The sequence below is a fragment of the Brachycentrus maculatus genome, unplaced genomic scaffold (genome assembly GCF_059751285.1).
Source record: "Brachycentrus maculatus isolate JH-2025_06_01 unplaced genomic scaffold, ASM5975128v1 h1tg000126l, whole genome shotgun sequence".
Lineage (NCBI taxonomy): Eukaryota > Metazoa > Arthropoda > Insecta > Trichoptera > Brachycentridae > Brachycentrus > Brachycentrus maculatus.
The window spans coordinates 837,657-1,126,014 of record NW_028280879.1 but is presented as its reverse complement, the minus strand read 5'-3'; the positions used below and the strand labels follow the sequence as shown (position 1 = coordinate 1,126,014).

General features: G+C 33.8%; 8 protein-coding genes across 13 annotated transcripts in view; 4 read left to right on the top strand and 4 right to left on the bottom strand.

Moving 5' to 3' along the window:
* Ae2 (anion exchange protein Ae2) overlaps nt 1–41,181 on the top strand; it is a 204,196-nt gene extending 163,015 nt beyond the window's left edge. For 2 of the 4 annotated variants that reach the window (XM_088260176.1, XM_088260174.1), the window contains 12 exons: nt 6,307–6,493; nt 8,778–8,891; nt 18,533–18,762; nt 19,255–19,408; nt 24,531–25,257; nt 25,554–25,965; nt 26,224–26,593; nt 27,448–27,707; nt 30,084–30,298; nt 32,942–33,150; nt 34,588–34,758; nt 36,215–41,181. In XM_088260176.1, coding sequence (XP_088116302.1) covers nt 6,307–6,493; nt 8,778–8,891; nt 18,533–18,762; nt 19,255–19,408; nt 24,531–25,257; nt 25,554–25,965; nt 26,224–26,593; nt 27,448–27,707; nt 30,084–30,298; nt 32,942–33,150; nt 34,588–34,758; nt 36,215–36,289 — 3,124 coding nt within the window. In that variant the 3' untranslated portion in view covers nt 36,290–41,181. Of the gene's footprint in view, nt 1–6,303; nt 6,494–8,777; nt 8,892–18,532; nt 18,763–19,254; nt 19,409–24,530; nt 25,258–25,553; nt 25,966–26,223; nt 26,594–27,447; nt 27,708–30,083; nt 30,299–32,941; nt 33,151–34,587; nt 34,759–36,214 lie in introns of all 4 variants that reach the window. The other 2 variants (XM_088260175.1, XM_088260173.1) reach the window with 1 other exon arrangement.
* Nucleotides 41,182–42,068: 887 nt separating this feature from the next.
* On the bottom strand, nt 42,069–53,886 carry MnM (myomesin and myosin binding protein). Its single transcript, XM_088260191.1, has 3 exons — nt 53,784–53,886; nt 46,167–47,696; nt 42,069–43,819 (listed from the first exon to the last, which is right to left on the bottom strand). Exons 1-3 carry the CDS (start codon nt 53,848–53,850, stop codon nt 42,354–42,356), a joined length of 3,063 nt encoding a protein of 1,020 aa, XP_088116317.1. The 5' UTR covers nt 53,851–53,886; the 3' UTR covers nt 42,069–42,353.
* A 39,692-nt stretch (nt 53,887–93,578) lies between these two features.
* LOC148309376 (uncharacterized) lies at nt 93,579–218,803 on the top strand. The gene is made up of 51 exons (XM_088260181.1): nt 93,579–93,926; nt 129,355–130,999; nt 131,092–131,321; nt 131,411–132,775; nt 133,074–134,930; nt 135,062–135,205; nt 135,288–135,689; nt 135,892–136,290; nt 136,399–136,794; nt 136,911–137,711; nt 137,803–138,054; nt 138,200–140,706; nt 140,874–141,068; nt 141,345–142,749; nt 142,865–143,152; nt 143,732–143,963; nt 144,911–145,082; nt 147,465–147,651; nt 148,563–148,902; nt 149,115–150,444; nt 150,530–150,659; nt 155,878–161,508; nt 162,453–163,364; nt 163,626–163,675; nt 164,844–164,920; nt 165,999–166,219; nt 166,529–166,603; nt 166,761–166,865; nt 166,954–167,990; nt 168,312–168,372; nt 168,554–168,604; nt 172,267–181,512; nt 181,887–188,336; nt 188,426–193,900; nt 193,987–203,268; nt 203,466–207,218; nt 207,376–207,420; nt 208,309–208,422; nt 208,512–208,664; nt 208,740–209,711; nt 209,803–211,179; nt 211,449–211,736; nt 211,817–211,958; nt 212,038–212,750; nt 213,127–213,171; nt 213,711–214,013; nt 214,105–214,404; nt 215,032–215,136; nt 216,013–216,207; nt 216,921–217,226; nt 218,314–218,803. Exons 1-51 carry the CDS (start codon nt 93,803–93,805, stop codon nt 218,508–218,510), a joined length of 62,082 nt encoding a protein of 20,693 aa, XP_088116307.1. The 5' UTR covers nt 93,579–93,802; the 3' UTR covers nt 218,511–218,803.
* An 8,501-nt stretch (nt 218,804–227,304) lies between these two features.
* Syx7 (syntaxin 7) lies at nt 227,305–251,549 on the bottom strand. 2 transcript variants are annotated; one of them, XM_088260186.1, is made up of 7 exons: nt 251,301–251,549; nt 239,458–239,527; nt 237,656–237,815; nt 234,416–234,503; nt 234,210–234,340; nt 232,367–232,522; nt 227,305–227,411 (listed from the first exon to the last, which is right to left on the bottom strand). In XM_088260186.1, the coding sequence occupies exons 2-7, from the start codon at nt 239,517–239,519 to the stop codon at nt 227,325–227,327; spliced, it is 684 nt and encodes a 227-aa protein (XP_088116312.1). In that variant the 5' UTR covers nt 239,520–239,527; nt 251,301–251,549; the 3' UTR covers nt 227,305–227,324. The 2 variants fall into 2 exon arrangements, with proteins under 2 accessions (XP_088116312.1, XP_088116311.1); XM_088260185.1 differs by lacking the exon at nt 251,301–251,549 and adding an exon at nt 244,145–244,466.
* PAN3 (Poly(A) specific ribonuclease subunit PAN3) lies at nt 246,057–266,082 on the top strand. Its single transcript, XM_088260183.1, has 14 exons — nt 246,057–246,189; nt 248,786–248,885; nt 249,700–249,774; nt 253,151–253,285; nt 255,813–256,032; nt 256,260–256,358; nt 256,906–257,148; nt 257,315–257,439; nt 258,429–258,550; nt 260,660–260,783; nt 262,097–262,236; nt 262,833–263,024; nt 263,147–263,309; nt 264,307–266,082. The coding sequence occupies exons 2-14, from the start codon at nt 248,799–248,801 to the stop codon at nt 264,418–264,420; spliced, it is 1,839 nt and encodes a 612-aa protein (XP_088116309.1). The 5' UTR covers nt 246,057–246,189; nt 248,786–248,798; the 3' UTR covers nt 264,421–266,082.
* Nucleotides 266,083–272,467: 6,385 nt separating this feature from the next.
* On the bottom strand, nt 272,468–280,182 carry wrm1 (wurmchen 1 transmembrane protein). Of its 2 annotated transcripts, none has more exons than XM_088260187.1 (3): nt 279,970–280,088; nt 276,462–276,677; nt 272,468–274,921 (listed from the first exon to the last, which is right to left on the bottom strand). In XM_088260187.1, the coding sequence occupies exons 2-3, from the start codon at nt 276,649–276,651 to the stop codon at nt 274,764–274,766; spliced, it is 348 nt and encodes a 115-aa protein (XP_088116313.1). In that variant the 5' UTR covers nt 276,652–276,677; nt 279,970–280,088; the 3' UTR covers nt 272,468–274,763. The 2 variants fall into 2 exon arrangements, with proteins under 2 accessions (XP_088116313.1, XP_088116314.1); XM_088260188.1 differs by having other exon boundaries at nt 274,764–274,921; nt 280,050–280,182.
* Nucleotides 274,584–274,757, bottom strand: wrm2 (wurmchen 2 transmembrane micropeptide). The gene has a single exon (XM_088260189.1). It carries the CDS (start codon nt 274,755–274,757, stop codon nt 274,584–274,586), a length of 174 nt encoding a protein of 57 aa, XP_088116315.1.
* Nucleotides 280,183–281,659: 1,477 nt separating the features above from the next.
* On the top strand, nt 281,660–285,742 carry Eph (Eph receptor tyrosine kinase). Its single transcript, XM_088260182.1, has one exon. The coding sequence runs from the start codon at nt 281,952–281,954 to the stop codon at nt 284,985–284,987; it is 3,036 nt and encodes a 1,011-aa protein (XP_088116308.1). The 5' UTR covers nt 281,660–281,951; the 3' UTR covers nt 284,988–285,742.
* The last annotated feature ends 2,616 nt before the right edge of the window (nt 285,743–288,358 follow it).

The window sequence follows — 288,358 nt, the reverse complement described above, 5'->3', positions numbered from 1 at the left end:
AAGAAGAAAACAAGATTATCAATTTCACAGTTTTTAGTAGTTGAAAACGAGTAACATTATGAATTATTTAAAATTAAAGGAATGTCTAAACAAAAGCTTAATTAATGATACGATTCGTTTTAGTATTTAACTACTCCAACCACGAAAAATTCATTAATTGATTCGGCAGTCACTTTGTGGTAAAATCTATTAATTTTTTTACAACATTTTGAGTGTGTCCAAATACTTGTACACAAAATCTGGATTATCTCCAATTACAGGAGTTATTTTCATATTATTTTTTGACATCTCATCAAAGATGAAGAAGAATATGGAAGTCTGGGCATTTACGGGGCTTACGACCGTCATAGGCTGGTTTAAGTGATCACTTTACACACGTGTAACATTCACCAATTCTACCCATTATTGACAACCGCACTACTCAAATTCTTGGAAGTTCTATATATATGAACCAATTTAGAAACCTTGTTCATGAATCACTAGAACTTCACTAGAGACATCTATTGGTGAGATGTAAAGAAGCTTTTTACTAAGCAGAAACTCTTATAGTATGTGAGATCCGAATCCTGGATTATAATCACACACATGAGAAACGCCAGAAAATACCATTTTCATTTTTATTATTAAGCTTATAATTTGACCAGATAATTTATTTACAACATTTTGAGTGTGTCCAAATACTTGTTCACAAAATCTGGATTATCTCCAATTACAGGAGTTATTTTCATATTATTTTTTGTAAAACATTAATAACAAACACGAAAAATTTATTTAAAAAATCGTTAAATTCAGCAGAAGGCGTTGATTTTTTTTACGAGGACTATTATTGTACTTTCATTCATGCATTTCATTAATAATTTAAATGCTTTAATTTAAACCGCAGTTTTCGTGTTTTAATGATCACCTCAGCCTCAAAAAGGTAAAACGTAAACAATTTGTATTTGCTTGGCCTATTTTTCCCACCCAACCTTTTGAGACCATTTTCCTTTGAAAAGCTTGAAAAGCTACAAAGCTATAACCACCGATTTGTTCAAACAACGTGAATTTTAATTACCCTTTTACCATCAATTGTATTTTTTTTAAAACAAATAGAAATTAACGTTAAATTTTAGTTTATTACACTTATAAACAGAATTTATCCCTAATGTGATAATTATTATAAATATTTTAAGTATTAAAAAAAAGATGTCCCTAAAATATATTAATATATTTCATTAATTTATTCATATGGTCATCATACACATAATTACAAATTATTATTTTATTTATTATTTCGGCATTTACTTTGTGGTAAGACATGTTAAAATGATTAAATAAACACTTATTTTAATACCACTTGAGTTTATTAATGACTACTAGTTTTGGAAGCTAAACTTCCATCGTCAGGTCTGATAATAACTAAAATAAAAAAACTGTTCTATAAACAAGGAGAGGGGCAAGTTGTGGGGAGGGGGTTAGTCAATGGGGCGAAGTTTGAAAATAAAGGAAAAATGGAAAGCAAAGGCTTAATACGATGGAAGTTAAGCTTCCGAAACTAGTAGTCATAAATAAACCATAATATTTTATATATTTCGATGCACTTCGCATCATTTTCAAACACCATTTGAAAATGATGTAGAATGCATCGAAACACGTGTCACAATAGATTATATGAAAAAGTGATTTTCACCATGTAAAAGCATAGTTTAAAAGGGAAAGATATTACCGCAATCTGACTCCCGAATAAATTAATGAAAGAAATAAATTTCATTAATTGATTCGTCAGTCACTTTGTGGTAAAATCTATCTATTTTTTATTAATCTTTTACTTGGCAAATACCACTTTTTCTTATAATCTACTGTGACACGTGTTTCGATGCATTCCGCATCATTTTCAAACACCGTTTACCACCATACGGTGTTTGAAATAATATGGATTGCATCGAAACACATGTCACAGTAGATTTTAAGAAATACTGGTATTTAAGTAACATCAAACATCAATAAAAAATGAAATAAATAAATTTATATAAATAAATAACAGATTTTTTGAACAAGTATTTGGACACACTCAAAATGTTGAAAGAAATAAACATTAAAAATAAGTTTTTAGGAAAAATGTCAATAATATTAGAATACAACCACTCACCGAGGTTTTGTCTCCCTTTTTCAATACTTTTACGTCTCTTCATCAGGACAATCACTACAACAGCAATGAAATAAACATTTTTAAAAAAACTTACATTACACGAGTATATATTCTGCATACAAAAACCCACAGCTACCATTTACATTGCATTTGATGTATCGTCGAATTTCCGGCGCTTAGTGGTTGACGTCGTAAGTAGCGTGTTAATAAGGCAACCAGCGACTCATGATTACGACAGTTGCCGACAAAAGGCGATTCTGTTAGTAATACACATCCCCGAGAGCCTTAATCGAGTTGTCTCGTTTGCAAGGCATCAGGTTTCGCCGCCCAGGACGTGCAATCCTGACAGTTCCCATCTGAACTACGTACTGCGAACCTAACAGGATTAGAGGCTAGTGGCTGACAGGAGATCCTAAATGAGATTCAAATATGCCATATACTCCACAAAAGGGATGCCGAAATTTAATTAAGTATAATTTCTTTTATAATTGAGTAGGCAGTCACTGTGAGGAGAAGCTTTTTTTATTTTTAAGCGAAGTTTTACTCGGTTAATACCAATTTTTTTTTTAATCAATTGTGATATCGCTCACTCCTTTCAACAACGTCATAAATCAAAAAAGCTTTTCAGGATATTGTTTTTAAAGTTTAAAAATATAGTGCAATGTTTTAAAAATAAAATCAAGTCCCTTATTGAACTTTTTGATGTGCAATAGGTCTTTTTAGGTAAAACCTAAATGTTTTTTTTACCTAAATATTTATAAAAATAATTATACAATACCTTTTCTTCAAAATGCAAAAACAACACTTGATGCCGTGAAGCGGGTAAATATTAAGTTAAGTGTAGCGGGTAAATATGGAACTTCCAAGAATTTGAGTAGTGTGGTTGTCAATAATGGGTGGAATTGGTGAATGTTACACGTGTGTAAAGTGATCATTTAAACCAGCCTATGACGGTCGTCAGCCCCGTAAATGCCCAGACTTCCATATTCTTCTTCATCTTTGATGAGATGTCAAAAAAAAATTATGTATTTTTATTTACAATTTATTTCTAGGAGTATATTCATAAATATTATAAACAGTTTTGTTAAAATTTCAAGTTATATGGTCGTTTCTTCAACCTCCTTCAACTGATACCAAAAATTGATAATATTATTAATTTGGCTTAAACAGTTATCGATATTGTAAATGGGATACTAATTGCTATTTTAGATAAATTAAATGTTATCAGTATGTTGTGGTGATATATCTCCTGAATTTCCATGAGAATTATAACATTATTCCCAATTATGATTGTTATACGATATTATTAATCAACTCTAAGTAATCGGTTGGAAAAAGTGAACCAATAACAATTGGTTAAAACAAAGTTGTTTTACTTTATAAAGTTTACTTCGTATTTCTTCAAAAAGTGTCTCTTAAGACACTTTGAGTACTTTTACTCGAGTTTTCTTGTCTTAGTTTGTATACCTTTTCTCTTTTTTTGTTTTGAAATCTCCCAACTCATGATGTTTCAAGCAACTATTGCACCACATTTGGAATTCTTCTATCATTTTTCCATTTTTTCAGAGTGCACCTTTTGAGGGCATAGAGAAAAACTAAAAAAAATGTAGAATCATACAATTTTCTAACTAACTTTCCGTCATGCCGCTTCCCCGCAGGGGTAGGCAGAGAGAATCGAACGCCACACCACTCTGTCTTGGCAAACATTCTTCGCCTCTTCTACATTCATGCATCTCCTCATACATACCCAACGATTATTACGACTTCTGACCCGGCCGCTTTCAAGTATTTTACATACCTGACTGTGCCTCCTGAAGTTTTCTTCGGTCTTCATCTGCTTCTTTTTCCAACTACATTCGCCTCATAAATTTGTTTAATCGTTCTTTCCTCACTCATACGTTCCACAGGTCCAAACCATCTCAACACACCTTTCTTAATTTTATCGATAATGCTCATCTCAGCTTTGCATTCATTCCTTATTTCATCATTCGAACATCTATCAAACATCGTTTTGCCACACATTCGTCTGAGGGATAGCATTTCACTGCATTCAGTCTGCTTTCATCCTTCTTTTGTCAACTCCATGTTTCACTTCCATACATAAGGATTGGAACCAGAACTCCGTTGTGTACTGCCAGTTTAGCTTTCGCTGATAGATTTTTATTTGGTAAAACTGATTTTAGTGCACCCCAGCATTCTCAGCATTTGTACAATTTTCATGCACAGATATCACAATATTATAATATCGGTAACTTTCTGGGCCAAATTTTTATTTTTTTCTACTCCAGAAAGTCAATGATAACATTCCTTTCATTTTCATTGCATTGCTTCCATTGTACAAGGATAAGAAATATTTTAATGAAATTTTATTTATTCACATCATTTTGACTGTGTCCAAATACTTGTTCACAAAATCTGTAAATGCCCAGACATCCATATTATTCTTCATCTTTGATGAGATGGCAAAAAATAATATGAAAATAACTCCTGTAATTGGAGATAATCCAGATTTGGTGAACAAGTATTCGGACACACTCAAAATGCTGTGAATAAATTATCTGGTCAAATTATAAGCTTAAATAACAAAAATGAAAATGATATTTTCTGGCGTTTCTTATGTGTGTGATTACAATCCAGGATTCGGACCTTACATAATGATAAAAGAGTTTCTGCTAAAAAAAAAAGCTTCTTTTCATCTCACCGATAGATGAGTCTCTAGGAAAGTTCTAGTGATTCAAGAACAATGTTTCAAAATTCATATATATGGAACTTCCAAGAATTTGAGAAGTGAAGTTGTCTATAATGGGTAGAATTGGTGAGCTAAGCCAGCCTATGACGGTCGTCAGCCCCGTAAATGCCCAAACTTCCATATTCTTCTTCATCATTGATGAGATGTAAAAAATAATATGTTATTTATTATTAGTTAATTCTTCTTTTATCATTGTACATATTATGTTGGTCACAGACCCATAATATTTATTTTCAATGAATATTTATATTTTACCGTACTCAGCTCCTATTTCCAGCTACTTTCACCTGATAAATTTGTTTCACCATTCTTTCCTCACTCATTTGCTAAGCATGTACAAATCATCTCAATAAACCTTTCTTAATTTCCTCGATACTGCTCATCTCAACCTTATTCATAATCAGCATTCTTTCCTTAATTCACCATTTGAACATCTATCACATATCGTTTTGTCACACATCTGAGTAATTGCATTTTGACTAAATTAAGTCTATTTTATCCGTCCTGTTTTGCCAACTCTAAGCTTTCATTCATTCATTCAAACTCTAATCCGCACCCCAATGGTGCATAGGGCACTGCATTATATAAACGCAGTGTTATCTTGATCGTTTACACATGAAAGAAAGGTGATTAGCCTTCCGTTTCCGGTACCATCCCAAGGTAATATTGAATAAATAAAAGAGTGAAAAGATTTATTGACCCTCCCTGGGAATCGAACCTGGAGCCTCCAGTACGGTAGCCGAGCGTGCTGACCATTACACTACGAAGGCGGAGGCATTACTCTATGTTTTACTTTAGGGTTGATACCAGGATATCATTCTGTACTGCCAGTTAAGCTTTTTCTTTTTTCTCAAAACCTTAATCTCAATCCAATGGTGCATAGGGCACTGCATCGTATAAATGCAGTAATATCTTGATCATTTAATAACACACGAAGGAAAGGTGATCAGCCCTCCGCTTCAGGTACCAGTCATAGGATATATTGAATAAATAATAAAGTGAATAAATCACATATATCTATTTGATCCCCTTTGAGAATCGAACCGGGGACCGCCAGAATGGTTGCCGAGTGCGCTGACCATTACACTACGGAGGAGGACAAGCTTAGTTAGCTGTTGTTATTTTCGGCAAATTTATCTGCCTTTACTTATTTATTTTTTACAAAAATGTTAATAAAATTAGTATATAACCACTCACTAAAATTTTCATGTCTACCGGTTTCGAGACGTACCCGTCTCTTCGTCAGGACATTCACTACTACAGCATGCAAACAATACCACCCTTCAACACCATAGCACCATTTACACACTTAAAACTGTCTTCTATCTGCCTTCATTAACAATACTGAACGCAATAAATACACAGGTTTAAGAACACTTTATCCATAAGGACCTGAAACTGAAACTAACAAATTGATTTTTCCCAGCAGGAGATCCAACCAACATCATCGGGGGACTAGGAAGCTCTCCTTGCAAGAAGAACCGCAGTGGAAGAGGGAAGGTCGAAGGGTTTCAGTTCAGCCGGAAGACGAGGCGCTGAATGAAGTAGACTTGGACGAGCTGGACAGCCATCGATCTGATGACCCCCGAGGCCTAAGGAGGTCCAAAATTCATAAGGTACAAATATATATTTTTTTCATCTCAAGATAGCTGAAGAAGAATATGGAAGTCTCAGTATTTACCAAGTTCATGACCTGTCCTGTTATAACACCTTTAGAATGTCTCTTACATCGTTTAGTAGAATATGAATATATGTACCTACCAATGACGTATGTGCGTGATATCATCGTATCACTCTTTTAAGTTCTGTTTTTTAAATTCCTTAAATTAAATTTATTTTTTTATATCTTTTATTCAACAACACTTTTAAAATAATAATAAAATGCTCTAAATAATGAACATAAATATGAAAACAAATACGAAAAATACGGGCATTTACGGGACTAACGACCGTCATAGGCTAATTTAAGTTATCGCTTTACACAGATGTAACATTCACCAATTCAACAAGTTCTATGTATATATATATATATATATATATATATATATATATATATATATATATATATATATATATATATATATATATATATATATATATATATATATATATATATATATATATATATATATAAATATATATATATATATATATATATTTATATATATATACATATATATATATATATATATATATATATATATATATATATATATATATATATATATATATATATATATATATATATATATATATATAAATATATATATATATTTATATATATATATATATATATATATATATATATATATATATATATATATATATATATATATATATATATATATATATATATATATATATATATATATTTATATATATGTATATATATATATATATATATATATATATATATATATATATATATATATATATTATATATATATATATATATATATATATATAATATATATATATATATATATATATATATATATATATATATATATATATATATATATATATATATATATATTATATATATATATATAAATATATTTATAAATATATGATCCAATTTTGATACATTTTACAAGAATCACTAGAATTTTTACAACAGACATCTATTGGTGAGATGAAGAAGCTTTTTTATTAGCAGAAACACTTATATTTGTATGTGAGGTCCGAATCCTGGATTATAATCACATACAAGTATTTGGACTCACTCAAAATGTTCATATTTTAATCTATACTTAAATTCACAGAAAATTGCAAAAAATATTTAACTAGCTAACTTACCATAAAATAATAAGTATAAAAGTGTTATGTTGTTATGACTACTTTCGGAAGCTACAGATATATATAAAGTTTCATCCACATTTTTGGGTATGTCCAAATCCTTGATCCTAAATCTGGGTTTTGCACAGGAGATATTTTAAAAGTCAATTATGTTTTTATGTGATAACAAAAAGTTTTTTAAACCAACCATAAATACAGTCATTAACTCAAACATGAAGCAATATGAGATTTATGATATTTGTATGAGTTCCAAAAATTTTAACTTACATGAACTGTATCACGAGTTTTGATAATTTATCTAGGGGTTCCGAAAATTTACTAGTGGTTGTCAATCATGGGTAGAATGGTGAATTTATAATAAATGAAACCCTTATCCGCACCCCAATGGTGCATAAGGCACTGCGTCATATAACGCAGTGTTATCTTGATCGTTTACACATGAAGGAAAGGTGATCAGCCCTCCGCTTCAGGTACCAGTCCAGGGTAATATTGAATAAATATGACTGTGAAAAAATCACTTATATTTATTTGACTCCCCCCTAGGAATCGAACCCGGGACCTCCAGAACGGTAGCCGAGCGTGCTAACCATTACACTACGGAGGCGGACTTATAAGCGAAATTATAACTTGGACACATTTTAATATTCATATTATTTTTTGACATTTCATCGAAGATGAAGATGAATATGGAAGTCTGGGCATTTATGGGGCTGACGACCGTCCAATCACTTAACACACGTGTGACATTCACCAATTCTACCCACTATTGACAACCACACTACTCAAATTCTCGGATGTTCTATATATGAACCAATTTTTGAAACATTATTCTTGAATCACTAGAACTTCACTAGAGACATCTATTGGTGAGATGAAAAGAAGCTTTTTATTGAGCAGTAACTCTTTTATTGGTATGTGAGGTTCGAATCCTGGATTATAATCACACACTTGCGAAACGATAGAAAATATCATTTTCATTTTTATTACTGAAGCCATATTCTTCTTTATCAATGTTGAAATGAAAAAAAAACAGTTGTTTTTTTTTGTATTTCGTTTATTGTTATTTTATTTTATTTCATGTTTATTTTTTGTTGGTTTTAGACATCGGCAAGTGGTGCATTCGTCCGTATCGGGCGCAAAGGTGGTGACAGCAATCTCCAAACTTTGCTGACACCAAACACTCTAAGGAAGATGTACGACCACAGCCCACACGCGGTAAGTTTAAAATAAAATCCACCACAATTTTACCACCTTTTTTATAAAATAAAATTCCACCACATTTTAAACTTTTTCATAGTCAGTTCAAGAAATCATACTCGTACACACAATGAACTTACTGGATTTTAATTAATGGGAATTGTAGTATTAAAAAATCGCTTGTAGAATATTGAAATTTGGACGTCTGGTTTGTATATAGAATTAAAAATGTGTTTATATATACAGATGGCACTTTTGTGACTGATTGGCTTACATATCCTAAAAAACCTTATTTTTAGCATACTAATTTCTGGTAATACCACAACCCAGACAATAAAAAGGTATCCCAACCATTTCGTGTTGTATAAAATAATAATAAAAAAATGTTAATATTATTGAACATGCAATACACTACAGAGTTTTTAATTGTTACTTTGTTGTCAGTTTTCATCAAGGAATATTTAATATCGTTACATTTTAAAAACTCGTAAGGAAAATCCATTTTCTAGTTTTTGAGTAATGTTCATATTAAATCAGTTTACGATCTGCAGTCATTGTATAAAAATGATAGTTTTAAAACAATTTCCTTGTTTTTTTACAAAATAAGTTTACAAAGGTTGGGCATCTTTACAGTAATGTGTGCAATACATCTTAAAACTAATCATTTTTGTACCCATATCGTAGTCATACAGGAGGGAGTGAACAACTAACAAAACATAAAAATGTTCAGGAGGGCCATTTAATTCATTTTTGCTTGGCAAGAAAATAAACATCAATGCAGTTAGTCATCTTAATAAGTCAATATATTATACTTTCTAGTTTAAAATCTTTTGGGATTTTTTGTCAGGGCAATATTAAGCTAGTAAGATATCAAATAGTCAATGATCACGTTTTTGTAAGAAATGCACTTGGTCACTTAATCCTGTATGACTACGATATATGTATTTTTTATTACACACAACAAAAGTGAAACTTAATTATGCAACAACAAAAAACATTACTTAGTTGGACATATATTGAGATTAAATACACAAATGTAGACCATAGTTTATGTAATGCACCCTGTATATATATTTACACTACAAAGGTGAAAAAGTATCCCCACATTCCCTAAAATACATCTTTTAGACTCATTGTAAACCGCACTTGCATGCTTAGGTTAGAAATAGACAAGCAGCATAAAACAGTAGGGGTCGACTGCATTTTGCCGATGGTTCTGACAGTTCAGGCAATCGGATAAGCAGCAAGTAGACTGCTTTAAGCTGCCTTCATTCTGTAGATATTTCCCACAAAAAATTATACTTCACTTATTTTTATATATTTGAAATAACTCTTAAATCAAGTAAATGCTCTTGTAAGATTTTTTATAAAACATAAAGTTAAATTTATTATTTATACGTTTTTATTAAAAGTATTGTATTTAAAAGCTCTGAGATTAATTTAAAATTGGCTTTTATCTAAAGCTTTTTAAAAAGCAATTGTTAGCTTTGCCAAATACACACCGCACACCGTATCTCATAGCACTATTATTTTTGGCGGTGCCTATATGCATAAAAAAAAGCTCGTTTGCTAACAAGAAACATTTTAATTTTTAATTTAAGTTTTACTTAGTGAATACCATTATTTCTTAAAATCTATAGTGAAACATGTTTCAATGCATTTTGCATCATTTTCAAATACAGTGTTTGAAAATGATGCGGGATTAATCGAAACACGTGTCATAATAGATTTTAAGAAAAAGTAGTATTTAATAAGTAAAAATTAAATTATGAATGGAAAGATTTTAATCAATAATGAAAGAAATATTTCCTTAAGGAATGCTAATCTCGTAGCCTTTGCATACATGTTTCTAAAAACATGACACCTCACTGGCTTAGGTTGAATTGATTGGGCGTAATCAAAGCGCCATAATGCGCATACAAAGTTTTTTAAAGCGTTTAAAGAATTAGGTGAAATAACCAAATCAGCACATCCTGCTAAACTTTTTGAAAAACGGCGGACTGTAGCAAAAAGCTTTTTTCAGGCATTAACGAAAGATAGATACGAACAAGACCACAGAACGGTTCGAAACTGTTATTTATATTCCACAATAGCAAAAATGGAAAAAGATCATAAGAGAAATAGGGTAGTTCAATAATTGGGGATGATTTATCGGAATTTTTGGCGCTGTTGTAATGGAGAAAAAATTATAAATTTGCATTCTTAGAGAAGATAACTCTCTACACGATTCCCAAGCATCCGTACAAGATAGATTGCCGATGTCACCAATCTGTGAAGCGTGGCCTATTTTAAGATTAAAATTAGTATATTTTATCTACACTTCTAAATCCAATGTTCGCCATAATTTGTTTCGTAAATTATGTCCGCCTCCGTAGTGTAATGGTCAGCTGGCTCGGCTACCGTTCTGGAGGTCCCGGGTTCGATTCCCAAAAGGGGTAAAATGAATATAGGTGATTTTTTCACTGTAATATTTATTCAATATTACCATGGACTGGTACCTGAAGCGGAGGGCTGATCACCCTTCCTTCATGTGTAAACGATCAAGATAACACTGCGTTTATATGACACAGTGCCCTATGCACCATTGGGGTGCGGATAAGGGTTTTATTATTTTTTATTATATTTTATCTACACTTCTAAATCCAATGGAGGTAACCTAATCAGGCCTTGACTGCGACCATAGAGCTTGCCCTGTATTTAAAAGCAAGTTCTAATAACGATTTTTATTTTTGGAGAAACGTTTTAGTCTAACGAACTTGTGAACAAGGACGCATATACAAGGGATGTGACAAGTGGTATAAATTGAATGACCCTTTGAGGGTGCAAGTCTCGACTGCACAGTTGCAGTCGGCAGCAGGGCGATATAGACCTCAAATCATTTTCAATTACTCTAAATGCTAGAGTACGCGGAATGTTTTTTTTTTAAATTCAAAACGTAAATTGTAAAACTGAAATAGCTTAAAGCGGTTGTTCCTGTTTGTCAATTACACTAATTGCTGGTACTGCTTCCAAAATGTGATTGAATTTTACCTCCTTACGCTGATCTGCACCCAATGATGCATAGGGCACTACATATGTGTATGAGCAGTGTTATATTGAGCGTTAAATATGATACATCAATGAAGAGATCAGCTCTACGCTTTGGGTACCGATACAGATTTTTTTTTAAATGTGAATCGAACCCGTGACATTCCACACTTTGGAGGAACACACATACGAAGATATAAAAAATAAGTTTGACTTTAATCGCATAATTTTTATTGCTGCTGTGACAGTGTCACCATGGCCGATCCACTATCTAAGCGACGCGATCAACCTCAAACTACTTGGCCGAATTATATCGACGGCTCCTACGTAAAGTACTCTATCTGCAAATCTGTTACATTACAGGAGAGAGCTTAGAAGATTTTTTCAACGATTTTTTTAATTAATTAACGGTTTTATCTGAAATTCTAAACTAGTACAACGCATTCAAAAACTTAACAACTTTATGATTTGTCAAAATTACGTAGTTAGCGTTTAGGAGTTCAGTTCATTTCGAAGATTCGATGTAGAAAGCGTTTTATAAACCTGAAAACTAGGCGTAATTTATTTTATGTATATTTTTTTGTTTGTTTATATTTGTAGATAACGGTTAGTTGATAACATACACCAAATATCACAAAATTTAAAAAAAATGTAGTTAGAGCACTTTACGTAGGGCACGTCGGTTTGAAGAAAGCAGTGAGACTAACCAAATGATGTATTAGGAATAAAATCACAGAAAAATTGAATCATGAGACTTACCAAATGATGTATTAGGAATAAAATCACAGTAAAATTGAATCATGAGACTTACCAAATGATGTATTAGGAATAAAATCACAGTAAAATTGAATCATGAGACTTACCAAATGATGTATTAGGAATAAAATCACAGTAAAATTGAATCTTGAGACTTACCAAATGATGTATTAGGAATAAAATCACAGTAAAATTGAATCATGAGACTTACCAAATGATGTATTAGGAATAAAATCACAGTAAAATTGAATCACGAGACTTACCAAATGATGTATAAGGAATAAAATCACAGTAAAATTGAATCATGAGACTTACCAAATGATGTATTAGGAATAAAATCACAGTAAAATTGAATCACGAGACTTGCGTAAATAAGTTTCACTACAATTAATTATGGTAAAGTGTGATTTCTTTATCATATATCATGTAATGATGGGTTATATTATTTATTTTTCTTCCATGCATCCCAAACATTTAAGTCTAGGAATGACATCGGAGAGAAGGCAAGAATGGTAGGTCCAAATCCACAGAATGTAATTCTACAGAAAAAACAATAAATTATTATACCATATCCTACTTATATATATTGACATTCACATAATCGTAACACTTTTTTTTAATTTTTTTATTTACACCAATAAGAAAATTAAAAAAAATGTGATTACTTCAAGAATTGATATTTGGTTCAAAATATTTAGTAAATATTATAAAGTTAAATTTCATTCAATTTTAAATCAAAATTGTTGATTTCTTGAATATTTTGTACATGGCACATTTTTTAAACTTCAGGGATAAACATGTACGACTACATCCCTAATGATGACAAGGTTCTTGTCGAAACCGGTTTGAAAAAAGGACCAATAAAAAGCGGTTAAAAAAGTTGTAGTTTTATTTTACAAAATTGTTGAAGTAAAGACACTAAAATTTTTTTCATTCGGTATCATTTTCGATAATTAAAAAAAAAATCCTGAAATCAAGCGTTTAACAAAAAATACATAAATTAGAGGAGTTGCAATTGATTTTATCATATTATACATATATAAAATTATATATATAATGAAAATAAAATACTTTTTTTCATGCATTTATTTTATGTCTTTTAGAGTTCAAATGATATAAAAGTTTTTGTTATTTCTGTACAATTTAAGGGATTGTATATATTTGCACACTAGTAAAAAATAAGTGTTTTGTTTGCTTGCTTCAAGTTACACTTGACTCATAAATTCATATATTGCTGCAAACGTTTTGAATATTTATATTGAATGGTTAATTTGTCAATATCTCGTCAAATGTGACATACTTAAAAATATTTAAAATTTAAAAAAATTATGAACACAAAGATATCTTCAGTGTTTGTCTTTTTCTTCATTTTTTCGTATTTTCCAAAGGTTGTGTAATTTGTTCGTTTATTTGCTGTGTTTTTTTGAAAATGTGTTAAACACAAGCACAACTAAATTTATTGGATTGATGATAAAATTACCAAAAAAACTAAATAAAAAAATTAAAAAAAACGCGAGTGTTTTTGCCTAGCATTTTAACTCATGAATTACATGAAATTGTAGTAACTCTAAACATAAAGAGTAAATCCACTTACGAGTAGGCATAGGCTATGAAACTTAAAAAGTTGAAGCCTGAGTAGGGTCATAATGAGCGGTGTTGCATAAGCCGTAGCTAGATTTCAGAGTCACTTGGATGTTTGTTAATTTAAAAAAAAATCAAAAAGATTCAATAATCCATGTTAAATTTATAACAGTGATATTGCGAAAAAAACGATATTACTTAACGCAAATCGTAACCCACCAAACAAATACAAATATACTACACGAATGACTAAATGATATGGCAATAATATCCATCTAACTTACTATCAGGCCACTTAACTGCAGAGGTAGACAGAGAGAATAGAACACCATACTAGTACGTCTTTGTAAAACAATCTTCGCCTCTCCACATTTATACATCTCCTCGTATTTCATATCCGCCGATTATTCCGACTATCGTGATTTGTCGAAAATCTAATCATGCCAAGTTTTATTTGCTCTTTCTCTGCTTCTATTTAGAACTACGTACATTTTCCTAATAAATTTGTTATTTCTTCACTTGTTCGATTCACATGCCCAATCCGTGTCTCAACCTACATTTCTTAATTTTATCAATAATGCTTATCTCAGCCTTGCATTCATTTGTAGAGGTGATCACCAAAAAGCTACATTTCCAATATTGCACAAAAAATCCTTGAAAAAAATGCAAATCTGTTCTGTTTACATTATTCTATCGAAATATTAATTAAAGTTGCGACAAAACGTAACATCCTGTGTTGAACCAATATCGAATCATTAAATCGCACCAAAACGCAACAACTTTGCAAGCCAGAATTCCTGAATACTTAACCTGTCCGAGAGTATGGACGTAAATGAACGTCATTGCGAATTTTCCTTATAGGAGTATCGACGTTAATGAACGTCGAAGTCCGTCTGTCAGTAAGTATGATGTAACTTGTACAGCAATGACATCTGTGGATATTTGTGTGTAATTTTGTCATAATTGAAAAATATATCGAATATGATTTTTTTTTAATATTTTAACATGATTTCTATCATTTTATTTTTTGACATCAAAGATGAAGAAGAATATAGAAGTTTGGGCATTTACGGGGCTGACGACCGTCATCAGTGTTATCTCGATCGTTAATACATGAAGGAAAGGTGATCAGCCCTCCGCTTCAGGTACCAGTCCAGGGTGATATTGAATAAATATTAGAGAGAAAAAATCACTTATATTTATTTGACAAAATGAAAAAATGTTTTAATTATTAATTAAGATAATGTTTATATTTAAATATAATACACGTATTTGATTTTAAATTTAAAAATAATGTATATATGTATCCATGGCTTTCCTGTTTCGAGGGCACTTGTTTATTTCATTTAGTATTTAACACGTACGATTTAGTAAACGAGATGTACATTATTATTCTCGTAGCATCGGGCATCAAGGTTTGTTTTTGCTCATCACAGTACGATTTATTCGGTACCACGTTATTCAAATGCCAAACATCTCTATTGGCTTCGGGTTGAAATGAAATAAATTAAAGCTCTGAATCATTGTACGAATTGTCAAAACTATAAAAAATACCTAAATATAATATTTAAGTACCTATTTTGAAGTACTTAAAAAGTGAAAATTTACGATTTTATATTAATGAAAATATTATGAATAAAATAACTATTTTATTTATTGTTTCGGCATTAACTTTGTGGTAAGACATGTTACAATGATTAAAGAAAACACTTGTTTTTTACCACTTGAGTTTTATTATAGACTACATGTTTCAGTAGCAGTAACTTCCATCATTCAGGTCTGTATAATAACTAAAATGTAAAATATAAAATTGTTCTATAAATAAGGAGAGGGGAAAGTAAAGGGAAAGGGTTAGTCAAGGGGCGGAGTTTGAAAACAAAGGAAAAATGGAAAGCAACGGTGAAGAATTTTGAAACAATATATTATTTAATAAATTATTATTAGAATTTAGGTTTTTTTGGATTTCTAAATTTTCAAGATAATTCATAATTTGGCCTTTATATGGAACTTAACTTTTACTTCTTTATATGAATAAACTAACTGTTCAAAATTTAAGTTCAAAAATGTGTTATCAAACTGTTTCCTAGTACATATTTGGAAAGAATCTTACATACATATTTGTGAAGGTATCTACAAAATGAAACAAAACTTACTTATGTCAACCATAGATGGTCACGAGAGATCACATATGAAAGAATTTTTATTTATAATTAATTATATTACTTTTTACATTTACAACATTTTTAGTGGGTCCAAATACTTGTTGACGAAATCTGGATTATCTCCAATTACAGGAGTTATTTTCATATTATTTTTTAACATCTCATCAAAGATGAAGAAGAAAATGGAAGTGTGGGCATTTACGGGGCTGACGACCGTCATAGGCTGGTTTAAGTGATCACACTACTCAAATTCTTCCAAGAATTTTAAGTAGTTTGGTTGTCAATAATGGGTAGAGTTGGTGAATGTTACACGTGTGTAAAGTGATCACTTAAACCAGCCTATGACGGTCGTCAGCTCCGTAAATGCCCAGACATCCATATACTTCTTCATCTTTGATGAGATGTCAAAAAAGAATAATTTTTATATTAGTCAAGAATCAAAAAAGTAGAATTAGTTTAAGTATTATCATTTTTGTATTGTTTAACAATTTTCACCTCTTCCGCATTCTTGCATCTCCTCATAAATACTGGCTAATTATTCCGACTCCTTATTTGACCCCACCCAAGTATTTAAAATACTTGATAATGCCAAGTTTGTCTCAGTCTTTCTTATTTTTCTATTACCAACTTTTTTTCACTATTTTTCAAACACTCATTTGATTCACATGCCCAAACCATCTCAACACACCTTTCTTAATTTCATCGATAATGCTTACAACCTTGCATTCAATCATTCCTTATATCATCATTCGAACATCTATCATACAACATTCTGCCATACATTGGTCTGAGAGAACACATTTCGACTAAACTGTCAACTTTCATCCATGTTTTGTCAATTCCAATTTCATTATTCATATGTAGTTTGTGAATTCTTTGTTCACGTCCAAAAAAAAGATTAAAATATGTGCTCATGCAATCTGTGGTTCAGATTTCCGAATCAAATCACGTCAATTTAAGACGCCACACGAAATTGTTTTTTGTATCTTTTTTGGACGCTGCATTCAAATGTTACGTGCATAGAACGTATGTTCTCGCATATTAAATTCATAATCGAATCATCAATAGCCTGTTGAGATCACATCTTAATATAAATAACTCTTCGAAGTAGAAAATTCGTCAAAAAACTTTGTATTTTCTCGCATACTTATATTAAATTTATAATCGAATCGTCAATATTATGTTTTCATCACAATAAATATCTTCATATAAATAACTCCTACCTGGAATAAAACAGTCATTTTCAATCAAAACTTCGTTTTTTCTCGCATAACGCTCACTCCTTTCAAGAACGTCATAAACCAAAATACATTATTTTTCAGGAGATCGTTTTTAAAGTTTAAAAATATAATACAATGTATTAAAATAAAGGCCACAAGGCCTACATCAAGAAGAAGAAGAAGATTCATTTGTTTATTTCATTCTGTCACTTTGTGGTAATATACCTGTATATTCATATTTAATATAAATTTCACCTGGATACTGTTATATTTCATTTAGATACCCCTATTTCTTAAAGTCTAACTGACATATCGCTCACTGCTTTCAAAAAAAATAATAAATCACGTCATAAATCAAAAATCGAGAATTTACATTTACGCACGTTTCTGGAATGCCCAGGAAATGTTCTATATCCCAGCAAAAACGGCATATTTTCAACTTAATATTTACCCGCTACAGGGCAGAAAATTTTGTTTTTGCATTTTGAAGAAAAGGTATTGTTTAATTTAATTTTTTTTTAAATACACTAGTTATTTTTCAAATGGAGAAAAAATCTTCAGGTTTAACCTAAAAAGATCTGTTGCACAATAAAAAGTTCAATAAGTGGCTTGATATTTATTTTTAATAAATTTTATTATATTTTTAAACATTAAAAACATCATCCTGAAAAAATCAAGGTTTTTGATTTATGACGTTTTTGAAAGGAGTGAGCGATTTGTGAAAACTTACCCATCTTAATATACTCAAGCCGATTCATCGCAATGTATTGATTTCCTATTATTTTAACGTGTATTTTTCATTTTAAAAATAAATCTAATAAAATACTTGATACACTTCCACTTGAGCGACATGTCGTTGGCTGAATATTTTTCAATGTTGTTGGTAATTTCGAATTTATTTGTTGCAATATAGGTGTTTGTGCAACTCGACGAACTTGTGGGGACAGGAGATGAAAAGGAGTGGAAGGAAACAGCGAGGTGGATCAAGTATGAAGAAGACTTGGAGGAGGGATCCGACCGGTGGGGGAAGCCTCACGTGGCCTCGCTCTCCTTCCATTCCCTGCTGAATCTGCGTAGGTGTATCCAGGCGGGAGTCATTCTACTTGATCTCGATGAAAAGGATCTGACAGGAGTTGCGCACAGGTTTGAAAAATATACTTTTTCATTTTAAAAGTGTAATAGTTTTGTAGGAGAACGTAAAGCATTAGCTGTGCAAAAGGGTGGTAATGAAAAAGAACGTTAAAGAGGTAAAGAAGCTTTTTACTAAGCAGATACTCATATATTAATGCCCAGACTTCTATATTCTTCTTCATCTTTGATGAGATGTCAAAAAATGATATGAAAAAAACCTCCTATAATTGGGGATAATCCAGATGTGTGAACAAGTATTTGGACACACTAAAAATGTTGGTTTATTATTATACTAAGTCAGGGCTAGCATTGTCTTAATACAGTATTGCTCCACTTCGGTTGACTAAATTCAGGAATTTTTCTTTCAGCTTCAGGTGGAATTTCTCCAATTACCGAAAATAAGCTTCTGGCGTTATGTATCACTCGGTTTTATTATCTCCAAATCAAAACGAATTCATATTAATTCCTAAAAAAAAGGAATCTTTAATATATTTTTGTTTCTAGGGTAACGGAACAGATGGTGATTGACGAGCTGATAAGCGAATCGGACAAGCCGACAGTTATGCGATGCATGCTGATGCGTCACAAGCACGTCAATGAGAATGAAAAGAGCTTTCGTTTCAACATCAGGAAGCATTCGAGCTACACGAGCCTTCAGGTAAAACTGAAATTTTCAATTCTAACTGACTTAATTGTGTCTTAATGATTAAAGAAAACACTTGTTTTATACCACTTGAGTTTTATTAAAGACTACATGTTTCAGAAGTTAAACTTCCATCGTTCAGGTCTGTATAATAACTGATAATAATGTTATTATACAGACCTCAATGATGGAAGTTTAACTTCTGAAACATGTAATGATAATAATAATAAAAATCCTTATCCGCACCCAAATGGTGCATAGGGCACTGTTTCATAGAAACGCAGTGTTATCTTGATTGTTTACACATGAAGGAAAGGTGATCAGCCCTCCGCTTCATGTATCAGGGTAATATTGAATAAATATTACAGTGAAAAAACACTTATATTTATTTGACCCCCCCTGGGAATCGAACCCAGGACCTCCAGAACGGTAGCCAAGCGTGCTGACCATTACACTACGGAGGCGGACAAACATGTAGTCTTTAATAAAACTCAAGTGGTATAAAACAAGTGTTTTCTTTAATAATTGTAACATGTCTTACCACAAAGTTAATGCCGAAACAATAAATAAATTAATTGTGTTTTTATTTATGAAAGCCATTCCACTGCTAAAGTGAGAAAATTATTCGAGTATCTTAATAATTAATAAAGTGAGAAAATTATTCGAGTATTATAATAAAACGCTTTTTGTCCGCCTCCGAAGGGCTGATCACCTTTCCTTCATGTGTAAAACGATCAAGATAACACTGCGTTTATATGAAGCAGTGCCCTATGCACCATTGGGGTGCGGATAAGGGTTTTATTATTATTATTATATTTTTAATTCAAAATAATTTAAGTCAAAATAATTAAAACTTATATCTTTCTTCTGGAACAAAGCGTTAAAGCTTAAAATAAGAACTTTTAATGATTTTTCATTCCAAATACGTCATCACGCCCTTATTATTTAAATAATATAACAATCTGTAAAATTATTCATTACGTAATGAAGTATCTAATTATTGAATAAAACGTTCTTTGCCACTATGTAGATAAGTATACAATACATAAGAGTAGACATGTGTTCATTCCTAATAGTGAATAGATCCCTGTATCGTTTATAACACGCAGTGTTGATAAATGAAGGCAAGGGGTGATAGTAAAAAAACATTCCAGTGAAAACTCACATTTATTTATTTTTACTCCCCTGGGAATCGAACTAGGGACCTTCAGCAAGGTAGCCAAACGCTCCAACGACCAACTCCGGAGGCGGACATGTGTACATACATTTTTTTATGTAAAATACAAAGGCTTTTGAAGTGCGTTTAAAATTTGTAAATTTACGATTTTTCAATATCCCAATCAGACGCTAGATTGCCGTCACAATCAATAAATAAATTATAGGATTCTTAAGTGAGACAAAGCTCATTTAAGACAGCCAAACGCCAGGTCTTAAGCCCTTGAATCCTTAGACTTTTTACATGTAAAAAAAATGCTTTGTCTCAGTTGAGACCCTTATAATATACTCGTATATCAATGTCATTCGTATATCAAAATGTTTCGGTTAAAGCACAACAGAAAATTGAACGTGTGTTTTATTAAAATTATTATTAATTTTATACAATTTTCTTTTCACTCTGACTTGATTTATAACAGGACCCAGAGGTATGTTAAATTTATTTTTCTCAAACCCTTTTATTATTTTGATTACAAAGCTTTTGATTATTTTTTTAATGTAAGCATTTACATGGATGTACAATACAGAACTCCCATAATGAAAGTACATAACTTTTAATTTCAACTTTTCGGTTTTCGTATATGTATTGTGAATACATTTATATTTTAAATATTTCATTTGGTTTTCAATTGAATATTTTTTTCTTCACTCAATACTTTTTACTCTACCGTGTTTATATTGTATTGTTTGAAAATACTGAAGTGCCTATAAACTTTCTTTTAAAAGTATACACGAGGTAAAATATTAACAAATTTTTATAAAAATTTCCTAATAATATATTTGTTACAAAAATTAACTCCCTTAAAAAAAATGTTATTTAAACTGATGCATCAATACGGAAGTGTTAAAAATCACTCGAAAAATTGTTTGTACACCTTATTAAAATTATCTGATAAGACGTAATTATTGTTTCGTTTTAAATTCAGTATCAGAAAGTAATACTACATAAAATTAGTCGATATTTGATTTTATACACCTAATAAAAATTATATCAGTCGGTGCTTGACTACGCGTTTGAAAAGACGTGTATGTGACTCAGCTGGTGGCGAATTGGTACTTGCTGCGTACTACGATTTCCATACAAATATTAACTGAGGTCTTTTGGTACTTCGCTTCGAATCACTTGTAATTTTTGGATGATCAGTACGGGAAATGTAAACGGATGTCATAACTGACATTGTATGAAAGGTATTGAATGCTCAGGGGATTTATGATGACGTGCAAGGAATAGGGTGTTGTAACATGCGTTGGATAAGGTGACATGTAGCGAACGGTATAGCGTAACATGTTAGATATACATATATATATATATATATATATATATATATATATATATATATATATATATATATATATATATATATATATATATATATATAAACAGTTAAATCGGGATACAATTTGTTTAACATTTTCTATAAATTTGGCAACTTAGTTCATAATACAACGAGATAATACAGAGAGGGTCTGTCAGAAAGCCCAGATGCTTCTGTGTTGGATGTAGGCATATATATATATATATATATATATATATATATATATATATATATATATATATATATATATATATATATATATATATATATGCCTACATCCAACACAGAAGCATCTGGGCTTTCTGACAGACCCTCTCTGTATTATCTCGTTGTATTATGAACTAAGTTGCCAAATTTATAGAAAATGTTAAACAAATTGTATCCCGATTTAACTGTGAATTTACATCTACAAATTTAATAGAAGCGCCCCGGTGTGGGCAGTGAAAGCAATTAGGAGTTAGTTAGTTAAGTTAGTCTAGCCGTTGGTTGGACATATTAGAGGTAGGATAAAATCGATGAATGGTCCAATGTAACATATTATGGCGCCATGTATCAGCTGATGTGGGAGAATGCGGCCTCTCGGGGTCGGCGCTCCACGGTGGCTGTAGCCCCTCGCTGCTCGGATTGCGCCTACATCGCCACCCCCCCACGTGTCTGCCGACGTCACAGCGCGAACATTATCGTAACTTGAACACTTCTCTTCCTGGTTATGCATAGTGAACTGCCTCACCTTTGGTTATCGCATCAGCTGTTACTAAATAGAACATCCCATCCCAAATATCCATTCATTCCGGTCACCTTAGTTGGCTGTTTTACTAATTGAATATTTATTGTAACTGAAGACAGTTTGTAGCATTCCATTTGAAATTTTTGGGTTATATATAAAAAATTAAACAAGATTATTGGATTGAATTGTACTTTTATTTACTAATGATAATATGTGACACCTTTCGTCTTCATAAGACATTACCAAACACGTATTTGAGTGTTTTATTATGTCTTAATAAGATGAAACGCGAAACATATCAACGTGCCCTACGTAAAGTGCTCTAACTACGTTTTTGTTAATTTTGAGATATTTGGTGAATGTTATCAACTGACCGTTACAAACAAAAAATTTCTTTGAAATAAATTACGCCTAGTTTTCAGGCGTACAAGACGCTATCTACATGGAATTTTCTAAATGAACTGAACTCCTAAAAAGCTAACTACTTAATTTTGACAAAGCATAAAGTTTTTAAACGATTTGATACATTATTTTATCGTGTTTTTGAATTGTATAATACTAGTTTAGAATTTCAGATAAAACCGTTAATTAATAAAAAAGAATACGTTGAAAAAATCTTCTAAGCTCTCTCCTGTAAAGTAACAGATTTGCAGATAGAGTGCTTTACGTAGGGGCCGTCGATATTATAGTTTATATGTAAATAAAAGTAGTATCCAATCCAATAACCTTGTTTAATTTTGGATATATTACCCAATGATTGAATATTACTTTCAGTTTCAGTCATTTCGACACTATTTTTCATATACCAGCATGCGGATTTTGTATTTTCCGTAGATTTCAGAAAATCATTTTTTTTCTGTTGATTTGGAATTCATACATATATCATAACACTAGCCAACTGTTCACATATCGCAGAGCCAAAACAATATGACGTTGGTCTTGCAATTATGTTCAGGTCACGAAAAATACTAAAATTACATTGAAAGTTTTTGTGTTTTTATTTTTACTAAAATTTGTTGATAGTATTACACAAACCAATTCAATGATGTATTATTGTCACAAATAAGTGTGGAATTAACTTGTTTTATATCTCTGTGACAATATATTTGTCACAAGACGTTTTTAACTAATTGAAGTTTTTTTGTGTTTTATTTGTAATATTTGTTACCTCATTCATTTTCACCTTGATATGCAGTGGTTTTATACACATAATTTAACTAGTGAAATAAATATACACCATCATCACATGTAAAATTTTAGAAAACGTGTGTTTGTAGATAATGCCATCATTAGAAACCAGTTTTTTGACTTACGTATTTTTCAAATATATTTGCTTAGCTCGTTAATAAAAAAAATCTGATATGACTAGTTACAAAGGAAACAAGGTTATTTATAACTCAAACATACATAAGTGAAGAAAAATATGGAAATCTGGGTACTTACAGGGCTTTGGACTTATCATAGGCTGGTTAAAATGATCACTAACATGTATAACACTGACCATTCTACCCATATTAAGGGTTTTGTTACCTAAACGGTGAATGCTACAAGTGTATAAAGTAATCACTTAAACTAGTCTATGGTCGTGAGCCTAGTAAATACCTGGACTTATAATATTTTCTTCATTTGTGTTGAGATAAATAATTCCTATGTGAGAACAAATCTCAAATTTGTAAACAAAGATTTGGATGCATCTGATATATATTTAATTTATATTAAGTATTAGTACGTAAATTTTAGATTATCAATTTTAGAATGTGAGTATATATTTCATGTCTTAGTTATTTGATTGCATTTTTTTTCAGTATCACACTGTAGTAGTATTTGTTAATCTTATTCATAGGGTTATTAATTTAATTTCTTCCCTGTAATCCCTCAGAACCTTTCCGATCCGGAAAGGAACAAAACTAAGGTCCATTTGGAGAACGACGTCAACGGTTCACCGATCGTCCACCTACACGAGGATGGCGCCACAAGGATTGACATGAAGGAGGAAACTTACCTCACCACGTCCCAAGAGGACCTAAAAAGGGCTCAAAATGAAACGATCCTTAAGCGCATACCGGAAGGCGCAGAGGCGACAACTGTGCTCGTCGGTTCGGTCGGGTTCCTACCCACACCCGCCATCGCGTTCGTCCGCTTGGCCCAAGGGGTATTCATGCCTTCCATCACGGAAGTTTCCATCCCTGTGAGATTCATGTTCGTTCTGCTGGGACCCAGCTCGGCAGACCTGGACTATCACGAGGTGGGCCGATCCATCTCGACCCTAATGTCGAACGAGTCTTTCCATCAAATTGCTTACAAAGCCGAAGGCAGAAAGGACATTCTCTCCGCCATAAATGAATTCCTCGACGATTCTATTGTGCTCCCACCTGGAAACTGGGAAAGTCAGGCTTTGCTGCCCATCGAAGAGTTGAAAGCGAAGTCCGAGATGATCATGAAGCGTAAGAGAGACGCTTTGATGAAACAAAAAAGAGCGTTGGAAGACAGAAATCCGATCGAAGAGGATGCTGCGAAAGTAGAGTCTCCGATCCCTGATGGTGACCAACCACCAAAAAAACCACCTCCTGTTGACCCTCTAATAAGGACCCGTCGCTTGTTTGGAGGTAAAGTTTTATTTATCATGGTTTTGTAAAGGTTGATCTGCTGATAATTCAACATAGAAGAGTCTGGGTACATGGAAAGAGATTGTTTAGTTATCAACATCTTAACTTCAACCTTCTTCTTGTATTCAGTATTGAGCAAAAGCCTTCCTCTTGGACTTCCACAGTGCTCTGTTGGACGCAACTATCTTCCAGAATATTATTACACCTTCTTATTAATGTTGAGATATCAACGAAAATCTTGAGAGCATCCAGCGTACTGTTATTTGCTTTAAATATATAGTAATTATTTTTTTTAGGCGTGATCAATGACATTAAGCGTCGTTATCCGATGTATAAATCGGATTTTGTGGACGCCCTAAATGGACAATGTCTCGCAGCGGCGTTGTTCATGTACTTTGCAGCCTTGTGCTCTGCCATTACTTTCGGCGGCCTAATAGCCGATAAAACCTACAACTTGATGGGAACATCGGAAACCTTGCTGTCAACGTCCATAACTGGAATAATATTCTCCCTTCTCGCCGGTCAACCATTGATGGTCGTGGGTTCAACTGGTCCACTGCTACTATTTGACCAAAGCTTGTTCTCGATATGCCGAAAACAGACCATCAATTTTCTTACCATGAGGGCCTATATAAGCTTTTGGGTTTCCATTATCAGCGTACTCGTTGGTATGGTTGAAGGAAGCGTTCTTGCTAAAAAATTCACGAGGTAATTAATATATATTATTTGTTATTTAAAATATATAGTTTTCTTAGATATTGATTTTTGAACACTAAACTTCAATTCATATTGTTGAAATTTTTTTTCTAAATACAAAGACGTAAATATTTTTTATTGAATATTTTTTTGGCAACAGCACTCGCAACACACATGTGAGCACCAAAGTGATCAAGTTAAATACATTTAATATCGATACATTAAGCTTTGTTTAAAGAAAAATAACAAAGTTTTATTCACATTTTGCAGGTTTACCGAAGACATTTTCTCAACCCTTATCAATCTTATATTCATAATCGAATCGATGAGCAAAATGAAAACGGTGTTCGTATTGCACTCCCTCATGAGCGACTACTGCCTGGGCGATTCGCTGGAGCCCGCTCTGGTTGACGACATATCGTCAACAATGTCGTCTTTGAGCAACATCACCATGTTCCTGGACGATTATGAATACATGAATACCACCATCAGTGGTAGCAGCTCCCAAAACCTGACCACCAGGAATGTCCGCAGGAGCCAACCCAACACCGCTCTGTTCTGCACTCTTCTGACTCTCGGAACATTCAGCATTGCCTATTTCCTGCGCGTTTTCAGGAATGGAAAGTTCCTTGGTAGACATGTAAGTACATACGAATACAATGCTCACAACAACAACAATTTTTTATTTTTTTTTATTTTAGTCGCGTTGCAGTTTTTAATCTTAAAAAGCGACATTATTGAGAAACATACATTGATTTATTGTTATGGTTTAATATATCTCTCACTCCTTTCAAGAACGTCATTTATCAACAAAAAAAATCAGGAAAATGTTTTTAATGTTTAAAAATGTAATACAATGTATTAAAAATAAATATCAAGCCACTTATTGAACTTTTTACTGTACAACAGATCTTTTTAGGTAAAACCTGAAGGTTTTTTCTCCATTTGAAAAATATGTGGTATATTAAAAAAAAATAATTAAACGATACCTTTTCTTCAAAATGCAAAAATAACACATTCTGCCCTGTAGCGGGTAAATATTATATTAAAAATATGCCATTTTTGCTGGGGTAAAGTACATTTTTTGGGCATTCCGAAAACAAGCACAACTGAAAATCGACGATTTTTTATGTATGACGTTCTTGAAAGGAGTGAGCGATATGTGTTTGTGCACTCTTCCATCAAATACTTAAATTAAATTGATATCAAATTCATTTAAAACTTTCATTATTAACCAAAAAAAATATCACACTTATTAAAAATAATTTATTAACAATTTTCCTTCGATAATCGTTTTTCAAACAATTTTCCACATTCCTTTTCGGACTTCTCACACTGGCAGATCTTAACGTGTAATTCTACATTTAACGTGTGCCATTGCTTGCGCGATGTTATTTTGACCCTTTTTTATGCGCTGTTTTCGGTGAAAGCTTTATTAATACGCCAACTTGTTCCTCCATAAAATGATAACGAAGGATAATTTGTTTTCGTTAGGTGCGCCGCGCTCTGGGCGATTTTGGAGTTCCCATTTCCCTAGGAAGCATGGTCATCCTCAGCACCTTTTTCCCCATGGTGTACACTGAGAAGCTGAAAGTACCGTCTGGATTCTCCCCAAGCGACCCTACTCAGAGGGGCTGGATCGTATCCCTGACAGGAACGGAGGACGACCCCTTCCCGGTTTGGTGCATGTTTGCGGCTGCAATCCCTGCGCTGATGGTCTACATCATCATATTCATGGAGACGCACATTGCCGAGTAAGAACCAGTACCTTTTTACATACATAAATTAAATATATTATTTAGTCAATTATTCTATCATTTATTTGTCATCTTCTTCTACCTTTATTCATACATTCTTGAATGTCGGAGTAATTAAGACCAAATACACATATCATTTTTATAACTCCTTACCTTTCAATAACTATTTTTTTCAAAACCATATAATTATTTCGAAGTAAAACTTATTTTTTCTATACAAAAACGGTATTATAAATCGCAACTTAATTTCAAACCTGGGTTACATTTGCTGTAATATAATTTTTTGCTAAAAATGATTTTGAAAAGAAAAGAGTTATTAAAAGGTAAAAAAATTATGAAAAATTATTTTTTTAATTTACATTTAAAAAAAGCAAATTCCAATATATATGTATTCTAAAAGTAATTTTGCGCGGATTGAGACTTCTCGCCCCTTACGCGGCTGATCGCGTTGTAATTTGAATGTTCGAGATCCCTTCCGTAATGCAAAGTTATTTAGTTATTCATGCATAAGTCATCTGAACCTCTTTCATTCCTCAATATTTTTTCTTTATCTAACTACCTAACGAAATGCATTAAATCACATGTTAATTTAAATATAATAATTAAACACTTGTATTGTTTGAGTAATACCACTTTTTTAGTTTATCAATGTAAACACTGCAAGTTTCGAGAATTTCAGATGTTCTCGAAACTAGTCGTGTGTATATTAATAAACTCAATATGCAGTATTTTACAAGTATTTTGTTAATGTTTGTTTATATCATAATGTTATTCGACAAAGATAATGCCAAATCAATACACAATAAAATAACATAGTGTTTTACCTTATTAATTTTAATACGATAAGGTTTTTGCTGTTAGTATTTTGAAGGGATGAACCATACCTTTTAATCTTTTAAAAATTCTAAAAGATATTCCTTCAAATTCTGATGAACGAGATAAATCAATTTTAGAGATGGATTAATTTTTTCCATTTTTTTTTATTTCTCGGTTTATCTCGGTAATTGGTATTATGTACATACTTCTTCTTAGAGATATCTTTACACATCATTTGTAGGATTATACGTAAGTAATTGGAATATGCTTTTTCAGTATTAAAAATTGCATCAATTGGCTGTTTATAAATTTTATTTTGTTATTTGTTTTGTAAAATTATTTTATCATAAAAAGCGATAGCACACCCCCAACTGTTGGGTTGCGAGTTGCTGACAATGTGTTTCTGAAATTTTAGTTAAATGATTTATCTGTTTTATAACTATTTGGCGATTGCTGACAGCGTTTTTGGGAACTAAATTATAGATTTATATTTATATATATATATATATATATATATATATATATATATATATATATATATATATATATATATATATATATATATATATATATATATATATATATATATATATATTTATATATATATATATATTTATATATATATATATATATATATATATATATATATATGTAAATATATATATATATATATATATATATATATATATATATATATATATATATATATATATATATATATATATATGTAAATATATATATATATATATATATATATATATATATATATATATATATATATATATATATATATATATATATATATATATATATATATATATATATATATATATATATATATATATTTATATATATATTTATATATATATATATATATGTATATATATATATATATATATATATATATATATATATATATATATATATATATATATATATATATATATATATATATATATATATATATATATATATATATATATATATATATATATATATATATATATATAAACTAGTAATATATCTATGATTTAAAAAATCAAGTTCCTCATGAATAAAGTGTTTTTAAACCTTTGTATTTATTGCGTATTGTACTATTTATTAAGGCAGATCGATTTGCCGAGAAAATAATACCATATTATATTAATTTTTGACATCTCAACATAGATGAAGAAGAATATGGAAGTCCGGGCATTTACGAGGCTTACGACCGTCATAGGCTGGTTAAAGTGATCACTTTACACACTGTAACATTCACCAATTCTACCCATGATTGACAATCACACTAATCAAATTCTTGGAAGTTCTATATAAACGATACAATTTTGAAACATTGTACAAGAATCACTAGAATTTTTTCTAGTATTTTCATATTCTTCTTCATGTATATTAAGACGTCAAAAAATAATATGATGAATAACTCCTATAATTGGAGATAATCCATATTTGTGAAGTATTTGGACACACTCCATGTGTTGTTCATACCATATAAGGCTGTTATTCACCCAGAGAATTACAGATAATGATGCCTTATTTATTGAGTAAACTTTCAAACAGGTTGATTGTGGATAAGCCCGAAAGGAACCTACGTAAAGGATCCGGATTCCATTTGGACATAATAGTGATTGCATCCCTGAACATCATTTGCGGAATGATCGGAGCTCCGTTTGTGTGCGTGGCTACCGTTCGATCCCTGGCCCACGTTGCAGCTCTGACTGTCATGTCCAGGACCCATGCCCCAGGAGAGAAACCCTACATAATTGAAGTCAAGGGTAAATATTTTTTTTATTTTTAATTAATGTGTTACTAAGTAAATACCACTATTTCATAAAATATACTGTGACACATGTTTCGATGCATTCCGCATCATTTTCAAACTGCCGAAGCAATGAATGATTTTGTTATAATCCTAATCAACACTTGGGGTGTGACGCGTACATCTAACATTTCCTACGGTGCTTAAAACAATGAGACAAATCACTTAAATGTACTATTGCGTAATTCAACTGTATGTTCAGTGCATAATGAATAAATAATACAAAGAAATAATATTTAAACTTTATGTGTGAATGTTTAATTTGCTAATGTAAACTCAGCTACAGTTCCTTCAATGACTCACACTTATACTCGCTTGTCTCAAAGCGAGTATAAACATAAGCCGCGCGTTAATACTACACACAAAGTAAGCAGTGTGTACTAGTATCTAGAGAAATATATTTGATATTATTTCATATTTTAGCGTTTTGAAAATTACAGTTTCATCAGCATCTAGTGATGTTATAATTCGACTAAAATGAAGAAAGGAGATACTTGGGCCTGTTTTGAAAGCAAAGGTTAAAAAAAAGTTTTAAAAAGTTTAAAAAGTTTAAAAAAAAGTTATATAAAAAAGGCATCGAAAAGTTAGAGGAGCTTTGAAATGAATGATCATCACTCTTGAAGGAGAGATTTTAATGAAAGAAGTCAAATAATAAAAAAATTTTTTTTTTTTTTTAGTTAGACAGAAGACTTAATGGGTAATATGTTAACATTTGGACCTTTTGATAGAAGTTTACACGCAAATATTTCAATGGTCTTAATAACAAATTGATTTTATAAACCTAAATGACTTTGTTTCAACCACGTTTTTATTATTATTAGGGAAAGTAATTAATTATGAGTAATTATGGGTATTTTAATGTTTTAGAATTTAATAGACTCTGATGATGATAAGGTTCTTGTCAAAACCAGTAGGTTAAAGTGTACTAATAATAAAAAAAAGTGTTTAAAACAAAGTTGTTTAATTCCATAAAGTTTATAAAATGTGCCACGAAGTAACTGCGAAAAGCATTCAAGATTTTTTTATTTTTACATTTTTTATTTATTACCAGGCACTGGATATACTGGTCAATACTATAGGTGTCTCAACTTAATACGAAATATCTATCGTTCTTTTATTAGATTATGGAAGTCTGATAGAAGTCTAATGGATGAATAGTAGATGGATGCTCAGACTTCCATCATCTTTCATATAAAAATAGCGATAGATGCATCATATCAAGTGAAGACACCTAAAATATGGTCGAAACACGTCCTGATTCGTACGTAGTTTTATCATTTTATTATTCTGGAAAAGAGAACCCTTTTCTTAAGTCAATTTAAACTCGGTCGTGGCTCGTAATAATGGTTTATTTAAAGACTGATAATAATTCTCCAACGTTATCTCGGTTCTATAAATGAAAGCATTGTACCTCTCAGACATATTACGAATTCGCGTTTACGCAAAATCGTTATATCACACTCTTTCAGACTTCTCCCACATACACACATTCCTTTTAAACTACACGTTAGTTAAAAATAAATATCGATACAATTTCAAAGTTGTGTTTCAGCGACTTTAATTTAAAAGGGATTTTAATATATTAATAAACTTTAAAAAAATATAATTCAATTCTAGTACAGGTAAGAATTTACTAAATAACCAACTAACCAGCACGTAGCTTCCCCGCAGGTAGGCACCAATCTGTTTTTGCAAACAATCTTCTCTAGTATCGGCAAAAAGCACAGCATTGTCAGCATACAAAAGGCAATAATCGAATCGATTTTAACTCCAATATTTAACTGTAAATTTACCACCTCACTCACCTCTATCAATACCTGAATGATTTTTTGCTCGTTAGTTTTTGTCATCACTTATCGATGAAAACATCTATAGTTTTTGAAACTTGTAGTGTTAAATAAAACTCAATTAGTCGTCTAATAAAAATGTTCAATTGTTAATAATCAACATGTCATTAATGGAAAAGTCTACCAAACAATTGTTGGACTCGCATTCTTACTATGACTATGACTCCGAATACTGGATAATGTACATGGACAATCATGGACAATGTACAGGTATGACACCTACTCTAGGCAACTAGAAACTGCTGGAATGCGAATGCTTAGATGGTCAGCTGGAATGTCCCTTAGAGATTAAATAAAGGGTTCACACATTCGTAGAAGTCTGGGTGTAACTGATATCAATAGTAAGGTAGAGGAAATGCAATTGAGATGGTATAGGTATGGGACGTAGAGAACTTGAGAAATACCTGAAAAATATTGTAAACTAGGCGATCGCCATGGATCTTCCTCGGAGGACATCTGGTTGAAGACAAAAAAATTCACGAACGCTAAAGAAAGTAACATGATTCGACGGTATGACCTAGGTGACGGTGAAGAAGGATCTACAACCTGAGGATGAGGGGATGTAACCTTAACAGTATACAAAAAAGATAAGCTGGAATGTAGCAACGAAGAAAAACAGCATGTCATTCGAAAGTTAATGCCAAATCAAAAACAATGCAATACTCTTCTCGTTCAAAGCTGCAATGCTTTGGATAAGTTATTTTATATTAAATATATTTTCCTTGAACAATATGTTTATTCTGCCTCCTTAGAACAACGTCTGACTGGACTTGTCGTCTCCTTCATGATTGGCGCTTCCGTTGCCATGTCCTTCCTCCTGAAACACGTCCCGATGTCCGTTCTCTTCGGAATCTTCCTGTACATGGGCATATCTTCAATGAGCGGAATCCAACTATTCGAGAGGTTCATTCTGATGTTCATGCCCGTCAAGCATCACCCTTCAGTCCCCTATGTCCGCCGGGTAAGTCGATATAAAATATTTATTTTCATCTGCCAAAATATACAGAGATTTTGATATAAATAATTTTTCCTGCTAAATTTTTTTCAAAATATGTTTTAAAATATCCCCAAGTTAAAATTTACTAACTGAATTTTTTTTTTGTATATTTACTTTTTCGGAATTTCAAAAAGGATTCGTATGAGTATTATTTTTTTTTGAGAGCATGGAATTTTATAATGTTTATAGTGAAAATAAATTCTTTGCATAGGTAAATTTAAATATATATTTCTTTATTCCATCAAGATAAAATATTACACTGAATATAAATACTGTGTACTGTTGTTAAAAATTTACTTAAAAATTTATAACAATATAGGAAATAAACAGATTTCATATGCTCTTCAAAATACTCGTAAATAGTTCTTATTTATATAATTTTCAACAGATTTTATGGAAGCACTGTGATCAATGAAGGCTTAAAGTAATATTCTGATTCAAAAAATCGTAAGATGGCAGCACATAGCTCTTTTATGACCTCATATGTGGACTTAATGTAGATTAGGGTCACCTTTTTCACTTACTCATCTTCTAGATATTTTGATTGCCTGTATGATGAAGTAATAAGCATATTTGACTACCAGGCTAGATGTCCCGAGTTCGATTTTAAATGGTGCACTGGAAACTGCATCAAATTGATGAAATGTTAAGTTGAATTATATGAAAGCAATGTTCAAAATAAAATATATTTGGTAGTCACCTAGTGAGAGAATATTTCTGCCAGTGTCGAATCATGTTTTTATTTACAAACAAAATAACAATAACAATTAGAAAAAATCATAATTTCAAATGTGTTTAGCTTTATCATTTTAGAAATTATGACCATGATTCTAGAATTAGGTTCAGAATCAGGTTCAATTATCAGTTTTACGCTTGAGGTACTAATCCAGGAAAGTATTAATATCGTAGTCATACAGGAGATAGTGACCAAGTGCATTTTTTACAATAACGTGATCATTGACTATTAAATATCTAACTAGCTTAATATCGACCTGGAAAAAATCCCAACGGATTTTAAACTTGGAAGAAGGTATAATATATTGATTTGTTAAAAATGACTAACTGCATTGATTTTATTTTCTTGCCAAGCAAAAGTGACTTAAATGGCCCTCCTGAACATTTTACATTTTGGTAGTTGGTCACTTTCTCCTGTATGATTACGATATATAGAATAAAGTAAAAAAAAACATAAACATTATTGTTCATTTTAAACCCATGAAAATTGAATCTAGGACATCCGGAATCACAATTATTTTTAATATTTTTATCTTCATTTATATTTCTTCCCTATTTTCTATGTTTGTTGATATGGCCATTAAAATTGACAGTAAATATTCTTTTTCACTGATCTCCCCAATTGGCGTGGCTTACAAAATAATCGGATTTTTTTTCCGTTTCTAGGTTACAACTATGAAGATGCACCTGTACACAGTCATCCAACTGGGTTGTCTGTGCCTGCTATTTTCAGTGAGATACACCAGCTTTTCTCTGGCCTTCCCATTCTTGCTCATCATGCTGGTTCCTCTGCGAGCGCAACTGAAACACATCTACACTCCGATGGAATTGAATGCCGTACGTATTCTTGCAATACTTTCTTTATTCATGAATGAGATTTATTGAAATTAATAATGCTGGTAATTCGAGGCATTGTAGCCTTGTCAGAGGATAGCACTGCATGAATTAGGGCAAATGGTTCATTTTCATCCTAGTTTAAGATATCTCAAAGTGTCAAACAGTGATGTGTAAAGTCGCATTGACTGTTTAATTTATGTGTCGTAGACATGCAGGAGAAAGTGACCAAGTGCATTTTTAACAAAAACGTGATTATTGACTATTTGATATTTTACTAGCTTAATATTACCCTGAAAAAATCCCAAAGTGATTTCAAACTTGAAAGTATAATATATTGACTTGTTAAAAAAGACCGACTGCATTGATATTTATTTTCTTGCCAGGTAAAAGTGAGTTAAATGGCCCTCCTGAAAGTTTTACGTTTTGTTAGATGGTCACTTTCTCCTGTACGACTACGATATAAGATAGGAAAGAGCTGAAATGAGAATGCAGTAGAAATGCGATGTTCGAATGGCGGATTAAAGAAAGAATGCAAGCTGTGATAAGCTTTCGATAAAATTAAGAAAGGTGTGTTGAGATGATTTGGACACTTGGAACGAATTAGTTAAGAAAAAGCGTTAAAACTAATTTATAGTACGGATGTAGTAAGAAATAGGAGCAGAAACATTTCCAGGAAAGTTTGACATCATCAAATATTTCAAATACACACTCGAAAGTGGTCAGGCACGAGTCGGTAAAATCGTATCAGGAGACGCATGAATATGGAAGAGGCGAAGAATTATTGCAAAGACAGAGTTGTGTGGTATTTAAGCCTCTCCGCCTACCCCGCGGGAAAGCGTCGTGATGGTTATTTAGTTAATAGGAAATGAATTAACGAATGGGTCCCTAGGGGAATTATAGTCATTAGCTTACGCAATGAGCAAATGCTGAAAAGATCCTGATTGGCCCACACTAGATTATCCCTCCTGTTCCCAACACAGATTCAAATAAAAACATTTTATTTATTGTTTCGGCATTAACTTTGTGGTAAGACATGTTATAATAATTAAAGAAAACACTTTGTTAAACACTTTGCTTTCAATTTTTCCTTTGTTTTCAAACTCCGTTCCTTGACTAACCCCTTCCCCTTACTTTCCCCTCTCCTTATTTATAGAAAAAAATTATATTTTATATTTTAGTTATTATACAGACCTGAATGATGGAAGTTTAACTTCTGAAACATGTAGTCTTTAATAAAAACTCAAGTGGTAAAAAACAAAGTGTTTTCTTTAATTATTACAAATAAAAACATATTGATTTAGTTAGGAAAAACCAAAATTTGCTTAATATTCTTCAAACTTTATATTTAACAAGCAAAGTAAATAATAAATACAATTCCCATCTTTAAAAAAAAACTCATTAGCTTACAAAACTGGTTCCCGGATGATTCACTAATATATTTCATCTTTTTCTTCAGTTGGATGGAAGACAGCCAGAACTGGATATGGAAGATGAACCCGACTTCTATGAAGAAGCTACTATACCTGGTTAAGAAGTCGAGCACTTTACTCGATAATGACGTCTGTCAAAATAATTCCAAATATTGATTTTTATTTCGTATTCTTAAAATAACAACAGCTATAAAGATCGCGAGTAATATTTCGTTTTACTATTTAAAAAGTGAGATATTTATTAAAATTTTATTCATTTAAATTAAGTAATAGGCACTGTCGTAAGATATTGAAAATAAATTATGTTTGATTTAAGTACTTAAAAAAATATGTTTAAATGATATCTCATATTTATTAAAGTACTATTGTATTATCAAAAAATAGTTAAAATTACTCTTTGTATTAATGTTAAAGTGTATAAAAAAATTTAAAAGTTTTTGGGTCATAATGAGACATGTTTTACATAATAACTCAATGACAAGTTCTTTAACTCTGATATGAAAGGAACTGATAAATAAAATCTATCAACCTACTCACTGGACTATCAAATGGTTCACTATAAATAAATAGACTTAAAATAAATTGCTAAAGTCTTATACATAATCTTGGATAGTAATAAATAATTTGATTCTAAAATCATTCTCGAGTTTTTATTCAAACTTGAAAATTACCGAATAAAATATAAAATCGACTTTCCAAAATTAACAAGAAAATAATGAAAAAAATATATATAAAATTAAACATTGTCATCAGTATTGATCAAATAATAATAAATAAAACTTTTACGCCAATTTGTGTGTACTCATACATAAATAAAAATTGGGTATTTACAAAAAACTTAAGTATTGTACTTAAACGACTTTCTTCTTAAAAATAAATTTGCCAAAATAAATATATATTTAAGTATTATTCAAAAGTTATGAATTGTATATTCTTTCACCAAATTTATGAAGAAAAAAAAAATTAACTCAATTCTACATGTATTGGTATTCTCTTCAGAAATCTTAAGACCAACTAACTTCAAACCGAGCAGTTATCGAAGTTTAACTTATGTAACTAGATATTATATAACTCAAAATTAAACTTGAAGAGGTCTAATTAATTAAGTTTAGGAGTTTACTTATATATAAATTATCTAAATTAAATGACATCTGGAACATACAACTTCATTTACTTCTTGTTTGTAGGATTTTTTTAGTTTAAAAATAATTGGATTAAAACCCAGTTTAAATATTCATTTACAAAAAATTGGTACTAGAAAAAATCTCGAGCTTTCTAAAGTTTTAATTAACGATTATGAATTTAGATTCTTTTATTTAATGAACATCGTTGAAAATTTTACTAAATCTTATATTTTTTCTAAAAATATTTTTTCTTTCCAATATATTTTAAGCATAGTATTAAACATTTTAATTTTTATAAACGATGCGATGCTGAAGTTTATAACCCAGAATAAAATTTTATTTTCATGATTTTCATATACAAAAATATTAACATTTATTTACAACTTAGAAAGAATTTTTATATAGGTATATTAAATTTATCCTATTACATATATCCTAATATATTTATTATATTCATATACATTTCGACAAAGGCGTTTCTTCATTTCGAAAAAATTGTTAACTATCCTTTGATCAACTTTTGAAATAATGTTAGAAGCCTAATGATCAAAAGAAAAAAAATATATATTATATTATTTTAACGCCTTTTTAAAAAAAGGTCTTCATATAAATGTAAACCCCAGTAGTGATGATTAAGATATTGTAAAACTTTTTTTTCTCATAGAAAAACCTGTTTAATTTTGAAGAAAACGTGCTACGTTTTCCAAATATACCGTAGAGATGTAGACGTAGCACCTCTCCGAAGTGCAAGTAAAATTGTCACAACATTTTGAGTGTGTCCAAATACTTGTTCACAAAATCTGGATTATCTCCAATTACAGGAGTTATTTTCATATTATTTTTTGACATCTCATCAAAGATGAAGAAGAATATGGAAGTCTGAATAAAATAAAAAGCTTCTTTACATCTCACCAATACATGTCTTAAGTGAAGTTCTAGTGATTCAAGAACAAGGTTCTAAATTGGTTCATAAATATAGAGCTTCCAAGAATTTGAATAGTGTGGTCGTCAATAATGGGTAGAATGGTGAATGTTACACGTGTGTGAAGTGATCACTTAAACCAGCCTATGACGGTCGTAAGCCCCATAAATGCCCAGACTTCCATATTCTTCTTCATCTTTGATGAGATGTCAAAAAATAATATAAAATTGTCAATTCATTTCATTGGTTCTTACTGGCCATTAGACTAGATTTGGGGGTTTTAAAATGTGCATTTTTATTTTATTCTTACTTTTCGTATAGTTTATTGAAGTAGCACACTTTGAGTACACGTTTATACTCGTAGACTAGCTGTTTTACTTAAAACATTGTCTGGTAGTGATATATTCATAGAATAAATTCATAATCTACTGTAGAATTGATGGATGATGCGTAGGGAAGGTACAGAATTGCCGAGGGATTTCATGAAAGAGATCTTTAGATTGAGAGATCTTTAGAGGCGTTAAGATTGTTTGTTGAGAACATTATAACCGACATTTTGCGATGATCAAATAAAGTTTGAAGTGGACTGAAAAGATCGGTCGGTTTTGAATGTATCTCCCCTTACATAATATGATATAATCAATATACGTGCGTAATAGATTTAAGACATTCTACATGTTAAGTTTAAGTTACAGATTCCAGAGTGAAGTTTATTGGGGAAAAGTCCAAAAGCAACCATCACTATTTCGTTTATACGAATAAAAATTTAGACATACCCCAAAAAGAAAACAATAAAAAAAAATACAAAAAAAATATTGTTTGATGTATTCGTAGTATTAATTAGAAATAAAATATAAAAATAGTGCTCTAAATTTCACTATCTATCCGAAATAAAAATCTCACATTATTTATAAACTCGTACTATATCTAAATAACTCATATTCGTCTCTTAATATCCATATTACAGAAATATCATTGGTCATCTTCATAACTGTCTACATAAATTTAATATGTACACGCTATAATCGGGCATAAAATGTCGAATATTATCTGACGCGTACCCTTCTTTACATCATAGTATTTCATTTGTGAGAGTTTTTACTTTTAAATTACCGTGTTTCGTGCCAATTACGTAATACTTGTAGTTTTGAAAATAGGGTTTAAGGATGCCTAATTATATATTTGTATACAAGGGGGTAGACGTGTGTATTAGTAAGGAATGCGTGATATGAAATGTTACCTGCTGTGTATTGAAAGAGTAGTTTTATTTTTTTATTTTTTCTAAATAGGAATGACGTCTGTTGTTATAGTAGTAAATATTTCAGCGGTCTCTTCAAAAGAGCCTCTGATTTCTTGAACATTCTAGTTGGATTAAGAAAAAATAATATTATAATTCTCATTTTCTACACGATTTCATTCTGAATTCATTCCAAAGAGAAATATAATTTGTGATCAATTAAAAATAGAAGACGTGATTTTAGATAGTGGCATTGGAATTGAAATGAATGATGATTAAGATTAAAATGGAAACGAAATTTTTTCACTCTACCCCTTTCGATATTCAACAAAATATACAAATGTACTTGTTCTGGTCTTCTTCTAAGCATGTTTATGATCATTTTACAATTTCTAATTAATATCCTGTAGTTACATCTATTGATCGTTTTAAATACGTATGTGCATATATTTATATACTTTTTTATCTTAATGGAAAATACATCTCTCTTCCTCCAATAACTTCATTTGCAAAGATGTAGTACACAATCTCAAATCAATTTTTCAGAACCAGTGAATTGAATAAGATGGTTACTTAAAAATTTTATTTTTATTCGCGGCTCAGCACTTGAAGCCTCTTTTGAATGCTTTTTTTGTGTGGTGAACATGTCCAAAACTTGGAAGAATTTGTCGAGAAAAAATGGTGAACAGTCTAACTTTTTCATCTTTCTCCAACCCCTCTATTCAGAGAGAGTTCTACACTCTGGTCGCTCCAATGTCTTGGTACTCTTAGTTAGCTCATTTCGTTTTTCGATACTCAAACTACCAAAATCTTCTTCCGATTGCCATTTTTTAATGTGGCGAACTTATCGAAAAGTTGGAAAAAATTAATCTAATATTCGAAATTCACTGGTTATAAAGATTGATAAAATTTTGTTTTCTTTTTAATGTTTTATTAAGGATTGAATGAAATTATAACCTGTTTGTGTTTTGGTTTTATTATTAAATTCCTAAAAAGTATATCTTTCCAAGATTGAATTACAGAAGTTTTAATTTTCGATAAAACAAACATAAAGTTACAAGTTTTATTTACTGTTTGTAAAGAAACAAAAATTAATTGTACAAAATATCTTTCATCCAGGTTTAAGAAACAAAACCGATAATAAATATTAAATCATTCTCGAAGAAAAAGAGAAATGCATTTTTATTAATATCTGTTTTAAATGTGTATTTCCGATACGCTATTATTAACATTCTAAAATTGCCAAAGTCAAATAAAACAGGGTTACCACAAAAGTCAATACATTTAATCTAAAATAAAATCATTTTCATTGTTGATATTCATACATCCACCGGATGAAAATCTCTCAACTTTTGCACCCTCTTATGTTTAATCATATGTTAAGTATGTATAGAAAACGAGATGGTCTCTCATTATTCTTATCGTATAAATATATTTTAATTAAAAATTAACTTACTTCATACCTTATTTAACCTATAAATATATACTGTAAAGTTTGAAAAAAAAATTGGTCAATCTATAAGATATCTTACTTTAAGAACTGAGAACTCTGAACTATTCTTTTTTTTATTTACACGATTTGATCCTTCATGATAGATGTAGCCAAATATAAACATTCTATATCTGATAAATACTATTGTATATTTTAACCTATTATACTACATTATGTAAATTAATTACATGTACTTAGATGCTTATAATAAACTTGTAGTGCTATAAGATTGTTTCATTTCAATCCGAACATATCCAATTCCGATATACAAAATCCTTTTTTAACAGAACGTCGCGACGCGTCGCGTCGTGGAGTCAGTTTTCTTATTTTATCATTATTTATTTTGTACCCAAACCTTGAGAAATATGTGCAAGCTTTTTAAGTTGATACATTTTTCATACATATGTTTATACATTTCGCTCACTCCTTTCAACAACGTCATATATCAAAAAACTTGATTTTTCAGGAGATCGTTTTTAAAGTTTAAAGATATAATACAATGTATTAGTAATAAATATCAAACCACTTATTCAACTTTTTAATGTGCAACAAATCTTTTAAGGTTAAACTTGAATGTTTTTTCTCCATTTGAAAAATATGAAATATATTTTTAAAAAATAGTTAAACAATATCTTTTCTTCAAAACGCAAAAACAACACTTTCTGCCCAGTAGCGGGTAAATATTTAGTTAAAAATATGCCACTTTTGTTGGGATATAGTACATTTTCTGGGCATTCCGAAAACATGCACAACTGAAAATTGACAATTTTTTTATGACGTTCTTGAAAGGAGTGAGCGATGTGTATGTTGGCCCACCATTCTTTCCACAATTCCTCTATGCTGGTTTAGTGTGTCCAAATAGATTTACGGGATTTGATCCTCTTAATATGAGAAATTAAACCTGGAAACACTAAAATCGTTATCTAAGCATTCCGAAAACATGCACAACTGAAAAAAGGTGATTTTTGATATATGACGTTGTTGAAAGGAGTGAGCGATTTGTGAAAACTCACCCTTCTTAATATGATCAAGCTGATGTATTGATTTCCTATTATTTTAACATGTATTTTTCATTTCAAAAATAAATATAATAAAATACTTGATATACTTTCACTTGTTTATTGACAAATAAAATAAGTATTACCTTGAATTCATAATAAATACTTGAAAATAATCCCGATTATTTATAAAACATGTTTGACTATCCAAAAATTTATAACAATAATTATTTCATATACTTACAAATACATCCATTAAAACAAACATGCATCTTCTTTTAAAGTACAAATTATAGATAGATATTTAATAATAAAGGACTAAATGAAGAATGGATTTTAAATATATATTAGAAAATTACACTAAACTTAAAAATGAAATGGAAAAAGTATTGTTAGTCTGATGAAGTCTTTTTCTTGAAAACTGACGGAATCTTTTTTCTTACGACACTGTTCACTTGGCGGTACATCGTGAGTCCCAGGAAAGGTAGTGCCAAACGTTCATCCTTGAACAAATACAACCAGAACGCCACAAGCAACATAAACACATCAATAATGTAGTTGATTATTTGTTTTACATTGCTCTCCGCCTCTGCGTTCAGTTCCGAAAAGCTCTTAGAAACAGACGCAGTTTCAATGTTGGCAACTGGTTTTATAGTCTCTGCAGCTTCGGGCTGTTTGATTTGAGCCTTCTCTTGTTTCTTCTGTACAACCTTTTTGGGTGGAACAGGTTTTTGATTTTCGGATTTCCGAGGCACCTCTTTCCTCTTAACAACGGTTTTTGGTGGAGCTTGCTTGTCATTCGGAGGGTTAGCCTTTCCGCTCCCTTTATTTTGATTGGCTGCGGCTTTTTTCAGGTCATTTGTATTGGTGTAGAGCGGCTGCAGTTTCTTTTTGCTGTTCCCAAATTCTCGAACGATTTGACCATAGTGATCTATTACTGAGCGACCCTCATCTTGCGCTGTGTCTTCTTCTTTGATTTTATCGTTTTCTTTATTTGGTGCAATTGGTTTTGTATCATCAGTTTTTGCGATTTTTTTATTGCTATTCTTACTATTCTTTTTCTTATCGTTTAAAATATTTTTTTCTAGAGGAAATTTGGCGAACTTCTTAAACAAAGGGACTTTGTTGATTAAAGGTTCCGTGTATTTCGTTGCTTTTTCAGTGCTCACCGGTTCTATAAGTGGTGTTGTAGGTGCTTCTGGCTCACGCTTCTTTAATATTGGTTTCGGTATGAAGTTGGGGTCTGGCAAGGGTGCAGGTTTGGTTAATACTTCTACGGCTTGACTCTGCGTATTGCTTTTGTAAACCATTTCTTTAGGGTGGTAGGTGGTATTTTCTTCGATTCTGTTTCGTAACCGATCAACATCTTCATCTAAACTATCCGAATCAGTGAAATCGCTGTCCCCTGTTGATACGGTGCTGGCTGTGTAGTCATCTTCAAAATTACTACTGTTATCCTCACCCCTTTCTTTATTTAAGCTTTCGTTTGAAAGAAGATATTTATTTCTCGATTCGTTTTTAGAATCGCTTGTCAGATCTTGGCTTTCAGCTAGGTCTGTATTTCGGATGCGAAAATCTTCAATCTTTATATCTTCGTCCTTAAGGGTGTCTATTTTTATTTCGACAGATGTCGGAAGAGACATGTAGTCTTTTTTGACTTTCACCACTTCAGCTTCCTTCATTGCAACGACTTGGTAAAATCTATTCATCGCTTGTTCATGTAACAGTTCTGTTGAACTTACCGAGTTTCTTAAAGGCCTAATTGGTATAAAATTATACCCTAATTCGGGAGCCGAGAGAGACAACTGAGGAGGAGTCATAGCCTCTTCCAAATCAAGTTGAAAAGATCTTCTCTTCTCTGAAAATAAATTCAAATATTAAAATATTTGCCATATCAAACGATTACTCTAATCTAGCAAATAAAAATACACTTCAGAAATGAATCGCATGTAAACGCAACTTAAATTTACGTTTGAGTTAGTTCATAGTGCAAAAAAAAACCTTTGATTCCGTTTGGGTTAGTCCAGTGGTAAAACAAAAGAATATTTCACACCATTGAAGTTTGTCTATAGTACAACAAAACAAACTTTAACCCCTTTTAAGTTAGTCCATAGTACAACAAAATAACCTTTGACCCCTTTTAGATTAGTCCATATAACAACAAAATATATTTTAACCCCGTTTAAGTATGTCCATAGTACAATAAAACAACCTTTGACCCCTTTTAAGATAGTCCATAGAACAACAAAATATATTTTGACCCCGTTTAAGCATGTCCATAGTACAACAAAACAACCTTTGACCCCTTTTAAGTTAGTCCATAGAACAACAAAATATATTTTGACCCCGTTTAAGTAAGTCCATAGTACAACAAAACAACCTTTGACCCCTTTTAAGTTAGTCCATAGAACAACAAAATATCTTTTTACCCCGTGGAAGTTAGTCCATAGTACAACAAAACAACCTTTGACCCCTTTATGTTAATCCATAGAACAACAAAATAACTTTTGACCCCGTTTAACTAAGTCCATAGTACAACAAAATAACCTTTGACTCCGTTTAAGTTAGTTCAGAGTACATATATAACATATTTGCGCAAGGAAAAAGTAACACCATATTGGGCACTTGCTGCAACCACAAAATTTGCATTTTTAAGAGAGGAAGACGAACCACCTTCTCGCTTAGATAATTGAATGAAATTCAACGATATATCTATGGTTAAAACTAAAAAAAACATTTTAAAATAACTGTCGTCTTTGCAGTAAATGAACGAGATAAATATTACATTATTTTTAATTAAAACGATAGTTTTCAACATCGTCATTTTGATATAGTCGAATATAAAATTAGTACTAAAAATTATATTTTTATTTTGTGATTCTGTCTCTCACATTAAATTTCTCTTAATTTTTATATTGTAAGAAATTCACTTTTATTACGTATGTAGTTCTGCACACGCATCTTTTTTTTTTTTATTTCACTTGTCAACTTTCATTTTTATGTTTGATACATTTTTTTGACTCTCACACAAATCAATATTAATTGTGGTATGAGGCAAACTTTATAAAATATACAAGAAAAATAGATAAGCAATAGTTATAGTAAAAAAAATAATTTAAACATATTAAGAATATAAAATTGCGTTTATTAAATTACCAATTTATATGAATTACACCAAATATTTTAAATTTAATAAACCTATCAATTACTAGAAAATATATTTTCCTTTTTCATTAAAATGTTTTCGAATATTTTTTATTTAACGTTGATTTAATTTTTTTTAAATTTTGGATATTTTTAAAAATCATAGATACTTCATTTTATACTCAATTTTTACTTGGCGAATTCCATTGTGTATTAAAGTCTATTATGGCACGTATTTCCATGCGTTCAACATCATTTATAAACACTGTATGTGAAACTTACATCGAAGATTTGTGATAGATTTGAAAAAATGGTTGTAAAAATAGAATAAACTAAATAAAAATGATATAAAATGAATACATAATACCACAAAGTAACCAATAAATAAATTTAATAAAATGTTTCATTACTAACTCAATATTTCTATCGAAAATAATTAATTAAATGTTAAAAAAATTGGATTGGAAATGAATATGTAAGTTATATTATACTAGCCAAAAATTAGGTCTTTTCGTTAAATAAATAAAAGTAATAATAAGCTTTCATTATGTATCATTAGAGACTTTATATATTATTATATTAATAAACTAGTAATATAGACATGCTATATTACTAGTTTATTAATTCTTACAACAGAAAACCTGTTAAAAATTTAATTTATCAAAAACTTATTATTTTCAATTTTAAAAAATATGTATCATAATAATATTTAAATGCTGAAAATATCATATAAATGGATTTTCTAAATAAGCTGTATGGGTATTAAGTTTCTTTAAAAAAACATTTATACCTAATAAAAAAAAGCATACAGATATTTTTCCTAAAATAGTCGCACAAGGTGTATACATGTTTAAAGTATAGGATATTTTCGTCGCTTTCATAAAATATTTCCTTGGTACTGAAACGATTTCCTCAATTTCCGTTTAAGGCGCTTCAATACAAAAGTAATATTATGAATTATTAAGAAAATTAATATCACAATGTCTGGTTATTAGTCGCAAACAGCGAAATCTCATGAATCTCGTAATCTGATCATAAAACATCTTATAAAACATAATTACCTGAACCGTTTTTTTCTCTTTCCGGATACAGAACCAACATAAACTCCGAGCTGCCGTGCTTCATATTGTCAGCATCCAGGTCATACGATACCTTCTCGCTACTGTAGGAATTCTTCTCTTTCAAAACGTCGTAACGTTCTGAGTTTTCCGTAACGTTTTTGTGTTTTTTAGGGGATAGATTTGCCGGAATTTCCAACGTCACCTTTTTAACGTTTTCTGTGTCATCAAATGCCGGGGATACGTGACGTTTTCTTCTCGGTACTGCTTGAGGGACGTTCAGGCCTGTTCTATATCTTTGGTTCATTACATCGTCCCTTACAATATCCACGGGGTTGAAGGAAGAATCGCTCGACTTTCCGGGAATGAATACCGATCTCGTCTCCGCACTCGGTTCGCTCATTCCGTAAGGACTCTCCGCTTTTACGCGGAATCTGTATTCGGATCCTTCTATCAAATCGAAAAGAGTGGCTGTCAACTTTCTGCTAGTGGCCGCTTTCAGCCACACATCCCACCCGGTTCTGTAGTACTCGATAACGTAGTTGCTCACCTGGCAGCCTCCGTCATCGTTGGGAGAAATCCAAGATATGAGGACCGATTTGTCGGGGTTCTGCGTAACGGTCACGTTCACCGGAGGATCCGGCCGCGCGGTTATAGTGACCAAGAAGGAAGCCGAGTCCTCTCCTACGGCGTTTCTAGCGTTTATTTGATACTCTCCCCTGTCTTCGCGCATCGCGTTTTCGATTCGCAAAATCGAAGACTTGTCGGTAATCGATATTTGAATTCTGTCGGTCGGCAGAACGAGGTTCCCGTCGTGCCTCCACTCCACGACGGGAGCGGGCTTCCCGGGCACGGCCACCTTCAGGAAGATGGTCTCGCCCGTTTCGTAGAGCAGTCCGTCCTCGTAGTTCCGCGGGAGGCGGATTCTGGGCGCCGCCTTCAGGGCCAGGCGCGCCCTGGTCACCGCGTGCCCCGCCCTGTTGGTGGCGGTGCACTTGATCTCCCCCTCGTCGCTCAGGGAGGCCTGGTGGAATATGAGGGCGCTCCTGTTGCCCTCCGTGTGGATGGCCGTCCGGCGGCTGCTGAATATCTCGAAGCCGTCCTTGAACCAGCAGACGGTCGGTGGAGGCGCGCCCTCGAAGAAGACCTCGAACTCGACCTTGTCGCTCTCGATGCGGTCGCAGTCGGCGAGGCCGCGCACGAAGCGCGGCGCGGCGGCGGGCGCCCGGTCCAGCGACACGGTGAGGATGTCGGAGGTCTCGCCGGGCGCGGACTCGCCCGCCGGGTTGCAGGCGGCCACGCGGAACTGGTAGTGGTAGCCGGGCTCGAGGCCCGTGAGCAGCAGCTCGGGGCGCAGCACGAGCGGCGGCGCGGTGCGCACCCAGACGGCGCTGCCGAGCCGGTTGCACTCCACGCGGTAGCCCGAGAGCGCGGCGCCGCCATCCCGGCGCGGGGGCGCCCAGCGCAGCGTGACGCCGTCCTCCGCGCCGGCGGCCGGCACGAGCTCCGGCTTGCCCGGCGGGCTCGGACACTCTGAAATCAGTTAAGCGCTCATCAGACATATGCTACTGCGAGTTGAGCACTAATGTTACTCTCCTTTTCCTTACCGTCCACCTCCAACTCCGTGGTGTAAAGGTTAGTGTGTTTAACTACCGTACTGGAAATCCCGAGTTTAATTCCCAAGGGAGAGGGTAAAAAAAATATCAGTGATTTTATACTCTAATATTTATTTAATACTACCCAAGACTGGTTCCTGAAGCGCAAGACTAATCACCTTGCCTTCGTGTAAATAATAATCAAGATTATTGGGTACGGATAAGGGTTCTATAACCCTTATAACCCTTTCCTTAGAGTTAAATAATTCTTTTAAACGCTTCAGTAAACGTTTCTGCGCAGATAATGCGCGTTGAGATTTAATGACTGTGTGTTTATCATAATTCAGCGTAACGAGCGAACATCGAACCATCGAGTTTCTATTTGTGCGCAACGCAACACTCGACAGCCGCTGAACGAAGCACGTAGAGTTCAGAGGAGAGTTAATTAAAGACGTTTCCACAGATCCTACTATATATACAAGTAGGTTAGGTTCAAATCAGTAACTCTATTGTTATCAAGCTCATCAAGCGTGTATTTTGGCAAAGAAACGCAGAAATAAAATCACTAATACACAACTAAAGCTCAGATAAAAAAATGCATTGTTAGAATTTTAAATGAATAGTCAAAGCCATTTTCAATTGAAATCATTTTCATAAATTTTTGATATCCCAACAAAGATGAAGAAAAATATGGAAGCCAGGGGTTTACGGGGCTTACGACTGTCATAGGCTGGTTTAACATTCAGAAATTCTATTCACGATTAACAACCACACTACTCAAATTCTTAGAACTTCTATATATGTATATTGAATTGAAATTCAAAATAAAGTCTTGAATGTTTTTCGCAGATACTTTGCGGCACATTTTATAAACTTTATAAAATAAAACAACTTTTTTTTAACCACTTTTTATTGGTACACTTTTTAGTGGTCAAATTATAGCTTCAGTAATAAAAATGAAAATGATATTTTCTGGCGTTTCGCAAGTGTGTGATTATAATCCAGGATTCGGACCTCATATACTAATAGAAGAGTTACTGCTTAGTAAAAAGCTTATTTTCATCTCACCAATAGATGTCTCTAGTGAAGTTCTAGTAATTCATAATGTTACAAAAATTGGTTCATATATATAGAACTTCCAAGAATTTGAGTAGTGTGGTTGTCAATAATGGGTAGAATTGGTGAATGTCACACGTGTGTTAAGTGATTGGACGGTCGTCAGCCCCATAAATGCCCAGACTTCCATATTCATCTTCATCTTTGATGAAATGTCAAAAAGTAATATGAATATTAAAATGTGTCTAAGTTATAATTTCGCTTATAAGTCCGCCTCCGTAGTGTAATGGTCAGCACGCTCGGCTACCGTTCCGGAGGTCCCGGGTTCGATTCCTAGGGGGGGAGTCAAATAAATATAATTGATTTTTTCACTCTAATATTTATTCAATATTACCCTGGACTGGTACCTGAAGCGGAGGTCTGATCACCTTTCCTTCGTGTGTTAACGATCAAGATAACACTGTGTTTATATAATGCAGCGCTCTATGCACCATTTGGGTGCGGATAAGGGTATGAAAGAAAAAAAGAAAAGTAATAATTTAAACTACCCAAGGTTTATTTATTTTTTTAATTGTTTTGTCTGTTGAGACACCTATAACATAATATATCTTTTCAGTTTTCAACATCAGCGATATGACGAGCTTTGATATGATAATTAAATTCGAGGTTATCAATGCACACTTTTCTTTAAATAGATTTAATTTGCAATCAGTATCTTTGATTCGATGAATCAGCGAGTAAATGTACGAGTGTACGAATATTAGCGTTGGTCAATGTCAAGCGTCAAACGTCGAAAATAGGGTGTCAATTCGATATGCGTAATGTGTACACAATTGGAAAAATACACTCGTAGCAATGTTCAAAAGAAACATGCTTAAATTTAAATTTATTTTGACAAAACTATCACTAAATATTAGTCCACTAGATAATTAAAAGCATCTTAAAAAAAGAAAGGTGTGTTGCGATGGTTTGGACATGTGGAACGTACGAGTGAGGAAAGAACGGCTAAACAAATTTATGAAGCGAATATAGTTGGAAAAGAAGACCGAGGAAAACTTGGCACAATCAAGTGTGACAAATACTTGAAAGCGGCCGGGCTAGGAGTTGTAATAATCGTCGGGTATGTATGAGGAGATGCATGAATGTAGAAGAGGCCAAGAATGTTTGCAAAGACAGAAAGGTGTGGCGTTCGATTCTCTCCGCAATATGGTTAGTTAGTTAGTTAGTTCTCAAAATATTTTAAACGTTTTAAAATAACGAATATCAATAATTATATGAAATACATGTAGGTTAGGTAGTAAATGGTTATTTATATATTAATAAATCAGGGTACGTGCTTTTGAGATGTGCCATAATCATGCTGAAAACAAAAGTAACACAATAACAACACAAGTATTTTTTTAAAAACAGAATTTAATTCCTTACCAAGGAAAAGAAGACGGAGAAAGATAATGTTTTTTTTTTTAAATAAAGGAAATCCTATTGCTAGAATAATCTATCTTACTTTCACTTTGATATTTTTTTCTTTTAATTCTTCTTAGCTTTACTCTTTTTTATTATAATTTATATTTGAAGCACTAACTTTGTGATTTTCCATTTTATAGTAAAAATGTAACTTTGTTTTAAAATCACTATAAATATTTTATTATAACTTAATTTTGATGTCTACCGGTTAGCTTCGAAACCAGTAGACATTATAATTAAGTTATAATAAAATATATATAGTGATTTTAAAACAAAGTTACATTTTAATTTTATCTTTTTTATTACTTAAATAAACCATAGGATTAACTCTAGCTATACTTATTAATCTATCCAAAACATTATATGTACAATTTTAAGTTATATTGTTTGTGTCTTGAACTTCCTCCCTAAATACGAGAATTATGTTATATAAAAGAGGTTTTTTATAAATACTGTCATTCTGTATTTATTGTACTCTAAATCAATTTAATCAAAATAAACGATGAATAGGAAGAAGTTTACGATTATAGTTGACTAATATGACTGAATTATATGACTGAAAATCATTAAAATCTTCGTTTGTTGTTAGATTAAACTATATAACATCACAAATATCACAATATGATGATAATGGTTTAACAAAAGAAAGGTTACAAATTTGAGATCTAAGTAACATAAATTTAAGTAACATAAAGTAGTCGTTATATTTAAAATGGTTTTATGATAGTAACGGTTAAATAAAGGAACAATATATAAAAATGTTGGAAATTTGAGATTTAGTTTGTAAAGCAACATAAATTAGAATTAAAGTAGTCGTTATATTTAAAATGGCTATATGATGGTAACGGTTAAATAAATGGACAATATTTAAAAAAAGGTTAGAAATATTACACTTAGTTTGTAAAACAACATTAAGTGGAATTTAAGTAGTCATTATATTTATATTAAAATAGCTGTATGATGGTAACGGTTAAATAAAGGAACAATATATATAAATTGACGTTTAGTTTGTAAAGCAACACAAAATTGAATAAAGGCAGTCGTAATATAATATATAAAATGGTCACATGATGATAACGGTAAAATAAAGGGACAGTATATAATAAGTAAGGTTAGAAAATTGTCATTTAGTTTGTAAAGCAACAAAATATACAATTAATGCAGTCGTAATATAATATTTGGAATAGCCATATGATGATAATGGTTAAATAAATGGACAATACTTTATTAGGTAGTAATATGAAATTTAGTTTGCAAAGCAACACAAATTAGAATAAATGCAGTCTAAATATTAAATAAAAAAATATAAAATAAAATAATAATAAGATCGGACAGTTGATAACAGTTATGTAAAGGGACAATATATCGCTCACTCCTTTCAACAACGTCAAAAAACTTGTTTTTTCTGGACATCTTTTTTTAAAGTTTAAAAATATAATCAAATGTATTAAAAATAAATATCAAACCACTTATTGAACTTTTTACTGTGCAACAGATCTTTTTAGGTAAAACATGAATGTTTTTTTCTGCATTTGAAAAATATGTAGCATATTAAGAAATTAATAACAATACTTTTCCTTCAAAATACAAAAAAAAACACATTCTGCCCTGTAGCGGGTAAAAATCAAGTTAAAAATGTGCCGCTTTTGCTGGGATATTATACATTTTCTGGGCATTCCGAAAACATGCCCAACTGAAAATTGACGATTTTTGATATATGACATTGTTGAAAGGAGTGAGTAATATGACAAGATTAGAAATTTGACATATACATAGTTTGTAAAGTAACACGAAATTGCAAGAAGGAAGTTGTTATATTTAGAATGACTGTATAATGATGACTGTTAATTAAAGGGACAATATATTTTAATAATATATATACATAAAGGGACAATTATAACAAGGTTAGAAATTTGACATCTAGTTTGTAAAGCAACACAAGATATAATGAAGGAAATAGCCATATGATAATAAAAGCTAAATAAAGGGGCAATAAATAATCAAGTTTGAAATTTTATATTTGTAAAACAACAAAAACTAGATTAAACGAAGTCGTAATTTTTAAAATGGCCATATGATGATAATACATATTTAAACATAGGGACAAATACATATTTTCAAAAACGGTTGAATAATGAGATAATTTATAATATATAATAATGAGATCATATAGAAAATTGACATTTTGTTTTTAAAAACACACAAAATAGAATAAAGGCAGTCGTCATATTTTGAATGGCCATATGATGATAAAGGGACAATACATGCGTAAACAAAGGTTAGAATTTTGACATTTAGTTTGTAAAGCAAAACAAAATAATTAAAAAAATATGTTGTAATATTTAGAATGACCAAATGATGATTTAGGTTAAATAAAAGGACAATATTAACCAATATGTAATAAAGGAACAATATATAAAAAGGTTAGAAATTTTACATTTAGTTTATAAAGAGACAAAAAGTAGATTGCAGATATTCGTCATATATAATCATAGAATGGTCATATGATGATATCGGTTAAATAAAGGGACAATGCGAGCATATCGTTAGGTTAAAATTTTGACATTTAGTTTGTTAAGCGACACAAACTAGAAAAAAGGCAATGGAAATATGATATTTAAAATAGTCATATGATGATAACGATTCAATAAAATAACTATATTTACTAATATGTACAAGAAAGGGACAAAATATAAAAAGGTTGGAAATTTGGAAATTTAGTTTGTAAAGAGTGATTAAATTAGAATGCTGACACTCGTAGAATTGCAATATGATGATAACGGTTAAATAATGGGACAATACGAGCATATAATAAAGTTAGAAAATTGACATTTAGTTTGTAAAGCAACACAAATTAAAATAAAGGCCGTCGTCATATTCAGAATGGCCACATGATGATAACGGTTAAATAAGAGGACAATGCTAGCATATCACTAGGTTATAAATTTGACATTTAGTTTGTTAAAAGACATAAATTAGAATGCAGATATTCGTCATATATACTCGTCGTAGGGCCATATGATGATAATGGTTAAATAAAGGAACAATGCAAGCGTATCATTAGGTTACAAATTTGACATTTAGTTTGAAAAGAGAAAAAAAGTAGAATGCAGATACTCGTCATATATACTCGTCGTATGGCCATATGATGATAACGGTTAAATAAAGGAACAATGCGAGCATATCATTAGGTTATACATTTGACATTTAGTTTGTAAAGTAACACAAACTAGAATAAAGACAGTCGTAATATTTGGAATGGCCGTACGATGAAAACGGTTAAGTAAAGGGACAATTCGAGCATGTAATAAGGTTGGAAATTTGACATTTAGCTTGTAAAGCAACACAAATTAGAATAAAGGCAGTCGTAATATTTGGTATGGCCGCGGGCGCTAGACTCCCGCGACGCTGTTTCTAAAAATACGCCAAGGCATCCGCCAGATATAGCGCTTGGGCGACTGCATTCCCGGAGCTCGGGAAGGGCCCCGAATGCGGGCGATCGTACCTGCGGACTTCCAGTGCACGTTCTTCCTGGGGCGATGGCTGGAGTTGGAGGAATGGTGGTTCCCCATGACGGCGGCACACGCGCCGCGCGGTAGTCGGCCACTGCGGACTGGCGGCCCGACGCCCCGCCGCGAGCGCCCGCCCGCCGCCCGCGGCGCGACGGCTGCCGGCTGCCGGCCTTCCCCGACCGCGAGCGCCGGGAAATCTGCAGAATACAGCGATCGTGAGCTGACATATCAACGGATGATAGAAGAAGAACACGGCATTTACAGGTCGAAAGTCGAAAAATATTCATAAAATAGCAATGCTTACTATGTACTTTATTTATTGTTTCGGCATTAACTTTGTGGTAAGACATGTTACAATGATTAAAGAAAACACCTGTTTTAAACCACTTGAGTTTTATTAAAGACTACATGTTTCAGAAGTTAAGCTTCCATCATTCAGGTCTGTATAATAACTATTATACAGACCTGAATGATGTAAGTTTAAATTCTGAAACATGTAGTCTTTAATAAAACTTGAGTGGTATTAACAAGTGTTTTCTTTAATCTTACTTTGTACATTTTAACCTCTCGACGTTCATGGAGAATAAAATGGTATAATATTTACAGGCTGAAGGTCGAATGTCGAAAATATGCATAATATTGCAATGCTTACTATGTACATTCTGCATAGTAAAGCAATGCTCACATTCTGACATCTCAACGAACGTGGAAAATAATATGGTCTTTACAGGGCTTAAAGTCAGAATGTAAGCGTTGCTTTATTAAGAGGAAAATCTGCATAGTAAAGCAATGCTCACACTTAATAGAAAATGAGAGCATTAATTTACTATGAGGATTTTCCGCATAATAAAGCAATGCTTACATACTGAAATCTAAATATACAAAAAGGAATACGAAAGTCTCCGCATTTACCGGGCTTAAGGTCATTATGTAAGCATTGCTCTATTATGCCGAAAATCTAGATAGTAAATCAATGCTTACATTTTGACATGTGCATTTTAATGCACTCAACGTGCATTAAAAAAATACGAGTCTGGGTATTTACTAGTAAGCACTATGTAGGTAAATTAATGTAGGTAATTAAATTAAGCGTTACGCGGAAAATCTGCATAACAAAGCAATGATTCAATTCTGATATCTCTCTTCCTGACCTCTTTTGCAAAGCAATTTTTTATGAAACATTTGCAGATTTTCCTGAATTTACTTTTAATAGTTTTCCATATCCCTGTCACTACCAATCTAAATAATACAAGTTTGTAAAACCACCACCAAGTTTCAAAAAGTGACCCAGTGTAGGCAGTAAAAGGGATGAGTATTTAGTTAGCTCAGTTAGTCTGCTAGATCCGATTCCAACCCAACGTTGGCCGGTACAGAGACGCCTCCATAACCCGGACCACGAAAGCATTAAAAATATGAATACCATCCCAATACAGCAAAATATGTGCCACGGCACACTGGTGTAACGTGGTGATTAGTTGATGTGCCGCGGAAAAAAGTCTAGTTTTGTGAAAATACACAATTGCTACAAATTTTGATAACATGTGCTCAGTTAAGTAGGCTCGCAGTTCGTATTAAAAATAATATCTTAAATATGTTGCCATACTATGGTAAATATGCACCTCTGAAATTTCTTAATTTGGTGGGTGTACCTTGAATAGAAAAAAAGTTTGCGGAACACTGCAATAGAGCAACTGACAAAATAACAGTCACACCACCGGAGTTAATATGTATGCAACTCATCTATGAATTGACAGGCCAACACAGCATCAAATGACAGCCTACATTTAGAAATTAACTCTTAGGAAAATCCTTTAACTCTAATACGGTATTCACTAGTCGAGTGAAAATCCCTTATACGCCCTAAGTTTTGAAGAGAGAGACACCTTTTCAGATCACTCTTGACTTCTCAGAGCTCCTTCCGCGTTTCCCATCCTCCATCCCAATCCTACCTATTGTTATGAGGTGTTTTGTATGATTTACCAGGCTATGCTTGCGGTAGTATTCCCAGGCTAGTAGGAGAGAGCAAGGAATATGGGATCTTAAGGTACCACACATCAATTGCTAGTAAGTTGTGTTTGAGTTGACCTCAGGGGTTTCAAGAGCACTTAGGGTCCTCAAACCTCAATTTTCGGAAGCCCAAAACCAATGACCTTATCTTCTTTAAAACTGTCTAAGAACGTTCAAAATTGATGTTTTTCTTTTATTTATATGGATTTTGCAGAATTTCCTTAAAACATATTGTTTTTTAAATTATAAGGAAGTTTCTTGAATGTATTTCCCAGATACTTTGTAGTATCTGCGAAAAACATTTTAAAAACCTTATAAAACAAAACAACTTCGTTTTTAACCACTTTTTATTGGTACACTTTTTCCGACCGGTTAAATATTAAAAAATAAGAAGAAATTGAAAATAATAATAATAATAATAATTAAAATAATAAAATATAATTTTTAGGAGTTATAATAATATAATAATAATATAATATAATATACAATAATATTTGGGAATTTTTGTATTTTTTTTAATCAAATTTTTATATGGTGTACGAGTGCGTGGACGTTTTTGGCATCGTAAGGGAAACTGTAACCTAACTATAAGTATTCCAATGTTTTAGAATAAGTACATAAACCCTGATGATGACAAACCGGTCGGAAAAAGTGTACCAATAAAAAGTGGTTTAAAACAAAGTTGTTTTATTTTATAAAGTTTATACGGAAGTTAACTATTTAACTTTGTGAAGTAGATGACTTTTGACATTTTGAAACAAGTTGACGGTCAATATTGTCATGAAGTTAATTTTATCGAATGATAAATGAATTATTTTTCAAAACTTACCAATTGGACAATTTTAATTTTTTTAAATTTATTCGGGAATTGTACAGCTTACATATAAAAAAAATATTTAATAAACAACAGTTACATTAAGACATTACATTACATTAACAAAAAATAGTTACGTTAAAAAAAGCCAATTAAACAATTCAACATTTATGTTACAAAACTAAAAAAAACATTCAGAGATTAAAAAAAGGGTATTATATAAAATAATAGATTTAGCAGGAATGAGAAGGAAAGGAGAGGAATTAATGAGGGTGGTTAAAGGATTTTTTTTTTCTACGTAAGAAGTTTAAAAATATATTTATAAATATACATACATACATATACATACGCATACATACACACATACATACATATATATTTATACATACATATACACATATACATACATATACATATACATTATATATACATATCTACAATATGGAGTTTACTTGATAATTTATGTATGGAAGAGCAGCCTCAGGTATAAATTTTAATCTTATTTGCTTGGTAAATACCTCTACTTCTAAAAATCTATTATGACACGTATTTCGTGTAATTTTTATTAATATTTTTTTAATAAATAGTGGTATTAACTAAATTAAGTATTCTCGTATATTATAGCATGTGCATTAGAAATTTAAGATACCAAATTAATAATCAAATGTAAAGTTCCCTTGGGAAGATGTTTTGTAAAACGGCGCTTTATAAATTATTAGACAAATTATAATTATTTATTCATTATATTTAAAAAGATTATTTTTTACATTTGTTATAGAAATATAAACGAAGTATTAAAATATAAAACAAACAAAAAAATAATATATATATATATATATATATATATATATATATATATATATATATATATATATATATATATATATATATATATATATATATTTATATCCCAAAACCAAACATGTATACTTTCTCATATAAACTATAAGACATATTCCATATTTTACTTTTTTTATTATGTGGAACAAATGAGTGACGAAAGAACGGTAAAATAAATATATGAAGCCAATGTGGTTGGAAAAAGGAGCAGAGAAAGACCGAGAAAAACTTGGCATGATCAGGTATATCAAATACTTGAAAGTGGTCAGGTTTGGAGTTGAAATAATCGACGGGTAAAGTTTCCAAATACAGAGCGGTGTGGCGTTTTATTCTCTCTGCCTGCCCCTACGGGGAGGCAGCGTGATTGTTAGTTAGTTACTTTTTATGAAATGTATTCCTAAAGCAGAGTTTCACACAGGTATTTCACTAAATTGTGTTCAATATTTATCAAAAAACCAAATTTGTAATATTAATAAGGAGCACAATTTGATTTGAAATCATATTAAGGGGATATTCACTAACACAGAATTTATTCCACCGGAGATTTTACATGTCTATTAACAACCGATTTTTTCGAAGAATACGTATTGGAATTTATTCTGTTTTTTAGAATATATATAGAAAAATATAATCATAAACTCCTTACTTTTCATTTTTTATAAATATATGTTTTACTTAGTAAATACCACTATTTCTTAAAATCTGATGTGCCATGTGTTTCAATGCATGATCAGGTATATCAAATACTTGAACATTCCGCATCATTTTCCAACACTGATGTATCGAAACATGTGTTTCGATGCATTCCGCATCATTTTCTAACACCGTACGGTGCTGGAAACACCTGTGATTTATTTTGTTTTTTAGAATATATATATAGAAAAAATATAATCATAATATACTCTTATTTTAAACTCCTTACTTTTCATTTTTTATAAATATATGTTTTACTTAGTAAATACCACTATTTCTTAAAATCTGATGTGACATGTGTTTCAATGCATTCCGCATCATTTTCCAACACCGTACGGTGTTGGAAACACCTGTCACAGTATATTTTAAGAAAAAGTGGTATTTACTAAGTAAAACTTCAATTAAAAATAAATAGATTACACCACAAAGTGACGAATTAATTAATAAAAAAATAGTAAAATATTTGGTACAAAATACAAAGTACTAGCGTAGCTATTGGGCTTCCAACAGGAGCCTTTATGTAAAGTGTGGGGTGTGTTCATATATGTTTTTTTTCTGTTTAATTTTTTATTTTTTTGAATTTATGAAAAATATTCATTTATTATTTGAATTTATGGAATATATTTTCAATACAAAGTGTCTCGCGAATTAGACTATAAAGGGAGTCGTAAAATATTGAAATAAAACACTGAATATCTGACTTATTTAAGAATATAATTTACATTTGAAGCACTAACTTTGTGACTTTCCTTATTATAATTAAACTGTAGTTTTGTTTTTAAATCAATATAAATTAAATTATAATGATTTTAAAATAAAGTGACATTTTAATTATATTTAAGTCGACTTCACCAGAGATAAAATCCCATCGGTTGTTTAATTTTCGTGAGGAAATTTAAAAAATTCATTTGTTATTAAACGAATAATTTAGATATTTTTAAAGTTATTTTAAATGAAAATAATAATGAAAAAAAAAAAAACAAATCACGCTCCGTAGGGGTAGTGAGTGAGAATAGAAAACTACATCAATATTTTTTTGCAAACAATCTTACCCTCTTCCACATTCATGCATCTCCATCATCTGACGACTTTCAAGAACTTGAAATACTTGATCATATCAAGTTTTTCTCGGTCTTCCTCTGATTCTATTACCAACACATCAACGTCATAAATTGGTTTTACTATTTTTTCTACACTCATTCTACACACACGCCCAAACTATTTCTTTCTTTATTTTATCGATAATGCTTGTCTCAGCCTTACATTCTCTCTTTATATCACCATCCAAACATTTATCATACAACGTTTAAAAAAACCATGATAAATAAATTTCAGGAAATTAATTGATTTGTGGTAATATTGGTCCATTTTCAATTTTAGTTCCACTTAAATTAATACTGAAATAAAACAAATTAATGTAGCCTGCCCATTACAGATAAGCAAATAAAAAGTAGGTGTTTTTGTATTTTTTTAAAAAAAATTATTCAAGTTTTAAAAAAATTAAATTTTTATATATGCTTTAAAAAAAATCTACGATGTCGAACTGGTGTATAAACTCGGTGATAAAAAAGAGTGAAATTAAAAATAATTTACAATTTTTTTTAAAACTACTACTTATCCGCGATCGCAGCTAGTACCTACCTACTAGACTGTTGATACCTACTCTTAAAAATGTAGTCTAATTATTTTTGTTCAAATGGCCAACTTATATAAACCCGAAGGGCCAACCTAGTTACAAATATGTAACAAACAGTCGGAATCAACCCGTTTGTTACGTATTTCGAATATTATTATTAACTTTATTTATTCATAGTTACAAAAAATATAATAATTTAATTTATTTGCGATACATTTCTCCTTTTAACAATATTAATATTAGTTAAGCTGTTCTCTCTAATACGGAGAGTAGGCTCTTGTTCTTGGAGAAGGACTCATTTTTTATTGTTCATACTTATGAGTGATTTAATAGTTTTTTGTGACTTTTTTTTCGATTAACATATACTCGTATAAGAAGGATTTAATTTTTTTTTTTAAACATTTATTTTTGTTAATATCTGAAGGAAAGTTTAAATATTATGATTGAGAATTCAAAAATAATTATAATACTAATAAAATATTTTTTACTGAATACCCTCTGTGTAGCATTCATGAAACTAACATGAAATAACATTGATTTAATATTTGCTAAATTATTTAGCCGAGTTCTTTACCAAGAACATTCCAGCAAACATTTGAAAAAAACTTTAAACAAAAATCAACAGATGACGGTAGTACCACTGAAAATGTTTATATTTGATTTTCAATTAAAAACTTTCTTAAATTAATACCTGTGAATAATCCGCGAGTTTCGTTGTATTTTTAATTTTGATCTCACTTGATTCTAGAACAACGTCATTGCGTACATTTATTTTGGTACGATACAATAGATATCGGATGGCATATTTTAGTTAATCACCTCGCACACGATCTTTCTTTTTTAATATTTACCGAACGATTTCGTTATTCGTCTTTATTGTTTTGTATTTTAAACTTGAAGTAATTAAAAAATGTATTACAGATTTTTTTAAACAGAAAACAGTATTTAGAAGGTAAAATCGATTTAATGATACGTACGATTAAAGTGTAACATCTCAAAAAACAAAATGTATTGATTCGGCAGGCACTTTATGGGAATATAAATTTGTTTTTAATTTAGTTTTACTCGGTAAATACCATTATTTCTTTTGAAAGTGGTACTTATAGTGGTATCTAAATAGTGGTATGTGCCTGGTAAAACTTTAATTAAAAATCTAAAAAAATGTTGCTTTCAGATAAATATATTTTAATACATACTCATTTATTCATTTTTTTTTTAAAATGCTTTACTAACTAAATTGAGCTTTTATATACATTTAATTTAAATATTCGCTTTGTATTGTTTAGCAAATATAATAGAGGACCCGGTTATATTAAATTAAATTTATACTTGTGGCTTAAGCGTTAAAGTGATCACATTGTCTTCATATAATTAAAATTCAAGATAACACTGCGTTAATACGAAACAGTGCCCTATTCGCAAAAGAAAAAAAATCACCTGACAAAGTAAATAATGAATTTAATTATTATAAAAAGGCTATTTTTTTAAACAATTCAACAGTAAAATATTACTATTAAAAATGTTATTTAACCCTTTGAACGCGTTAAGCAAAAAATAAAAGTTAATTTGAAAAATGCAATTTTTCCATAAAAAATTAAGTATTCCAAAAATTCATTTTCTTTCATTTTATTAACTCTCGTTTATGGCTTGTAAAAGCCATAGACTATAGTAGACTTAGGCGTCCAAAGAAGAAAACGATTCGGGCGACTTTAGTCAATTTACGCGTCCAAAGGGTTAAATTAAATATTTAAACAGATTTTTTTAAATAAATGTTCGAACTTTTTAAAAAAGTAATATAGGAAAACGAATTGAGCATGATATTAAAAAAAAACTTTTGTACAATATCGGAAAAATATATTAAAGTTATGGTTGACGAATGACACGTTTTTTAAAAGACGAAAAATAAGGAAAGAGGGATTTTAATAATATGTCTAATCTTTTTGATTTTTTGGTAAGACTCTAATGTTATTACATTCTTAATGTCAACATTGAACAAACGAACTGAGAATGTAATACTAGTTTACATAAACATGGTTTATTATATTCCTATTGACGCATTAAATAAAAGTTTAAATTAAAGTTTTAAAAAAAAAATCTGCATCTTTTTCAATCAATTAATACTCTTCAACCAAAATCTTTAACAACATTTTTAGTGTGTCCAAATACTTATTCACAAATCTGGATTGTCTCCAATTATAGGAGTTATTTTTCATATTATTTTTTGAAATCTCACCAAAGATGTTTCAAAATTGGTTCATATATTTAGAACGAATTTGAGTAGTGTGGTTGTCAATAATGGGTAGAATTGGTGAATGTTACACGTGTGTAAAGTGATCACTTAAACTAGCATATGACGATCGTCAGCCCTATAAATGCCAAGACTTCCATATTCTCCATCTTTGATGAGATGTAAAAAAATAATATCAAAATCTTTTCATATAAACTAATCATATTATGCATAAAACCATTGAATAACATAGCTATTTATAAAAGAGCTATTTTCAATTGGGTAATGTAGATGGATAGATACGAAATTGATAACGTCATTCGGCCACGACATTCCATGACTCATGATAGACGAATTACTAATAAATAATATATACTAAAATGTGTCCTCGTCACAAAAAAAAAATATTTGCATGATGCAACGTGTTGTGGTTCTGTGGTAAGTGCGTGGTAAGTCTGAGTCAGAGTTCTAGTTCAAAGTTCTAGCCCACTCTAAAACAACGTGGTTTCTATTAATGGACCACAGGTCTACGAAAATAGAATGATGGTGAAATATTTGTAAATTTAATATAAAAATAACAGAAATATTTTATTTTTTCACATCTCGTCAAAGATGAAGAAGAATATGGAAGTCTGGGCATTTACAGATTTTGTGAACAAGTATTTGATATCTTGAAGGAAAGACTTACTTCTGAGCTTAAGTTATCAGTCCAGGGTAATGTTTAACAAATATTAGCGTGTAAAATCACTTACAACACTTGAGTATGTACAAATACTTGTTCACAGATCTGAATTATATCTAATTATATAGGAGATCTTTCATAATATTTTTTGACATCTCGACATAGATGAAGAAGAATATGGAAATCTGGGCATTTACGGGGGTTGCCACCTATACAGGACTAAAAAAAACATATGTAAAATCACTAGTATTTATTTTCACCCACCCCCCCCCCCCTCCTGGGAATCGAACACGGAGCTAAATACGCTAGCCATTACACCACAGAGGCGGACAAAGTTTATTTCCAAAGATATTGTAATTGATGTATTGTGTACGTAGAAAATATACTGGCCGCTGACATACTCTCTCAAGGTGGGGCGAGTAGCTCTCGGAAAAGTTCCTGTGATTTTGGATAGCCGACGCCGACGCCCACTCGCGCTTTCCCGAGAATAAACAAATAAATCGACGCCATGTGTCGGACTTGTACCGTTCTATTCGTGAACAAACTTAATTAATTTTCTCCACGCTCGCTTCTTTCCTCCACCCGATCGTATCTCGATCAGATAACACTACTTATTCTTAATTCATCCAACTCCAGAAATTAAACAAAATACCAGCACATTTAATTCCGAACTTTTGAAATCGCCTACATTGTTACGTCATTAATTTTAAATGTGTGTTTGTGTATGTATTTATGTGTGTGTATAAATATCCGTAGTGTCATCACGCTAGGCTACGGTGCTGGAGGTCCCGGGTTCGATTCCCAGGGATGTGAAATAAATATAAGCGAATGTAATTTATATTTGAAGCACTAACTTCGTGATTTTCTATTTTATTCTCAATAACATTAATATTTAAAGCATTTACTTTGTGGTTGATCATTTTTACTTTATTTTAACGGTAATGTTAATAATATCGTAGTCGTACAGGAGAAAGTGACCAACTAACAAAACGTAAAATGTTCAGGAGGGCCATTTAAGTCACTTTTGCTCGACAAGAAAATAAACGTAAATGCAGTTTAGTCATTTTTAACAAGTCAATATATTATACTTCCATGTTTTAAAAATCCTTTAGGACTTTTTTAAGGCAATATTAAGCTAGTAAGATAACAAATATTCGATGATCACGTTTTTCTAAAAAATGCACTTGGTCACTTTCTCCTGTATGACTGCGATATTAGTATATAACCACTCACTCTTTTTTATAATTAAAATGTAACTTTGTTTTAAAATCAATAAAAATATTTTATTATAACTTAATTATATTGTCAACCGGTTTCAAAGCTAACCGCTTCTTTAGCAAGACTGATTAATACTATTAATCAGTCTTGATTTATACAATTAATCGGTTAGCTTCGAAACCGGTAGACAGTAAAATATTTATAGTGATTTTAAAACAAAGTTTTAACTATAAAATATTACCGATTTTTTTTCTCTAATATTTATTCAATATTACCCTGGACGGGTAACGGAAGCGGAGGGCTGATCACCTTTCCTTCATGTGTTAACGATCAAGATAATGCTGCTTTTATATGATGCAGCGCCCTATGCACCATTAGGGTGCGGATGAGGGTTTGAAGAATATATAAACCGGCCATCAGCTCGTTTTTTGATTGACAATTGCATTATTCTGTATTATAATTGGTTCAACTTTCAGTAACATATTATTGTATATGTCGCTCACTCCTTTCAACAACGTCATATATCAAAAATCGTCAATTTTCAGTTGTGCATGTTTTCGGAATGCCCAGAAAATGTACTATATCCCAGCAAAAGCGGCATGTTTTTAACTCAATATTTACCTGCCACAGGGCAAAAAGTGTTGTTTTTTGCATTTTAAATAAAATGTATTGTTTAATTTTTTTTTAAAATAAACTAAATATTTTTCAAATGGATAAAAAACATTCAGGTTTTACCTAAAAAGATCTGTTGCACAGTAAAAAGTTCTATAAGTGGCTCGATATTTATTTTTAAAACATTGTATTATATTTTTAAACTTTAAAAACGATCTCCTGAATAATCAAGTTTTTTTTTTTATGTATGACGTTGTTGAAAGAAATGAGCGATGTATCAAATGTCCCTGACTTTATTGCTCATCATCAAAGACATCTTGACTATAGACCTCGTCATCGTCCCATAAAAACCCCTTAAAACGTCCTTGTGACATAATGAAATTCTCTCAAACCCATCTTCGACCTGTCAGTCAGCTGATGGCATCAACAGCTGAACTATCATTTCAAACGTATTTTTTGATTCCTGTCATTAATCGATGTATCGAGAAAGCAAATGGATGATTTAAGAAGAAGCGTTAAGATCGCAGAGTTTGGTAGTATGTAATATTGTTTTTATTATTACTATTTTTTTTAATTGCCAAAGCACCCAAAATTGAGTGAACTTACTAACTAACTAAACTAACTAACCATCACGCCGCTTCGCCGCAGGGGTAGGCAGAGAGAATAGAACGTCACACCACTCTGTCCTTGCAAACATTCTTCGCCTCTTCCACGTTCATGCATCTCCTCATACATACCCGCCGATTGTTTGGACTCCTAACCTGACCACTTTCAAGTATTTGGCATACTTGATCGTGCCAAGTTTTTCTCAATCTTCCTCTGCACCGTTTTCCAATTATTATACATTCGCCTCATAAATTTGATTTACCGTTCTTTCCTCACTCATTCGTTCTACATGTCCAAACCATCTCGACACACCTTTCTTTGTGTGAAATTGAAATTGAAATCAATTTGAAAGTGAGTGATACAAGAATTTATTATTGTAATGTATATATTTTACAAGATGAATCTCTGAGCCTAGCTCAATTCATATAAAGGCATAGAATAAAGATAAACAAATCAATAAAAGTGATTACATTCTATGAGATTTGATAAATAAAAAAAATTAAAAAAAGGTAACGTACAGTTTAGCTCAGTCGGTAGAGCAGCACATGCAAGAACTGAAGGTCCCTAGTTTGAGGCCTACTGTCAGGAGATACTTATTACTTCTATATAACTATTTCACATTATCTTTTTCCCTTTCTATGGTCAAAATAAAATTTGAAAATAGTGCTTTTTTACTGTTATACTTAATTAATTTTACTCTCGACTGATAACTGAAGCGCATGGGTGATAACCTTTCTTTAAAGTTTTAAGGGATCAAAATTACACTGCTTCTGTATGAGCAGTGCCCTGAGCACAGATAAGGGTTAGAAGCAGAAAATGCTGAACGTTTTAACAAAATTTGAATAATTCCAACAACCGGACAGCAATGTAAGTCATTATTAGAAGTTTAATTAAAATTAAATTTCTAAACTACATTTTCGAATTAAGGTCTAATATAATAAAGTAGAATTGGTCATTAGATACGCTTTGATATTCCACTTATGACTGGAAAAGTGTTAAATAATAAACAGAAATCTCTTGATAATTCATAGTACACTAGAAATCTCTACGGCGATGCAAAAGCGACGTTATTGCGATGCATTCCGCTGTAGTATGCGGCTAAAAATATAGGAATGAGAAAACGCGTCGAAAATAAAAACGACGCCAATCGCCGCCCAAGCGGCTCGAGTGGGCCTCAAACGAAATTCGATACCTTGACATAATATACACATTTCACCAAAATATCTTAAGAATTTTATACACTTACAGAAATATTAAGCAAGGAACTAATTGTTTTAAGCAACGCTTAAAAATAATAAGTATAAATTAAAAAATAATTACTTAATTAATTAGGCATTCATACACGATGAAAATTAAGGAATCTACTTCTTAAATACAAGACGCATATTTGTAAGAAATTTCATTGATTTGTTAAAAATATACACTCACATATCGCTCACTCCTTTCAACAACATCATATATCAAATATGTAAATAAATGTACTATATCCCAACAAAAGCGGCATATTTTTAACTTAATATTTACCCGCTACAGGGCAGAAGGTGTTGTTTTTGCATTTTGAAGAGTATTATTATTTTGAGGAGTATTTTGCATATAATTTTTTGACATCTCATCAAAGATCTTTGACGATATGTCAAAAAATAATATGAAAATAGCTCCTATAATTGGAGGTAATCCAGATTTGTGAACAAGTATTTGGACACACTCAAAATGTAAAAAAAAAACATTCCTTCGCATTAATGCGTGTTACAAATTTCTAAACTATATATTTACAAGATTTTAAATCTAAGACAAATTTTATTAAATTAAGAAAGAAAAAAAAAGATGTGTTGAGATGGTTTGGACATGTAGAACGAATGAGTGAGGAAAGAACGGTAAAACAAATTTATGAGGCGAATGTTAGTTTGAAAAGAAGCAGAGGAAGACCGAGAAAAACATGGCACAATCAGGTATGCCAAATACTTGAAGGTGGTCAGGTTAGGAGTCGTAACAATCGGCGGATATGTATGAGGAGATGCATGAACGTGAAAGAGGCGAAGAATGTTTGCAAGGACAGAGTGGTGTGGCGCTCTTTTCTCTCTGCCTACCCCTGCGGGGAAGCGGCGTGATGGTTAGTTAGTTAAGTCAAAATTACTATACGTTAATAACCTTATATCTGAATACTATTCATGTCAAATTCAATCAGAAAATTCACTTAACCTAAATAAGTGCAAGAAAAATAAATTTAGCGTGACCTCTTTACGGGAAACTCAAATTTTTAAGCAGAGAACGAAGAAACCATGAAATCATATCTCACCTCCTTTCAAAATCAGCCAGATCCTTGTAAGTCGATTTTACAAAAAATGCAAAATTCTAACTAACTAACTAACCATCACGCCGCTTCCCCGCAGGGGTAGGCAGAGAGAATAGAGCGCCACACCACTCTGTCCTTGCAAACATTCTTCGCCTCTTCCACGTTCATGCATCTCCTCATACATACCCGCCGATTGTTACGACTCCTAACCTGACCACTTTCAAGTATTTGGCATACCTGATCGTGCCATGTTTTTCTCGGTCTTCCTCTGCTTCTTTTCCCATTAACATTCGCCTCATAAATTTGTTTTATCGTTCTTTCCTCACTCATTCGTTCCACATGTCCAAACCATCTCAACACACCTTTCTTAATTTCAAAATTTACAAAATTCTCCGGCATTTATGTTAAAAGATATGTCTACCTTTAGATAAAATATTATGAAATAGAATTTTGTTTAAGAAAATTTTACAGTTATAAAAAAAATACACGAAACAAACCAATAATGACGTCATTTCAATTTTTGCCCTATCCCCGCTCTCTTATTGGTCGATATGGGTCAGAAGGCAAGTTCCATGAATATAGCGAAATTTGAAATACAACGCTGTTTTAAAGTATTTTTACCAGGGTTTTCAAGTATATAAATATTTTAAACAATAAATCCCACAATTAGCATTCCGATAAAGTATTAATTTTTAAATCTTATAAAATTGTATCTGGCGGATTTTGAAAGAAGGGGACACATATCGCTCACTCCTTTCAAGAACGTCATAAATAAATAAAAATTTGATTTATCAGTAGAACGTTTTTAAAGTTTAAAAATATAATACAATATATTAAAAATAAATATCAAGCCTTTTATTGAACTTTTTACTGTGCAACAGATCTTTTTAATATAATACAATATATTAAAAATAAATATCAAGCCTTTTATTGAACTTTTTACTGTGCAACAGATCTTTTTAGGTAAAACCTGAAGGTTTTTTCTCCGTTTGAAAAATATTTAGTATAATTAAATTATAAGTATAATTAAACAATACCTTTTCTTCAAAATGAAAAAAACAACACTTTCTCCCCTGTAGCGGGTAAATATTAAGTTAAAAATATGCTTCTATTGCTGGAATATAGTACATTATCTGGGCATTCCGAAAACATGCACAACTGAAAATTGGGTATTTTTGATTTATGACATTCTAGAAAGGAGTGAGCGATATATCGTATATTTACTAATTTTAAACTCAAAATATTAGTTTTTCCAAGAAAATATTCAAAGCTTGATATCATTTTCTTGAATATTTTGATCACACCACATAGTTGTGTCATAAGTGGGACATGGTTCCGATTTTCAATCCTTTTCAATCGTACTCAGTAATGAATTTTGAATAGTTGTGAATAGACTTAAACAAATTTGAGTAAATATGATATAATTATAGGCCTTCCAACATGTTTTTGAATTTAAACAAAATAACTCATGTATTTTTGTGTAAAATGTTTTTTTTTAAAACTGAGTTTACTAACCTACAAATATTAATTTCATTAATTGATTTGGTAGTCAGTTTATGGTAAAATCCGTTAACTTTTAATAAAAGTTTTACTTGGTAAATACCACTAGTTCTTATACATTCCGTTACATTTATCGTTATCATTTTCAAACACGATGTTTGAAAATGATGCAGAGTGCATCGAAACACGCATTACAATGGATTTTAAGAAATAATGGTATTAATCAATTAAATCTTACAAGTTCACAATTTGTCATATAGAGTTGACGTATTCGCTACGCAATGCGCAATAAAAACAACATTTAGGAGTTTTTAAATCATATTTATAAATCATAAATTTTTTTAATCATATTTTCATATGGTGTACGGAGTGCGTGGAAGTTTTTGGTAAGGGAACGGTTATTAACTATGAGTATTTCAATGATTTAGATTTTAGTACATAAACCCTAATGAGGACAAGGTTCTTATCGAAACCGGTCGGAAAAAGTGTACCAATAAAAAGTGGTTAAAAACAAAGTTGTTTTATTTTATTAAGTTTACAAAATGTGCCACAAAGTATCTGCGAAAAACATTCAAGAAATTAAAAGAATGTGACTGAATAATTCTATCGAATTTGCAAACTCTAGTCATAATTTATTTTTCATAGAATTTCTTATTATATTATAAGCCCACCTAGTGAGGACAGAAATAACCTCAGCCGATGCTTAAAATGATTCAAATAATGCAAGACTTAAATCTGAAAAAATATTCATCAGCACAGGTGGAATGTATGTAGGTGGATATGGGTGATGGGAGCCGTTCGGAATTATTGCCAATAAAAACAAGATATCGAACTCGATTCAAAACAGAGCAACTGAGAAGTACTCATCAATGGCTTTCCTCAACTTTCAACACAATCCGAAAATCACAATGAAGCTTTGTATAATAATATACTGCATCCAAAAATACTTAGTTAATACTTATTATCAATTAAACAAAAATATTTTTACGGAGTGTGTGGAAGTTTTTTTTTTTTGGTCATAGTATTTTAATGTTTTTTTAATTCAAATAAACCCTGATGATGACAAGGTTCTTGTCGAAATCGGTAGGTTAAATTGTTTTAAGAAAAAAGAGGTTATAACAACGTTATTTAATTTTATAAGTTTATAAAATGTGCCACAAAGTATCTGCGGAAAACATTCAAGAAAAAAATATATTAAATTTTTTCTTACAGCATGTTGAGTGTGTCCAAATACATGTTCACATAATCTGGATTATCTCCAATTATCGGAGTTATTTACATATTATTTTTTGACATCTCATCAAAGATGAAGAAGAAAACAACAAAAGAATAAGTATTTGGACACACTCAAAATGTTGTAATTAAATTATCTGGTTATAAGTCAAATTATAAGCTTAAATAATAAAAATGAAAATGATATTTTCCGGCATTTCTCATGTGTGTGATTATAATAAAGAATTTGGACCTCAAATACTAATAAAAGATTTTCTGCTCTATAAAAAGATTCTTTTCATCTCATCAATAGATGTCTCTAGTTATTCAAGCATAATGTTTCAAAATTGGTTCATATAATATATAGAACTTCCAAGAATTTGAGTAGTGTGGTTGTCAATAATGGGTAGAATTGGTAAATATTACACGTGTGTAAAGTGATCACTTAAACCAGCCTATGACAGTCGTCAGGTCCGTTAATCCCCAGACTTAAATTTTCTTCTTCAACTTTGATGAGATGTCAAAAAATAAGAATAAGTTTTTCTTAGTAAATACGTGTTTCGGTGCATTCCTAATTTTAGAGTTGGGTCCTTGGAACGTTGAAGGTTGAAGAGGGAAGAAGTAGGAGCTGTTTCCCAACTCTCAAGTTAATTATTTACTTCACTAATTAAAAAAATATTGACCAACCATCATGCTGCTCCCCTCAGGAGTAGGCAGAGAGAAAAGAACGCCACATCAATCATTCTTTGTAAACGATTTTTTGCCTTTCTCCACATTCATGCATCTCCTCATACATACCCGCCGATAAAATGACTCTTGACATGACCACTTTCAAGTATTTGAAATACTTGATCATCCCAAGTTTTCTTCGGTATTCCTTTGGTCATTTTTCAAACCGTTCTATCATTTACCGTTCTTCCACTCTTGTCCAAACCATCTCAGAACACATTTCTTAATTTTATCAATAATACTTACATATTAGTCACTTAGGTATTTTTTAATTCAATTAGATAACTTAGCGAAATTGTGAACATTAAGAAAGTGCTTTCGAAAAATTTACCATCCTGATTTCAATGCTTTTAAAAAAAGTGTTTAATGCCATTTTTATCTATTGTATAGTATGTTTGACAAATTTTAAGTCCTTTTCAATTATTTATATTTTACCGGAAGTGATCTTTGTTATGTCCTTCACACAAAATTAAACTACATAATAACAAAATATTAGTAAACACTACATTTATAAAAATACATTTTTTAACGTGACTTAGCTAGTGGGGAATGTTTGGCAAGCGATCTACCAAATGTCTGTCGTTCCCAAATCTCTTATTCTTTCAATTAAATTTAAACGAGAATTAAATTATAAATTCATGGCTTTCTTCCTTCAAGCAATACTCATTCTTTATCTTTCTGTAAAATGTAATTTATTTTTTACATTTACATTAAGATTATAATAAAATTCGTTAATAATACATAAATTAAAAAAAAAAGTAAATTTAAAAAAATGTAAAGCGCTATTCAGATGATTTTTTTAAACTAACTAACTAACTAACCATCACGCCACTTCCCCGCAGGGGTAGACAGAGAGAATAGAACGCCACACCACTCTGTCCTTGCAAACATTCTTCGCCTCTTCCACGTTCATGCATCTCCTCATACATACCCACCGATTGTTTCGATTCTGAACCTCACTACTTTCAAGTATTTGGCATACTTGATCGTGCCAAGTTTTTCTCGGTCTTCCTTTGCTCCTTTTTCCAATTACATTCGTCTCATAAATTAGTTTAACCGTTCTTTCTTCACTCATTAGTTCTACATGTCCAAACCATCTCAACACACCTTTCTTAATTTTATCGATAATGCTTGTCTCAGCTTTGCATTCCTTCCTAATTTCACTATTCGAACATCTATCATACAGAGAGATCGCATGATAGATGTTCGAACAGAGAGATCGCATTTCAACTGAATCATTCAGTCTACTTTTATCCTTCTTTTGCCAACTCCATGTTTCACTTCCATACATTAGGGTCGGAACCAGGACTCCCTTATGTACGGCCAGTTTAGCTTTATTGCCAGATTTTTTTTTTAATATTGATATCGCAAAACAAAGAAGTATGAATGTCTGATTATTTACAGGGCAAATAACCTGTCATAGGCTGGTTTTAATGATAGCTTGCAATACGCAATTAAGCGCCTTTGGGATAATATTTTACGAAAATAACGCTATATAAATTATCCAAATGTATTATTATTAATACTTGTAACATCAATAGATCATTGAAACATTTTCCACAAAATAAATGCCGAAACAATAAATAAAATACATCGTACATATTGTAAATTTCAAATGCCCGTCGCAAAAACAACAAAAAAAGATTATGCATTGGTAGGATTCAACTGTTAAAATGAATATCAAATGCGCAGTACTTCATGTAAACAGTCTTAAATTATTTCGGTATATTCCACTGGAGCTATTCCCATTACTTTGTCCGCATTTCGACACGTCGAGAAATAAAAGCTTATCTAGAAAAAAACTGCAGGTAAAAGATTTAAACTTTATAAAATTAAACAACTTTGTTTTAACCACTTTTTTATTAGTACACTTTATCCAACCGGTTTTGACAAGAACCTTGTCATCATCAGGGTTTATGTACTAGATTCTAAAACATTGAAATACTCATAATTAATTACCCTTCCTTTACCAAAAAGTTTCACGCACTCCATATGAAAATATGATTAAAAAAATATGATTTAAAAACTCCTAAATTTGTTTTCCTTAACTGTTTTTGGGCTTATTCATTTGTATTTGTTATTTGGAGTTGACGTATTTGCTACGCAATGTACAATAAAACATCATTTAGGATTTTTCAAATCATATTTTCATATGGTGTACGGAGTGCTTGGAAGTTTTTTCAGGAAGCAGATTTCGTATAACTTATCTTTGATCTCTTATTTTTTTAATAGACTAAATATTTTTCAAATGGAGAAAAAACCTTCAGGCTTTACTTTAAAAGATCAGTTACACAGTAACAATTTCAGTAAGTGGCTTGATATTTATTTTTAATGTATTGTATTATATTTTTAAACTTTGAAAACGTTCTCCTGAAAAATCAAGTTTTTTTTATTTATGACGTTCTTGAAAGGAGTGAGTGAAATGTCGAATTTTTTACTGCAATTTTACAAGTACTTTTTTGTAATACTCTTATATGTAATAACTGTTTTGCTTATTTTCCAAATTAAGAAGTAAAATAATTATAATTATCAATTTCTACGAACAGCGGACAGCGTAATCACAAAAAACGTCAAAAGTGAAGACTCTAAGAAGCATATCTGGCAAGAGTCTACGAGACAGAATAAGGAACAACATGAGAAAGGAAATATGCGAGATTAAAGATGTCGTTAGGTGGGGAAGGCAACCAAGGAGACAATGGAATGCGTATGTAAGGAAAATAGCACCATCCAGACTCCCTTATATTGCACTGTACGGCCAACCTAGAGGCAATGTAGAGGAATGCAATGTAGGGAAATAGAAATGAAGGTAAAGAAACGAGTATGTATGCATATATCGTAAATTTACGAACTGTATTTTGTCAATTAGCGATTGAGACAAGTAAAAAAATCTGAAATCAAGGTACAAGGTACTCTGGATGGACGGATAAATAAAAACTCCGTGACAAAATAAAAAATTATGCTGTCGTTTTAAAGTCTCCCGGGCAGACCACCAAAGAGATGGATCGACGGCTGGGAATCGACATCGCAGGAGGCTAATCCCTCTTAAAAACAGGCCACAAGGCCTACTCCAAGAAGATGAATATGAAGAAGCTGTCGTTTTATTAATGTGAACTCATTGCATATACTGTGTACTCTAAGATGGAGACATGATTATAGGTAGGTACATATAATATAATCAGACTTTCATCGATTCAGGATGATAGAGAATATATAAGATAATATTGCTAATATTGCCAACTGAGCAAGATGCAATTGCGTAAAACCTGTGTTGAAAAGTAGAATGGTGAGCATATTGTCCTCTCAGGATCTTTAAAAACTATGCTTCTCTGCATTGTATGTATGTTCCTACTAGAATCAATCACCACACACACACACACACACACACACACACACACACACACACACACACACACCTCTTAAAGAATGATGTATAGTTATACTTATGTACGAGTACATGACAGTTTTTTTTGGATTACTTTTAAGTGAAAACTTGTAACTGGAATTTTATTTTATTTAATTGTATTATATTTTGTTATTTTTTGTAAATATTCTGTTGGTTTTCCAATAAATAAATAAATATAAGATATAGTAGGGAAGTATAATTAAGAAAATTATAACAAATTTAAAACGGTAATTATGTAATGTGTTCCCGAAACCACGCAAGATTTTGTTACTTTGATACGAGTACAGGTTACAAGGCCTACATAGGCAGAAGAAGACGAAGAAGAATTTTACGGCAGTGTCTTTTGTAGATCGGCGTTTTTCTCGAGACACGCCGATTTGACACCATGTGCCTCAGAGGCGATGGTTATAAATTACGGTGAATAAGAGTCGCCAAGAAATTTCCCGTAATTCATATTCTATTTTCCGCACAGCGTGGGTTAGGCTAGTCCGAAGCGAAGAGGTAATTCCGTCCCGCTACCTGGGCCTCGATCCCAATCACGTCGCGGGACGATTTACTCCCGACTTGAACGCAACAATTCCCGAAAATTTATATGAACAAATGCAGGTGCAGCACGCAAAAAAGCAAAATAAAAAACAAAAATTTGTAAATAGTGCTATTAGTAGTCGTGATTGTCCTGACGAAGAGACGGGTACGTCTCGAAACCGGTAGATATAAATAAAAATCTCGGTGAGTGGTCATATACTAATATTATTTAAAAAAATTGTAAAAAAATACAAATTAGTTTGTGAGACAGAGTGAGAGAAAGAGAGAGAGAGAACACGTATTTTTCATAGTTTTTATGTATTAATAAAAAGAAAAGGAACGTTGATAATGAAAATAAGAGGAATAATTCAAATAAATATGAAAAAACTTTTGGGACAACGGGACAGGCTATCTAAAAGCGGGACGTATGGTCACATTATAGTATAATACATAATTTTTAAAATTTATAAATGATTTTTTTTACCACACACTTTTGTATATTAATAATAATAATAATAATTATAAATCCTTATTTCAGCTTGATTAAGTGGTGGGTACAATACTTGGTCAGTATATACGTTTTATAACATTTTTTTTATAAAATGAAAAAAAACGGCGAAAGAAAAAAAGAAAATTTGGAGAGATATAGATGAAGATTAGCTCGCTGGCAAACGCAACACTGTGCTCCAGCGCCGCCACATGTCCAGCCCCCATCTGTGCTCCACAAGCCGCTTTATGATGAGGTTGGAGGTCTTCATCAGCCTCTCCCGGAAGCCTGCCACTCGGTGCCTTAACAGGCCATCCCAGTGTGGTAGGCGTGCTGTGGCAAACATACCACTCGCGCTGCAGTGTCGGGGTAACTTCATTAAAGCTCTGTAACCGTTATTATAGCATATTTTCATGTTCTTCAAGCTTACAATGATTAAAGAAAACACTTGTTTTATACCACTTGAGTTTTATTAAAGACTACATGTTTCAGAAGTTACTATACAGACCTGAATGATGGAAGTTTAACTTCTGAAACATGTAGTCTTTAATAAAACTCAAGTGGTATAAAACAGGCGTTTTCTTTAATCATTGTAACATGTACTGTACTTTCTTAGCATTTCTTCTCCATGTTATAATGGATAAATTTAAACGTTGTGTTTCACTCTCTCTTACTGCTCACCGAGAGTGTTTGAAGGAGACGTGTATTTACTAGTACTTACTACTTGTTATTTTATTTTTTTAATTATGATTTTATGTTATAAGACTATTTTTTACAAGACTTTTTGTTTCTCTATTAGTGTATTCATTAGTGTATTTTTTATTTTTTTGTTTTAGATACTGTATAAATGTATTATATGTATTACTTTAAAGGCTTCAGCCGTTCAATAAATAAATAAATAAAATAAATAAATGTCTTACCACAAAGTTAATGCCGAAACAATAAATAAAATTTATTTAAGCTTCGTTGTTATATATTGTATTTCATTAGGTCATTTTTATATTAGGTTCATATAAAGATGATTTTCCGTTGATATAACGTCCGCATATTTTGATTTTATATCGAAAAGCGATATGATTGTGATCTAGTCCCGACTCCACAAAGGTGTTGCTTGTCGGCGCTTCTCGTTCGCCTAGAGATAGCACTGCGGGCAATAATAACGCATCTCAGGTGCGAGACGATCACGAAACTCTAAATAAAGTAACGAGATATTATGTTTTCTGCTTATTTATATCTTACGAGATTCTTTCGAGAAACAGGGTTGTTCTTATTGCTGTGAGGTTTTAGTATGTACAATTTAATATTTCAGAAATAAAGTACACCTCCTTTAGTATGCAAAACTCTTTCTCAGATGAAATTCTCCTTACCTTCCTTTCATCACGATTTATTTTTCACTAATTGATTCGGTAGTCGGTAATATCTATGTATCCAACATTTTGAGTGTGTCCAAATACTGTAACATTTATTAACAAATCTGGATTATTTCTAATTATAGGAGTTATTTTTCACATAATTTTTTGTCATCTCATCAAATATGAATAAGATCATCTCACCAATAGATGTCTCTAGTGAAGTTCTAGCGATTCAAGAACAATGTTTCAAAATAGGTTCATATACTTAAAACTTCCAAAAATTTGTGTTGTGTGGTTGTCAATAATGGGTAAAATTGGCGAATGTCACATGTCGCTCACTCCTTTCAAGAACGTCATAAATCAAAAATCGCACAATTTTCAGTTGTGCATGTTTTCGGAATACCCTGAAAATGTACTTTATCCCAGCAAAAGAGGCATATTTTTAACATAATATTTATCCGCTACAGGGCAAAAAATATTGTTTTTGCATTTTGAAGAAAATGTATCGTTTAATTATTTTTTTTAATAAACTAAATATTTTTTAAATGAAGAAAAAACCTTCAGGTTTTACCTAAAAAGATCTGTTGCACAGTAAAAAGTTCAATAAGTGGCTTGATATTTATTTTTAAAACACTGTATTATATTATTTAACTATAAAAACGTTCTCCTGAAAAGTCGAGTTTTTTAATTTTTGACGTTCTTGAAAGGAGTGAGCGATGTGTGTAAAGTGATCCCCGTAAATGCCCAGACTTCCATATTCTTCTTCATCTTTGATGAGAGTCAAAAAATAAAATGACATTATTATTTACATCGGCCTAAATCCTTCATTATATGGACGTATCGTTACAAGGTCAAATTTTAACAAAGATATCTAAATACGCGTATAAGTCAACCTTATTAAAAAAATGTAGCTACTGATTAATTTAACAGTAAATTTCACGGTCTTTATAAGGGAGATGCAATTCATTACCGCCATTTACAGATGAATTAACAATATTTTAATCGTGATCTATTAAACAACATTTTATTATCCATTTTATAAGTGATTCATTGATGACAAAATACGATTATGCACTATTTACAGATAATTTTATGTAATGTAAACCATATTTATAAAAAAAAATTATGAGGCAAATGTGATTAGTAATAAAATGAGAGGAATACCGAGGAAAACTTGGCATGATCTTCTTCTTCTTCTTCTTCTTTTAGGACTAGGTCCTGTCATTCTCAGGTCGCTCCTGGGAGGTGGAAGACCAGCTATCCTTCCATCGTTTAGGTGGTCTTCCTGGGGTCTGATCCCGCCTATGCTGCTATCCGCTGCCACCCTCACCACTTGATCCGATCTCACATGATCTCTCCAGAAACGTCTTCTTTCTCTTCCCCGTCGCACAACATCTTCAACATCGCAGATTTTTCTTATTTCTGAGTTTCTAACTCTGGTTGGTAATAAAATAAGAGGAATACCGAGGAAAACTTGGTATAATCAAGTATTTGAAATACTTGAAAGTGGTCAGGTCTGGAGTCGGAGTAATCAGCGGGTATGTATGAGGAAATACATGAATATGGAAGAGACGAAGATTGTTAGTAAATAAGGATACGTGAGGCGTTCTATTCTATCCGCCTACCCTTGTGAGAAAATATTATTGTCTGAAAACAGTTAATGTCAGGACTAAAGACTGTTGCGTTCCATCCTCTCTACATACGACTACAGTGAAACGGTGTGATGGCAGTAGTAAAAATATTATTATCCTAAGACCTAAATAATATTTATGTATTATTTTATTTAAATCGAACACAGATTTTTTGAGTCTACTAAGTTAGATAATTTTTCCTTAATGGATTCGGCTGTCATTTTGTGGTAAAATCTATTCATTTTTAATTAAAGTTTTACTTATTAAATACCACTATTTCTGTATTTTGTAAGTTTTTAAGTTGTATTTACATTTACATTTTGACAAATAACTAGGCGAAACAACTGTCACAATATTAATTATTATGTATTTTTAAATAAAAATAAACTTAGTCGTACACTCAAATTCATTCAGTCAAACCCTTATCCGCACCCAATGGTGTATAGGGCACTGTATCATACAAACGCAGTGTTATCTTGATCGTTAACACATGAAGGAGAGGTGATCAGTTCTCCGCTTCAGGTACCAGTCCTGGGTAATATGGAATAAATATTAGAGTGAAAAAATCACTTTTATTTATTTGACCCCCCTGGGAATCGAACCCGGCAATGGTAGCTGAGCGTGCTGACTATTACAACACAAAAAATCCTTTTTGATTTAAAATTAATACATAAATTAAAATCGAGTTCTACAAATTAAACGCCAAATCAATATACAAACCTAAATGTTATTTACATGTCATTAACGTTTATTTTCAATTGAAAAAGGTGTATACCGTTTATACTGTTTTAACCTGTGATACAACACTATAGCTGACTTTCCTCTCAGCTATGCAAAAAGGAAGATCCGGGAAAATGCCATGAAAAATGGAATACGCAATATACTGCAAACCCAACTGGGAGCGTCACCAAAATGTTTTTCAAAACCGTAGAAGATTGCGTAAAATTTGTCCAGAAAAACTCTATCACATGCGAGCTGACACAAATGTTAACAGGGCACGGAGCATTCAGAGCCTACCTGAACAGATTCGGGCTGAGAGAGAGCGGCGGCTGCGTGTGCGACGGGATGAAGCGGCAAGATGTGCCACACCTCATATGGGAGTGTCCAGTCTTCGTAAGTGAAAGACTTCAGCTGGAGACGGAGTTCAGGATAGTTGGTGTGGGGTTCAAAGACGTCGACTTAGCAATAAACAATAGGGAATTGTCGAACAAAATAATAAAGTACATGGTTAAAATTCCAAAAGACATTAAAAAATTTAATGAAAATGCCGACCGTACAATGTGTGAAAACGGAGCGGAAGGCCTGTCACCTAATGCTGGTGACAGTCCGACCTCTTCTGAATAAGTTTTCTATGGTTTACTTATCACTAGTGCAAATGCGAAGAGGTTCCTATCTAAAAGGCCATAGCCATTATAAATAATAAAATGTAGAAATCATCCTTTTGTATGATATAACCCTTGTACATAACAAGCAAGGGAAATAATAGCATACCTCACCCATTTAAAAAAATATATAAAAACACCATAGGTACATTTAATAAAAACATGTATTATGCGTAATTTATACCTTATAATGTGCAATATTTTTCCATAATTGAAATGATTTCTAAAAGATGGTCGTGAGTGCGTATTAATTATTGTGTATTTATGTCAAGTATAAGGTTTCAATGTTAGCGAACGAAGTATAATAAAAAAAAGTAAGCGTTATATATTAATATTTTTAAAGTGTAATAAAATACATATTATTATACAGTATGCTCTAATTGGGCGACTATGCCATAGAGTGCATGTTATTACCTACATAGAATGGATTAGTAGTACAAGTAGGTACCTAGCTTTCTCTAGCTTATAAAATTATAAAGGGTGTTTTTTTAGAGTCATGCAAATTTAGGTTTCCCACGATAAATTTATGGTGGCACCTGCTGTGTGGCATGTTGAGTCATTTTGTTGAAATCGCAGCTCTGTCACATCAATGGCATTCAAGTGAGGTATGAAAAATTCAGTAATCATGGTTCTGTAGCGCTCTCCGTTGGCTGTAACATTTTGGCTGCATCGTCTTTAAAACAAGATGGGCCAATGATTCCACCTGCCCATAAAGCACACCAAACAGTGACTTTTAATGGATGTAATCTCGACAAAGATTTTTCGGTTTTTTCCACTCTGAATTCGGCAATTCAGCTAATTGACATAGCCATTTAACCAAAAATGTGACTCATCGGTGAAAAAAAAAATGCGCTGAAAAAGAGGATCTAGCTGAATATTGTTTTCGGCCATTCATCGAACCTACGACTCGCGTAATGGTCGTACGGTCTATTTTAATGTGGAATGGCAAAACGTACGGACTACGAATCAACTGTGAACTGTCAAATTGACAGTCTGTACAAACAATTTTGCTAGTTAAAAGCCAAAACACCCTTTACAATCATAGAGTTGGCTTAGTAGGTTTGCATACAGATGTAGATGAATCAGGAATAACGGTAGTTTAGTTACATTGTACGCTGCAACATATATTTAAGCAAATGCGTGTTGCACTTGAGCCAAGTTTAACATAGCTTATTTGTCCCGTTTGTCATTTGTTTGGACGAGGAAATTCGTGCTTTGAAACGTCGTTTTCAGAAGTTCCTGAAGGCCCAGTATTCGATAAGTCGCAATTTGATTTTTCTCTAAACCCAGAACATTTTACGTTATAAGTTTTTTTCTTAAAACGCCGTATTTTCTGAAAAAATTTATCGTTTTGAAAAAAAAAGAGTTATTAAAAGGCAAGGAGTTTAAAAAAATACATATATATTTTAAAAAAAAATTCTATGTACATTTACATGTTGTGAAAAACAAAAAGATATTCAATAAACATTCTTTAATAAAATCGGGCGTGAACAGACATGTGACCTCTACGGTGGTCTCCGGTGGAATGAATTCTGTCTTTGCGAATATCCCCTTAAGAAAAACTCAATAATCATTAAACGTTTATTATATCTATCGATAAAATAATATCATCATTAAAAATAAAACACTTGTTTTATAGAAATAATTGATTTCCAAAATGTTTAGTTGTGTGGTTGTCGACCATGGGTAAAATGGTGAATGTTACACGTGTATAAAGTGATCACCTTAATCAGCCTTAAGTGGTATACACTCTCTTTATCATCCATTGTTCACTTTGTGTAATACCATTATTTAAGGATGAGAGTGTTTTATTACCATAACACAAAGTTATCAATGCTTTTTATATACAAATATAAAGTCGTAAGCTCTTAAAATGCCCAAATACCCATTTTTTTTTTCTATATTGAGATGTCAATAAAAATATAAACAGCTTTAATTTTTACCTGTTGATGAGAACATCTGTACCGAGTGTATTATATATATTTAATGTTATGTTAGAGTGAGTTCCTACCTAAAAACTTGTCCTAACACTAACCACAGAGCTTTTACCTACCGAAATTTGACGTCATTTATATTACCATAGGTAAAAGTAGATGAAGGGTTTATAATCCCTTCAGACTTGGTGCAGAAAATAAATCTATGTGTTTCATGAAACTTTGTTCATTCTGATTGTAACATGTATGGCACACTTCTGGGTGATAAAATAATGTAAAAATATGTTTTCTTTTATGTGCCAAGATTTTACGAACGTGTTATTCTTTATGTTATATACACACACAGGACACACACATATATATATATATTTATATATATATATATATATACATATATATATATATATAAATATATATATATATATATATATATATATATATATATATATATATATATATATATATATATATATACATATATATATATATATATATATATATATATATATATATATATATATATATATATATATATATATATATATATATATATATATATATATATATATATATATATATATAAATATTATATATATATATATATATATATATATATATATATATATATATATATATATATATATATATATATATATGTATAAGTCTACCTCCGTAGTGTAATGGTCAGCACGCTCGGCTTCCGTTCTGGAAGTCCTGGGTTGGCAAATAAATATGTGATTTTTTCACTCTAATATTTATTTAATATTACTCTAGACTTCCTGAAGCGGAGGACTGATCACCTTTCTTTCCTGTGTTAACGATCATGATAACACTGCGTTTATATGATGCAGTGCCCTATGCAACATTGGAATGCAGATAATGGTTTGAATGCTAATATATATATATATATATATATATATATATATATATATATATATATATATATATATATATATATATATATATATATATATATATATATATATATATATATATATATATATATATATATATATATATATATAAACCCGGAACACAGATGCTTCATCAACAGGTGAAAATATATGTTGTTTGTATTGAGAGTATCAAGATATCAATATTTTAATCGTCCCACTGATAAACCAAATTATATCTCTTGGCCTGATGAATTACTGATACTAATATTAATAACGCTCGTTTATTTTGGTAGCAAAATATTATTTTAATTGGCGTATCAGTATATCCAATCATCAGAAGCTAAAAATAATGCATCAAATGATTCACAATATTTTTCATCTCATCTATATATAACGTTTATAGATTGCTTGAGGTTCGCGAGTCTTAGTCACTTTGGTAAGCATTATATCACGAAAGTTGGCAATGCCAACAATAGTGGGTTTATTATTTTAACGGTGAGTAGCAAATGCATAATACTAGCCCATTTATTTCCTTACACATATGCTTGTAAAAAGTTTTATTCGGATAATAATAATAATAAAACCCTTATCCGCACCCCAATGGTGCATAGGGCACTGCGTCATATAAACGCAGTGTTATCTTGATCGTTTACACATGAAGGAAGGGTAATCAGCCCTCCGCTTCAGGTACTAGTCCAGGGTAATATTGAATAAATATGACAGTGAAAAAATCACTTATATTTATATTATTTATATTTATTTTACCCCCCTTGGGAATCGAACCCGGGACCTCCAGAACGGTAGCCGAGCGTGCTGACCATTACACTACGGAGGCGGACAAAACAGAACTAGGAATAATATCCAGGGAATAGAATAAATGGCGCTTTGAATAGAGTGGTTGTAAATAACCATATGTCTATGGAAGCCTGGCTGGCGGTTGACAACGGATTACTGGTACTAAAACTGATGAATGGAAGCTAAACATGTGATAGGCAAAGGAAGGATGAAAGCAGAGTGAGCTCTGTCGAAATGTGCTCCCTCAGACGAATATTTAGAAAATCATTATATCGCTCACTCCTTTCAAGAACGTTATAAATCAAAAATCGTAAATTTTCAGTTGTGTATGTTTTCGGAATGTCCAGAAAATATACTATATCCCAGCAAAAGAGGCATATTTAAACTTAATATTTACCCGCTACAGGGCAGAATGTTTTGTTATTGCATTTTGAAAAAAGGGTATTCTTTAATTATTTTCTTAAAAATACTAAATGTTTTTCAAATGGAGAAAAAGCCTTCAGGTTTTACCTAAAAAGATCTGTTGCACAGTAAAAAGTTTGAAAAGTGGCTTGATATTTATTTTTAATACATCGTATTATATTTTTTAACTTTAAAAACGTTCTCCTGATAAATCAAGTTTTTATTTTATTTATGATGTTCTTGAAAGGAGTGAGCGATATAAAAATAACACCTAAATGGAGAAACGTTATATTTTTTTGAGGTCAAGATATCTTGCATCCCTCATGTCATTGCGTCCATATTAGGTGTATTGTGACCTCCCTCTGTACCATAGCTCACTCTCAAGACCTACGTGAGTCATGTAGCTCACGACCTGACTTGGTAGAAGGAGCTTCACCTTCTCGGAGTCCAGTAGTGGTCTTCCAAGGATGTGGCTTTGTATGCGAGCGATTGCGTCACAATTATATAGAATGTGGATGGGTGTTTCGTTATCCTGCATATAAAGTCTGGGCATTTACGTGATAACTAATTCCTCATTGGAGATAAACCAGATTTATGAACAAGTATTTGGACACACTTAATATGTTGTAAAGAAATTAACTGGTGAAATTATAAGCTAAAATAATATGATATATTCTTGCGTTTCTCATGTATGTGATTATGATCCTGGATTTGGACCTCACAAACAAATGAAAGAGTTTCTGCTTAGTATAAAAGCTTTTTTGATCTCACCATAGATGTCTATAGTAAAAAAAATAGCGATTCAAGCACTGTTTTGCGAATTTGAACAATATATATAGACCTTCCTAGAATTTGAGTAGCGTGGTTGTCAATCATTCGTATAATTGATGATTGTTACACGTTTTTAAAGTGATCACTTAAAACAGCCTATGACGGTCGTAAGCCCCGTAAATGCCAAAGACTTCCATATTCTTCTTCATCTATGTAGAGATGTCACAAAATAATATAAACAATTTTTATATTGCCCAGACTATGAACAGCATTTTCATTCAAAACAAATTCTTAACGTGAATTTATTTGACAAGCTGGAAAAACAGTCACGTTTTGCGGATACAGATGCAATACATGAGCGTCGCAACACGGCCATAATATTTCGATGTCATCAGGAAGTCTCGAAATTTCTTCGCGTCGCGACGCGTCGTATTGAAAACAAACATTTTTATCTGCTTGCATCACGGTTCTCATAAACTATCAGACGAGTTTGTCCTCCTGTTTAAATTTGTATTTGGAGAAAGCTAAAAATTTGGTAAAATTATATATATATATATATATATATATATATATATATATATATATATATATATATATATATATATATATATATATTACATATACATATATATAAATATATATATATATATATATATATATATATATATATATATATATATATATATATATATATATATATATATATATATATATATATATATATATATATATATATATATATATATATATATATATATATATATATATATATATATATATATATATATATATATATATATATATATATATATATATATATATATATATATATATATATATATATATATATTAAACATATGTACATTTCAAACAAAAATCATCTTACAACATTTTAAGTGTGTCCAAATAATTGTTCACAAATGTAGATTATCTCCAAATACAGGAGTTATTTTCACATTATTTTTTTGACATTTCATCAAAGATGAAGAAGAATATGGAAGTCTGGGCATTTACGGGGCTGACGACCGTCAAATTATAAGCTTAAATAATAAAAATAAAAATGATTCACGCTGGCATTTCTCATATGTGATTATAATCCAGGATTCGGACCTCACATACTAATAAAAGAGTTTCTGCTCAATAAAAAGCTTCTTTTCATCTCACCAATAGATGTCTCTAGTGAAGTTCTAGTGATTCAAGAACAATGTAAAATACTTTTCATACTATTTCTGTGAGCCTTAGCGGCTTATTATCAATAGGTCTTTAATTGTGGTAGAGTGGGTTTTCTGACTTAAGAGTCCACGACACTAACCACAGGACGACACAATTTATTATTATTCTCTTCGATCAGCTCTTCTTGTGAAAGCTTGCACGACAATATTCATTCCGTACGTTTTAGTGAGAATCATTCTGGCAGGTTGCAGTCGTAAAAGCGAGACAGAACGACAGCGGTTATGAGCTTTTAAAATAATTACGTGATGCATTTTATCTTATAATTGATCTATTCATTCATCTACAATCTGAATAATGTAAAAACTGTCTTCCGATCTGGTGGTTTAACCTTTCCCTTCCGGTGCTAAAATAAAACGCGCGTCCCGGTGTTGGGTAGTCACTACACAATCAAAAATTAACGATTTCAAATCGGAAAAATACGGACGTTCATAGCTAATCTCCTTAATTAAATATATATGAAGTCGAAAATTATAATACAATAGATTCATTTGCTGAAAACATTAAAAAACCATCTGGCAACGCTCACGGAACAAGCATAGGTCCACTCTTGTCGGAAGCTCAAAAGCGACTGCCGACTGCAGCTAGATCGCTTCCGCTAGCCAGAGAACATTGAGCTTTGAGCTCCTCACGCTTGCACAAGTATGCAAGAGTGAGATGCAAATATCGTGTCGCGGTTCCCGCATACTCTTCACGCGCTGTTTATGTACGCAAATTTGTTTCCGATATTCACAAAATACATACGATGTACCCGATAAATTCCGATTATTATTAATATATTTTTTAATCAACGCGTAAATATGTTATGGAGGAAAATCTTAATTCTTAGCCTTGTATTTACTATGTTTATAGAGATATTACGGTTATTAGAAGCAATGTGTACAAGGTACACAACACCGGGAAGGAAGGGTTAAAGCCGACAATAAAATAATGCCATTATTTCTGAGTGGGGCACTTGGGTATGCAGAGTTGAGGTAATAGCGCGGATTTAATTGTGGAGTGTGGGGTATTTTCGGAGTGTAATGTAAGCACAGTTGCAAACATTGAATAATACCCAATTCTTTAGCTCGGGAGTTTGTGTAGACGAAGCTTGCCAAATTCCTGACGCTTTTACCTGTTGGATCATTTCTTACACAGGATGTCTTGGCATGAATCATATTATCTTCTTCCTCTTATTCTTCTTCTTCTTCTTGATGTAACCTTTGTGGTTATATTGGTTTCTTAATCCAACATAAGTAACTGATATGTACTTAGTCATAAAATTTATTTTTTGTTTGAATGAAATCTCATAAAAGAAACTTGGTCCAATATTCAAAGGACTTTCCAAAAAACCGATGAATGTCTCCTTTTTTGTTAAATTAAACTTGAAGCGAAACAATGAAGAAAAAAAACAATAATAAAATACAAAGAAAAAAAATGTTTTTAATACATGAATTAATTAAACCATATCCGCTCCCTAGGTGGAGCATATGGAGTCCACAAAATGTCTCTAGGCTTTTCTGTCGGCTGCCAGCTCCCTTGCATCCTCCCAAGTCAGATCCTCGTCCCGAAGTTCTGACGAGAAGTGCCGACGAATTGTCAGCAGTGGTCGTCCTGGGCGGCGCGAACCTGATGCCTCGTAAAAAGGCAAAAAATGTTATAAAAAATGTTTTTTTATATATTCTTTAAAAAAAAAACAAATTACAATATATACAATATATACAAAAAAAAAATTACCCAGATAAAACATTCTAAAACAAATGGTTTGGTGAGATGGTTTGGGCATGTGGAACGAATATGTCATACAGAGATGTAGATTATTGCAAAATCTAGTTGCTTCCACAGCAAAATAACATGGAAATTTATCTCAAAGGTGTCCGAAGCCCAAATGCAAGCGTATTTATTTACAAAGGTACATACGAGTATGTAAAATGTATCGTTACTGGATGAAAAAACATGCATAACTGCATTTTCGCCAACTTTATAATAAGTGTAAAAAATCGTAAAAAGTAACAAAAAATAGTGAATAATTTAAACAAAAAAAAAATGCGCGTACAATACAGTACACCTGATAGAAGTGACACTTCTTTAAAAGAATGAGAAAGATTTAGTATAAGAGACAAAGACAGACCGAGAGAGAGAGAGAGATAGAGAATCTCAAAACAAATTTTACAATACAAAATTTGCATAAAACGTAACTAATAAGTAACTAACTAGCTATTACGCCGTTTCACTGCAGGGGTAGGCAGAGCACACATCTTTTTACCGCACTTTCATCTTTGAAATCGCATTTCAGCTGCATTCAGTCTACTTTCATCCTTTTTTGTCACCATTATTTTTTCCGTTAACAGTTGCCGATTTGTTACTGCTACTAATATCACTATGGTCGTCCAGCAAATATGTGTATAATTCCTCTTATCCCTACCTCGACGATGGAGCATCGCGTGGGCACACGCTGGAAGAAGTTGGAACTGCTCCAAATCTGATTTACTCTTTTCAAAATAGACTGGTTTTTTCCATTTTCACATTTCTTGTTTCTCGACGAATAACAAATATTTAACAACTAAAACAAAACTATCATATGTGTCGCCTTCTTTCGAAATCCGCCAGATCCATGTTAGTCGATTTTACAAAAATGCAAAATTCTTCCGGTAACATTTACGTTTCTAAGATTTGTCTATCTTTAGATAAAATATTATGAAATAGAGAAGTTTCCCATTTTTTTGGATTTTTTTTTTCAGTATGTAAAAAAAAACACAAGACAAACCGATAATAACGTCATCTTGATTTTTGACCTATCCCCGCTATCTGATTGGCCGATATGGGTCAGAAGGCAAGTTTTATGATTTGGCGTTCCGATAGAGTACTTATTTTAAAATCTTATAGAACTGGATCTGGCGGATTTTGAAAGTAGGCGAGACATATATGTTGTTTAGCGTTGAATTGTTTTCACTGATGTAAAATTTTACTTTTTTTTATTTTAAAACAAAATCATTTTCTTTTTTAAAAGCAAGCACTAACTTTTGAAAGTTTGTTTTAAAATCACTATTAATATTTTATTATAACTTAATTATAAAGTCTACCGGTTTCGAAGCAAACCGTAGACATTATTATCAGTCTTGATAAAGAAGTGGTTAGCTTCAAAACCGGTAAACATTGTAAATAAGTTATAATAAAATATTTATAGTGATTTTAAAACAAAGTTACATTTTAATTAAATATGAGGAGTTGCATGAACGTGGAAGAGGCGAACATTGTTTGCAAAGACAAAGTCGTCCGGCGTTCTATTCTCTCTGCCTACCCCTGTGACGATGCGGTGTGATGGTTAGTTAGTTATTAGTTAAAGTTTCTCAGATATCTCTATATGAGAGAGTACGGCTTTTATCCTTGGCTCTACCCGACCCAGTTTCTCCAGGGTATGCTTGGCTACAATAGTTTAGAGACTGGAAGGAATGTGTATTTGATTACGCATTTTTATCGATTGTTGCGCGGTATGATCGATAATCCTGAAATTATCAGGAACATTGGCCTGTATGTTCCCGATAGTTAGCTAAGACAGCGTCGGCATAGATTGTTTCACATTCCTATATGCAGGACCAACCTGCCAATGGTTACGCCTGTAGAAGAGCTACCGTTATTTTGAACAATGTCACATTGGATATTGATCTGTTCCATGTGTCTGAAAGAGTTTTCTGAAGCGGGATTCTTCTACACCTCAAGTCTTCTTGCCTACTGTAATATATACGCCTTGAATATTGTTTGTTATGCATATATAAAAATAAATTGTTGAATAAAATTTAATTGATTTAGTTATTGCACATTCAATTCAGACCCTTATCCGCACCCCAATGGTGCATAGGGCACTGCATTATACAAACACACTGTTATCTTGGTCATTAACACACGAAGGTGATCAGCCCTCCGCTTCGGGTACCAGTCCAGGGTAATATTGAATAAATATTACAGTGAAAAAATTTGAGTATTATTGCACATACAAAATCAAAATATTAAACTGTCAACATTCTGATAAATTGAATTTGTCCAAATTCAGTCACAACTCATGTGACTCATACTAATGGAATGCTCCGTATATCCGGAGAAATAATGAAATCATGGGCATTTTTAAACGATACCTACCTACCTCTCTTAAGCTCAAACACGACCGCGTAACTTAGTGCACAGAGAGTCAGATTTTATAAATGCCAAGTAAAGAATACAATTTCTTGAATGTTTTTCGCAGATACTTTGTGGCATATTTTATAAACTTTATTAAATAAAGCAACTTTATTTTTAACCACTTCTTATTGGAACATTTTTTCTCCAAACCGTTTCGACAAGAACCTTGTCATCATCAGGATTCAACATGTAACAGTACATGTTACACCCTTATGATGACAAGGTTCGTGTCGAATCTGTTTGGAGAAAAAATGTACTAGTAAAATAGTGGTTAAAAACAAAGTTGATTTATTTTATAAAGAAAGAAGATAAGCATTATCAGTGCAAGGCGAGATAAGCATTATCTATAAAATCTAGAAATGTGTGTTGAGATGGTTTAAACATGTAGAAAAAAGTGAGGAAAGAACGGTAAAAAAAATATGAAGCCAATATAGTTAGAAAAAGGAGCTGAGGAAGGCCGAAAAAAACTTGGTATGATCAGATACGTCAAATACTTGAAAGCGGTCAGGTAGAATTAAAAGAGATAGGAGATAGAATTAAGAAAGGAATGTGAGATGATTTGAACTTGTTGAACAAATGAATGAAGGATAAAAGGTAAAACAAATATATAGGACGAATGTAGTGGAAACAGGAGCAGAGGAAGACCGAGGAACACATAACAAGATAAAGTCATTTGAATACTTTATTTTAAGTGGTCGGGTATAAGTAGTGAGGAGATACATGAATGTAGAAGAGGCGAAGAATATTTGCAAAGATAGAGTGGTGTGGTATTCTTTTCTTTCTGCCTACCCCTGCGGGGAAGCGGCATGATGGTTAGTTAGTAAATTATTGTTTTAAACACGCGTCAAAAATTTACCGTTTTCAAATACAATACACTTATTAACAGGTACATAAATGACAAGTGAAAATTAAAAGTTAAGAACGCAATTATTTTAAAGCACACGATAAAAAAAATAAAAGTTTTAATATATTATACAATACACATGTTAACAAATGAATAAATGACAAGGGAAATTTTAAGATAAGAACCCAATTACTCCGAAACAGACCAATTATTTAAATACGCAGGCTTGTATTTAAATTGTTTCTTTACTTACGGAAAGTATTTTTAATGAACGATTTTTTTTGTTAATTAAATGAGTTACTTATTTAATTACCGAAATTTTATATGAAAGTCTAATCTTACCACTAATTAAATGTGTAATTCAAAAATATAAATATTTATAAGATACTTTTCTAATCCATTTTAAACTCAATTTAGTTTGGTACTCATATATATTGTAGGTTACACATGTATAACAAAAATATCTTTAAGTATGTGTACATATGTTTATTTTTCTTCTTCATCTTCTTCTTTTTATAGATCCTCTGTGCCCCCGCCTGCCGCTCTTAAGATGTTGACTGCCAGCTATCTCTCCACCGTTTTGGAGGACTTTTTGTTTTTTTTTTTTGTTAAATGATAGAAATATTTATAATTTTGTGACTGCCTCATTATGTTAACATATGGTTAGCGCATTCGACTGCCATTCCGGAGGTCTTGAGTTCGATTCCCAGGTGGGTGAAAATTAATAATGGTGATTTTTCACTCTGGTTTACTTAACAGCACCCTCAAATGGTATCTAAAGTAAAAAAATGACAATTTCGCCTTCATGTAATAAACGATCAAAATAACACTGGTTCAATACGATGCAGCGCCCTATGCTCAATAAAACATTCAATAACGAATGTAAGCATAAAATATCTATTCATAAATGGGGTTGGGTAGATTTTAAATAATTTAATTTTTTTATTATGATTATTCTTTTTTATTATGATTATGGATAGAATTGGTGAATGTTACAAGTGTGTAAAGGAATTATTTATTTATTTATTTATTATAACTTTTTACACCTTTAATTTTTGATGAACGTCTCACCAAGCAAAACCCGTAACGATTCATTGATTTACATTACAAAAATATATTATTTTTAAACTACAAATATTACAACATAAAATGTAAAATAAAGTTTTGTTATCAAAATAAAAACTGTGAGAATTGATTGAATTGTGTTCAATATATTTGTCTTTTTTGTAGTTTTATTAATAGCTCATTTAAATGAGTAATGCAGCAGAAGTTCTTCGTAATTGTTTCGTTGGGATTGCATCATTCGGCCATGTCATATTTGATTGTATATCATAAACAATTTTCTTATCATATAGTTTTATAAATGAGTATTGTAAAATGTCCCCTCAACGTGAGAAAACCCAGTGAGGGTGGGAACATTATTGTGTTCTGTAATTATGTGTATGATGAAATAAAAATAATAATAAAAAATCAATACTTATGTAACTTAATTGCATATTTTGAATTATTGAATTGTTTGAACTCGTGCCTTTACTGAGATAACGAGGGTTTTTGCCTAGAACGGGTATAATTATTTATAACATGAAATAAAAATAAGGTTAATAAATAAATACCTATGTTACTTCATTGCGCACTTTGAATCAGTGAATTGTTTAATTTTATTTCGTTTACAAGATATAGTCTTTTTGCCTAGAATGTAAAAAAAAACAAGGGAAAAGTGGCTAAAAAAGTATAAACACAGTTGGGGCTCATTATTGTGAATTGTTATCATGTGTGTGATGAAGTTAAATGCCCAGACTTCCATATTCTTTTTAATCTTTGATGACATGTCAAAAAATAATATGAAAAATAACTCCTTTAAATGGAGATAATCCAGATTTGTGAGCAAGTATTTGGACACACTCAAAATGTTGTAAGTTAAAATAAAATATGTACATAAATAAATACCCACATTCTTACCATATACTGTTTATTGATTCGGCATTAACTTTGTGGAATGACATTTTGAATTTTTTTTAATTAAACACTCGAATATTCCACTTGATGAGTTTATTTAAATATACGACTAGTTTCGAAAACTTGCAGATGTTTTCATCTTCTGGTAAAAATAAAAAATTAAACGTAAAAAGTTTTAATTTTTACCAGAAGATGAAAACATCTGTAAAACATTAAACGTAAAAAGTTTTAATTTTTACCAGAAGATGAAAACATCTGTAAGTTTTCGAAACTAGTCGTATATATAAATAAAACTCATCAAGTGGTATATTCAAGTGTTAAATTTTTAAACAAATACCCAAATACTTCATTTTAACAAGTTTAATTTTTTTGACTTGGCACGATCAGCTCAATCAGAACCTAAAATCTGGCGGTGTCAAAAGTCTGCGTAATCGGAGGGCATGTATGAGTAGATGAATGGATGTGAAGGAGGCGAGGAGTGTATGTCAGGACAGAAAAGTGTGGCGTTCCATCCTCTCTGCCTACCTCTGCGGAGAAACGGCGTGATGGTAGGTAGTAGTAGTAACAAGTTTAAACTCGTGCCATTAGCCAGTGTTTTTATTGAAATGAAGAAAATGAGATAGCACGGGAAAACCCAGTGAGGGCACATTATCGTAATTGGAGGGAAATTGTAATTAATAAGTATGATGACTATATGATGATATTTCAGTAGTTGTGATAGCGGCCTGTCGATGGATTGATGGTGTCGCCGGATGCTGTGCGCGGAATATGGTGGAAGAAGTTGCGAGGAAATGGACATATGCAGATGAATAATGGAGTGAAATTAGAGTTGTGAATGGGTGTAGTGTGTCGGCGGGCGGGGGCGGGGGGCGCTGGATAGTCGGCTCCGGGCGCGCTATATGCAGCCCGCTATTTCGGGTCGCCTCCCACCGCGGCTGCCCGGAGCCACGGACCGCACTATCCGCTCACCACTCGCGGCCGACCGACGTCTTGACTTCGAGTCTCGGGGATGACTTGACTTCTGCTAAATGAACTCGTGGACTATTTCGGTGCTCTTTGCAATGAAACTAAGAACGAAACGATAAGTTACAAGACGATTTTTATATATTATTTTTTTTATTTAACGTAAGTTCTCGCGTGTGTTTCCTCCCGTGTTTGAGTGTGCGTACAAAGTGACAAAATGCATCAGCATAATTCGGAAGAGAAGACTATAAGTTCCGCGCAGCAGACTATTAACCGCCAAGAGCAGCGAGTTAGCCGCACGGAGCAGCGCGTCGTGCGACAGGTCACCAGCCAGCAGAGAGGTGAACAAACGACGACGACTCTTCTTATACCCTTCTTCGGCTACTTTTCTCTCCAAATGTTCAAGTCTGCCGCCCCTAAGGCGCTAAGACACGGGGTTGATAGTTGATACCACACACGCACACTTATTCCACCGCGAATGTCTAATTGCATTATGTACCATACCATACATCCTTTTGTTCTGTATATTCTGTTAGCTTATTTTCAGAGACCTCCAGGAGCCTGCGATCAATCTCCACCAAGGGTAGGAGAGCGTTTTTTGTTTACTTTTTATGACTAACATTTCCAGCGCTGATTTATTCTTAACACCATGTAAACATGTGCTACTTTTTGTTGCGTTTTTTTTCTCATTCGTAATTTTGGTTCAGATGTTATCCCTATTTCGCTACAGTGAAACGCAAAGAAATACGTTTTAATAACTTTATTTTTGAGACTCGAAGTATGAAATGTAAAAATATGTCGGAAATAACAGCGCGTGACAAATATTTATTTTTAGCCACATTTTCTTCTTCGCGTAGATGTTATTTTTGTATTTTTTTCTTTATTTTAACCTTATACACGCAAACGTATTTTTTGTTTTTAAATTTCACTGAAGCCGGAAGTTTCTATTGACCATCCTCGGATGACGCTATTTCTAAAAACAAAAATTCTTGTCATAAACAGTAATTTGATGAACCATGAAATTCCTCTAAATATCAATTAAAATTCTGGCAAACGACTGGATCTTAGAAACATAAAACTTAATCCCGAACAATTTATTAGCAGAAGCTGTGACTGTTGCTCTAAATCTGGAAATTGCGTATGAAGTTTTATGGCTCAGATTCAAGATCATTTAAATATTTATAACACAATACTATCTTTTCAACAATTTCTTGTGATGTTTCTTACTCGGTTTTCCCTCAAACTAACAATAGAGAAAATCGTAAAAATAATGTTAATAAACGTGCATAATTTTCTCAACGTGTAGGAAACTAATCAACTATTGTAGAGAGTTTAACATGATTTTCCATGCAAATATCATAATTAAACTGCGTCCTTTTGATGGAAGAGATGTATTAACATCACGCAAATGTTTTACAGAGCTTTGTTTATATCGCATTTACACTGAATTTCCTGCATTCTACATGGCGATCAACTGTTGTTATTATCACCTATGGCGGCAGGTAAGTGCGATCGATTCGTTTGATGCATACTCATTTGCAATAACTCGTTTATATGTGACATGCATTACTGTCTTGAATTCCACGCGTGGTGAAGATATCGCTCACTCCTTTCAAGAACGTCATAAATCAAAATACTTGCTTTTTCAGGAGAACGATTTTAAAGTTTAAAAATATAACACAATGTTTTAAAAATAAATATCAAACCACTTATTGAACTTTTTACTGTGCAACATATCTTTTTAGGTAAAACCTGAACGTTTTTTCTACATTTGAAAAATATTTAATTTATTTATAAAAATAATAACACAATACATTTTCTTCAAAATGCAAAAACAACATTTTCTGACCTGTAGCGGGTAAATATTAAGTCAAAAATATGCCTCTTTTGCTGGGATATAGTACATTTTCTGGGCATTCCGAAAATGCACAACTGAAAATTGACGATTTTTGATTTATGACGTTCTTGAAAGGAGTGATATTACAATCTAACGCATCACTGAGCGATGTATTATTGCAGACTCAGATCATTATTATAAATAGTTTCGACATGTAATAGGATAAGAGATAACAGAAAATATTTTTCACACGTTGCCAGATGTAATAATTGGTAGATACGATGCGAGACACTAACGATATGGCACGACAGAAACGCAAACTTAGTTTACACATCAAAACGCACGAAATACACGACATATCTTTTTAAAAATTAATCTCAAACTCTATATTATTTTTTGTATTAATTTTAAATCAAACACAGATTTTTTGAGTCTACTAAGTTGTATTTTATTAACAAAAAACACTTAAAAAATTATATTGTGACAATTGTTTCGCCTTGTTAGGGCATTATCAAACGAAACAATTGTCACAATATAATTTTTTATGTGTTTTTTGTTAATAAAATACAACTTAGTAGACTCAAAAAATCTGTGTTTGATTTAAAATTAATACATAAATAAAAATGGAGTTCTACAAATTAAACGCCAAATCAATAAATAAATATCTATATTATTTATTGAGTTATCAGTAAATTAATGGAGAAACATGATTATTCAAATAAAAATAAAAAAACACTTGTGAGTATGTACATACTACTTTTGAGTTTATTCATATAAACACGAGTAGTTTCGAGAACTATTTTATTATATAAACATAATACAAACGTTTATATTATGTCATGTTGATGAAAATGATTATCTTTATTTCTCGAAACTAGTCGTGTTTACATTACAATAAACTCAAAAGTGGTTTTAAAAAATGTTTAATTTTTATATTAAAATATTTTTAGACTCTCTTGAAAAATTTTCCCTCCAACTATGCTGTAGATTCCCATAAAGAAAAGTAAATAAGTATGCAACAAAATGAATCACTTTTTTACTTCATATTGTCAAATTGTAGTATGTGTTCCTTTGTTCATTGTTATATTTAATTTATCGACCGATTACTTACGAACCTAATATTTTTTGTTTCTTCCGCTGTTGGTTTAGTTTAAAAGAATTGTTACTTTTGATTTCAAGATGTGTGAACAAAATTTTACAGTGGCGTACCTACTATGAGTACAAATCGAAAATTTCAATGCCTTTTTTTCGGAATTTAGTTATTTACAATATATTTGATATTTTGGAATTTGATTTGCCGAAATTTTTGATAATAAAACAAGAAATTACAATATTTTCGTTCTTCTTTATTGTTCGTTGATTCGAGAATCATCTCTTAAAAGTGATATTTTATGACTAAAGACCTCAGTTTTTTGCATCAAACCTTATATACTTAAACTGTATAAAATATTTTAAATAAATCAAGAAAATACAAATGTTAACGTTTGTTTGTTCAAAATCTTAAATCTAGTAAAGCTATTCACAGATTGCTTTGAATTATTTATACAATTTTGCATTCAAATACCCTTATTTTTCATATGTTTATACTCAGATAGGTAAATACACGTTTTTAACCAGCTCTTTTGCCGCAATGGCAGCGCCATCTGTCGAACGTAACATCGCTCTCACGCTACTAGTGACATCTGCTGTCACTAAAATCAATGTAGTTTTTCTTTCTTTTCCATTCGATTAAACAGAGCCACAGCAACGTGTGGCTTGATACAGTTGGTTCGAAAATAGAATAGAGTAAATATTTTCATGAAACAATGACATTTATTTTACATGTTTTTTATTTTCAATTTGCATACATACCATACATATTTCTTACGTCTTCCGACTTTAACAATTATTCTGTATAATTTTAGAAAAATTTGTTTTTTTTTTAAACTTTATAAAATTAAGTAACTTTGTTTTCACCACTTTTTTATTATTCGTACACTTTAACCTACCGGTTTCGACAAGAATCTTGTCATCATCAGGGTTCGTTAACTTCTAAAACATTAAAATACTCATAATTAATTACATTCCCTTACCAAAAACTTACACACACTCCGCAAAAAATCTTTTTTTTTTGTGTATTGCTTAGCAACTCTAAATAACTACGATTTATAATAATATATATTTTTTTTATATCATTCTACGCCTTTGGATAAATGGTTAAAGAAATAGGGACTATTAGTTTTCATTCAAACAAAAACCCAGCGTATTCATAAAAGCGGTTTAAATATTGTTGGTTACAGTACAGTTGTAGCAACTAATTGTTATGAAGCAGTTAAGTCACGTTTTACTAGTTGAGTCATAAAACCATATGAAATATGGCATGGTGCGGTTCTAACTCATGGTATTTACTATTATTATCGACCGTTTTCATTTCAACCGATGTTCGGACTTAGAAAAATGCGCTACAAAAAAACCGTGAATGTTACACGCTTCACAGTCAAAAATTGTAGTATTATATTTTTTGGGGCGCATGTTAGTTTAATTGCTTAATGTTATATGTACAGGGTGGCGCAAAATCAATCACCCTATCGGAAGATGTTATAATTTTTGCAAATGGCGTTGTACGTCTATCAAATTAAATTTTGTGAATTGAACAATATTTATACTATACCAAATAATTTATAAAGCATTATTTTCTACCTTTAATACGCTTTACTGTAATTAAATCAGAGGAAATAAAATTTATGGGAATGATTTAGTAAAAAAATGCGTTTTTAGTTATTGATTTCTATAGAATATCCCATATCATCGGTACAGCAACAGCAAAGGCACGCTCGAGAAATTGAATATGCTAATTGATCACTTATGTATTGCTCTTATGAAATGCGTTCTCTCAGACGAATGTGCGGCAAAACGTTGTAAGATATGTAGATGTTCTGAATATTTTTTTAAAAATTTATTCTTGAGGACGGCAATGTGTCGCAGTCGGGCATCGTACCCAGTACCCACCGCACGCGTGACAGACTCGACACGAAGCTAGATAAATTTATTACCGCATGGGTGATAAGAAAGTAAACCCGTACATCTGATTTCTGCTGTTTGTTTTTATGTCAACTTCACTGGAGAGAATAATTATCGCTTCTAGACTTACAGTTTTTATCTCAAACACTCAGACATGGATTTCTAAACGTTTTGACCCGGTAAAATGATTGTTGATTTATCTGCGATCATTTCACTCAGACACATGTATAATGCAGCATGCACAATTAAGGGAATAGGGAAATCGCGTACATACATACATGTCTGCCACGATCGACATGCGTTCCGAATAAAAGGCATCAATTCTGTGTACTCAGTATTGAGGCTTATTACTCTACTCCGTTGACATTAAGGCGGGACGATCGATAGCCCGCAACTTAATTTTCTTTAAACCCTGGTAACTTCTTCTTCTTCTTTTTCTTTTTGTAGATCCTAGGGATCTGTTTGTGCCCCCGCATGTCGCTCTTGAGATGTTGACTCCCAGCTGTCTTTCCATCTTTTCGGAGTTCTGCCTGGGAGTCTGCGTCCTTCGGGGTTACCTTGAAGGGCGATACGTAGAAGTTTGTCTTCTGACATTCTGTTTATATGTTCATTCCAGTATCGCCTTCGTTGTCCTCCCCACCTCACGATATCCTCCATCTTACACATGCTCTGGTAACATCTAACGTAATTGAATTTTTGGCTGAAAACACCGTTTTTGTATTGAAATTTTACATGGAAATAAAAATGAGGTTTTGAAATATAAAAATATTGAAAAGCAATGAGTTAAAAAAATATTTTTTTATTTTATTTTTAATATGTATACGTATAAAAATGCGAAGGTTGGCAATATTCATGGGAATTTTTACTTTGAAGCTGCCCTAAACAACGACTTATAGTAAACGATTAAACCTATTTCTCAAGTTTTTAAGCAAAGATATTCTATGTAGCAAAGGTATTCTGCCTATGCTGCGTTTACATTCAGCTTTTCCTTGTAGTATGATGCATATTATTTACCATTTCTCTCCCTTCATAAAATAAAATGTCTACAATACTCTAGCTTTTTTCTACAGTGTTTGACTTATTTTTCTTATCTTATGCATCTTAAAATATTCTCTTTGAAAATTCTCTTTATATTTTGAGCATTCTTCGATAGCACCACATATTAAATTGTCTAGAAATTACGAGTAACTTACAGTTTGCAACTATGCAAACCAGTATGTAACATATATTTTGTATATTAAAAACATTAACTTTGTGGTATAATAATATAACACTCTGCTTATCATTCATCGTTCATTTTGTGTACTACTACTAAAGTGGTATTACACAAAGTGAATGAGGTTCTTTTCAATAAAAAGCTTTTTTTACCACCATAGATGGTCTCTAGTGAAATTCCGGTAAATTTAAGCAATATGATTCGAATTTGAACTTTCAAGAATTTGAATAGAGTGGTTGTGAATCATGGGTAAAATAGGTGAATATTACACGTTTGTAACCTAACCTAAAACCATTTAAGTCATAAGCCCTCCATAAGACTTCCAAATTCTTCTTCATCGATGTTGAGATGTCAAAAAAGATAAAAAGAGTGTCAGAATAGAAGATAGTTTGGAAATATTTCTTGGGGAACCCTTCTCTATACAATATATATATATATATATATATATATATATATATATATATATATATATATATATATATATATATATATATATATATATATATATATATATATATATATATATATATATATATATATATATATATATATATATATATATATATAATATGTTTAAACTGAATCACAGATATTGTTAAATTTATTTGAGTGAGGACAAGTATTGCATTGCACATGTGCACACACTGGGAAACCGCGTGTGGTATACAATAAATATAAGTATTAATCGTTGTTTACGTCTCGCAAGCATCCCAAACAAGATTCGCTGGTATGTTAACCTGTTACCTTAAAACGTGTAACGGATTTTTTCAAGTCACGTTAAAATTTGCTTTCTGCTTGTCTTAAACAAGTTTACCTCAGTGCTGTCAATATTAATGCCAATTTCCACAATTGGCTTTAATGTTGGCAAACTAAGATTTTGAGATTTATTACAGTGGCCATCTCTACAATCATTTTATTTTTATTATTTATCATTACTGGGCTTATAATTGAACAATTAATAACTAAAATATCCGACATCATTAAAAAAATATATATATTACTATCTCTGTTTTGGGTAAAAATAACAAAAATTTATTCACAATAAGTTGATTATATACAAATTTTGGATCACACACTCGTACTCTGATTTAACTTCATTTACGTATTTAGTCATTAATATCAAGATCCATTTTGACATAAAAATGAAGAATAATCTAGAAATCTGGTCTTTTACAGGGCTCACTAGCTGTCGTTGGCCGGGTCACGTGATCACTTTATACATACACTGTGACATATTCACCTTTCTATCCGTGAATTAAGCGATCACTTAAATCAACCAATGACAGATATTATACCTTGTAAATGCCTAGACTTCCATATTCTTTTTCATCTTTGTAGAGATATCAATAACCTTGTTTACATTATAAGTATATAGATACGTTTTTTTTAATTTACGAGCTAAGCCAACACTTTTTTTTTACAAAAATACATATACACAAGACAAAAAAAAACTAGTTATATCAGTAAATCACTTGATAAAATTTTAATTTGGATTTAAAAATGAAGTACAATTTTTTGGTTTTCTAATAAGGCATATATAAATATATAAATATATGTATATATATATATATATATATATATATATATATATATATATATATATATATATATATATATATATATATATATATATATATGTGTGTGTGTGTGTGTGTGTGTGTATATCTTTTTTGGTAACAAAATTGTATGAAGTTCATATTACGTACGACTGTAGTCGGTGCGAACGAGGTGAGCAACATTTCCCCGAAGGTTCACATTCGCGTGCTTTCTTGGGTGAAATTATTCACCAGTCGCCTCCCGAAATAGCCGATGCACGCGGGACCCGTGCTCTGCAATAATCGGTCATAACCACCTGTTTCCAGGTGAATCGTGAGCCAAATTACCCTAAATCGTACCCGACGAAATTGATACACTTATTTTTGCGTTGGAATTTTTAGTACCTCTCCATTCTCGGTCTGCGTTTGCATTACGTACCCATCGTTGCGTTTCGTTCCAACGTACAATTCAACAATAAACACGTCTCTTTCCAGCATTTTTAACTGTCAAGCGAAAAGGCCGGTATTTATTTGGTCAATATTTAATTTTTGCGTTTTAGTGCTGAACCAAAATGGTCAGTATGCGCTTAATACTACATAGAATAGACCAGCATGATGCAGGTACATATTGGGTCATACAAAAGTCTTTTTTTTTAGAACAAAAATTTGATTTATAAGTGAATTTAATCTGCCTCCGCAGTGTAATGGTAAGCACACTTGACTACCGTTCTGGAGGTCCCGGGTTCGATTCCTAGAGGGGGGGTCAAATAAATATAAGTGATGTTTTCACTCTAACATTTATTTAATATTACCCTGGACTGAATATTACCTGAAGCGGAGGGTTGATAACCTTTCCTTTTGTGTGTTAACGATCGAGATAACAGTGCGTTTATATGATGCAGTGCCCTATGCACCATTGGGGTGCGGATAAGGGTTTGATGATGATGATGAATTTCAATAACATATTGACCAGTATTACCTTTGACCTTTTACTGTTTTTCGAGTAGCTTCATAATTCTATCGGTATAACTATATAAAAACTCCGGTTATTTTCAACCAAGCAGTCAATATTTTCTTTCAACCAAACCGTTTTTCAATGAATATTCAGTTATTTAAAATTATTTATTACTTTTTATTATAAAAAAAAGAATAATAAAGAACGGAATATGCTATTTACTGTCTAACATCTCATGGTTAAGAATTGTTTAGCAGGGTTTTCAAGTATACAAATATTTTAAACAATAAAATCCACACTTAGCATCCCGATAGAGTAATTAATTTTAAATTCTTATAATATTGGATCTGGCGGATTTTGAAAGCAGGCGACACATATGTTAATTTGTGTCTTATATTAGGTAACAGTCACATTGAAATCAGTTATGTTAATTACGGGGGTATGTCAAAAATTCATATGTTTAACCTATGTGATGTCTTATTTTCATATAATAATAATAATAATAATAACCATATCCGCTCCCTAGGTGGAGCATATGGAGTCCACAAACTGTCTCCAGGTTTTTCTGTCCGCTGCCAGCTCCCTTGCATCCTCCCAAGTCAGATCCGCGTCCCGAAGTTCTGACGAGAACTGCCGACGAATTGTCAGCAGTGGTCGTCCTGGGCGGCGCGAACCTGATGCCTTGCAAAAGAGGCAAGCTTGATTAAGGCTCTCGGGAGGCATGCGGAGTACCTACATGGCCAAGCCATATACCGACCGTTTATAAATTTAAATTAATCAAATAATTCGTTTCAGTAAAATAACGTTCAAATAAAAAATTATATTTCATAACTAACTAACTAACCATCACGCCGCTTCCCCGCAGGGGTAGGCAGAGAGAATAGAGCGCCACACCACTCTGTCCTTGCAAACATTCTTCGCCTCTTCCACGTTCATGCATCTCCTCATACATACCCGCCGATTGTTACGACTCCTAACCTGACCACTTTCAAGTATTTGGCATACCTGATCGTGCCATGTTTTTCTCGGTCTTCCTCTGCTTCTTTTCCCGCTAACATTCGCCTCATAAATTTGTTTTACCGTTCTTTCCTCACTCATTCGTTCTACATGTCCAAACCATCTCAACACACCTTTCTTAATTTTATCGATAATGCTTATCTCAGCTTTGCATTCCTTCCTTATTTCACTATTCGCACATCTATCATACATCGTTTTGTTACACATTCTTCTGAGAGATCACATTTCGACTGCATTCAGTCTACTTTCATCCTTCTTTTGCCAACTCCATGTTTCACTTCCATACATTAGAGTTTATTATAATTTTAAATTATATTTCATTATTAATTTAAATTTTACTTTAATACCACTATTGATAAAAAAGTGGTAATTATCACAAAGTTATTGCCCAATCAATTAATATAATTAGATAGCTTATAAAATTTAATGATTTACCAATTGCTTAACGTGTAAATTACTTTAGACTTTTCGCTAACTCCTTTCAACAATGTCATAAATCAAAAAAAGTAGATTTTTCAGGAGACTGGTTTTTAAGTTTAAAAATACAATAAAATGTATTTAAAATAAACATCAAGCCACTTATTAAACTTTTTACTGTGCAACAGATATTTTTAGGTAAAACCTGAATGTTTTTTCTCCATTTGAACAATATTTAGTTTATTTAAAAAAATAATTAAACAAAACGTTTTCTTCAAAATGCGAAAAACAAAACTTTTTGCCCTGTAGCGGGTAAATATTAAGTTAAAAATATGCCACTTTTGCTGGGATATAGTACATTTTCTGGGCATTCCGAAAACATGCACAACTGAAAATTGACGATTTTTGATATATGACGTTGTTGAAAGGAGTGAGCGATTTGTTTAAAACATGTCTTTGATTTTTTGAAAAGAAGACTAGCAGTCTAAATGTATAATTTAAGTTAAACGCCACGATTAATTATTTTTTGCATTTTTTAACATGTTATAATTGTGTTTTATTCTTTCAATGAATAACTTTGTGAGCAACCAACGCTCCTTTGGTGATAATTCACGGAACATGAACATGTAACCCGTTTTTCACAACTATCTAGAATTTTAATACCTAATTTTACCTTTCTCGCAGTTATCTCTCGCATTCAGTTAACGGAGTTCCGCTAAGTTACTTTGAACGGATTTTATATACATATTTGTACCTGAACATGTATACATGCGTATGTATATATTTATTTATACATATATGTATGCACACATACACGCACGTTATTAAAACGAGAAAACAGAACGTGTTGATAATTTATATGAATTATTATTAATCAAGAAAATGGCAATTTAAAGTAGGATTCCACAGAACGCATCTTTAATATAGTTGGAGTCACCAAATCGGGAATATAAATTAAAGATTATTTATGATTTTATTTCAATTTTACTCTATGGGACATTTTATAAATCACAATTTATGTACATATGTAATTTAGTATTTAATGTTTATTTCAAATATATATTTATATACATAAAGACTCCGCTTAGTGTTACAAGCGTTAAACGAAACGGCGTTATTTGAGACCAGCTTAACACGCGTATTGTTATATCTCAACACATACTGTAATAAAATCAAACGCATCGCGAGACCGCATACGAGTAGGTAGGTACTCGTATCAAAGTAACAAAATCTTGTGCGGTTTCGGGAACACATTAGATAATTGCCGTTTTAAATTTGTTATTTTTTTCTTAATTATACTTGCCTATATCTTATATTATCTTATATATTATCTATCATCCTGAATTACCGAATGCCTGATTATATTATATATATATATATATATATATATATATATATATATATATATATATATATATATATATATATATATATATATATATATATATATATATATATATATACCTGTATTCATCTCTCCGTCGGCGTCGTTCTATCTTGGAGTCCACAGTATACACAATGAGTTCACATTAATAAAACGACAGCCTCTTCATTTTCATCTTCTTGGTGTAGGCCTTGTGGCCTGTTTTTAAGAAGGATAAGCCTCCTGAGATGTCGATAACCAGCTGTCAATCCATCTCTTTGGTGGTCTGCCCGGGACTCGTCAAAACAACAGCATTATTTTTTTATTATGTCACAGAGTTTTTATTTATCCGGTACTTGTTGCCTTGATTACAGATTTTTTTACTTGTCTCAAACGCCAATTGACAAAATACAGCGCGTAAATTTAGGATAAATGCATTTATACTCGATTCTTAACAACGTACTCACTGCCGATATATACGGTACAGCCCAAAGCGAGGTTCATGTGTTCCTTGCATTTATTGACACGTTTAAGCTGGATTGTAGCGGTCCCGCGAACCAGTTTGTACGACGCTGATATAAACTTCATTGCAGTTCGATTACAAACAAATAAAAAAATAAAAACAAGACATGGCAAAAAATTCAAAGTTTAAATATTGATATAAACTTCTATAAGCGTTTAAACATATATTGATTTACGAGTAGCTATGTATATTCTCATATACCGTTTTTGTCACTGGATAATTCGAATCCCGTTCCCGGTTTACATTCCCGGGATGGGGTGAATAGTTATAATCATAAAGATAAACTTGGTCAATTTATATAGCGCCATTTCTGTAGAATACTACCTCAAGAGCGTCTATACAGATGTGGATTAAGGCGTGGATATGATATTTTTTTTAAATATACAAACATATGAGAGATTTTTCACTCTAATGTTTATTCAATAGCACCTTCGAATGTTATCTGAAGTACAATATTGATGATAATAATTATTAAAAAAAATGGATTTTAAATAATTTTATACAGCGCCATTTTCGTTTAATAATTAAGGACTTTTTGTTTGCATTTTCGTTTAATATTAATCTTAAGGGTACGTTTCTGTCATATTAAAAAATACTAAAAGTGAATAATACAGCAGTTAAAGGTTTACTTTCCTTTGGGTATAGCGGCAAACTTCTAGGTCAACTTCATCACATATGGCACATCTGGCTATGCGACGAAGTTGTTAAGTCGTCAAACGCACTTTTGTCACATTTAGAAACAATATTAAGGGAGATAGTCAACATTTTCAGTACACAGGATTTTACAAGTAAAACTAAAAAATCACTTGAACAGAGTTCAAAGTTGATTATTAAAACGCTTGTTGAGTTTTATTTTACACTACTTAAAAAAATAACTGATGTTTTCATCGACAGGTGATTACAAAAACTAATGTGCAAAACATCATTCAGGTATTCGTAGAGATGGGTACGGTAATATCTACATAGAGTTAAAATAAGAGTTATTTATAAAAATATTTCAAACTGTATTTTTTATGAATTGTTCGATTAATCATAATCTTCACGCGAAATCACTACGATTAGTCTTTTATAAATTTCTTTTTTATTTAATCATAATCACTAAAATGTAGCCCAATTGAGTTAAAGTACGTAAATCGAGTGTTACACAATTTCGCTTTGGGGTCCTTGGCATTTACTTTTAAAGAATATGCAATGCGTTCAATGTAATGATTGTATCAAAAGCTTGATACTTGACTCTGGTGTCATCAGACCGCGAGCAACCTCGCTATGAACACATGATTTTGGATGAATTAAATGATACTAGTATAGCCAGATTCGCAATCAACGCCCCCTAAATTAGGCGACAAACTAATCACATGGAAAAAACGAAAATTATTTCGATCAGTGAAATTATTGTCAAAAACTGGATTATTTATTGATTCGGAATTAACTTTGTGGAATGAGACTGCGATTAAAATATATACTGGCTAAACTGCGAGATATTAAAAATATAGAATCCAAGAACATCGCCGTGGACTTACAAGTAATTATTTTCAGAATTCGCGAATCACATAATGGAAACTAATCATTCATTTGACTCAAATACACTTGAATTCTTAAATTCAGTTTCAAACAAAGGTCAAGTCATAAACAATTTAGAAAATTTTGAATAACGTCAGTGAAATAATTCTGATAAAACGTTAATTAATATTATGCTTTTCTAAAATACGTCATTATTATTATCTATGTTTCCTTTTACAAAAAGTCCCGTTCCTTCATCCTCTTAGCTCTTTTTCATACCCTACAAACCATTACATATACCTGAATAATATTTTTTGGTCGTTAGTTTTACTAATCAACTGTCGATGAAAACAAGTGTAGTTTTCGAAACTAGTCATATTTAATGAAATAAAACTCAATATATTTTGTATATTAAAAGCACTGTTTACTTTGTGGTATGGTGATATCATTCATCGTTGACTTTTCTTTCCATATTTTATTTTTGTAAAAATGTCAGAACGTAACAAACTCATTTTAATATGCATTTGACCTGGTGATGGAATGATTATTCCGAAACCGCTAGTCACGAAGCAGTGTTTTTTAAAGTGGTATTACTCAAAGTGAACGATGAATGATAAGGAGAGTGTTATAAAACTCAATTAGTACTATTATACAAGCGTTTAATATATTTTAAGTAATAAATTAGTATAATTTTTTGCGTTGAGTTATGTACAATAAGAACAACCCATATCGACATTACTATTACCTACATATTGTATCTTCTTGGTGGTTTAACCAGTTATTATACCTCAGTAGGTTTATCTGTTCTAACTCCACCATCCGTTATTGCGAGTAACAATTTTCTTTTCTCAGAACTAGCATCGTCTTCAAGGCATTAAAACCTACTTTGAAAATCTTGATAACTTTGATAAGTACGTTTTTCAACTGTTCTAGAAAATGAGGAATTGACCAATATACCATGTGTAAAACAGGATAAGACTCATATGAATCTGTACAAAATTCTCGCATTTTTAAACACTATATATATATATATATATATATATATATATATATATATATATATATATATATATATATATATATATATATATATATATATATATATATATATATGTGTATATATGTAAATATATATATATATATATATATATATATATATATATGTGTATATATGTAAATATATATATATATATATATATATATATATATATATATATATATATATATATATATATATATATATATATATATATATATATATATATATATATATATATATATATATATATATATATATATATATATATATATATATATATATATATATATATATATATATATATATATATATATTTAAAAAAATCAATATTTTAATAATTATGTCGAATTATGTTATGTATTGAATAATCATAAAAATTGTGGAATAACATGAGGATTAAAATACTAAAATAAACTTCTTCAAACCCTCATCTGCACCCGATGGTGCATAGGGCACAGCATCATATAAACGCAGTGTTATCTTGATCGTTAATACATGAAGGAAAGGTGATCAGCCCTCCGCTTCAGGTACCAGTCCAGCGTAATATTGAATAAATATTAGAGTGAAAAAATCAGTTTTATTTATTTGAACCCTCCTGGGATTCGAGCCAGGGACCTCCAGTACGGTAGCCAAGCGTGCAATAAAACACTTGTATATAATTATCTTTTTGAGTTTATCAATGTAAGCAAGACTAGTTTCGAGAACATTTGTAGTTCTCGAAACTAGGGGAATTTACATTAATAAACTTTTAAAAGTGGTCATATACAAGTATTTCACGTGTACAAATATATTGAATCAACACTTTGAGTATGTCTAAATACTCATTCACAAAATAAATTAACTGGTCAAATCACAAGTTAAAACAAATAGAAAATCTTGTTTTCAAGCGTTTCTCAAGTATGTGAATATTATCCAGGATTCGGACCTCACAAGCAAATGGAAAGAGTCTCCAATTAATAACAGCTTTCCTTATCCAACCATTGATAGATCAATTCATTTAGAAGTTTCAAAAAATTTAGTGGCATTGTCGTTACCCATGGGTAGAATTGGTAAATGTTACACGTGAGCAGAGTGATCAATTAAACAAGCCTATGTCAGTCGTAAGCCCTGTTAATGCCCAGACATATTCTTCTTATGTTGAGATGTAAAAAACATTAAATCAATTGATGGATTTTATATAAAGATAGTTATTTAATTTTTTATATATTTCATTTTCAATTCTAATCATTTAAGCTCCAGACGAAAATGTGAAACCAGTTGGCCACTTACAGAAAAGCCGACAATGTCCCTATATTAAAAGAATTAACTAAGCAAAGAGTAAATAAGATTTTTTTAGCGGTAGATTAATGAATACTAATTTGAATAGATAAAAGGTGAACTGGTTTATTCGGAATCAAATGTATAAATTAAAAAATAAGACAATTTACAATGCTACAAAAAATACAACACGAATGCTAAACATCTGCTACAAACGAAGTACTAATATGGCGTGAAATTTACATTACATTTTTTTTGGGTTGCCTTAGTTATCATAACAACTGGTTTCATTTAATGGCGATATTTGTGATCCTTTTTTTAACTTTTAAGAATATATATCGCTCACTCTTTTCAAGTACGTCATAAATCAAAAAGCTTGATTTTTCAGGACAACGTTTTTAAAGTTATAAAATTCTATAAAACGTATTAAAAATAAATATCAAGCAACTTATTGAACTTTTTACTGTGCAACAGATCTTTTTAGGTAAAACCTGAAGGTTTTTTTCTCCATTTGAAAAATATTTAGTTTATTTAAAAAAATAATTAAATAATACCTTTTCTTCAAAATGCAAAAACAACACTTTCTGCTCTGTAGCGGGTAAATATTTTGTTAAAAATATGCCTCTTTTGCTGGGATTTAGTACATTTTATGGGCATTCCGAAAACATGCACAACTGAAAATTGACGATTTTTTATTTATGACGTTCTTGAAAGGAGTGAGCGATATCTAAACTCAATACTTTTTCGACTATGAATTGAAGTTACCTAACGACTCAAATATAAGAGACAATTGATTGGCAATAGTGCGATGTACGTCTGACTTATTTTTTATGTAACTCAAGCTGAACCTTAAAATATAATTTAATTATTTGATTATTTGTAAAAGAGTATAGATCGAATATTTTTTTCATTAATTAGTGCAAATTATTTTTCCTCTGTAAAACCGCCTGTATATTTTCTTTTATGTATATTATATTCACACTACAATTTTGTAAAAATATTGAAAAACAAACTAACTAACCATCACTCCGCTTCTCCGCAGGGGTAGGCAGAGAGAATAGAGCGCCACACCACTCTGTCCTTGCAAACATTCTTCGCCTCTTCCACGTTCATGCATCTACTCATACATACCCGCCGATTATTACGACTCCTAACCTGACCAGTTTCAAGTATTTGGCATACCTGATCGTGCCATGTTTTTCTCGGTCTTTCTCTGCTTCTTTTCCCACTAACATTCTTTCGTTCTTTCCTCACTCATTCGTTCTACATGTCCAAACCATCTCAACACACCTTTCTTAATTTTATCGATAATACTTATCTCAGCTTTGCATTCCTTCCTTATTTCACTATTCGCACATCTATCATACATCGTTTTGTCACACATTCTTCTGAGAGATCGCATTTCGACTTCATTCAGTCTACTTTCATCCTTCGATGAAAGTTGAAATAAAGGAATATGATAAATGCCCAGACTTCCATATTCTTCTTCATATTTGATGAGATGTCAAAAAATAATAAGGAATATGGTGGCTACTAGAACATCTATATTAATTTAAGAGGTCTCAACGCAACATAAAACATATTTTCTTATACTTCCTCTTATCGTAAAATCTCTACTCACCAACGATTTATTCACAAATTTCGACACTTTAGAGATAACGAGAAAAAATCCATCTTTTGCAGTTCTTGATTTTTTTTATTGATTCGTTAGATTTTTTACAACATTATGAAAATACCTGAACAATGCGTGTTACCTCAGGTGTTCATATATAGCGTCTTACGTGCACATGAACAAAACTATCAGTATCTTATTTTTCCGCATTGTATCGTGTACTTTCTTTAGCACCACTCCCGTGGCTATGTATAGCTCTCTTACTTCTTCTTTCTCATGTAACGAAATGTGTGTAATAAACGTGGCGCATCCTTGAGATTTCACTCTTAATTCTCGTCCAATTATGGAATATAATATAATATCGGATCGACGCCTAAGAAGTAAGAAGTATCGCTTCAAAAAATCTTAATGAAACTGACAATGTATCTAATAATTCGTAATTCACGCTCTACATAATTGTATTTCTATCCTAATATACCATCATACGAAAATAAGAAAATGTTCTTCTTACGGCGCTACCAAGACACCGTAAATATTTATTATGGTTATTAAAAAATTCACTTCGAAGATTAGAAAATGACTTAACGCTTAGTGATTCTGCCTTTACGATTTGGCACATTCCGAGAGTGATATATATATATATATATATATATATATATATATATATATATATATATATATATATATATATATATATATATATATATATATATATATATATAATATATATATATATATATATATATATATATATATATATATATATATATATATATATATATATATATATATATATATATATATATATATATATATATATATATATATATATATATATATATACATATATGTATATATATATATATATATATATATATATATATATATATATATATATATATATATATATATATATATATATATATATATATATATATATATATATAAATATTATAATTAAAGATTAACCTAACGTACAAATTTCCACATTACTTAGGCGTTTAAGAGACAATTATTTATATTATCATGTATTTAATAAATTCAATAACATTATTCCTAAGCTTCTAGATTCTCATCCCAATGAACTCCTTCGTCTGGAGCACCGTATATCGCTCACTCTTTTCAAGAACGTCATGAATCAAAAATCGACAATTTTCAGTTGTGCATGTTTTCGGAATGCCCAGAAAATGTACTATATCCAGCAAAAGAAGCATATTTTTAACTTAATATTTACCCGCTACAGGGCAGAAAGTGTTGTTTTCGCATTTTGAATAAAAGCTATTGTTAAATTATTTTTTTTTTAAATATCCTAAATATATTTCAAATGGAGAAAAAAAACCTTCAGTTTTTACCTTAAAAGATCTGTTGCACAATAAAAAGTTCAATAAGTGGATTGATATTTACTTTTAATACATTTCATTTTATTTTAAAAACGAAAATCTCCTGAAAAATCAAGTTTCTTGATTTATGACGTTCTTGAAAGGAGTAAGCGATATGTGAAAGAATTTAAACTTCTTATATAATTAAGAAAATGACACATTTAGTGTGAGACAGGAAAAAACAGTAAATATCTCAAGAGAAATACAATAAAAAAAAATTGCATACAAATATTTTTTTTTTACATTTATGTATATACAATATAAATGTAAAAAAATATTTGTATGCAATTTTTTTTTGACGGCCGAAAAAGACTTGGCACGACTGATCTGAGTTCAATCTACGTAATCGAAAGGCATGTATGACTAGATGTATGGATGTGAAGGAAGTCTTAATATCTACCCCTGCTGCCTACCTTAGTAAGAAGTACCTAGTTTACTTTGCTACCTACCTCTACTGTCTACTCTAATTAATTACACGTGCAAGCCACTGTATAAATGATACTTAAATATAAACGAATAAAATGATGAACTCAATTATGCACTGCACATAATAAAAAAAATAACAAAAAATATGAACATATTTAAACAACGATATTGACTTAATGGCTATGTTATCTTTTTTCTCTGATCCTTTCGCACTTTAGTGCCCTTATAACCATTGAGTGAGAAAAAAAACGGCTCCTGACATTCCAGATTATCTCCCTAATGCACACAAAAAAGATAACCTTTCCCGCTGTGTGGGCCAGCAGTCCTGTCACACACGAATTGAATCAGTAACCATCAGTTTTAAAGCTGAGATCTAAAACGTCCAAATTCAGAAGCGAACGGCCGCACTAGAGACCTAACGTGTTTCCGCGCGAATTTTTAGTTTGTTTACCATATATATTGGAATATCACTATTTTTGAAATATGTACCTTTTTATATTTTTGATGTAATGTTCAACAGATGGCGCTGCCATTGTGGTAAAGGGTCAGTTTAAAAAATATCCAATACAGATGAAAAGGAATATAGGATTATTAAAAGTTTTTAAAACGTGATTTTTTTTACTAGTATTACATACTTTAATTACCTCTCTTGATATCTAATCGTTACCAACGTATCAGACACCACTTCAGATATCTTCTTCAGGACGCGATTGTACTTAATTTTAACAATTATCAATTCAGAATTTTACCAACAAAAAAAAAGTCTTACTCTGCATTGTATCTTTACTCGTATACGAAAACGCGTTCATTTACAATATTTACCTTAAAATGCTGTGATTTTAATACTTAAAATATTCTGAAATCATATTATAAGCGTTGTTAGTATATTTAATTGCTTAATTATACAAGATTAATAAGATAAGGAGGCTGAATTGATGGCTTATCTCGTATTTTCATGGTTCCGTAGAGGAGTAGCGGAAAAACAGTTATACTCGTGTAGTTCTACATCAAAATTACAAAAATCATCTCATATTGAACCGACTTCAGGTCCGTTTTTGGTATTGGGTATGGGATATATACCGATCACTTATTCACAAATCTGGGTTTCAACATTCGTTTGATAATGCCCTAACAAGGCGAAACCATTGTCACAAAATAATTTTTTATGTGTTTTTGTTAATAAAATACAACTTAGTAGACTCAAAAAATCTGTGTTTGATTTAAAATTAATACATAAATTAAAATGGAGTTCTACAAATTAAACGCCAAATCAATAAATAATAAATAAACCAATGATGTAAGTCATTTTTAACAAGTCAATACATTATACTTCCAAGTTTAAAATTGCTTTGGGATTTTTTCAGGGCAATATTAAGCTAGAAAATATCAGATAGTCAATGGTCAAGTTTTTGTAAAAAATGCACTTGGTCACTTTGTCCTGTATAACTACGATATTTTATGAAGAAATTAGATATTACTCTGGAAAGATCTTCAGATAATTTCTCTGGATTCCAGAGAGAGTATCTATATTCTCGAGAAAACAGTCTCTAACCACCGTATAAACATCACAACAGCCCAAGAACCGCAATTACAATGGCACCTAATAACGAGGCGACTGTCGACACCGTTTTCGCGATGCATATACTTTCACCTCGCTACAAATTGACACCAATTTACCTTAACATGCTCGCACACGTTAACGTTCAATCCGAATTGCGAAAAACCGGCTAAGCTCTCCGTTATACTGTACTTATGACAAAAGTAATACATACGTCTACTGTAAAATGGCAAAATACCATAGAAACAGTATTAAAATTATGTGTGTGAAAACAATAGCAAATATTTACTTTAATTTATATACTAAATGTTAAAATCAATCACTGATTTTTTTGTATCTACTAGATTGTATTTTATTGTTTAAAAAATATAAATTATAATCCAGGATTCGGATTTCACATACTAATAAAAGAATTTATGCTAAATAAAAAAATAAATAAATAAAAAACTTCTTTACATCTAACCAATAGATGTCTCTAGTGATGTTCTAATGATTCAAGAATAACGTTTCGGAGTTGGTTCATATATCGCTCACTCCTTTCAAGAACGTCATAAATCAAAAAACTTGATTTTTCAGGAGAACGTTTTTAAAGTTTAAAAATATAACCCAATGTATTAAAAATAAATATCAAGCCACTTATTGAAGCGAAGGTTTTTTTCCATTTGAAAAATATTTAATAATTTTTTTTTAAATACTTAAACAGTACCTTTTCTCCAAAATGCAAAAACAACATTTTCTGCCCTGTAGCGGGTAAATATTAAGTTAAAAATATGCCTCTTTTGCTGAGATATAGTACATTTTTGGGCATTTCGAAGACATGCACAACTGAAAATTGACGATTTTTGATTTATGACTTTCTTGAAAGGAGTGAGCGATATGTAGAACTTCCAAGAATTTGAGTAGTGGTGCTATCAATAATGGGTAGAGTTGGTGAATGTTACACGTGTGTAAAGTGATCACTTAAACCAGCCTATGACGGTCGTCAGCCCCGCAAATTTCCAGACTTCCATATTCTTCTTCGTCTTTGATGAGATGTTCAAAAAATAAATTTTGTTACAATTGTTTCGCCTTGTTATGGCATTTTGAAACGTATGTGAAGATTAAATGGACTGATGGTCCTTTTACGAGTATCTGTAGCTGTACAATTATAGGTGTGTAATTAAGTTATAATTTACCCGAGAAAACAAAAATCATAAACATTTAGCGAATATTCACGTTTTTGTCATTTAATTTGTTTCATTAAATTAAGATAGGTGTGTTGAGATGGTTTGGACATGTATATAAATGAGTGAAGAAAGAGCGGCGAAACAAATTTGTGAGGCGAATGTAATTGGAAAAAGGAGTAGAGGGAGACCGAGAAAAACTTGGCACTATCAGGTAGGTATGCCAAATACTTGAAAGTCGTGAGGTTAGGAGTCGAAACAATCCGCGGGTATGTATGAGGAGATGCATGAACGTGGAAGAGGCGAAGAATGTTTGCAAGGACAGAGTGGTGTGGCGTTCTATTCTCTCTGCCTAACCCTGCGGGGAAGCGGCGTGATGGTTAGTTAGTTAGTGTTTTTATATCACTGTATCAATGCAGTAAAAAAATTATATTAAAATTTCATTTAGGACATATCATTTGATTTGTTTGGTGTCATAAACTAGCGTCTATAAAAACTGTCAAATTGTTAAATAAGTTTGTATTCGAAATGTAACAAAAGTCGTCGAAATGTAATTTCTTTTCATTTTTCATTTTCCCATACTTAATATACTCGTAGTACATTGAAATACGAGTAGAACAGTGCGACTATAAGTGCAACAAAATACATATGTACATGTATATTCACACGCATATGCATATAATATATGCAAGTAACTACATTGTAGATGAGTTTTAATGTAGAATTATCTCAGGTACATTTTTGGATACGACAATTTAGTAAGTAATAAAAATAAAAATAAAGTTTATCGTATTACATTTCTTAAAAATGCTTCAGTAATCAGGTAAAAGTATCTTCGAATATTAAATTATATTGAATGGTTAAAATAATGCCATATATATATATATATATATATATATATATATATATATATATATATATATATATATATATATATATATATATATATATATATATATATATATATATATATATATATATATATATATATATGTATATCGCCCACTCCTTTCAACAACGTATATCAAAAAACTGAATTTTTCAGGAGATAAGCGAGATAACGAGCATTTCACTCATAAATAATATGAAATTATAGTAAATTTTAACGTAAAGGTAAATCCACTCACGAGTACGGCTGTCCAAACTTAAAATACAGTAAGGGACATTTTTTTGTAGTACCTTTTTTTGCATTTTTGGGCTAAGTAGAATCTACTTAGTCTAAAAAAGCAAAAAAAAACTTACTACAAAAAAAGGTCCCTTACTGTATTTTACGTTTGGACAGCCGAGTAGGTATAGTATATAAAACTTATAAAGTTGAAGCCTAAGTAAGGACATGATAAACGGTATTGCATAAGCCGTAGCTAGATATCAGTCACTTGGACTTTAGGCAATTTAAGAAAGCCATAGTTATCACTAGTAAAAAATATGTATTAATTCATAGATAACATTTTCAGTAATAGCTTAATTAAAAAGACTGGGAAGATTTTTTAAGGTGGTATGGACATGTGGAGCGAATGGATTAAAGGAGAATGACTAAGAAAACATATGTGGCGAAAAAGGCGCGATCAGATCAATCAGAACCTAAAATGTGGTGGTGTCAAAAGTCTGCGTTATCGGAGGGCATGTATGACTAGATAGTGATAGTAGTAGTAAAAAAAAACAACTACCAAACTCGATTGGGAAAAAAATAATTGTAGTGCTAAAAAAACGAGTGCTTGAAGACTCAACCCGCTGTTAATTATATGTGTGCTTATAAGAAACATCGTATCTCTGGCCAGTTGTGCATATCAAATATCCAATTACCGGTTTTGCTCTGCTACTTACACAGTCAGACAGCTTAATTACCCGTAATGTACTATAAATTGAGCCGCTTACAACGGTATATAGAATCCGAAACCTATGAACAGACAATATTATTTGGCAGTGATAATATCAAAACGAACGCAATTTTCGCTTAACCCTAAACCACGGCACAATTTTTTTTTTCTTTTTTTTTATAATTCTTTTTGCATTTATTTTTTATTATTTATTTATTTATTTATTTATTTTCATAATACATAGATACATTCAATATACATATTCATTTCATATATACATTTATTATACGCATTACGGCTCTTTAGGCATGGCCTGTGTTGAGCCGAATACTAACATGGTAATACAAAATTTATATATTTATTTTTTTTAATTTTTAATAAATATTTTTTAATGATTACATTATAAACATAACATACAGGAGATATAAAAATATTTGATAGTTTAAGGTTTTTCAATGTGATAATTACACCTGGACTTAAATTAATTCACTTTCTACCTTGTCCCTTCCAATGTTAAGTAACCATCGACGGACACTGTTCTTAAAGACCTGATCACTCCTGGAAATCTTAATCATTATACAACATGAAATAAATACAGGAACAAAAAATATATATGGAAAATATAAATACAAAAAAAGATCCCACAAAGGCATGACCTGTGTGTATACAATATATTTTAGGTCATAGTAAAGGGCACTGGCAAGAATACAATAGATATTATAAGAAGTAAAACTAGAATAAAAGTGTTGATATAAAATACAAAATACTTGACTAACGGAAAACAAAAATAAAAATAATAAAAATTAAAATAATAAACTCAAAAACTAAAAAGTTATAAAATAAAGTAAAAACTAAAAAGTTAGCAAGCATGTACTACATGAGTGATACGTCTACAAGAAAAAGAAGTTTAAATCGGTCTCTTGAATAAACAATCTTACTGCCAAATTTTAAAACGAAATATGTATATTTTGTATGTTAAGGCCGTACTTGCAATAATATAATTCAAACAGCGCTGAAAGCCGAACGTCAGTTCACGCCCATTTTTTTTAGAATTTATTTAAGGTTTTATTATTTATGTTTTTCGAGTACATTTTTTTTAAACTCCTTACATTTCAATAACCCTTTTCTTTTCAAAACCATATTCTTTTTTTTTCAATACAAAAGCGGTGAAAATTGCCTTTTTTGGTTTTCAATAAAAAAAAATCATTCACCTATTATTGTACATACACGGTATAAAAAAATTCACGTGAATTCGAATACAACTTTGTGTCAAAATTTCATTACAATCGTAGATTAACTTTATTGCACATTTAAAATATTAAAATCAAACACTGATTTTAATGTTCTATCAACTTTAGTTTTTTAATTTTTTTTTTTTTTAAATAAGAATAAAAAAAAAATTAAAAATTCTTCTCAATCAGTAGATCCTAAAAATCAGGGTTTCATTTGTATGTTTAAAATATAAATTATAAAGTTATACAAATTAAATGTCAAATTAATTAATGAATTTTACATTTTATATATATATATATATATATATATATATATATATATATATATATATATATATATATATATATATATATATATATATATATATATATATATATATATATATATATATATATATATATATATATATATATATATATATATATATATATATATATATATATATATATATATATATATATATATATATATATATATATATATATATATATATATATATATATATATATATATATATATATATATATATATATATATATATATATATATATATATATATATATATATATATATATATTGTATATATATATATGTATGTACAAGCATACATAATAAAATAATAATAAAACCCTTGTCCGCACCCCAATGGTGCATAGGGCACTGCTTTATATAAACGCAGTGTTATCTTGATCATTTACACAAGAAAGAAAGGTGATCAGCCCCCTGCTTCAAGACTAGTCCAGGGTAATATTGAATAAATATTACAGTGAAAAAAATCACATATATTTCTTTGACCCCCCTGGGAATCGAACCCGGGACCTCCAGAACGGTTGCCAAGCGTGCTGACCATTACACTACGGAGGCGAACAAACATACATACATACATACATATTCTATTTTTTATCATCGATTAGTTTGATTAATCTAAAATTACAGCTCCGTTAATTATTTATTGCAACGGATCAAAATGATAGATGGCCATAGTGTGTATACTGTTTGAAAGTAAATTTAATGTATATATCTCCTTTTAAAGTAATAATTCGACCGTTATTTAGGTTAGCCGACGACTAGTCTCCCCATATACGGTGCAAGTCTCGATCAAGGGGCATACTCGCCATGTCAGCTACAATGTCGAGTGACTACACCGCGAATGGTGTATATCGTTGCGAAATATCAACTCAATAATTATGACAACACTCCACACCTGTTGCTAAAATCGCTTCCCGAATCCTGGCCCTTCAGAATTCCGCAAATCGATCGCGAACTTGCGCTCGTTCATCGATAACTTTGAGTTGTCGATTGGAAATTTGAGCTTTTCTGCCATTTTCTAGGCGATTGTTACGCAAGGTGTTACTTTCGCTGGCCACCTCGACCTTCAAACTCGCACCGCTATGAGTGTAAATATAATCACGATAAGGCTGACCGTTCACTCTCTACGGCATCATTGTAATGGCGACTTACGATAACGGAATTTTAAAATATAAATTAAATATTTGTTTGATATGTGTCGCCTACTTTCAAAACCCGCCAGATCGAATTTTATAAGATTTAAAAATAAATACTCTATCGGAATACCAATTGTGGGTTTTATTGTTTAAAATATTTACATTAATAATAAATAAATACGTAAATTATACTGACAATTCGTCGGCAGTTCTCGTCAGAACTTCGGGACGCGGATCTGACTTGGGAGGATGCAAGGGAGCTGGCAGCCGACAGAAAAGCCTGGAGACAGTTTGTGGACTTCATATGCTCCACCTAGGGAGCGGATATGGTTATATATTTAAAAAAAAAAAACCCTGCTAAACATACTTTAAAACAGCGTTGTATTTCAAATTCTGTTCTATTTATGAACTTACCTACTGACCCATAGCGGCCAATCAGAGAGCGGGTGACATGTCAAAAATTAAAATGACGTCATGATCGGTTTGTGTCTCGTGTTTTTTTTTTTGTTAAATACTGAATAATTTTTGGCAAATTTTCTATTTCATAAATTTTTATCTAAAGGTAGACAAATCTTTTAAACTTAAATGTTACCCGGAGAATTTCGCATTTTTTGTAAAACCGACTCACATGGATCTGGCGGATTTTGAAAGTGGGTGACACATATTACATAAGTACAACATATCCCGCTAACATTGCTCTAACTTTAAAACTTTTTTTTATTCCGATATAAAACTGAATGTTTGATAATTTAACTGGATTTTTTTTCCATTAATTGATTTCATTCAATTGATGTCACTTTCAGGTAATATTTAATCCATATTTAATTTAAATATAGTAACATAGTAGCAGTAAATAAGTAAAATTTCATACATTGGTATGGCATGATTATTATAATTGAATATTGGTACAACATAAAAAAATTCAAAACGAGAATCTGGAAACATGAATTACGTTTAAGTTTTTTTTTCATAATTCTCTAACCATTTAATAACAATCACACATATAACAACAATAATAATAATAATAATAAACCCTTATCCGCACCCCAACGGTGCACTGTGTTATATAAACGCAGTGTTATCTTGATCGTTTACACATGAAGGAAAGGTGATCAGCCCTCCGCTTCAGGTAACAGTCCATGGTAATATTGAATAAATATTACAGTGAAAAAATCACTTATATTTATTTTACCCCCTTGGGAATCGAACCCGGGACCTCCAGAACGGTAGCCGAGCGTGCTGACCATTACACTACGGAGGCGGATAACAACAAACGGGTAGAAATCTTTAAAATTTCTAATGCGAAAATTCATAAAATGCAACATTTTTAAAGAAACGATATTCTTAAAAATATATGTAATCAATTAATCAAAATAAGTAATATGACGATGAACAAAGCCCCCCAAAAATAATAAATATATAAAAATAAATAAAAAAATCCTTTTCATCTTATAACATCCTGAGGACATAACTCTAAAATCCAGACTTAGCTTTACATGCGGTGGTGAAACACGTGTCACAATAGATTTTAAGAAATAGTGGTATTTACAAAAACAACTTTTTTTTTAATGATAATCAGCTCAAGTATTATCTCTGAATGTTTTAAGGACGTAATTCTCGATAGACTTGAGTCGATAAGCACGTTTTTGTTACAGTTACATAATAACATCTTGCGTTGGCCTATTATAAGTATTCCAAAGGTTAACTAATAACCCTAGGCCACATTTGATCAATAATGTAATGCGCAACACACTTTTACGTATCCACTTAACCGAAACGAAACACAGATGTTCTGTTGAGACCGCCTGGAAATATCAACACAAGGACGATTATTACGAAGAATCATTATTTTAAATAATTATAAATGATAACTTGAATGTTTTCCGCAGATACTTTGTGGCACATTTTATACACTTTATAAAATTAATAAACTTTGTTTTCACCACTTTTTTTACTAAACAATTTAACCTACCGGTTTCGACAAGAACCTTGTATCATAAGGGTTTATTTTAATTCAAAAACATTAAAATACTCTCACCAAAAACTTCCACACACTCCGTAAAAATCCTAAACGAAACGACATTCGTTTGATAATGCCCTAACAAGGCGAAACAACTGTCACAATATTAATGTTGTATGTGTTTTTGTTAATAAAATACAACTTAGTAAACACTGTGTTTGATTTAAAATTAATACATTAATTAAAACAGAGTTCTACAAATTAAACGCCAAATCAATAAATAAGTATATAAAAGTCTAGGCATTAACGGGGCTGACGACCGTCATAGGCTGGTTTAAGTGATCACTTTACGCAAGTGTAACATTGACCAATTCTACCCATTATTGACAACCTCACCACTCAAATTCTTGAAAGTTCTAAATATATATATATATATATATATATATATATATATATATATATATATATATATATATATATATATATATATATATATATATATATATGTATATATATATATATATATATATATATATATATATATATATATATATATATATATATATATATATATATATATATATATATATGTATATATATTTATATATATATATATATATATTTATATATATATATATATATCATATATATATATATATATATATATATATATATATATATATATATATATATATATATATATATATATATATATAAATATATATACATATATATATATATATATATATATATATATATATATAATATATATATATATATATATATATATATATATATATATATATATATATATATATATATATATATATATATATATATATAATATATATATATATATATATATATATATATATATATATATGTATATATATTTATATATATATATATATATATTTATATATATATATATATATATATATATATATATATATATATATATATATATATATATATATATATATATATATATATATATATATATATATATATATATATATGATCCTATTTCGAAACGTTGTCAATCAATCAACATGAATGTTTGTTTAAATGTTTCCACCTAAAGTCAGTCTCGTTATTTTACACACACATACACACGCACATATAAGTAAATTGTCTTTAAATGCGTTTTCTGAACGTTTTAAATAAATAATTTGGTAAATTGTCTTTAAATGCGTTTTCTGAACGTTTCAAATAAAATATACATACATTTTAAATAAAATACATTAATTTCTCTTTATCAGATATGTATATGTGCAAGATATATAATATTCTTTTTTTTGACAGTTTGGATTAGAAATATATAAATTGTATTTTAATTTCTATCTAACAATTCGTTGCACATTCAAAATTAATTTTAAACTCTCCGAACAAATAAAACAAAGTAATGGGTTGGGTCTGCAAATTTCTTTGCGCATGTTACACTAAGAAACTTCAGATATAAGTGCATCTAAATGATGTATTTAGGTACCATTGTCGTGTAGAGATTAATTAACTTTTATTGTATTTTCAGTTCCCACAATGCATTGTCGCCTTTGTGTAATTAATAGTCTATAAAAATGCTTAGTACGTTAATATGATTTAAAAAGGTATTCCATCGCAAAGTTATATTTTAGCAGACATTGGTTTTGCCATCAACTCTTACTTAATTAATAATAATAAATAATAATAATAAATTTGGATAACTTATATAGCGCCATTTTAGTAAAAAAATCCTCAAGGGCGATTCACTGTGAATGAATTGGATAAAATATTATGGTGGAAATGATTTAGCAAACAAATGTGTTTTTAGTCTTTTTCTAAAGATCATCTCACTCTCACTATTTCTAACCATTGGTGGAAGAGCATTCCACGCCGTCGGTCCTGCAACAGCAAAGGCACGCTCGCCAAATTTATAATATTTATAAAATACGTCTTAAAAGATAACTGTACATTACAAACTTTTTATTATTATTAGTATTAAAACTATAAATAATTTCTAAAATCATGATGAAAGTATTTCATTAATAAAGTTTATTAAGTTCATTAATAGAGTTTATTTATGTAAATATTAATCGTTTCCAAAACTACAGATGATTTCGTCAACATGTGGAAATACAAACTCATTTTGAGAACTACATAAGTAGTTCACAAAACTAGATGTCCCTCACTCCTTTCAAAAACGTCATAAATCAAAAATCGACCATTTTTAGTTGTGAATGTTTTCGGAATGCCCAGAAAATGTACTATATCCCAGCAAAAGAAGCATATTTTTAACTCAATATTTACCAGCTGCAGGGCAGAAAATGTTGTTTTTGCATTTTGAAGAAAAGGTATTATTTAATTTTTTTTTAATATACTAAATATTTTTTAAATGGATAACAAATCTTCAGGTTTAACCTTAAAAGATCTGTTGCAAAGTAAAGAGTTTAAAAAGTGGCTTGATATTTATTTTTAATACATTGTGTTATATTTTTAAACTTTAAAAACGTTCTCCTCAAAAATCATGTTTTTTTATTTATGACGTTCTTGAAAGGAGTGAGCGATGTGTTTACATTATTGAACTTAAAAGTGGTATTGTATATAAGTGCTTTATTTCTTTTATTTAAATCATGACGTTATTCCACAAAATTTATGATAAATTAACGAATATATAGAGTTTAATAAAATCGTGCGTATGTTTTGGCATTTTGACCTGTAATCTAAAAGAGAAAATTTATGTTCTTAATGGTAGAAGTAGTGAGGATCCACTAAATTTCTTTTATAAGTGCTCTTTCCTTTAAAATTTACAACAATATTTATGGTATGGTGTTGATCTAGCGAATTCGCTACCATCGCGTGAAAACAACCACATAATATTACTACATTATTTTAATAACAACCTTAGCTTAATTTCCTAGATTATTTATTTTAAAATTATAATTAAAATGAAGTGTCATTTCACAAATTTAAAATTGATGGTTGCAAGTTCTTCAGATAGACGCTATTCAAATTATGATCGCTTTTATGTTTGATTAATGAGTCAAGAATGTTTATGTATTAATTTTAAATCAAACACAGATTTTTTGAGTCTACTAAGTTGTATTTTATTAACAAAAACACATAAAAAATTATATTGTGGCAATTGTTTCGCCTTGTTAGGGCAATAGCAAACGAATTCGTTAAAAATTATATTATAAATAAAATGTATTGTTTTCTCTATATCAGATATGTATATGTACAAGAGACAGTTTGGATTAAAAATATATTAATTGTATCTTAATTTCTACCTCTCCGAAAAAATAAAACAATGTAATGGGTTGGGTCTGCAAATTTCTTTGCGCATGTTACACTAAGAAACTTCAGATATAAGTGCATCTAAATGATGTATTTAGGTGCACTTATATCTGACGTGTAGAGATTAATTAACTTGTATTGTATTTTCAATTCCCACAATGCATTGTCGCCTTTGTTTAATTAATAGTCCATAAAAATGCTTAGCTTTTTGATAATGCCCTAACAAGGCGAAACAATTGTCACAATATAATTTTTCATGTGTTTTTGTTGATAAAATACAACTTAGTAGACTCAAAAAATCTGTGTTTGATTTAAAATTAATACATAAATTAAAATGGAGTTCTACAAATTAAACGTCAAATCAATAAATAAAGTCAAAAATGTTATTCAAAGACAAAAGATTCAATAAAACGCATTATATGTGTGTCTTAGATCTCATTCGACCATTTTTATTCAATTCGTCTTGTAAAACAAAAAAAAAATCTCTAACACCAGGAAACCAGGAAGCCGCTGGCCTGTGAAAAGTGTCGGTGGAAAAAAAAATAAGTCGGGAGAGATATGAAAATACTCGCGCATAACGGTGGCCCGTGGAATGCGCGAGCGGAGAGGGATCGAGGCGTCCTAAAATGGGTCCCGGTAATGCGATCACATCCAGAAATAGAGCGCGCATGCGCCAAGACGCTTTCCCAACGCCAAACAGGCGTCGGCGTCGTCCCTAAACACACATCATAACAATTTCAACAAAAAATTTGTCACAATGCAATCCAACAGTGAAACATTGAAATATCTTTTATGTTCATATTATTTTTTGACATCTCAACAAAGATGAAGAATAATATGGAAGTTTGGGCATTTACGGGGCCTACGACCATCATATGCTGGTTAAAGGGTTGACACAGGGGTAACATTCACCAATTCTTCCCATGATTGACAACCACACTACTCGAACTCGAAGTTCAACATATATATATATATATATATATATATATATATATATATATATATATATATATATATATATATATATATATATATATATATATATATATATATATATATATATATATATATATATATATATATATATATATATATATATATATATATATATATATATATATATATATATATATATATATATATGAACCCATTCAGAAACATTGTTCTTGAATCACTAGAACTTAACTAGCGACATCTATTGGTGAGATGAAATCCATATTCTTCTTCATCTTTGATGAGATGTCAGAAAAAATCCTTTAATTGGAGATAATCCAGATTTGTGAACAAGTGTTGGACACACTCAAAATGTTGTAGCTTAATACTTCACCAATCGTTCAAAAAATCGGCCTTTTTCACGAACGTATCGAAAACCTTACCGGTATGCGTAAGGATTTAAGACCATTGCATATACCATAATGCGATATGGATGTTCAATAATGGGTAGAATGGTGAACGTTACGCAAGTGTATAAAATGATCGCTTAAGCCGTCCAAATGCCAGGTCGTAAGCCCTGGGATGCTCAGACTTCCATCTTCTTTCATAAAAAGGAATGATAATGTTTCATATCAAGTTATTGAGATGTTCATATAGAAGTCTGCATTTGAGTAACATTCTAAATTAAAAATTAAAAATTAAACACTTGTATAAACCACTTTTCGTCCACCTCCGTAGGGTAATAAATAAAGGGGAGGGGGGGTAAGGAACGGGATTTTTGTAAAAGGAAACATAGATAATAATGGTGACGTATTTTGAAATAGCATATTATCAATTAACGTTTTATCTGAATTTAAATTTTTATGTATTTCTAAATTTTCTATATTATTGATGACTTGATCTTTATTTGTAACAGAGTGTAACAGTTTAAGTGTATGAGAGTCAAATGAGTGGTTAGTTTCCATGATATGATTGGCAAATTCCGAAAAATAATTACTTGTTGGTCCACGGCTATGTTCTCTTATTCTAATTTTTAGATTTCTCGCAGTTTGGCTAATATATTTTTTACAAGTTTTAATTTTTTTTTAAATATGCAACATATCATTCCACAAAGTTAATGCCGAATCAATGAATTGTACGATTAATACTGTTTAATAATCCACTATTTTTAAAGAGTTTCCAAAAATATACAAAATACTCGTTTTCAAATTATCAATCACAGATGGTAGAACTTTGATTTTAAGAAAAATTTAAAACGTACCTATCTCTATAAGACAACTTTCGAATTTTCGTAATATGTCAATCATAAGTGGAATGAAGAATGGTAGGCAGTTTGTAAAGTAATCGCTGAAAAGAGCCAACCACATGTCATAGCCTTATTTATTGATATTCCCACTGTTGTACCCACCTTGATATGTTCTACTCCAATCGTTCAAACTTTAAAGCTAAATTGTTCGAAATCTTATAAACCTAAAAAGGTAATTCTATTCCCTGTCCTTTCCTTTTCTTCTTTTCCTATCACTGCCATCTCCTTTTCTCTTTATCCCATCCTTGTCTCATGTCTCTTACTATATATAGACTTCTCTTATGCATAGTTGTGAAGAACTGTAATTGGTACTCATGATTTTATTTATTGTACTCTGATGTATCATATATTGTAACTGTTGTTCTTCCTTTCAATAAAATAAAATAAAAATATATGCTGAGCTGTCAATAAAATAATTCAATTGAATACTTAAATGACGCAAAAAAAAGCATACCATTAATAAATGTGTATTTCATCATAATTTTGATAAAAATGCGGTATTTTCAACATATCGCTCACTCCTATCAAAAATTTTCAGTTCTGCATGTTTTCGGAATACCCTTAAAATGTACTATATCCCAGCAAAAGCGGCATATTTAAAACTTAATATGTACCCGCTACAGGGCAGAAAGTGTTATTTTTGCATTTTGAAGAAAAGATAGTGTTTAATTATTTTTATAAATATACTAAATATTTTTCAAATGGAGAAAAAACATTCAGGTTTTACCTAAAAAGATCAGTTGCATAGTAAAAAGTTTAACAAGTGGCTTGATATTTATTTATAATACGTTTCATTATATTATTAAACTTTAAAAACGATCTCGAACGAAAATAAAAGTTGTAAATTGTTGGCCAGTGTAATTAAACAATCCATAATATTGAAATTCCTCCATGAAATTATTTCAAGTAGATTTTCTGAAACAAATTGATTACATTTATTATTAGATTAAAACCAATATTTTTAGCTTTTCCACTTTTTTATTTGACCAGCGACCGGGTTTCGTCGTTACCGACATCATCAGACTGGTGATCACCAGTCTGATGATGTCGGTAACGACGAAACCCGGTCGCTGGTCAAATAAAAAAGTGGAAAAGCTAAAAATATTGGTTTTAATCTAATAATAAATTAAAAATGCAATTCCATCACGAAGTGTCAGTGGATAATATAAATCTATTAAATTGATTACATATTACCAAACCGTCATTTACAATACTTTATCAGGAAAGAGTCGTATCTTTTCGTTAGTTATCCACAGATTTCATGATATATATAAAAAAATCTATTATTCTAAGTTGTAAAATAGTTGTAATATAATGTTTTTATATTTTCATTCGATATGTATTCAATTCTTACTCTGCAAACGTGTTTTACGCTGAAGTTTTTGATTTAGAATCTAGACCATACTGTAACCAATTGTGTATATGTAGGTATTTATAAATACACGCCTATTGCTAGGCAATCAGTTCCATTCCATAATATCGTTTGCGCATAATACCGTAGTATTGATAGTGAAATGACGTACATATTAGACACAAGCGTTTAATCTGTTCTGTACAATACATTTGTAAATTATTATGTTCTTTACTGGCGACTGTTTTATGTTTATTTTTATTATTCTGTTTTTTGTGTTATTGGAAGCATTATTAATTATTGTTTTTCGTGGTATTGTAAGCGATGTATAAAAAATTGCCATTTTTCGTTTTGTTTTAAAATGGTTAAAAATGTTTTAAAATAGGCGAGAATGGCGAAAGAGATGTCATCTGTTGCTACAGACCAATCAGCAGGATTGAGACCAGAGAGAGAGAAAATGGTTCATGGTTTAATTTTTAAGAGAACGTCATAGAAATGAATTACTTATTATTAATATTAATATTATTAAAATTAAATTATTAATATTAAAAAAATTGGAGAGAAATTGTAGCCCAAGGAATCTTAAGAGATAGATGTTAAATATTTTTACAATTTTTTCTCAATTAAAAAGTAATAACATTTTTTTCGTTACAGTTGAAGGCAATATGGTGGAGAGAATGCCTTTAAACATACGACCTGGTGACCCGTCTCCGCCGATTTTCGAGCAAATATTCAAAAACGCTCGGTTCGCGCAAGGCGGTAATGCAAAATTCGAAGGAAAATTACGCGGAAATCCGAAACCAGTTGTGTCATGGACTCGAAAAAAAGCACCGCTAGTGGAGTGTAATAAATATAGTATGAGCTACGACGAGCAAACTGGGAATGTGTCACTAGTGATCAAGCAAATCGGCCCCGGCGACGAGGGCGAGTACACTTGCACAGCGAGGAACAAGTATGGAGAGGCCATCTGCTCGGTATACATCCAGCCTGAGGGCATGATCGTGCCAGCGGGTCAGGCCTCCATGCAGCGAGACTTCCAGGAGACCGTAGAGACCTCCGAACATAAAACTATTGGTTCTCAAGTGCGATCTTCTTACGAGAAGGTGCAAAAGACTGCCTACTCCAATGGCAGCACGTTCAGTAGTTCCGAAGACTTCAAAGTGGATACGTTCGAATACAGACTACTGCGGGAAGTGTCCTTCAGGGAATCCATCACGAGGAGGCAATTCGGCGAGTCGGATATGCAAATCTGTACCGAAGTAGACAGACTAGCAGGCCCACCGGCTCCACCGAAGATTTCTCAAAAGCCTAGAAACTCTAAACTCCAAGAAGGCGCGGACGCAGTCTTCCAAGTTCAAATAACAGCTAATCCACGATCCAGAGTTACGTGGTTCAAAAATGGTCAAAGGATCATGAATAGCAGCAAACACGTAATATCCACTACAAACAACCAAACGATGCTCAAAATTAATAAAACTCACAGTTCGGATACCGGACACTACACGCTTTTAGCGGAAAACCCCAACGGTTGCGTAGTGACATCCGCATATTTGGCCATTGAAGCTCCGCAAGAAGCTTATAATCAAGATCATAGAGTACAAGAAACGACCCAAGTGGAAATTGAAGAACGATCGGAGACTACTGAAAAGGCACTTGCGCCTCAATTCGTCAGAATATGTCAAGACCGTGATGTTACAGAAGGAAAACTTACACGATTCGATTGTCGCGTAACAGGAAGACCATATCCCGAAGTAACATGGTACATCAACGGTCAACAGATTCAAGATGATTTCAACCACAAAATTTTGGTAAACGAATCTGGTAATCACGCACTTATGATTACAAACATTGAAAGACAAGATTGCGGAGTAGTCACGTGTGTGGCTCGCAACAAAAGTGGAGAAACCTCTTTTCAATGTAATCTGAACGTTATCGAAAAAGAGCAAGTGGTCGCACCGAAGTTTGTAGAAAGATTTACAACTCTGAACATAAAAGAAGGAGAACCAGTAATTTTAAGCGCGAGGGCGGTCGGAACCCCCACACCACGAATCACTTGGCAGAAGGACGGAGTACCAATCACACCCAACCCCGAGTTACGAATTTCAACAGAAGGTGGAGCCTCAACGCTGGATATTCAGCGAGCCAAGGCGTCGGACGCAGCTTGGTATCAGTGCACGGCGCAGAACGTAGCAGGCTCCACGGCGACTAGGGCGAGACTCTTCGTAGAGACTCCCAAAGGGCCAGCGCCCGAACAGAAGCGCTTGCACTTGCCCAGGCCTACGAAGATTATTCAACCCGAGTATGTTTCCTATTATGATTTTCAAGTCAATTCTCATGTCTCGCCTATTAGGCGCTTGTACCTGTATTAATGATTTATTTGTTCCCTGACAGACCTGCGCCGGGTCCTGAAATCATTTACCTCCGTCACGTCGAGAGGGCTAAGCCTTATGCCCCTCCCGGCGACGAGGATAGAGTTTACCCACCACCTCAATTCATCGTCCCCTTACAAAACGCCAGCCAAATTGAGGGTGGGAAAATTCATTTTGAAACTAGAATCGAACCTGTTGGTGATCCTACCATGCAGGTACAATGGTTTAGGAATGGACAGTCCCTTGAAGCTAGTGAGTTCAATTTCATTACATTCAGAAAATGTAACATTGAAACGTTTTAATAACAACATTGTTAATATTTGAATAATTTTGCTTTCCAGGCTCTCGAACTACTTCAACATTTAAATTTGGATACATTGCTTTAGACCTCTTAAGTTTAATTATGAACGATTCTGGTGAATACACCTGTCGTGTCATAAGTTCAACTGGTGTCGCTGAAACTAAAGCATTTTTGCAAGTCACCCCAAGGGCATCTATTGAAAAAACAAGCCAACATCCAGATAGCCTTCAATATATCCAGCAACTAGAAGACTATTCCAAGTATCAACACATGGAATCAGTCGATGAGCAAGCTACACACCGGCCTCAGTTCATAAGGCCACTTCAGGAGTTAGGAGAACTTCAAGAAGGAAGAAATGCTCATTTTGAAGCTCAACTAACTCCAGTTAGTGATCCGACAATGAGAGTAGAATGGTATAAAGATGGAAAAGCTATTACGGCTAGCTCGCGAATCACGACAATCTTCAACTTCGGCTACGTCTCCCTTAACATCATGCACCTACGGGCTGAAGATGCTGGTTCGTATACAGTGAGAGCCATTAATAGATTAGGCGAAGCTATAAGCACCGCTTCTCTCAGAGTCATTTCAAGAAGTACTGTGACCGGTGATTTGGGTATCCCAGAACAGCAAAGATATATTGAAGAAGTAGAGCGACTTGAGGCATACCAGCAGCAACATCATCAAAAGTATGTTCAGGAAATTCCTGAAAGCATTGCACTTCCAGAATTCAAGACGCCAATCAAGGATCAACTCAACATTCGTGAAGGAGGTTTCGCTCATTTTGAAGCGCGTCTTGAACCCATTGGAGATTCTACACTTAGAGTCGAGTGGTTAAAAGACGGAAGACCAGTTGAAGCCAGTTCACGTACTACAACCTTTTTCAATTTTGGTTACGTAGCTTTGACAATTAAGTACGTAACTATTCATGACATTGGCAGGTATTCTTGCCGCGCCTACAATAAAATAGGCCAAGCTGTAACAGAGGCCAATTTGAGCGTAATAACCAAGAAAGATATTATCGTTGATACCCAACATCCTGGAGGACTTGAGAAAATTCAATATCTTGAAGATGCAAATCGTATGACAAGAACAATCTCCGAAGAAGTGAAAGTCGTTCAAAAACCAAGATTTTTGGGCATTCTAAAAGGAACAAACAAAATCGTTGAAGGCCAGAGAGCTCACTTTGAAGCACGTGTAGAGCCACAGAGTGACTTAACCATGACAGTGGAATGGTATTTCAATGGAAATTTAATCAAGTCAGCCAACAGAATCCAAACTTACCATGATTTTGGATATGTGGCTTTAGACATTGCCAGCGTTCGCGGTGAAGATGCCGGAACTTATACGGTGGTGGCTCGAAACGCCTCCGGTGAAGCTCAGCTCAGCGCCTCCATGGTTGTACAAAGTAAGTATCTAGAAATAATTCATGGAAGTCATCTTTCTTAATTGAAAAAAATGTCTAAACGAAATATAATTCATTTGGTGGTATGTCTCTTGTAATTTTACATATTAGGAGTGTACTTATGCATTGATTTACATATTTAAATTAAATTAATATTTTCACCTTATATGTAACATTTTTTCTTTTACCTTATTTTTATAAATAATCAACGTTTCACAGCATTTAAAGAATTTTCGTTATTTTCAAATTGAAGTTAAATTAAAACATTTTTTTACATTTCAATTTATATGTATTCTTTTAGCGCGCTCGAGTATCGACACCTCGAGTATTCACAAGGGCTTATATGAAAAAACGAAAGTACTTGAAAGCTCCAAATTCGTCGAACCGCAGTACCATATCGAAGAAATTTCAAAATCAAAGCCGATATTTGTACAGCCTCTCTCGGATCCTAATCCCGTCAGTGAAGGAAAGAACATTCACCTGGAATGCCGTTTGGAGCCTATGGGTGATCCTACGATGAGAGTAGAATGGTATCAGAACGGAAGAGCCGTTACTGTAGGATCCAGGTTCAGGACATATTACGACTTTGGCTTCGTGGCTTTGGATATTATTCACGCCACATCTGTTGACTCTGGAGAATATACTGCCCGTGCCGTGAATCATCTTGGTTCAGCACACACATCTGCAATAGTAAGAGTTATCGAGAAATCCGATATCTTAACAGACACTCAAAATGAGCAAGCTATTGAGCAGATTCAAATGCTGGAAGACGCTTCCCGCAAAACACGCCAAACAACAGATGACATCACTGTTATGCAAGCCCCACAATTCTCCAGATCACTTCACAATATTGAAATAATCGAAGGAACTAACGTTCACATGGAATGCCGACTGCAACCCATTGGCGATCCAACTATGCGAGTCGAATGGTTCTGCAACGGACGCGCCATTAAGACTGGTCACAGATTCAGGCCAGCATACGATTTCGACTATGTCGCTCTCGACTTGCTCAGTGTTTACCCTGAAGACTCAGGTGTCTATACTTGCCAAGCCAGAAATCAGCTCGGTGAAGCTGTTACTTCCTGCGCGTTAAGAGTCCACGCCAAAAAAGATTTATTGTTAGAATCGCAACATCCGTCTGGTTTAGAGAAGATTCAATATTTAGAAGATGCTTCACGCTACAAAAAGAACGAGTACATTGATGAAATTATGACCGAAAGACCACGATTTGTAACCAAACCAAAGTCTTTGGAAAATATGCTCGAAGGTCAGCACGTTCACTTTGAATGCAAGTTAGAACCAGTAACTGACTCTAATTTGAAAGTCGAATGGTTTAAAAATGGCCGCCCAGTAACTATTGGGCATCGTTTTAGACCTATCCATGATTTTGGATATGTAGCTTTAGACGTTGTCGATTTGATCGCAGAAGATACTGGTGTTTACACTTGCCGCGCTGTAAATTTGGTTGGAATGGATGAAGTTACCTGCACATTGTCCTGCCGTGGAACAGCCGAAATCATGAGGAATACTCAGAATGAAGCAGGTCTTGAACAAATTCAAATGTTGGAAGATCGTTCACGCTACCAAAGAACTGATGTTATTGATGAAATTACCAAGCAAGTACCAATCTTTACTACTTCTTTGAAAAACGTCGAAATCAAGGAAGGCCAAAGAGCTCACTTTGAGTGCAGGCTAATTCCAGTTTCTGACCCAACAATGAAGGTAGAATGGTATCACAATAACAAACCACTTAAGAGTGGTTCGCGATTCACTGAAACCAACAATTTCGGATTTGTAGCTCTTGATATAATGTCGTGCTTAGCCGAAGACTCTGGCACTTACACTTGCAGAGCTATCAACGCTTTGGGCGAAGCTGTAACATCTGGTATATCTGTGGTTCACTCCAGAAAATCAATTTACCTCGACTCTCAGCACGAGAGTACTCTCAATCGTCTGACTCAACTTGAAGACACATCTAGATATCAAAGACAAACCGTTCAAGAAGATACGGTAACTCAGGCTCCAGTCTTCACATTGCCAGTGAAAGACTTGCGTGTGGCCGAAAATCAAGCAGCTCACTTCGAAGCTCGTCTCATTCCTGTTGGAGATCCCAAAATGAAAGTAGAATGGCTAAGGAATGGAGTACCTATTGAAGCATGTGAGTAAAGTAATATATAATGACTACATAAACTTAATTTGTAAAATATCTGGAAAGCATAAAAAACGTAAAAATAGTGTACGCAATACCGATATATCCAAATTTATTTGATTATTTTTTTCATATTTTAGCAAACCGTCTAACTACAATGCACGACTTTGGGTATGTCGCCCTCAACATGAAATACGTCAATCCAGAAGATTCTGGAACATATACTTGCAGAGCTACTAATGAACTAGGAGAAGCTGTTACGTCATCAACCTTATTCGTACAATGTAATTATTTTTTTCAATATTTACCAAAGTAAACAGCATACGGAAAACTATTTTTGAATTAATTCTTTAAATGTATTTACAGCTAAGGCTTCCCTGCAACTGGAGTCTCAGCATGAGAGCGCGTTGCAGAAGATTAACCAGCTCGAGGACAGCACGAAGTACCAGCGCCGTCAAGAAGAAGAGATGGTTGTCAAACAAGCTCCTAGATTCATAACTCAACTGAATGGACCATCCAACTTGGTTGAAGGACATAGCGCGCACTACGAGTGCCGTATCGAACCATACCCAGACCCAGACCTCAAAGTTGAGTGGTTGCTCAATGGGAAACCATTGCAAAGTGGGCACAGATATAGAACCACTTATGATTTCGGTTTCGCTTCATTGGACGTCCTGTCGGTTTATGCCGAAGATTCTGGAGAATACACTTGTCGTGCAGTTAACAAATTAGGAAAAGCAACATCTTCCATAAAACTAAACGTACAATGTAAGTACCAAACATTTTTAAAGCGTATTAAAATACATCGCTATTAGAAATTAATCGTAGTTATTTTTAAATTACTGTCTAGAACATTGATTGGATGGCCTTTCCCTTCTTTCCAATATAAATCGAGATTCATTTGAAATACTTATTTATAAATAAATATTCGTATCTTCGATGGTTCACTAAGTTTATTTTTTTATTTCAGCCAAGGCATCAATCATCAGGGATACTCAACATGAAAGCGCACTGGAAAAAATTCAATACTTGGAAGATGGCAGTCGCTACAGGCGTGCAGAGAAAGATGACAGTTTTATAGCTGAAAAGCCACAATTCGGAAGACCACTTAAAAATGCTCAAGTTAACGAGGGCAAACTGGTACACTTGGAAGCTACCTTGACTCCGGTGAATGATCCAACAATGCGCATCGAGTGGTATTGCAATGGACGGCCAATTCAACAAGGTCATAGATTCAAGACAACCTACGACTTTGGATTTGTGGCTCTAGATATTCTGTATGCTTACGGAGAAGATACTGGTACTTACATGTGCAAAGCCATCAACGCCGTTGGAGAAGCAGTGACCACTAGCTCTGTCAAAGTAGATGGTTAGTATTTGTCTTTTCTTAATACTATGCATGTTGTATACCACCAAATATTTAATTAAATTTAATTAATTAATCTCAATTAATATTTGATAAAATTATTAATTTTAGCTAAAGCTGGTTTGTACCTTGACACGCTCGATGAACAGCGTTTGAAGAAAATCCGTGAACTGGAAAACTACGAAAGACCCCAAAAGGTAGATGAAGAAAAACCGGGCCAGAGGCCAGTGTTCCTTACTGCACTCACAAGTTTGGAGAACCTCAAAGAAAGCGATAGAGCGCATTTCGAGTGCAGGGTTGAACCCATCAACGATCCTGACCTTAAGATTGAATGGTTCTTGAATGGAAATCTCATCCGTGCCGGACATCGTTACAGGACAACTCATGACTTCGGTTATGTGGCTATGGATATCTTATATGCTTATGCAGAGGATTCCGGTACATACATGTGCAAAGCGACTAATAAACTCGGAGAAGCCGTAAATACCTGCACTCTCAAAGTAGCAAGTAAGTATAAAAAAAATCGGTTGCACTAGTCCTAACCATAATCTAGTTATATAGATAAAAATGATGTTAAGAATTTACTATATGTATTAAAAACGAAATCAATAATATTTTTTCAGGTCACAGGAGCATTATCTTTGACACTCAACATCCAGTTGGTCTAGAAAAAATACGATTGCTGGAGGCTCAAGGCAGACCTTCAAGATTGGAAGTTGAAGAACCTCAAGTCGGACCACCGAGGATTGTAACCGAACTCCGCGGAACAACACACGTATTTGAAGGACAGGCAGCACATTTCGAATGCCAGGTTGAACCAGTACACGATCCTAATTTGAGGATTGAGTTCTACCATAACGGAAAGGCATTACAGTCTGCATCAAGGTTCCACATCACGTTTGATTTTGGTTACGTGTCACTTGATATTCAACACGTAGTTCCTGAGGATGCAGGAGAATATTCGGTAAAAGCTATAAATGCTTTTGGGCAGTGCACTTCCGCAATTTCAATGACAGTTACAGCGAAGGGAAGTATCATCTCCGAATCTCAACGTCCGGAAGGATTAGAGAAGATCCGCGAATTGGAAGCAAACGAACCATTCAGAAGGCCCGAAGTTACGGACCCTGTCACTAGACAACGCCCAGTATTTACTCAACCTTTACAAAATATTGACAACATTCAAGAAGCTCAAACGGCTCACTTCGATTGTAGACTTATTCCAGTCGGTGATCCAACTCTCAAAGTAGAATGGTATAGAAACGAAAAGTTGTTAGAAGACAGTTCCAGAATCACCAAGACTCATGATTTCGGATTCGTCTCAATGACAATTTCACACGTTCGTGATGAAGATGAAGGAGTTTATATTTGCCGTGCATCAAATGCTTTGGGAGAAGCTGTCACGACAGCAGCGATGAAGATCAAATGTACGTTTTTACCGTATTAATTTTTTTAATGATTTAATGATACAAATAGTCATAAGTTTACAGTTTTTCTATTCTTTATTTTGCTTTACAGCAAAGGCATCAATTCAATTGGATACACAACATCCCGAAGGAATGAAGAAAATTTTGCGACTGGAGGAGGCTCACCCTGAACGTGCTGAAGAGCCTGAACAAACATTCGAGAAGCCAATCTTTACTCAAGTACTGACTGGTCCATCTGAGCTCTGGGAAGGACAACATGCTCATTATGAGGCCCGTGTGGTACCAGTTGGCGACCCCAGTCTAAGATTTGAGTGGTATATAAACGGCGTTGAACTTAAAATGGGTACGCACATGCAAAGTTTATTTATCAAATAGTTTCAATCATCATGTTGATTTTATAAAAGTAAACCTTGAAGATTGTGATTAACAAAATACTTTTATGAATAAAGTATTATTTTTATTATGTTATTGACTCATTATTTTTTTAGGTTCACGATTCCGAACTACTCACGACTTCGGATTTGTAACATTGGATATAAACTCAGTTGTTGCCGATGACTCTGGTTTGTACATGTGCAAGGCAATCAATAATTCAGGTAGCACAGTGTCTTCGATTTCATTGAAGGTGAAAACAAAATCTACCATTATCGATGATTCTCAACGCCCTGAAGCTTGGCAACAAATCCAACTCAAGGAAGCAGCAAGAAATCGTGTTCCAGATATGTTTGTTGACTCTGCTCCATCTCAAGCACCGATATTTACCACTCATCTGAAAAGTTACGATAAACTAGTAGAAGCACAGCACGTTTTCTTAGAAGCTCAAGTTGAACCAAGAGCTGATCCAAATCTCAGAATTGAGTGGTTCAAAAACGGAATTTCACTTACAACTGGATCAAGATTGAAGAGTACTTTTGATTTTGGTTTAGTGACCTTATCCATCAACGGATTGAGAGAAGACGACTCAGGTATTTACACTTGCAAGGCCACAAATCTTCTCGGAGAAGCTGTATCCACAGCATCCATCAAAATCGAAGACCGTCACTGGCTTTTGGGAGATACGCTTCATCCCGAGTCTTTGGATCGTATCGGTTCATTAGAACAGCCGAAATCTGCTAAACCCGAAGGTCCAGAACCTACTTATGAATCTCCAGTATTTATAACTCATCTCAATAATATCGTTTGTAAAGAAGGTGACAACATTCACTTTGAGTGTAATGTAGAACCTTCAAGAGATCCGACCCTAAAAATCGAATGGTTTGTCAACGGCAAACCTCTGCCATCTGGATCAAGATACAAAACAACACACGATTTCGGTTACGTATCGTTGGACGTTACTCACACTTATGAAGAAGATTCGGGTATTTATACTTGTAAGGCAACAAATACCAAGGGCAGTGCAACGACTTCAGGAACACTCCGTTGCACAGCTGGGGAAAATATATTTTTGCAAACCCAACATCCACAAGGAAAAGCCGGTTTGGATGCTGTTCAAGATACTGAAGAAGCTATCGCAAACAAAACCGCTCGTAAATCATCTCTTCCAGATGCTGAATTTGGTCAACCAGTTTGGGTTATTCCTTTCACATCAGAAATCGAACTTGTTGAAGCAAATGCATTACATTTAGAAGGACAAGTTGAACCTAAAAATGATCCGAACCTAAGGATTGAATGGTATTTGAACGGCAAAGTTCTAGAACACGGATCACGATTCAAAATGACAAGTGACTTTGGTTTTGTCACATTGGATGTTACAGATATTTACGAGCGTGATAGTGGAATTTACACGTGCAAAGCTTTTAATAAACGAGGAGAAGCGTTTACTTCGTCCTCAATCAGCTGTATAACTAAGGAAAATCTGATCGAACGCACACAGCATCCTAAAGGAGCTCAAGGTCTTGAAAAGATCCAAAATCTTGAGGACTCTTTGAAGAAGCCAGAAGATAGAGCTGAAGATGTCGATGGAGGAAGACCTCCCGAATTCACATCTGTTTTCCAAGACCTGACCGATGTTAATGAAGGACAAATAGCGCACTTTGAAGCTTCACTCATTCCAACCGGCGATCAATCAATGGTTATTGAATGGTTCTACAATGGAAAAACCATTGAAGCAAGTCACAGAGTCAGGACAGTTTACGCATTTGGAATGGTGGTCTTGGAAATATTAGGCACAAAGATCGAAGATTCTGGAGTATACTCCTGCCGGGCAACAAACAGGTGGGGAACGGCAGAAATCAGCGTGAAATTGGAATGTGTTGACAAATCTAAGGGACGACCTCCTAAATTCACAACTCAAATCCAAAACCTGGAAGGATTGAAAGACGGACAGTCTTCTCACTTTGAATGTACACTGATTCCCGTTGATGACCCAGATATGATTGTAGAATGGTTCCACAATGGCCAACCTCTTAGGCATTCAACAAGAATCAAGATGGTTTCAGATTTCGGATTTGTATTGATGGATATTGCCTATGTGCAATCACATGATTCCGGAACGTACGTTTGCAAAGCCACAAACAAATATGGTTCCGACACAACCACTGGCTCCATTAAGTGCTTCGGAAAAGGAGGTGTCTATTTGGACAGCTTACAGCCGGACTCTTTGGCCAAGATAAGAGAACTGGAAAGTTTGCAAGGGCAACAAGCACATTCTCCAGCGGCTCCCAGCTCTCAGCCACCGAAGTTCTTGACGCAAATAGCCGATATCACAAAGTTAGTAGAAGGCCAGAGCGCTCACTTCGAAGCTAGATTGATACCAGTTGACGACCCAGATCTAGTAGTGGAATGGTATTACAATGGCAAGAAATTACCTCATGGTCATCGTTACAGAACATTCCATGACTTCGGAATAGTAATATTGGACATTTTGTATTGCTACGAAGAAAATTCAGGCACATATGAATGCATTGCTACCAACAAACTTGGACGTGACTCTACCAAGGCGGTTTTGAAATGTCTTTCTAAAGAAAACCTTATCTTAGATTCACAGTTACCAAAGGTAATTTTCATATTACATACATAAATTAATAATAATTATAAACGCAAATCGAAACACGATTTAAATTGATAATACTTGTACATTATGAAATTATTGCAATATTTGTGAAATCAAAGTTTTTCCCCGTTATTTGTTGGGCTTTTAACAAATATCATAACTGCTTTCAGGGAATGGAGGGAGGTCTTGAGAAACTGCAAAATTTGGAAGATGCGATGATCAAAAATAAGGACGATAAAACTATTGAAGAAAAGGGAAAAGCTCCCGTCTTTACTGTACCATTCTCAAATCTGGATAATCTACGCGAAGGAGAGAATTCTCACTTTGAAGCTCGTCTTACGCCAACTGATGACCCTAACCTCAAAGTAAGATATGATTATCAAAATCGTACTCAATTGTTACATAAATAACAAGTCTTAAAACATGATTTATATATTTATTGAACATTATTATTACCTTCCACATCCTGTCCCACTTGTTTCATTGCATTTACCTTTTTATAGTTTATGTTAGTTTATCATAAATCAAGATAGTAAAATAACATTTTTACTAATTTTTAAATTCAAATTCCACTTACTATGGACTTAACTTATATTTAGTTTATCATGTTTACACATTAATATTTTATTGTATTATTTTAGGTGGAATGGTTCTGGAACGGCAAGGCATTGAGAACTGGATCAAGATTCAGGACTTTCTGTGATTTCGGCTTTGTGATTCTAGAAATCTCACCAGTATACCCAGAAGATTCTGGAGAATACTCTTGCAGGGCTACCAATAACTATGGCCAAGCAGTCACAACAGCTTCCATGAAGGTACAAGGAAAACGCAACATCATCCTGGAATCTCAGTTACCTAAAGGAATGGAAGGAACTATCGATAAAATCGCTGCACTAGAAGGCTTATCGGGTGCACCTGGACCACTTTCACCGGAAGAAGATATCGGAAATCCACCAGAATTCATCACGACTCCAGCTGATTTGGTTCTGGGAGAAAACTCTCTCGCTCACTTTGAATGTAGACTCACGCCAGTCAATGATCCTAGTATGAGAGTTGAATGGTACCACAATGGAAAGGCTTTATTGACCGGATCTAGAATTAAAACCATCAACGATTTTGGTTTCGTAATTTTGGAAGTCGCCGGAGTATACCAACGCGATTCTGGTCTTTATACGTGCAAAGCTACTAATAAGCACGGAGAAGCTACTGTTTCTTGTAAACTGCAAGTTCGTGGGCGTCAAGGTATTATTCTCGAACCTCAATTGCCCACCAATTTCAAAACTGGAACAGAAAGTATTCAAAAACTTGAGGAAACATTACATAAACGTGAAGAGATTGCGAACGAAGAAGAAAAACCTGATCCACCAAGATTCACAGTCGAAATCAAAGACAACATTGATGTCCCTGAAGGTGGTCCAGTTCACTTCGATTGTCGCGTGGAACCAGTTGGAGACCCAACGATGAGGATCGATTGGTTCTACAATGGAAGGCCTTTTGCAACTGGATCCCGCGTTCACATGCTGAACGATTTCGGCTTTATTGCTTTAGATATTGATTACACGTACGCCAGGGATTCAGGCGAATACGTGTGTCGTGCTACGAACAAATGGGGATCCGCTACAACTACCGCGAAGGTCACAAGCACATCCAAGAGAGACATCGTTTTAGATTCCCAGTTGCCTCAAGGAATGAGTGGAGAAAAGATCAAGGAATTAGAAAGGGGCCCAATGTCTGAAGTACCTAAAGAAGAACCGGTAATGGGACCGCCTAGGTTTATCACACAGATTCAATCTCATACCGTTGAGGAATCTGAAGCCATTCGTTTCGAATGCAGAGTCGAACCTAAGGAAGATCCCAATTTACGTATCGAATGGTATCGTAATGGAAAGCCTCTACCTTCTGGACACAGATATCGAACCGTTTATGACATGGGCTTTGTATCTCTCGATATTCTATACGTTTATGCCGAGGATTCTGGTGAATACACCTGCAGAGCCGTCAACAAATATGGTGAAGATTTCACGAGGGCGACCGTAGCTTGCAAAGGTAAGTGAGAATATATATATATAGTATTTAGAATATAATAATATATAGTATTTAGAAATATAAACATAATGTAATATATTTGAAAATAGATAACCAAGGTTATTTTTTCTTGCAGAATTGCCATCCATTATTCTTCAAAACCAAGTTCCTAGAGGAATGAAGAAATCAGAAACATTGATGCAGATGGAGGCGACCATAAAGAAATACACATCTGAGATATTTTTGACTGAAGATGATTTGTTCGACCCAGATAGGAAGCAACCTCCACGATTCGTAACGCAAATTGCCAACCAAGAAGATTTAGTCGAGATGCAAGCCACTAAATTCGAGTGCCAACTGGCGCCTGTTGGTGATCCTAATATGAAAGTGGAATGGTTCCTGAATGGAAAACCTCTACCATACAGTAAGTTTTTAAACTATCTCCCAGTTTTTTTTTACTTTTTATTATAAGTTAATGAAGAATTTTTGTAATTTTAAAATTACAATACTATTTTACTTTATAAACCTATATATGCACTCCACAAATCGCTCACTCCTTTCAAGAAAGTCATAAATCAAAAAACTTGATTTTTCAGGACAACGTTTTCAAAAAATTAAAAATAAAATACAATTTATTAAAACTAAATATCAAGGCACTTATTGAACTTTTGACTGTGCAACATATCTTTTTAGGTTAAACCGGAAGGTTTTTTCTCCATTTGAAAAATAACTACTGTATTTTTTTTTTAATATTAAACAATACTTTTTCTTCAAAATGCAAAAACAACACTTTCTGCCCTGCAGCTGGTAAATATTATGTTAAAATATTCCTCTTTTGCTGGGATATAGTAAATTTTCTGGGCATTCCAAAAACACGCACAACTGAAAATTTACGATTTTTGATTTAGAGTGAGCGAAATTAAGGAGCGTAATATTTTTTTGTCTTGCCTCTGTCGCTGTTCGTCGTGTTCTTCCTTTTCTTACGTACCTTATTTTATTCCAGAAAACAGATTCACACCCATCTACGATTTTGGTTACGTGGCGATGAACTTCGGTTGGGTATATCCCGAAGATAGCGGTGAATACCTCTGCAGAGCAACCAACCTGTGGGGTATGGACGAGACCCGCGCCGTTATCAAGACTGCCGGCAAGCCAGGGATCATCTACGACTCGCAGCTGCCCAAGCACATGAAGAGTATCGAGAAGATCAGACAGATGGAGGCTCTTTGGCAAGTGTAAGTATCTGATGAGATGTCCCACGGTGAACGAGCCAATAACACTTCTCATATTATTTTTTGACATCTCATCAAAGATGAAGAAGAATAGGGAAGTCTGGGCATTTACGAGGCTGACAACCGTCATAGGCTGGTTTAAGTAATCACTTCACACACGTGTAACATTCACCAATTCTACCCATTATTGACGACCACACTATTCGAATTCTTGGAAGCTCTATATTTATGAACTAATTTAGAAACTTGTTCTTGAATCACTTCACTAAAGACATCTATTGGTGAGATGTAAAGAAGCTTTTTACCAAGCAGAAACTCTTATATTAGTATGTGAGGTCCGAATCCTGCATTATAATCACACACATGTGAAACGCCAGAAAATACCATTTTCATTTTTGACTCCTAACCTGACCACTTTCAAGTATTTGATATACCTGATCGTGCCTTGTTTTTCTCGGTTTTCCTCGGCTCCTTTTTCCAATTACATGTACATTTCAACGATGTATGATAGATGTTTGAATAGTGAAATAAGGAAGGAATGCAAAGCTGGGATAAGCACTATCGATACAATTAAGAAAGGTGCGTTGAGATGGTTTGGACATGTGGAACGAATGGATAACGAGAGAATTATTAAGAAAGATATTTGGCGAATGTGAATGGGAGAATAAAACGAGAATTTGGCACAACCAGATCAATCAGAACCAAATATCTAGTAGTGTCAAGTGGTGGGTAGTTCTCCCCTTCCAACACATTTTGATTCAGCTCGAGAATGCATTTACCCCGTTAATTATTACAATATAACATAATTACATATTTTTGACATCTCAACATAACATGAGGAAAGAACAGTAAAACAAATTTATGAGGCGAATGTAATTTGGAATAACACATAGTAAATGCGACTGGGGAAAGTTTAATATTGTTTTACTAAAAATGTTAATACATTTCAGTGTTCCCGAAGAGTTGACGGACGATTCGAAGCCTCGCACTGCGCCGGTGTTCGTGAGCAAGCCTGAGCCGGCAACTGTTGAAGAAGGAGAGTGGGCTCGGTTCTGCTGCAGAGTGACAGGCCATCCTAAGCCCAGGGTTATGTGGCTAGTCAACGGGAACACAGTAGTCAATGTAAGATCGAGATGACTATATTACATATTTATTTATTTATTTATTGAACGGCTGAAGCCTTTAAGATAATACATATATACAGTATCTAATATAAATACATTACAACACTTATGAATACAATAATAGAGAAACAAAAAGTCTTACAACAAATAGTCTTATAACATAAAATCATAATAAAATAACAAGTAGTAAGCACTGGTAAATACACGTCTCCTTCAAACACTGTCAGCGAGCAGCAAGAGAGAGTGAAACACAACGTTTAAATTTATCCATTATAACATGGAGAAGAAATGCTGAGAAAGTACAGATTTCAAGGAGGATAACAATATATTAAATAAATCTATACTTTCAAAAGCATTGGCTAACATGTGAAGCCGCGGAATCGAAGAGAACATGGCATAGTTTGCATTATGTACAAATACTGCGAATACAGATTTTTGCCTAGTACCTCTTAGACGCACGCTAAGCTTTATTTGATTTAGGAGATCAGGGCTGTCCAAAAAATTGTTAAGAATTTTATATAACAGGACCAGATGAGTAATTACCCTTCTATCACTAAGATTTATTGATTTAAGCCGCATCTATAATCTAACTCAACAATGGATATATTTAGTTTAAAATTAATGTACCTAAGGAACTTGTGTTGCACTCTCTCTACGCTGTCAGCGTGGATAGCATAATGAGGAGACCAGACTGTGTAGCTGTATTCCAACTGACTTCTAATTAAGGCAACATACAGGGACTTCAATGCATCAATAGATTTAAAATCCCTTGTTGCCTTAATCACAAAACCAAGAGTTTTAGATGCTTTGTTTACCATCTCACTGATATGCGCTATATAGTAGAATGTATATTATCTATTGATTTGGCATTAACTTTGTGGAATGACATGATTATTTTATTAAAATTAAACACTTGAATTGTACAAAATTTTCTTGAATCCACAGTTTTCATTTGTACCAGAAGATGAAAACATCTGTCGTTTTTTAAACTAGTCGTAAATATTTTATTTATTTTTTCGGCATTAACTTTGTGGTAAGACATGTTACAATGATTAAAGAAAACACTTGTTTTTTACCACTTGAGTTTTATTATAGACTACATGTTTCAGAAGTTCCTGAATGATGGAAGTTTAACTTCTGAAACATGTAGTCTATAATAAAACTCAAGTGTTAAAAAACAAGTGTTTTCTTTAATCATAGTCGTAAATATAAATAAAACTCTTTCATGTGGTTTATTCAAGTGTTTAATTTTAATGAAATAGTAGAATGTAGTCGCATGAAAGTTGAAAAATAAAAATCAAAGCAAACAGTTGAATTGAAAGACCGATTTTGATTTTTTTTTCGACATCTCAACATAGATTTTTTTTCGAAAGGAATAACCCTCAAAGCGTCTAATTTAACCCTTTCTACTCTGACCATTTTTGTCATGCTCATTTCACTCATCAAACATCGCATTTTTTTGATCAGCTACTCTGATAAAAAATGCGACGTTTTTCTACCATTAAAATAAATATTTTGGTTCCCTAATTTTGCGACACTCTGTCTGGCAATTCGTATGAACATGTTAATTAAGATTAACTGTATTTATCTGAAATATTTTTTGATAGAATATACTTGGGTAATAGAGAAATCAGTGATTAAAGTTATACCTGCGCCGGGTCAGACATTGTGGCCCACGGAGCTGCCTACTAGAATCATACGGGCCAGAATGTCTGGCCTACAGAGTGGTAAGAGTTAAATGCTTGTCTGCAGGTAGAATAGTAAAGATAGGGAAGGCAAATATGAAAAATACATCACAAACTCCCGATTGAAAATAAATATTTCTTGAAGTCCAGTGTCTACCCAACTACACCACGACGCCTGTCAATAAAGACGAAGAAGAATATAGAAGTCTGGGTATTTACAGGGCTTATGACTTAAGTGATCACTTTACAAACTAATTTTAAAATTTGAATAAAACAACAGGTCGAATTATAAGTTGCATAAAATTAAAAATCATGTTTTAAGGCGGTTCCCAGTATGTAAATCCGGGGTTCAGATCTTGCATACATCAAAATAAAATAAAAGCCTCTGCTAGATAAAAGCTTTTCCAATCCAAGCAAAGATGGCTCCAGTGAACTCGCATATATAGTGTCATGAGATCGATCATATATCTAAGAGTTCCAAAAATTTTAGTAATGTGGTTGTCAATCATGGGTAGAATAGTGAATGTTACACGTGTGACAAGGACTGTAAATACACAGACTTCTATATTCTTCTTCATCTTTGTTGAGATGTCAAAAATAAAAATAAAATATCGTTAAATCTCATTCACAATTCTGAAAACTAGATTCCATTGTATGTTTGAATGTTATTTTGATTGCGTGTTTTCCTTCCCCAGGGTTCTCGCTACAAGTTAACTTACGATGGCATGTACCATATGGATATACCGAAAACCCGCCAATACGACACTGGGAAGATAGAAGTGATTGCTAGAAGCTCAGCGGGTCAAGCGGTGGCTACCACGGAACTTAAGGTCATTCCCAGACATGACGATTACAGAGGAGTTCTCAAGAACTCCCCGAGACGTAAGTCCACCACATACTCCAAAACTTCACAGCTTTTACAGCATACTGTCTTATCTCTTGCAATACAGATCACTTTATTCTATATCATTGATAATATATGACCTTGCTTAGCAGTCTAAACAAACAATTTGATGCCGCGAGGCAATTGGTATACTTTCTTCCTTTAGGTTTGATATAATTCATACCTTAATTATATACATTGGTTTACCTTAATTAGTTTAACTTTGATTGATCTAATTGGTTCACCAACGCTATGAAACAGACCATTATTCACAACATTTACACAATGTTTTGTTCAATTAATAATTTAAATAAAATAACATTTTTTTCTGCTTATTTATCCCAAAGTGAACCAATTAGCCGGACTATGCAAGGTACGCCTGTATTTTCTTTAAATATTGTCAAACTAAAAATTCCGATAAAAAGTATTGTTGGATTTTTGATTTGTACTTTTTTACATATAATTAAGGTCTGAAGATTTACGTAGCAGTAGAAAAAACATAATGTTATTTATTAGAATCCATAAAGTATATTCGATAATATATCTGGTTCCAGAAATTTTCTCCTCATCATTTTATTTCAACCAATGTCTTTATCGCTTATGAACCCGCTTTTACGTTGACTTATACTCGTACTTGCTATATTCCACACCTCTTAACCATAACATTAGACAAGCTTTCGACTCATACAAAATACGTCACATTCCTATCCAAAACAAATCCGCCCTTGCTTCCGATTGCTGTCGGGCTTGCATAAGCCTCTGTGCAGTCAACCGCATCTCTGTTAGCTAGTGAGTTTCGCTTTTGGCTATCTTAAGGACGAACTTCAGGTACGAAATGCAAATATGATTTCATAGTTTCCAAACCGGAAATCGAAAGCGTTTTATTAATATTTTTCACGTTTCAAAATAGCATGGTACGACTACGAACTCACGCAGTATCAGAAAGATAGAAGCGAGACCGAGTTGGAAAAGACGTTTGAAGAACGACAGACGTTAGCGCGCCAGGGAGGCATTGACCACCGGCCAGAGTTGAAGCAAAAGGTGACCAAGGAGCCCGAAACCGAGTGGCAACAGTCTGTGAGGAAGAAGAAGAGCGAAGAGTACTACAACAAGTTGCAGGAACTGGAAAATGATCAAGTTGTCAAGGAATCTCGTCTCCGGGAATCTGCGCACAAGTTTGCTGTTCCCGGCGAAAAACTCGTCCAGAGTTCTATGGCTAAAGGAATGGCACAAAAGTACCAGGAAAACCTGTAAGTTTCTTTATTTCATATTTATACCACATACTTAACTGCAGTTAAATTTCACAATGCACACAAACATATAGTCGTATATATTCTATAACATTCCTTAAAACTGGATATTGTTTATTTAAAAAACATATTAATCCGTAAATTACTTAAGTTAACGAAAATCTAGAAAATAAATTATTAATTTAATACAATTCGTTGTATTCTTTTTCTAGGGAAACAACCGACGAAACTGCCACTGATGTGTCTGAAACAACCAGAAAATTGGTGAAACCTAGAATTCCCGACCCATCCGAGTCAACTATCCACGGTAAAGAAGTCCACGTCGCCAAACAAAAGCAGACCCAAAAGGAAGTTGTCGGCGACACTGAAATTACAAGAAATATAACGTCTACTGAGACTACTGAAGTTGAACATAAGGCTAAAACGCAAGAACGCGTTGTACAAGGTCCAGTGGCCCCATCAAATCCTCCATTCTTCACAAAGAAGATGCAACCTTGCAGAGCGTTTGAACAGGAACAAGCGAGGTTCGAAGTTGAATTTGACGGAGACCCACTGCCAACTGTCAAGTGGTTCCGTGAAAACTTCCCCATCAAAAACTCACCAGATCTCCAAATCCACACATTTAGTACCAAATCAATTCTGGTTATTAGACAAGTGTTCATGGAGGATTCTGCAGTATTCTCGTGCATAGCAGAAAATCGCGGAGGAACTGCCAAATGCAGCGCTAATCTAGTCGTAGAAGAGCGAAGGCGGCAAGGAAGAGGAGGTGTTATTCCGCCTAGTTTCTTAGTCACCGCACAAAACACTAGCGTGGCAGCCGGACAACTTGTCAGGTTCGACACCAAGGTCTCTGGAACCAAACCAATGGATGTATACTGGCTGAAGAATGGCAAGAAGATACAATCTGACATAAGAAACAAAATGTTAGAAGAAGATGGAACATACACCCTTCTGATTATCGAGGCCTACACGGAAGACAGTGGAAAATATGAATGCGTGGCCATCAACAGTGCCGGAGAAGCCAGGTGTGACGCAGAATGCTTCGTTATTGCACCCACCTCTCCGATGAAGAGCAAACCAGCTCCTACTGCTGGAAATAAGGCCCCTGAAATTCTTCTTCCCTTGAAAGATAAAACTATCAACGAAGGTCAATCCGTCGACTTTAAGTGCAAGATCTCCGGTAAACCTAATCCAACCGTACAGTGGGAAAAGGGAGGCAAGCTTATAAAGCCCTCTAAATACTTCCAGATGCAAACTAGAGGCGAAGAGAGCACTTTGCATATTTCGGAAGCCTTCCCCGAAGACGAAGGAGTATACAAATGCATCGCCACTAACTCAGCAGGAAAGGTCGTCACTTCCGCCAATTTGAAAGTCTCCCTCCCTGATTCGTCCGACACTCTCGCTGCACTGACACCGTTGAAAGACGTGATCGTCTTCGAGGGCGCGCCGGCCCAGTTCAAGACGCAGATATCGAGCAAGACCAAGCCGAGCATCCAGTGGCTGCGCGAAGGAGCTCTTATCCCGGAAACTCCCGACTTCCAGGTAAGAAGACCACTGCTTTACAATTTTCTCAGATATGTGACACAGCGTATGTCCGACAGAAATAACAGAGATCTCTTGTCCTCAGATGATCCACGAAGGAAACAACGCGGTGCTGCTCATCGCCAACACGTACGAAGAGGACACCGGGACGTTCACGTGCCGCGCTACGACCTCCGCCGGACAAGTGGAGACTTCTGCAAGGCTCGTGGTTAAAAGTAAGACATAGATATTGATCCAGCCAACATGCAGATCTCCCTTATAGAAGGGAATGGGTGAACAATGAATTCCGCTCCCAAATGCAGTCGAGTACCAATTATACATTGCCGACCATGTTCTCAGTCAAGTCGTGATACATATTTGGTGTAAACGAAGAAGAGTGCTCTTTCTAAAGTCTATTTTTGTATGCTTCTAAACCATGTGGAGGAAACCTTAGTTTACGCTGTCGTTGGAAGTATTGTCGCAATAGATACATACCTAATTTTATATCCTTAATGAACATATAATCGGCACTCTACTGTATTCCATATATTGGCGAAATTATCTCTTAACCAAGTGTTTCCGATTAATTTATAACGGTGGCTTTTGTTGTCACCCAATCCCTTCTTTGTAAACTCACAAGATTTGAAACAAAGAAAAAAATGCCACGAATGTTGCCTTCGAAGTGGAGTTAGATTGTAATTGATTGGTCAAAAATAAAACTTGTTCAATTTTATTGCAAATTATATTTATTTTCGCTTTAACTTTTCTTTAAACTAAATTATTACGTGGAATTTCAAACTGCTTGTTAGGAATTAATATTCATTGAATTGTTGTGTTAGTGCCATACCACAGTTGCTACCACCAGATAAATATTTCACAAGCGAACCCGGAGTCGATATAAATGCATTTTTTTCTTTACTCCCCAAAGAATACTGTGACTTTTCCACTCTTGTCCTTCACACAATGAGTTCTACATTCACACTGTCATACACCTAACCGGTTCTTTTGTTCTTTGAATACATTTTCTAATACCCAGATACCAAATACCGGCATGTCAGGTATACCACTATTAATCAGAATTTACATAACAAATTTGTTTGCAATGAACGAAAGTTGCTCATTTAGTGGAGAATTAACCTGACGAAGTACGAAGTAGAAAATGCATTAATACTTTACCCGGGTTTGAACATAAGATGTTATATTGTGTACGGCACAAGGTCTTCCTTATGTTAAGTTATATTACCACATTGCGAGTGTGTGCAAAATATTATATAAAAATAATAACCAAGCTTTATAGAGTTTATAGATTTCTAAAATATCCTTCCGCACGCCAGTTCGCATTAATTTAAATAACTGCTAAATATCAGTGTGTAATTTTATATTTAGCCTTTTATCATGTATGGAACTGTGTAATGATATTTTTTGTTAAATAATAGTTATTTTTGTTATCGAAACTACTGATTGCACCTTTGTATTCTGCATTTTGATTTGTAACAACTTAAACTACTCACATATTATACACAGCGTGCGTGTGTGCAAACAACACACACATAACTTTATACAGTTCTCACACGCACGAATCAATTCTATATATATATTTATATATACCTTTCATCATAAAGCTTGACTGGATTTTAAAAATAATCTTAATTATCACGGAGTGATCCGTTTGTTTGTCCAAATGATGAAAAAGTCGTATTTATATAATTTTCATGTTTGCAATGTGTACCACTCGAAGTGGCGTCTGCATTACAAAGAAATTGCCTAAAATTCGTAATTCCTTGTTGAGAGTAATAAAGCAGTGGCGAGCGGCGAGTCGAGTGTGTGCTATACGAGATAGGTGCCAAATGTAATCCATAATGTGTAGGTACTTATCACTCCACGTGTACTGGGTAAAAGTGTTTTGTGTTCACATCCAGCCTGTACTCTGATGATCTCTGTGGAATCTTCAATTGCATATTGTTTACTTAGAAAACCACCTATGGACATGGGAGTGAATAAAGTTCCACCTTACCTACATAATATGAAGCAAATCCAATCGTTTTATTGTTAAATGTATACTTCTGTTTGTTACAAATCAATTTGTCATAGTAACTGTAAATACTTACATATATTATACTTAAGATACGATATCTCGAATATCCCATAAAATTGTTAAGGTACAATCATGCAATCATAGTAATGTGTAATGTTTTTTGTGTATGCAATGAAAATGTTTTGTAACTAAGTAATGAACCATACTTCTTTGTAACTTAAGGTTGGTTTAAATAAATATTGAATGATTTAAATCCGCATTTTTCAATAGACTACTCAATGGCATTAACCTTTGAACCGCAAACCCCTCGGCTATGTCGCAGGGCGGGCGGCCGCCCCTGGCCGCGGCACTATAGATACTAGACCGGCCGGCCAGGTGTGCGCGCGGGCCGTGCACACGAGCCGAGATGAACATAAATAGCGAGACCCGAGAATAGCGGGCCAGGTGCACACGCGACCAGTGGCTTACATCACGCTCTAAATCAGGCGCGCCCGCCCTACCGAGCCGAATAAGCACACACAGACACACAGGTGCACGCCCGACTCACCGAGGGTGCAAACCGCAAACCACACACACAGACACGGCGCTAACGCGCCTTCGCCACACCGGTTCGCGAGGTAAACAATCGCGCTACCGGCGCGCGACACTCTCCACACCGCGGCGGCGGTCGCGAGCCGCCCGCTCTGCCCCGAGTCCGTGGCGCGAATGGCGGCCCGCGGGCGGGGACCTCCTTACCTGCGGAGCACCTCGCGATACGACCACGCGACCTGTGGCGAGTAATCGCCGATCTAGCGCACGCTGCCAACTTGCAACAACATCCGAGAATACACACTTTATACCACCAAACCGAGCTAGCCCGAGTCGAAATAAACTTTAAAACCGATTAACAGATTACTCACGCAACTATTTTAAAAAATACACAAGCATCTTCAACAAACTCACCAACACAAGTAAATACCCTCAAATCATATAAACGGATATAAAATATTTAAAAAAATAAAAAGCAAACCGAGTTTATGTCTTAAAATACATTAAGACCTATTAGAATATCGATTCAACGTTAGTTAATTGAAACATATCTTAGTTTTTAAACCTTCAATGAACAATATCAGGGCTATTTAATTCAGAATCTGCTGATGTTTCAATAAATCATACAAATCATTATTAAGGAATCAACAAATGTCGATTCTTATTGCTTCAGAGTTAGTTATAGTTAAGTCTACGATTGGAAAACGTCTTGTATATTCATATCCATAAAAGAAGACGTTAGTAAATGAAGATCAGTTGACAAAACAAAAAATTTAACCAACTGGTTGAAAGGAATATCTCAACAAAATAAAACCCGACACAACGCGAGGAAAAAGGACAAAGTTACGGCCTTCAGATCCTGAAGTTGGACTTGACGAGAACAGGAATCGAACCCGTGTTCCAGTAGAGCGCTCTACCACTTAGACCTGTCTACAACTGAAGATAAGAAGAAAGAAGAAGCTGAAATCCAGTCCCGAATAAGATAAGAAAATTTTCAAATCATACTTTCGAAACATGGGGTTCATTTTCAAAAACAATTTTTCAGTGATTACTGCGAAATAATTCTTCATGTAAAATGAAAACTATACAACATACAAATTTTTAAAATATTTTTAGATACATAATAAACTGGTGAATTAAAAAATATCATTTTACATGGACCGATTGATAAGTATTGCAAAGTTGCAAGTTGAAAAATAATTTTTAGATTAATTTTTATTTGTCCAGGTACACCTACCCATATTGTAGTATTTTTTAAAAAATCTTAATTTTTATTAAAATCTTATTATTTTATTATGTTAGTTTCAATGTGAGTCGATTCGGCGTCTCCTAGATTTGTCTAGCTGATTTAAAGTTTTTATCCAAAGCTCCAAAAACTGATGATTACATTCTCATTCGACAAGCATTTGTCTCAAAATATTAATTTGACAGAAGTTTGGAAATAAAGGTTTACTAGTAATCAATTGAAATACACTTACTTTTTATAAGACGCGAAATTTTTTATCAGTGAGAGGCGACTTTTAGTAAAATGTACTTTTTTGAGCTTTATTTATAGATTATGATTTTTTAGATCGATATAATAATATTCAATATAAGGGTCTTATTTAACAAAAAAAAAAACTTTACGACTGGTGTAACTTGGAAAAAACAAAGACCATCCTTGTAATAAACCACTTAATGAGTTTTATTTTTATTATACACGACCAGTTTCGAAAACTTACAGATATTTTCATCTACACGTGAAAATCAAAACTAAAACATGTCGTTCCACAAAGTTAATGCCGAATCAATAAATAAAATAACCATGCTCATTCTAGCCGACAAAAGAATCATCCACTATTTATTACACTCTTTTTGGTCTTCGACCAATGTTCGACGACAGCTTACGTACATTTTTACGAAACTTATCAATCAGCCCTAGTATTAAATCAAAAGTTCAGTCTAAATTCCCTAAATTGGTTAAATAAAGTAAACATTTAAGAAAGTCACTTTTTTGAAAATAATACCCCGTTATAAGTACATTCTCATTATAACACACAGGAAATTTAATGTAAATATTTTAAAATACAAAATATCAAGACATCATAAAATATCATCGGTTTTCACGTAACTCGAAAAAATAAATCAGTCATATTTTATTTCACAAACTTCGAACTAATAATAATTCATGATCAAGTGGTTTACGGGATACATACAACACGATTATCATAACTTTCATTGCAGCGATGTTTAAATGAAGGAATGGATTGAACAGATTTTGAGGGTGGTCTGGTTTACCACCAGCATAATGTTTTGGTGTCATGTAGTATAATAATAAATAAAAATCATACAATTACCGACGAGGCAAGTATTTTTAACGAATTTTTTTTAAATAAAAAAAAACTTAATTAAAAGGTAATAATCATTTTTCTATTTAAAATGTACACATTTCAAAACTATACAAAGCAAAATTATACTAATTTACAATTTTTACGACTCTATAAAATACACTGCATATGATGTACTTATACACGGGTACATATATGCCAATGCTTTTTTTGTCAGCTTTTTTTGTATGATCGCTTTTGAAGCTTGCTACTTTTGATATTTGCTTTCAACGTGTTTTTAACGCTTTTGTTTCGGCTGTTTTCATGTTCTTTTTAATCATTTCTGATTTGAGGGATAGAAATACTAAATGTGGTATTTGATGTTAAATCTGATAAATTAGTTTTTGAGTCTTCGCATTTTTATTAATACGTTTTCGTGAACTTGTGTTGACTCATAAATTTGTTTTCGATTTAATATGGACCACTTAAAATAAACATTCAGAAGATGTATTTTTAAACTACCGAATTTAAAAACTATATACATCTATAAGAATAATCTAAATATTTGTATCGCAATGATTTCAGGACGCTTCGGCAAGAAGACGAAATATGTGGTAGGTGAAGAAGAAGAAACTGATTTAAATACCACGGAGTTCAACAAAACTTCAATTACTGACACGGAAACTAGTAATATCCTCAAATTGAAGAACGAATCCATTTCGCAGGATAAAAATATTAAACGAGAGGTTCCTTGGAGACAAAGAAGGGTTCACGTAGAAGATAGTAGTATACTAGACTTAAATAAAAGAAGCGAAGAAGTAGGAACCCATAAATTTACAGAGAACGTGATCGATATGAAGATAGATATTAAAGAAGAAACCATTCAACGCTGTACGTTATCGCCAATTCCTCAACAAACTACAGAATTAGACGAGATATCGGCAAATTGGAGAAAAAATAGAAAAATTTCCGAAGTTAAATCTACCAAGGAATTACAAGAAAATACAGATAGACCATGGACCGAAGAAAAGGTGTCTCTAAAACCATCTAAAACATTAAAAAATAAAATAGAGAGAGCCGTTTTAGAAGATGTAACACTAAAGGCGGTACAAAAACCTGTAAAATCAGAAGAAGATACGAACCAATCACAAACCATTCTAAGAGAAGAAATAATGATGGAACAAGAAGACACTGTCATTTTCAAAATCGATTCGGACAAAGTTGAAGAAAAGGGAGCAACGTGGCGACAGGGTAAAAGGACATCAAAACAAAATGTAGAAGATGAAGAGAAAATAACAAACATAGAAAAATTGCAACACACTGATCATGAAGAGTTATTAAAAATTAAACGAAAAGAAATAGACGACATACTGAAAATCAAAAGAGAAGACGCAAGCGTCGAAAAAGAAAAACCTTTAGAACCAAAATTATGGGCCCGAGGTAAAAAGCAGACAGTTGAACAACATACTGAAGATGAAACCATAATCAAGCCGATACCACAGAAGGAAGAAGGTGTTGAAAGATTACCAGAAGTTGTCTCAAAGCCGACCTTTAAGAAAGAGCAAGCGACACCGGAGGTTTCTGAAGAGAAAACGTGGCCAAGAGGCAAACGACGACCTATTGAAGAGCAACCTAAGGAAGAAATCACCCTTAAACCTATTCCTAAGAAGGATGTCCCCATCGAAGAAAAACCAGAGGAGGTTTCATTAAAACCGATTTCGAGAAAGGAAGAACCTGTACCGGAAGTATCTGAAGAAAAAACGTGGCCAAGAGGTAAGAGGCAACCTGTTGAAGAGCATCCACAAGAGGAAATTACATTAAAGCCAATACCTAAGAAAGAAGTTGCCATTGAAGAAAAACCAGAACAGGTGTCTTTGAAACCCATTTCACGAAAAGAACAACCGGTACCGGAAATTCCAGATGAGAAAACATGGCCAAGGGGTAAGAGGAGGCCGATCGAAGAACAACCCAGGGAAGACATCACCCTTAAACCCATTCCTAAGAAGGATATTCCCATCGAAGAAAAACCAGAGGAGGTCTCTTTGAAACCGATTTCAAGAAAAGAACAACCGGTACCAGAGGAACCTGAAGCTAAGGTTTGGCCAAGAGGTAAGAGGCAACCTATTGAAGAACAACCCAAGGAAGAAATCACCCTTAAACCTATTCCTAAGAAGGATGTTGCCATTGAAGAACAGCCAGAAGAAGTTTCATTGAAACCAATTTCAAGAAAACAACAGCCCGCACCGGAGGCTCCTGAAGAGAAAACGTGGCCAAGAGGCAAGAGGCGACCTATTGAAGAGCAACCCAAGGAAGAAATCACCCTTAAACCTATTCCTAAGAAGGATGTTGCCGTTGAAGAACAGCGTGAAGAAGTTTCATTGAAACCAATTTCAAGGAAAGAACAGCCCGCACCGGAGGTTCCTGAAGAGAAAACGTGGCCAAGAGGCAAGAGGCGACCTATTGAAGAGCAACCCAAGGAAGAAATCACCCTTAAACCTATTCCCAAGAAGGATGTTGCCGTTGAAGAACAGCCTGAAGAAGTTTCATTGAAACCAATTTCAAGGAAAGAACAGCCCACACCAGAGGCTCCTGAAGAGAAAACGTGGCCAAGAGGTAAGAGGCGACCTATTGAGGAGCAACCACGAGAAGAAATTACATTGAAACCGATACCTAAGAAAGAAGTTGCCATCGAAGAAAAACCGGAAGAGATCTCTTTGAAACCGATTATGAAAAAAGAACAACCAATACAGGAAGTTATTGAAGAGAAAACTTGGCCAAAAGGCAAAAGGCGGCCTATTGAGGAGCAGCCACATGACGAAATAACACTTAAACCTATTCCGAAAAAGGAAATTGTTTCGGAAGAAGTTGTAGAAGAAGAAACTTTGAAAGCAGTTCCAAAGAAAGAAAAGCCAAAAGAAGAAGAACCTGAAGCTAAGGTTTGGCCGAGAGGTAAGAGGCGGCCAATTGAAGAACAACCTAAGGAAGAAATCACACTCAAACCCATTCCAAGGAAGGAAATCGTCTCTGAAGAAATCGATAAAGAAGAAGTTACCCTAAAAACTGTAACAAAGAAAGAAAAACCACAAGAAGAGGAACTCGAAGCTAAGATATGGCCGAGAGGAAAGAGGCAGCCAGTCGAAGAACAGACCAAAGAAGAGATCATGCTTAAACCTATTCCGAAAAAAGAAATCGTCTCCGAAGAGGTCGTAGAAGAAGTAACATTGAAAGAAGTTACAAAGAAAGAAAAGCCAAAAGAAGAAGAACCTGAAGCTAAGGTTTGGCCGAGAGGTAAGAGGCGACCAATTGAAGAACAGCCAAAAGAAGAAGTTACACTCAAACCCATTCCGAAAAAAGAAATCGTTTCGGAAGAGATCGTCGAAGAAGAAGTTACACTGAAACCGATCACAAAAAAAGAAAAACCACAAGAAGAAGAACCCGAGGCTAAGGTTTGGCCGAGAGGTAAGAGGCGACCAATTGAAGAACAGCCCAAAGAAGAGATCACGCTCAAACCTATTCCGAAAAAAGAAATCGTTTCGGAAGAGATCGTTGAAGAAGAAGTTACACTGAAACCGATTACAAAGAAAGAAAAGCCACAAGAAGAAGAACCCGAAGCTAAGGTTTGGCCGAGAGGTAAGAGACGACCAATCGAAGAACAGCCCAAAGAAGAGATCACGCTCAAACCTATTCCAAAAAAAGAAATCGTCTCCGAAGAGGTCGTAGAAGAAGTAACATTGAAAGAAGTTACAAAGAAAGAAAAGCCAAAAGAAGAAGAACCCGAAGCTAAGGTTTGGCCGAGAGGTAAGAGGCGACCAATTGAAGAACAGCCAAAAGAAGAAGTCACACTCAAACCCATTCCGAAAAAAGAAATCGTTTCGGAAGAGATCGTCGAAGAAGAAGTTACACTGAAACCGATCACAAAGAAAGAAAAACCACAAGAAGAAGAACCCGAGGCTAAGGTTTGGCCGAGAGATAAGAGGCGACCAATTGAAGAACAGCCCAAAGAAGAGATCACGCTCAAACCTATTCCGAAAAAAGAAATCGTTTCGGAAGAGATCGTTGAAGAAGAAGTTACACTGAAACCGATCACAAAGAAAGAAAAGCCACAAGAAGAAGAACCCGAAGCTAAGGTTTGGCCGAGAGGTAAGAGACGACCAATCGAAGAACAGCCCAAAGAAGAGATCACGCTCAAACCTATTCCGAAAAAAGAAATCGTTTCGGAAGAGATCGTTGAAGAAGAAGTTACACTGAAACCGATCACAAAGAAAGAAAAACCACAAGAAGAAGAACCCGAAGCTAAGGTTTGGCCGAGAGGTAAGAGACGACCAATCGAAGAACAGCCCAAAGAAGAGATCACGCTCAAACCTATTCCGAAAAAAGAAATCGTCTCCGAAGAGGTCGTAGAAGAAGTAACATTGAAAGAAGTTACAAAGAAAGAAAAGCCAAAAGAAGAAGAACCCGAAGCTAAGGTTTGGCCGAGAGGTAAGAGGCGACCTATTGAAGAACAGCCAAAAGAAGAAGTCACACTCAAACCTATTCCGAAAAAAGAAATCGTTTCGGAAGAGATCGTCGAAGAAGAAGTTACACTGAAACCGATCACAAAGAAAGAAAAACCACAAGAAGAAGAACCCGAAGCTAAGGTTTGGCCGAGAGGCAAGAGGCGACCAATCGAAGAACTACCCAAAGAAGAGATCACGCTCAAACCTATTCCGAAAAAAGAAATCGTTTCGGAAGAGATCGTCGAAGAAGAAGTTACACTGAAACCGATCACAAAGAAAGATAAACCACAAGAAGAAGAACCCGAAGCTAAGGTTTGGCGGAGAGGTAAGAGACGACCAATCGAAGAACAGCCCAAAGAAGAGATCACGCTCAAACCTATTCCGAAAAAAGAAATCGTCTCCGAAGAGGTCGTAGAAGAAGTAACATTGAAAGAAGTTACAAAGAAAGAAAAGCCAAAAGAAGAAGAACCCAAAGCTATGGTTTGGCCGAGAGGTAAGAGGCGACCAATTGAAGAACAGCCAAAAGAAGAAGTCACACTCAAACCTATTCCGAAAAAAGAAATCGTTTCGGAAGAGATCGTCGAAGAAGAAGTTACACTGAAACCGATCACAAAGAAAGAAAAACCACAAGAAGAAGAACCCGAAGCTAAGGTTTGGCCGAGAGGTAAGAGGCGACCAATCGAAGAACAGCCCAAAGAAGAGATCACGCTCAAACCTATTCCGAAAAAAGAAATCGTTTCGGAAGAGATCGTCGAAGAAGAAGTTACACTGAAACCGATCACAAAGAAAGAAAAACCACAAGAAGAAGAACCCGAAGCTAAGGTTTGGCCGAGAGGTAAGAGGCGACCAATTGAAGAACAGCCAAAAGAAGAAGTTACACTCAAACCCATTCCGAAAAAAGAAATTGTTTCGGAAGAGATTGTCGAAGAAGAAGTTACACTGAAACCGATCACAAAGAAAGAAAAACCACAAGAAGAAGAACCCGAGGCTAAGGTTTGGCCGAGAGGTAAGAGGCGACCAATCGAAGAACAGCCCAAAGAAGAGATCACGCTCAAACCTATTCCGAAAAAAGAAATCGTCTCCGAAGAGGTCGTAGAAGAAGTAACCTTGAAAGAAGTTACAAAGAAAGAAAAGCCGAAAGAAGAAGAACCCGAAGCTAAGGTTTGGCCGAGAGGTAAGAGGCGACCTATTGAAGAACAGCCAAAGGAAGAAATAACACTTAAACCTATTCCTAAAAAAGAAATTGTTTCGGAAGAGGTCGTAGAAGAAGAGGTTACTTTGAAAGAAATTACAAAGAAAGAAAAGCCGAAAGAAGAAGAACCCGAAGCTAAGGTTTGGCCGAGAGGTAAGAGGCGACCTATTGAAGAACAGCCAAAGGAAGAAATAACACTTAAACCTATTCCTAAAAAAGAAATTGTTTCGGAAGAGGTCGTAGAAGAAGAGGTTACTTTGAAAGAAGTTACAAAGAAAGAAAAGCCGAAAGAAGAAGAACCCGAAGCTAAGGTTTGGCCGAGAGGTAAGAGGCGACCAATTGAAGAACAGCCTAAGGAAGAAATAAAACTCAAACCTATTCCTAAAAAAGAAATTGTTTCGGAAGAAGTCGTAGAAGAAGAGGTAACTTTGAAAGAAGTTACAAAGAAAGAAAAGCCGAAGGAAGAACCTGAGAAAGTTGATGAAATAATCATAAAACCAATTTTGAAAAAACAGAAGAAACCCAAAGGTAAGAAATCACTTATTTGAGGACCTACATTATTTGCACACGCTGCATTTGCATGTATCAAAAAATCACACCGAAATTTAAAAGTTTTACGAGTGCACTACGATGAATCAGCATGAATTTTATAAAAAAAATATTTACATATGGTACGATTTTAATTCATATTTATCACTATAATATTTAATTATAGATTTTATTTCTAATCATAGTTTTCAATTAAATTAAAAAATTCTCTTTGTTTTTAAAAATCACTATAAATATTTATTTATAGTGATTTTAAAACAAAGTTACATTTTAATTTTAAAATGAAAAATCACAAAGTTAGTGATTTAAATATAAATTATATTCAAAATTCTTTTATTAAAATTTAGTTATTTGAATGCTTAGTGCCTAATACCTTTTCGAAGCGCTTTTTACTGTATTACGTTATGTATTTAATGCTACTTGGATTGAATCAGTTACGTTGGCCACTGGGTGAGGAATGCACTTTTGAACATAATTTCGTGCTTACTCTTTTTGGAATCAGCATGGGAATACTGCACTTTAAATTGTATTGAAATATGCGTTTGCTTTTAAGATTTTTGTAGACGTACTTGGGAATTTATATTAATCTAGTTCCACATGGTGGAAAATTTACGAATTGTAAAAACCCTAGAAATTTTTAAAAAGATCAATTCGTGTTTTCGTTAAAATCATTTAGAATAATTTTTATGGATTAAATCATAAAACAAACATTTCAATAATAGCACGATTCTCAAATTATTGTATTTAAATATTCGACTTGTTATTTATTAGTTAAAACGTACATTCTTAGCGATTTTTTTGCATGAACGAATAAATATGAACAAAAGCTTACTTCAGAAGAAAAATTCTCGATAATTTTTCTATTGTTTAGATAAAAATAATATCTGAGTTGAATTTTATGAGAATATTTTGACGACTTGCAGATAAAATAGGAGCCGGAATAGTAAAATCAAGTTCCGCAATTATTACCCCCCTTCAAGCGCAAGTGAAGCAGCTTGGAGACGACGTTAATCTTGAAGTAGAATATTCCTCCAATCCCGACACTAAAGTAATATGGCTAAGGAATGGTAAGGAAATAGTCGACGATGAGACCTACAGCATCGAGACTGCAGATGGTAGAACGCAGCTTAACATTTCGAAACTCACTAAGAAGCAGAGCGGAAAATACGAGGTTTTGGTGAAGGAACGGAATACGATTTCTAAATCGTCCAGTTCCATTAATATTGCGAGCGACGATTTCAGTAATTTAGTACCACCTAAATTCGTGAAAATATTCGCACCACAGCAAGTATCGAATGACGAAGTTATTCTTTTGGAAGCAGTCGTAGAAGCATATCCGAATGTTTCGTTCCAATGGTTTTTGAACTCCCTGCCAGTTACCGAAGATGAAAATACGCATATAACGAGCATAAATAACAGTAGCGTTCTTCTGATAGATCGGGCGAACGAAAGTACGATAGGAGAATTTACGTGCAGGGCGGAAAATGTGATCGGATCTGTTACGTGTACCGCCACTGTCTCAGTTGTTGACGATATCCAGGAGAGTGTGGGATACGCTCCCGAGTTCACCGTCGTTCCCGAACAAGCGAGAGTTATGGACGGAGAAGAGATCAGGATATCGTGCGAAGTCGTGGCTCACCCCGTTCCCTTAGTCCGCTGGTCACATAATAAGAAAATGCTCAAAAGAGGAAACGATATCGTCATGGTCCAAAACACGGAGGGCACTTGTGAACTTATCATAAAGGAAGCGTTCCCAGAATTGGGAGGACTTTACGAGTGTCACGCAGAGAATAAATTTGGGGAGACTTCCTGTGTCGCTTCTGTACGCGTGGAAGGTACGCCGAAACAAATAATTGTAATTTCATCAGTTACTTTCAATCTACACACATGCGTCATTTCAAAAGGCATTTCTCACCCGGAGGTCAGATATTTCGAATCCTGAGATAACTTAAATACATCATGAAATACTGATTTATGTTTAAGGGTCAATTCTCGATCTTGGGGATTTTTCTGATGAACTATAGTGGACATCCATCATGCATGTAAATAATTATTTTAAAAATGTAGAAGCCTTTATTGGTTACTTTCCTTTACAGCTTACGAGTACGTGCCAAGTGGGTCGGAAGAGGAAATATTAAGCGATAAGGTAAATTTTAAAATACTCACATATTCGCGTACTTCTAGCCAACAACTGTCCAGCTTTGGTGGAAGATTAACAACCACCGACTCTTTTCGAATACCCCACATCTGAAATATTAAATAATGACAACGCTTTATTTACTACACTATTTTCCAGTCATAAGAAAGTTAATTAAAGGGGGTTGGTTCTATAAAAAACATTTATGATTTAAAAAAAAACGTAGGCACAATTCCACATATAAATTAACGCATTATATATGTAGTAAGACAACTAACATTACTTTTGGACTTATATTTTAAACAACCTTAGCGTTCCTAGCCCATTGTTGAACTGTTACATCAAGAAAATGTTATTACTAGTTTTTCTTATAAAAATGTTATTTTCATGGAAAATTAATAAAAATAATTTACGCGCTATTACTTAGTATTTATTACATTAAGTTTACTTCTGGACGAAGTTTTGACGGTTTTGACGAAGTCAGCATTTTGATTATTTTTTTTTAATTAAGTTAAAATTATCTACACCGCGTCCGCTTTCCTTTAGAATATATATAGACCTATATATAGACCTTCTGATTCATCACTATTTTTTGTATCTAATATCACTCTAGTGCAGTGGTCTCCAATGTAAGTGTTCGTACCACGAAGAGCCCGAACAAAATTCCTTGAGGTACGCCACATTTCTCTTCAAAATACTTTGTGCCCTCTTGCGCGCACAAAATTATTACAGAAAGACAAGTTTTAAAAATAATAAGAAAAATACTGCAAAAAGTATGTTTGATATCACTTCCTGCTGCTCAACTATTTTACAAAGATAATACGTTTCATACAGTTTTGTCAAAAAACAACTTGTGTCCCTTCATACGTACAATTTGTCTTTGACTAGAGCTTTGATATTTCCCTATTCTCATTTTCGTCCCTCCCATCACCCTTCCAGGTATTTTCACAAATTTACAAATGTGGAATTTTATTAGAATAGTTCAAGAACTGAATTTGTAATACTCGTTTATGTGAATGGCTTGATGTAACTGTTCTGTGTGTGTGCTTTACATAAGCGTACGCGGTAAAAAAAGTTTGGAGATCACTGCTCTAGTGTATGGAGAAATCAATTTTACATATTACAATTTAAATATATGTATCTGCCAGACATCTATATGATTCTTTTATATTTTTAGGATGAAGTTGATGTTCCGCCGAAAATTGTGAAATTCCTTCCCACTGTCATAAATACCCAGGAAGGACAACTTACGAGGTAAAGAAGAACATGCAAAGTCAAGCAATGATTTTTGACTGTCCGTTAATATATTTCTTTTATGCTCATTTTAAAACGTACTTAATCATTGAACAAAGTTTGATTTCTACTAAAAAGATCACGTGTTTTCTGTTACTGTAGGGTGGTTTTGTGCACGCAAATATGAATTCCACGCCACTGGTCATATTTTGCATTCAGTACTTGTTCCGTTTCCGTTCTTTGGCATTCAATTTCGATATTACTCAAACTTCTTGTTTCAATTTTATATTTACGCGCAAATTTAAAATACATAATAATAATATTAAAGCAAAATAATGAACAAAACTTAGTGTCGGGTTGTGGCCCCATGGTTAGTGACGCGGACTCTTGAGTCAGAGTTTCTCGGTTCGAACCCACTCTACCACAATTTGATATTTCTAATAATGAGCCGCTTAGGCTCACAGAAATCTTATGAAATTGAAATATTTGTGCAAATAATAAAAACACAAATATTCCTCTTTTTTAAAAATAAAGAATAAATTATATATTAAGAAAATTAACTATATGTGTTTATAAATATTCAACTATTTTATGGATAATTTGACTGATCTGAAATATTTTAGTTCGATAAGGTTTGGTTAGGCTATCCAAACAAAATCAACAATCAACAATGGTACCTCAATGTTCATATATAGCGTCCATCTTTAAAACGCACATGCGCGACACTATCTTATTATATCGCTTTGTATCGTTGTTTATACGTCGGTCACTTTCGCTTCACTCTCGTGGCGACTGAATGTAAAGCTCTCTTTCTTCTTCTCTCTACTTTACACCTTTCTTCTCTCTCGTGTAACGAAATATGCTATAACGAGACGCGTCCTTCAAATTTCACTCTCAAATTTCATCCGATTTTTGATTATCAAATCTCCACGTGTTTTACTCAAGTTTTACTTCGAAAATTGAATCAAAGGGAATTTTTTTAAGGATTATTATTTTACCCTTTGTTAAACTATTTTCTGTTAAAATAGAATCGAATCCAAGAGAATTTTTTTCAGGATTATTATTTTACCTTTTGCTAAACTATTTTCTGTTAAAATAGAATCGAATCCAAGGCGGTTGGAAAACCGAAACCGGTGGGAAAATGGTTCAAACACGGTAAAGAAATACGTCATAGCGAAGAGTTTATTATCGAGGAATTCGAAGACGGAACTTCCATTCTGACGATGAAGGAGGTCTTCCCAGATGACTCAGGTGAAATCAAGTACGAAGCCTGTAATCCTTTAGGAGTCGTTTCCACAGTAACTGAACTGGAAGTGGAAGGTAATACATCTTTCAATAACCATGTGCCGTTTGCAATAATGGTTTAACATGCTGATTTTATAAAACTAATACAATATTTATTTAGTTTCTTAATGTCTATGTTCTTAATGATATAATTTTGTTTAATTTCAGAGTACCCATCATCTCCAAATTTCCCTAATTATTCGTTTCCCTAACACATTGTTCAGAAACATTTACAACAAAATATATCAACATAAATCAACATTTACAGACTATTGTTTTTTTCATCTAGGCAGGTTTTCCCACGCCTTTTGTTGAATGATTAATTAATTATAGCTTCGTTTACAGGTATTTTAGGTACAAAAGAGTATCGTAAACCAGAATGGGTGACACACATGGAGGAATTGCAAGCAGCCCTTAAAGGTATTAAATTTCACCAATCTTATTTTTATGGTTACAAAGCTCTGAGATTAAGTCAAGTCTGCTAAACATATAAAATCATGCCATATACGCCTCAATAATTACCAAGGTGCCATCCCTGCCCGTTTTACAAGGGTTGACAAAAATATTTATTTTTCAGCAACGCAAGCCGTACCAACGTTTGTAAAAGAAATATTAGGCGTGAGAGCACAGGAAGAAGAAACAGTGGAGTTCACTTGTCAATATTCTGGAAATCCCACACCGGGTAAATTTATTCTTAAATTTCAGCTACATAATGAAATTATTAACAAGATTTTTGTTGTTGAATTTTAATTTTTTTGTGTTTATTATAGATATTATTTGGTACCATGATGACAAGATAATTTTGAACGACGAAAATACAAAAATTCGCATCAAAGATAATAAAACATCGGTCACTATTCATAAAGCTCGCAAAGTGGACGAAGGCGTTTACATATGTAAAGCGATGAGTGATATTGGTATGGCAATTACAAAGGCGAAACTACAAGTGTCATCTCCCGATGATAAACCAAAAGAGAAAAAGGCTAAGGAACAAAAGACGAAATCGGAAAAGGTGAAGAAAAACGTCACGGAAGAAGTGGTCGAAGAAACGGTCGTCGAAAAAGTAACGGAAAACGAAAAGAGAGTGGCTGACAAACGGGACGTTCAAGTCGTAGAATCTATCGTTGAAATAGAAGATGCTGAAGAAGTAAAGAAACGTAAAGCAAAGCGTACCGTTCAGATTCAAGAGTCTGTAGAAACGACAGATATGGCGACTTTCAAGAAGGTCGACAAAAAACCCAAGACAAAACCAGAAGAAGAAACAGCTAAACCTTTGATACAACCCCATAAGCACATCACGACATCGGTTGTGCAAGATGATGAAATAACCGAAGACATAATCTGCGAAGCTGTGGAGCGGGTTATCGGTAATGTGGAAAGGTCCGAGATTCGACAATACATGGCTACAGAAGTCAGCGAAATTCTCGAAATGATTAACGCCAGAACCTTTGGACCAGGTGAAAACCCGTTAAGGGATTTAGCCAAAATCGGTTTCATGGTGAGAAACGGAGTAAGCGTACAAGAAATTATAAGTCTGTACAACTCTTCCCACTTCCCTGCTCTTAAAACGCCTCAGTCCCAGTCAGCGCTCGTTTTGGCCGTAGAACGGCAAGGATTCGAATCCCTCATAACGGACGTGATGACTGAAGAAACGGTCCAAGACGAGAAAACCCTCGCCTCGATGGTTGGATTCAGAGCTTTTATGAAAATGGTCGAACTGAAGTACGCCTCGGTAGAAGAAGTTATTGTACAGTTCTGTCCGGAAGATTTTACTTCACAAGATTGGGAGAAAAAACAGATTACCCCTGTAAGTGACATCTGCTATGATTTTTTTTCATGAATCCTCTTCTTCTTCTTCTTCTTGGCATAGGCCTTGTGGCCTGTTTTTAAGAGGTCCTCCTCAAACGCCTCCTGCGATGTCGATTCCCAGCTGTCGATCCATCTCTTTGGTGGTCTGTCTGTTTGGAGTCGTCTACCATGAGGTTGGCCGTACAGTGCGATATATGAGAGTCTGGATGGTTCCATTCTCCTCACATGCGCATACCATTGTCTCCTTCGTTGCCTTCCCCACCTACCGACATGAATCATTAATACCTCTGAAAATTTCTAATTCAAATCTATTTTTCAGACTACTGTTGAAAGTATGGAAACACAATATGCTATTGAAGAGGAAAAGAATATTAAAATTGGTAAATAATATTTCACTTGTTTTCAATATTTCACTGTTATGAGAAATAACAGGTTCTGCAATACATGTATCACAGTCATAAAAAGTTTTTTTCAACGATATTTAAAATTTGCACTTTGACATATAGTCGTACCTAATTATGTGCATATAATTTTGTAATTGGCGTAAATTGTTTATTTCAGATAAGAAAAAGATTATCAAAGAGAAAAGAAAGATTCAAGAATCCAAGCAAGGTAGATTTTTAACTATGTTATATTTTTCGCGGTTGAAATACATTCAATATCTCAAAACTATTTAAATATATAATTTCATTTCATTTTTCAAAAAAATATTTCAAAAAAATATTTAACTGTTTTTTTAAATATTTTATTCCATGGATTAAAAATAAAATATTAAATTACTATTATTTCACGACTTATTACATTTAGATTCGTGTGTTTAATGTTTCAACTTTTTTTTTTCAAATAATATTTCATTTTCATACTTTATTTGATGATTCTATTTGTCAATATTCAAAATCGAATAAATATAATTTAAATGGTTGTGTTTATTTGAGTTCATATATTATTATAACCGAATTCATATATATTCATATTCATTTTTTCTTATTCCATTTGAACTGGAATATTTAATGTTCCTTTTTGTTCTTACCACATTTGAATCGAAATTATAAGTTCATTGTTTTTTTTTTTAAATTAATATCTTATTACAATAGAATTTAAATATTCAATGTTTCTTTACGTTACTCTTCAATCTTATTCTATTTGAATTATTATATTAATTGTGTCGCCTACTTTCAAAATCCGCCAGATCCATCTAAGTCGATTTTACAAAAAAAGCAAAATTCTCCGGGTAACGTTTATGTTTCAAAGATTTGTCTATCTTTAGATAAAATATTATGAAATAGAGGATTTTCGTATTTAAAAAATAAATCAGTATTAAAAAAAAACACAAGACACAAACCGATGATGACGTCATCTTAATTTTTGACCTATCCCCGCTCTTTTATTGGCCGATATGGGTCAGAAGGCAAGATTCATGAATATAGCGGAATTTAAAATACAAAGCTATTTTTAAGTATTTTTTTAACAGGGTTTTCAAGTACATAAATATTTTAAACAATAAAACCCACAATTGGCATTCCGATAGAGTATTCATTTTTTAATCTAATAAAATTGGATCTGGCGGATTTTGAAAGTAGGCGACAAACTTGTTACTCTTTATTGATATCATATCCCAATTTATTTTATACATATTAAATGTTCCTTTAGTTCGTTTCTCACTCCATTTGAATTTATCAATAATGATTGTGTCACTTTTTAAAATTATATTGTTTATATAAATAATTATTAAATATGTTTTAAATATACCAGTTGAAAATATTGATCTTATTCTTTAACTAAGAATGGATCAATTAAAATGAGAGTTTAATAAAATTAAAACAAAATCTTAATAATTCTTTTAAAAAATCTGATTTAACATAAATAAGCTTTCTTTAACAAGTGTGGTAATTATTAACGCTCTAACATATACGCTGAATTAAATTGTACTGTAGTTTTTAAATAAAATAATAATATCAGATAAGTATAATAATAGAAGAGTTTCTGCTCAATAAAAAGCTTCTTTTCATCTCACCAATAGATGTCTCTAGTGAAGTTCTAGTGATTCAAGAACAAAGTTTCAAAATTGGTTCATATAGAACTTCCAAGAATTTGAGTAGTGTGGTTGTCAATTATGGGTAGAATTGGTGAATGTTACACGTGTGTAAAGTGATCACTTATACCAGCCTATGACGGTCGTCAGCCCCGTAAATGCCCAGACTTCCATATTCTTCTTCATCTTTGATGAGATGTCAAAAAATAATATGTAAATAATAATACATTGAAGCTATAAGAATTTTAAATATTTTTAATTTTAAATACAAATGTCTTCATTTATTGTGATTGCAACGATAGATATATTATTTTTTTTAAATTTCATTTTATGCAATATTAATTTTTAATTAAAATAGTTTTTTTAAATTATAGATTTTTGCTTTTTTATTTTTTTTTAACAAACTAAACATTTATTTTATTTATATGCTTCTATGATTCAATAGTTTATTTTTAGTGTTTAACAATATTTCGAGTAATTCACAAATCACAGCGGTTTTTTTTTCAATGTATCTAAACAAAACTACAGATTTTAGGGTAAATTTATTTTAAAAATAATTTACGTAAATATGAAAAGTTAGTCACATTGTAAAATATTTATAAATTTCCACTCAATGAGTATTATTTCTTTTTTATTTTACTCTAAATTCCGCCAAGATGAAATTTATAAATAAAAAAATAAATAATAAAAAAATTCAAAAATATTTTCCATTGAAAAATACACAGGTTGTTTTTTTCTAAATACATGCAGTTCGCAGTGCCTAATTATAGCATAATACTTAAAATAAGGAAATTTCGCGATTATATGCCCTCGGAATGTAATAATTTTAAACTTATTTGAACTACTTGATTGAATCGCCGGCGTTGTAGCGTTGTTAACAAAATGTATTCCGACATTTTCATAAAAAAAACCTATTTATTCATGTCCTTGTACATGGTTTGTCAATCGTATGAGTAAGGTATGAAAAGTATGTGGGATATACCGTACAGAATGCGTCCTTTTAAGGTTATGTTCATGTGTAATGTGTGTCAGAATGAACCGCAGTTCGGCAGATTCCGTTTGACTCCTGTTTTCTGTCGAAATCACGCCAAAGTGTGATCCGTTCGATAAAAATATGTAGCTTCGTGTGAACTCCCTTGATTTTTTCGCGTTAACGAAAACAAATACGTTTAAAATGACAAAAGAAAAATGATGGTACAAAGAGTATTCTCGAATCTGTTGACGTAGAATTACACTAAACCGATTTATTTTGAAAGGATTTTTTTGAGAAAAGGACATAGTTAAAGTACATTATCTAGGATTCAGTTACTGGTACGCGCAGTACAATATATGTGATATTAGTAAATCCGCCAAAGGACTTTTCCTTCGATCAATTTTTCCATGCAGATTTTAAGAAGTCTCTTTTACGAAAGTTTTGAGACGATATAAAGCGAACCTTGTCGATATAATTAGACTACTATAAGTACTAAAGTATATCTACTGTGTCGTTTGATTTCAGGGTTGCAATTGAGGCAGTGTTTTTATATTTTACCGGGATTTCGAGTATTTTTATTTCTTAAATAATTTAAAATCGAAAATATAAATTGACTAAAAAATATAGTTTTTTTTTCGGTTTGAAAGAAATGAGTCGGTATTAGTTTAAACCTACTAAACATGTATATACATATATATCGCAAATTAAAATGCTGCTTTGGCTTTCGCTTTGTGTGTAAACGCTTTATCACCAAATACTACTATATGTAAGTGTGCTTACCGCAAGAAGTGTTCAAGAACCCGCAAAGTAAGTAAATGCTTTATTCATAAAATAATTACCTTTTGCATGAAAAACTAGTTGCCACGAAGAAATCTTACTAACGCTACATCGCTCATGTATACGTATGTGAGAAGTTTGAGGTGAATTGAAAGACAATCGAAAAGGTTTCTAATTTAAACGGTCGACTTGTATTTTTAGCGTGTTGCGTTAGTTTCCTAAATAAAATTATTGAACACTTGTAGTTATAATATTATTGTTGTATTAATATATGTGTACATTCTATACTGATAATACTTTACTAATGTTATATTATACTTACTGTCTTAACAATAAAATGAATACTATAAAGCTTCACAAATATAAACAAATATATTCGTATGATAAAAATATCATATTTAAACAAACTATAAAAACAAGAATAACAAAAAAAGTCGTTAATACTGCGTGAAGGATTTTTTAAATCTATATGCTCTTTACCAACTTTCACAGAAATCAAAGAAGTGGTTGACCAAAGTCTTTCATTAGAACTACAAGAAAGAAGACGAAAGCATCATTTACTTAAAATAGAAAGTTCTTCCCAAGGAGTCGAGGAAATGAGTGTCGAGAATGCGGAGAGTATCGATAGGTCTTCGCCGATCGACTTGAATTCGGGTATTCCGTGCGACATAAGTTCACAAATGGCTGAAATAATTCCATCGAGTGAGGTATCCAACATGATCATACCGAGAAAGGAAAGGGAAGAAAAGGCGGTAGTAAAAATAAAAACCTTAAACGCTTTTACTGAAAAAACGGTAGAATCTCAGCAAGTTGAAGTGGATGGCATGAGTTTACATAGGCACATGGAAGCATTCGCAACTCCTCAAGTACTTCCGGTTCAATATTTGGAAATTAATGAGGTTTCCACACACGCTCAGACAGACGACCTTGCCGCCAAGAAGGAAGTCTCTCAAGTTCACTCGACGGAACGCATAACATGCAACGAGCAGTGCGTCATAACGTCAGAGACCCAAACGAATATGGAAACGACGAACATAGTGAAGGTGAGACCTGTTGAGGACTATGCGGACACGCAACTCATCCTGCAAGAAGCTATGAACGTTACCGAACCGATAGTCTCGCATTCTGAGGAAGAATACAAACCGCACAAAACGCAGGCGACGGAAAGCGCTCGAAGTCACATCATTTCGCAGCAGTCGATTATGGTTACTGAAGTCCAGGACGAAGTAAGGGAAAAGGACATTGTCGCCAAACCGTTAGATGCGGCTGTATTACCCAACGTGGGGATTTCTCTAATGGAGCCTTTAGAAATTAGCTCAGTTTTCGTGGATGATAAATCTGGCAAGTATTATCCCGAATTATTCGTTCCGACTGAAACAGCCACTACGAAATTCATTTCGGAAAACCAATTGGTAACGCAAATAATAAATGCGCCAGAATTTGAAGGGAAACTTTCCGCAGACAAAATTCCCCCTAAACAGGCAGCTGATCTTAATTTTTACATCGAAGAAGGTTTAATTGTATCCGAACAAAATGTACAGGATAAAGAAAATAATTTTATCGAAACTCCAAATCCTATCTATTTAGAAGCAAATTCGGAGTTTTCGCTTCTCAAAAGCGTTTCAAATTTCATTCCAGACGTTCAGATGAACGAATATCCTCTCAGCCAAATGGAAACCGATAAACGAACAGCCGATGTGGAACTGATCGAGCAACAGCACTTAACGAACACAGTCATTCTATCGACAGAAAAAGAAAATCAGTACAACACCGAAAAGATACAAGCTAAAGAGAATGCAATAACGACCTTCAATCTTTTAGAAGGCAGAAATGATTCTTCTATCTTAATACAAGAATCGGAAACCGAATTGAAAAAAGGTGAAATTAATAAGGGCATATTGGCAAGTTATTCGGTAGGTTCTCGAGAGCATTTATCAACCACCGAAGTACAGAGCATCGATCAACCATCAGAATTAGTGCAAAGCTTGAAAATGGTCAAAGAAGAAATAAGTCCGTATGTCGAACCATTCACTGCCACGGAAGTTTCATTCACGTTATCTCACGAGAATGAAATAAATCAACCGTGCGTCACTACTAAAACCAGCAACGTTGTGATGAGTTTTACTCCGATAGAACACTTGAATGTAACGGATACATCGGTGTCTGAAAAAGAAGATATTTTGAAATCGTTAGTGTCCCCTCCACTCCAATTTAGCAAACTAACACCTTCGCATACATTAAAAACTACGGTAACGGAAGAAATTAATCTTTCAAGTCATGCGGATATTTTACAAAAAGATAATTTAATCAAAAGTCACGCCAAGGAAGCGCAGGATCAATCGATTCACAACGAAATAATAGTTGCAGAATCAATTATATCCGAAAATGTACAGAGCACTGCAGAAAACCAACATCCCACTATTACCGCTCAATCGGAAATTTTACAACATGCTGGATTAAATATTCAGCAGGTTTTATGCAACGACAAGGAAGAAACTTTAATAACGGATTTCATTGCAAACGAAAAGTTCGCTTTGCCTGATATATCATCAAATCACATCGTAGCATCTACTATGGAAGTAATGGCAGAGCCAATTTCTACGCCAATTGAGAAGTTGAGCGAAGCCATCGAAAAGGCTGACCGCTTGCATACCACATTCCAATCGGTTTCTGTAAGTGCGCAACAAGCTGTGGAAAATGAGACTCAATTGGAGAGATTCCAAAAGCCTGAAGAAAAATTGATATCTTCCACGAGGATAGACGATATGCGCGAGTCATTGAACGTGTCACAAATTATTAGCAGTGAGGCAGAAGGTATTTACGAAACTAATACAGCATATGACGTATGCAACGCATCTCCTAACGTCATAGGAAGAAATATCGCTTTGTCTTCCAAGCTGGAAACAAATATTGGCATAGGTTTTATCAAGCCATCGGAGGATTTGCCTCATAAAAAAGCTACGATGACAAGTGAAATATTCAATGAAGTCGGGGTGCTCGAACCGGATTTACAAGAAAGGATCATTACGTTAGAAGAACCCGCAAAGCCTAAGACCGTGGAAGCTGATTATAATATAATTCCCGATCAAAGTATTTCTGTAGAAGAAACCATTACAAACACCGCAACTGGTGATTTGGAAGATCTTAAGAAACCTAATAATGAAAAGGCTACTGTAAATGTGACAGCAAAGGAAGCAATCGTTCAGCAAGAAATAATATCTAATGACAATACAAGTGCTATAAGCATTTCAAATGTAGTCAACGAATTGGCAAAACCGTCAAATGATCCTCTGACTATAGCTTGTTCTAATGAAGTAATTCCTGCAGAGTTTGAAGGAAAACATACTGAAATTAAAATGCCAGACCAAATAAATATAAATTATAATTATATAGAGCAACAGAGTATAAGCATATCAGAAATACATCCAGATTTAAAAGAGGATAAACTTCTTTTAAATAAATCGGCAGACACAGCACTAGCTACAATGAATATTGAAAACACCGGAAAAGTTGCGTCGACAGATGAAATAATTTTATCTTCAAAAACTGAAGACTTGAAATTAATAACGGAATCTCCGTGTATAGCCGATACTCAACACGTACCCTTGTCTTCAATAGAACAAACAGAATGCACCAGTGAAGAAAAAGAAGGTACGTTCAACTCACCTAATATCAATGTAAGTGTGAAAGCTGAAATAGACATTACTAAAAAAGAGAGTTTAGTTACAACGATAGTCATGACGGATGACAAAGAAATTAATTTGCACGAACAAGAAAGGCCGAAAGAAGCAGTGGCGACTTCCGATATAATACTTCATACAAGTACATTTAAAACACAAGTTATACCAAATAACTCTCTTTCCGATTTAGAAATATTACCTGCTAAAACCACAACAGCCAATATACAACATACACTTCTAAAGTCATTGGTTAACACAGATACATCTTCTGCTGAGCTTGAAGGTATACTATACAAAAACATTCTTCCATATACAAAGAACGCTGAGGCCCTACTTGACTGTGAGCAGGCTACTATCATAACTGAAACTCTAATTCAAGATAAAGAATCTTATCTAGAACCAACGACAGATAATATTATGTACGAAAAAGCAAATACTGAATTTTCCAACAAAATGGTAGCTCAAAGTACCGAAATTATCTCACAAGATTCAACTACAGATATTGAAAAACAAGAACATCGCGTATCAGAAGCAACTCCTATTCATCAAACGTTCGAGGCTCTTTTACAAACAAGACTTATTCCTGCTGAAAAGGAATCTGAACTCCTCATTGAAAGTGACAAATTCTCTAGTAAAATTCCGGCATACGAATATGAACTTAAAAAAGCAGTAAATATTACAGAAACGTTCTCTCAAGATGAAGGCATCAATAAGTCGGATAATTCCATAGCCGTATTCAAACCCAATACAGAAACAATCAATACCAATAATTATTTACCGGATATGTTCAAAGTAGCCCAAAAATATGAAACAATTACAGATGATAATGTAAGCCATGTTACGCCACTGAACCAAAAACAGGATAAAGCTTCACTGAATACTATTCCATTACAGTCATTAGAATGCCATGAAGTAGAGATCAATGAAAATGAAAATGAACTTCTACATATCAAGGATGGTGCAAAAAGAAAAGCAGCTATGAATCTCAACGAAGTAGAAAGTTTAAATGTAAATACTGTTGTCTGTTCAGACAACATAGGCACATTTATCCCTCAAAGTGTTCCCAGTTCGGAAAACGCTCAACCAAATTTAACAGCCGGAAGAGTTGCTGAGCAATCAGAAGTTACGTCTTTGTTGAGTTCCAAGGATTTCAATACTACAACACCGGCGTTTACGGTAGCAAAGTCCGCGCAATCGACATTGGATAGTATTCAACAATGTGAGACGCTTATCAATGAAAAAGAAGATATTCTTTTGGCCAAAAACGAACCGTTCGATACTCTAGCAAATATTGAAATGCAATATGATCATTCGATTGTCACTACAGAAATATATACCTCAGAAAAAGAGACTTCAGAGTGTCATGAAAGTCAACATGATTTCAAAAATGCGATTCTGAGTATGGATGTAAATAAAGTAATTGCGGTACAAAGTGCTATAATTCCTGATACTCACATTTCTGAGCATCCTCAATTTACGGCTTCAACTGCCAAAGCAAAACTTATGTCTCCGGGCGAATCGGACTATATAACAGTTAAAGAAAATATAGTATCAGAATCAGAAAACTATTTTGAAGCAAAACCTACACTACAAAGTAAAGCTAGTACTAAAATACAAGAATTTGACGCAACAACAATCACAGAAGTAGTTCCACATAGCAAAGAGGGGTTATTTACATATGACAAAACTCCTGACAAAGCTACCGCAAACACTAAGTTAAATACGTTTGATACATTTGAGCAGACAAGTGTTGAAGCTCTTGAAGGCGTTGAAAAGATACTTGTATTAGAAAAGGCCATAAAAGAAACATGTGCTAACATTACTCAAGATCAATTGATCAGCTTAACGTGTGCAGAACAAATGCTTGAAGAGCGTCCAGTGGATTTCATAAATCCGACTAATCTTGAAGAAAGCATTGCTAGAAAAACGTTACCAGAAAATTACGGTATTTTAATCTCAAGTCAAAACTATGAAGAAAAAGAACAAGCGTTACCAGTATCCGAGTTACCGAAAACTAATACTGCTAATCCAGGATTACTTAATAAATTATCATTGCAACAAGAAGAAATTGTATGTCATGAACAATCAATTGACTTTGAAACAAAGTCTTTTGATAAAGAAAAGGGATCAGTTAAACATCAACCTAATGAAGGCATAATAGTGTCTGAAAATACTATTCAGGAACACGAAGGACATGATATAGGTAAATTAAAATTAGCGGAATGTTTTCCCACTAAAGAAATTATACAATTATCTTCGTTGAATGTTTCTGAGACCTTTGCAAATGTATGCGAAGACAAATTCAGTTCAAGTAAGCCATCTGAACTTAAGGCAGAGAAACACATAATTCCCAGCACACATATAACAACTGCGGAAACCAATATAGAAGACAACGTAACTCAGTTGCCGCTTGATATTGTAAAAAAGGAAAATATTCTGATAGAATTTGAAGTGGGATCCGGAATAACTGTTGAAGAACCTTTCATAAATGATTCCGAGAATATATCTGATTCTAATATTCTACCATCCTTTCAAAAAGCTGTCATTAATTTTAATGAAAACAGCGGTTTATGCATTACTGAAATTAGTTTAGATGAAAAGGAGGATACTATCAGTCATCTCTCGTTATCGGAAACAAAAACTGCCACTCCAAACATAATGGAATATTGTTCGGTTCAAAGTGAAGAAACTATTTCTCACTCAAAAGCAGATAATATCATAGAAGAAGACGTTTTGAAATCTCAAGCTCTGAAATCTCACATAGAATCGCAACATTACTCAACATCAGAAACACCTGTATTGGTCAGCGAATCTCTTTTCGATAAAACGCATGATAAGAAAACGGAAAGGTCAATAATAAATATTGAAGCAGCTTTCTCCAGCGCATCTACACTGGAAATAAGTTTACAAGAAAAGGAGGACAATATCAATCAGCATTCAACGTTGGAAACAAAAACCGCCATTCCAAATATATTGGAATATTGTTCGGTACAAAATGAAGAAACCATTTCACACTCAAATGCAGGTAATATTTTGGAAGAAGACATTTCTAAATCTCAGGCGCAAAAAATTCACATAGAATCCCAACATTACTCAACATCCGAAACACCCGTATTAGTTAGCGAATCTCTTTTCGATAAAACGCATGATAAGAAAACGGAAAAATCAAAAATAAATATTGAAGCTGCTTTATCAAGCGCATCTACTCTGGAAGTTAGTTTAGATGAAAAAGAGGATATCATTAATCAACTTTCATCATTGGAAACGAAAACTGCCATTCCAAACATTTTGGAATACTGTTCGGTTCAAAATGAAGAAACGATTCCACACACAAATACAGGCAATATTTTAGAAGACGATATTTCTAAATCTCAAGCGCAAAAAATTCATATAGAATCGCAACATTATTCAACATCCGAAACTCCAGTGTTGGTTAGCGAATCTCTTTTCGACAAAATGCATGATAAGAAAACGGAACATTCAAAAATGAATATTGAAGCTGCTTTATCAAGCGCATCTACTCTGGAAGTTAGTTTAGATGAAAAAGAGGATATCATTAATCAACTTTCATCATTGGAAACGAAAACTGCCATTCCAAACATTTTGGAATACTGTTCGGTTCAAAATGAAGAAACGATTCCACACACAAATACAGGCAATATTTTAGAAGACGATATTTCTAAATCTCAGGCGCAAAAAATTCACATAGAATCGCAACATTATTCAACATCCGAAACTCCAGTGTTGGTTAGCGAATCTCTTTTCGATAAAATGCATGATAAGAAAACGGAACATTCAAAAATGAATATTGAAGCTGCTTTATCAAGCGCATCTACTCTGGAAGTAAGTTTAGAAGAAAAGGAAGATATCATTAATCAACTTTCATCATTGGAAACGAAAACTGCCATTCCAAACATTTTGGAATACTGTTCGGTTCAAAATGAAGAAACCATTCCCCACACAAATACAGGTAATATTTTAGAAGACGATATTTCAAAATCTCAGGCTCAAAAAATTCACATAGAATCCCATCATTACTCAACATCCGAAACACCCGTACTGGTTAGCGAATCTCTTTTCGATAAAATGCATGATAAGAAAACGGAACAATCAAAAATAAATATTGAAGCTGCTTTGTCAAGCGCATCTACACTGGAAATACGTTTAGAAGAAAAGGAGGACATCATTATTCAACTTTCATCATTGGAAACGAAAACTGCCACTCCGAATATTTTGGAATATTGTTCGGTTCAAAATGAAGAAACCATTCCTCACACAAATACAGGGAATATTTTGGAGGATGATGTTTCTAAATCCCAGGCTCAAAAAACTCACGTAGAATCGCAACATTACTCAACATCAGAAACACCTGTATTGGTTAGCGAATCTCTTTTCGATAAAACGCATGATAAGAAAACGGAAAAATCAACAATAAATATTGAAGCTGCTTTATCAAGCGCATCTACTTTAGAAATAAGTTTAGAAGAAAAGGAAGACAATATCAATCAGCATTCAACGTTGGAAACAAAAAACGCCATTCCAAATATATTGGAATATTGTTCGGTACAAAATGAAGAAACCATTCCACACTCAAATGCAGGTAATATTTTAGAAGACGATATTTCTAAATCTCAGGCGCAAAAAATTCACATAGAATCCCAACATTACTCAACATCCGAAACACCCGTACTGGTTAGCGAATCTGTTTTCGATAAAATGCATGATAAGAAAACGGAACAATCAAAAATAAATATTGAAGCTGCTTTATCAAGCGCATCTACTCTGGAAGTAAATTTAGATGAAAAAGAGGATATCATTAATCAACTTTCATCATTGGAAACGAAAACTGCCATTCCAAACATTTTGGAATACTGTTCGGTTCAAAATGAAGAAACCATTCCCCATACAAATACAGGTAATATTTTAGAAGACGATATTTCTAAATCTCAGGCTCAAAAAATTCACGTAGAATCCCAACATTACTCAACATCCGAAACTCCAGTATTGGTTAGCGAATCTATTTTCGATAAAACTCATGATAAGAAAACGGAAATATCCAAAATGAATATTGAAGCTGCTTTATCAAGCGCATCTACACTGGAAATAAGTTTAGAAGAGAGAGAGGATATTATCCAACAGCTTTCATCGTCGGAAACTAAAACTGCCACTCCAAATATATTGGAATATTGTTCGGTTCAAAATGAAGAAACTATTCCCCACTCTAACACTGATAGCATTATAGAAGGAGACATTATTAAGTCACAAGCTCAAAAAACACACATAGAGGCACAACATTATTCAACATTTGAAACTCCCGTATTGGTAAGCGAATCTCTTTTCGATAAAACTCATGACAAGAAAACGGAATATTCAAAAATAAATATTGAAACTGCTCTATCAAGTGCATCTACACTAGATGTGATGATAGAAGATAAAGAAAAGATTTACGAAACAGCTAATCAACTAGAATTTCGGGCAGATATAACACAACTAGAAACCACCGCAGTATCCAAAACCGACAACATAGTTTTAGAAAGCTTAAATACAGTTGAAGACCAACTTGATGTTAAGGCTTTTCAAACATATCCTACTCAAGACGAATTCAACAGTTTATCACAAGAAGAAATCATGCTACATGACTATAATAAGACGTTCGATACGGAAAAAATTGGATCACAAAGCGCTAATATAGTTATAACTGAAAAACAAGGATTTAACGTTGATGAAATAATTGCACAATATTGCGACGAAGAAATTATAAACGTCCCCAAACAAACAGTAACGGCGAAAAAAGAATATATACCAAATAAAACAGCATTAACTTCCGAAGTTTTAACGGAACAATCATTAAAACCGTTAGAAACTGAAAAAGAAACGCTTTCTTTTGCAAACACACAAAGTGAAAAACCTCACGAACCCTTAGAAATAAAAGAACTACTCCCATTAATTAGTTGTGAAACAAAACAATATTCTGATACAACACCAGTTCAAGCTAAAATAAATTTACACGAACACGCTAACATTTCAGTTGAAGTAGTGTCAATTCTACAAAAAGAAGGTGAGTACCATAAACCAAAACTTTCATCCCTGAAAACGGCTAACTAAACAAATCATCAAAAATCACATCAGACTGAGTAATTGATTTAATACGAAAATAACAATTAACATTTTCTAACCAATATAACAAAATACACAATATCCAAATTAGAGCAAGGAAAAACCATCAACACTGCCAACATTATAAGATCGATCGGTTTATCAATAGGTATATAAAAAACATAGAAGAAAAATATTAGCGGTATGCGTTAACGACACCGAACTGAACATGCATAATATAAAAAGAGACACAAAGTAACGGGGAACATAACAGGTTTAAGTAGCGGCGAGGGCATATTCGGAAAGAAAATACTAAATAAATTTATTTTATTTCAGACCAAACACATCCATCACTGTTCCAAACTACACAGCCAACACAACAAATCAAACAAACACACCACACTGATACACACATACACACTGATGAATTAAACACTCAAAAAATCAATAACTTTGTAGTTAAAAGCACATATTTGGAAGAACTACCAGAAGAAGTAACAGCTAGCACCGTTGAAATCGACAACGGGGTTTGCAAAACGAAGATAATTAAAAAACGGGTTATTCGAAAGAAAATGGGTCCAAAAGAAGAGCTCACTACAATAATCACTACGCTGGAAGACGACGAGGAACCTAAAACCTGCGTCGAGGTGACTGAAAGGACAATCGATGAAGGGCTACAAGATTTGGAGCCATTGAGCACGCGCCTTGGCAGGGCAGTGCTTGTCGAGGAGTTACCCGAAGAAGTAAAAACTAGCACTGTTGAGACCGCCCGCGGTGTTCGCAAAACGAAGACAGTTAAAAAACGGGTGATTCGAAAGAAAATGGGTCCAAAAGAAGAGCTCACTACGATAACCACTACGCTTGAAGACGACAAAGAACCTAAAACCTCCGTCGAGGTGACTGAAAGGACAGTCGATGAAGGGCTTCAAGATTTGGAGCCATCGATCACGCGCCTTGATAGGGCAGTTCTCGTCGAGGAATTACCCGAGGAAGTAAAAACTAGCACAGTTGAGACCGCCCGCGGTGTTCGCAAAATGAAGACAGTTAAAAAACGGGTTATTCGAAAGAAAATAGGTCCAAAAGAAGAGCTTACTACGATAACCACTACGCTTGAAGACGACAAAGAACCTGAAACCTCCGTCGAGGTGACTGAAAGGACAGTCGATGAAGGGCTTCAAGATTTGGAGCCGTCGAACACGCGCCTAGACAGGGCAGCTCTTGTCGAGGAGTTGCCCGAGGAAGTTAAAACCAGCACAGTAGTGACGGATCATGGGGTGCGCAAAAAGAAGACAGTTAAAAAACGGGTTATTCGAAAGAAAATGGGTCCAAAAGAAGAGCTCACTACGATAACCACTACGCTTGAAGACGACAAAGAACCTGAAACCTCCGTCGAGGTGACTGAAAGGACAGTCGATGAAGGGCTTCAAGATTTGGAGCCCTCGACCACGCGCCTAGATAGGGCAGTTCTTGTCGAGGAGTTGCCCGAGGAAGTTAAATCCAGCACAGTAGTGACGGATCGAGGGGTTCGCAAAACGAAGACAGTTAAAAAACGGGTTATACGAAAGAAAATGGGTCCAAAAGAAGAGCTCACTACGATAACCACAACGCTTGAAGACGACAAAGAACCTGAAACCTCCGTCGAGGTGACTGAAAGGATAGTCGATGAAAGGCTTCAAGATTTGGAGCCATCGACCACGCGCATTGACAGGGCAGTTCTTGTAGAGGAGTTACCGGAGGATGTAAAAACTAGCACAGTTGAGACCGCCCGCGGGGTTCGAAAAACGAAGACAGTTAAAAAACGGGTTATTCGAAAGAAAATGGGTCCAAAAGAAGAGCTCACTACGATAACCACTACGCTTGAAGACGACAAAGAACCTGAAACTTCCGTCGAGGTGACAGAAAGGACAGTCGATGAAGGGCTTCAAGATTTGGAGCCATCGAACACGCGCCTAGACAGGGCAGCTCTTGTCGAGGAGTTGCCCGAGGAAGTTAAAACCAGCACAGTAGTGACGGATCGTGGGGTGCGCAAAACGAAGACAGTTAAAAAACGGGTTATTCGAAAGAAAATGGGTCCAAAAGAAGAGCTCACTACGATAACCACTACGCTTGAAGACGACAAAGAACCTGAAACCTCCGTCGAGGTGACTGAAAGGACAGTCGATGAAGGGCTTCAAGATTTGGAGCCGTCGACCACGCGCCTAGATAGGGCAGTTCTTGTCGAGGAGTTGCCCGAGGAAGTTAAATCCAGCACAGTAGTGACGGATCGAGGGGTTCGCAAAACGAAGACAGTTAAAAAACGGGTTATTCGAAAGAAAATGGGTCCAAAAGAAGAGCTCACTACGATAACCACTACGCTTGAAGACGACAAAGAACCTGAAACCTCCGTCGAGGTGACTGAAAGGATAGTCGATGAAAGGCTTCAAGATTTAGAGCCATCGACCACGCGCATTGACAGGGCAGTTCTTGTAGAGGAGTTACCGGAGGATGTAAAAACTAGCACAGTTGAGACCGCCCGCGGGGTTCGAAAAACGAGGACAGTTAAAAAACGGGTTATTCGAAAGAAAATGGGTCCAAAAGAAGAGCTCACTACGATAACCACTACGCTTGAAGACGACAAAGAACCTGAAACTTCCGTCGAGGTGACAGAAAGGACAGTCGATGAAGGGCTTCAAGATTTGGAGCCGTCGACCACGCACCTAAACAGGGCAGTTCTTGTTGAGGAGTTCCCCGAGGAAGTTAAAACCAGCACAGTAGTGACGGATCGAGGGGTTCGTAAAACGAAGACAGTTAAAAAACGGATTATTCGAAAGAAAATGGGTCCAAAAGAAGAGCTCACTACGATAACCACTACGCTTGAAGACGACAAAGAACCTGAAACCTCCGTCGAGGTAACTGAAAGGACAGTCGATGAAAGGCTTCAAGATTTGGAGCCATCGACCACGCGCATTGACAGGGCAGTTCTTGTAGAGGAGTTACCGGAGGAAGTAAAAACCAGCACAGTAGTGACAGATCGTGGGGTTCGCAAATCGAAGACAGTTAAAAAACGGATTATTCGAAAGAACATAGGTCCAAAAGAAGAGCTTACTACGATAACCACTATGCTTGAAGACGACAAAGAACCTAAAACCTCCGTCGAGGTGACTGAAAGGACAGTCGATGAAGGGCTTCAAGATTTGGAGCCATCGATCACGCGCCTTGACAGGGCAGTTCTCGTCGAGGAATTACCCGAGGAAGTAAAAACTAGCACAGTTGAGACCGCCCGCGGTGTTCGCAAAATGAAGACAGTTAAAAAACGGGTTATTCGAAAGAAAATGGGTCCAAAAGAAGAGCTTACTACGATAACCACTACGCTTGAAGACGACAAAGAACCTGAAACCTCCGTCGAGGTGACTGAAAGGACAGTCGATGAAGGGCTTCAAGATTTGGAGCCGTCGAACACGCGCCTAGACAGGGCAGCTCTTGTCGAGGAGTTGCCCGAGGAAGTTAAAACCAGCACAGTAGTGACGGATCGTGGGGTGCGCAAAACGAAGACAGTTAAAAAACGGGTTATTCGAAAGAAAATGGGTCCAAAAGAAGAGCTCACTACGATAACCACTACGCTTGAAGACGACAAAGAACCTGAAACCTCCGTCGAGGTGACTGAAAGGACAGTCGATGAAGGGATTCAAGATTTGGAGCCATCGACCACGCGCCTTGACAGGGCAGTTCTTGTAGAGGAGTTACCGGAGGATGTAAAAACTAGCACAGTTGAGACCGCCCGCGGGGTTCGAAAAACGAAGACAGTTAAAAAACGGGTTATTCGAAAGAAAATGGGTCCAAAAGAAGAGCTCACTACGATAACCACTACGCTTGAAGACGACAAAGAACCTGAAACTTCCGTCGAGGTGACTGAAAGGACAGTCGATGAAGGGCTTCAAGATTTGGAGCCGTCGACCACGCAACTAAACAGGGCAGTTCTTGTCGAGGAGTTCCCCGAGGAAGTTAAAACCAGCACAGTAGTGACGGATCGAGGGGTTCGTAAAACGAAGACAGTTAAAAAACGGGTTATTCGAAAGAAAATGGGTCCAAAAGAAGAGCTCACTACGATAACCACTACGCTTGAAGACGACAAAGAACCTGAAACCTCCGTCGAGGTGACTGAAAGGACAGTCGATGAAAGGCTTCAAGATTTGGAGCCATCGACCACGCGCATTGACAGGGCAGTTCTTGTAGAGGAGTTACCGGAGGAAGTAAAAACTAGCACAGTTGAGACCGCCCGCGGAGTTCGCAAAACGAAGACGGTTAAAAAACGGGTTATTCGAAAGAAAATGGGTCCAAAAGAAGAGATTACAACGATAACCACTACGCTAGAAGACGACAAAGAACCTAAAACCTCCATCGAGGTGACTGAAAGTACTGTCGAAGAAGGGCTTCAAGATTTGGAGCCATCGACCACGCGCCTTGACAGGGCAGTACTTGTCGAAGAATTACCTGAGGAAGTAAAGACCAGCACAGTAGTGACAGATCGTGGGGTTCGCAAATCGAAGACAGTTAAAAAACGGGTTATTCGAAAGAACATAGGTCCAAAAGAAGAGCTCACTACGATAACCACTACGCTTGAAGACGACAAAGAACCTGAAACCTCCGTCGAGGTGACTGAAAGGACAGTCGATGAAGGGCTTCAAGATTTGGAGCCGTCGACCACGCGCCTAGACAGGCCAGCTCTTGTCGAGGAGTTCCCCGAGGAAGTTAAAACCAGCACAGTAGTGACGGATCGAGGGGTTCGTAAAACGAAGACAGTTAAAAAACGGGTTATTCGAAAGAAAATGGGTCCAAAAGAAGAGCTCACTACGATAACCACAACGCTTGAAGACGACAAAGAACCTGAAACCTCCGTCGAGGTGGCTGAAAGGACAGTCGATGAAGGGCTTCAAGATTTGGAGCCGTCGAACACGCGCCTAGACAGGGCAGCTCTTGTCGAGGAGTTGCCCGAGGAAGTTAAAACCAGCACAGTAGTGACGGATCGTGGGGTGCGCAAAACGAAGACAGTTAAAAAACGGGTTATTCGAAAGAAAATGGGTCCAAAAGAAGAGCTCACTACGATAACCACTACGCTTGAAGACGACAAAAAACCTGAAACTTCCGTCGAGGTGACTGAAAGGACAGTCGATGAAGGGCTTCAAGATTTGGAGCCGTCGACCACGCGCCTAGATAGGGCAGTTCTTGTCGAGGAGTTGCCCGAGGAAGTTAAATCCAGCACAGTAGTGACGGATCGAGGGGTTCGCAAAACGAAGACAGTTAAAAAACGGGTTATACGAAAGAAAATGGGTCCAAAAGAAGAGCTCACTACGATAACCACTACGCTTGAAGACGACAAAGAACCTGAAACCTCCGTCGAGGTGACTGAAAGGACAGTCGATGAAGGGCTTCAAGATTTGGAGCCGTCGACCACGCGCCTAGACAGGGCAGCTCTTGTCGAGGAGTTGCCCGAGGAAGTTAAAACCAGCACAGTAGTGACGGATCATGGGGTGCGCAAAAAGAAGACAGTTAAAAAACGGGTTATTCGAAAGAAAATGGGTCCAAAAGAAGAGCTCACTACGATAACCACTACGCTTGAAGACGACAAAGAACCTGAAACCTCCGTCGAGGTGACTGAAAGGACAGTCGATGAAGGGCTTCAAGATTTGGAGCCATCGGTCACGCGCCTTGACAGGGCAGTTCTCGTCGAGGAATTACCCGAGGAAGTTAAAACTAGCACAGTTGAGACCGCCCGCGGTGTTCGCAAAATGAAGACAGTTAAAAAACGGGTTATTCGAAAGAAAAAAGGTCCAAAAGAAGAGCTTACTACGATAACCACTACGCTTGAAGACGACAAAGAACCTGAAACCTCCGTCGAGGTGACTGAAAGGACAGTCGATGAAGGGCTTCAAGATTTGGAGCCGTCGACCACGCGCCTTGACAGGGCAGTTCTTGTCGAGGAGTTGCCCGAGGAAGTTAAAACCAGCACAGTAGTGACGGATCGAGGGGTTCGCAAAACGAAGACAGTTAAAAAACGGGTTATTCGAAAGAAAATGGGTCCAAAAGAAGAGCTAACTACGATAACCACTACGCTTGAAGACGACAAAGAACCTGAAACCTCCGTCGAGGTGACTGAAAGGACAGTCGATGAAGGGCTTCAAGATTTGGAGCCATCGACCACGCGCCTTGACAGGGCAGTTCTTGTCAAGGAGTTACCCGAGGAAGTTAAAACCAGCACAGTAGTGACGGATCGAGGGGTTCGCAAAACGAAGACAGTTAAAAAACGGGTTATTCGAAAGAATATGGGTCCAAAAGAAGAGCTCACTACGATAACCACTACGCTTGAAGACGACAAAGAACCTGAAACCTCCGTCGAGGTGACTGAAAGGACAGTCGATGAAGGGCTTCAAGATTTGGAGCCATCGACCACGCGCCTTGACAGGGCAGTTCTTGTCGAGGAGTTACCCGAGGAAGTTAAAACTAGCACAATAGTGACGGACCGAGGGGTTCGTAAAACGAAGACAGTTAAAAAACGGGTTATTCGAAAGAAAATGGGTCCAAAAGAAGAACTCACTACGATAACCACTACGCTTGAAGACGACAAAGAACCTGAAACCTCCGTCGAGGTGACTGAAAGGGTCATCAGTGAAAAGCTTTACGATATCAAAGACGCTGAAATCCCCGAAAATCCAGAATGTGATGCAGAAAGTTTTAATGACGAATACCGTACCACAACACAATACACACAAATTACACATTATAAAAAACAAAAACAGTGTACGAAATCAGGTATAATATTTTATGTTTCTCTGTCCAGTGAACTTTCAAGAAAAGAAAAATGTAAATATTCATGTTTTTTTTATTACTTATTATTTCAGAAAACTACACCCCGCTTAAATCACTTACGCAAACACTTACACATGATACACAAGAATCCAATACAAACAAATATTTAGAGAGTGTCGAGGCGTTCCAACCAATCACTCATAAATCAACACTCATAACTCCTGGAGACGAAGACATTAAATATATCTCATCTGAAAGGATAACCACAGTCGACGAATCTCCAGAAGAGGTTATAACTACAGAAACCAGCGAAGGAAAACCGGTACGAAAAACGGTTAAGAAGAGAATCATTCGAAAGAAGAAGGGTCCCAAAGAAGAATTTACCGAAATTACCACCACTCTGGAGGATGATAAAGAACCGAAAACTACAGTGATTGTCACGGAAAATATTATTGACGACATGGCGGAGGATCTCACATTTAAAAAACCGAAACCAGAAAGCGTAACAGCGGTTGAAGAATTCCCAGAAGAAGTTACCACTACAGTGACGGAAACCAGCGAGGGGAAACCGGTACGCAAAACGGTTAAGAAGAGAATCATCCGAAAGAAGAAGGGTCCCAAAGAAGAATTCACCGAAATCACCACCACTCTGGAGGATGATAAAGAACCGAAAACTACTGTGATCGTCACGGAAAATGTTATTGACGAGATGGTGGAGGATCTCACATTTATAAAACCGAAACCAGAAAGCGTAACAGCGGTTGAAGAATTCCCAGAAGAGGTTTCCACAACAGTGACGGAAACCAGCGAGGGGAAACCGGTACGCAAAACGGTTAAAAAGAGAATCATCCGAAAGAAGAAGGGTCCCAAAGAAGAATTCACTGAAATCACCACCACTCTGGAGGATGATAAAGAACCGAAAACTACAGTGATCGTTACGGAAAATGTTATTGACGAGATGGTGGAGGATCTCACATTTAAAAAACCGAAACCAGAAAGCGTAACAGCGGTTGAAGAATTCCCAGAAGAGGTTACCACAACAGTGACGGAAACCAGCGAGGGGAAACCGGTACGCAAAACGGTTAAGAAGAGAATCATCCGAAAGAAGAAGGGTCCCAAAGAAGAATTCACCGAAATCACCACCACTCTGGAGGATGATAAAGAACCGAAAACTACAGTGATCGTTACGGAAAATGTTATTAACGAGATGGTGGAGGATCTCACATTTATAAAACCGAAACCAGAAAGCGTAACAGCGGTTGAAGAATTCCCAGAAGAGGTTACCACAACAGTGACGGAAACCAGCGAGGGGAAACCGGTACGCAAAACGGTTAAAAAGAGAATCATCCGAAAGAAGAAGGGTCCCAAAGAAGAATTCACCGAAATCACCACCACTCTGGAGGATGATAAAGAACCGAAAACTACTGTGATCGTTACGGAAAATGTTATTGACGAGATGGTGGAGGATCTCACATTTAAAAAACCGAAACCAGAAAGCGTAACAGCGGTCGAAGAATTCCCAGAAGAGGTTACCACAACAGTGACGGAAACCAGCGAGGGGAAACCGGTACGCAAAACGGTTAAGAAGAGAATCATCCGAAAGAAGAAGGGTCCCAAAGAAGAATTCACCGAAATCACCACCACTCTGGAGGATGATAAAGAACCGAAAACTACTGTGATCGTCACGGAAAATGTTATTGACGAGATGGTGGAGGATCTCACATTTAAAAAACCGAAACCAGAAAGCGTAACAGCGGTTGAAGAATTCCCAGAAGAGGTTACCACAACAGTGACGGAAACCAGCGAGGGGAAACCGGTACGCAAAACGGTTAAGAAGAGAATCATCCGAAAGAAGAAGGGTCCCAAAGAAGAATTCACCGAAATCACCACCACTCTGGAGGATGATAAAGAACCGAAAACTACTGTGATCGACACGGAAAATGTTATTGACGAGATGGTGGAGGATCTCACATTTAAAAAATCGAAACCAGAAAGCGTAACAGCGGTTGAAGAATTCCCAGAAGAGGTTACCACAACAGTGACGGAAACCAGCGAGGGGAAACCGGTACGCAAAACGGTTAAGAAGAGAATCATCCGAAAGAAGAAGGGTCCCAAAGAAGAATTCACCGAAATCACCACCACTCTGGAGGATGATAAAGAACCGAAAACTACTGTGATCGTCACGGAAAATGTTATTGACGAGATGGTGGAGGATCTCACATTTAAAAAACCGAAACCAGAAAGCGTAACAGCGGTTGAAGAATTCCCAGAAGAGGTTACCACTGCAGTGACGGTAACCAGCGAGGGGAAACCAGTACGAAAAACGGTTAAGAAGAGAATCATCCGAAAGAAGAAGGGCCCCAAAGAAGAATTCACCGAAATCACCACCACTCTGGAGGATGATAAAGAACCGAAAACTACTGTGATCGTCACGGAAAATGTTATTGACGAGATGGTGGAGGATCTCACATTTAAAAAACCGAAACCAGAAAGCGTAACAGCGGTTGAAGAATTCCCAGAAGAAGTTACCACTACAGTGACGGAAACCAGCGAGGGGAAACCGGTACGCAAAACGGTTAAGAAGAGAATCATCCGAAAGAAGAAGGGTCCCAAAGAAGAATTCACCGAAATCACCACCACTCTGGAGGATGATAAAGAACCGAAAACTACTGTGATCGTCACGGAAAATGTTATTGACGAGATGGTGGAGGATCTCACATTTAAAAAACCGAAACCAGAAAGCGTAACAGCGGTTGAAGAATTCCCAGAAGAGGTTACCACAACAGTGACGGAAACCAGCGAGGGGAAACCGGTACGCAAAACGGTTAAGAAGAGAATCATCCGAAAGAAGAAGGGTCCCAAAGAAGAATTCACCGAAATCACCACCACTCTGGAGGATGATAAAGAACCGAAAACTACTGTGATCGTCACGGAAAATGTTATTGACGAGATGGTGGAGGATCTCACATTTGAAAAACCGAAACCAGAAAGCGTAACAGCGGTTGAAGAATTCCCAGAAGAAGTTACCACTACAGTGACGGAAACCAGCGAGGGGAAACCGGTACGCAAAACGGTTAAGAAGAGAATCATCCGAAAGAAGAAGGGTCCCAAAGAAGAATTCACCGAAATCACCACCACTCTGGAGGATGATAAAGAACCGAAAACTACTGTGATCGTCACGGAAAATGTTATTGACGAGATGGTGGAGGATCTCACATTTAAAAAACCGAAACCAGAAAGCGTAACAGCGGTTGAAGAATTCCCAGAAGAGGTTACCACAACAGGGACGGAAACCAGCGAGGGGAAACCGGTACGCAAAACGGTTAAGAAGAGAATCATCCGAAAGAAGAAGGGTCCCAAAGAAGAATTCACCGAAATCACCACCACTCTGGAGGATGATAAAGAACCGAAAACTACAGTGATCGTTACGGAAAATGTTATTGACGAGATGGTGGAGGATCTCACATTTAAAAAACCGAAACCAGAAAGCGTAACAGCGGTTGAAGAATTCCCAGAAGAGGTTACCACAACAGTGACGGAAACCAGCGAGGGGAAACCAGTACGCAAAACGGTTAAGAAGAGAATCATCCGAAAGAAGAAGGGTCCCAAAGAAGAATTCACCGAAATCACCACCACTCTGGAGGATGATAAAGAACCGAAAACTACTGTGATCGTCACGGAAAATGTTATTGACGAGATGGTGGAGGATCTCACATTTAAAAAACCGAAACCAGAAAGCGTAACAGCGGTCGAAGAATTCCCAGAAGAGGTTACCACTACAGTGACGGAAACCAGCGAGGGGAAACCGGTACGAAAAACGGTTAAGAAGAGAATCATCCGAAAGAAGAAGGGTCCCAAAGAAGAATTCACCGAAATCACCACCACTCTGGAGGATGATAAAGAACCGAAAACTACAGTGATCGTTACGGAAAATGTTATTAACGAGATGGTGGAGGATCTCACATTTATAAAACCGAAACCAGAAAGCGTAACAGCGGTTGAAGAATTCCCAGAAGAGGTTACCACAACAGTGACGGAAACCAGCGAGGGGAAACCGGTACGCAAAACGGTTAAAAAGAGAATCATCCGAAAGAAGAAGGGTCCCAAAGAAGAATTCACTGAAATCACCACCACTCTGGAGGATGATAAAGAACCGAAAACTACAGTGATCGTTACGGAAAATGTTATTGACGAGATGGTGGAGGATCTCACATTTAAAAAACCGAAACCAGAAAGCGTAACAGCGGTTGAAGAATTCCCAGAAGAGGTTACCACAACAGTGACGGAAACCAGCGAGGGGAAACCGGTACGCAAAACGGTTAAGAAGAGAATCATCCGAAAGAAGAAGGGTCCCAAAGAAGAATTCACCGAAATCACCACCACTCTGGAGGATGATAAAGAACCGAAAACTACTGTGATCGTCACGGAAAATGTTATTGACGAGATGGTGGAGGATCTCACATTTATAAAACCGAAACCAGAAAGCGTAACAGCGGTTGAAGAATTCCCAGAAGAGGTTTCCACAACAGTGACGGAAACCAGCGAGGGGAAACCGGTACGCAAAACGGTTAAAAAGAGAATCATCCGAAAGAAGAAGGGTCCCAAAGAAGAATTCACTGAAATCACCACCACTCTGGAGGATGATAAAGAACCGAAAACTACAGTGATCGTTACGGAAAATGTTATTGACGAGATGGTGGAGGATCTCACATTTAAAAAACCGAAACCAGAAAGCGTAACAGCGGTTGAAGAATTCCCAGAAGAGGTTACCACAACAGTGACGGAAACCAGCGAGGGGAAACCGGTACGCAAAACGGTTAAGAAGAGAATCATCCGAAAGAAGAAGGGTCCCAAAGAAGAATTCACCGAAATCACCACCACTCTGGAGGATGATAAAGAACCGAAAACTACAGTGATCGTTACGGAAAATGTTATTAACGAGATGGTGGAGGATCTCACATTTATAAAACCGAAACCAGAAAGCGTAACAGCGGTTGAAGAATTCCCAGAAGAGGTTACCACAACAGTGACGGAAACCAGCGAGGGGAAACCGGTACGCAAAACGGTTAAGAAGAGAATCATCCGAAAGAAGAAGGGTCCCAAAGAAGAATTCACCGAAATCACCACCACTCTGGAGGATGATAAAGAACCGAAAACTACTGTGATCGTCACGGAAAATGTTATTGACGAGATGGTGGAGGATCTCACATTTAAAAAACCGAAACCAGAAAGCGTAACAGCGGTTGAAGAATTCCCAGAAGAGGTTACCACAACAGTGACGGAAACCAGCGAGGGGAAACCGGTACGCAAAACGGTTAAGAAGAGAATCATCCGAAAGAAGAAGGGTCCCAAAGAAGAATTCACCGAAATCATCACCACTCTGGAGGATGATAAGGAGCCGATAACAACAGTGGTAGTTTCCGAAAGTTTAACAGAGAAATCTCACGATAGCTCATTTGACACATTTGATAAACACAATTTAGCACACGAACAAAACAATGATGGTCTCACAAGAAGCACTCTTAATTACAAGACACACGATACACCATTAACTCATATGATTCAAGGTAAAAAATATGCACGAATGAAAAACGTTTAACCGGCTAATACTTTTTGAATTTTTTTGTTTTAACAAATTATTTTGTCATTTCAGAAAAATTAGATGACTTCACCAACTTAAAACCAACACGAAAAACACCAACACAAATATTACATGATGAGCAAAACGCTGAATGTAATATGGTCGAAATCGTCACCATAAATACAATTCAAAATCCAGAGATAACACTGCCAAAACGACTGTCATTCAAAACAAATGAGACTTTAAAAACCGACATTATAATCGAAGAAAAACAGGACCAGGAAAATGATGAAGAAGAAGAAACAGATAAAATAATAAAAAAGAAGATTATCAAAAGAAAAATAAAAAAAGAAGGTTTGGCAACTGATGACATATCGGAAGAGAAATTATATCAGTCACAATTGATTGATGAAGATGTTTACGATACTGCAGTTATTGAAGAAATATCCGAAGAAACAACACCATCTATGGTTCAAACTAAAGAAAGCAAATCTAAAGTAACCAAAAAAAGAATTATCAAAAAGAAAGGCGGTATGGAAGAAATAATTGAAGTAGTTACAGCAATCGAGGGCACGGATGAAACATATAGTACGTCTGTTATTGAAGAACTTCCGGAAGAAATCAGCACATCTACGATTCAAGATGAAGAAGGAGTTACAAAGACCAAAGTGGTTAAAAAGAGAATTATTAAAAAGAAAAAGGACGGACGAGAAGAACGTACGGAAATCGTCACCACGACCGAGGATAATGAGGAGCCAAAAACAGCGATCTTTGTTACTGAGACACCAATCGAAGAAATTTACAGTACACCTATTATTGAAGAACTTCCTGAAGAAATCAGTACATCTACGATTCAAGATGAAGAAGGAGTTACAAAGACCAAAGTGGTTAAAAAGAGAATTATCAAAAAGAAAAAGGATGGAAGGGAAGAACGTACGGAAATCGTCACGACGACCGAGGATAATGAGGAGCCAAAAACAGCGATCTTCGTTACTGAGAAACCAATCGAAGAAATTTACAGTACGCCTATTATTGAAGAACTTCCGGAAGAAATCAGCACATCTACCATTCAAGATGAAGAAGGTGTTACTAAGACCAAAGTGGTTAAAAAGAGAATTATCAAAAAGAAAAAGGACGGACGAGAAGAACGTACGGAAATCGTCACAACGACCGAGGATAATGAGGAGCCAAAAACAGCGATCTTCGTTACTGAGACACCAATCGAAGAAATTTACAGTACACCTATTATTGAAGAACTTCCTGAAGAAATCAGTACATCTACGATTCAAGATGAAGAAGGAGTTACAAAGACCAAAGTGGTTAAAAAGAGAATTATCAAAAAGAAAAAGGATGGACGAGAAGAACGTACGGAAATCGTCACGACGACCGAGGATAATGAGGAGCCAAAAACAGCGATCTTCGTTACTGAGAAACCAATCGAAGAAATTTACAGTACGCCTATTATTGAAGAACTTCCGGAAGAAATCAGCACATCTACAATTCAAGATGAAGAAGGTGTTACTAAGACCAAAGTGGTTAAAAAGAGAATTATCAAAAAGAAAAAGGACGGACGAGAAGAACGTACGGAAATCGTCACAACGACCGAGGATAATGAGGAGCCAAAAACAGCGATCTTCGTTACTGAGAAACCAATCGAAGAAATTTACAGTACGCCTATTATTGAAGAACTTCCGGAAGAAATCAGCACATCTACGATTCAAGATGAAGAAGGTGTTACAAAGACCAAAGTGGTTAAAAAGAGAATTATCAAAAAGAAAAAGGACGGACGAGAAGAACGTACGGAAATCGTCACGACGACCGAGGATAATGAGGAGCCAAAAACAGCGATCTTCGTTACTGAGAAACCAATCGAAGAAATTTACAGTACGCCTGTTATTGAAGAACTTCCGGAAGAAATCAGTACATCAACTATTCAAGATGAAGAAGGAGTTACAAAGACCAAAGTGGTTAAAAAGAGAATTATCAAAAAGAAAAAGGATGGACGAGAAGAACGTACGGAAATCGTCACGACGACCGAAGATAATGAGGAGCCAAAAACAGCGATCTTCGTTACTGAGAAACCAATCGAAGAAATTTACAGTGCGCCTATTATTGAAGAACTTCCGGAAGAAATCAGCACATCTACAATTCAAGATGAAGAAGGTGTTACTAAGACCAAAGTGGTTAAAAAGAGAATTATCAAAAAGAAAAAGGACGGACGAGAAGAACGTACGGAAATCGTCACAACGACCGAGGATAATGAGGAGCCAAAAACAGCGATCTTCGTTACTGAGAAACCAATCGAAGAAATTTACAGTACGCCTATTATTGAAGAACTTCCGGAAGAAATTAGCACATCTACGATTCAAGATGAAGAAGGTGTTACAAAGACCAAAGTGGTTAAAAAGAGAATTATCAAAAAGAAAAAGGACGGACGAGAAGAACGTACGGAAATCGTCACAACGACCGAGGATAATGAGGAGCCAAAAACAGCGATCTTCGTTACTGAGAAACCAATCGAAGAAATTTACAGTACGCCTATTATTGAAGAACTTCCGGAAGAAATCAGCACATCTACGATTCAAGATGAAGAAGGTGTTACAAAGACCAAAGTGGTTAAAAAGAGAATTATCAAAAAGAAAAAGGACGGACGAGAAGAACGTACGGAAATCGTCACGACGACCGAGGATAATGAGGAGCCAAAAACAGCGATCTTCGTTACTGAGAAACCAATCGAAGAAATTTACAGTACGCCTGTTATTGAAGAACTTCCGGAAGAAATCAGTACATCAACGATTCAAGATGAAGAAGGAGTTACAAAGACCAAAGTGGTTAAAAAGAGAATTATCAAAAAGAAAAAGGACGGACAAGAAGAACGTACAGAAATCGTCACGACGACCGAGGATAATGAGGAGCCAAAAACAGCGATCTTCGTTACTGAGAAACCAATCGAAGAAATATACAGTACTCCTGTTATTGAAGAACTTCCGGAAGAAATCAGTACATCTACGATTCAAGATGAAGAAGGTGTTACAAAGACCAAAGTGGTTAAAAAGAGAATTATAAAAAAGAAAAAGGATGGACGAGAAGAACGTACGGAAATCGTCACGACGACTGAGGATAATGAGGAGCCAAAAACAGCGATCTTCGTTACTGAGAAACCAATCGAAGAAATTTACAGTACTCCTGTTATTGAAGAACTTCCGGAAGAAATCAGCACATCTACGATTCAAGATGAAGAAGGTGTCACAAAGACCAAAGTGGTTAAAAAGAGAATTATCAAAAAGAAAAAGGACGGACGAGAAGAACGTACGGAAATCGTCACGACGACCGAGGATAATGAGGAGCCAAAAACAGCGATCTTCGTTACTGAGAAACCAATCGAAGAAATTTACAGTCAGCCTGTTATTGAAGAACTTCCGGAAGAAATCAGCACATCTACGATTCAAGATGAAGAAGGTGTTACAAAGACCAAAGTGATTAAAAAGAGAATTATAAAAAAGAAAAAGGATGGACGAGAAGAACGTACGGAAATCGTCACGACGACTGAGGATAATGAGGAGCCAAAAATAGCGATCTTCGTTACTGAGAAACCAATCGAAGAAATTTACAGTTCTCCTGTTATTGAAGAACTTCCGGAAGAAATCAGCACATCTACGATTCAAGATGAAGAAGGAGTTACAAAGACCAAAGTGGTTAAAAAGAGAATTATCAAAAAGAAAAAGGACGGACGAGAAGAACGAACAGAAATCGTCACGACGACCGAGGATAATGAGGAGCCAAAAACAGCGATCTTCGTTACTGAGAAACCAATCGAAGAAATATACAGTACTCCTGTTATTGAAGAACTTCCGGAAGAAATCAGTACATCTACGATTCAAGACGAAGAAGGTGTTACAAAGACCAAAGTGGTTAAAAAGAGAATTATCAAAAAGAAAAAGGATGGACGAGAAGAACGTACGGAAATCGTCACGACGACTGAGGATAATGAGGAGCCAAAAACAGCGATCTTTGTTACTGAGAAACCAATCGAAGAAATTTACAGTACTTCTGTTATTGAAGAACTTCCGGAAGAAATCAGTACATCTACGATTCAAGATGAAGAAGGTGTTACAAAGACCAAAGTGGTGAAAAAGAGAATTATCAAAAAGAAAAAGGACGGACGAGAAGAACGTACGGAAATCGTCACAACGACCGAGGATAATGAAGAGCCAAAAACAGCGATCTTTGTTACTGAGACACCAATCGAAGAAATTTACAGCACGCCTGTTATTGAAGAACTTCCTGAAGAAATCAGTACATCGACGATTCAAGATGATGACGGAGTTACAAAGACTAAAGTGGTTAAAAAGAGAATTATCAAAAAGAAAAAGGACGGACGAGAAGAACGTACGGAAATCGTTACGACGACCGAGGATAATGAGGAACCAAAAACAGCGATCTTCGTTACTGAGAAACCAATCGAAGAAATTTATAGTACGCCTGTTATTGAAGAACTTCCGGAAGAAATCAGCACATCTACGATTCAAGATGAAGAAGGTGTTACAAAGACCAAAGTGGTTAAAAAGAGAATTATCAAAAAGAAAAAGGACGGACGAGAAGAACGTACGGAAATCGTCACGACAATCGAAGATGGTGAAGAGCCAAAAACAGCAATAATTGAAACTAAAGAATTTATTGACAAATGTAATGCTCCAGAAGAAAATTTAAAAGTTGTACTGGAGAAGACTAAACTTGTTTGTGTTAGGGAACCAGATTCTTCAGATTTAGGTGAAACTGACGAAACTATAAAAACAATTGAAGACCTACATGGACCTAACAAAATCACTGAACAAGGTGAAAATAATATTCAATTACAAAATACAATTATAACAAAAAAGACTAAAAAACAAAAAACACATACCAGCCACCCAGATCAACATTCAATATTAGAAGAACAATTACACGACAAACATATTACTATCCTTGATGATTTTTCAGACACATCACTACAAATCAAAACAATTACAGATATTCATGATGACTTACCTAATACAACAAAAACCATAAAAAAACGTTTATCTAAAAAACACTATCAAGTTTCAAGCGATACAGTTACAGAAGAAGAAAATGAAACACAAAAGGCAGAAATTTTCGAATTTGTTGAATTGCCGGAAGAGGTAACAGTTACCGAAAACAAAACTGAGGAAGGCAAAACGTCAACTAAGGTTACTAAGAAGAGAATTATCAAGAAGAAACAAGGTCCTAAGGAAGAAGTTACCGAAATTGTCACTGTTATCGAAGATGACAACGAACCTCAGACTTCGGTGATCGTTACTCAAAACATTGTAGAGGAAACTGACAAAAAGGATACTGAGGTTTCTATTGAAGAGATGCCAGAAGAGGTGTCAGTAACCGAAAGCAAAACCGAAGAAGGTAAACCTTCGACTAAGATCACTAAAAAGAGAACTATCAAGAAGAAGCAAGGTCCTAAAGAAGAGATTACTGAGATCGTCACTGTCATCGAAGATGATAACGAACCTAAAACATCGGTAATTGTTACTCAAAACATTGTAGATGAACCTGTCAAAAAGGATACTGAGGTTTCTATTGAAGAGATGCCAGAAGAGGTGTCAGTAACCGAAAGCAAAACCGAAGAAGGTAAACCTTCGACTAAGATCACTAAAAAGAGAACTATCAAGAAGAAGCAAGGTCCTAAAGAAGAGATTACTGAGATCGTCACTGTCATCGAAGATGATAACGAACCTAAAACATCGGTAATTGTTACTCAAAACATTGTAGATGAACCTGTCAAGAAGGATACTGAGGTTTCTATTGAAGAGATGCCAGAAGAGGTGTCAGTAACCGAAAGCAAAACCGAAGAAGGTAAACCTTCGACTAAGGTCACTAAAAAGAGAATTATCAAGAAGAAACAAGGTCCTAAGGAAGAAGTTACCGAAATTGTCACTGTTATCGAAGATGACAACGAACCTCAGACTTCGGTGATCGTTACTCAAAACATTGTAGATGAAACTGACAAGAAGGATATTGAAGCTTCGATTGAAGAGATGCCAGAAGAGGTAACTGTAACCGAAAGCAAAACTGAAGAAGGCAAGCCTTCGACTAAGATCACTAAAAAGAGAACTATCAAGAAAAAGCAAGGTCCTAAGGAAGAAGTTACCGAAATTGTCACTGTTATCGAAGATGACAACGAACCTCAGACTTCGGTGATCGTTACTCAAAACATTGTAGATGAAACTGACAAGAAGGATATTGAAGCTTCGATTGAAGAGATGCCAGAAGAGGTAACTGTAACCGAAAGCAAAACTGAAGAAGGCAAGCCTTCGACTAAGATCACTAAAAAGAGAACTATCAAGAAAAAGCAAGGTCCTAAAGAAGAGGTTACTGAGATCGTCACTGTCATCGAAGATGAAAATGAACCTAAAACATCGGTAATCGTTACTCAAAACATTGTAGATGAACATGTCAAGAAGGATACTGAGTCTTCGATTGAAGAGATGCCAGAAGAGGTAACTGTAACCGAAAGCAAAACTGAAGAAGGCAAGCCTTCGACTAAGATTACTAAAAAGAGAACTATCAAAAAGAAGCAAGGTCCTAAAGAAGAGGTTACTGAAATCGTCACTGTCATCGAAGATGATAATGAACCTAAAACATCGGTAATCGTTACTCAAAACATTGTAGATGAACCTGTCAAGAAGGATACTGAGGCTTCGATTGAAGAGATGCCAGAAGAAGTGACGGTTACCGAAAGCAAAACTGAAAAAGGTAAACCTTCGACTAAGGTCACTAAAAAGAGAATTATCAAGAAAAAACAAGGTCCTAAGGAAGAAGTGACTGAAATTGTCACTGTTATCGAAGATGACAACGAACCTAAAACATCAGTAATCGTTACTCAAAACATTGTAGATGAACCTGTCAAGAAGGATACTGAGTCTTCGATTGAAGAGATGCCAGAAGAGGTAACTGTAACCGAAAGCAAAACTGAAGAAGGCAAGCCTTCGACTAAGATCACTAAAAAGAGAACCATCAAAAAGAAGCAAGGTCCTAAAGAAGAGATTACTGAGATCGTCACTGTCATCGAAGATGATAATGAACCTAAAACATCGGTAATCGTTACTCAAAACATTGTAGATGAGCCTATCAAGAAGGATACTGTGGCTTCGATTGAAGAGATGCCAGAAGAAGTGACGGTTACCGAAAGCAAAACTGAAGAAGGTAAACCTTCGACTAAGGTCACTAAAAAGAGAATTATCAAGAAAAAACAAGGTCCTAAGGAAGAAGTGACTGAAATTGTCACTGTCATCGAAGATGATAATGAACCTAAAACATCGGTAATCGTTACTCAAAACATTGTAGATGAGCCTATCAAGAAGGATACTGTGGCTTCGATTGAAGAGATGCCAGAAGAAGTGACGGTTACCGAAAGCAAAACTGAAGAAGGTAAACCTTCGACTAAGGTCACTAAAAAGAGAATTATCAAGAAAAAACAAGGTCCTAAGGAAGAAGTGACTGAAATTGTCACTGTCATCGAAGATGATAACGAACCTAAAACATCGGTAATCGTTACTCAAAACATTGTAGATGAACATGTCAAGAAGGATACCGAGTCTTCGATTGAAGAGATGCCAGAAGAGGTAACTGTAACTGAAAGCAAAAATGAAGAAGGCAAGCCTTCGACTAAGGTCACTAAAAAGAGAATTATCAAGAAGAAACAAGGTCCTAAGGAAGAAGTTACCGAAATTGTCACTGTTATCGAAGATGACAACGAACCTCAGACTTCGGTGATCGTTACTCAAAACATTGTAGATGAAACTGACAAGAAGGATATTGAGGCTTCGATTGAAGAGATGCCAGAAGAGGTAACTGTAACCGAAAGCAAAACTGAAGAAGGCAAGCCTTCGACTAAGATCACTAAAAAGAGAACTATCAAGAAGAAGCAAGGTCCTAAAGAAGAGGTTACTGAGATCGTCACTGTCATCGAAGATGATAATGAACCTAAAACATCGGTAATCGTTACTCAAAACATTGTAGATGAACCTGTCAAGAAGGATACTGAGGCTTCTATTGAAGAGATGCCAGAAGAGGTAACTGTAACCGAAAGCAAAACTGAAGAAGGCAAGCCTTCGACTAAGATCACTAAAAAGAGAACTATCAAAAAGAAGCAAGGTCCTAAAGAAGAGATTACTGAGATCGTCACTGTCATCGAAGATGATAACGAACCTAAAACATCGGTAATCGTTACTCAAAACATTGTAGATGAATCTGTCAAGAAGGATACTGAGGCTTCGATTGAAGAGATGCCAGAAGAGATAACTGTAACCGAAAGCAAAACTGAAGAAGGCAAGCCTTCGAATAAGATCACTAAAAAGAGAACCATAAAAAAGAAGCAAGGTCCTAAAGAAGAGGTTACTGAGATCGTCACTGTCATCGAAGATGATAACGAACCTAAAACATCGGTAATCGTTACTCAAAACATTGTAGATGAACTTGTCAAGAAGGATACTGTGTCTTCGATTGAAGAGATGCCAGAAGAGGTAACTGTAACCGAAAGCAAAACTGAAGAAGGCAAGCCTTCGACTAAGATTACTAAAAAGAGAACTATCAAAAAGAAGCAAGGTCCTAAAGAAGAGGTTACTGAGATCGTCACTGTCATCGAAGATGATAATGAACCTAAAACATCGGTAATCGTTACTCAAAATATTATAGATGAACCTGTCAAGAAGGATACTTATGTTTTGATTGAAGAGATGCCAGAACGTGTTACTGAAAACAAAACTGAAGGCGAACAATCAACTACCATTACTAAAAAGAAGACAATTAAGAAGAAACAAGGTCCCAAAGAAGAGGTTACTGAGATCGTTACTGTCATCGAAGATGATAACGAACCTAAAACATCGATTATCATTTCTCAACATATTGTAGATGGGGCGGATAAAAAAATAGTTGAAGATATACCGGAAGAGGTAACGCAAACAAAAAAACCAACTATCAAGAAAAAACAGGGGCCGAAAGAAGATATCATCGAAAAAGTTACTGCCGTAGAAGACACTAGTGAACCTCAAATCCCTGTTATTTTACATGAACACATTATAAACAAAAACGAAATTAATGATGATACGAAAGTTGTTGAATCAAAAACATTCATAGAAGACACTTCACCTCAACAACCAGACACAGAGCCACAGTTAGATGAACATGTTATACCGAAAATCATTGTTGAAACAAAAAAGAAAACCCAAAAAACTACCACATTCAATAAAACTCTCATTCCAGAAGATACATCATATAATCAAATAATTCAACCCCAAGATATAACCTCAGAACAAAGTACACAAAACGAATACTACGATCAAGGTAAAACTCTACAGATTTTAAACACCATTACATTATTTACATTATATTTCCTCAGAGATTATGTCATATTTTAAATTTTAAGTATTCGGAACCAATCGTACGTATTTCTCATATATTTTATTGTTCTTCGATAAATTAAAGACTTTTGCGAAATATTACATTATTTTAAATAAAATCATTTTAAAACTCATTTTCAGCAACTTCGCCGGGCGAATCTCATGATATTATTGAAGTCACCAACACCTTAGATGACATTACATCACCGCAGTCATCAGATAATGAGAAAATTGAAGAAATAGTAACGAAATTCGAACGGACTGCGGACGGTAAGGACGCAAAGAAAGTCACAACCAAAAGAACAATACTAAGGAAAAAAGCTAAGAAAAGTACATTGGAATTGTCAGACAAAAGTAATGGAGATGTTATAATTGAAGAAATGTGGGATGATGACAACCTAGATGTAAAAGAAGAGAAAAACATCCCTACATATGATAACATAAGTATTGAAGAATGTGGACCAAATGTCGATGAATCCTTAACCCAGGATGACAAAAAAGCTACAGTAGAATTCGTTGATGATGAAAAACCGATTGCCTTCGAGAAACATGAACCAGTAAAAATAGAAGAAATATTTCCTAGTGATGAAAAAGTATTAGACGATATTCAAAAACCAATTGAGGAGCCGTCTAAGAAAAAAATTAAAAAAGCAATTCCTAAAAAGAAAAAAGAGGAACAAATAGAAACGGTTACCTGTTACGATATGGAGGATAATTTACAAACATCTGTTATCGTTGATAATGAGTTTTATTTGGAACCAGTGGATCATGGAGATAGTATACCAAAACAGAATAAAAAATTAACTAAAGAAAAACTCACAAAAATGACACTTGTTCCATGTAAAATAGAACATAAACAACAATTACCAAAGAAATTTAAAATTACTGAAACAATTGAAACGCCTTTGTTTGCACTTGTAAAGTTGAGTAAAACTCCGAAAGCACAAAAACAAGAACCAAAAGCTGTTACTGTTCCAAAGGTTCTATTAAAAAGCAGAATAAGATATGTTCGCGATTGGCCACCGGAGGAATTACATATCGTTGTTACACATATTGGGTCTGTTAAGGATACTGGAATCCTCTCCAGAAACACAAAGGAAGCTTTAAAAATTCAAAGAAAGAAAATCAAAGCATTTAATATGCCTGACATTGAAATCACACAATTAGAAAAACCAAGCTTCACATTAGAAGACATAATAAAAAGTACTGAGGCCCCACTGGAGGAAGTTAAAGGAAAGGAACCTGCGAAAACGAAAAATGTTGAAATCGATGAACCAAAACAAATCACCATTAAAAAAGGTATTATCCCAGTCGAAGAGGAATATAATGAAACTATTAAGCTAAAAAAAGTGCCAGTCTCAAATATACCAGAACAAGAACATGTTATTGTAACAAAAAATATAAATGACGAAAGCATTGAATCTGAAATTGTTCAAATTCCTGACAAACCACATGAATTCGATAAAATCCCACCACTTGATATTGATATTCAAGATTATGAAAAGGAGACCATTGAAAAAATTCCAAGAACAAATGATGTACCGGAGAAAGACGAAAAATCTGAAAAATATGTAAGGCCAGAGAAGAAGACGTTGATACCGGAGAGCATACCAAGCACACTCAAAAAAGGAACTCCTAAAACACCTGAGCCAGACGAACCAGAGAATATCAAGTTCAGGATACCTTCGTCGTCCCCACCTGAAGAAGAAATACCACAAATCATGTTAAAGCCATTTGCTAAAAAACCTTCAATTGAAGAAAATCAAAATAATGAAGAATGTGATTTAAGTCTCAAACCTATACAGAGAAAGGATACTGAAGATCATGTCGAACCTAAACCAAAAGTAGACAAAGTAAAAAAACGCGTTATAAAACAAAAGTCCGGTACTCAGGAAGCAATTACAGAAATCACAACAATCGAAAAAGATGGCGACGAACCGTCAACAAGTATTGTCATAGAATCAGTTGACAAAATACTACCAATTTTAAAACAGTCCATCCAGGAACAAACTCCTGAGGAATTTGTATCTACTGTGACTGGCATGGAAGACAAACCACAAGACCGTCATCATACTATTACTAAAATAGATACATTAGAAGCGAGCGAGCAAACTGCGCCACTTGTGATGGAAACTGTAAAGAAAATAAACGATAGTCCTATATCCGTTACTAAGACTCAACCATTTACCGATAGCGTAATTGTAGAAGAAATAAATCCAGAAATGAAAACATTTTCCCAAGATTACACAATTGAGTCAAATGTTGAAAAAATACCGTATAACTTAGAAGAAGCCCAACATCTGGTAACCACTGAAGTTAACACTGAAATGAGTACTGACGAATTAAGCATTAAAAAACCAAAGAGTGATGAAATAGATGAAATTAAATTAGAAAAGTCATGTGTCGATTTCAAAGAAATAAAATCTACCAAACCTTTAACGAAAGAAAATACACCAGAATCGATAGATGTTGATTTCAATATGAAACGCAAGGAAGACGTTGAAAATATTTCTATAAAACAAAAAATAAAACAAGTCGATGACGAAAATATAAGTATAAATATAAAAAGGAAACCAAAAAAAGACAAAGATGAAGAGGAAGAAATACTTAACATACAAATTAGTGAACCTAGGAAAAAGATCGAAGAAGAAAGTAGTGAGGCTAATGTTAAATTGAAACCAAAACAACCAAAACCCAAATCGTCAGAAGAACACGAAGAAGAAATAACTATCAAAAAACTCAAACCAGTCAGAAAAGCTTCTGCGCCAAACATTGTAGAGATAACGGAACCAGAACAAGTCACTTTTAGACCAAAAAGTACCAAAACTAAAGAAGATGTAGAACAGGAATTTAAAATACATCTGGATAGTTATGCCGAGGAAGAAATTTCAATGTCAAGTAAAGTTAAACTTAAATCCCAAAAACAACCTAAGTTTACCGAGGAATCCGGAGAAACTTCCATAAAAATAGTAGAAGAATATGAAGAAGGACCTAAAGAGGAAATTATCATTGATGAACCAGAGTCGCCAGTTGAAGAAAAACCATACCAAGAATTGCCAGTAGAAATTTTACAGGAAGAAGAACCAGATTCTGTTACATTTAAACCTAAAATGACAAAAACAAAAGAAAATGTTGAACAAGAATTTAAAATCAAATTAGATTCATATGCAGAAGAAGAAATATCTCTTTCTGGAAAAGTCATATTAAAGCCGAAAAGGAAACCTACAATTGATGAGCAATCAGAAGAAGCTTCAATTCAATTGACGCAAGTTGTTGAAGACAATAGTGCTGAAGTCGAAGAAAACGTAAATGATGTACCACATAGCGACGTCAACCTCAAACTTTTAAAGTCGCAAGAAGAATCCATAAACAAAGAACTGAAACTAAAATCAAAGCCCAAAAAAGTAGACAGTTCAGATGTAGAGGAGAAAATTACTTTACAGGCTTTGGATGATGAACCCGACAGTGTAAGCTTAAAAATAAATAAGAAGAAAGCATACAACGTCAAAGACGAAGACGAAGTCTCATTTGACATAAAGGCACAACAAGAAACTCTCACTGAAGAAGATGTTTCCCTATCAAGTCAAATCAAAATTAAAAGTCGTATTCAACCGACGTACTCTGAAGAAACCGGTGAAACATCAATTAGACTCATGAAAGAAGTTGAAGACGAAGGCCCGTACGTAGATGAAATAATACTAAGTGAGCCTGAATCAGAGGAGCATATAGAAATGGTATTAAATAAGAAAAAAAAGAAACAATACCAAGTAAATGAAATAGAAGAAGAAATTCTATTTGGAGTGAAACCTACCAAAAAACATTCGATTGTTTTCGACGAAGATAATTTGACTTTATCCAAGAAGAGACCCGCGCCAAAACCAGCATTTGATCAAGGTTACTCCAGCTTTATTATTACTTCAATAAATAAAAAAATACTTCAAGCGCTTTTTTTATTTCCCCGCTGAAAGAACATACTGTAATATGGCTTATAAAATCACGCTCGACATTATGTGTATTAAATTTTGCATTAACCTAAACATGTTATTTACAGAAGCTGCATCGATGAGTATATCGAGAGAAGCTAAAATAGATGAAGGTAAGGTGTATACAATGTTATTTTAATACCATATATACATATATATATATATATATATATATATATATATATATATATATATATATATATATATATATATATATATATATATATATATGTATATATATATATATATATATATATATATATATATATATACATATTTATATATGTCTATATATATATATATATATATATATATATATATATATATATATATATATATATATATATATATATATATATATATATATATATATATATATATATATATATATATATATATATATATATATATATATATATATGTATATATATATATTTATATATGTATATATATATATATATATATATATATATATATATATATATAAATATATATATATATATATATATATATATATATATATATATATATATATATATATATATATATATATATATATATATATATATATATATATATATATATATATATAGACAGCCTCTATTAGATCATGATTATTATGGTACACTTACCCTTCCACTATTGGCACAGTGTGCGGCTCTCTCCATCAACGGTCACGGTAATGTGCATAATTCTCCTAATTTAAAACTTCTGACGGTGAACTGAATCCTCGGCGAGTGACCTGATCCCAAAAATTTTTTATTAATTTTACAAAATAAAATAATGCATTACAAAAGTCATTAACTTTACTCGTAACAACCAAATCTTTCTCAACCCGCTCCACATCTAGGTAAATGTCTCCTCCATGGTTCGATTCTGGACCTTCCTACCTTCAATCTCCTCCCATCTGGATATATTACCCGCGCATCCCCGTTTCTCAACAGTGATATTATATTATAGCAACATACGTTTCAACTGCATAAAACTATTTTTATCTTCAGGTGTAGGAGATATGGACATTCGAGAAGGCGACATTGTCTTTGCGGTGTATTCTTATGTAGCAGAAACTCCAGAAGCTATTAACCTTGTGGAGGGAGAGCGGCTCTATATATTGGGTAAATAGTGAATCACATGTATGAACCGACACAATGTACTTAATAATGTTTCGCTTTATTATATTTTGCGATTTAATTTCCTGTTTTAGAAACACACAATCAAGATTGGTGGTTTGTAAAGAAACATTTAACCGAAGAAAAGGGATGGGTGCCAGCGCAATACCTGATGGATGAAGCTAATTATACAGTATATTTACAGAAGAAACTAAATGAAAAAATAGATAAACTACCTGTTTTTGAAAGTAAGTACAAGTTTGATGTATGCATAATGTAAACTAAAGATGAATAGTATAGTATAATTTAATTTTGTTCAACAGAACCGTCGGCTGAGGAAATTGCTGTCGCTCCGAGGTTTATTGAAAAGCTAAGACCAAAACACACACCGGATGGTTATACTGTGCAGTTTGAATGTCAAGTGGAGGGCTACCCTAGACCGCAGATCACTTGGTTCAGGCAAACAGCCATCATTAAGCCTTCTCAAGACTTCCAAATATATTATGATGATGACAATGTAGCTACCCTAATCATCAGGGAAGTTTTCCCGGAAGATGCCGGCACGTTCACATGCGTGGCCAAAAATGCGGCAGGCTTTGCATCAAGTACCACAGAATTGGTTGTCGAGGCGCCGCTCTCAGACCACGGCTCCGAAATGACGATCCTATCCCGCAAGAGCTTGTCCAGGGAGTCATCACTCGCGGATATATTAGAAGGCATACCGCCCACCTTCTCCAAGAAGCCTAAAGCTCAATATGTCGACGAAGGATCACAAATATTTTTGGAGTGTCGTTTAGTGGCAGTTCCTGAACCGGAAATAACTTGGTTATACGCCGGAAAGAAGATCGTCCCCAACGATAGGATTTCAATTGCTACAGAATCAGATATGCATATGTATTGCAGTGTTCTTAAAGTCAACAATGTGCAAAAAGCAGACGAGGGTATTTATGAAGTTGCCGCGATCAATAGAGAAGGAGAAGCGTCATTACCAATAAGGCTTAAAATTAAAACTGGGAAGAAAGAGAAACCTGAAGTAATCGAGCCATTTACAAATTTAACCATTCGCGAAGGTGAAAGTGTTGTCCTAACTAGTCAAATTGTTGGCAATCCGACTCCAAAAATATCTTGGTTTAAAAATAAGAAAGCAATAAAAACTCTTAATACAAAATCTGAAGGGGAAACGCATACTCTAACTTTAATCAACCCTAAGAAGGGCGCCGATGATGGAATATATACTGTGAAAGCTACCAACAGCGAGGGTGCTGCGGAAACATCGGCCATCTTGACAATAGAAGGTAATTGCTTTTCTCGTGTTATGAAGAATATGTTTATAATAATTATAATTATTTTACGTAATACTTACTTACTTTCTTACGCTATTTTCAGAACCAACTCAAGAAAATTGTGAACCACCACTCTTTGTTGAACGATTCCAAGAAATATCCGTTCCTGAAAAGAAAACAATTGTATTAACAGCTAAGGTTATCGGCAACCCGATTCCTACAGTAACGTGGTTGAGAAATAATAAACTTTTGGAACAATCGACTAGAGTTAATTTGCAGTTTGATGGAGAAAATATTGCGCTAAAAATAGAAAACGCTGACTCAGAAATTGATTCGGGAGATTACAAATGCATAGCCTCTAATTTAGCCGGTAAAATCTGTCACGGAGCCAAAGTAACAGTCGATGTTGAAAAGGTTACTTTTGTCAGAAACCTCAACAAAACCTATGAGGTGGATGAATGTGAATCTGTTGTCCTAGAGTGTGAAACGTCGCACACAGTATCCACTAAGTGGTACCAAAACGACAAAGAAATCAGTGGAATGGATCATAGAGAAATAATACAAGAAGGTAGAATACATAAACTGAGGATAAAGAAAACTAAGATTACCGACACGGGAAAAGTTAAATGTGTCGTCAAGGGTCAGGAAACAAGCACGCATTTAATTGTAAAGGAAACGATACCCGAATTTACAAGAAAATTACAAGACTTCGAGGTTAAGGAAAAGGAGGTTGCCATTCTCGAAGTAGAAATATCTTCAGAGACCGCTGATGTAGTGTGGCAAAAGGACGGCAAAGCGATTAAACACAAACAGAAGAAGTACGAATTCGAAAACAAAGGTAACTTAAGAAAACTGTTGATTAGAAACACTTCTGTACATGACGAAGGCGAGTATTCGTGTATCCTAAGGGACCAAGTGTGTTCAGCTGAAGTCACCGTCGTTGAATTACCTCCTGAAATAACTAGCCGTATGAAGGACATTACAATCTCCAAGGGTGAAAAGGCTACGTTCGAAATCGAGCTCACGAAGGGAGATGCGTTAGTCAGGTGGTTTAAAAATGGTACAGAATTGCAGTTTTCTGATCACGTTCAACTAAGCATCGATGGCAAAAAACAAAAATTGAAAATTTACGACTCAACTTTGGAGGATATGGGAGAATACAGTTGTAAAGTAGGCAACGACGTCTGCATTGCGAATCTTACTGTTGAAGATTTAACAGCAGACTTCCTTCTCAAACTGCCAGATACTATAAGGGCACCAGCCAACACAGACGTATCTCTCACGGTACAAGTTCCCGGAGAAAATTTGGAGGTAGAGTGGTACAAAAATGGAAAACAAATACTCTCATCGGACTCTTACGTCATAACGTCATGTAATTTGGAAAGGAAATTAGTTATCCGAAACGTAACCGAAAGTGATCAAAGCTCTTATACTTGCACACTTAACAACGTTAAAACAAGTTGCCAATTAATTATTGAAGGTAAGGATAATACATGTCGTTGACTAACTTATTAATCTAAGAATACGTAATAGAAACGGGCATCTTACAAGATTTAAGTTAATGACTTTAAATCGAGTTGGATAGGTATTTTGGTCAATATGCTTTTCTAGTATTTGTAAAACATTATTCGTCAAGCTGAAACATTCGATTCCCAACATGAAGTTTAAGCCAGTATTGGAATAAAATGAAGACGCTTAATATATTATCATACTTACCAAAATAACGAATAAACATGTTATCTGTTCTAGTTGTTGAGTCGCCGCCGAGAATTCTGGATTACGATAAGATATACAGAGTTGTGAATGGAGAAGATGTGACCTTTACTGTAAGATATACATCGACTCCTCAACCCAAAGACGAATGGACCATTTCAGGAAAAGTATTGAAGAAGGATTCAAGAACCAAAATAACGTTACAAGAAGAATGTGCTTCTCTTACCTTGAAAAAATTGGTCAGGTCTGATTCCGGATCGTACAACTTGCGCTTGGCCAACAACTGCGGAGAAACCCAAGCAGAAGTTCAACTCCTCGTTCTAGGTAGTGTATTATGTCATGGCTTACTTTAAGTAAAGGTTACCGGTTAGATTAGACAAACTTTTGACTTTGTTTTCATCCAGAAACACCCAGTAAGCCAGGAGCTCCAGAATCATTGGAAATAGGAGAAGACTTTGTAACTCTTCACTGGAAGAAACCAGATTTCGACGGAAACTCTCAACCGCTCACATATTCTTTGGATTACCGCATTAAGAAGGATAAAACGTATGTACATATATTTAAATATTTATACTATTCATGAATATAGAAAAATGTATATTTTATAATCATAAATTTATTTTAGATGGAAGACTGTAACAGATATACAAAGTATGTCGTACACAATAAAAAAATTAGAAACAGAAACTTACTATGTATTCAGAGTCAAAGCTCACAATGAGATAGGAGCCAGCGAACCATCAGATGAGAGTGCAGAAATCCTGATCAGGAAATCAGCTGCCAACGAAGCTCCCACTGTGCAGCAGCCATTGCGAGATATAACCACAATATTGGAGCAAGAAATCAGCCTGTCTTGCGTGTTCGGAGGCGTTCCCCTGCCCACTGTGGAGTGGTGTAAGGACAGGAAAGTCATCACGAAGAACATTAGTTACGAGAATAGGATCGCATCCCTCATCATTCACAAGACTACCGAGGAAAGTATTGGTGAATACTCTTGCAAAGCCACTAATACACAGGGCTCCGTAGAGACCAAATGCAATCTGTTCATCGAAGAGAAACCAAAGACCGTTATTGAGGAACATCTTATTGCTCAGAAACTTCATGTTGGATCTCACTGGAGCGTATTCGCAACCGTCAGAGGATTTCCAAAACCGAATATAAAATGGCTAAAAAATAACAGCTCATTCAAGAATGAAAAGGACATCGAAGTTTCATACGAAGAGCACAGTTCAACAATAACAATCAAAACAACTAAAAGATCACATTCTGGGAAGTACACGATCGAAGCGGAGAACTTTGTTGGTCGTGATGTGATCGAAATATCTCTCCGAGTATGTGGTATGTATCATTCGATTATTGGATTATTTATTAATACATAGATTGAACGGTTGTCAGATTTACATGATTGCAATGACAAATAGAGATATAAACAAATCCAACTCGTTGTTTCGTTTAGTTTACCGCTCGTTGATTCAGTTTCAGCAGCAGTGTTAGCGCGAAGATCCTTAATTTCATAAGTTTCTATAAATAAACATAAACAAAACAAACGAAGATGAAATTTCTTATGGTTATTTAATCACACTTTTGACATGCACAACTCTTATTAAATAAATTGTAATATTTCACTTGTAAAGTTACTTCCTATTAATACACAATTAGTTTTCCAACACAAACTAAACAACTGAAATTAACACAAATATTTCCTGCATTATAGATGACACCACGAAGCGACGTAAATCAAAAACACCTGATCAAATTGGTAAAATTAATATATCATATACATATTTGTGTCAAATATTGTAAAATTTATTCAACTAATCATAATAGATACAAATACTTTTATGTATAGACCAGGGTTGACAAAATTGTAACAAACCAACAATAATGTTTAAAACATTTCCCCATTAGGAAAAATCATCAGTTTTAAACATATCAACCCTGAGATAGTAATGTTATAAATACTTGTGAATAATATACATTTTTAGTTGTAATCAATCCTCATACATGCACTTAAACACAATATAACATTTCTAACTAGAAATAATAAGAAACGCATCGCAATATAAGGTATTCAAATAGGTAGCTAATTCTGAGCGCTTAATATATTTCCTTATTACGAAGGAAAGAAGCTTGATTCAAAAGTACTCTAAACACTAAATTGCTATTATGTGTAGAAAAGTAAACGTGGTTGGATCATGGGCTAGATGTTCTAACTCGCATTCGTAATGTAACATTTACTTGTGGGAAACAATGCAAAAAGGGCTTTCCTCTAATTATTTCCTTCCTGCGCATTAACAGACAAACCGAGCAAACCAGAAGGACCAGTAATCGTCAAGGGAATAGACAACGAATCGGTTATGATAGAATGGAGTCCCCCAGTCGACGATGGCGGAATCGAGTTGACAAACTACGCTATCGAAAAGCGAGACCCAGAGAAGCAAGTTTGGATGAGAGTAGCCGACGTGGACAAGAATGTGAAGACGTACTGCATCCAGAAACTGAATGAGAACTGCGAATACCTGTTCCGAGTGATGGCGCAGAACCCCGTCGGGTATTCGGAAGCGCTGGAAAGTGAGCCCGTGGTCATAAAGCCAGTTCAAGGTGAGTGGGAAGTTTCTCTTGCTGCATGCGATCTCGCCTTCTTGTGTCCCCTTTCTCGAATCCTGAATGTAACCTGTTGTATCCACCCCAGATGTGCCATCTCCGCCCCTTGGCCCCCTCACGGCTAGCAGCATGACCTCCTCCTCCATGACCATCTGTTGGTATCCTCCCGAGAGCGACGGAGGCACTCGGATCCTCGAGTACTTGGTGGAGATGAGGTCCACTGCCAAGAAGACATGGAAGATGGTCGGCTCCAGCCAAACCACATCCTTGTTCATAGACAACCAGAAAAAGGGAACATCGCTTGTATTTAAGATTATTGCACGCAACGAAGTAGGCCAAAGTGCACCCTACATAGTTGACGATCACATAACAGTAGGAGTGACATTATGTAAGTACCTCAACAACACCTCGCATCGACATGCCATATCCCATATATCTCAATTACTTTATGCCCAATATTTAATTTTTTGCTCAATTAATTGCATGTAACTTCAGTGAAAGTTTTTTTTGAGAGGCAATATAAGGGAGTATTCAGGGTTAATGATATTTTTTTTTTAATGTTCTTAAAACGAAAGGCCCATACAAAAATAGGGATTAACTAGATTCTATCATCCATTTTAAATCATCACTTTTCTAGTGAAATGCCATCGCTCTATACCCTATATACTTAAAATCAATAAAAATGCAACACGTAACGGTAACGTTAAGAAAAAAAAAACTTTCGAGCCACCTCATATCCCTTATAGAGTGGTTTTTTCTATTTCATTTTACGGTGATGACAGTAGATTTGGGAAATATAAGAGCTTTTTCTTAAAGTCATTTCAAAATCACCCGTTATAAAACCCAACCCCGTAGACATATGCCAATTTAAAAAATAAAATACAATACATATATCCACGACTAAATTTTTTATACTGCTAAGGTTCCATAAATGTTATATTCCACATAGCCATGAATATTTATAGTATTCAAATTGTATTCTTATATATATTATTATTATGTATAAATATTTTAGCTACACCATCCGCTCCACAAAACATCAGCATTGTTGAAACAACATCTAGAAGTGCCACTGTACAGTGGTCCGCGCCTCATATAGATGGTGGATCACCCATTTTGGGTAAGAAACTAAATCTAACCTTTATTTCAAATAATCTATTTTGAGAGGGAAACATTTATCAGAAAAACCTTATTATGCATAAAAGCAGATAATTTGATCTCTCAGACGAATGTGCGACAAAACAATATATGATAAATGTTTGAATAGTGACATAAGGAAAGAATTCGAGGCGACATAAGCATTATCAATAAAATTAATGAGGTGCCTTGAGATGGTTTGAACATGAGTATAGCGAATGAGTAAAGAAAAAACAGTTAAAAATAATATACAAGGCAAACATAGAAGTAGGAACAAAGGAAAACCTAGAAAAACTTCATATAATCAAGTATTTCACATACTTGAAAGTGGTAAGTCAGGAGTCCGAATAATCGGCTGGTATGTATGAGTAGATGTATGAATGGGAAAGAGGCGAAGATCGTTTGCAAAGCAAGAGTAATATGTTATTAGATTAAAACCAATATTTTTAGCTTATCCACTTTATTTTTATTTGACCAGCGACCGGGTTTTGTCGTTACCGACATCATCAGACTGTCTGATGATGTCGGTAACGACCAGTCTGATGATGTCGGTAACAACAAAACCCGGTCGCTGGTCAAATAAAAATAAAGTGGAAAAGCTAAAAATATTGGTTTTAGTCTAATAACATATTAAAAATGCAATTCCATCACGAAGTGTCAGTGGATAATATAAATCTATTACAAAGCAAGAGTGGTGTGGCGTTCTATTCTCTTTGCCTACCCCTGCGGGCAAGTGGCGTATCGGTTTGTTCGTTAGTTGGTTAATTAAATAACCTATGGCACTTCCATCTAACAACCAGTAGAAGGTGTGCACGGACAAGAGTCTATACAGCAAATTCAATAATACTTTCCTTTCCAGGTTATATGTTGGAACACAAAATAGCTTCCTCCGAGACATGGACCAAAGTCGCTACTGTAAATGCAAATGTAACTGAATATGTATTTGAAAAACTGAAGGAAAAATCAGACGTGGTGTTCAGAATTACCGCTGAGAATGCTGTAGGACTTGGTATACCCGGGTTATCAGAAATTATTAACCTACATAAGCACGCAAGTAAGTTAAATTCAGTTAATTGATCGTTTATTCTGTGCCACAAAAAAATTATGGTAGCAGTCGCGATAAATATGGTCGCAAAGGACATTCTCAGCACTCTGCGCCCATGTCACCTGCCTAAACAAATAATATTATGTGGGATAGATTGTACATTGTTCATTCTGTGTATTGTAAATTGTATACCCTATCTTCTTCTTTATCAGACGTCTCTCCACTGCTGGATTTAAGCCTCTTCTTTTTTCAGACTTCTCTTGTTTGGGCTTTTTCAATCCACTTACTACCCGCAACGGGGACAATGTCATTGACCCATTTTTTTCTAGGCGAGCCGGCCTCTTCCTATTGTCATGTCCCATGGTTTCCACCGCAGAACTCTGGATGGCCATCTGTACATTCTCTGACTCGCAATATGACCTGTCTATTGCCATTTTAGTCTGGCAATACGATCCCCATATCAACAACTTTCGTTGTCTCAATCTGTTGTCTCTCCATAGAAAGACATAGCGTCTGACCCAGAATAGATGGTTGTACGTAACGTCTTTTTCTTATGTTGAGGGCAAATAAATTTAAACTCACCAACACATTTACCAAGCGTAGTGCTTGAATGTATATCCTATACACGTACTCAATGTTTGGTCCACCTTAAACCTGAAGATATCTCTTTGCCATGATTTGGTGTGAATTTATCAATTAAAGTATGTATGTTCCATTTTCAGCCGTGCCATCAGCGCCCACCGCCCCCTTGGAAATCAGAAGTACCGGCCCTAACTCCATCATTATCGAGTGGGGCCAGCCGGAGTATGACGGAGGAGTTCCTCTGCAGGGGTACAACATCGCCATCCGCGACACCAGAAAGACCATGTGGATGGAGGTGGGCAGAGTCTCTGCCACCACGCAGAAATTCAACATCAGAGACCTGCAGGAAGACCATCTCTACCTGATTAGAATATTTGCAAGGAACGAAGTAGGACTGAGCGATCCTCTGGAGTCTGACGAACCATTCAAAGTTATTGTGTGCCAAGGTAATTGAATTTTTTTTCCACTTTCTTCTTTACCCATGTGTTTTGCGTCTTATGGGGTAGACTCTTGGCTCCAGTTTTGCAGCCAGTCAACCGCCTCACGGATATCCCGAAGGTATAATTACAATAATGTTCTATAAACTGCCATCCTGCCATTTTCTAGAGATTAAAGCGTTTACGCGCCCACACTCCTCACACCTCAACACTGAGTATCGTAATCTCTTGGGCCTTGATTCGACTCGCCCAATTCCTTCCCAACATGGGCTAAGTTAGAGTAGCATGTAAAGAAGATCTTGTTAAAAAAAATTGTTTGTCCATCTCGTAGGAGACTTCTAGATACATTCCCATTCTTCCAGGCAATATTTATTTTTATGGATATCATGGGAAGTTTTCATACTATTGCTAGCTCTTTATGACGGAGACGATTGTGTGTCAAGTAGTCCAAGAACGCGTGGAAGCATTGTAAAATACACATTTTGTATTCCACGATTGACCCAGGTGAATGAAAATTTAGTTATAAAATAAGCAGGTTTTCTTAACCGTGAGATTTCATACGTAGTGTCGGGTTGATACAGATTGGGGTGTACCTATAGAACTGCCAGAATAATTTTTTGATTCTCACGTGCCTTTTGCCCACCTCGTAGTGTAGTGGTCATCCCACACGCATTTTCTACCGTGTTACCCCTAGGTTCGGCTGCGTTAAAATAAATATAACAGATTTGCATACATTTAGTTCTCCGAGAGATATTTTCTTCGCGTCAAAGATGAAATCTAAACACAGATTTATTTTAACAATGGTACAGAGTGTTTTTAAATTATAGAACACATTTTACTTTTGAATTATTTATGTTGGAATTGCGGTATTTCTGGCATAGTCCTTGTAGCCAAAAGGCTGTTAAATATTGGCAAAGTTTGTAATACAGACGAACGCGCTTATTTACGACCTAACCAATTCTGATTGTTCAAGTCCCCTCGTGTTCATTCACAATTGCCAAATTACTTTTTGTTTCTGTGAGCGATACCTCGCTACACGACATTTTTGGGTCATGGAATTCGCAACAGCTACCATTGTGCGCCATTGTTATTCCAGATTTGCTGAACACCGAGGAGGCCAACGAGTTGACGGAGATGACGGAGCCGACTGGGTTCAGCACGGAGACGAGCACTTCGTGGATGAGAGAGGCCAACATGGATGCGGATATCCGCAGTTACGCGAGAGGATCTCTCTTGAGAAGAGACGAATACTTCTTTAGGATATGGCACTATGCCAAGCAATTATTTAAGTAATTTATTCATTATTTATGCAACTTTGTATTTATTTTAAACTCATGTAATTACTGTGATAAAAATTGTACGTCTACATATACTTGTTTCAATATAATGCATGCGCGTATGCTTGTTAGCGCAAGCATATTCTCATGTATTTCACCAATATTTAAATCATTTCTGGCGTGGGAGACAAAATATAGGTGCATTTTTCGATGTCGCGTAGAAATGATTTAAATTACCGTACAACGTTATATGTAGACATTTATAAAATATTTTTTAAATTAAATACTTATTCTTCAAAATGTAAAATATGGATGAAGTTTTATTTTTTTCTAAATTTACTTATAACCATTACGCCGCTTACCGCAGTTGTAGACAGAGGAAATAGAATGCCTCGACAATCTGTCTGAGCAAACATTCTTCGCCTCTTCCACATTCATGCTAGCTCGCTATCACAGTACAACAAGAAAAGTCATCCCTTTGTGTCAATCTGATGAACTCTCTGGATGATCGCGGAAAATGTCTTTTATAAATTGCTTAATTCACACATTGACCACAATGAGTAGAACTAACTTTAAACAAAGTTTCTATATTTATCATTCAAAATTGGTTAATGATGAATACGGCGATTTTGATATGTTCAACTAGACATTGTCTGCGCTGAGATCATTAAAACTCATTCGATTCACATGCCCAAACCATCTCAAGACACCTTTCCCAGGCTTATCGATAAAAAATAATCACAAATTTGGGTAAAAATGGTGGTAAAATAAAAATACTAGGGTTCCATCCTGGAATGAAGTAGTGTTGGTCAGTACCTGTGACGGAGATGAATGTGTTTTTATTTGTTAATAAAAACACCTTTTTACCGCAATAGCAGCGACATCTGTAGAACGTAACAGCAACACACGCAATACTAAATATTGCTCATGGTAGGCAGCTGGCTTCTTAAAGGTGGAGACTGACTGGAGCATTTCATCGTAACGTAACACGTTACGATGCGAGCATTCAGGCAGTCAGTACAGCGAGCCGAGCGCTCCATCCATAGTTACGGATGCTCGGTGGTGCTCGCCGCGAGCGATGTTGCGACGTTATGTTATGATGAAATTCTCCGGTCAGTCACCACCTTAAAGGTTCTGTCACTTAAAATTTCAATGTTTTCGTTGTGTTTTTGCATTTTTACTTTTCAGAGTTTTTTTAAAAAGATTTTCATTGTGAAATGAAATATATTGGAAATTATTACTTTTTATTTTCTTTATTTTCCATTTAATTAGACTGAGCCACAGCAACGCGTGGCCGAGTACAGCTAGTCTTATAAATAAATATTACATCTACATCAGACTGGACAACGGGGATTATTTATCGGTATGAAATGAAAAAAAACTTTATTTTATCAACATATATTTATTCACGAACATCCAATACAATAATATGGTTACATGATTATTGTGATCTTAAACTAATAAAAATCTAACGAAAAATTGAAACAGGGAAAATATAATGTATTATTGTGTTAGCAAAGGAAAGTTGATGCTTAATTTTATAAGGTCGCGTTACATACACGTACATAAGTCAAATGTGTTATTTTTCGCCTGAAATTATCTTTTTAAACAAAAAACCTTTTAAGGAAGCGTAAATGAAGATACAGTAAAACCTCAATATAACGTACCTCTATTTATCGAACTTTGGATATAAAGGACAAAAAATCCGGTCAAATTATTGAATATTCGTCAGATAACAAAGTTTAATCTGTATTATACGCATTTTCTTAATTTTAGAGAGTTGATTATATAAAAAAACAGCAAACTTCAAAAATGCAAACAAAACTTGATTCCTTTTACAAAACAGGATTTCTGAAAGCAAGTGCATCGATATCAAACAACAATGTCAATTCACGACGAGTACTTGAAGACAATAAAAAAAAAATTGTGTTTTGTATTGTTAATTTATATCTGAATACAGTGTTCATATTTGCAAAAAAAAAATTGATTTTTTTAAATAGATATTGTTTTATAACGGTTTAATGGACACCCCCTTCCCCCAAATCAGTCCGTTATATCTAGGTTTCATTGTATTAATTTAATCGACCTTATGGTGTAGCTATACGTATTATAATATCGAGTATATGTAATTATCTTATAATTTTTTTTTCATATTATACTTAAGGCCCAAGACTTGAAACACGTCTGCAAAGCGTTTTCATTCCTTTGAGAGTGTCCACTTGTAGCGTTAGACGATTGTCATTTAAACGTTTGTCTTACAATTGTCATCTAAATGCATATCATCTAAGCGTATCTATGGGAACACTACGACATTGAACACGGTATCTCTTTGTCAGTGGCAATCACAGTAAAAGCTCATTAATTCCAACACCATCATTCCATATTCCGGTCCCTTCAACGATTTTTCACTAACAAAACATTCCAAAATGCGAATTCAAAGCAAAAAAGAAGTATGATTTTTTTTAATTAATTTTTTGTTTGATTAATATTTCCGATATCATGAATAATTTTTTTCAAAATTTTTAAATTAAAATTTTACTCAGTAAATACCGCTATTTCTTTCAATCTATTGTGACCCTCGTTTCGTGCATTCCTCATTATCAATCACCATATACAGTGTTTGATAATCATTCGGAATGCTTCTAAACACGAGTCACAATACGTATTAAGAAATAATGGTATTTACCTAGTAAATTTTGAATTAATAGAATTACTTTAGAAACGTTGCAGTGCATCAGTTTATTTACGAAAAAAAAAATTATGCTTATTAAAAATTCTGAATATTTGTCCCTTAAGACGGGATAATTAATACCCCGCAGCATAATTTTCTTTAAATCCATGTAACATTTAACGTTACTGAATTTTTTGCATAAAACACCGTTTTTGTACAAAAAAAAACAAGTTTTTCTTGGAAATAAATGTATGGTTTTGAAAAGATAAGAGTTATTGGTTAAAAAAAGATAAAAATATAATTTCAATATACAATATATTCTATAAAAAATCAAATTCCAATACATGTTTTTTTTAATGTGACACGACTGGATCCTCGCGCAGCCAGTCGTGTGGTGAATTCTATACTTGCGAGTACCCCATTAAAATATCGTTATAAGGAGCTTTTACTGTATTTAGTCATTTGTGAAAAATCGCCAAATGTGCAACCCTTTGGAAGAAAAATAAAATAAAGATAATTTCACCAGGAACCGCGGGATAATATTTATCGTTCAAAGAGATTTCAACATTTTACACAAACGCCAGTTCGCTTTCGCTCGCTAAAATATCAATTAACAAGAAAATTAAAAAACAACTTTGACCCACCACCAAAAAAAATGCGAATACAATATGGCATCTAAAAATTCAGCTAAATAAATCAAAATATATAATATTTACAAGGGAATTATGAATCTATAAGACTATTGAATGGGTATCAAATGGTCGCATTTAGAGTTTAGATTTAAATTTAAAAAAACATTTGTGACCATTTTATAAGGTGACACAATTATAATCAGTATTCAAATTAATATTTTAATATTGACTTTAAAGTAAAGTAAAAGCTCGTTAATTCGAAATTAGGGTAACCAATATTCCAAAAAAAAAGGATTTTAAGAATAAAGCAAAAACACTAATTTCATTTCTCATATCGTAATCATACAGGAGAAAGTGGCCAAGTGCATTTTTTTTTACAAAAACGTGATTATTGACTATTTGATATCTTACTAGCTTAATATTGCCCTGAAAAAATTTTTAACCAAAGCGATTTTTAACTTGGAGAGATAATATATTAAAAATGACAAACTGCATTGATGCTTATTTTCTTGCCAAGCAAATATGACTTAAATGGCCCTCCTGAACGTTTTACGTTTTGTTAGTTGGTCACTTTCTCCTGTACTACTACGATATATAAACTAATATGCAACGATAATAATACTAATAATTTTTAAATATTTTATATGGCGTTATTTTCTTAAAGTTAGATGACGCTTCATTATGATTTGATTGAAATGAAAACTAAACTATTGAAAAGATTTGACAAGCAAATGTGTTTTTTTATATTTCCTATGACAACGATCCGCAATAGCAAAGGCGCACTCGCCAAATTCAGTGCTGTGGTTGCGAAGTGGTAATATCACTTTACGCACGCCAGTTATGGCTGTTCGAAGCGTGTGATCTATCGGCTAATTCGTCCGGAATGGACAGATTTTTTAAATAAAATAATATTTAGTAAATTTCAGTCAATTAAAAATAATAACTAATAAAAAACTTCTGTAACTGAATATTTTCAAAAATAAAATTTTAGTTTAAAGATTTTTTTTTAAATAAACGGGTTTCGGCTTTTTCACAAAATTTTATTTCGAAACACTAGCAAAATACTTTTTTAAAAAAACAAACACAGATTTTGTTTGAAAACGTTGGGGCCAGAACCAAAAATATTACTTAAAATACTTTATTCGAATTATAGTTGTTTGAATTAATGAGCTTAATGCGTACCAAAGTAATCCTATAAAAATTAATTAATTTTATATATATATATATATATATATATATTTGATATTAAGGAAAGTATTGCTTTTTTACAGACACCTGTGTATTTTTTTATCCAGATTTATAAATGACAGAAAGATTGTCATGACGTAAGAAGGAACAGTGAAAGGAAATTGAGATTTTTTTAATGAGCAAATCAAAAATAAAAATCAAGTTATTTATGAAATTGTAATATATTATATGTAATCAATACAGATGTTTTGGGTATAAAGTTAATATGTTATAGATCCATTTCGACCATAAGAGGGTTTGAGAAATTCCCAAGCCCAGATTCATAATTCCGAATGAACGAGATGTCACAAGTAAGAAATACGACTAAGTCAATTTTATCAACACCAATAACATACGTGAAAAGTGATTTAAAAATATGATACATTAAGCACACAGTAAGCCTATATATTATAAAAGTTATAACGATACGGCTGTCTCTAAATACATACATGTGGACAAAGGTATTTCTCCGATCGGAAACCTGTAATGTCATAAATATGTTTCACATATCGCTCACTCCTTTCAAGAACGTCAAATATCAAAAAACTTGATTTTTCAGGAGATCGTTTTTAAAGTTTAAAAATATAATAAAATGTGTTGAAAATAAATATCAAGTCACTTGTTGAACTTTTTACTGTGCAACGGATCTTATTAGGTAAAGCCTGAACGTTTTTTCTCCATTTGAAAAATATTTAGTAATAGATTTATATTATCCACTGACACTTCGTGATGGAATTGCATTTTTAATTTATTATTAGATTAAAACCAATATTTTTAGCTTTTCCACTTTTTTATTTGACCAGCGACCGAGTTTCGTCGTTACCGACATCATCAGACTGGGTTTGATTCAGACGGGAAAATATTGGTTTTAATCTAATAATAAATTAAATATTTAGTATATTTAAAAACATAATTAAACAATACCTTTTCTTAAAAATGCAAAATGAACACTTTCTGCCCTGTAGCGGGTAAATATTAAGTTAAAAATATGCCGCTTTTGCTGGGATATAGTACATTTTCTGGGCATTCCGAAAACATGCACAACTGATAATTGTCGATTTTTGATATATGACGTTGTTGAAAGGATTGAGCGATATATCCCTATAAGTCCATATATAAATCCTTTATCCATTCATTTACAAATGTAACAGCTTAAAAAGAATTAAACCTATTCAATTTGCCTCTTAAGGACAAACAATCTTAATTTTATTTTAAAGAGCTAAATATAGATGACAGAGTCCTTCGCTAGGTTTCCAGATCAAACGATGACAGCCTTGGTCATGAGAGAGGTTGAAGGTAGCATAAGAGCAAGATCTCCCTATAGAGTGACTGACCAAATCAGGGCTGCCAAAAGTTGTCGGTGGTTGGAGCGATGCGTATAGCGGTGAATCGAGACAAGTGGAGGACAACCGCACTAAATGTTTTGAGGACACAAAAGTGGTCATGACCCTCAGCAATGAGGACAACTCAAGAAATAACCAAACGAATTAGTATTAATTTATTAATGCGTGGAATGTTACTTGTTTTTTATTCTTTTTTATTATCTGATAAGGTAACATGACTAATTATTGATAGTACAATATTAAAATAAATTAAATATGTAGTTTAATTGCAGTATATTTTTTTAATTGATTTATTTATTGTGTTGCAATTACTCAACACATCTTTGCCGAGGATCATCTTTCACTTAATTTTTTTATTAGAGTGTAGTTAACATGTTGTTCGAACTAAGCCAATAATTTATATTTCAGTAAAGTAAACATTAATGCATCTAAATACAACACAAAATTTTACTTAGTATTTATTTACCAAGTAAATTTATATACAAAAAAAGTATTGTATTTCAAATACAATACTTTTTATGTGCATAAATTTTACTCGGTAAAATAATACCACTATTGCTTAAAATCTATTGTATCTCGATGTTGTGTGTTTCGATGCATTCAGCATCATTATCAAACGCCACATTGATATTGACAATGATGCTGAACGCATCAAAACATGTCGCTCACTCCTTTCAAGAACGTCATAAATCAAAAATCGTCAATTTTCAGTTGTGCATGTTTTCGGAATGCTCAGAAAATGTACTATATCCCAGCAAAAGAGGCATACCAACTTCACATTTACCCGCTACAGGGCAGAAAGTGTTGTTTTTGCTTTTTGAAGAAAACGTATTGTAAAATTATTTTTTTAAATGTACTAAATATTTTTTAAATGTAGAAAAAACCTTCAGGTTTTACCTAAAAAGATCTGTAGCACAGTAAAAAGTTCATTAAGTGGCTTGATATTTGTTTTTAATACATTGTATTATATTTTCAAAGTTTAAAAACGTTCTCCTAAAAAATCAAATTTTTTGATTTATGACGTTCTTGAAAGGAGTGAGCGATGTGTCACAATAGATTTTTAAGAAATGGTGATAAACCGTGCAAAATTTTAATTACAAATAGATAGATTTTGCCTGGTAATGTGGCCTAGTTGGGTAGACGCTTGACTGCGAAACGTATAGTATCGCGGGTTCGATTCCCACCAATTGCAAAATTAATTCAAGAATAATTTGTTTATAGTTGGTCTGGGTGTTTGTGACGTACTTTTCACATTTACCTTCCCTATCCTTACTATCCTACCTGCAGATAAGCCTCTAAGGCTTTGTGGATTATTTTTTTTGTAAAACCTCAAGGGCGCTTATACAGACATATATTATGACATGAAAATGATAATGCTAAATTTAAAAGATGATTAAGAAAAATGTCATTACTATTACCACAAAGTGATCAATGTCAAATCATGAAATTATGATTTTGTCAATATATTTATGGTCAGCTCATATACTGTATTACTGAATTATTGTGACCAAAAACTTCTTAAGATATAAAAAAATTAAATCCCAATAATGCTTTATAAAAAGTACATATAAAAAAATCCATGGAATCTTAAAGCATTTGGTATCGGAAACATAATATTATTTCTATCAAATAAAATGATAATGACCGCTCGGAAAAAATAGATGATCAAAGCGCATGTATTAGAAGGTGGCATTCTGAGAAATTTCAAATCGCGTCCACCCTAGAAGTGCATCAAGCGCAGTTCCGGGCCTCTAGGGCGTTCAGTGTGAAGACCATTCTAGACTGGCCAGATATTGAAGCTAAGTAATATATGAATTTGTAGTAAATAAAGAAGATATTGTAAGGTATCAATAATTAGTCCTGTAAACCTATTAGCCAAGCAATGCATTTATATACATTTGATAGTAATAATAAGCTAATAAAACAATATATACATGTAGACATACATAAACGTATAGTAAAAATACAATTATTAGTATCATTATTTTTATAAAGAAAAACATGATTTTTATTTATATAATTATTTTTAGTGATTTAGTAAACAAATTTTTAAAAAATTAATTTGTTATTTTTTATACTATCCTTTAATTTATTGTTATTATTACAATGATTACTGCTCTTATTTAATTTTTTATTATTACTGTTATTGCTTTACACGTATGTAAGTGATATTAGTTGTATAATTAATAAATTGTTATTGATTTTCCGAATACTAAGAAGCCAATATGTTACACGAAAATTATTACTTTCATTTACAATAAAAACCTAAATATATCATGAATTTACAAACATCAAATGAAGAACAACGAAAGGAATCAAATTATACAAAACTTCCTGCAACTATATGTATGTAAAAATAATATCAGAGTAATAAACAAAATACGCTGATGAACCATCTAATAATCACAAAAATATTTACATCAAGAATATATATATATATATATATATATATATATATATATATATATATATATATATATATATATATATATATATATATATATATATAATAAAATTAAAAAAAAAATTATATGTTCGAATTTAAAAAAAATATAAGAATATTTATTTATTATTTATATATATTTATTATTAGGTATGCACGACTGAATGCATATATAAATAAAAATAAAAATTTTCAATTTGTAAATATGCTCTAAAATTTAAAAAATAATATATATATATATATATATTTATTATTATGCACGACTGAATCTAGAAAAACAGGTAAATTCCTTTAAAAAAAAATAAAACTTAAATTCAAGAGGTTAAATCGCAAAAAAGTCAATTTTACAATACGATAATTATTCAAACATAATTTTGTCAAAATAGAAAAAAACTTTGATTAAATACTTACATAAATATTAGATACTGTTGTAAAGGTACAATAGATAATTATGAAAGAATAATATAATATATTATGCTCTTTGATTGATATTATTTGGTTATGAACAAGTTTATTAGTGGTAAAAAATAATGATGGCCAGAATAGCCAAGATTAATGTTACGATTAAGACCAAGTAAATTTTTTTCTTCCTGAGCTTGTTCTGAAAAAAATGAAAAACAAATATGTTACTTTTAAAAAGCGGAGTCGTAAAATCAAAAAACGGGAAGCAAACAACTGTTTGGCTCAGTAAAAACTATATTAAAGCGGATAATTTTTGATTTTAACTATTTTTATTATTTATCGCATGAAACACTGAATTATATACCCTACGGATGGTATATTAAATCTCATCTTGAGATGAAGTATCTATCGTTTGTTATACTAAAGATGATGGCGAAGAAATGCAAGTTTTTTCAGCATTTGTTGGCAGTAAGCGTTTGCCTTTTCTCTTTACAAACAACGCCCACTTTGAGAGAAAAACTTCTCAAACTACACGATAGTACAAGTAAGATAAATCTTAACAAAATTTGTCAGGATTCGAACGGTAATAGCACTATCATTATTATTATTCATCAGACACTGGATTATTCACCCTACAGATGACATATTCATATTATAGGTGTCTCAGCTTAAGATAAAAGATTTATCGTTTTATATGAAAGAATATGGAAATGACGTCTTAGTGAAATCGATATGAAAAGTCTGAGCATCCCAGGGTACGAGCTGGTATTTGGCTGGGAGTTATTATTATTATTATGTTCTTGTTGAGAGGAAAAGACTGTTATTGTTTTATCGCTGTATTGTGACTTGAAAGCGGGCAAAAAGAGCACATCTTGTTCAGAATCGCGGCAGCCATGTATTCGGCAAGCTAAAAGCAATTCCAGATATACAACATCTAAATCACTATCCGTTTTATCCCTATTAAAACTACTTTTAGGGAACTTTTAAGGAACTCTTAAGGAACTTTTAAAATAAGGTACCATTATGATATGGACCATTATATAAAGGTAACATTAACTTACGTTACATAAAGGCAATGTTATCAGGGTCAAGTTTCTATCTAGTCAAATGTTTAATTATAACGCTACTACATAAAAACTAAAAATATGCATATGCCTAGTATCCATAACTTAAAAAATAAAATCTATAGTACTTATGTTTAAATTAATTACTAAATATATACATCTGTATGTCCGAGCCAAAAGTTTGTAAAGGGTAATACGTACAACAATATATGTTAACAACTGCTGCCATTAACCATTTGGCTAGCCCGTATGCTCCACGTGCCTCCCGAGAGCTTTAATTAAGCTTGCCTGTCTCGCAAGGCAACAGATTCCCTCATTTGCAAGCCAACGGGTCCCGTCATTTGCGAGGCAATGGGTCTCCCTTTTGCAAGGCAACAAGTCCCCTCGTTTGCAAGGCAAGGGGTCTCCCTTTTGCGAGGCAACAGTTTACGTCTGACTTGGGCATGTGGGTCTGACTCAGGCGGATACAAAGAAGCTGGCGGCAGTTTGCGGACATACTTTGCTGGTTTAAGAGAAAGGATTTGGAAGAGAAGAGAAGAGAACATGTGTATTAATTAACTACTAAGCACCAAAAATCTCAAAATAAGTTTTATTTACCTTTTTTTTTATTACAAATTCTAGCAATGTTAATTGTGTCGCCTACTTTCAAAATCAGTCAGATCCATGTAAGTCGATTTTACAAAAAATACTAAATTCTCCGGGTGACATTTATGTTTCAAAGATTTGTCTATCTTTTGATAAAATATTATAAAATAGAAAACTTTCCCATTTTTTTAGAATTTTTTTCAGTATTTAAAAAAAAACACAAGACACAAACCGATAATGACGTCATCTTAATTTTTGACCTGTCCCCGCTCTCTGATTGACCGATATGGGTCAGAAGGCTAGTTCCATGAATATAGCGGAATTTGAAACAAAATGCAGTTTTTAAGTATTTTTTAACAGGGCTTTCAAGTTCATAAATATTTTAAACAATAAAACTTACAATTGACATTCAGATAGAGTATTTATTTTAAAATCTTATAAAATTGGATCTGGCAGATCTTGAAAGTAGGCGACACAATTGTGGTTTATGTGCTTTGGAGTATTCAAAAAAATTATGAAATTTGGCTTGATTGTTAGTCTCGGGGTGTTTGGCTTTTGAAATGGTGCATTACATGCTAAACATTGTTAAATGGCGTTGTGGCGTTGCTGACAGTAGCAAGTAGGCTTAAAAAGTTAATGAAATCCGAAAAAGGCTAAAAATCAAAGATAGATATACTTTTGAATTATAATGTAATTCATACTAAAAAAGAAATGAAATTTTAAAAAATTCACTACCAAATTGTAATGTAATTACATAATATAATTTTGTTCAGTCAGTTTGCTTATTTAAGTAGCGATATGTTAGAAATTTTTACGGTCAAAATAATTCATATAACAATAAAATCGTCCGCTACTGTTTCAACTTTTCGGACATTTTGTGGAAAACAAAGTGCTATTTTCACATTGCGTTTTCTTAAAAGACGTGCAAAATCATTTTCGGTACTTACAATCTTAATCAATTCACATATTCACACGAAAAAATGTGACTAAAGGGTTCCTGAAAAATACGTAATACGCAAATACTTATTTTAGCTCCGACACACAGATATATATAGTGAGGTAGGCGGTTGCTTGGTAACTTATAAGATAATATTAAAAATGGGTAAAAAAAAAGAATTCAGCCATTGTGACAATCACAAGAACTTTACACATACCAACTTACCAAACAAATAAAGTTGGATTTGCAGAAAACGAGTTGATGACTCTAAAATTATCTAAAACCACTACCTACAAATTGTTGCAATGTTTATTTATCCGCCTCCACGGTGTAGTGCTTAGCGTGTTAAGCTACCTTGATGTAGGTCCCGGGTTCGAATTCCAGGGGTGGGGGTGTAAATAATTATGAATGATTTTACACTCTAATATTTATTTATTATTACTCTGGACTGGTCCCTGAAGCGCAAGAGTGATCATCAAATTAACTTCTTTTAACCCTTATCCACACCTAATAGTGCATAGGGCACTGCATCATATTGACGCAGTGTCACCTTGATCGTTGCTTACGTGAAGGCAAGGGATCACTCCTGCGCTCGATTTGGACCAGTCCAGGGTAATATTAAATAAAAATCGGAGTATAAAAACACCAATATTTATTTTAATAAACACTCCCCTCTGGGAATTGAATGTGAGACCTCCAGAATATTATCCAAATGCGCTAAACATTACTTTCTGGCGGCGGACAATCTATCTGAAACTATCAACGATCTACACTCAGCGTATTTTTAATCCCTTAATTATTATTTTTAATTCCAATTACTTAACACATTGTTTGCGGAAAACGCTCAAAAGCGTCTTTTACATACTGTTGGTCAAGAGCGGGAGACGCTTATAAGCGTTCTATTCACATACTGTTCGTAGAGCGCAAATAGACACCAAAAAACATTGTTAGGATGGGAGTCGGGTGTTGCGGTTACTTGTGATTAGTACACTGAGGGTCGGGGTTGATGAAAAAACTGCCCGACAACAATGTGTTAAATGAACAAAAATTATTTTTAAAAAGCAAGGTCTAACATCAGTTTTATATTAAAACACTGTAGAATGTGTTTTAATTTACTACTATAAAATTAAGATACTAAAATTTTTGGTACAATTTTTTTAAACATATTTGATATCCAATAAACGCTGAGTGGACTCCATACAAAAAAGAACCCCCGAAATGACTAAGTCAATATCCAAATTTTGCAAGACCTTCTTGAAGGGGAACATTCCTCAGAACATTTTTTTTTTCATAACATATGTAAAATTCGTAACATAAAAATATGGACACCCTATGAACCGAATAGTGGACGAAATGACAAATTTGAAGAAATTTGCAGATACAACTTTATTTGTTGGACGATCTCATATCTATACAATAAGGAATATCAGCGGAACTAAAAAAAAATTATAATAAAAATTTAATTCATCAAATACAATGTGTAAAAATTGTGAAGTAAAAATAATAAAAAAAGTATAAAGTAAATTTACTTTACATGTTTGGATATTGTTTTTTTTTTAAATTTAGCACAATACTTCTTACAGTATTACATTATAATATTCTACTGTGACATTAATGCGGAATATTTTTTTAAAAGTAGTGATAAAAAAATAAAAAAACAATAAAAATATGTTAACATGTCTGCTAATAATAAGTTTGACATTTTTTTTTTTGGATATAATTTTTCAAAATCAAGTTGAAATAATTGTCCTGTTTTTATAAGGTTGGCAATTGGAATCGCAATTTACGAAAAAAAAACAAATTTGAATGTGGTGCAATTCAGTCTTGGTACATATTCTAATGCTGCTGATTCTCAGAAATAGATATTTGATAGGATACAGATGAATTAAGTGAAAAGACACGGAGGAGGAATATAAGATATGAAAAGCAGAATAGCAGCTATGGCTAGCACACTTGAGGTTGCATACCCGTACCTCTTTTGTAAGTTATGTGTACCTCGGGGTAATTCCATGTCTTAAAATCAGTAGTACAATTTGTGTGGTTGGTATAGCACACACAAAATGTGAGATGCGTCAACATATATGTATATCGATTAACATAGTTCTATGTCAATACAAACTAAGACAGGTTAATTGCGAGAGAAAGAGAAAAATAGTTAGTTTTGCTTCTAACCCTTATGGTGCAGAGGGCACTGAATCATATTAAAGTTGTATTATCTTGATTGTTGACAACATGAAGGCATGGTGATCAATCCTGCGATTGTACCCGGGCGTATATCAAATAAATATTATGTGAAAAATCACTTATATTTATTTCAACTCTAATGGGAATAGAACCAGAGTTCTTCAGCACGGTAGCTAAACACGTTAACCACTTCATAACGGAGGCAGACAAAACTGGTTTAATAGTGTATGTATAAAAACTCAAAAAATAATACAATGCAAAAAATAATGCTAAGTCCCGTGATTCCTTATGTCCGATTGAAAACTAGGCGGTAAATTTTGTGTTGCGGCGTCATTCCGGATTAAGCTCCTCCAACTAATTACTTACGCAGGATAAGAACTTTACCTGATAGCTGGAAGTTTGCCGGAGTTGTTCGTTTCCGGATTCAATGTTTCCGGAAGTGGTTTCAATGTTCGCCTCAATCGAATCGATAACTGACGACTGATCGTGAATTATCGAACCGAGTTCCCTGAAGATGTCGTTCACGCTGGTGATGTTCCGCTAGCGGGAAAAAGAAAATTTTATATATTAGCTATTCACAAGCTTCACGGGCATTAAACCCTCTTCAGATATATAATAAAATAACAATTATATAGTTTTTTTCACATTTATTTTATTTGACCAGTGACTGGGTGTCTGATGAGGTTGATAATAGTGGAATCAGTTCACTAGTCAAATTAAATAAATGTAAAAAAAACTACATAGTTGTTATTATTTTATTATATAAAATGCAGTTCCACCAAGAAATGTCGGAAAAAAACTTAAACCCTTTAGATATTGCTCAATTCCCTGGCATAACAAAAGTTCTGTAGCTGATGCCTTACGCTGTTTATATTAGCAGCTACCCCGTCATGCGCTTTATGTAATTTCACTAATTATTCCACATTTTAAACAGCAAAAATTATATTTAAATAGGAAATATTGACGAGAGACTGCATCTTCAAAACGCGTGACTTCCTTAGTAATATAAACTTCAAGATTTTGTAAAATATATCTTTTCAGCGTTTCTCTATGCTGTCGAAAATCAACTATGGACTCTCACCCAAGCGTTTGAAATATGGTGCAATAGAAGAATGCTGTAAATATTGTAGGTTGAGAGAGTTACACATATAGAGATATTTTAAGACACTCGGGAAAAGAAAAGCTAAATGCTTTGGCCATTTTACAATGGAGAGAAATACTTAAAATAAAGCATTTCAATAATAAACAATAAAATATTAATTTATTATTAGAAGAAAAAGTTTATTTTTTAACTTATAATATTAATATGTAACATATTACAAGGCAAAGTGGAAGGTACATGCAGAATGGGAAGATGTATATCCTGCCTTAAAAACTTGAGAGCGGTTTTACTATTTCACTATTTCATTAGGTTTTACTATTTCATTTCAATTCAATTCAATTTTATTCAACAACAAAAAATTAATACATACATTAAAAACAATATTCAAGGCATATTTATTAAATGTAATACGAAGACTTAAAGCTGTAAAAGAATCTTGCTTCTAGAAACTCCTTCGGACACATGGAACAGATCAATATCCAATGTGATAATGTTCAACATAGCAGTAGCTCTTCCTACAGGCATAACCATTGGCAGGTTGTTCCTGTATAAAGGAATGTGAAACAATCTGTGCCGACGCTGTCTTAGGTGACTATCGGGAACATACAGACCTCTGCTCTGGATAATTTCAGGATTATCGATCATACCGCGCAACAATGGATAAAAATGTGTAATCAAATACACATTCTTTCTAGTCTCTAAACAATTATAGCCATACATAACATACCCTGGAGAAACTCGGTCGGGTAGAGCCAAGGATAATAGCCGTAAGCACTAAGTCGCTTTTAGAATGTTGGAGACTAAGTGAAAATTGACATAATGATTATATCGACCATGAGCGTAGAGTGGCACAATAACAAAAAGAAGGAAAATATAGTGGGTGTCCGTAACTATACCCAATTAATTTTAAAAAATTAAAAAAAAAATTAAAACACCCTTTGATTCCCCCAGTAAATATTGAGAGAAATTTATAAATTTATGATATTTACTAAAGTACAATATTCTTGGACACAATCCCTGCAATAGCAGCTGAAATGTCTGCTATCAATATCGACACAACAACATATTGTAAAAATATAAAAGGCAGTGCAAAATCTACAAAATTTGATTGTTAACATATTTTACCTCTAGTTCCAAGATATGCTGTTCCTGTTCTTCAAAGTTCCTTATCTCCAGTTCGGTCGGAATCTGAACTTGTAGCTGGTCCTTGCGATTGCCGGCAGTTTCTAGTTCAATGAGCTCATTTGCGGCATTGGCTAGAAAACAACCATATTCATTTGAACATAAAAATAACACACTTGTATGCCACCACTTTTTTTTATTTTACTTACCCAAGTTGAAGGGATCGCCAGTGTTAGTTTTAGGTTTGTGCCTTCGAACCTCCTCGTTCGTTTTTTGGGCCGCTGTCCTTTGAGCTGCCTGTTTGAAAAAAAATTCAAATAAATAAAAGTTGAAAAAAAAACATTTTGCTAAATGATTTGACACATCCACACATAGCGGACCTTTCCAATAGTGACCATCTCTGATTACTTCACCTATAAACTGCCAATGAATACCCGAGCCCTGCATACCGCCAAATAAACAAATATACATATTATTTTTTAAGTATGTAGCGTCCGCCTCCTTAGAGTAATGGAGGGCATGACGTTATGTACATACCAAACAAACTTTTAAGTGCAAAGGGTGTTAACACACACATGATAGGTATTTCTACCCGTTTGGTCTATTAATGCTTAAGGACAGGAAGGGTATGTTTACCTTCTGCACTGGTATCATTTCAAAATAAGAATAGAAGGAATTATTTCATGTTTTTATATGAATATTATGTACAAATCTCTTTATGTAAATAATTATCAAATCCCGTGACTAGCGGTCCACAGGCGTAAGAAACACCCGTCCAAAATGTGTTAATATTACTCTGTACTGGTGCAGGATTGACATTAGCTTGCCTTCATGAGAGTATCAAACAAGATAACACTGCGTCAATATTACGCAGTGCCTTATGCACCATCGGGTGCAGATAAGGATAAGAGGAGAAATTATTTGACAGATTTTAGATCTACACATATTTATCACCATTCATTGATGGTCGTTTTCAATTTGTATTCTAGGGTTTAAAATCGATCAAAGATCCAGACACTTGCATAAATCTCATCTGTAACAAACACAAGTCGCTCACTCCTTTCAAGAACGTCATAAATCAAAAATTGATAGTTTTCAATTGTACATGTTTTCGGAATGCCCAGAAAATGTACTATATCCCAGCAAAAGAGGCAAATTTTTAACTTAACATTTACCCGCTACAAGGCAGAAAATGTTGTTTTTTGCATTTTGAAGAAAAGGTATTGTTTAATTATTTTTTTAAATATGCTAAATATTTTTCAAATGGACAAAAAACATTCAGGTTTTAACTAAAATGATCTGTTGCATAGTAAATAGTTCAATAAGTGGCTTGATATTTATTTTTAATACATTGTGTTTTATTTTTAAACTTTAAAAACATTCTCCTGAAAAATCAAGTTTTTTGATTTATGATGTTCTTGAAAGGAGTAAGCGAAGTGTCCACACACACTCATCTATAACTACCCAATCTGAATGTAATGTTAGTTAATGGTATGTAATGGACAAATATAATATCAAACGATCCATACGAGTCCTCAAAGCATTTGCGCACTCCCCGTATTTGATCTTTTCTGACCTTGCAGACTGAACGTGGGCTAAATTTAGATAGCATTTGTATGATATATTTTGGCAATGCTTAAATTGCTAATATTTTACCCTGTATCTGCATACATAACAATACGAGCTCTATTTCGTACCATATACAATAATACATATTACAAGATCAAATAATACAAAGCAATTTGTCAATTGGGACAATAAATAATATATTCTTTATGACTGATTCCACTTACATACATATCGCTCACTCCTTTCAACAACGTCATTTATCAAAAAACTAGATTTTTCAGGAGATCGTTTTTAAAATTTAAAAACATAATAGGATGTTTTAAAAATAAATATGAAGCCACTTATTGAACCTTTTACTGTGCAACAGATCTTTGTAGGTAAAAACTGAATGTTTTTTCTTAATTTGAAAAATATTTAGTATATTTATAAAAATTATTAAACAATACCTTTTTTTTTAAATGCAAAAACAACACTTTCTGCCTTGTAGCGGGTAAATATTAAGTTAAAAATATGCCTCTTTTGCTGGGATATAGTAAATTCTCTGGGCATTCCGAAAACATGCACAACTCAAAATTGTCAATTTTTGATATATGACGTTGTAGAAAGGAGTGAGCGATATGTGGTCAATTGATATAAATAACTAACCATAACATAACGCTTTTCTGTAGGGATAGGAAGAGAGGATAGAATGCCATATCGCTCTGTTTTTGCAAACATTCTTCACCTTTTACACATTCATGCATCTGCTCATACATACCCGTCGATTTTTCCGACTCCTGACCTGTCCATGCCCAAATGTTTGAAATACTTGAGCATGCCAAATTTTCCTCGGACTTCCTCTGCTTTTATCTTCGACTACACTCACTTCATATAATTGTTTCATTGTTCTTTCCTCAGCCTTGCATCTTTCCTTAATTCTATTATATTTTTTGTATTAGTTTCTTATTCTTTCTCTTCTATTTGAACATCTATCAAAAATTGTTTGCTGGCACATTCGTCACTATTCAACTCCTTACAGTCTACTTTCAGCCTTCTTTTTCCAACTCCATAACATCCACTTTAGCTTCCGCAGTTAGACTTTTGTTTGCTACAACTGATTTCAGTATGCCATTCATTACGTTTCAGCATTCACACTCCTTTCTAAATTGTAATCAATCCTGTCATCCCTACAAAGCATAAAACTAACTAACTATGATGCCGCATTTCCTCAGGGGTAGGCAGAGAGAATAGAACCCATTTTTGATTAATGTTTTACTTAGTAAATACCAATATTTATTAAAATCTACTGTGACACGTGTTTCGATGCATTCCGCATCATTTTCAAACACCGTAGATTTTTCACAGTGGATTTTAAGAAATAGTGGTATTAACTAAGTAAAACACTAATAAAAAATGGATAGATTTTACCACAAAGTGACTGCTGAATCAATTAATGAAAGAATAGAACCCCACTAACTGTCTTTGCGCACAATTTCACCTCCAACACATTCATGCATCTTCTCATACATACACATCGATTATCCTGACTCCTGACCTGACCACTTTCAAGTATTTGAAATACTTGATCATACCAACTTTTCCTCAGTCTTCCTCTGCTTCTATTACCAATCACATTCGCCTCATAAATTTGTTTTACGATCCTTTCTTTGCTCATTCGATACACATGCCCAAACCATCTCAACACACCATTCTTAATTCCCTAGAAAACATACTTTCCATAAATACAAAATCATTCGTTCTAGAATTCTGCACTCACCACTATTTTACACCTAGATCTACATTCATCTCTTTCGAAAATCACAACTTTGGACTTATTAAACTATCATGAGCATTCATCACATCATTCAGAATAAATATCAAAATAAAAATGGTTGGATTACCTGGAAGACGTGCAGCACGCTCAGGAATTCCTCACTCAATCGGTCCCGGGTCAACTTTTCTTGGTGTGAATCCGGTCCAGACAGGTTCATGGTCATTATCTTCTTCAACAAACCGGAAGTGTCGCGAGCCAGTTGCTCCGTGTAATTTTGAATGGGTTGGCTAAAAATCACAAGAAAAATGAAAACTCTGCAATAGTAGGTTCAACTACGCCAAGTGGCAACTTTGCCACGACTGCGAAATAAAATGAGCGCCCAGTTGGCAAATGGGCTCCCTTTATACGAATTTCGCAATGTCCATATACGGAGATAAACAATTCTTTGTTACAGCGTATTGTGATGCGAGATCAAAGGACAAAAAGACAATAGTCTGCAGCACGAATGACGCAGAAAATATTTAGGAAAAACATCCAACAATTGTGATATTTTAAATACTGGATCAATAGTGTCAAGACCTTCTCAATGACAGTGTTACCGACTTCCGCTGTGCAAGATAATGCCAACTGATTATAATGATGTTTTATTTTAAATCTTATTCATTGTGCATCAATTTGGATGAATTTTTTATTCGAAAAGATGATAGAGGAACATATTGCATTGACAATTTAAAATACTTGTAAATGGACACAGTTAAACGGTTGTTAATGGCGTTTCATTTTCAGATGTAACCTGCAGAAATTATTGATCATCTGGTCCTCAAACTATGGGGTGTATACTCAATCATAAATTGTATAGAAACAGGACGATTACGTGCAATTTTCTAGGATTTGCATTCCAAGGATTGGAATATATTTGATGGGAAACAGATGATACACGCAAAAAAGGATGCAGGACATTACTGGTATATGGGAAAAGAAATGGACGAGGAGTACATAGAACAAAACAGAAGTAACGGGTAGGGCATTCTGGGTAGCATACAGGGAATTGTACTAGCTTGTGTATATTGGCACAGCTATCTGATTGTTTGACTGAAGAAAAATGCATTGTACAAATTGGTAAATTTTATATGTAAATATAAAGATTTTAATTTAAAAAACTAACTAACTAACCATCACGCCGCTTTCCGCAGGGATAGGCAGAGAGAATAGAGCGCCACACCACTCTGTCCTTGCAAACATTCTTCGCCTCTTCCACGTTCATGCATCTCCTCATACATACCCGCCGATTGTTACGACTCCTAACCTGACCACTTTCAAGTATTTGGCATACCTGATCGTGCCATGTTTTTCTCGGTCTTCCTCTGCTTCTTTTCCCGCTAACATTCGCCTCATAAATTTGTTTTACCATTCTTTACTCACTCATTCGTTCTACATGTCCAAACCATCTCAACACACCTTTCTTAATTTTATCCATAATGCTTATCTCAGCTTTGCATTCCTTCCTTATTTCACTATTCGTACATCTATCATACATCGTTTTGTCGCACATTCTTCTGATAGATCGCATTTCGACTGCATTCAGTCTACTTTCATCCTTCTTTTGCCAACTCCATGTTTCACTTCCATACATTAGAGTTGGAACCAGGACTCCGTTGTGCACTGCCAGTTTAGCTTCCGCTGATAGGTTTTATTTGCTATAACTGATTTCAGTGCACCATTCACTTTGTTCCCAGCATTCACTCTCCTTTCTATGTCTTTATATGATTTTTATTTATAAATACAAAATTTATAATGGGGAAAATTAGTGCCCTAACTAGTCGAGTTTTTGTGGCCAAAGAGATGGTCTTATGTCTCCAAATTTTATCCAATCTGGTATTTAATAAATAAGGTGATAACATTTTTAAAAAATAATAATGCAATACTTACAACTGGTTGCGGATGTCATTGGAATCTTGGGTAGTATTGAGTTGGTTAACCATTTTCTGCATTGACGAAACTATAACAAACAAAATCAACGCGTAAGTGTATAATCTAATAAACCTTTCTTTAAACCTTTATCCGCACCCCAATGGTGCATAGGGCACTGCATCATATAAACGCATCACTTATATTTATTTGACCCCCCCCCCCCTCCTGGGAATCAAACAAGGGACCTCCAGTACAGTAGCCAAACGTGCTGACCATTACACTACGGAGAAGGACAATCTAATAAATACTGCATATTATTTTTTGACATCTCATAAAAGATGAAGAAGAATACGGAAGTCTGGGCATTTCCACATTCTTCTTCATCTTTGATGAAATGTCAAAAAATAATATGAAAAATAACTGCTATAACTGGAGATAATCCAGATCTGTGAACAAGTATTTGGACACACTCAAAATGTTGTAAATACTGCATGTTTACACTTTAATCATTCACACGCATTGGGTCAAATTTGAACATGACTTTTGACACTGCACTTGTACTGCCTGGGTTTTCTATGTTACCCGCATGTTGAGAAGTCTACGTAACTCTTTGTGTGAAGTAATCACGAGAGTGGCTCGATGGTTTGGGGGGCACATACGCAATGACTCTAATCTTTAATTATGAAACTACGCAAAGCGTTAGTTTATACGTTCCGGATAGTTACCTAAGACAGTTTCTAGTTTTCTAGTATTAGTTTATTTAGTACTAACAGTACTTGGCAACGTTTTACTGTTGCTAAGTCTAGTTCGATGATGACAACAAAATATTTAAAAATATTATTTATAATATATTTATTGATTTGGCATTTAATTTTTAGAACTCCATTTTAATTTATGTATTAATTTTTAAATCAAACACAGATTTTTTGAGTCTACTAAGTTATGTTTTACTAACAAAAACACATTAAAAAATTATATTGTGACAATTGTTTCACCTAGTTATGTCATTTTCAAATGAATGTCCATTCGTTTGAGTTTTCATTCATTTGAAAATGCCATAATTAGGCGAAAAATTGTCACAATATTAATTTTTCATGTGTTTTTGTTAATAAAATACAACTTAGACTCAAAAAATCTGTGTTTGATTTAAAAATTAATACACAAATTATTTATAACATACTAGATGTATCCCGCGACTTGCTCTATATCAGTCTGGTTATATGAAAAATAAATAAAATAGCACACTTTTTTTTAACCCTTATCCGCACCCGATTGTGCATAGGGCATGCATCATATAAACGGAGCGTTATTTTGATCAATAACATATGAAGGGAAGGTGATCAACCCTCCGCTTCAAGCACCAGTCCTGGGTAATATTGAATAAATATTAGTGTGAAAAATCACTTATATTTATTTGAACCCCCCCCCCCCCCCTGGGAATGAAATCCGGGACCTCCAGCACGGTAGCCGAGCGTGCTGAGCATTACACTACAGAGGTGGACAAATTTTACATGTTTGGACATTTCTAGCATGTTTAATTTCAACAATGCTTGTCAAGCAATAAAAAAATGTATAACAATGCAATTAAAAAACGCGAAATGATAAATAAGTCAAAATTAATATAAAACAAGGTTTTACTTATTTTAGGGCCTGGTAAAATATTTATTGTTTCGAAAGGGTTCCATTTCACCAAAAAATAAGGACAACTGGTCTAAGGGATAATATTCTCTTCTTTTGTCAAGTCCTCACTGTGTCGCACACACCGCTAGATTGTAATAGGGGTAGCTGTGTAAATCTTGAAAGTTATGTAGCTCGGTCTGCGAGTGAAAATATTTTCAATTTATATTCGATGCGATGTCCAGTAGAGATGCGCAGGTTCGTTGTAGTTCCAATTCGTTGTCCAGTGGGCGTAGCGATGGTCAAATCCCAGAAGATTCCGAAGTCAGTAGTGGCGAAGGGTCGGTGGAGTTGAAGTAAAACGCAGAGCTCGGTGTCCGTGAAGTCTAACGATATATTTATTAAAAAAACACATCTATTTATATGCGTACGGAGGTAATCTCTCCGTATGGAGGTCCCCCTGTTGCTCGCGCGCACGACCCCCACTACCTTCTACTAGGTCCCCATTGGCCTCAGCGTAAGTAGTAGGAGCCACGCCCCCTTTTCTCATTCAGTTCGTCTAGTTTCACTGTTGGGGTGACCGCTCGGATAGTCACTCCGTACCATGTTTTTATATTGATTATTACATACATTTTCTTAAATTTCATAATATTACATACTAATACATTAATTCTTATTTATTATATATGCTTTTAGCTCGACGTATGAGGAGCTGAAGAGGACTTCCGAAAATAGGCAAGAATGGCAAAAGAGATGCCATCTGTTGCTACAGACCAATCCGCAGGATTGAGACCAGAGAGAGAGATTTACGCTAATTGTTAATCTTATAAATACGGTCCTTTTGAGGGACGCGTGCCCAGCTGATCGTCCGTTACACTCACATTAGTATTGAGAAATGCACTCATGCAAAATGGTGTGATTCATACGCCATTGGTTTAAGTGCATTTGTAATGGCTCTAAACTAAGAACTACGTGGACTATGAACTGTAAATAATGACAGTACAATTCAGTCCTTTCTCAGGAACATATGGAGGAAATTAGAAGGTGTTTGTACTGCATCATTTACGATTCAACTAGTGAATCATTCCTACAATGAATTACCTTGAGACAATTTAAATTCATTAGCTCGGGTATTACTGCATTTAAAAACACCAATTGCCATTTTATTTTGTGTGCCAGAATTATTATCAATACATTGTTTACGGTGTGCACATATGTGTGCGTTTCAGAAACCTTACGTTGCTGCGGTGTGCACATTTTTGTGTATTTTGGTAACCTTCAACATCATAAACAATAAATACATTTTAAATGCGTTATTTGTCATATTTGCTTTTCTGTCTAGCGGATCGGTGTCTCATTAATATAAAAATATTATCGATTATTTTTCTGTCATTTGATCTAATTCCAAACAATTGTCAGACCCGCACTCCTCTATGGCTCCGAATGCTGGACGATGTGTAACATTACTCAGATGGTCAGCTGGAATGTCCCTTAGAGACAAAATAAATAGCCTGGGTGTAACTGACATCAAAAGTAAGGTAGAGGAAGGGCAATTGAGATGATATGGGCACATAGGACGTAGAGAACCTGAACATATTGTAAACCAGGCGATCGCCATGGATGCTGTAGAAAAATAACACGATTTGAAGGCATGACCTAGGCGACGTTATATATGATAGAAGGACCTACAACCTGAAGACAAGGAGAGCTGACCCTAACAGTCTACAAAGACGATAAGTTGGGATGGAGCCAGAAAGAAGATCTAATATCAATGTTTTATTATAATTCATTATAATTGTCATTTGAACCAATTTATCCTAACAAACTAATGAATGAATGAATGAGAAATCCATTTTATTTCAGGGAAATACCAGGTGTACATAAGGTTTTGCCAGTTTTCGTGGTAAGGTGCGTCTTGGGATCCATAGAATCTTATAGACCCCAAGAATCAAACCCAGGACGTCAAACATAGTAACGCGAGATTGCTAAGCAATGGAGGCAAAGAAACACATTTAGATCCATGTCTACAACATTTTGAGTGTGTCCAAATACTTGTTCACAAAATCTGGATTATCTCCAATTACAGGAGTTAAAAAGCTTCTTTACATCTCACCAATAGATGTCTCTAGTGAAGTTCTAGTGATTCAAGAACAAGGTTTCTAAATTGGTTCATATGTATAGAACTTCCATGAATTTGAGTAGTGTGGAGCGAGTGTTTTTGCCTAGAATTTTCACTCATGAATTACATGAAATTATAGTAACTTTAAACATAAAGAGTAAATCCACTCACCAGTAGGCATAGGCTATGAAACTTTTAAAGTTGAAGCCTGAGTAGGGACATGATAAACGGTGTTGCATAAGCCGTAGCTAGATTTCAGAGTCACTTGGACGTTAGGTAATTCAAAAAAAAAAAATTGAGTAGTGTGGTTGTCAATAATGGGTAGAATTGGTGAATGTTACACGTGGGTAAAGTGATCACTTAAACCAGCCTATGACGGTCGTCAGCCCCGTAAATGCCCAGACTTCCATATTCTTCTTCATCTTTGATGAGATGTCAAAAAATAATAGATCCATGTCAGTCAAATTAATTTAACTGAATTCGGAAGATGTAAAAAAATTATTTTTTGTTCTAAAGATACGTCGAAAAAATGTTGTATTATTGATTTAATATTTTGCAAAACCTTCTCAATCCATTTAAATCTTCACATGTTAAACCACAAGTGTATTATTCTGATAATTTTAGCCATGTGTTTTTTTTTCTTTGTGTACCTGATAACTGTGTTTCTAGATAGCATCCCATGTTTTTAAAGTAATTTGTATGTATGTTTGGTCAAACGTATGTCAATAATGTTTGACCAAACACACATAGGTAAGCTAATATTACGAATGCTTTGTTTCTTGAAACCTTAGATGGCATTAAATGCTAAAAATAACAAAGGAACGCGGCGCCGTAGCAATTACAAAAATCAATAATAATTGTCGATAATAGATAAGCAAACTCATTACGCGGCGCGCCCGGAAAACAATGTCAATATGCCAGGAATTGCCCGCTTGTCTTTGAGTTATGTGGAAAATAAAAAACACGTACCATTTTGGGATATCTTCTGTATATTGCTCTCAATAGTCCGAGACAATTTCTGAAAATCTTGTTGGATGACAGTCCCAGTAAATCTATCGGAATGAAAGCTCTCCATATTCACAAACAAAAAAGTATCGAGTCAAGGTGCAATTAAATTAACGATAAGTCACAAGACAGAATGGTCAACGCGTCGTTTACTAATTATAATAAAAAATTAGGAAAGAGTGATGGTAATTGAAATTACAATCCCGAGCAATTAGTCACTAATTTCCGTCAGCTTGCTGAAGTGACAGATCACAAATGACAACCATAGACTATATTTATTTAAAGTGATGATAATAAGGCCCCCACATAAACAATAAAATTGGCTAATCTCATCGCGATCGACTGGCAATACCGATCACAGACAACAAACTGTAATATCAGTATACACAAATATGTAAGTATGGCGGTCTACCCCAGCGATTGTATTTGCCTAGAATTTTTACTCATGAATTACATGAAATTATAGGGACACGATGAGTGATATAACATAAGCCTCTAAAACTTTAGGTTATTTAAAATATATGGTCTTTCCTGTGTTTTCGAAATCGAAACCTAGCCAAACAGTTTAAATAATTTGCAATACTCAGATAACCTGATAATATTACAAAAAGGTGATTAACTTCAAATTTGGGTTTCGAAGTTATATAGATTGTTTTCATATTTGATAAAATGTTTCTGTCAGAATTTGTAAATTCGGACCCTCTTTATTTTGTTTTCAATAACCGCTGTTACGAAAATATTTAAAAATTGACATACTTATTTTTTTTCAAAGAATATGTGTATTTAACTTCGTTAGGCCTTATTTATTTATTCAATCCATAGTAAAATTACTTATTTAACTTTTATGTTTAAACTCAAAATGTAAAAAAAATAACAGTTTTAAACAACTAATGACTTTAATGGAATTACGATATAAAACTTTTTTTGGAACATTCCTCGTAGCGGTGCGCCAGAGCGCACCGCCATGCCGCCCTTATGCTGAAGTAGGAGAAAAGTAGGTGGGGAGAAGGGGGGGGGGGGTTAGTTACCCCCTTCTTTTGATCGTCTCTTCTACATTAACGTCATTCAAGTTATTTAAAATTCTTTCTAATGTCTGATGTTTGGCCGTATCCAATATTTTTCAGTTTTTTGGGTGCACGTTGAATCTCATGTTGTCATTTTCTTTTTCTTAAAGAATTGAATTTAACGGACTTTATGATTCTATTCTTTAACATTCAAATTCAACTTCAACCATATATCACTGGCAGAAATATTTTTAAAAAATCATAAAATTAGGTGGTACCTAGTTCAAATTCTAAATTTCTTTTTTCTTTGATTTTAAAGGGGCAAAACGATAAAATAGTGCTTAATGATTTAAAAATAATAAGTGTGAATTATCAACACAATGTTATAATTCTCGTTATCTAAAAACATAATGTCAACGTTTCTTTTTTGTCCATATTTACGTCATGATTTCTACCCGATGTAAGGGTAATTGAGGAGTGGATGGGTCACGTCGAGGAACACCTGTTCACATACTCCCTGTACACATTTTTAGTATAGGTTGGATTTACAAAGCGAGAGATTTTGTTGGGGTCGTTTCCTATATTTTTGCTGCAGACAATATACAATGAAAATGTCGGTTGTTTGGTATTTTTTTCTCTATACAGCGGGGGCCAAATCTTATATACATAGATTTCACAAAAAAATGCAAAATGGCGATTAAAATTTAAGGATTTTTTTAGTTGCCAAAAAATGTTTGAACCCCAGTTTAAGGAAACCGATTTTAAATAATATGTTTTATCAAGGGTTACGTTCATTTCTTAAGAAGCGGTCGAGTTTGATTTTATTGATTTTGTCTATGGAACCACCGGTTGGGATACGAGTTCCATTTGGCAACACAGTCTAGACCGGTCGATACAGAAAGCGAGAACGGGTCTGCAAGCGCAACTGCTGTCAACTAGCTGCTTTGTTTTAACAAGTCAAACAATCATAATAACAGACGAATCGCTTCCTGACTGATCGCAACGGTAAGTCAATAATTATTTCCTTCGAAAAATATGGTATAATATGTATAAAATGAGATGTTTGAGAATACACCCTGTGTCTAATATTTCTTATTGTTACATTTTTACTACAGGACGCCACACACAATATTGTGAATATTTTTGGATTGCATCTATTTAATAACATTATGTCAATTCTTTACAATAATGAATGAACAATCACAGCACAGCATCTTCTTTGTTGTCGCATTACGCATAAAATATGCTATTTTTTTGTCGCAGGCACAGTAAATGTTTTGGGACATCTTCTCAATATGTTTTCAATCATTAATGAAAATGTATGATTTCCGCCTAATTGACTACAAATTCCAACGTTTTTACGGTTCAATGTTTACGTTCTTTTATGTTTATCATGTGAGTTTGAATATTAGTATATAAAACAGTTTACTGTGTAAAAAATATGGCACCTGACTTGTAAATATAGAATCCATGTTTGTTTTAAAATCAATATATCAGTCTAGTCCATCAATTCTCGAATTATTATCAAAGGTATTATGAAGCATAGTTTGTTGTTTATTAAACTTAAAAAATTGTTAGTTAGTTAGCAAACTGTTTCTAGGAATTCATTTAGATTACAAACTTTAGAAAAGAAAAAAATATTGTGGGATTATTTTGGGTTTTCCTTAACATATCATTTCCGTATGGACATTTTGTTAAGAGCTACTAGTTTTTTTGTTGTTGTATGAAATGCTGTTTAAAGTAGTACATGCTTTTGGCCACCATACTAGAGTTTATGGGTAGAAATATTTTTTTCACTAATATTTAATTTTATTATCTTGGACTGGCCTGATGAGCAGGACTGATAGTCTTGCCATCCCATAAGTGATGATCAATAAAACACTGCCTCAACTCGAGTCAGTGCCCTATATAATTATCATCACGCGAATAAGAAAACAGTGGAAATTGACAGCTAACAAACAAACTGATGATTCTTAACAGTTTCAATCACCATGAATCAGAGATTAAAACATATACTTTTGACACAAAGTTTACCCATAACCATTTAACTTGTGCATGGTTTCATATCGACGGCCCCTACGTAAAGTACTCTATCGGCAAATCTGTTACTTTACAGGGGAGAGCTTAAAAGATTTTTTCAACAATTTTTTATTATTAATTAACGGTTTTATCTGAAATTTTAAACTAGTATTAAACATTCAAAAACATGATAAAACAATGTATTCAGTCGTTTTAAAACTTTATGCTTTGTCAAAATTAAGTAGTTAATTTAATTAAGTAGTTAGTTAAATTAAGAGTTCAGTTGATTTCGAAAATTCGATGTAGATAGCGTCTTATACTCCTGAAAACTATGCGTAATTTATTTTATATATATTTTTTGTTTGTTTATATTTGTAGATAATGGTCAGTTCATAACATACACCTAATATCTCAAAATTTACAAAAATGTAGTTATAGCACTTTACGTAGGGCACGTCGATATAATGTAAGACCGTAAATTTTATCGATGACTGTTAAAATCTAGTTATATTGATCAAATATCACGGTTGGGACTCACGCGAGTATGGCATTTCCGTAGTTAGCATATGACCGGACGCTACACATAGTCGGGATTAGGCTTTAGACCACGGACTCTACCATATCGCTCACTCCTTTCAAGAACGTCTAACATCAAAAAACTTGATTTTTCAGGAGAATGTTTTTAAAGTTTAAAAATATAATACAATGTATCAAAAATAAATATCAAGCCACTTATTGAACTTTTTAGTGTGCAACAGATCTTTTTAGGTAAAACCTGAAGGTTTTTTCTCCATTTGAAAAATATTTAATATATTTCAAAAAATAATTAAACAATTACTTTTCTTCGAAATGCAAAAACAACACTTTCTACCCTGTAGCAGGTAAATATTAAGTTAAAAACAAGCCTCTTTTGCTGGGATATCGTAAATTTTCTGGGCATTCTGAAAACATGTACAACTGAAAATTGTCGATTTTTGATTTATGACATTCTTGAAAGGAGTGAGCGATATGTGATTATATTTATTTAAATATTCTATGTATGAAAATGGGTCAATTTTAGTATGTAGTCTAAATTAATTGGTATTTAATAGTATTACTGTCCAATAATACTATCAAGTAACGACAGTCATACCTAATAAAGATCTTTATCCAACAACCTTATATTTACAACCTTCTTTAATTTATTTTGACCCCCTATGAATTAGAACACGGGACCTCCAGCATGGTAGCTAAACACGCTAACATTTTAACATTTTTAATCTGCTGAATTTTTATATTTTTATTAAGGAAACTTGCATTCCAGATTCTGTTTACTGTTTCTGTTAACAAATTACGGTGTAAAAATGCAATTGTTATGTTTGTAAACTATTTCACAATATTTTTTACTGTAAAAGGTCATATTTCTGTTATTTTGAAGATTTATCACTGCGAAATGAACGAACAAATAAAAAATCTTGTATCAAAGAAAAAAACCCTGTTTTGGGGATTATCTATATTGTTAGATTCCCAACATTGTTTTATGAAAGTTTGAATGCATTTTTGTTAGTACATATTAGTAACCAACTTAAAAAACAATTTCCAGGAAAAATCTCACAATGGACCCTTCCATGTATGGATTTTCGCCCGGAATGTCTTCCACTCCTTGCATGATACCGCAAGAATCGAAACTTAACACGTACATGGTAAGTTCAAAGTCATATCAAGTTAATTATCTTGTTTATATTCATTTCAAGATCATAATAGTGTTTTTTTTATCCATTTAATATAGTTACATTTTTAAGTACAACATAATACAATTTCTAAACATTTATACATATGGCAAACTTATAGTTTTAGATTCGCTGTGCCTCTCCAAAAAAGAGACTGAGCTCTTGTGCTTGGAGAGGGACTTACACTCAAGGTTTAATGTTTTATATAATTAATGGTATAAAAGTTTTTTTAATTTTTTTTTTCAAGATTTTCATGTAATGGGCATTAATTTTTTTCTTAAGAATTTTTATATCTTCAATTTTTTCAATTTCTTTAGGCAGTTTATTAATAATGTGTAAATTGTAATTAACAGACTTCAGAGGGGAAAGGTATTTCTACCCGTTTGGTTGATTGATGTTTAAGGACGGGGAAGGGAATTTTAACCTTCTGTGCCGGCCTCATTTCAAAGGCAGAAAATAATATATCCAATATTTTTATATGAATATTATATACCAATCTTTTTGTCGAGGTCTTAATTCTATGTACGTAATTATCAAATCCTGTTGGCAGCGGTCCGCAGGCGTCAAAAATACCCATTTTTAATTTAAGTTTTACTTAGTAAATACCAGTATTTCTTAAAATCGTGGTATTAAAAGATTGGAAGAAATAGTGGTATTTACCAAGTAAAACTCAAATTAAAAATGTTTAGATTTTACCACAAAGTGACTGCTGAATCAATCAATGAAAAAAGTTTTAAAAAATACCCATCTGAAATGTTTTAAAATTGTAATATGAATTTGTTTTCAGAACCGGGGTAATCCTCCAGCTGCAGTACAGCCCATCGGGAGGATGGTTTCCACATCTCCACCAAATATTCAACCCGTAAGTTTAGTCAGTTTATTGCTATGCTTAATTGTTCAATGCCGCCTCTAGTGCAATGGTCAGCATGCTCGCCTACCTTACAGGAGGTCCCGGGTTTGATTCCTAGGGGAAGGTGTCAAATGAATATATATGAGATTTTTTCACTCTAACATTTATTCAATATTACCCTGGGCTGGTACCTAAAGTGGAGGGCAGATCACCTTTCCTTCTTGTGTTAACAATCAAGATAACTCTGCGTTTATATGATGCAGTACCCTATGCACCATCGGGTGCGGATGAAAGTTTGAAGAATGAAGAAGAAGATACTGAATTTATATAGAATGTTTGAAATGCTCTGTTATTTATAGCTTTTATTCTACACAAGCGGTACATTCATTCCGATTTTAGGAAACGATCTTTCGAGATAACGAAATGAACTGCGAATCGAATCATAAATACATAACTATTTCCATATAAAAATAATTACACCAAAAATTATGTACATGAAATTTCAGAAACGTTTACACTTTCTGCTAACATTGTAATATGGACTTTTTTTCCATTTCATCATAAAAATAGTTGCAAATAAATTATATAATAGATTTTAAAACTGATGTTTTAAAAATCTAAAAATTCAAGAAATATTCATTCACACCGCAACTCATTATTCATTTCTTAACATAGAAGAAGAATATGAGAGTCTGGTATTTACAGGGTTAACGACCTGTCATAGGCTGGTTTAAGTAATCACTTTACACATCGCTCACTCCTTTCAAGAACGTCATAAATCAAAAAACTTGATTTTTCAGGAGAACGTTTTTAAAGTTTAAAAATAAAATACAAAGTATTAAAAATAAATATCAAGCCACTTATTGAACTTTTTATTGTGCAACAGATCTTTTTAGGTAAAACCTAAATGTTTTTTCTCCATTTGAAAAATATTTAGTATATTAAAAAAATAATTAAACAATACCTTTTCTTCAAAATGCAAAGACAAAACTTTCTGCCCTGTAGCGGGTAAATATTAAGTTAAAAATATGCCTCTTTTGCTTGGATATAGTACATTTTCTGGGCATTCCGAAAACATGGACAACTGAAAATTTACGATTTTTGATTTATGACATTCTTGAAAGGAGTGAGCGACATGTGTAACATTCGCCGTTTTACCCATTCACCTTCTTTCAAATGCTAATTCTCAGCACCATCAATCGTTGACTTAGGTAACTTTTTTGTTTAGCGGAGACCTCCATGAAATGTTTGTAAGATTCTTCGCGATTTATTTATTTGAATATATTTTATTATCCCTGTAAATATGCAGACTTCATATTCTTTGTCATCTGTGTTGAGATATCAATGTAAATAACTCCTAAGTGGACAAACCCAGATTTGAAAAGATTTTTGATTAAATTTTACTTTTTTAAATATAAATGTTTGAAAAGATTATAAATAAACTTTTCCAGATTTGTAAAGATCATAATTAAATTTTACTTATTTTATATATAAAAGTGTTTGCTCCCATATTTTAAAAAGATGTATAAGTTACAAACCTTTACTGGTACCAATAGTTTTGCTTTTGGTTGAACTCCAATGTACGGTACAGTTATTCTGTGTAAGAAGTTTGATAGATGAATATTTAGATCTGTTAACTATTAGGATCGTATCACTTTTCTCCGAAGAAAAATAACAGGAAATATCCCGGTCTGTCTACTGGTCGCTTGCAAATACCAAACAAGAATAAAATGGCTACAACAAGCTGCCTGTGACAACCCTCATATCTCGCTATTAAACGTATTCATACCGATATCCCGTCATAATTTATAAAAATAAATTAATTGAAATTCTGAGAGATAATAACCATTAGGGTTCTAAGATTCTATGTACCGACAATGATGTCAGTGTATTTTGGCAGCCGAGCTTCAAGTCGCGATTTGTCATTAATTTTCACAAATTCCAGTAACTTTTAGTTAAAAATAAAAACACTTTTTTTCTAAATACTTATTGTTTTCACCCTTACGATATCAGATTCGTCCAATAGTCATGTTGAAAGTGCACAAAGATGTCAAATTTCAGTAACTTTAAGTGAAAAATAAAAACACATTTTTTCTAAATACCTATTGTTTTCACCCTTACGATGTCAGATTCGTCCAATAGTCATGTTGAAAGTGCACAAAGATGTCAAATTTCAGTAACTTTAACTGAAAAATAAAAACACTTTTTTTCTAAATACCTATTGTTTTCACCCTTACGATGTCAGATTCGTCCAATAGTCATGTTGAAAGTGTACAAAGATGTTTGTTATACCCAAAATAGTGATAGCGACAATAAATTAGTATGTTTTGACACCAATCAATCGGAGGATGATTGATGGTGTCCTAACACATCCTTGTGAATGATAATTTTCTATTTTTTCTCAAATTTAATTAATTTTTAAATATATATAGATATGTTTCTTACAAAATGCAGTTTTATTAGTAGTTTAATATGTTCTCCACCGATACCAGGAAGAAATATTAAAATCGGTTAATATTTGTGAAAAATATTGTTGATTTTGTACACACTTACCATTTTTGCAATAAAAAAATCTTCAGTAATTAAAAAAAAAAACTCAGCACTGAAACGGTTAAATTGCATCTCAGACTGATAAAATTATCTTCATATAATGTCTGTTGACAACATTTTGCTCTATCAGCATTTTAACATAAATTGAAACACAGCATATATTGCTAGCAGATATTGACCACTATTAATACATTGATGTCATTGCTTCTTCTTTCATTTCACTGATAGGCAAATTCTCTAAAATTCTCGATGTAACATCATGGAAAAATACCAGCTTATTCCAATATTAGGATTGATAAAAAATTGAGGAAAAAAAGTCAAATAAGTTAATTGATCACACCATTATCAATTTAAAGGTCGAAACTATTCTAATTACAAAAAGTACCCACCAGTAGTAATTTTTTTTCTTAATAAAAATAAAAATTCTTATTTCATCAAAATTTATTGTCCCCTTCAAATTAGGCTCTATCAAGTGCAATACAGCTACGCAATGATGATTGACTGGGATATTGATAAAAACCAAAGTATGGCACGCACGCACACACTGGAAAATATTTGTGTACTGGTGATTCTATCGCCGATTTTTATTTATTTCCACAAATTATTTATTTCCATCACTGCAAATGAATAACTTTATATAATAATACTTTTATGTAATACGTATTACATTACGGAAGAATACAAAAAATGTGAGCCTATATTTATTTTATGTTATATTGATATTCGCATTTTGAAAGTCGAGTTGTAGTAAATACATATCACCGAGAGGGAAATGTTAACGATACACATCATGAGAGAAAATCTAATGTAACTATTGATAAAACTTTTTGATTTTCAGATAAGTGTGGATTTCATCCCCTCGAGCTTTTATTCCAGTCTCGAAGAGCTGGGACACTCTCCCAAGGATCCTACTCCCATCCATAACATGGTTGCACCTCAGATGATGGCTGCTCCAGCGACCCAAGTTCACCAGGTAAATTATGAACACCTTGATAATATTCGCATAATGTCCACTAATACCTCAGATAACCAATAACATACTAATCAATAATTTGGCTAATTAATAATTTTTTGCAAGGTTTTCTCACCGACTACACAATTCGGACTAAGCCATGAACCCCCAGTTCAATCATTAGCGAATATGCACCAACCCACTTCAGAGTCGTACGGATATACTGCGGTATTATTCGTCTTTACTCTATCGTTGTTCAGCTATCCTTCAACCTTACTAGGCCTTCGATGTTATTTAACCTTCTGTGCTATTTACCCTTGTTATTTGGCTTTGCTTTGGTGTTATTCCATCCTACTTAAATGTTATTCCACCCTACTTTGCGTTGTTCATCCCTTTTCCCCCATCGTTCCGCTCCCAGGCGGGACACATGGACAACTGCATCCCTACTCTACTACTGTTCACTCCCACCTTGTGCATCCTCCTCACTCCCGTGCTATTCAGCCTTTTATGTTATTTGGCTTTGCTGCAGTTTTATTTAGCCCTACTTTGATGCTACATATATGTCCTTACTTTTTTGTTATCCCCCCTTCTTTTGAGTTATTTATTTATTCATTTACACACTCAGTCCATTGAATTGTAAGAAATCTAAACATAGATAAGAGAACCACAATATCGAGACAAGGTCTGGGTCATCTATTTGTGATTGTTTTAAATTAATAGATCCAGACTTGAGTTTACATTATGATTTCACAAAACATGCGTATCGAAAAATAAAGAAAACAATTATCACAAAATGAATTTTTTTTTTTAAACAATAAAATACAATTTAGTAAACTCAAAAAATCAGTGTTTGATTTAACATTTAATATTATAGATAAATCAAAAACGAGTTCTACAAATGAAACGCCTAATCTATAAATAAAACATAGGAACATAACACCAAAACATATTCTTTCAGTGATCACGAAACCTTATTTATCCCTGTAACGATAATACATTAGTGAGACCAACATATTTTGAGTAAAGTAATCGTGTCGATAATTTATTATTGACTCAATTTTAATATTCGAGTAGTTTCCCATATCCAAGCCAACTATCCAAAGCAACATTTTTTAGGAAACAATCCCTACTTTACTGTTATTTGCCCTTTTATAGGTGTTGTTACCTCTATTTAGCACTATTCATCCCATTTTTCTGTTGTGTGCCCCTTATTTTAGTTCTATTCACTCCTGCATCGTTGTAAATCGTACCTACTTTGGTGTTATTCACTCCTACTTTGATGTTATTGAATCCCACTTTGGTGTTGTTCATTCCCACTTTGATGTTGTTCTACCTTGCTCTATCTGTGTCCTGAATGAAGATGCTGCATGAATATTCTCGTACCAATCAATTCCTACTCGGAATCTCCTACTCACCGAGATGTTACTGTATTTATAATAAATACAGTAAGACTTTGTATTTGCATTTTTAGTACCAATATCAGAAATGTATCAAACAATGGAGTTGTACAATTTTTAATTGCTGCAAAACCTTAATTTAATATCGCTCATTTTGATTTTATTTTTCCGTTTAAATTTTCATTTCACTTTCATATATTTCTTGCAAACAAAACCCCAATTTATCCCATTTAAAACCCCAAAACAGCATTAGAAAAAAGCTCTTCTCTCCTACCGTGTTTATTATTTTTCATATACATACATACTTTACATACGTTTAAGAAAATTCAACTTTGCAGTCTTAAAAAATGTGTGTTAATTAATTCTACATTTGCATGCATCGATATTAGATGCAGCATTTTTTTGTTCCAAATGCATACCGTTAACAAATGAAAAAGTAAACATTGTATATTTAAAATAGAGATCGTCATGGTCGACATTGTAGGGGGGGGGGGGGAAATTGTATTGATTTATATGATGGTTAGAGAGGAATATGATTTTTAGGACAAAATCCAGGAAAACTTAAGAATTGGGAACGTAAAAACAAGGTTTTACTGTATTTGTTTTTATTTCACTGTATTTAAAAATTTATTATACATGTAGTTTCAAATATTGTTTTTATTTTTTTATTTGTCTACTCTTGATGAATTCCATTTTAGTTCATTTATGACTTACAAAATAACATTGTTATAAATCTAATTGATATATAACTTAATCATAATATCGGCTGCTTTTAAAGCAAACAGCTTCTCTCTCAATAGTAATTAATGCTAAAAACTACCTACTTAATAATTTAAAAAGGATCGCAGTTAGCAAAACTTGAGGAGTCTCAAGTTATAGGCTAAGGAATCTGGAATAGTAAAATAATCGAAACACTTTTAATTACGGACTACCCAACTGAATGACTTTTCTAAAAGATCGTTATTAAAAATGTTTCGTAATTATTTTGTGAGTTATAAAATGGCAAATCACAATGTTAGTACGTCAAATATTAATTACAATTATGTATACTGTATTTTATTCCATTTACAGGTAATCATCTTGTGTGTTTGTACATGAAAAAAAGATTTTATACAGCTGAATTCTTGAAATTGACGGGTTTTTTTTTCCAGGAGAACGTTGGGGGTACTACATATTTCTATTCAACTAGCGCTGCTGACAATCTTGGTGGCGTACAAGATGCTATAGCGAGCGGACCGTCAACTTCGTCCGCCCAGTACGCAATGCCACAGATGTATGGACCGGGCCCGTCGCACATGCCTCCCATGCCGATAAATGTGCCTCCCCCCATCCCGACGACTATACCTACCATCCCGACAAATGTCAATTCGGGTAAGTTCGTCATTTATCAACCATTCACATATTAACACTCTCCTTATCATTCATCGTTCACTTTATGTAGTAACACTTTAAGGAGAGTGTTATATTACCATACCACAAAATTAACAAAACATATTCACTAGTCAGACCCGCTAGGTTGTTTGTACTGCAAAGCAGCATTGTATACGGAGAGCCGTAGAAAATTGAAATGATGGTAATAGCATGTTACTTTTTCTCAGGTTTGGCTGCGTTGTTCCACACTCCGGAAATTTTACGTGCGGAAATAGCGCTTAAGAATGAGATTGCGCTTCTACAACCCGCACCTCACTTGTATCCTGGTAAAGTTTAACATTTTTTATCTCTGTCCCAGTAGGATGATATATCCGTTTATTATTACTAAACATATCAATATAAACAATACTAAAACATAATTTATGCACTGATTATTTAAATCTGTAAATAAATAAGGGTTAAATCAATGAATTCCAATCTAGATATTTATTTATAGATTTGGTGTTTAATTTGTAGATTACCTAAGAACCTTGCATTGTATATCTATATAAGGACCGTCTTTCCATATGACCTTCACATTTGTTTGAAAACGCCATAAATAGGCAAAACAATTGTCACAAAATTAATTTTTATGTGTTTTTTAACAAACAAAAAAAATCAGTGTTTGATTTAACATTTAATACATAAATCTAATCTAGATATTTTGCCGCCCAGACAATTGAATCTTAAGTGATGTCACAGCTACTTTGGACTGGTCAATATGTCTCCATCTTGATCAAGATAGTGCTACATCAATTCGACGCTTTAGTGAGTAAGCATAAGGGTTGGAAGAAATATGACATTTTTAAAACATTAACCTTTAACATTTTTTAGGTCTCGCTACCATGGTTGAACATTATGTGGATCTGATTCCCATGGACGATATCTGCGGGCCGATCTCCACATACCGTGGCACTCACCGACAGTCCGGCCAGCTGTTTATCCTGCGACGTCTGCACGACTTCAGGCTGTCGTCCACCAAGTTCCCGATGCTCATCGACAGGTGGAAGGGTCTCACGCACCCCAACGTGGTCCAGCTTCGCGAGGTCTTCACCACTAAGGAGTTCAACGACCACTGTAAGAGTTTTTGCTATCATGGATATTAGTTAAACATTAAATTCTCAAGTATCAATTTGGACACTTTGGATGTTTCAATTCTCTCGAATGAGTTGTTATTTTACTAAATAGTAAATAAATTTGCTGTTTTTATTGTTTGGTTTTCTAATACTCGCGTTATTTCCAGCCTTGATCTTTGTGTATGAATACCACGCCGGATCCACAACTTTGTTGAGTAAGTATTTGTGCGGCGTGAACGCTAGTGACTCCTTCTCGAGCGACCCTAACGCTCCCCAGCCGTATTCACACCAGGTAAATACAATTCTGGCTAACCTAACCGACACCTCCATAATGTCATTTTGACACTTTTCTCTCCTAACAAACCCTGAAAGGCATCAATCTAATTAACATATAATATAGTTTTGTTTAGATTCACCGCGTACATTTAAATCCCCACTTAACGTTGCTCCTCTTAATGTTGTTACACAATAGTTTTGGGATTCCACCAAAATGACATGCTACTACTACTACCATCACGCCGTTTCCCGCAGGGGTAGGCAGAGAGGATGGAATGCCACACTCTTCTGTCCTGACATACACTCCTCGCCTCCTTCACATCCATACATCTAGTCATACATGCCCTCCGATTACGCAGACTTTTGACACCGCCAGATTTTAGATTCTGATTGATCTGATTGTGCCAAGTCTTACAAATTACATGCGGTGACAAAATTCCACAAAATCATGATTTTATTGCTGCAATATGTTTTACAACACATGTTTCGCAGTACATCTAATATAATCACAGTATATAACCTATCTATAACAGTCGCACAGCGGACACATTTCGCTCACTCCTTTCAAGAACGTCATAAATAAAAAAACTTGATTTCTCAGGAGAACGTTTTTAAAGTTTTAAAATATAATACAATATATCAAAAATAAATATCAATCCACGTACCGAACTTTTTACTGTGCAACAGATCTTTCTAAGTAAAACCTGAAGGTTTTTTCTCCATTTGAAAAATATTAAGTATATTTACAAAAATAATTAAACAATACCTTTTCTTCAAAATGCAAAAACAACACTTTCTGCCCTATGGCGGGTAAATATTAAGTTAAAAATATGCCGCTTTTGCTGGGATATAGTACATTTTCTGGGCATTATGAAAACATGCACAACTGAAAATTGACAATTTTTGATTTATGACGTTCTTGAAAGGAGTGAGCGATTTGTGTAGTGTCTCAGATGTACGATAAATGCGTTTTAAAATTTACAAACATACTTTTTTTGTCAACAGAAAAATACGATGCTGCGAGCTACACACGGCACAAACATACTACCCGAATCGACAATATGGAGTCTGTTGATTCAGATAACTGCAGCTCTGAGAACCATACACTCGTCGGGACTAGCTTGCAGGTAGAAATGTTCAAACATACAAAGAAATCTTAATGAAAACATCATTTGCCATGCGTGTTTAATTGCATTCTATGCGCATCCGACATTCTAACACTCGCAATGCCTGAAATCACATTCAATGCGTTCAAAACTTTAATATTTACTCAAATTCCCATTTGTTAATATGTAGTAAGAAAAACAAGATAAATTTTTTATTACATCTCAGCAGAAAAAAAAATAAAATCAGAAATATTTCCCAAGCACAGTAGGTGCTTTAACCTTTTATACTCTTATCTCAAACAATGCAAAACAAGTGCAATAAATCCATTTACTTTGTAAACAGAATAGTAATTAATATAAACTGTTGCAGATATGTAACCCCGAGTGTCAATAGTTTATGAAAGTTCATCATCATATTCAGTGCATTGTGCAGTTTATTATAAGATAATTTATACGAGAGTAATGACTTTCTGTACTTTGTACTTATAAATGCGGTTTTGTACCTAAATATTCCTCTTGCCAACAGGCTAGGCATTATACAGGTCTTATATCGCTCACTCCTTTCAAGAACGTCATAAATCAAAATACTTGATTTTTCAGGAGAACGATTGTAAAGTTTAAAAATATAACACAATGTATTAAAAATAAATATCAAGCCACTTTTTGAACTTTTTACTGTGCAACAGATCTTTTTAGGTAAAACCTGAAGGTTTTTTCTACATTTGAAAAATATTTAATTTAACTATAAAAATAATTAAGCAATACATTTTCTTCAAAATGCGAAAACAACATTTTCTGCCCTGTAGCGGGTAAATATTAAGTTAAAAATATGCCTCTTTTGCTGGGATATAGTACATTTTCTAGGCATTCCAAAAACATGCACAACTGAAAATTGACAATTTTTTATTTATGACGTTCTTGAAAAGAGTGAGCGATATGTCATCCACAAAGTACAGATGCATTCATTTTCACCATTTACATCCGACATGGGCGATTGAATATTAAAAACAAAAAAAATAAAAAACAACTTCTTAACAAGATGTTGTTACTTAATTTGGTTTTTGAATTTAATCATTTAAAGCTGATAACGCCAATTGTATAAATTTGGTTGCGAATTGCGTTTTTCTAACTCCTGATATATTTGAAAAAAGATAACCATCCCATCCCAACTATGTTCTGTAAATTGATAATAAGTAACAAATACCATTCCGATTGATAACAGTAAAAGTAACAGTTACATATTAGACACATCTCTAATTTTCATATATTTATGCTCCTTGGAGATCAGTCAACAAGTTTGAAATGAACTAATATGGAAAAAATAGTTCAAGTGGACCATTCAAGAAATAAAATTACAAAAGAGAGCTATGCAACTCTCTGTCAAAAGCAGAAATTTGAAGATTCGCCGCAAGTTCTGGAGTGGTAATCAAATGAATATAGACCTATAACCATCATGATAGGCAGATATTGCCAATATTGCTGCAAAGGAGTGGTTGAGAAAGGTCCAGAACCACAAGGAATGCGATAAACATTTTCAATGTATATACTCAACATTTATAGTGTATTTTTATAATTTTGGTTGACTATAAAGCGGGGCATAACTGAGAAACAGAATGTTGCTTAAAAAATTACTTTGTTTTTTTTTATATGAGTCTGAAAAGCCTTCTAGCATGTGGTGATACAGTTGTAACGTCACGGACTTGATAAGTGGTAAAACATCATTTTGACATCATTCAAAATCAAAATAAAACAATTCACTTCAAAAATATAATTGTTTTTTTCAATTATGACAATTTTTATAAAGATGGTATTCTGTGATGGCTTTTATTTGTAGTATTTTATAAATAAAATGATAAGATGGCTGGTATTGGGTGAAAGCACTCGGGACAATAAATATGTGGATGTGTATCAAGTATTCCTTATATGTATTTTGTTTGTACAACAGTGCGAATAAATGTCAATGTATTTTCCATGTTTTCTTTGCTTATTTTTGTATTAGGGTATATTGAATGAATTGCGAAAATAATTTGAATATTGCAATACTTTTGTTGGCAGTGTTTGTGTTGAAGACCAACATAATGCGTGTGAAATGTTAACAGATAAATACAGGTAAGCTTTTGGATGTTTTAGGAATTTGGATTCGAATAGGGTGATTGTCTGCGGGTACCGCGCGCGAATCTCTTGGTGCGGCTTGGAAGAAGTTGCGGGAGCCGTCGGAGGAGCTCCCCCTAGCACCAATGAGGCGATTGACCAGGTAATTACTATGCATCATTGCTTATTTAATAGAAATTAGCTTAATCTTAAAAGCTTATTAGTTGATCTTAAGGTATCACAGCTTATTGTCAAAAAATGATCCATCATCCTGCAAAATTTTTGGCAACCATTCACTCTTCATCCATGTAGCAACTAAGATACCCACCATAGATGTCTCTTGTACAGTCTATCAAGTTCAAGAACTGTATCGAGTTTAATCAATATATTTAGAAGTTCCAAGAATTTGTGAATGTTAAATAGCCTATGACGGTCTTAAGCCCTGTAAATGCCCAGACTTCCATATTCTTCTTCACCTATGTTAGGATTTCAAAAAATAATGTAACATACAAGTAGTTGTTGACATACGAGCTATGTGACTGTTGGACGTGACTAGCACTCGTATACTTCATTATTTTTGCAATTTAAAGATTTCCCACGTTTATCGGAACTGATTGTGGTCATAAGTCGTAACAATTATCTACACTTTTATAATAGACAAAATATTGCAATAGGCCGCCAAATTGGTGACTAGTCTACAATGATGTTGACTTTATTGATTTGTTTTGTTTTTAAGTGGAAAATTTTAGTGCGGGGAAATACATAGTTCTACGAGTACAGTGAAACCTCTTTCTATCGTTTTTAAAGGGACCTATTAAAATAAACTATGAATGCGGGAAAACAATGAATGCGGGATTAAGAGGTCAATACGCAAATATCAAAGTAAAGATACCATCCTCCCAATCTGCATAACCATTCGTAGGCTAAAATTCTAAGAAGAATACATGTTTCAGATGCAAATGTATTTATTTAAAAAAATATACAAACCTGAAGAGAATTTTAAAAAATACTTATGTTTTTAACTGTTTTATTTTCGTAAGTCAATAGTATATTTTCGGCTTTGCAAATAGTATTTTTTTCAGCATCGGTTATTGAATGTGCGCTGTAGAAAGTTTTCTTTCAAAGAGTGTGCACGCTTCTGGAAATGCAGGTACAGGCAGCGGCTCCTTTTCATCAATATCGACCTCTCTTGCTATCCAAGCTTTCGATAGTTTCTATCCCATACTTTGCTGTTGAATGTAAGAAAATTGGAAATAATGTTAAAAAACAGACAAAATGTATCAAATATGCAGCTTAATTCGAACGATAAATGCGGTAAATGGTGATAGAGAAACGATCGATGCGGTTTAGTTTAGTATGAAATCAAGTCGGGATAGAAGAAATAAACAACACATCCAGGAAAACGATTATTTGAGGAACAATAGATAGAGGTTTCACTGTATAAACGTTTGCATCATTTCTCTTCTCGTTTTGCAGGCCCAGCAAGAGGACTTGATGCAACTGGGTAGGATTGTTCTGTCTCTGGTGTGCCGGACCCCTCTCAATCCCAACCTGTCTCACATTCACCTGGATGTACTCAATAGGTCCTATTCGCAAGATCTCAAAAACGTTGTCCTGTAAGAACCTTTTTTCTACCATTTAGAAACTAACTGCCATTTTAATCAAACATATCGCTCACTCCTTTCAAGAACGTCATAAAATCAAAAATTGTCAATTTTCAGTTGTGCATGTTTTCGGAATGCCCAGAAAATGTACTATATCCCAGTAAAAGCGGCATATTTTTAACTTAATATTTACCCGCTACAGGGCAGAAAGTGTTGATTTTGAATTATGAAGAAAAGGTATTGTTTAATTATTTTTTTAAATGTACTAAATATTTTTCAAATGGAGAAAAAACCTTCAGGTTTTACATGAAAAGATCTGTTGCACAGTAAAAAGTTCAATAAGTGGCTTGATATTTATTTTTAATATGTTGTATTATATTTTTAAACTTTAAAAACGTTTTCCTGAAAAATCAAGTTTTTTGATTTATGACGTTCTCGAAAGGAGTGAGCGGTATAAGTTCGCTAACTAGATATACTCAAGTTTTCATAAATGTAACTGCTAGATATTTGCTCAATTATTATTTTTACAATTATTAGCGCCTTTCTGGCTCAAGCAAAATGTTAGGTGAAACATTGCAACCGAATGACTGAAATATTTTTGTTTTTAGCTATCTGCTGTCGATGACTATTCACAAGAGTGTGACCGACCTGATGCCCATGATTGGAGCCCGATTCTATGTTCAGATCGAGGCTCTCCAGCTCAGATCTGATGCCTTGGAACAGCTGATGTCTACGGAGCTCGACAACGCTAGGCATTACAGGCTGCTTGTCAAGTTGGCCACTATCAACGAACGACCCGAGTTAGTACATTCTAGGCTGGCGCTTTCTTACTAATCACAAGAAAACACATCATTTGTGAAATATTTCAGTATTCTGGTCCTCTTAATCTTGAAAAATATCAATATATTTTAATTTGGTTTAGATTCAATATGGATGGGTCCTGGGCCGAAACCGGCGACAGATACATGTTAAAGCTCTTCCGAGACTACTTATTCCACGCTGTGACTCCGGATGGCCGACCGTGGATCGATCATGCCCATCTCACTTTCTGCCTCAACCAACTGGATGTTGGTACTAAATCCAGGGTTGGTAGCTCTCTCTACACCATTAATTATTAACCGAATGATGATTCAAGCGACCCCTTTTTTCATATTCACAACTATAGTAAAAGTCTGTTAATTTGAAATTTAAGGGGGTGGGAATTTTGAAAAATAAATGAAAAATAAAAATCACAAAAATATATTTGACTTTACGCCGCATTTTTTCTTAATATCAATGTAATCTTGTTTATCTTGTCTTGCTTATTTTTGTAAAAAAAAATATATAAATTTTTAAGCGAAATAACTAATAAACTGATTAATTTTTAGAGATTAAATAGTAAAATTTCATCAAAAAAATAAGATTGCGCTGACTGTATATCTAAATTGTAGATTTGCAGAAATACATAACTCGAAAATTTAATAAACAAATTGACTTTCGAACTTAAAACAGTAAAATTTAAACATTAAAATAAGTCACACTAATTGCAAAACAAATTTCAAAATATGGGCCATTTTTTCTTAATGTCAAAGTAAAATTTTATAGAAATATTTATGCAAATTTAAAAAAAATAAATAAATGAGTGCAAAATAATGAGAACTAATATACAAATTGACTTTTAAAATAGTGAAATTCAAATATAATAATCCCATCACACTGATTGTATGTCAACATTCAGTTTTGCCCTTTCGCGAAACTCTACATGGCTGGCAGACAGTAATTTTCAAAATATACAAGTGTTCATTAATTCGGAAAACTAAACCGAATGACTTTAAACAGTAAAATTTAAACTTTGAAATAAGATCACTGATTGTTTATAAATTGTATAATTATTTTTCAATTTTAAAAAAATTACAGAATATGCGAAATTTTGAATTTGGGGACCTTGAAAATTACAAATGAATTTATATTTTTTTTTTATTTTACTTTATATCTAGAACAGCTGTAATTTTTTTTTCAACATTTTCTGCAGCGAAATGTTTTTTTTGTTCAATTTTATTGTGTGCTTTAGTTTGATTTTGTTTTTTATATAAAATGTTCTAGCTGCAACTGATGTCACGAGATGAACAGAGCGTTTTGGTGGTATCGTTTTTGGAGCTCAAGCAGTGCCTGGAACACGCCTTCGCAGAAATCGTCCAAGCATCTGGCTGCATTTAAAGGCGGCCTCCATTCTAACAAGCAGCAGGAAGCCGCACTGTACCCCTCCGATAACAATACTAAATCTTTTCCAAAAACTTCTGAATACATTCATTCAAATCCTTTTTTTCCACTTTTTTCTGATCAGTTCATTTATGGTTTTTTATTTTGATTTTTATTTATTTGAAATTTAACACAACTTTTTGTTTTGGTACAATTTATTACGAAGACTCAATTTGGGGACCTGTAAAATGGCGAGAGTTACCAATAATCCTTGTTCTAATTAACGGACTTTTACCGCAAGTTGTACGAAGTCTTGTACCTATTATTTAGTATTATAAAAAAGTATTACTATGCTATATTACTTTTCTTTTTTTTTTTAGTTAACTGTAATTGAAAAATAATACACAGTAAATTACATTTATTATTTTTTTGTGAATATTTAGTTGTACAATAGTACAACTAAATGTTATCACAGTATATTTCCATCGAGAAATATCAATTAAAAAAATGCATAAGACCAACTCATTAAAAATTAAATGGTCAAATTTTTATTTTTTCAATTAAGTATACATTGCGGTCTTTATGTGGTCCGTTTTTGTATCATACACTATTCATTCATGTCTTCGTACCATTATGATTTATTTATTTTTATTTCTTATTTTACATTTATTGTACCCATTGATCTGTATTGACTGAAGTTATGTAATTCAGTATATCAGTATGTATTTAGTTTTGTTCAAACTATTTTTATTTTTCTTCAGCATTAATATATGCATACGTAGTACGAAGACAATATAAAATAAGCATAATCCGGTGTGAATCTTCAATTATTACGATAGTTGAGAATAAAAATACATAAATAGTTCGTTCATAAATTTCACTAAGAAATTGAGAATTAAAATTTAATAGTCGCTTCATTGCAATGGATGTGACGCTCTTTTGCTATTTGAATAGAATTAAGATCCTTCATGTGGTCAAACTAATCCCTCTCTAGTAGTTGTTTTACCGAATTTATGGTCAGAAGGGTTTTATACATAGTAAAATACAAACACTGCGCTGTTTGCTCGGCCATCCATTTTAAAATTTGTGCGAATTCTACATTCTGCGAAATTATAAACTAATTTCACTGTCTGACTCTAAAGGCATCGGGATTCTTCACTCAAATTTTGATCGGAAATATTAGATTTATATATTTTTACGAACTAAATTATATTTTGTATTTTAAAAGATTTATAAAATTTGTGATATGGTGGTAAGGCTGTCCAAACTCAAAACACAGTAAGGGACATTTTTTTGTAGTAGGTTTTTTTGCATTTTTGGACTAAGTAAATTCTACTTAGTCCAAAATTGCAAAAAAAAACGTACTACAAAAAAAATGTCCCTTACTATGTTTTAAATTTCGACAGCAGGGTACCCTCCTTATCCATCATTGTTCACTTTGTGTAATACCACTTCCAAAACTCTACATTGTGACTAACGGTTTCGGAATAACCATTACCTCATCAGGTCAACTATTGTCCATAGTTGTATTAACGGGGGAACGGTTATTCCAAATCCATTAGTCGTAAAAGAGACTTTCTGAAGTGGTATTATGCAAAGCGAACGATGAATGATATACAGTAGAATCGCGATATAAGTAATCGCGATATATCGAAAAATGACGTATATCGAAAAAAAAAACCAAATTTATTCCCTAAAACTAATTTTTCATACAAAAATTCATTTATATAACGAAATCCCGTTATTATGTATAACAAAATCACTTTTGTCCCGTACGAAAAAATGCCAATACATTTAAGTAAATTTATAACAAATAAAAAATGTTATGATAAAAATATTTCAAAGCCGCGCCGCCGCGGCGACGCGCCGAAAAAAATAATGTTAAGATAAAAATATTTCAAAGCTGCGCGCGCCGCCGCACCATATGCGGATGGTTTTATGGCGATTTTTAAAAGTAATTCGATACAATATCCCATCAGCTTGAGTAATTAGTAATTAGAGTCAATGAGTCAGTGAAATGATTTACTTTAGCAATAATAATTCTTTAGTTGTGTCGCCTACTTTCAAAATCCGCTAGATCCAGTTTTATAAGATTTTAAAATAAATACCGTATCGGAATGCCAGTTGTGGGTTTTATTGTTCAAAAATTTTAAATACTTGAAAACCCCGCTAAAAAATACTTAAAAACAACGTTGTATTTCAAATTCCGATATATTCATGAAACTTGCCCTCTGACCCATATCGGTCAATCAAAGAGCGGAGATAGGTCAAAAGTTAAGATGACGTCATTATCGATTTGTGTCTCGTGTTTTTTTTGAGTACTGAAAAACTTTCCAAAAAAATGGGAAAATTCTCTATTTTATAATATTTTATATAAAGATAGACAAATCTTTGAAACATAAATGTTATCCGGAGAATTTGGATTTTTTTTTGTAAAATCGACTTATATGGATCTGGCGGATTTTGAAAGTAGGCGACGTAGTTATAATCTCTCTTCTTATTTCAATGAAATTATTTCTGTAGGCCATAAAAATTCTCAAGTATATTCTCTCCCATAATCAGTCCACCTGCTTATCTCAATGGTAGACAATAATAATTCTCAAATTACAATCCATCTTTTTATCTCAATGAAATGATTCTGTTGACAATAATAATCCTCAAATTGCATCCGTCTTTTATCTACATCGTAAGGGCATTTGTCCACTACACGGAATAATTTTACCGTCCGTCCGGCACATCAGTTTGCGTTTTAAAACGACGATTTTACGATCGAATTTACGCGCAACGTGTTCACGCACCGATCAAGAGCTCCGATCCGAAGAAAGATAGACAAAAGCACAAGCCAATCCAAGCCAATCGTCATTTTAAAACGCTAACTGACGTGCCGGACAGTAAAATTACACGGAATTTCGGGTAGTGGACAAGCGCCCTAAGTGGGGCGTAGTGTCGGGTAAGACAATCTGCACACTATTGGACTAGCGGAGTAACGTGTTACGACGTACGACATGCACGCATACTTACAAAGCACGCCACACGCGCAAACACAGAAACGTTTGTGTATTTTTACGATTTTATGTTAGGATTTGATTCCCGATTTTTTTTACAAATTATTTATTTCCGTCGCTGCAAATGAATGACATTATGAATAACATTTACCAGACCCAACATTACAAAATTGTTTTCTTTCAACTTTAAATATGGCCAATAAAAGCAACTAGGAATATTAAATATGACGGACAAATTTGGACAAATACGAATTTGTCCATTTTATACGGATTTTGAAGGAATAAAGAGATCAAACGGAATTTGAAGGATTATAACGGAATTTTAACGGATTTTAGGAAATTTTTAGCGACGGCGAAAAAAAATTCATCGCGTAAATTTTGAAAAAAATTTTTTTTCGCCGTCTCGTAATTTCGTAATTTTGTAATTTCGCAATCTCAATATCGAAAACTACTCTTTGACGTCTGACAACACTAGCCGTCAGTAGCGCGCAAGCCGTTCTCGTTCTCGGCTTTGGCGGCTACTTGTGATATTATTATTATTATATTTGATGTTATTATTCTCATTTTCAGATACATATTTACCAGACCCAACATTACAAAATTGTTATATTTCAACTTTAAATATGGCCAGTAAAAGCAACTAGGAATATTTACGTTTTTCCGGTTTTAAAATCACATTCTCATATTGTGTACAAAATACATACGAGTATCATCGATTCCCGCGGCACTTTTATCACCGTAAGGTTAATAAGAAAACAAGTGAAAATATGTAGGTATTCAGTTCCCTATGGCCCCCTTCCTCCTTTGTTTGCAGAACTTGCGATCTTTTTGAAAAGCCGCGCAACATTTTTTGCAACGGCGTGCAACATATACATACTAAGTATGATATTAAAAAATTCGTTATATGTGGGAATTCGTTATTACGAATTAATATTTTTTGGTCCCTTGGATTTCGTTATATCGCGATTCTACTGTAGAGAACTGAATTATATTCTTCTAAATATATATATATTTATGTATCAATATTGAAATTCTATACATATTTGACATTCCGGTATTTACTAAATTGTTTACTATGTAGGAAAACGTAAGATTACTCAAAATTAAATAATTATATATGTTAGAATTAGGAACTAAATCAGCCAGGTTTGACATCCAGGCTGTACACTGCATACGTAGTTTGAAAATACCATTGGAAGAAGAAACGTATTGTCTCAATTCATGCGAGAATCTGGCCGGTTGTTTTATTATATCTACAGAATATTTCAAATTTCTTCTAATCATATATATAATCTTAGAATTTAAGAGAGAAATACAAAAAATTTAGAAATCTAAACAAAATACTTTCTCGAATAAATATATAAAATATATAACCCGTAGTATAAAGATGACCAAGTCATTCTACAACATAGTAATTAAATATTGAGTGTTGTCATATCGTTGTTGCGTCATACATATATGTAATTTTTGTGAAAAAAAATTGACTACGCTTTTATTTGTTATTTAGGCTAAGAAAGGAATAAAAAGAAGGTGGTCAAAAAGAGTATTGGAGATATTTTCGAAGGAATTTATTTTATTTTTTTTTTACTTAAGAGTAAATTTATGTTAAATGTAAACTGATGTTTTGCACTAGTTTTTTTGTTGGGCAAACGAACCCCTTATAGCACCACTGGACCGATGTAATATTTACTGGACTCGTGATCTGTTAGTACATACTAGTGTATCTTGTCTGTAAGTCTAAATATAATTTAAATGTAAGCATACATCAAAAGGTAGAAAGATGACTTATTTTTTGTTTAATAAGGTACATAACCTGTATACTTTCTCTAATAAACAATAAACCTTATCCAACCATACTGTTACTGTTTTATTTATAACCCTTGTACCTTTCCCAAACCTTGGTGTTTTCTTTATTTTAAATCAATAAGTTTTACCCTTACTGGTCCAATGTCGAATCTCATTCGACATCGATTTTTTCCTCTTAGGTCCCATGTCGGATGTTATTCCACATTTTTTTCATCATCAGTATTTTTTATTTAAATTCCAAGCTTACATTTTTGTCACTCATATCTATTACAACAGTGTGTGGAGCAGAGGACAAAAGATTTTTTCCAATTGGAATGTAACTGTCTACCTAGATTTTTTTTTTAAATTTTGGGGGACCGGGAAGGGTAAAACAAAATGAAATATTCAACATCAATTTAAAAATTTGACTTGAACTAAATAAATTTTGACAACATTTTGAGTGTCTAAATACTTGTTCACGAATCTGATTTATCTCCAATCAGGAGTTATTTTTTACATAATTTTTTTATATCTCAACATAGATGAAGAAGAATATGGAAGTCATCATTCTTTATCTGTCGAGATGTCAAAAAAATAATGTATAAAATAACTCCTAATTGGAGATTTGTGAACAAGTATTTGGACGCACTCAAAATGTTATAAATAAATTAACTGGTCAAATTATAAGCTTAAATAAAAAAAATTAAAAATGGTATTTTCCGGCATTTCTCAAGTATGTGAATATAATCCAGGATTTGGACCTCACATACAAATAAAGTATGAATAATGAATAAATTAATATGAATGAATAATCCTGGGTAGAATTGGTGAATGTTTACACGTATGTAAAGTGATCACTTAAACCAGCCTTTGACTTTTGTAAGCCCTGTAAATGCCCAGACCTCCATATTGAAAAGTAAGGTAAATCAATTTTAATACATAAAATGTTAATAATTTTTAAAAACATGAAAAACTGTGTTCCTGAGTTTTAAAAAAATCTGTAGCATAGTGATTTTTTCATTTGGCTGCTGTTCTTGAGATTCCGGGTTCAATCCCCAGGTTGGGCAAAATAAACAAGGGTGATTTTTTACTCTGGTACTTAATTCATATAACCCTGGGCTGGTAGAATACCTGAAGCGTAAGACTGGCCACCTTGCCTTTATGTAATTAACAATCAAGATAACACTGCTTCTATACAGTGCAGTGTCCTATACACCGCAACATTTAGCATTCTGCCCATTACTGAACATTTATATTGCATTCATTTTTATAAGTTATGTGTCTGATCGTAAGCTTAGGGATGCTCAGGGTTGCATCACCTAGGTCTGCAGTCTGGCTAACATTACATGCGATGAATATTTTATGACTATGGTGGTGGTATATAATGTTGCTTGCATGCTGGTGTATTGATAGTATTCACCAAGAAGGGTATGTCTCCAAACCGGTAAAATAAAAATTAGATAGAAAATCTCGGTGAAAGGTACTAACTTTTTTTTTATAAAAAATTAAAATAAAATTCAAATGTATTTTTTTTTAAACAGTTAGTCCTGTAAAATAAAAGACTCATTTCAGAAATACTTTTTATTCAAGAGTATGAAAAGACATAAAATTAATACACATTATTTAAAAAATACAAAATGGACGGAATCATCCTTATAAATTGACTATAATTAATATACCTTTCTATAGCGGGCATTTATTCACCTAAAAATATAATATAAAAAAAATGTCTACAAAAATTATATTTTCAAATTGGAATGGTGTCAAGAGTTTTTTTTTTATTTTTACTTATTTTTAAATTCTTTTATAGAGTACGTGATAAAGTTATGCTTTAAATATACCAAAATGGCATCCGTTTGAGAATCTTATTCAGACAATACAGTTGGAGACTGTGAACACCAAAAAATAGACATTTGTATGTTGCAAGTGTCACATCTACGTATATGATATATCGCTCACTCCTTTCAAGAACGTCATAAATCAAAATACTTGATTTTTCAGGAGAATGTTTTTAAAGTTCAAACATAAAATAAAATGTATTAAAAATAAATATCGAGCCACTTATTTAACTTTTTACTGTGTAACAGATCTTTTTAGGTAAAACCTGAATACTTTTTCTCCATTTGAAAAATATTTAGTATATTTAAAAAAAATAATTAAACAATACCTTTTCTTCAAAATGCAAAAAATAACACTTTCTGCCCTGTAGCGGGTAAATATTAAGTTAAAAATATGCCTCTTTTGCTGGGATATAGTACATTTTCTGGGCATTACAAAAACATGCACAACTCAAAATTGACGATTTTTGATTTATGACGTTCTTGAAAGAAGTGAGCGATATGTCATTAGAGGATATCCTGTTTATCCAGGTTTATCAAATTAATAATTCAATCAAAGTTGCATCACTTCTGATAAAACATAAAAAAAATATAAATGTACTTACATATTTATGAATAAAACACTAACCATGTTTTTTTATAATGTGGAATAGTCCAAACCGTATAAATATACTGGGAACAGTGTATAAAATTGAAAATATTTCCATAAATGATGATTATTGACACGACCAATTTGATATTTAGTCACAGTTGAATTGATTGCTATTTATGACTCCTCAAGGACAGAAATTGGGCTGAATTTTTATTATATCATATCGCTCACACCTTTCAACAACGTCATAAATTAAAAAACTCGATTATTCAGGAGAACGTTTTTAAAGTTTAAAACACAATGTATTAAAAATAAATACCAAGCCACTTATTGAACTTTTTACTGTGCAACAGATCTTTTAAGGTAAAACCTGAAGGTTATTTCTCCATTTGAAAAATATTTATCATATTTAATAAAATAATTAAACAATACCTTTTCTTCAAAACGCAAAAACGGGTAAATATTACGTTAAAAATATGCCTCTTTGGCTGGGATATAGTACATTTTCTGGGCATTCCGAAAACATGCCCAACTCAAAATTCACGATTTTTGATTTATGACGTTCTTGAAAAGAGTGAGCGATATGTCATACGTCAACTAAAATTCTGCAATCGCACTTCAGTTGAAACCATCAATTATGGAAGCACATTGACAGTCTTTATTTACTGTTCACGAGTACAATGACATACTTCATTTCATTTTCAAATTAAATTTTAATTGGTAAATACTGCTATGGACATATAATTATGAAAACCGTTATAAGAGATCGATATTCAACAAGTAAAATTTAAAGAATAAATGAATCGATATTAATTATCAATTTAAAATAAAATTTTAATATTTCACATACGTAAAATATATTTTTTCACCAGCTAAATACTTTATTCCAAAAAATCCATTTTAAAAATATAATTTGACGATATGTATTGTATAAATGGTAAAATTATTAGTTCATGATATTCAAATTGTGAGAAAATAATGCATATATATATTTAGACTCGTACAGAGATAACAAAAGATTTTAAAATTAGTTTAAAAATGAAACTATATTTATAAATCACACATTAAAATAGATGAATCACTGTATGTGTACTTAATTATATTCCGGCAGAAATAGCTGATTTTAATTAACAGTATTATAACCATATTTTACGTACTATAAGATGCACTTTTTTCTTTAAAAAATTTCCTTAAAAATCCAGGTACGTCTTATACTCGAAATTAGCATACAATTGTCCAGTGTTTGATTTAAAATTCGACCAGTTTTAAAAATGGCCATATGTTTGATGCTGCGGGAAACCTATGTCTATCTGGCAACATTGTAAGGCGATAAGAATCGTAAAATAATAAAAAATGTACCACACATGCTTTTGTTGATTTAAAAGTCAGGGAGTTTTCAGTTTTATAAACTAAGATTTTTTTTAGTCTGGCTTTGCACAATCTTATATCTTATAAAATGGTAAAAACAGTATTTTCAAAAATTGTTTTAAAATTAAGGTATTAGGTTTAAAATTATGTAGTCTGTAAAATACAGTAATAATATCTAATACGCTTACACATCTTAAAAACAATATATGACACTCCAATGCCAAAATAGTAAATCCGCAATAACAACATTGTCGCAGTTTGAAGATTAGAATTGGTATCTAAATCTATTTTTATTGTACCAAAACCGAAACTTAAATATCTAAATTTGATAGGGTAAATTTAAAAAAAATACAATGTTGGCATTGGATTGACAATATTTTGTAGTTAATGTTTTATTTATTTAAATTACTTTTATCAGAACAAAAAATATCTACGAGCTAAATCTATAAAAATAATAATGTTAAGAATATGCACTAAAGTGCCACGTTGCGGTGGCATTAGTATGATCCGTAATTCTTGTGCCGTCTTAAGGAGTAATTACTACTAAGGAAAAATTGTGAGAATTGTACTTCAATATTAAAATATTACGTATTACGCTTCTGTAATGCGTATTTTCTGGGCAAGTTAGAAAGAATCCATGGCATATTCTGAACAGAATTGATTTAACTGTTCAACACGCATCAGTTTGTAATGCCACAAAATAATAAGTAGTAAAAAAAATACTGCCAGCCAATGACAATACACAAGCAAACTTATCGCTAGAAGCTTAGAGGTTGAGTTTATGTTTCCAGCTTGATAATTTAGACTTAATTTTATAGTAAAATAAGATCTAAATAATATGTTTCAAAAGTTCAAAAAACCTCCCAATCTTTTACTGCCCTTCAAAGAATGGGTTTACGATAAAATCATCGTGCAAAACCTAAACAGTAAATATTCTAGCAATGATTCCAGCGATGATTCCACTGATGAGATTCCAGTAATGATTTGATCGATGATTCCACTGATGAGATTCAAGTAATGATTCCATTGATGAGATTACAGTAATGAATCCAGCGATGATTATAGTGATGAGATTCCAGTAATGATTCCAGCGATGATTCTAGTGATGAGATTCCAGTAATGATTGCAGCGATGATTATACTGACGAGATATCAGTAATGATTCCAGCGATAATTCCACTGATGAGATTCCAGTTATGATTCCAGCGAAGATTATACTGAAGAGATTCCAGTAATAATCCCAGCGATGATTCTAGTGAAAGGATTCCAGTAATGATTGCAGAGATGATTCTAGTAAGTGAGGTAGAGTTTACATTTCTATAGCTGTAACATTTGTCTAACTTTTTTTTTAATCTAAAAAATAGGTTTAAAAAGTTACAAAAACGTCCCATTGCATTCTTATTCTTATAAAATATGAGATTTCTTTTTTCAAATGGATCAGCTATGAAAAGTATGTTTGCATCTAAAAAAGAGTGAAGATACCACGTCTTTACAAGAAAGACCTCCGAAGATATCTCCGAAAAAAAATCATTGTGCTAGCTCCGACCTGTATTGTGATTCTAGTAATGATCCCAGCGATAATTCCAAAAAAGTGCTAAGCATAGGAAACCTTCTGCTCGTACACCTGGTCATCCCACTCGTGATGGGAAGTCAGGGCGGTGTGACGGACCCCGCAAATCCTCGGTCCGAAGCGCAGCAGCACGATGATGATCCCGACAATGAAGAGAGCCAAAGCGGCCACCGCAGGGTACAGGATGATGAAGGCCATCTTGTCCTATATTTCGCTCTCCCGCTTGTGAAGCTCCAGATACTCCTGGGATGTCTTGATGAAGGGCGCTGCGGGTGGAACGTACCCCTTCTCCAGCTCTGTGTAGTCGAGTGGTGGCTGCTTGTGAGGAGTGGCTGACCACAACGACACCAGCCAGCGATTACCTGCGGAATTCAGATATTTAGATGTGCATACTGTATGCTACTACTCTAAAGGCAAATAGCCGCAAGTTAAAAACAGTAGTTTCGAAATAAACCAGTTTATAGTTAACGTAAAATGATGCTTTCTGCCCAAAACATGTTGCAAATTAATACAGTTTTGCGGCTATTTAGATAATGAATATCTCGGTAAAGGAAAGAGATAGAGCAAAATCTGTAATTGTATGTGATAGAAGCTAGTTATAAGAATGGTTTGAGCCGTGTTAAGCCAAACAGCCGCAACTTGAGTTACAGCTAGTTGCCTTTACACATTAGAACTACTACTACCATTACGCCTTTTCTCCGCAGGGGTAGGCAGAAAGGATGGAACGCCACACTCTTCTGTCCTGACACACACTCCTCGCCTCCTTCACATCCATACATCTAATCATACACGCCCTTCGATTATGCAGACTTTTGATACTACCAGATTTTAGGTTCTGATTGATCTGATTGTGTCAAGTCTTTTTTGGCCATCCTCGTTCTGTTTTCCGCACACATTCGCCACATATATTTTTTTATGCCATTCTCTCGTTACTCATTCGCTCCACATGTCCATAACCACCCTTATGAACTCTTCCTAATCTTTTCAATTATTCCTTGTTCAGCCTTACATTCCTTTCTTATATCTTCATTTTTAATTCTGTCATACAATGATTTCAGCAGCGTTTACTGTATATATTTTACTATTAATTACAGTAAATTAATACTTGATAAAAACAGTTTTATTTGATATTTGATACTGATATTTGGTACACCAATTAAAGGACTAAAGTCATGTATATTTATTTTTAAAGAAGTTTAGTAATTTTAACAGTTAATTTATAATACAGCAGTAATACACCGAAGTTTTTAATAATAAAAAAAATAATTACGACACTTGAACATTACATACATTTTGATTTCTATAGATGATTCTTTTCCAATTGGTATTTATAACATTCTGACAGAACACAATAAGTATGTAAATATTATATTGACATTTTTTCATATACTACGCTTACTTTTTAATAAACTTTGATACTTGTTATATTATTTGTTCAATAATCAAAAACTGCCTCTGGAATATGTGGATATTTTCTTTGTGAAATGCAGTCAAAAAACAAAACAATTTGAAATATTCACGCACCTCACTGGGCATCTATCATTTATGACATATCGCTCACTCCTTTCAAGAACGTCATAAATAAAAAATTAACAATTTTCAGTTGTGCATGTTTTCGGAATGCCCAGAAAATGTATTATTTCCCAGCAAGAGAGGCATATTTTTAAGTTAATATTTACCCGCTACAGTGCAGAAAATGTTGTTTTTGCATTTTGAAGAAAAGGTATTGTTTAATTATTTTTGTAAATGGAGAAAAAACCTTCAGGTTTTACCTAAAAAGATCTATTGCACAGTGAAAAGTTCAAAAGGTGGCTTGATAATTATTTTTAATACATTGATCAAGTTTTTTTATTTATGACATTCTTGAAAGGAGTGAGCGATATCTGGGACAGTTGAACGTACCTGTGTGACGATCCTGCCAATACTCCTTGTATTTGGAACAGCAGCAGCAAATAACGTTCAGGGCAAACAGCACAAACCCAATTACTGTGCAGACAGCGACAACAATGTAAAATGGAGAGAAATCACTGTACTCGTTCCCAGTGAAAAAAGGATTTTTCTTGTAATCACCTCGTTCTTCAATAATAGACATTTCCTCTTATTACATTCATGAAGTAACTAGAACAAGAAAAAAATACATTTGTTAATAGCGTTGAGTTTTGAAGTCACTGAAAAATTATGCAAACAAAATGCAAGGGGCAATGCGCACAATGGTAGTTTTATCCACCTATTCCATAACAAAGAAATGGAATTTAACCCAGGATTCATAACCATATTTAAGAGGACAATACAACCTTTTGTTTAGGAAGACCACTATCATTACAAATTTAACAAAATGGATGAAGACATGTTTAATTACTAACTAAAATTTGACAAACAGATAAAATTAATGCATACATGCATTTGCGTGGTCTGACGGACAAATGATTACGAATCCAGGGTTAAACAAACACCAATTCACTTCGCAATAATGCATTCCCATATTGAAAAACATGACAATTTTGATAAATTATTGGAATCGATTGGAGGCTTGACTGCATATAGGAGAGCTGATTGGGAAGGAAGATAAAAAATACATCACATACACCCAGAAAACTGAAAATATTTTTTTCCTCGATTACATATTAAACAAAACAATCCGCTCAATAGTTCAATGGTAACAATTACAATATCTCTATAAAGTAAACACAGATGGAGTTTGCCACTTTACGGATCAAGTCAACAATATGTTTGGTACTTTACAGATTAAGCCTAAAATATGTTTCTCATTTAACTTAATTTAATTTAACTTAATCCATAAGATTAAGTTAATAATATGTTTGCCACTTTACGGATTAAGCTGATGATATATTTTCCACTTTATGGATTAAGCCAATTTGACAATAGAGGGATTAATCTGACGATATGTTGGATACTTTTTGATTTTCATATAAAATTTAAGTAGATCCTCGCTTCATTCACAAACTCAACTACACTCCTTGCAATTTAAGTGCAAACTAGACAAGAAAAATTGACTGATATTTTTTTGTTTTCATACAAAATGTATGTCAACAAACTGTTGATTAAGCATTGACCGACATTGTAAAATTGACTGATAAACACGTTTTATACAAAATGTTGATTGAGCATTGACCGACTACGCTTTTCTTTATTAAAATAAATAAACAAGAGTCAAGTTCATGACAATACAGTTACAATTGAACAGATTGCATTCAATGGCATGAGTCCATATATTTTTTTTGTCTACGAACATAAATATTATATAATCCGAGGTCTAATAATACAAGACAAGCAGTTTAAGATTATTCAACTTAAGAGAAATGATAATGTTTTTATTATATACACAAATATATCAATTTAATTGTATTTTTGTTGGTCCGTTATTTACAACGATAAGGATAAAAAGAGATTGATTATATCTTCTTCGATTAGTCAAAAAGTAACTAAATGTGCTGTGTTGTTTCAGTATACAGGGGTACCTCAACTGGCCAAGTTATTTCCTTCCTTACTGTCTTTTGTATCTCAAAATCTACGTAACTTCAAATCTGATCATTGAAACATAGTCATAGTCGCATAAAACAACACATCTTGCATAGTGTTACAGGTAAATGCAACGTAGCTATAATAAACACCTGTTTGTATCTCGAATATAGGTTTGTCAAAATGGTCATATATCTTGAAAAATCGAGATATTTACTTGCAGAAATCCACATATAATACTGTCAATTTACTATACATAATAGAAATATGTTAAAACATGTTTATGTACTTAGAAATCTAACTTATTTAATATGTTTGTATTCAGCAGTATAAAGGTAGAAATTTAGATATTTGTTTCTTTAATACTGGCATCCGTCCGTGAAGCGGATTTGATATCATTACAGTATTATGATGTAAGTATTCATGAGTTAAGATGGGCTCGTTTAACACTGTTTATTAATAAAGTGTCTGTTTTTTATTTTAGAAAAATGAACTTGCTTACGTGGATGCAATAATAAGTTTTTCAAGACTAACCCTGCTCTTTTGCTTGCTTCAAGTCTCATATAACACGGTCCTAGACATGATAATTCCTAGAAATTATTCACCACTTTGCCACAACTTGACTCTTATTTTCTATGACAGATCGCTTAACCCGTGAGAATAATTATTAATAAGTATAATGAGAATGCGTTCTACCCGTCCTAACCTATGGCGCGGAAACAATGACTCTGACCAAGCAATCCTCCCATAAGTTGCAAGTTGCACAGAGGAGCATGGAGCGAATTATGCTTGGAATAACATTAAGAGACAAAAAAAGGAACGATTGGATCCGACGCCAGACACAGGTCTGTGACGTGCTTGGCTGAAGTGGAAATGGGCCGGTCACATAGCCAGAATGACCGACGACAGATGGACGAAACGCGTTCTGGTGTGGAGACCGAGGAACCAGAGGCCTCAAGGACGTCCACCGATGAGATGGGTGGACGACATTAGGAAGTTTGCTGGAAGACAGTGGATGGGGACGGCGCAGGATCGGGAGGAGTGGAGGCGGAAGGGGGAGGCCTTTGTCCAGCAGTGGACCTCAACGGGCTGATATGATGATGATGATAATGAGACTGTCTATAAGATGTTATTTTTTACTTCAAATTAAGGGTGTTATTTTAAAACCAATCAGCAATAGAAAATAATTTTGAATACTGATTCATACAGTTCATTGTAGCAATAATGTAAAATTTATTACTCATCAGTCCACTACTTTCCTGATTAGGTCACGCCCTTTTGATTAAACAAGATGACTCAAGTTATGAAATATCTTTAATTTGTGAGTAAAAAACAAGTACATCAATAAGACATTGTATGGAATAAAGTATATTTATTACAAATTATTTAAAATACTCATAACGAACCATCGTTTTATCCATTTTTACATATGAGCAAGAATTGATTCCTCTATGTATATTCTTATAACAAATTAATACTTTAAAGTAATAAAGTAGAAATCTAAAACAATAATAAGAATAGAATTTTCTTTAAAAAAACATTTATAAATATTATTATATTGAATTCATGCTCGGCGTCGCATTCCTTGAAGATTTTATGATACCTGAAATACCTCTATTATTTTATTACTGTATACCAATTAAGATTGATTTTAAGCTCAGGTTTTCTGTCATCATAATTGTAATGAAAGTTATATATTTAATAAATGACGAAAATATAATACACAAAGGCGCGCGCATAAAAAGTTTATCACGCCCATCGCATAGCAATCCAAAGAAAAAAAATAGGCGTGGCATTTAGCAAAATGCCGAGAAGACCAGATTTAACATCCAAAAATTAAATGAAAATACAAGTTTAAATAATATATATACATGCAACAACCTAAATATTCCAATTAGAAGTAAAAGCAAATTAATATTCCATTCGATACCTGAAGATAGAGGGAAAAACAAGCACGACCAATCGACTACACTCAGACTACTAGTAATTCGTATACAACATACAACACACCTGGAAACACCATTGACACCAGGGTTCACGGTTCACGCAATACATGTAGAAGTCTTGTAAGCTTAGTCTTGCAAGTCTTTACATTCAAAACCTTATTCCCGTGTAATATTCTTACGAAGAAAAGGATAGCGCTATACAGAAAATGTCTTTTCTCTTTTTAATCGGATTTTCGGCTCAACTTCTAACTTTACAGGTAAGTTACGGTCTTAATTGGTGTCAAGCGGCAGGCGTTTAGCCTTACTGCAGAATTCGGAGTTTTCAAATTCTGAATTCGGATTAGGATACTTTCACTCAAAATGAATACTGGATTTAACCTTTAACATACGGTGTGAAAATACTTCTTCGAGACATTGTGTGATAACCTCAGTTAACTCATGCTAAATTCATGTTTTAAAGCCATTAAATTTATTATAATATTTTTTTTAAAACACAAAAAAAACATTAAAATATGCATTATTCTAATCGTTTGATAATATGTCGACATTTCGCAATTTTGCATTGTGACTACTGACAAAACCATACATATCCGTACCCATCATTACTTATGTATAAGATCTTGTTCTGTGTTACACTAATAACTGATTAAGTATGCATAGAGCCATAAAATATTTAACTTGAACTATCTAACCATAACGCCGCTTCTTTGTAGGATAAGTTTAGTGTTTGTTTGGTGACATTGTTTTTATTTATTTATTTGGAAAACGGAGTTTCTAAGAAAAAGACTGACAAACGCATCGGTAATTGATTGTATTTAGTTTTATGTACGAATTATTGCGAAATTTTTTGTTTTATACTTATTTATTCTGGACTGACAAAATCTAAAATAAAAACAAAACAATCGTACGAACGAGATATATATTTTTCTTATGAATAAACTTTAAAGTATTGCGAACGAAAAACAAAACAAGTTTTAGAATCCGAAACAAGGATGTATGGGATTTTGCTGCTTTCACAAATTAGAACGCTATTTTACGGAAACAAATTTCTCAAAAAAGATAACGTTTTTAAAATTTCATTTTCACAGTTTTATTTTTCATTTTAAAGGAATCTATAATGCGGAAATCTACCAAAACACCTTATTTGATTTGCCGGAGGAGTTACATTTTTATTTTTTTAAACTTATTTGATAAATGGCAAAGCAACAAAATAAGTACACACAAAATGAAGAAGAAAATCATTATTAAATCAACCATTTTCTTCAATCCAACAGGATTTAATATTATTCCTGGGTGAAAATACCCTGTTCCGAAAAAATTTAAAATCGAATTTCGGGTTCCTACATATGGTCTTGTCTATGTTCATCTATATTTTTCACAGAGGTATTTCGTTTATGGCAGTTTACGGCTTGAGATTTTGTGCTATGGGTGCGGGGTGTCTTGATGCCGTGAATTTTCGATTATTTTTATCGTAATTCGCGCAACAAAAGTGGAATGCGTACATTCAAAACGTGAACCTCACATGTGATATCTGTAAAATGTAAACGCTCGAGTCCGGGGAACGAAATATTCCGCGGCCATAAAAATAACAATATTCATAATGGCAGAATCCCCCCACCCCTCGATGAAATATTTCCTTTTGGATCATTGTTAATGAAAGTGCATGTTCTAATCTAAAAGCAACATACGAAAGCAATATGAAGTGTTAATATTAATAATAATAATGCTCGCCTTACTCAAATTCTAGTTTTATCTTAAATATATACGATAGTTAGTTATATTAGCAGCGACATTCGGAGGAGCGAGTTCTCGATACGTGTGCCGTGCATACATTTAAATGTGACGAATTCCTAGTTAAAATATATATTCTCAATGTTCCTCCAATACTCACGGACATTAATGCCGATATAATCGGGAAAATCCGCAAAGGGAAATCCAACTTCCGTTGGGAAAGGCGTTAATAACGATGGCACCAATTTTTCTCTTTATACTTTTCGCTTTTACGGTCCGGAGCATCTCGTGCGACCAAGTCATTCTGTTGGATACTTCGGTGGAAGAGAAGCTAGAATGGACGAAGTATCCCTTCAGAGAGTCCGCCAGCACTCCCGGCTGGGTCGAGGAGTCGTTCACGAACTTCGAGAAGGGCATCAACTGGCGCTCGTACGTCGTCTGCGACGTCGCCTACAACCACGTGAATAACTGGCTGTGGACCCCCTTCATCGAGAGGCGACAGGCCAACCGAATATACATAGAGGTCAAGTTCACCATCAGGGACTGTTCCCTGTTCCCGGGCAACGCGCTGAGCTGCAAGGAGACGTTCAGCCTGCTGTACTACGAGTTCGACGTGGCCATGAACGAGCAGCCGCCCTGGGAGCCCGACAGCTACAAGCTGATCGGGCGGATAGCGGCCGGCGACGGGCGCTTCAACGCCAACTCGGAGGTGAACATCAACACGGAGGTGAAGAGCATCGCCGTGACCAAGCGCGGCGTGTACTTCGCCTTCCGCGACCAGGGCGCGTGCTGCTCCATCCTCGCCATCAAGGTGTACTACATCACGTGCCCCGAGGCGACCATCAACTTCGCGCACTTCCCGGTGACGCCCACGGGCAAGGAGATCACCATCATCGAGCAGGCCAACGGCACGTGCGTGCGCAACGCCGAGGTGGTGGACCCGCCCACGTACCTGTGCAAGGGCGACGGCAAGTGGACGCACCCCGGCGGCGGCTGCAAGTGCCGCGCGGGCTACGAGCCCGACCTGGACAAGCAGATCTGCACCGAGTGCCCGCCCGGCCGCTTCAAGGCCGCCACGAGCGACGACGCGTGCGCGCCCTGCCCCGCGCACTCCGCGTCCAGCGAGTACGCCGTGGCGGAGTGCGCCTGCGACTTCGGCTACTACCGCGCGCGCGAGGACCCCAAGGGCATGCCGTGCACGCAGTGGCCGTCGGCGCCCGAGAACCTCACCGTGTCCTTCGCGGACCAGTCCACCGTCATCCTGGCCTGGCGCCCGCCCGCGCGCCTGGGCGGCCGCCTGGACGTGGTGTACCGCCTGCGCTGCGACGCCTGCAGCGCCGCCGTGCAGCTGCAGCCCGCCGCCGAGCTCTTCAACGACACGAGGATCACCGTCTCCGGCCTGAACCCCGTCACCACCTACCGCTTCCAGGTGTTCTCCGAGAACGGCGTCACGCAGATCTCCGGCCACGATCCCGAGTTTGCGGACATCTCCGTCACTACGGAAGCGTCTGTTATCAGCGCCGTCAACAAGGTGAGGGTGGCTTCCGTGAAGAGTACCGAACTCACCATTGCGTGGGACGCTCCCATGATCAACGACATATCGGAACCGGAATTCGAAGTAGAAACGTACGAAGTGAGGTGGTTTCCCAAGCAGGATATTAAAGGAACAAATTTTTCCACGATGTTGTCGACTGACCTTCAAGTGACAATTAATGGTCTTCATCAACAGACAGACTACGGGATTCAAGTTCGAGCCAAAACGCAGCGAGGCTGGGGAGAATATAGTCCCGTTCTCTTTGGGCGCACGGGTCAGATCTTGGGCCCGGAGTATATGGGCGACGAAGACAATATGCAGGTAAAGATCATCGCCGGGGCCATGGTCGCTGTTGTCTTTCTCTTGGTAGTTATAATCATCATGACAGTTTTGTTCATACGCTCCAGAGCAAACGACGAGTGCAACAAGAAGCAACCGAGCGATTGCAATACACTGGACTATCGCAACGGAGAAGTCTACACTGGTCTAGAAAATATGCCGGTGAAAACTAACTCTAATGTAACAACTCCGCTGTTCACTGCGGCCGGCACCTCTTCCCGTACGTATATAGATCCGCATACTTACGAAGATCCCAATCAAGCCGTCAAAGAGTTTGCCCGAGAAATAGACGCATCTTGTATTACCATAGAAGCCATTATCGGAGGCGGAGAGTTTGGCGACGTGTGCCGCGGGAAGCTGAAGCTGCCTCCGTCATGCGTGCAGGAGATAGATGTAGCCATCAAGACTCTCAAACCGGGCTCCGCTGACAAGAGCAGGTGCGACTTCCTCACCGAGGCTTCCATCATGGGGCAGTTTGAGCATCCCAACGTAATCTTCCTTCAAGGGGTGGTAACCAAGTGCAATCCCGTGATGATCATCACCGAGTTCATGGAGAACGGATCTCTAGACACCTTTTTGAGAGCAAACGACGGCAAGTTCCAAGTGCTGCAACTAGTCGGGATGCTGAGAGGAATAGCGGCGGGAATGCAGTACCTTTCCGAAATGAACTACGTTCACCGAGATTTGGCCGCTCGTAATGTGCTAGTGAATTCCCAGTTAGTTTGCAAAATCGCCGATTTCGGGTTGTCCAGGGAAATCGAGTCGACGACGGAAGGCGCTTACACCACACGCGGAGGCAAGATCCCGGTCCGCTGGACGGCCCCCGAAGCCATAGCCTTCAGAAAGTTCACTTCGGCCAGCGACGTCTGGTCGCTGGGAATAGTCTGCTGGGAAGTGATGTCTTTCGGCGAGCGTCCCTACTGGAACTGGAGCAATCAGGACGTGATCAAGTCCATCGAAAAAGGCTACCGGCTGCCCTCGCCCATGGACTGCCCGGAGGCCATCTACCAGCTGATGCTGGACTGCTGGCAGAAGGAGCGCACGCACCGGCCGGCCTTCCTCAGCATCGTGAAGACCCTGGACAAGCTGATCCGCTGTCCGGACACGCTGCGCAAGATCGCCCAGAACCGCTCGGCCAACCCCCTGGCCGGCGACACGCCCGACCTGACGCACTTCAGCTGCGTCGAGGACTGGCTCAACTCTATCAAGATGCACCGCTACGTGGAGAAGTTCCACGCTGCCAACATCACAGACATGGACGCCGTAGTCAATCTTACCGTTCAACAACTCACCCTGCTAGGTATTACTTTAGTCGGACATCAGAAGAAAATCATGAACAGTGTCCAAACGATGCGAGCACAAATTAGAGTTAATGGAACAGAGGGATTTTTAGTGTAATCCGGCCGGACTTTCTGCGCTGACTGACTGTCGTGATCAACCTGTGAGAAACTATTTATTTATCAAAAGACAACTAGTGTGATACGGAGCGAGACAACTTTACATGTTATTGTAAAATACGGATATATATGTATATTATAATATTTCTAACTAGGAGGAGAGTACAGAGTATATACATTAACAGAATTCAGGTTATTATTTAACGTAAAAGTCAAATTCACCTTTATTATTTGTACATTGTGTTTCTTTATTTTATTTATTTTTTTGTCTTCATTTTTATATTCGGGTATTAACATTCCTTTTTTTTAAGAAAAATAACCTCATTTATTAAACATTCATTTCTTAAACTTGATAATTTAATAAAAGATAAATTTATGTATGTATGTGTAGTAAAAATGATATTCAAGAAATATTCACACGCAACATCACAGTAAAAAAGTACGTTCTAGTAAAATGATGTAGCGGAGTCAAGGAACTTGTTAAATGAACTAGAAGAATGTGGGAAAAAGTTTTATTTTATTATTATTTCTTTATGTGGAATATTACTAATGTTTTTATATTTGTCATAGGCGTTTTTTCCTGTTTGATAATAAATTACAGTTTTTTTTAGCATCCGTAACATTGCTGTGCAATATCAAGCTAAATTAACAACTTCACTGCCTCCTGTAGATACTGATAAAGAAATTTGCAATTTTGTATATGATAGTTTAACTAATTTTACAAACTGGTGTTTTTTTTTCAATATATTATTTTCTACTACAGATTTCTATTTTTTATAACAAATTTCTTGACCTTCCGTATGGATGTAGTGGAATATAAACGGGCAGCCTGTTGAAAGTGAAATCCTTTGTCCCGCAAGGATTTTATGTACCTTTTAATCCTAGTTTTATTATTTGCATTTTTACATTTGTATGTCAAAATTTGATATTATCCTCTATACATAATACTGATGTTAATTTCTTACTTCTGGTGAAATACTCACAAATTTACTCTCTGAGTAAAATTGTAAAGAAGGCTTTGTTTTATCGCTACTTTTTTACTTAATACAAATTAAGTGTTTAATGTCGAGATGAACTAGGCCCTTGCTATCAGGGATCCTGCAGGCTTGGGGTTATAAAGTGGTAACTATTTTTCGTAAGCATAAATCTATTTTGAGAGTGAGGTTGACTTTTCGTCTCTAAGAAGACTGAGAATACTGATTTTATTTAAAGGTCATTATTATTTTTGAATGGAGCAAGATAGATTGATGAATTGATGTTGTCAACCCGACTTCTTGCGGTTGATCATTTTGCCACAACGCAACACAATATACTTTTGTTCAGTTATAGAAAAAAGCTTACTAACAAATTACACACAAACTAGAATTCAATCACAGCATCGTCTACTTAAATTCATCACACTTACCTCATTTCAATTGAAGACACACTCTGTCCATGAATATACATCACACTATTTAGAATTGTCTATGATTCAACCCGAGGCAAACTTTGTCTACTTAAATTCAACATACTGTCCATGTTTTAATCGGATGCAAACTCTCTACGAATATTCATCACATTATTTAAAATTGTCAATGATTCAACCTGAGGCAAACCAGGTCTACTTAAATTCATCACACTGTCCATATATTCAACCAGAGGCAAACTCGGTCTACTTAAATTTGGCACATTTATATTTCAATCGGAGACAGACTTTGTTTCCTTTTGTTCATCACAATATTCAACACTGTATATAATGAAGCCCGAGATAAACTCCGTCTACATATATTCATCACATTATTTAACATTGTCCATGATTCACCCCAGGCAAACACTGTCTACTTAAAACATTTTGAGTGTGTCCAAATACTTGTTCACAAAATCTGGATTATCTCCAATTACAGGAGTTATTTTCATATTATTTTTTGACATCTCATCAAAGATGAAGAAGAATATGGAAGTCTGGGCATTTACGGGGCTGACGACCGTCATAGGCTGGTTTAAGTGATCACTTTACACACGTGTAACATTCACCAATTCTACCCATTATTGGCAACCAAATAATATTATTAAACAATAATTAATTATTTAATAATATTATTATTATTATTTATTATAATATTATTATTATAATATTATTGTTATTATTTAATAATTTTATTTTTAAATAATATTGAATTTGAGTAGTGTGGTTGTCAATAATGGGTAGAATTGGTGAATGTTACACATGTATAAAGTGATCACTTAAACCAGCCTATGACGGTCGTCAGCCCCGTAAATGCCCAGACTTCCATATTCTTCTTCATCTTTGATGAACTGTCTACTTAAATTCATCACACTGTCCATATTTTAATCGGAGGCAAACTCTCCACGAATATTTATCACATTATTTAAAATTGTCTATGATTGAAACTGAGGCAAACTCGGTCCACGTATATTCATCACATTTTTCAACATAGTCCATGAATCAACCCGAGTAACTGTCTACTTAAATTTCTTTTGAAATGTGATGTGTGATATTCTCAATTAGCGTACATAAATGTGGATTGAATAAATATTTTTTTTTTGCTGTTTTATTACAATTTAAATGGTTACAATAATATCAATTCACAAATAAAATATGATTCCAGTTGATCACTTAATTATTTATGTTTGTATTAAGAAATCCAACTATAATTGCATTTATTTTATTTAAAGTTTATTTATAATAATTTTGTACAATAAATGTATGTGAATTTACAGGGGCTGTCTATGTTTTCCCCTCTAGAATTATATAAAATTATAATTATAGCTATTTTAAAAAATATCTGTGTTTTATCATTTCAAGAAAATATGCTAATTTCATTGAAATACTTACTTTTCTTTGTTTGAAACATTATTTAAATATTTTAATTATTGTCAAACTTACCATGACAGGTGAACAAATTATTTTTATTTTCTGTGGTATTTTACAGTTTACATGAATTTTTTATGTAATACAATTATCTTGCATTTATTAAGTAAGTTTTGATAATAGAATTTCATCACTAATATAATATATATTTGGATAAGAAAAACTACACCAACAATGTTTTTAAAATAATTCTTACCTTTATTAAATTTATCTTTTATTTTGACAATTTGAAAAGCATAAAAAAAACTTTTTGAAAGTAATTGGACATTTTGATTCACTGTTGTGTGCTGAATTAAATCGCTCAATGGCATTGCCCACAAAATTGTTTAAACATCGTTTTAAGAAAGGGATTATTAATATGTTATTGTTTTATAATATTTCATGTGTATATATACACTGCTCAATAACTATTTACAGTTTAAAGAAAAAGAAATATTAGTATGTGGATGTATCTCGGTGAATATTGTAACATGGGGCGATGAAGATTGTTTGAAATGTTT

Bases quoted from the DNA above. Each gene is read 5' to 3' on its own strand.
- PAN3 (XM_088260183.1), top strand. From the start codon at position 248,799: ATGGACCCTTCCATGTATGGATTTTCGCCCGGAATGTCTTCCACTCCT. The intron at 262,237-262,832 runs GTAAGAACCTTT...TTTTGTTTTTAG, and splicing joins GATCTCAAAAACGTTGTCCT to CTATCTGCTGTCGATGACTA. The intron at 263,310-264,306 runs GTTGGTAGCTCT...AAAATGTTCTAG, and splicing joins ATGTTGGTACTAAATCCAGG to CTGCAACTGATGTCACGAGA.
- wrm1 (XM_088260188.1), bottom strand. From the start codon at position 276,651: ATGTCTATTATTGAAGAACGAGGTGATTACAAGAAAAATCCTTTTTTC. The intron at 274,922-276,461 runs GTACGTTCAACT...TGAATTCCGCAG, and splicing joins TTGGCAGGATCGTCACACAG to GTAATCGCTGGCTGGTGTCG.
- LOC148309376 (XM_088260181.1), top strand. From the start codon at position 93,803: ATGCATCAGCATAATTCGGAAGAGAAGACTATAAGTTCCGCGCAGCAG. The intron at 132,776-133,073 runs GTAAGTATCTAG...GTATTCTTTTAG, and splicing joins CGCCTCCATGGTTGTACAAA to CGCGCTCGAGTATCGACACC. The intron at 211,737-211,816 runs GTAGTGTATTAT...GTTTTCATCCAG, and splicing joins AGTTCAACTCCTCGTTCTAG to AAACACCCAGTAAGCCAGGA.
- MnM (XM_088260191.1), bottom strand. From the start codon at position 53,850: ATGGGGAACCACCATTCCTCCAACTCCAGCCATCGCCCCAGGAAGAAC. The intron at 47,697-53,783 runs GTACGATCGCCC...AACTGATTTCAG, and splicing joins CGTGCACTGGAAGTCCGCAG to AGTGTCCGAGCCCGCCGGGC. The intron at 43,820-46,166 runs GTAATTATGTTT...ATTTATTTTCAG, and splicing joins AAGAGAAAAAAACGGTTCAG to AGAAGAGAAGATCTTTTCAA.
- Syx7 (XM_088260185.1), bottom strand. From the start codon at position 244,250: ATGGAGAGCTTTCATTCCGATAGATTTACTGGGACTGTCATCCAACAA. The intron at 237,816-239,457 runs GTAAGTATTGCA...TGTGATTTTTAG, and splicing joins AATGACATCCGCAACCAGTT to CCAACCCATTCAAAATTACA. The intron at 232,523-234,209 runs GTAAAATATGTT...TTTTCCCGCTAG, and splicing joins AGCATATCTTGGAACTAGAG to CGGAACATCACCAGCGTGAA.
- wrm2 (XM_088260189.1), bottom strand. From the start codon at position 274,757: ATGGCCTTCATCATCCTGTACCCTGCGGTGGCCGCTTTGGCTCTCTTC.
- Eph (XM_088260182.1), top strand. From the start codon at position 281,952: ATGGCACCAATTTTTCTCTTTATACTTTTCGCTTTTACGGTCCGGAGC.